This window comes from Mauremys reevesii, linkage group 4, assembly GCF_016161935.1.
Source record: "Mauremys reevesii isolate NIE-2019 linkage group 4, ASM1616193v1, whole genome shotgun sequence".
Classification (NCBI taxonomy): Eukaryota; Metazoa; Chordata; order Testudines; family Geoemydidae; genus Mauremys; species Mauremys reevesii.
In genome coordinates this window covers 58,866,810-59,121,357 of record NC_052626.1, presented here as the reverse complement: position 1 = coordinate 59,121,357, position 254,548 = coordinate 58,866,810, and the positions used below count along the sequence as shown (strand labels likewise).

General features: G+C 46.5%; 3 protein-coding genes and 2 long non-coding RNA genes across 11 annotated transcripts; 2 read left to right on the top strand and 3 right to left on the bottom strand.

Moving 5' to 3' along the window:
* The first annotated feature begins 57,873 nt into the window (after positions 1-57,873).
* On the top strand, positions 57,874-159,563 carry CCDC9B (coiled-coil domain containing 9B). 2 transcript variants are annotated; one of them, XM_039534844.1, is made up of 13 exons: positions 57,874-58,092; positions 69,508-69,621; positions 72,684-72,788; positions 74,226-74,387; positions 89,544-89,696; positions 104,150-104,224; positions 120,104-120,288; positions 124,191-124,252; positions 124,863-124,916; positions 125,541-125,646; positions 141,504-141,561; positions 141,902-142,689; positions 156,884-159,563. In XM_039534844.1, exons 1-12 carry the CDS (start codon positions 58,081-58,083, stop codon positions 142,685-142,687), a joined length of 1,872 nt encoding a protein of 623 aa, XP_039390778.1. In that variant the 5' UTR covers positions 57,874-58,080; the 3' UTR covers positions 142,688-142,689; positions 156,884-159,563. The 2 variants fall into 2 exon arrangements, with proteins under 2 accessions (XP_039390778.1, XP_039390779.1); XM_039534845.1 differs by lacking the exon at positions 156,884-159,563 and adding an exon at positions 155,439-155,738.
* On the bottom strand, positions 62,672-96,292 carry LOC120403589. The gene is made up of 3 exons (XR_005597608.1): positions 96,137-96,292; positions 63,821-64,054; positions 62,672-63,093 (listed from the first exon to the last, which is right to left on the bottom strand). It is a non-coding gene; the product is annotated as an uncharacterized LOC120403589 (long non-coding RNA).
* Positions 151,424-154,311, bottom strand: LOC120403588. The gene is made up of 3 exons (XR_005597607.1): positions 154,172-154,311; positions 152,833-152,974; positions 151,424-151,649 (listed from the first exon to the last, which is right to left on the bottom strand). It is a non-coding gene; the product is annotated as an uncharacterized LOC120403588 (long non-coding RNA).
* A 2,318-nt stretch (positions 159,564-161,881) lies between the features above and the next one.
* INAFM2 (InaF motif containing 2) lies at positions 161,882-167,698 on the bottom strand. Its single transcript, XM_039534846.1, has 2 exons — positions 165,828-167,698; positions 161,882-161,995 (listed from the first exon to the last, which is right to left on the bottom strand). Exon 1 carries the CDS (start codon positions 167,554-167,556, stop codon positions 167,155-167,157), a length of 402 nt encoding a protein of 133 aa, XP_039390780.1. The 5' UTR covers positions 167,557-167,698; the 3' UTR covers positions 161,882-161,995; positions 165,828-167,154.
* Positions 167,699-181,202: 13,504 nt separating this feature from the next.
* On the top strand, positions 181,203-243,433 carry PLCB2 (phospholipase C beta 2). Of its 6 annotated transcripts, none has more exons than XM_039534839.1 (32): positions 181,203-181,602; positions 188,946-189,023; positions 192,686-192,754; positions 203,433-203,573; positions 204,049-204,128; positions 210,088-210,141; positions 212,214-212,289; positions 212,935-213,035; positions 213,865-214,031; positions 214,232-214,378; positions 215,475-215,632; positions 217,824-217,906; positions 218,412-218,496; positions 219,608-219,758; positions 220,780-220,877; positions 221,206-221,302; positions 222,399-222,483; positions 223,037-223,161; positions 227,316-227,470; positions 227,938-228,102; positions 228,641-228,740; positions 229,168-229,272; positions 230,071-230,144; positions 230,604-230,691; positions 232,177-232,233; positions 234,035-234,248; positions 234,551-234,719; positions 235,611-235,687; positions 238,040-238,135; positions 239,274-239,331; positions 240,376-240,462; positions 241,190-243,433. In XM_039534839.1, the coding sequence occupies exons 1-32, from the start codon at positions 181,519-181,521 to the stop codon at positions 241,478-241,480; spliced, it is 3,615 nt and encodes a 1,204-aa protein (XP_039390773.1). In that variant the 5' UTR covers positions 181,203-181,518; the 3' UTR covers positions 241,481-243,433. The 6 variants fall into 6 exon arrangements, 5 of the variants coding, with proteins under 5 accessions (XP_039390773.1, XP_039390776.1, XP_039390775.1 ...); XM_039534840.1 differs by lacking the exon at positions 181,203-181,602 and adding an exon at positions 187,128-187,209; XM_039534842.1 differs by lacking the exons at positions 234,551-234,719; positions 235,611-235,687; positions 238,040-238,135; ... (1 more) ...; positions 240,376-240,462; positions 241,190-243,433 and adding an exon at positions 233,882-233,951 and having other exon boundaries at positions 234,035-234,169.
* Positions 243,434-254,548: the final 11,115 nt, after the last annotated feature.

Below are 254,548 nucleotides of genomic sequence, written 5' to 3'. Positions count from 1 at the left end.
GTGTAAGCTTTGAAGATTTCAAAGTCTGCAGAGCCTACAATCCCAATTAGCTGTCGATCTGACAGCCTCCACATTTTATGTGCTGCAGTCCTTGCCTGAGTCGTAGACTGACTCTTGTTTGTCTGCCTGTACCAGGTCAGAACATTATTATTTTGCAGCGTAGACAGGACCCTCTAATCTTATTAGAGAAGAGAGGATGAAGGAGTTTGTGGTGTTTGTTTATTGTGGTGGGGAAGGGGAGGACTGGCTAGATCAGTGCATTTATGAATCATCTGCACACATGCTTTAATGATACTGGAACTGAACAAGAAGCTAACAACACTGAAAGAAGAACATCTTCTGGAAGATAATTTCCAATCAGGGTGATGTGATATATTCAACAATGTTGAGGCTGTGTGGGCACAAATGTTCTCTCTGGCACAGAAAAGTAGCAGCCTACAGTGGTGACCTCATAGCCTCATTTTGCCAACCCAGCTGGATGCAACCCAAGAGATAAACAAAGAGAGGCGAGGGAGGCAGAGAGCAAGGACCAGACTGAAATTAACTGCTCCTGTTATCTACCATTGCTGGTTGTGTTCTTTACAATGTTTGCCTCCCTGAGCAGCTGGCTCAGAGCTCCAGGGCTGGCAGCTAGGGCTACCATGCATCCAGTTTTCGACCGGAATGCCCAGTCAAAAAGGGACCCTGGCGGCCGCTAAAGGTCCAGTCGGTGGCGCAGTGGGGCTAAGTCAGACTCCTTGCCTGCCCTAGCTCTGTTTGGCTCCCAAAAGTGGCAACATGTCCCTGTGGCCCCTAGGTTCATAGGTGGCCAGGCAGCTCCGAGTGGTGCCCCTGCCCATGGGTGCTGCCCTTGCAGCTCCCATTGGCCAGGAACTGCCTAGGGACCACAGGGACATGCCGACCACTTCCGGGAGCCGCCTGAGGTATGCGCCACACAGAGCCTGAACCCCTCACCCCTTTCCGCATCTCCACCCCTGCCCCAGCCCTGAGCCCCCTCCCCTGCATTCTGAACCCCTTGGCCCCAGCCCAGAGCCCCCTCCTGCAATCCAATCCCCTCATTTCTGGCCCCACCCTGGAGCCCTCACCCTCAGCCAGAGCCCTCACCTCCTCCTGCACTCCAACCATCTGCCCCAGCCTGCAGCCCCCTCCCACAATTCAAACCTCTCATTTCTGGCCCCAGCTGGAGCCCTCACCCACTCCCATGCCCTAACCCCCTGCCCAGCCCAGTGAAAATGAGCGACTGAGAGGGGGTGGGGAATAGCGAGTGACAGAGGGAGAGGGGATGGAGTGCATGGGCGGTGGGGCCTCGGAGAAGAGGTGGGGCAGGGGTGGGACCTTGGGAAGTGGCAGGGCAGAGTGCAGGGCAAGGGTGTTCAGTTTTTGGCAATCAGAACGTTGGCAACCCTACTGGCAGCTCAGAGCTCTGGGTCCCCCCACCATCCGCGGCAGCTCAGAACTCTGGGTTCCACCCACCAACCACGGTGGCTCACAGCTGTGGGGACCCCTGCCACCCATGGCAGCTCGGAGCTCCAGGGCCCCTGATGGCTGACAGCTCCAGTCCCACTGCCCTGGGGCTGATGCGGAAAATGTCACAGAGGTCTCTGGAAGTCACGGAATCCATGATCTCTGTGATATAATCTTACCCTTACTTATGGCACAACTGCTGGATTGGATTAAATTACCATCCTCTGGGAAGCAGTAATCTTATGAAAATTTGGTCTCCACTGGAAGTTTCCTCCTTCATTAAGATGTTCAGACAATTTGAAAATCAAATTTATGAAACTGTACTAATCACCTTGTCACATTACTTTTCTGAGATGATACCACAGCACAGACAAAATTTTGCACCATCTGAGGAATCAGAAACAGCAAAAGAACAAAGACTGTATCTTCCTCTTCCCTTGTGAAAATGTGCAGGAAAGCTTAAACAATTACTGACTCCTAACTAGACTCCTTTCTACTACTTTACCTCATCTGGAAGGTAGAGCAACAACGATGCAGACCAAGCAGAGGGTGTGGCTTATGCAAGGAGCAAGGGCCACAGATCCATGAGACATGGGATTAGCAGAGGCCAAGCCCACAGGTCTTGGCCTATGTATGCACCTAGAGTCTGGATCTGTGCCATGCTGTCAAACTTCAGCACCGGCTATACACGTGGCTATGGCTCAGGTGCTGCGTGGTCATTGACTGGCCCCCAACCTCCCCCACACATAGTGTAAAAGCTGTAGAGGAAGAGTTAGTGCTGCAAACATGCTGTGTAAATTGGCTGGTCCCCAATTCCTTCCCATTGGCTGACTACATCCAGTCACAGGGAACTGAGCTCAGGCACTGTGGCAGAAACAGCTTCATATGGCAGAAAAACAGTATCACATAACCACCATCCCCCTCCGCGCAGTAACCCCATTTCTCCAGCATTTCTGTAATTTTGCTTCTCTCTGAGCCATGCAGTGGGAGAGAGCATGTGGCTCAAACTGAGAAAGGAGGGGGGAACAAATCCAGCATTTTTAAGGAGAGCTAAAATGTGGGTCTATGAGAACCAATCTGAAAACTATATGGGCTTAACTACCTCCCTGAGCTGCTGCATTTTCCCCATTGTATACTTCTTATTTTGCTACTGTCTCAATGATGTAATATTCCTCTGAAGATGTTATATGAATCAGTAACTTAGCAGGATGCCATCACTCACTGTTTTCCCAAATAATGTAAATGTCTTTGTTTATTATGTACTAATAATTTATTTTGTGGTACACCTTGACGTTGAAGCCTGATTGTTCTAGACCGTGTACAAACAGATCCTAAATGACACTCCCTGCTTCAAAGAACTTACAGCCTAAAAGACAAGATGTACTAGGTGAATGACAGAAAAAAGCAGGTGTGGGACAAGGAGAGAGGGGAGGTAACAAATATAACAGACTAGCTCTGTGGACAATTCTAGCCAATCAGTAGCAGTAATCACCATTCACATACTCTTAAAAATGGAAGAATTACAGTCCCAAGACAAAACAAGCTAGAGTCAATCTGTATCTTTTTCCCCTGAAAAGACCCTCACTCATATTAAGGACTAAATCCTGCAAAAATTCATTTTTTTTAAAATCATTTTTTTGTTGCAGTGGGTTTTTCCTCACATAAAATATGGATTCTACCAATTTTCTTCTAAATAATAATAATAATAATTAATAAATCCTCCTGGGCTAAGACCTAATATTGTGTGCCAAGTTTCTGTCTAGACTTGCTATAATTTTTACTGAGACTTACAATAGGAGTTTTTAGAAGGGGCACTATAATAGAATTTAAAGAGAGGTTTATAATAGACATACTGACAGACTCTTTTCTCAAGCACTAGGAATATGACACCAGCAACATGGAAATGTGACACAATAGTTGAGAGGGAATGAGTTCTCTGATTTAACTTTTTTAAGGTGATAAAAGGACCATATTTTAGACACTGGGAGCTCACAGCTGCAAGCATTCAGAGACAAGGCAGAGATAACAGAAAAGCAGCACAACACTATCAGAATATATCAAGCACTCAAGCTAAAACTGTCATCTAATGTTCTGCATAACAAACAATTAAAAATAGTTATAGGATACAAAATTAAATAAAATAAAACAAAACAGGAAGAAGAGACAAGACTATCATAAATATGACAGGATCAAATATTGTTCAACAATTATGGTTTGTTCATATGTTGCTAGCATGTTTAAGCATGTTTAAGAATGTTTAATTCTTAATCTTAGTATTGCATCTTATTAAATGAGGGCCTGCCTTTAATGGCCTTTAGATCAGGCTCTTAAACCTGGCTTACACTAAATGGGTAAGTCAATGTAGGCTGTCTTGTGCTGACCTAGCTGTGGAAATGTCTTCAGTTAAATTTGGCTCCTGCCAAAGTAAGTGCCTCTCTATGCCAATTTAAAACCCATTTCCCCGAGTGGCATAGAGCCACTGTCAATGTAATTACATTGACGCAGTGTCAGTGTAGACACAGTGTGGCTTACATCGACTGTTACTGGCTTTCAGGAGCCATCCCACAATGCCCCACACTGACAATACAATCAATACAAGCGTTCCTGGTGAGGATGTGCACCGCCAACACAAGGAGTCAAGTGTGTGCACACACAAGCGATTTAATAACTGTGGTGGCTGCGTGCCAACATAAGTTAGGTCAACATAATTTTGTAATGTAGACATGGCCTTAGTTATTAGAGGAATCTGATAACAGCCTGGTAAAGACAAGTACAATAGCCCAAAGTCATCACTAGTGAGATGTCATTGGCTTCTGTAGCATCACACCAGGATGAATTTGACCCAATTTATGTATGTCACATGGTTGAGATAATAGAAGAGGAAACAATCTGGAGCCAATTTCTGCTCCCACTTAAGTCAATAAGACTTTGGGATTGTGTCAGTCCCGGCTCTTGGGATGGCATCTTTGATAATGTGTACATACAATATTATTAAGGCTTCTGATTTTAGGGTTTAACCAATAAACAAGTGAAAGAAAGAAAGAAAGAAAGAAAGAAAGAAAGAAAGAAAGAAAGAAAGAAAGAAAGAAAGAAAGAAAGAAAGAAAAAGACCAGGGATTATCCAATAAACACCAGAAAAACACAGGAAATAGTTACTTGTATCTAAGAGCTTATCTACACAGAGCAGTTATGTGGGCTACAGAGGTGTGATTTCGAAAGCACATGAATGTGTTGTTAATTGATCAGTCTATGTAGACCTACTGGTGCACATTAAAAATCCCCTAATGAGCTTTAATATAGTAATTGCTAGGGAACATAAGAAAGATTACCCATTACAGTAAATACAAAGAGAAAGCCCCCCAAACCCTTACTGAAAATACTCCCTCTGCCCCCATAAAATTAACAATCCCCAAAAAACATAAGTCCTACATATCATGCACATTTATGGTGCCAATCCTGCATGGTTCTGAGGCTCTCTTGTGAGACAATGAGCACTCTTAATTCCCATTGACTTCATTCACAGCAATATTAGGCCCAATTCCCCCTTCCTCTTATGCACAGAAAATGGACCAAATTCATCCCAAGAATAATACTGAAGGCAATAGATGTAGAGGGTGATCAGCACCTTTCTGGATTGGGCCTTGAAAGAGAAGATCTAATAATTTTGTTATTTATTTAACTGATTAAAACTTTGTATAACAGAACAATTTTAGAGGGGGGCCCCAATTACTTTCACTCTTTCCAATGGCCAATGTTTTGTATACTCAATATCTTATACATTGAAAAAAAAATCCGCAGGTTTTTTCACCATAGCAACAGAAGCTATCCTTGAGGAGACCTGCAATCTTTTTAATGGGACTCTTGAGTATGTTAAATCAGTATGAAGAATGAATGAGATGGCCAAAGACTGCCTCCCACATTTGTACTTTCCACTGACAAGAAAAGTTTAGCTTTACTGTTCCTATCCTTTGATGCTACTAAACATAATATTGAATTTACTATCAAATAGTTATTGATGCAATTGTATTTAAACAAACATATATACATATACACATAATAAACAAAAGACTTGATATCCAGAGCTGGATGCTATTCACCCAAGAAGGTGAATACTGAAGGAATTAGCTGAAGAAATCTCAGTCACTAGCAATAATATTTATAAACTCCTGGATAACAGGAGATGTCCTGGAAGACTGGAGAAGAGCTAACATAGTGTCCATCTTTAAATAGTGGAGGAAGGAGGAACTGGAGAACTATATACCAGTCAGCCTGACTTTAATACCTGAGAAAGTAATGTATATACTTTTTTTGCAAATACCTGGAGGATGAGGGGATAATCACTAGCAGCCAGCATGGATTTACCAAGAACACATCAATCCATACCAGTTTCATTTCCTTCTTTCACAGAGTAACTGGTTTGGTGGACAAAGGGAATACAGTGGACATAATATTCCTGGACTTCAGCAAGACTTTTGACACAGTCCCGCATGACATTCTGATAAGTAAGCTGGAGAAATGTGAGCTTGGTGGAACTACCATTAAGTGGATACATAATTGGTTAAACAACCAACAACAAACGAAGAGTAACTATTAATGGAATGATGCCAGCTCGGAGGGAAGTCTCAAGTGGGGTTCCACAGGAGCCTGTTCTGGGTCTGGTGTTGTTTAACATCATTATTAATGACACGGACGCAGGAATAGAGAGCACACTGATCAAATTTGCAGATGACACAAAGCAAGGGAGGGTTGCCAACACTTTGGAGGATAGAGCTACAATTCTGAGGGATCTTGATAAATTGGAGAACTGGGCTATTATCAACAAAATGAAATTCAACAAAGACAACTGTAAGATGCTACACTTAAAGAAGAAAAAACAAATGCATAATTACAAAATAAGGGATAACTGGCTTGGTAGCAGCACTGCAGAGAAGGATCTGGGAGTTGTGGTGGATCACAACCTCAACATAAGTCAGCAATGCATGCAAGTCATGGGAGGTGATTGTACCTCTCTACTTGGCGCTGGTAAGGCCTCAGCTGGAGTATTATGTTCAATTTTCGTCACCAATGTATAGAAAGAATGTAGAGAAACTGGAAATGATCCAGAAGCGAGTGACAAAGATGATCAAAGGGATGGAATGCAAGCCATATGAGCTAAGGCTGAAGGAACTGGGTATGTTTAGTTGGAAAAGAGGAGATTAAGGGGGGACATGATAGCAATCTTCAAATACTTGAAAAGCTCCCATAAAAAATGTTCTCTCTTGCCACAGAGGGCAGGACAAGAGGCAATGGGTTCAAACTACAGCATAGTGGATTTAAATTAAATCTCAGGAAAAACTTCCTAACTATAAGAACAGTAGGACAATGGAACAGACTGCCTAGGAAGTGGAAGCTCCTTCACTGGAGGTTTTCAAATGGAGGCTGGATAGTCATCTGTCTTGTATGGTTTAGACACAACACAACTGCATCTTGGCAGGGGGTTAGACTAGATGACCCTTGTGGTCCCTTCTAACCCTATGATTCTACAATTTCAAAGTATAATTTGCCCTGTGTACACTGGTCCACTGGTAATTTCTATGTCACCAGATTCCCAAGATTTAAAACAAAAATTTGTTGTGCAATGGTTAAAGGAAGGGTTTATTTTTAGAATAGTACATGAGCATTTTATTAACCAAAACACACAGACTTCTTGCCTGAGATTTTCAAAGCTATCTAAGGAGATTGGACTGCCCACTTTCCTTGGGCAGGTTGGAATAATTTCAGCACTAATGTAAAGTTTATTATTTGTATTAGGCAAAAGTGAAACTCATTGCCTTTATGACTATATTTAGTTTAGTTTGATCTGCTATGCTCTGATCAACTAGAAAATCTAGGTAATTTGGAAGACCTATGCCTCCTGAATAACAAATGAAAATCTGTTTAATTATTTAGGGCTGCCTTTGCCCTATAATAAAATGACTATTGGGCTTCATAGGAAAATTACTGTAATGTTGCATATATGCATAGTAACTGATTTTGTAAGCTATGCATTGGGACATATAGCATAAAGGACATGACCAAGGCTGCAGAGTTTTGTTTAGACTGTGATTAAAGTATTTGGGGGCAAGGAATGTGCCATCTTTTGTGTTTGTGCAGCGCCTAGCACATTATGGATGCTAAGAGAAGCATATAATAAATACTAAGAATAACTTTAACAATATCATATTTTGTTACAGAACTTATAATTCATAAGGCTAAATCACATACCCAGACAAATGCAGATCATAATGATATATGGGACTCACAGTTTTGCAAGCAAAATCATTTGGAAACAGAGCAATCAGAATGTGTGTATGCAAATAGCATTTGACAGCTAACTATCTGATTAGCTCTCTGTCACTCTAGTATAGCTTTATCTCTCTATATCTACCCCCACAGAGGTTTGTAGTGTGTGTATGTCTCCTTATTTAAAGGCAGAAGCAGTCTAATAAAAAAGATAGGTATTCTCAGTGCTTGCAGGTCTCACATCCTAATGCCACATCACTGTCTTCCCATGACTATCTTTCAGCCTCCTTACTTTGATAATATCTGGTTAGAATTTTATTCCGTTGTGCCCTGCAGGAAAAAATACCATTCACAGATCTGTAGCAGTTATTAATGGCTTCCCTCTTGCTTGTTATAAATGTGGCGGTTACCGAGGATAGGTCATCCCCAGAATCATAAGGAGTGCGGCTGCCCTTCTGTAGGACACCGTCCACAGCCCACTTTAATACCTCTGCTCATTGTTACATTGGAAGTGGAAATACGTGCAAAATCTGCATATATTTCCCTTGTTTGTGCAATCATGAGGCAGGTAAATTAGATATTCTACCCTGTTTGAGCAACAAAGAATCCTGTGGCACCTTATAGACTAACAGACGTTTTGCAGCATGAGCTTTCGTGGGTGAATACCCACTTCTTCAGATGCAAGTCTGTTTGAGAAAATCCTGGCTGACCCGAGAGGCAGCTCTCTTCAGGGATCTAGGGCAGTGTGTGCCGTTTTAATTCGAGGATAAACGCCAAACCAATCTGGAGACAGATGTGCAGAGGGGCTTGTCTGATAGCACTAGTGAAACCTGCTCAGGCGTTAGTCCCATCCCCACGGAAGTGGAAAGCCCTGTGTTTAGTCGCGAGTCTCTTCTTCAGGTGATATTGGATGATCGAGGCCAATCGCAGCTGGAGCCTGGCGGGTACTGTAGCCACCAGCTGCTGCAGCGACTCGCACCGTGCTGCACCGTAGGGAGGCAGGGAGGGGACAGGAGGAGGCGAGCTGGGGGCGTGAAGGCTGGCGGCCCCTGTGGGGAGCTCACTCACCCACCCACCCCCGATTGCCTGGGCTCCGCGGGGATGGCAGGGGGAGCACAGCCGCGGGGGGCAGGCGGGGCCGGCCTCAAGGGAAGCGGCGCAGCTGGCGGGAGGCAGCGGGTCCCCGGAGAGGCTGGGGAAGGAGCCTCGGGAGGCAGCGGCTCGGGCTGGGGGCGGGCGCCGGGGCAGAGGGAGGGGACCCGCGGGCGGTGGGGAGGCCCAGGTGGCTTTGCAGGGACGCGCTGCGGGTCATACCTGGGCGAGCAGGTGCCCTGCTCCCGGCCCCCCCGCTCCGCCTCGGCGGCCGCCGGCTGCTCCTGCGGGGCCGGCGCTCCTCCATGGCCTCGCTGCAGGCTCCGGCCGCGGGGGAAGGAGCTGTCCGCCGCGCGCGGGTACTGAACGCCCGGGCGCCCGCCCCCCTCCCCGCGGGCACAGCGCCTGCGCAAGCGCAGAGGGCGCGGGGCGGGAAGTGGGAGGGGTGTCGAGCCGGGCGCGTGGCCCAATAGCGGCGCCCGGCTGAGAGCGGGGCGGGGCTAGGACCAGGCTCGGGGCGGAGCGCGGCGGAGGCGGGGCTGGGAGCCGCAGCAGCAGCTGACGCTGGCCCCAAGAGGCGGGGGCTCGGGCCCGGGGAAGCCGCCAGCGGCTGGGACAAGGTGTCTGGCAGCACAGGGGCGGGGGAGCGAGCCCCAGCATGGAGCCCTTCCCTTGCCCCGGCTGGTAAGCGGGCCTGCTCCAGGGACGGGCAACTCCCCTTCCCCCCAGAGCAGTGTTGCCCCGCCCGCACACACTTTAGCACAAGTGGAGCAACTCTACTTCCTCCCGCCTGAGTGCAGCTGGGATGAGGCCCTCTTCTAGTAGTTGAGCAGTTTCTCTGCCCTTGGTGTTCACACCTCAACTGCTAGAAGAGGGCCTCATCCTCCCTGACTGAACTAGCCTCATTATCTCTAGACAGAGTCTTACCTGCATATTTATACCTGCCTCTGGAAACTTCCACTACATGCATCTGACAAAGTGGGTATTTACCCACGAAATACGTCTTTTAGTCTGTAAGGTGCCACGGGACTCTTTGTTGCTTTTCACAGATCCAGACTAACACGGCTACCCCTCTGATACTTGTATTACAAAGAATATGAACAACCAGACTGTTTCCCTTTCCCACAAATGTATCACTAAGTATGTTTATTTATGGCTAGAAAAGCCTTAATAACATTTGTGTTGCATGGTGTCAGATGGGTGCCACTGACCACAGTTTGGGCTGAGAACAGGAAAACTTCACTAGATAACTGTAGAAGATTAATTTGCAGCAGCTCACTCCAGAACTTTATTCTTGGAAATGGCCATGATCCTGCTTGTGATTTTCACCATGGCAGTGACCTTGACCTTTTTCATGACAGTAAACACAGTCATGACTACAGCATCCTCATGGCTTTACTTGCTGTGAAAAAGCCAAAGCAAAAAGGACGAGTATTACTGTGCTGAGTATCCTAGCAACTCCCACTAATCCACTAGCTGCTTAGAATAAGCCCTTCCTGCTTTATTGCTCCAGATTTTTTAGAAGGTGTAAAAAGCGTACGTTTTTCCTTGATGGGCGATGAAGTGCTTTTATAATCCAGCGGAAGAGGAATCCCAAGAATAGAGTATGGAGACTACCAATGTCTCTAATAAAATATTCCCTGACCAGGTCAAGATGTACTGGCTGCACAGTGAGGAAGGAGTCCCCTTTACTGAATATCAGCTATGAATCCGATGAAGTGGGTTTTAGCCCACAAAAGTTTATGCTTAAATAAATGTGTTAGTCTCTAAGGTGCCACAAGTACTCCTCGTTCTTTTTGCTGATACAGACTAATACGGCTACCACTGTGAAAGCTATGAAAATGTTTCTCTGCTACAATTAAGCAAAGGGCTTGCTCATTAGAATTGAATAAATTGCAGTTATTAGATCTAGAATAGCTTATGTGGCCTGCCTAGAAAAAATAAAACTTCAAGTCTACTGAATAGATTGGACAGGATTTATTTGATGGTAAAGTCTCCACTTACCATTTCCTTTCCCTTTTTCCTGCCTCCTGCTACTATAAAATAAAACAAGCAATAGAATATTAAAGAAAGATTGAGAGATGGACTTTTCAGACCCTATTATAAATATGCTGCTACTTTTATAGCTAGCAATTTCATATAGGCTATAATCTATTACTGTGGCTTTATTTTTATGAGTTGGGTTAGTGCTATTGTAACTAGAAGAGCTTAATCTACTCCTTGTTCTATGCTCTTGATTTCTGCAATGTTGCTTGGGCAATACAGTCTCATATGTAGTACCAATTTGAGAAGAAGTAAGGTCTTGTGGTTAAGGCAGTGGATTGGGCTTCAGATGATCTGGGCTCAATTCTCAGCTATGCCACAAGCCGTCCGTCACTTAGGGTATGTCTACACTGCAAAGTTGTCAACAAAACTTTTGTCTTTGTAGATAAATCTCTGTATTAAGCATCTTTGCATAACTGTGTATCATTTTCATATGACGTTGTATTATGCCACTTCATATAACCTTCTATTAAGTCTTTCCACATATAACCTCTATTTTCATACAACTTTGTATCAAGTCTGTTGATATAGGAACTTTGTATCAATTCCTTATATAGAAACTTTGTATTGAGCCTTGGTATAATGTTATAGCCCCTAAGGATAGTTACGGTAGAAGAAAAAGATCTTTTCACTAGGAGTAGAATAAGATCTCCCCCCTTTTAATCAGTTGCCCTGTTGAATGAATGAGGTGTGAATGAGTAAGGCATGGAAGGCAAGCACCTCCAGACAGCTGCAACAGTTGGAGAGGGGAGGGAAGCCAGACCCAAGAACAATAAAACTTGTCAAAAGCAACAGAGTCCACTTGCCAAGTGGACTTATTAAAGAAGATCAGACATATTGAAGGCCTTGGGAGTTAGAAGCTAGCACCTTCTCTTGAAAACACCGTCTTTGAAAATAAATGTGGCAGCATTAAGACAACACCCAGAAGGAAGCACCCATCAGTGACCAACTGACACCGACACAGATTTTGCATCTGGTAGAGATTTGCATGAGAGGCAGGGGCGGCTCTAGACAACAGCGCGCCAAGCAGGCGCTTGGGGCGGCCCTTTCCCGGGGGGGCGGCATTTGGCTCCGGTTGAGCTCCCGCCGGCATGCCTGCGGCAGGTCCACCGGAGCCCGGGACGAGCGGACCTGCCGCAGGCATGACTGCGGCGGGTCCCGTTTTCCCGCGGCTCCGGTTGAGCTCCCGCAGGCATGACTGCGGCAGGTCCGCTGGTCCCGGGCTCCGATGGACCTGCCGCAGGCATGCCGGCAGGAGCTCAACCGGAGCCGCGGGAAGAGGGGACCCGCCGCGGGACCGGGGAAGGGCGGCGCAGCGCTCCGCGCTGCTTGGGGCAGCGTCATTTCTAGAGCCGCCCCTGATGAGAGGGTAGCTGCTATAAATGTGAGGTGTCTTGCAGAGGATCCCAGGTCTTGTCTTGTCAACACTGGAGCATTGATCTGGATCGACAAAAGCCTGGCTCCACCCTTGTCCCATCTAACTTATCTGGCCAGTGAAGTTAAGGGGAGCAACTAGTTGGTAACAACAAGAAGACGGAGTGTGCTTGTGTGCGTATGTGAGTGCATGAGTGTAATATATATCACATGCATATGATACAGTGTTGATTGATACATGTATTACCAATAAATGTAGCACTTTGCCTTGTCCCCCCTGACAAGATCCTGTGCAGTACTTTAAGTACAACATCTTTCACAGGTACTTAAAAAAGCCCCCCTGTGAAAGACAAACGTTTTGCCGATGCAAGTGGCAGTGTGAACGCGGCTTTGTCAGCAGGAGCACTCTCCTGCCGACAGATGCCGCACACGGGGCTGGAAATATTTTGCCGGCAAAAGTGCCGACAAAGAGCGTTTACACACACTGACTTGGCGACAAGGCCTTGTCACTAAAAGCTGCGTGGTGTAGACAAGCCCATAGTTTGTCTGTGCCTCTGTTCCCCATCTGTATTAGGTGACACATTGGAGGGAGACAAAGGGGGGCACCAACTAAAGGTGTTTAAAAGCTAAAAAGTGACACCCCCCCCAACATGACCTGCACATTAAGGACAGCTACATTATTTAGTTGCATCTGTCCCATTGATGACTGGAGATAATTTTTAAATCTTCTGAAGCTGGAGAATGAGTTCAGGATGATACAGGCACAGTGAGAAGGATTCATAGGGTATGTCTACACTGGAAACTTCAAAGCGCTGTGGCGGGAATGCTCCTGCGGCAGCGCTTTGAAGTGTGGGTGTGGTCTTGCGCGAGCGCTGGGAGAGAGCTCTCTCAGCGCTCCTGGTAATCCACCTCCATGAGAGGATTAGCTCCGAGTGCTGGAGCACTCACAGCCTGTCTACACTAGCGCTTTAAAGCGCCCAGACTTGCTGCGCTCAGTGGGGTGACCCCTGAGACAGCAAGTTAGAGCACTATAAAATATAAGTGTAGACAAGCCCTTTTACATTTACAGTACTCTGGAAACAGTGCTTCTAGAGTACTGCAAATAACTCCAAGATCTCTTTCTTGATGGGTAACAGCTAATTTAGGCACCATCATTTTGTATGTATTGTTGGGATTATATTTTGCAGCCTGTTTTGGACTTAACTATCTTGAGTAATTTTGTGTCATCTGCAAACTTTGCCACCTCAGTGTTTACCCCTTTTTGCAGATCATTTATGAATATGTTGAACAGCACTGATCCCAGACCGGTACAGACCCCTGGGGACATCTCTATTTACTTCTCTCCATTCTGAAAATGGACCATTTATTCCTACCCTTTGTTTCCTTTTAACTGGAGTGCCTGGGAATGCTTACAGGATCATCTAATGATCCTTAATTTAATGACAAGCCTTTTTTTATCTTAATCACCCTGCCTCTGTTTATAAACAAACTCCCTGCCCCAAGGGTGGAAGTTGTTAGCAGCAGCTGGGCCCTTACCCCACCCAGGCAATTGGGGAGGGGCATGTGACCCTTGCCCCCCCCCCCCGCATCTCCCCCTTCCTCCCACCTTTTGACAGTCTTGTCTTTTTAGACTGTGAGCTCTTTGACCAGGAGTGTTCTATTATGTGTTTGTACACGGCCTAGCACAGTGGGGCCCTGATCTCAGTTGGGGCATATAGGCATTGCCATATATATCAAAGTCCCTTTCACAGCAGTTATATGCTGGCACAGTTGTGTGTGAAGTCACTCGTCCTTCCTTTGCTCTTTGCCATTGAGGTAGTTGGCTGTGTGCCATGGGAGCACAGCCAAACCACACATCCAAGGTTTGTCACTAAATTAGACAGGTCCAGCTGTTCTCTATTGTCCTTCTGACCTGAACGAAGGTATTAAGCACTGGGAGTGGAAAGAGAGAGGAAGAAAAAGAATAAAAGTGAAGGGAAAGATAGCTAAAGTAGAGATATGAGGTAAGGAAAGAGATGAGAGACAACTGGAGAAGTGAAAAGGGCAAACGAGAGTAAGGAACAGACAGTAAGGGAAAATACAGATGAGAAAGGAGAGAAGAGAAATAAAAGTGGTGTATGGGATGAAGAGGGGATAAGGGAGATGAAAGAGGCTGAGATGTAAGGGTGGGATTTAAATATACTCATGGGTGGTGGGTGGAGCCCTCTTCTGGGGAGGCTAGCCCCCACTCCGCCCCTTCGGCCCACGCCCTCCCCATGGCTGGATCCCCGAGACCCCTTGTGCCCCCTCCCCCCGTGGCCAGAGCCACAAGCTGCACCAGTCCCCCATCCCACCCCCACCTAGAAGAGGCCCGGGCTGGCCGAAGCCTTGAGGCCTCCCACCCCCCACCTGCCTAAAGGAGCAGCTGCAGCTCAGAGCATCCCCTCACACCGGGAGGAGCCCCGGCTGGGCTTGCCAAATCCCTGAGCCTCTCTCCCCTCCCTCCCCCCCCACCCTGAGGAGCCCTGGCTGGGCTGGCCAAAGCCCCAAGCCAAGCCAAGCTTCCCCCCGCCTGGAGAAGCCCTGGCCAGGCTGGCCGAAGCCATGCCATGCCTCCTCTCCCCAGACCCAACCTGCCACCGCCCAGGGGAAAAATGTCTGTAGAAGATGTTTTTTATATGCCCCATGCAGGTTCTGGGGCAGCTAAGGAGGCAGTATGTGCCTCCTGGGACATAATAAGCAAAAACTTTGCCGCCAAACCCCGCAACCAAGGGTCTGGTGGCAGTGGCTGGAGGAGTCAGGCAGCACAATACTTCCTCCTTCTCCTTTGGATCCACATGGCCTAGCTGGCAGTTGAGGCAGGACATAGGGAATGCTGGGTGAATTGCATTACAAAGCCCAGTGATTAGGAATGTGTTTATTTACTGCCAAATAATGAGTTCTCTTACCTGTGGCATTTTGGCTGTGAAAAAGAAAAGAAAAATAACCTTGCTTTTGAGCTTTGAAACAGTATTTGATGTGGACATATAATATTCTTTCCATGTCTTTCTATACTTACCTATCTCCCCTCTCACTTCCACTACCACCACCACCACATGCAGGTGCCTTCATGAAGAAGAAGAAGAAAAAAAACTATAAGATTCCTGGTTAGAAAGTTCTGAAGCATCAAAGGCTCTATTCTGCTCCTACTGAAGTGAGTTTCAAAGTTTCCATTGTCCTCAATGGTACAGGATCACCCTCCAAACGTTTGCTGATCCCTAGGATCTATAGTTAGGAGATTATTTAGGGAGATACAAGGAAAACTGTTTTCCTTTTTTGTTTGCAGTGTGGTAGCTATGTTGGTCCTAGGATATTAGTGAGACAAGGTAGATGAGGTAATATCTTTTATTGGACCAACTTCTGTTGGTGGCCTGAAGAAGAGCTTATGTAGCTCGAAAGCTTGTCTCTTTCACCAACAGAAGTTGGTCCAATAAAAGATTATCTCATCCATCTTGCCTCTCTAGTGTTTTCCTTGGCATCTGTATGGTGGATCAGGTCGAGTGAAGGAAAGCTCTTCGCATGTTTTCTTAACTTATCTAGTTCACTTCAATGCAGCTCTGCACTTTTCAGTATGAGTCATCTCAGAACATCCCATCTTAGTTTGGCTACATGCAGCACAGTTTATTTTAGTTCACTTCAAATCCACTAATCCTAGTCCAGGATAGCTCAATTCATAATGTCCTGGCTCAGATTAGCACATCTCAGCAAAGTATATTCCAGTTAAAATTGGCTCAGCAAAACACATCCAACATCAGAGCAGGATACATACTCCAGCCTGGCTCAAAGCTCAGACTGGTTCAGTTTAGCACTTTCCTAATTCATCTCTGTAGCTCTGCACATACCATTTTGGATCATATATTTTCAGTTCTTCTGTCATCTATATCTAATCTGGCTCATGATTTCTCAGCTCAATTCTCTTTTGCCTGGTTTTGGAGTAAGAAAAGATAGACACATTTTCTGCTTGGTTTATGGGGATTTGGCTGGGTGACTCCTGGGAGTTACCTAATTAAATTGCTGCACTTTGCACTGAAAACTTATCCTTAAGCGTCGGGCACTGAAAAGAAAATCTAAACAGAGCCAGAAAAGAAATCCAGGCCTTGGACAAAACCTAGCAACATTAAAAAACAAAAACAACCCCCTATCCTCCTCCCACAATGCACATACTGTAGCAAATGATATTTGGCCAGACAGACACATACACACAGAGACACACCAATTTGGATAAATACCCACTAAGATGTATATGAGTATAGAGTCACATATTTTAAAACCAGAAGGGACCATTATGATAATCTCATGTGACCCCCTGCATAACACTGACCATTGTATTTCACCAGTAAATTCATCAGGTCCAATAACTGGCACTGATAGACAAATGTACACAGAGAAGTGCCTATCCTAATACAGAGGCAGACTGGAGTACAAATCCCCAAGCACAGGCATGCATGAGATGCAAAGACAGACAAAGCCAGGCTGACACACAAAGTAAAACAGAGCTATCTATGCAGACACACAAAGCTCAGTGCCAGCTGCCAGGATGGAGCCAGTGACTAGAGGTGGGCAAAATCTTTAGCACCAAACTTTTTTTTGGCATCACTGAAATGTTTCAGGTTTCAGAGTAGCAGCCATGTTAGTCTGTATCAGTAAAAACAACAAGGAGTACTTGTGGCACCTTAGAGACTAACAAATGTATTTGGGCATAAGCTTTCACATTCATGTCAGTTTTGTCAAATTGTTTCAGACAAAAAGATTCTGAAAAAAAGTCAGTTTCATTTTGACATTTTCAAAATGAAATGTTTCAATTTTTGGTCCCAACCAACTTTTATTTAAAAAGATTTCCTTTAATAAAAAGCAATCAAAATATTTAAAAAAAACTTGAAATCAAAAATATTTTGCTTCAGGTTGAACAAATCATTTTGGTTTTAACTTTTCGATTTGCCAACGACTATGTAAAAATTGTTGAGGGGTTGATCCAAAATGAATTTAATTTTGGATTTTTCAGAATTGCCAGACAACCAAAAAAATCCATTATTTGCCAAGCTCTACCAGTGGCACAATCATGTATCCTTTGCCTTAATAAACTCTTTATTGCTCCAGCCCACTCAGACCAGGTCTGTACTAGAAAATATTACTGATACAGTAATGTTGGTTAGGGGTGTGATTTTTTTAAATGATATATTTATACCAGCAAAAGCCCTAGTGTAGATGCAGTTATACTGGCATACAAGTGCCTTTGCTGCTATAGCTTATATTTGCTTAAGGGACTGGTATAAGCTACACTCATAAAAGCACTTCTTTGCTGGTATAAGCTGCAGCTACACATGGAGGATTTGATGGTATAGCTCTACCAGCTTAACTAAACTGGCAACCTTTCCTAATGTAGATCTGAAGTGACACTATTCATATCTGGCTACTTGACCCTGAGGAACAGTCCCTGCATGGCTGTGGATGTGTGAGCTCATTATATAAACTACGATTCACCTCCTCTGTGCCAGGCTTATTTTACAGCAGCAACACAGTCAGTACCATTCACCCTTTGCAACTTCAGAGGTGTTGAATATACACATGGCAATGCATTGCAGTCACAGTTTGAATGCCAGGAGCTGAATCAGACTCATTCACACTAAGAGCCACCTTCATAAAGGTGGACACATGCCAAACATTTCAGAGCTGGGTGTCTGAAGTGCCTAGATCTTATTTAATCTCCTAAATAGAACTGTTCCATTTTTCAAGGTCCAGAGTATTTTCAGCTCTCATTTATGGGTGCACAGCTTATTCAATTACTTGGGTCTGCACAGATGCACATTCTTATCAGAGGCTCACCTTATCTACTTATAGCATGATTTAAAGCGAAGCAATATTGCTGTTTTTCAGATTTGTTTTTCTTGTTTGTAGGAGTATGTGCTGTATTGATAATTCACTCAGCAATATAAACATAGAAAGATTCAGATATCTTGGTATTTTTTCTTAGATTTCTATGTTATAAATATACACACATGCACACACACAGTGATTTACACACAGGTGATTACTTACATCTTGCCCTCTGCTTGTTCAGGTATTTATGTATGTATTTACATACATTTATATACATGCACAGTTCTGCATAGCCCACCACACCCATTAAAGGTGAGTCTGCAAAAGGTGAGATTACCAGAGGAAGATATTGATGAAAGGTGGAAAGACACACAGGTGCATTACTATGATTTAGGAGAGAGTAAGCAGTTTTCTGGAACCAAAGGAGTGCTGTAAAACAGAAGGAACATAGAGTTAGAGCATGCTGCCAGGAAAACTGGACAATTCTCCATTATTTTCCAGAAGGTGACTGGCGGAAGCGGCCAGCGAAAGTGGTGAGCAGTCAGCCAGCAGGAGGCGGCGAGCTGGCGGGGCAGTGAGGAACAGTGGCTAGCGGGATGGCCAATGAGAGCAAGTGCTCAGATGCTGGAGCAAGCCAGGAGCCTTCTTCCCCGGGTAGGAGGAGAACTCACACAGATGCACCTCTGAACCTGGGTCCTCACTGACCAAGGACAATCACTGTGAGAGGGGTCTGGTGAGGGAGCAGAGGGGGGCACAGAAAAGGAATTTTTGGTTGTAGAGCTCAAGATCATGAGGCAGAAAACTCTGCCCCATGCACTCTGGGGTGGCTGTCCTGCTCACAGTTTTATGTTTATGAATCCTGCTTGTGGCATTTTCCCTAATTAATGTCAGCTGACTTTTCTCCTTTCATTAAAAGTTTCTTTTCTACACTCAGACTCTGTGCTGTACTCTCAGAGGCACGCAGGGGTGGTGTGTAATTTTCCCAGGTTACTGAGTGGGGGCTCGAGCCAGTTCTGTGTTGTATCGTTGAAAAGGAAGCCCTAGATATTGAACCCGGCCCTGGCTGCTGCCGGCTCCACCTGGCAGAAGGGTTACAATTATAGCTATTAAGGTTTCAACAAATAATACATGGGTCTTTGAAACCCTTAACTAACATTTCCAGTTGTAGCTTGTCTAGTGTTTTTACATGGGCTGTAAATATTATAGCTTCATGGTCAAGGTATTATTATTCTGCAAAGGAATCTCAACAGTTGTACTCAAAATGTAAGTTCTGTACGACTATTTCAATGTAACAAAGACCTTTCTTTATAAATATACAGACACCTCCTCCTTTTATTATGTCTCTGTCACATCTGATTACATCGTATTCTGGAAATAAGTCCTCATGAACCATGTAGTCGGTGGGCAAAACCTAAACCAAACTCAGTCATGATACTCCCACAAAAGGAAACAGGAGATGCCTTTTCATCAACACCCTCCTGCCTGCCCCTCTTCCTCTTAAATCTGCTCAGAAAACACACTCCCCTAAATCCAAATAATTTTCTACTGTTACCCGTAGGCTAGCAGGATGTCCTGCCTTCTGTAGGAGCAGAGAAACAGCCTGACTGTTCTGCATCTGCCACTGTCAATAAGTTAACACTGTGGCAACCGTAGGCAACTATCCAAAAAACCAGCCACTCCTCCCCACCCCCATGTCCTACTAAACACATGATGATGTCACTCTCTAGTCTGCTAACACTGATTGATGCAAAGGCCCCATAATCTAATAAATGTCACATTGCTCACCTGATCCCTCGTGTCTGTGTGGCTGTTGTCAATTACTCACTTCTCACTCACAAAGTCCCCGATGTTTTTGTTTTTGAACTGGACCCAGGAAAAGATAACAAACAGCAGTTTTTGTGCTAGAATATCACAGTGCATGTTATCATTTCCAGTTAGCAATTTGATTTTTAAAGCCCCTTTTTTGGACAAATGCACTTTCATTCTGACATGAAATTGGGACACAGGATCCTTTCCTTGCAGGTAATCTTACCTGCCTCCCCACAACCCCCCCCCCATTAACATGGCAGAGAAATCAGGCACATTTGTACAGCTGTATCTAAATGTGAAGTGAGTGTGTAACTCTTCCGTATAACAAAAATCTGTAAATGTTAAAAAAAAAACAAAAAAAAAAAACCTCACCTCCCAAATGATTGTCTAGCTGCCTGTCTCTGATTGGTTGGAGGTTGGGCACTGTTGGCTGTCCAATCCTATCCACAACCCCCTCCTCCTCACTCACCTCAGTTATTTGTTGCATGAGCTCTTCTATGTCAGTCTCCTTGGACAAGGATATTCCACCTCCTGTGGTTGTCAACAAAAGTCTCTGCAGCATCCTGAAAGCTGAAAATGGGGAGGAGTAAAATAATGGGAATTTATTATAAAAATAAGTAACATGAGGGATGCTGTACTGATTGGAATGGAAGTAGTGAGGGGGAGAGAGTTTGTAGGACCAATGCTGCATAATTCCAGGGTCAGTGCCACATACTTGTTTTCAGTGCAGCACATTAGGACCAATGACCTTGCCTGCTTTATAGGGGTGTTGCGAGATTTATTCTTTCATTTTTGTAAAGCATGTTGAAGAGCTAAATATTAGTATTATCTAGAACTGGGTAAGAAATGTTTTTCTGTTGCATGTGACTTTGACAGATTCTCCCCCCAATCCTGAACCAAGATGAAAAGAAGTACAATCTCAAATTTCAGATCAGGTCAGCTGAAACATTTTGTTTAGATTCTGGCCTTTTAATGTTTCCCCCCTATTAATGAACCTAAGTTCTGAAACAAAAAGTGAGTTAGACCTGAAAAAAATGAACCTTTTCATTTTGAAATTGTAAAAATGGGACATTGACAATTTCGAAACTTTTTTCAATTTTTTTTTTCAGAATGGGACCTTTGTTAAAACTGACCTTTTCTTGCAAAGAGTCTTGGGTTCAGCAAATCAGCATTTTCCAGTGTAGAAACATTTTACTGAAACAGCTCTAGTAGAATCAGATGGAGGGAGATGGCACACTGGACAGCAGCTATCAAAGCTTCCCCTGTGCCCCATCAATAGCCTATCTACACTGAAGAAATTGACTGTGCTAAGAACCATTCTAACTTCCTAGCACCTTTGTAATCCACTTGCACCCTTTGCAAAGTTCTCCAATTAGTTTACAAGCATGTTACCAACCAGGTACCACAGTCTATGATTTTTCTGGGCTAAGTAGTCTGAACCAGTTCAGCCTGAATCATTTAAAAATCAGTGTAGACGCAGACTAGTGGAAACGATTCAAGTAGTTCTTCCTACTCCTGTCTCACAGAGCAATGGTGGCCTTGCAAAATCTCCCAGAATTCACTGTTGTTTGGAGTGGAGCCAGGGGTCTGTGGGTTAGAAACCCAGAGAAAGAGTTTAGGGCAATACCAGTGTGGTTGTGGATCATCAATTCTTAAAGCACTTCAGTGTGGCTACTGTGGATGGATTGAACCATTAGTGCTCAAAATGTTTGAGAACAATTGGATCAGTTACAAATGGCTCAGTGTTTTAGTGTAGATAAGGCGCTATTATCTCAGACTTGGCCTGGAAGCCTCCAATCTAGAGAGGAAAACGTAAACTAGTCTCTGGCACCATTCAGTCACTGAGGCTACCCACAAAGGGAACAAGCAAATGCTTGTTAGGTGGCTTGATCAATTGTCTAGTACAGGGGTCAGCAACCTTTCAGAAGTGGTGTCCCAAGTCTTCATTTAGTCATTCTAATTTAAGGTTTCGCGTGCCAGTAATACATTTTAACATTTGTAGAAAGTCTCTTTCTATAAGTCTATAATATATAACTAAACTATTGTTGTATGTAAAGTAAATAAGGGTTTTAAAATGTTTAAGAATCTTAATTTAAAATTAAATTAAAATGCAGAGCCTCCCGGACCGGTAGCCAGGACCCGGGCAGTGTGAGTGCCACTGAAAATCAGCTCGCGTGCACGTGCCCTAGGTTGCCTACCCCTGCTCCAGTAGCAGTAGCTGGAGTGTCACAAGGTGTCAGTTTTCTGCTGAAAGGGAAAGGGTGTCATTACTATTTAGCAAACAAGAGTCAGACATGCATCACCAAGGGCCTGTGGGCAGAGACTCTCCTGCCATTTTAAAGTGAGTTTAGTGCTGGTGGAAGTTGTAGCTAGACTCACAGCCTAAGAGAGTGGGTGAAGGCTTCTCCCTCCCATATAGAGCCTATACACCCCTTAGGGAATGTCCACATTGCAGCCAGGGATGTGAATGGCAGCTCATGTACAGTACCCATATTGTACTCTTACTAGTTAGAAGTCAGACACTGTAGCTTGGGCTGCACAAGCTCAGGTGACCACTTTGGGCACACATTCACTTGTGCATCCAGCACAGAATCCTGTATTGTGGTGCCCACGCTTCCATTTTTAGTGAACCTAGCAAGAGTACAACTAGCATGGGTACCTCTACGTATGCTGCTATTCACGCCCCCAGCTGCAATGGAGATAGGGTTGCCAGACATTCAGTTTTTGACCGGAATGCTCGGTCAAAAAGGGACCCTGGCAGCCCTCGTCAGCACAGCTGACTGGGCCGCTAAAAATCTGGCTGGCTGCAGTGCTAGCAGGGCGGCAGGCTCCATGCCTGGTTTTGTGTGGTGCCCAGGAAGTGGCTGGCATGTGTCTTCAGCTCCTAGGCGGAAGGGCGGCCAAGGGGGCTCTGCGTGCTGCCCCAGCCTGCAAGCACCACCCCAAGCCCTGGCTTCACAGCTCCCATTGGCCAGGAACCGTGGCAAGGGCAATGCCTATGGGCAGGGGCAGCGCATGGAGCCCCCTGGCTGCCCCACTGTCTAGGAGCTGGAGGGACATGACAACTGCTTCCTGGGAGCCACGTGGACCTCCTCCATCCCCAGGAAATGCTGGGGCTGCCTGAGGTCAGCACCATCCGGAGTCAGCACCCCGAACTCCCTCCTGCACCCCAACCCCTGCCCCAGCTCTGAGCCTCCTCCTGCACCCCAAACCCTTCTCCCCAGCCCCACCCCAGAGCCTGCATCCCTAGCCAGAGCCCTCACCCCCTTGCACCTCAACCCCCTGCTCCAGCCAGAGCTTTCACCCCTGCACCCAAACCCCCTGCACCAGCCCGGAGCCCCCTCCTGCACCCCAAACTCCTCCTCCCCAGCCCCTCCCCAGCCCCACCCCAAAGCCCACATCCCCAGCCGGAACCCTCCCCACCCCAGCGGGGTAGGGGCGGGGCAAGGCTGTTAAGTTTTCTGCAACTGGAAAGTTGGCAACCTGTGGCAGGGCAACGACTCACTGGTGCAGCGCCTCCTGCTGGTTGTCTAGGCAATTAGCTCTTTTCCAGCTCCAGAGCGCCCTCTGGCGGTTGATATCTTGCCTGCCACTGGCCCCGTGTCCCTCCCGGACCCCAGTGCCCTTTGCCCAGGGATTCTGCCCACTGCAGTAACCCCTCTGTCTGGGTCTCCCCTCCCAGGGGAACCCCCACCCATATCCTCACCTTGCCTCAGTGGCTACTGCCATCTCCATTTAGCCCCCACTCACTGGGGCAGATGGCAGTCTGTAAACCACTCATCATCGGCATGGGGGGTTGGACCAGCTGCCCCTGCCTATTCCTGGGCTGCCCCTCTGCACCCCTAGTACCCTTTTGTGGGCCTTTTACTCGGCCTGCAGCCTGGGGCTTTGCTCTAGGCTGGAGCTCCCCAGCTCCCTCTGCCCTTCTCCAGCACTGCTCCATCCTAGGTACCCTCCTCAGCTTCCCAGGCAGCCAGGTCCTTCTCTCTCTTGAAAGCTAGAGAGAGTGTACGTGTCAGTCTCTGGCCCTCAGCCCCCTTATAGGGCCAGCTGTGGCCTGATTGGGGCATGGCCCCACTTGTGGCTGCTTCCCCCAATCAGCCTAGCATTTCCCGCCCCCACTACAGCCCTCTCCAGGGCTGCTTTTACCCCCTCAGGGCAGGAGCGGGGTGACCACCCTGCTATACAACCCTAAATGGAGATGTACCTGTAGCCAGCTCCAGCATGGGTACTGCATAGAACAGATATGTACTACCCTATGCAGGTTCCCTTGCACACCCCAGCCTTGCCAGTAGGGGGCAGATGGGAGCTTGCCATAGTGCAGATCATTACAGAAATTCTGGGGCAACTCCAAATTGCAGAGCAACCTAAGGGCAGCCAATGTAGAGTTGCTGTAACTTAGGGTACATCTATATTGTACACTCCTTATGGTGACATCCCCCATAGTGCACATGGGTCCCTAGCACAGGTATAAATACCAGTGTAGGTGGTGAGGCACAGCTTAGTCGAGTAAGGGCATGCCTGAACCCTTAGGGGATGTACCCTACACAGCTCTGTACACACCCAACCAGCCTCCCCTGTCCACGCGGTTGTTCTTTGCAGTGTATAGTGTTCTGCTGCCTTACTGCTGCCTCAGTCTTTCCCCATGGCAGTGCAAGACCACCAGCAGTGAGAGAAGTCTCTGCTAAGGGAGGCAGTGGGGAAAGACTCTGTCATCTCCCTGCTGCTGGAACCTTTCCCCGCTGCTTCCCGGCCCTGTCAGAGCCTTTCACTGCCATGTGTAGCTACACACTGCAGTGTGGACACAGCCTGCTTTTCATTATGGTAACTTTGCATACCCTACATGCTGCCACTAGTGGTGTGCAGTGTTGATGTACCTTTAGAGTACGCTGCCTAAATTATGCCTGGGACTGTTAAATCCTGGAGCATCCCAGAATCCCAAGGGTGCAAAGGTCACTTAATGCCACCTTTGCATCCCTTCCTTTTGAGCTGCAAGTTCTGTACCATGGCTCCTGCAGAATCCCAGCCTCTAATCTTCTATTTGTCCCCCATAGAGCACAGCAAGTTTCCCCACCTTGTCCCACCAGTGTGTCCCTCATTTAATTTGAAGGGACCACATCTAGGGGTGAGAAGGGAATTCACTGACCGTGCCTATTAGTTCCTTTGCCTCTCTGCTCAGACTCTCCACGAGGGTCATGTACCCACATAAACACCTAGACTTATGAGATGTGTGTTAATGGGGCATGTTGCATGGCTGAAAGATGGAAGAGTTATGGTTGCATGGGCAACCTTACCGTGGCATTTCCTGGTTTTCAGAAGTTTGAGTTTTGCTCAACTCAGCGTTCCACAAGGCAGTGACATGCCACAAAGCAACCTTAACTCTGCCCTAACGTATTTTTTTGTCATTGACTTTACTATTTTATTTGAATGGAAAAAGAACATTATTGGTAGAAGTTAATAGTCATTTAGGCAGTTGTACATATCATGTCCTAGAATTAGCATACTGAGCCAGATGCCCCTTCAATGCCTGCCTACACTAGCTGTGCCTCCCCAGCCCTGCTTCAGCACTTCCCAAGCCATGCTCCTGACCCATTCAAAATGTTCCCCCCTCCAACTTGGTCCCTCCCCATGACTGTACCCAGGCCTCGCCATTGGAAGCAGGGAATGGATCTCCCTGAAGTTCTCACTTCCTAGTATACAAATGTTTCTATTGTTGTAACTTGTCCCCTCCTATAACCCAACTCACATGCAGTGCCTGGAGCAAAGGACAACTATGTTACAGTGGAATAGTGCTGGGGTGCAGGGAGCTTGGAGTGAACTGGCAGAGCTGGGGGGCAAGAAGGTTGGGATGCACTGGCAGATTTGGGGGTGCCAGAAGTTTGGGTTGCAGGGTATTTGGGGTGCACTGGCAGAGTTGGGGGTGCAGGACATTTGGGTTGCAGGGTATTTGGGGTGCACTGGCAGAGCTGGGGGGTGCAGGAGGTTGGGCCACTGGCAGACCTGTGGAGTGCAGGGGGTTGGGGTGCAAGGGCAGAGCTGGGGCATGCTAAGGAGTTGTGACACTTCCCAGAGGAACTGTTGTGAGGCACCTCACTACCACCTGCCCAACCGTGAGGAAGACTTGTCTGTTCCTGTTGGGCGGCAGCTCCCTGACTCCACTGACTACAGGCAACACAAGCACTCTCCCCTTAGCCTACATAGGTTCCGCTGTCCCTCTTCAGGTTAGCGATAGACAAGCTCCAAGCCCTGAGACCTCTGAGCATCTTCCTGGAGTGTCCAGCCCCTGGTCCACTGGGCACTCAGAATTCACAGATTCGCTGTGTCTGAAGGAACAGTACACCCAGCTTACTGGTTCCACCTCAGAGCACCATGATGCTGTTAACACAGCACTTGGATACATTTATAGCAAAATCAAGCAAAAGTTGATTGAGCACAAAGAGCTGAGATTCAAAGGAAAGCAAGTGGAAATATTGGAAACAAACGGTTACATATAAAATAAAAACATACTGCGCATTTTAGAACCTAGATGGACTTAACTAGTTACTGCCAGGTCTTATAGGGTAAAGCTCACTCAAAATCCTTCCAATGTATTACAGCCAGGCATAGTTGTGACCTTCCATTCACGAGACAAGCCACACTGTTAGCTTGAAGAACAGGAGTACTTGTGGCACCTTAAAGACTAACAAATTTATTGTAGCATGAGCTTTCGTGAGCTGCAGTTCACTTCTTCGGATGCATAGCTTGCTCCCTCAGTGGAAAAGATCCACGGGGTCTCCTTATGCCCCAGTTATACTCTCCCAGAACCATTGTATTTACTCAGAAACAGGATGCCCCCCGGCTGGTTATTTTTTTCCTACGTGCCTCTTTCTTGTAGATTTTGCAGTCTGCAGACAGACCTCTGTCATGAAGCAGACAATACACATATGACCAGCCAGAGAGAAATAAGTGCCTCTTCCCTCCTATCTGACAGAAGCATGTTTATCACCTTCTGGTGACCTACCTTAACAACGTAATTTTAAGTACCGAGGCATAATTTCTTAAATATCATCTGTGCATGTGCTTCACAGCGATTATAACACTGTTGGTTCTTGGTAGAGATCTCAAACACCACCCTTTGATACACTTAGTATGCATACATCTGACACAAAGGATCCTTGACCCCCATGCACCTCCAGGGCCCTCTGCCAGTTGGCACCTAGAGGTTTCTGTGTCACAGGGGTGCAGAAAGATTAGGGTCCAGGGTGCTTGGGGTGCACTTGCAGAGCTGGGGGATGCAGGAAGTTTGAGGTACAGGGTGTTTGAGGTGCAGTGGCAGACCTGGGGGTGCCATGTGTCCCTCACCTGAGCCACCAACTTCCTCTGCCTCCCCTGCCATCCATCCCCAATTATCTCCCTCACTGTAGTCCCCCCACTCTGCAAACCATCCCCTAACATCCCTCCCCTCCCAGGAAGTGTTCACATCTCTATTTTTTTCCCAAAAATACTTTGATTAAAGTCCCCCCCAAATGAAACTGCCACCCGTGATTCACAAACCTCCAGCCGCTCAGTCCTAAACTCCTTTTGTCTTAGGTGAGGGCTTGTGATTAATTTATCCTTAGTTCTGTTAATTGAATTGAAGGGTGAGCACAGGGCCATCAAGAAGTCTGTGATTCATCCAGTCATTAGTACCTCTCAGTTTTACAGTACAAGGCAATTAAAGGAAACTGGGGTGTTGGTTTTTTTTGGAGGGGGAGGGGTAGTGTAATTCAGGAACATCTCAGTCAAAGAATCCCAAATTTGGATCATTAATGCCTCTTTGCACTCCCATGAGGCCCACTAAATGTCAAGCAATCAAGGTAACCGTTTGGATTCTAGAACACTTCCACAAGCTGAGCTTTAAAGCATATAAAATGGTGGGACTAGAAACCCTGTAGTTGTTTTTCTGTGAGTGAGACCATTTTGATTCACATCACATCAACAGTCTGATCTCTAGCTCTGGGCAAAAATACAAAACAAAACAAACACACCCCGCCACAAAAAGCATTTGGAAACTTTTTAAAAAATGGTTATTTTTTTCATAGATCATAGCTCCGGAACCCCTGGCTCCAATAACCCAAATTTGGGTCACTAACTTCTGCCTGAGACACCAAATTGTAAAGAAACAGGACTAAGCACGTCATTTTCAGAGGACTTAGAAGTCCGTCAAGTTCCACCTTGAAATGGATGTTGTGATGCAATCGTAACTCTAGTAGTGCTGGCCCACCCCTATCATCCTGTCTCTCTTGGCTCACTGCTGAGCCTCTGCCTAGAATCTTCTCCAGCCCCCATCCAGCCTGGCTTCCCGGTACAGAGTTAAAGAAACAGCCCACATATTATCACAGTTTCAGGTTTAGACTTTGTCAAAAAGATAAAGTCCAACTGCTCAAGCCCATCTCTCTTTCCTAATGGAACTACTGGTTTGGGGGAGTGTTACGAAGAGATCACACAGCTGTGCGGTGTGCGCTTCTTGCATGACAGAGGCATATTAATCATCTCTTCCCTTCTGCAGGAAGATAGCCCCATGAAAAACCAAACTAAACTCTGTAGCCACTGGGCGTAAAGAATGGTCTCTGAGAGCTAGGACTAGAGCCCAGACCTAGGTGTTGTTACAGGGAACTGGTCTGCAACAAGTGTTTTGTAGTCTGCCCTAAAGCGGACCCTGAGCCTCTCCCGAGTGTAATGATATCGGATGTCGTCTATGAAGGTGATATCATTACACTCGGGAGAGGCTCAGGGTTGGCTTTAGGGCACTGTGCAGCAGCACAGGGATGCACACTGCTGGTTGACAGGGGAGCACAGCAAACTCACAGAGGTAATGTGTGGAGGGGCACCCAGCTTTCTCCCTGCTTCCTTCCAGCAGAGGAATGGGGAGGAAGCTGTGATGCACAGATAGTTCTCGCCCTCCAATGTTCCTCTGTGCTCCCGCCTAGGGGGTTGTGAGGTGGGGAGCGAGGAGCAACACCCAGTGCTCCGTGCATCCAAGTCACTTTCCCAACCTGGCCTGTGCTGTGACGAGAGCATCAGGAGATGCTGCGCTCCTGCCTTCCCCTTATGTAGACTAGGTGGGGGGAGCGAGCAGCAGTGTCAGCTGCTCCATGCATCCAGGTCAGTTTTCCCATGTAGGCGCTGATGGGGAGTGCAGGGGCTAGGGGCATAGGAGGGAGGTGCAAGGGTTGGGGTGAAGGGGACACAGTGCAGCACAAGGTAAGGGTGGTAATACACCGTATACCGTGCCAGCCTTACTTCTCCGCTGCTGCTGGCGGCGGCACTGCCTTCAGAGGTAGGCATGCAGCCAGCACCCACCTCTCTCCGGCCACCCAGCCAGTGCTTACGTTGTGCTGGGGCTGAGCTCCAACACCTCTTTCAATACAAATTAAGCACTGGGGGGAGGCAGTGGGGCCCTGACTGGGTGGGAAACCTGGGGAGCACGTGGGAGCCAGGGTTGATGGGGAGCCTGGGACACCAAAATACAAGTTTGCTCAGGGCACCATTTTCCCTAAGGACAGCCCTGGAGGGGCTCCCCTGCACCCTCTAAACTGTAGAGTAAATTGGGATGCAGATTAGTCAATGGCCTTTTAGGAGTTGTATTACAGTCAGAGATTGCCTATTCCTTTACCTCCCTCTGGTGGTTAGAGTATGTCAGTGCTGGTGAGCTACTCAGGAAAATAACTGGAAGCTCTATCTCCACGACCTTGTCTACACTAGGAAAAAAATCATAGTAATTCACATTCCAGCAGTGGTACAAATTGAGGAAGCTTTAGCACAGATAAGGCACAGGCATTTTTACCACCATGTCATCTAATTCTCTTTAAATATGGGTTGTGACAAAATGTAGACCCATAAGACCTGTTACAAAAGGGGGATCCAGATTGAAGTGTTACCGATAGCATTTGAACCTGGATAAAACATGGATACTGCAGCCTTGTCATATGAGGATGAGAACACATATTTCAATCCCATCTAATGACTTCAGTGGGATCCACACACACGTAGCAAAGTTACTTCTGTCCCAGAGTGACTTCACTCATGTAGAGGTTCAGTGTTCCTGGAACTGAAGCTTGCAGATTGCAATGCATTGAAACCATTTGTAACCTTCATTGAAATCCTTTATGAACAGAGTTTTGCTACAAAAGAGTTCAATCTATTTGCAATCTAGTTGCAGTAGGTAATGCCAGGTTTTGTGGGGGGGGGGGGGCGGGGGGAGCTGGCTCTTATGGGCAGAGTTGAATTGACCTTCTCTGTGATATCATCTGTTAACTGGCACCCCATCTGATGTCATCAGTGAATAGTGGTTTTTGTATTGTGTCCTCTCAAGACACAGTACGCCCACAGTGGACTGAAGAGCTGTCTTGTTTCAAGGTTAAATGGTCCAACAAAATATGATTACTATTACAAGTGTTTGTTCCTGGTTCACTGTATCCACACTGAGCAGCTTGCATTGTGTAAACCATTCCAGCATGTCTATGACTGCAGTCCCTGCAACCATTGCAGTACTAGTGCTTTGTGTGTCTTCTGAGACACCTATCTGTCAATCTAGATAGCTACCCATAAAGGTACTAGTGGTGGTGGGGTCCCTCAGGTGTAGGCAAGCAGTGCTTCACAGCTACAGCCTTCACACACTAGATGTTACCTTCCTGTGGGCCAGACTATCCCTTGCTGGAGCACAGGTGGAGGGAACACAAGGAGCGTTCCCACTCTGTGCCCCTGGGATGCAAACCATCCTAGTTGGCTTGAAGTGGAGGCAGGGACATGGCCTCACTTCCCCTCCATATTGACTGGTCCACAGAGCTGGCCAGGGCAGTGGGGCCAGAAGGTTCCACCCTCCTTTGGGATGTCATAGTATTTACACCCCACTGAGCACTGCTCGGGGAGGTTGTGCAGGGAGGGATTGTGCTTCTCTAGGCACAAACCTGCAGCGCTCTCGCTGGGGCGCTCCCTCTAGTGAGTCAAGTTACCCACAATCCTAAGAATTTGCTGTACTGGGCCTTTAGGGGGGAACAGAGCCTTAGATCTGCATTTGTGTGTGATAATAGCACCAATTTCTGTTTAGACTATCTAGAAATAATATCTCACTTGAAAAGAATGAGCCTGATTCTTGCCTCATGCTAGGATAACTGCAATGACCAGTGTAAGTGAGAAGAAAATCCCGCTCAGTGTGTCTGAAATCATAATGATCACTGGGAAATGGGGGGAGAGGGGTATTTTCACCAGTGACAGGATTTTTAAATAAGCCCTTTGATTCATGATTTCTATTCTGCTGCTTTGCAAATAATCTGCACTTTCATGAGGTCTCTACCAGTTGAACATAGTCTTCAGGCCAGCTGGGCAACAGATTTCTGCAGCATTTCTAGCTGAACATCCATCCAACCTTCCTGCCCTCCCCCAATAATTAATTAAATATTAAAGAACAAATCAATTCAGCAATAATCCCCAGCCTCAATATCCCTTTCATCTCCTTCTTTCACAAGCATCTCCATGCTTTCTTCTAGGCCAGCCGCTGTGCTTGGAAGGCATTTTCTATACCTATTCCCCAAGCCAGCTGTGGCACAGCCAGGTGTGAGATATCTGCGTGCAAACTGAATCAATCCAGTGTAAATCCAGAATTACACCACAGAAGTTAATGGAGTATCTTCATTCCATATTTATGGCAGAATCTGCTCCCTTAGATTTGCTGCAATGCCATGAGGGAAGAATTCCAGATTCCACGGGTGAAGGGAAATTGTGGCATGTGTCAGGCCTTCAAATGAAAAGAACAGGAGTACTTGTGGCACCTTAGAAACTAACAAATTTATTTGAGCATAAGCTTTTGTGGGCTACAGCCCACTTCATCAGATGCATGCAGTGAAAAATACAGTAGGAAGAGATACACACACACACACAGGGAACATGAAAAAATGGGTGTTGCCATACCAACTCTAATGAGATTAATTAATTAAGGTGGGCTATTCTCAGCAGGAGAAAAAAAACTTTTGTAGTGATAATCAGTACGGCCCATTTCAAACAGCGGACAAGAAGGTGTGGGTAACAGTAGGGGGGAAATTAATATGGGGAAATAGTTTTTAGTTTGTGTAATGACTCATCCACTCCCAACCTGTATTCAAGCCTAATTTAATGGTGTCCAGTTTGCAAATTAATTCTATGGCAACACCCATTTTTTCATGTTCTCTGTGTGTGTGTACACACACACACACACACACACACACACACATCTTCCTACTGTATTTTCCACTCCATGCATCCAATGAAGTGGGCTTTAGCCCACAAAAGCTTAGGGTCAAATAAATTTGTTAGTCTCTAGGATGCCACAAGGACTCCTCGTTCTTTTTGCTGATACAGACTAACACAGCTGCTACTCTGAAACCTGCCTTCAAATGAGGCTGCTTGGGGAGATGGCTGGCTCAGGGGGCAGGAAACAAGACACAGAGCTTGTCACCTCTAGATCCTTTTTTTGAACCTAGACCAGGCAGTAATAACAACTGATAGTTGTTCCCATCTGAACAGCCCTGTGGTGGCTTGTGTGAAATGAGCTGGTCTCTTTCCAGTTTCCTGTGGACAAATAACCATGGCACAAAACCACTACCATGACTGGCACTAACAGGCAATCTAAGCAGAAAGGCTGAGTTGTAGGCAATGGCATGTGAGCTATTTTCTCCCTCCTATGTCAGGGCTCGGGGCATTAGGTAGCTGGGAAGCTTCTGTTGCTGCTACCTGCGCTGTGCGTTGCCCGTGCGCAGAGGTCAGTCACCCAGGCTGTCAACCCGAGTGCTATTTACACAAAAGAAAGAAAGAACCTGACTTGGCAGGTGCCCCATCTGGTGAGTCCAGACATACTTATCACTGTGCGGAGTCCTTCTGACTGCTGGATATTGAGCTATGTGCTGTATATGAGGGCTTAACTATTGCATGAGATTGCTCCATCTGCATTTGGCCCTGCTGCAGATGTCTGGAAATCTGATGAGTCAAGAGATCTGTGCTATTAGCAATTCTTTATAAACACTCCACTGAAACATGTTACCACAATCACACATTTCAGTAGACATGAGAAATGTCAGCACAGGGATCAGCTGAGACACAAAAGAGCAGATGCAAGACCTAGTGCATTAAATCAAACATGGGGGCAAATCCACTCCCCAAGAAGCTGGACACTGGGGAGATTCACAGGGAAGTGAAGAGGAGGAGGTAGAAGCCTCCCAAATGGGCACACAGCTTCTGTGCAGAGACCAAGGCCTTGTCTACACTAGGGATTTACTCCTAGTATGGATTGGTGTAGCTGCATCATTACAAGTGCCTACTGTAAACAGACAAAGCCATAATAAGCTGCGATCTTCAGTGGTTTCAGACAGGAGTGAGCTGCTCTGGTACAAAACCCTGCTTTGCCTCTTTGCACTAGGGGTTTGCACCAACACAGGCGCTGACTTTTCAAAGTGCCGGGGGGTGCTCAACCCCCAGCTCTGACTTAGGCCCGGCCCCCACTCCACCCATTCCCGCAAGGCCCTACCTATGCCCCACCTCTTCCTGCTCCCACTCCACCCCGCCCCTCCTCCTGCTGCCCAGTTCTGCCCCTTCCCGAGTGCACCGCATCCTTGCTCCCCCCCCCCAGCCTCCTGCACACTGCGAAACAGCTGTTTGCAGCTGGAGGGAGGAATGGGGAGGCGCTGATCAGCAGGGCCCATCGGCAGGTGGGAGGTGCTGGGGGGAGCTTATAAGGGGGCTGCCGGTGGGTGCTCAGCACCCATCATTTCCCCCCAGATGGTGCTCCACCCCGGAGCACCCACAAAGTTGGAGCCTATGTGCACTAATGCAGCTACACTGTGGCTAACCACTGATGGCTGCAATCCCCAGCATGGAGAAGGCCTAACCTAGTTTAACACAACGCCTGTGACAACCTTCATTGCTGCCAGCGTGCTCCTTCTAGCCCCACCCCAGTATCCCCAGAGACTCTGCCATGGACAGCTTCTGTTCTATGGGAAGTGACTCCCTTTCATCTGGTCACACTACCTAGGAGCCACTACAAATAGATGGAAAAGAATGGTTAGATGCACTTCTTAACTATTTTATAATTTGTCTCAGTATTATCCATCAGAGAGCCCAGCTCTGTAGTTGTACGATTAAGTCAATATTAAATTGTTTATTGAGATAAAATAAAGTTTACTCTGGGTCAAAGACTATGTGGCAGACTGGTGTTATGGTAAGCTGATCATAACGGCAATTCACATGATGGGGAAATAGCTCGTCATTAGTAACATTGCATGGGATGCTCCCTAGAGCAGGGGTTCTCAAACTGGGGGTCAGGACCCCTCACAGGGTCACGAGGTTATTCCATAGGAAGGGTCACGAGCTGTCAGCCTCCACCCCAAACCCCACTTTGCCTCCAGCATTTATAATGGTGTTAAATATATTTAAAAAGTGTTTTTAATTTATAAGGTGGGGGGGGGTCGCACTCAGAGGCTTACTATGTGAAAGGGGTCACCAGTAAAAAAGTTTGAGAACCACTGCCCTAGAGTATTTTGCAGGATATTGTCAGAGACTGGCATCTCTCTCTCTCTCTCTCTCTCCCTAAAAATAAAGTAAACTAAAAACTGTTAAGATGGGAGAGTTCCCATATCCTGAGCTATGTGTACTTGTGGTAAGTGGCACGAGTCCCCGACTCCCCACCAGGTGATGAGTGGGACTGCTAGGTATGTGGGTTACACGTACAGAGTCCTTCTCCCATTTGTGGCACCCCAGGGATTCTCAAAACAAAAAGGTTCTTTTCCCTCCCAGGCAGAGGGAGAACAAAAGTAAGAGACAAAGGTGGCCAGTCTCTTAGGCAGGTTTTTGGTCACCTTTATGGGGTTCAGCTTGTCTGCAGGTTCTAGTGTCTTTGATCCAGTTTAGGGTCTGCCTCCACCCCTTCTTTTTGGTCACCTGGTCCATACGGTCTCAGGGGCAGCAGGGTCTGCAACTGTCTTCCACTTTGTTGATTTGTCCCTGTCACTGGCCCAGCAGCCTTCCCCCTAACCACCACACCTTTCTGGCTTTTCCTTTCAAGCTTCCTCCTTCCAGGCAGAGCAAGCCTTACAGGTGTGCCTGGTTAGTGCTGTCTGAGCCCATAAGAGATCATTAGCCTCCTCTCTTCTAGAGTGGGGTGTGCCTCCTCACGGGACTGTAAAGGAAACTTAAACAGACCTTCATTAATAGCTGCCTCAGAAGGATTCTCCAGATCCGCTGGCCAGACACCATCAGTAACATCCACCTCTTGGAGAGGACCCATCAACTCCCAGCAGAGGAAGAAATTAGAAGGAGAAGGTGGGGCTGGATAGGACATACACTACGCAAGCAGCCAACCAACATCACCAGACAGGCACTGCAGTGGAACCCCCAAGGCAAGCGGAAAAGAGGCCGCCCAAGAAATACCTGGCGACGCGACCTTCAGGTTGATAGCAAAAAAATGGGCTATACCTGGAACCAGCTAGAGCGAATGGCCCAGGATAGAAGACTATGGAGATCTGTTGTTGGCGGCCCATACCCCGGTTGGGGTGACGGGCATGAATGAATGAATGAATGATGAAACAGCCCAGCACTTGACTAGGTTTATAAATTGCAGAGCAGGTTTAGTGACAGTGTCACAAAAAGGCATTCTGTGAGGGGAAAAGGAGTTTTGTGCCTTGGTTGGGTTTGTTTTTGTAAGAGTGCGACTCATTACCAGAATGCACCTCTATGGCTTGGCATGGCATTGCAAAGCCTTCCTCTCACTCATCTCCAAACAGCCATGTAGGCCTGCTGATTGTCCACCCGTTCTTGTGATTCGGCCCTTCCGGCTTAAGCCAATAGGCCAACAAACAATAGCCTGCCAACTTCACATTGGATCTTCAGCCTCACTCCAGACATAATAGTCCCTACCCCTTGGGTCAAGGGGTCTCAACAGTCCTTACCCCTTGGATCAGGGGGATTTCCAAACTGCCTTCCTCGCTGGGCCAGTGTGGTGCCCAGGCCCTCTCTCTCCTCTGAGTTCCAGTCCAGGACCCCTTTAATAGGCAACCAAGACCAATAAATGCAGATCCCTTGCTGCCTTCATGGACCACTGCCTACCTTCACTAGTTTTAGCCTTTCCCACAGTCTCTTGCCCAGCTCATTGTGTATCAGCATCACTGTCTCTAAGCCTCTCCCCCAGGCTCATTGCAGAGCTTCTTAGCACTCTCCACTGCCCAGCTGGTTCTGCTGCAGGAGAGTTTTCTCTGCTGCCCTCACAGGGCAGTCCCTGGCCCAGCAGGAGTCTCTCTGATCCCCACGGGTCCCTCCACCAGCATAGAGAATCCTGGGCCAATTCACTTCCTCCTGCTTTCCTTCCCCACTGCCTGAGGCTCCCAGTTACAGATGTACCTATAACATGAGAATTGGAATTGGAGTCAAGGACCCATATGCCCTGGAGGGATTGTTATTGATAGGACAGCAGTGGAAACAGGGAATGTGGGGAGTAGGCAGTGCTCAGGGTTTAATACAGTTCCACTCGTTCATCTTAATGTGCATTCATCTGTGCTCTGTGCTAATGAAACAGTACCTTCCTTCAGGGAGGTTCTGTCCACCAGCAGCCCAACTCAGCTCCTTGGCTCCAGCCAGCCTTCGTTCTCTGAGCAAGAGCCAGAAATCTCCTCTCCTTCCCTAGTCAGTCCTCAACTAAGCCAGATTCCGCCCTTTTAGCTCCTCTCTCCAGCCTTGACACCTACTGCAGGCATAACAGGGCAGGGCTGATTGCACCCATGGCCTGTCATTAACCCAATGTGAGGTTTCTACATCCCATCGCATTTTTCTTTTGTTTCTCCTTGAAGTGTAAACAAAGCAGGAAAGGCTGGTTGCTTTGTCTTTGTTGTTCATAAGGTGTGGGGGAAGAATGTTTGTGTTTTGCAGAAATATCAGGCATGTTAAGTCTGGCCTTCCCTAGTTGTACCAGGAGACTCACTGGAGAGCAGAGAGATGTGAGCTTTCTCAGCCCTGATCTGAAGGGACCGGAATGTTGAATCTGTAACAAAAATATTTTTTCTCTCAAGTTTTTGAATTGAATAAATATGAACCGAAACAAGGAACACAGAGTTTAAGTAGTCCACATAAATACTTCCCCTCTCAATAACTAGGCTTCACTGGCACGGTTATCGCTGATGTCACAATCTTATCAGTTCTCCAGAAATCATAGAGTTTCCCAGGAAAAAAAGAGTAGACAAGATCCACATTTCTGATGTGAAACACAAGTAGAAATAAACCCACTGAAATAAACAAAACCAGACAATCTTTCAGCCCTTCTGGGTTTAAATCTTTTTTCTTTATTTCCTTTGCATGTCTTTCCTTTTTGAACACGTATTCCCTCTGCCTGTTTTATCTACAGCCCTGGCAAAAATGGATAAACCCCAGGTCTAAGGACTGTGTTTTAAAAACTAGAAAACACCAACCCACACATGTATGCATGTTACTGCTGTGCACTGAGAAGCTGGATTGCTATCATTATTGTAATAGCTGAGCTGGTAATTGTTGAATGAGGTGACAGTACTCATTTCAACTACTGGAGAATGTGAGCATCGTGGAATTGGTTGCTAATTGCTTAAATGATCTCCAGATTGTAAAGAAACCTTTATTTTAGACTCAGAAGTGAATGTAGATGGTGTATCATAATTGGTTATTGTTGTAAATCTCTAGTTGGCATTTCTACCAGTAGATGGTGCAATTGAGCATTGTCCATTGATAAAAGTACACCAAAGGGGGCGCTGTCATTTTAAGAGGTGTGCTGGATGTTGCACTTGAGCAGAACACTGAGTGGAGTTTAGTGCAGTCTCAGTTGTGGATGTTCCAGTCTGGCGTGTGTGACACAGTAAAACATCAGAGAGCTTCCTCTGGAAAATATTCTAAACTGGGCAGAACTTAGATTAATGAAAATATTTTTGAACAAAACTAGGCCTGCTCTTGAAGGAGCAGGTCTTTTCCAACTCTAATTCCTATGATTTCACGAGTCAGCGGATAACTGGGGCAAGGCATTCTGGATGTTCTGTAAAAATCCTTTGAAGATTTTCTGGCTCATGGGTCTACACAAATTCACCAAGCTCTGAGGAATGCGTTATCAGTACCACCAGGGCCCAATTCTTCATCACATTGCGGCTCTCGTGCCCCATTGGGACTGGCAGAGCTGGTCACCGTTGACTCCTCCCAGCATCAGAGGCTTCCCCAGACAGCGCAGAGTCAGGCAGGCCCCTGCAGGGCTGGGAAAAGGGGAAGTGCAAAGACAGCGTAATGCCACCTTCATTCACTACTTCCATTTCTGGGCCAAGTGTAGCTGAGCCGGAACAGAGAGTCTAGCCCCTAGTTTAGATTCACTATGGAATGCTTGTTACCGTCTGGTGATAAAAAATGGTTGTACAGGAAGTGGAAGCCAGGCATGCTGGGGGATTGGAGTCAGGAAAGGAGGAGATGTTAAAGTAAGAAGCTTTTAAGGAGTTTCACAGAATGGAACAGAAAAAGGGTGGAGAATTTCAAGCAAGGCTGTGTGTATAGGCCCTGCACTGGTGATGAAGGGCTTAAAGAGCTGCTGTGGGCAAGGCTGGCCCCATCCATCCACACTTGTCGATCATGTCAAGGGTGGAATAAGGACTTAAAAACAGGCTGTTTCCAGCAGTTCGTGGTCAGCTCTGGGAGAGAGCAGATGGTGGCTCTACTACAGCTCCCTGTAGCAGGGTGGACCCTGCTCCTGCCCAGAGGGGCTTGAAAAGCTGCCTGCCAGGGCTTGAGAGGGGTGGGTCTGGAAGCTGGGCTGAGTAAGGAAGTGGCCGCAGCTGGGGCCACGCCCCAAACTGAAGCCCTGGGGCTTATAAGAAGGCAGGGAAGCCAGAGCCCAGATAGTCTCTCTCTGCCTTCAGAGAGGGATGGGCCTGGCTGCTTATGAGCAGAGCTAAAGTACCTGGGTGAAGCAGGGCTGGGAGCTCCAGCCTAGAAAACCCCAGGCTGCAGCCTAGCGGTAGGCCACAGGTACTGGGGGGTTGCAAGGGGCGACCCAGGGGTAGGAAGAGCACCAGGTCCAAACCCCTTTGCCTGTGATGAGACGGCGGATACTGCAGTCGGCCCCAGGAGCTGGGGCTAGAGCACGACTGGGCAGTAGCCATTCTGAGGCGAAGCGGGGAAAGCAGAGGGGGGGTTCCCCGGGGAGGGGGAAACCCAGTTAAAGGGGCACCGGGACCCTGGGAGGGACACGGGGCTGAGAGGAAAACAGGCGGACCACCGGCCAGCAGAGGGCGCTCCGGGCTGAAAAAGAGCTAATTCCCCGAAAAACCAGCGGGAGGCGCCGCGGCGGTGAGTAGCCCGTTTACACTCCCAAAGGAGATTCCTGGAAGCCTTCAAGGGATCTGCCCTCAGGAAGGCTATTTGCCATTTGTCTCTGTGTTTACAGTTAGACAATGACCCTGCTATGGTGGCTGGGTGGGACAAGTTTGGCAAACCTTGAGGCAAGCTGTTTAGGTGGTTGATGCTGCTTCCCTCTACCCTTTCAGGGTTAGACAATCTGAGGACAGGCTCAAAGGACTAGGGGAGTGGGAGCCAAAAGCCCCACCCCATCAACCCCCAAAAAGACTATCTAACGTAATTTGTGTCACAGAGACTCTAACTTAGGGTATGTCTACACTACAAGAGTAGTTCGATTCAACTTAACTCGAATTTGTGGAATCGACCTTAAAAAGTCGAATTTGTGTATCCACACTAAGGACACTAATTCGACTTTGTGAGTCCACACTAACGGGGCAAGCGTCGACATTGGAAGCGGTGCATTCTGGGCAGCTATCCCACAGTTCCCGCAGTCCCCGCTGGCCATTGGAATTCTGGGTAGAGCCCCCAATGCCTGCTGGGGGAAAAATGTGTCGAGGGTGGTTTGGGGTAACTGTCATCATTCAACCGTCACTCCCACCCTCCCTCCCTGAAAGCGCCAGCGGGAAATCTGTTGGCGCACTTTTCTGGTCAGTGACAGCGCGGATGCCACAGCACTGCGAGCATGGAGCCTGCTGCGATCATCGCTGCACTTATGGCCATTGTCAACTCCTCGCACCTTATCGTCCACCTCTTCCACAGTCAGCTGCTGAGAAATCGGGCGAGGAGGCTCCGGCAGCACGGTGAGGACATGAAGTGTCAGAGTGGCACAGACCTCTCAGAAACCATGGGATCCCGCGCCGTGGAGATCCTGGTGGCAATGGGTCATGTTCATGCTGTGGAACGGCGATTCTGGGCCCGGGAAACAAGCACGGACTGGTGGGACCGCATAGTGCTGCAGGTCTGGGATGAATCACAGTGGCTGCGAAACTTTCGCATGCGTAAGGGCACTTTCCTTGAACTGTGTGACTTGCTGTCCCCTGCCCTGAAGTGCAAGGACACCCGGATGCGAGCAGCCCTGACTGCGCAGAAGCGAGTGGCGATAGCCCTCTGGAAACTTGCAACGCCAGACAGCTACCGGTCAGTAGCGAACCATTTTGGCGTGGGCAAATCTACCATGGGGGTTGCTGTGATGCAAGTAGCCCATGCAATCGTTGAGCTACTGCTCTCAAAGGTAGCGACCCTGGGAAACGTCCAGGTTGTCATAGATGGCTTCGCCGCAATGGGATTCCCAAACTGTGGTGGGGCTATAGATGGAACTCACATCCCTATCCTGGGACCGGCCCACCAGGCCAGCCAGTATATTAACAGAAAGGGCTACTTTTCAATGGTGCTGCAAGCACTGGTGGACCATAGGGGATGCTTTACCAACATCAACGTCGGGTGGCCGGGCAAGGTTCATGACGCGCGTGTTTTTAGGAACTCTGGTCTGTTTAGACGCCTGCAGGAAGGTAGTTTCTTCCCGGACCACAAAATAACTGTTGGGAATGTGGAGATGCCTACAGTGATCCTCGGGGACCCAGCCTACCCGCTAATGCCCTGGCTCATGAAGCCCTATACTGGCGCCCTGGACGGTGACAAAGAACTCTTCAACTACCGGCTGAGCAAGTGCAGAATGGTGGTGGAGTGTGCTTTCGGACGTCTCAAGGGGAGATGGAGGAGCTTACTGACTCGCTCAGATCTCAGCTAAACCAATATCTCCATTGTTATTGCAGCTTGCTGTGTGCTCCACAATCTCTGTGAGAGCAAGGGGGAGACCTTTATGGCGGGATGGGAGGTTGAGGCAAATCGCCTGGCTGCTGATTACGCTCAGCCAGACACCCGTGGGATTAGAAGAGCCCAGCGGGAAGCGCGGTGCATCCGGGAGGCTTTGAAAGCTAGGTTGAGCAGCGTGACCTGTGACTATTCAGTTTCTTTACAGAGAAGCTGAACCTGCCCCTGTTTCTTTACCCAGTTACTGTTGACTATCCTCTGCAGTTACATACCCCGTTCACCCCGTTTCCCCCCTTCCAACACACGTGTAAAAATAAAATACATGTTCCATTGTTACTTAACAAAGGTTTCTTTATTACTGACTTTGCGTTAAAGGGTTGAAACTGGGACGCAGACTGTGCTGGGTAGGGTGTGCGGTGATGTAAAGACCGCCTCTAAACTCGAGGAATGACAGGCTCCTGCTCCTAGAGCGGTCTGCAGTGCCGGACTGGTTGTTTCAACGGAGCCTGCCATCCCTCCATTTGGGACTCTGTGTGCGGGGGCTATGTGACCTTGTTGCGGGGGAGGACAGTTACAGATTCCCCTGCTGCGTGGCTCTGTGGTTCAGGACAAGGACCGCTGCATAAGATCTGTAACCGCCCCCCCCCGCTACAAAGTCACATACCCCCCCACCCACACAGAACATGGAAACCACCTCCCATACCGACCAGGGTGCCTACTGACTGCACTGTGTGTGTGACCTGCTGCTGATCCTGCCCCCGTGTCTGTACCCTGGTAAAGGTGACTGTCCTATGCAATTACCAACCCCCTTCCCCACCCCCCCTTCAAACACAGTCTGTACAAAAACATGACGGAAACAGTAATTAACAGCAAAGTATTTTTAATAATCAACTAGACAGGGGATGAAACTGGGATTGGGGCTTGGGTGAGTCAGGAAAGGAAGGACTTCTCAACATTTAGGGAATGAGAGCCTTCTTGTATTTGTGCACTCTGCAGGGGTGCAGTGACAGTTTTCACGGCCCCTGTCGCCCCTCCTTCTTGTTACTTTGGGTGAGGGGGGTTTGGGACTTTGTGGCGGGGGAGGGCGGTTGCAGATACAGTGCAGGGGGGCTCTGTCCTCCTGCCTGCGGTCCTGCAGAACATCCACAAGGCGCCGGAGTGTGTCCGTTTGCTCCCTCATTAGTCCAAGCAGCGTTTGAGTCGCCTGCTGGTCCTCCTGACGCCACCTGTCCTCTCGTTCGCTGTGTGAGCGCTGGTACTGAGAGAGGTTTTCCCTCCACTGGCTCTGCTGGGCCGCCTCGGCTCGGGAGCAGCCCATAAGTTCAGCAAACATCTCGTCCCTTGTCCTTGTCTTGTGCCTCCTAATCTGCGCCAGCCTCTGTGAGGGGGATGCTGGAACAGGTCTGGATACAGTGGCAGCTGTGTGATGGGAAAAAGGGAGTGAATTCCTTACAAAGATACATTTTTGCGAACTATGAACATAGTCTAGTCAGTCTCTGTGAACAAGACCATGCACAGCACCTATCTCATGAGCACTGACTCAGGACAAGTTCTAATTTTCGGCTTTCGCTTTCATTGCCTGGGGTCTTGCACTGGAGATCAGACAAGCGGGGCAGGACAGCAGAATCCGTGCAGCAGGCAGGCATGGTAAGCCATAGACTTTAGGCTGCTTAAAACTGAATGTATGGCACTGTCCTCTTGCTGCAGGCAATCCGGAAAGCATAAACTCTGCCCCTGTTCCACCTCCTCGCGGCTGGTCCCTGGGAAAGATCCCTGTATACTGCCCCTCTGCAGCCTCCACCACGTGGATCTAAACGGAGGCTTATTGTCATGCAAAGGAACAGTCAAGCATTCCCAATACTAACAGTACACAAATTACTCTAATTAAATGCAGGAGTCTCCGAGCGAGATCACCCTGAGGAGGATCACAGGGCGAGATAGAGAGCGCATGCTGCGTGAAAGCCAGCACAAACCAGGGGCCTATGCTGCCATGCTCGTGGAGGCAATGCTCCCAGAATACCTCATGAAAGCCTGTCGCGGAAAAGTGAACATTTGCTACCACGGATCACCCAATAAGGCAGCTCTCCCCAGGAACCTCATGCGGAGGCTTTTCGATTACCTCCAGGAGAGCTTCGTGGAGATCTCCCAGGAGGATTTCTGTTCTATCCCCATATATATAGACCTCTTTTTCACATAGTTCAGATTCCTGTTACATTAATAATAAAAGTTTACATGTTTAAAGCACTTACCGACTGATCCTTCCCCTGATTCAGGGTCCGGGGTAACTGCTGGGGAGGGTTGGTAGGGGATCTCTGTGAGGGTGATGAAGAGATCCTGGCTGTCGGGGAAATCAGCGTTGTAAGCGCTGTCGACTGCCTCCTCCTCCTCATCTCCTTCCTCATCTTCCCCAACTGCGAACATCGCTGAGGAACTGGCCGTCGACACTATCCCATCGTTGGAGTCCATGGACCCTGGTGGGGCAGTTGTGGCAGACCCACCGAGAATGGCATGCAGTGCCTCACAGAAGCGGCATGTCTGGGGCTGGGCTCCGGAGCGTCCGTTTGCCGCTTTGATTTTTTGGTAGCCTTGTCTCAGGTCCTTGATTTTCACGCGGCACTGCGTTGCATCCCGGCTGTATCCTGTTTCTGCCATGGTTTTGGAGACCTTATCGTAGGTCTTTGCATTCCGTTTTTTGGAGAGCAGCTCCGAAAGCACAGACTCATCGCCTCACACAGAGATCAGATCCAAGACTTCCCAGTCAGTCCATACTGGGGACCTCTTTCTACTCTGAGATTGCATGGACTCCTCTGCTGGAGAGCTCTGCATCGTTGCCATTGCTGCTGAGTTCGCCACGATGTCCAACCAGGAAATGAGATTCAAACTGGCCAGACAGGAAAAGGAATTCAAATTTTCCTTGGGCATGTCCTGTGTGGCTGGTCAGAACATCCAAGCTCGGACTGCTGTCCAGAGCGTCAACAGAGTGGTGCACTGTGGGATAGCCACATAGCCTAATTCGACATAGCCATGTCGAATTTAGCGCTACTCCCCTCGTCGGGGAGGAGTACAGAATTCGAACTAAAGAGCCCTCTAGGGCGAACTAATTAGATTCCTGGTGTGGACGGGTGCACGGTTAAGACATAAACTCCTAGTGTAGACCAGGCCTTAGGCAGGACTTTTCACTGCCCATCCAGTAGGAGGTGCCCCTCAGCAGCCTGAGAACTGTCACACTGTGTTAGCATAAGGAAGAATTGATAAAGGAGAACTAATAATGCGTCTATATGTGGGAAATAGAAAGAGTTATATAGTTTGAAGTCCGTATAATAAAGATTTACGCTCCCTTCAGTTAGTCTTCTTTGCATGAGCGAGAGAGAGAGGAAATTGTGCGAGGCTCTGTAACTTGCTGTCAAATTTGGAACAGGGTCAGGGCTTGTCTACACAATCTGCATTAATCTGTATTAAATCAAGTTAACTTGGTTTCAAAATGCTTGCATACACACAAGGCAATCATTTATCACAAACTGCATTTATCACAAACTCTGGAGTCCTTTTGCAAAGTGGACTAAGTTTGCTGTAAATCAAATTAGTTTGATTTATTGTTTGTGTGCACAATGTTGCTGTGCACCACTTTGGCATGCCTCCAATGGCTATCCCACACTGCTTTGCAGGCAGTCATTACTGACCTGTCTGTTTACCTGTGTGCCCTCCCCCACAGTGGTATCAAGTTGCCAGGACATCCCCTCCTCTATTTAAAAGCTGTGCGGGACCAGATTTTGCCCATTTGTTCAGGGATTTCAGTGTATCAGCACTGCTGCAATACTGCTGCGATAGTACTCCAGAAGCCCCACAACATGACTCATGCAGCCACATGAAGCTGTGCATCACCATCTGGGGTGAAGCACTGGTGCAGGAAGCTCTTGTGGCCAGCCATGGGAATAAAGATCTCTTTGTGGACATTGGAAAGCAGACATCCAAGAGGAGTCATGGCCAGGACACCAAATAATGCTGGATAAAAAGCAAGCAGCTCAGAAGGACCTATATTAAAACCAGGGATGAGAGGAAAAATTCAGGAGGGGACAAGTAACCTGTCCATTTTTTGAGGAACTGGATTGGATTTTGCACCACTACACAACCACCCAGCCCTGGAAGACTGTGGAACCAGCTGCCTGTTCCACACCTCCTCCCAAGGCTCATTGGAAGATGAGCATGAGGAAACCAGCAAGAAGCTGTCCCCTAAGAGCCAAGATCTCTTTAGGACTCAGGCCCCTGACGCTGGCCAGGTAGAAAGCCAACCTAATTCCTGCCCTGCAACAACGGAGCTCAAGCCCCAGCCAGAAACCCAGCCCAGGATCCAAGGGACAGATTCTCTGGAGGGAACTTTGGCAGGTAAGTACCTATCTTTAAATTAATTATTATTGTGCTGTACTGCCGTGCTGGCTTCTGTTACGGGTGTCCCATGGCCACAGCTGAGAGCTAGGAGCCTATCTGAGTCTCTAGCCCCCACCTTCCTGGGCCCATGCTATCTACTCATGCCTCCCACCCCCATACACATTTCCAAGTTGGCAACTGCTCTGCCTGGGTGATAGGCCTCTGTCGCATGCTAGAACCCTGACCATGGACTGTTTTCAGGCCCATGCCACAGAGGGCAAATGCCCATCTACCTTTCTCCTCCCCTCATCTCTCCTGCCTAACAAACCCCTTCCCTCTCCGCAGCCCCTGTTTGCCATCCACGGTGACCAGATGTCCTGATTTTATAGAGACAGTCCCAATATTTAGGGCTTTTTCCTTTATATAGGCCCCTATTAACCCCCACTTCCTGTCCCAATTTTTCACATTTGCTATCTGGTTCAGGGCCACCCAGAGGATTCGGGAGGCCTGGGGAAAAGCGGGGGAACTGTAGCACTTGTACTCACCTGGCGGCGGTCCAGGTCTTCGGCAGCATTTTGGTGGTGGGGGGCCCTTCAGTTGCTCTGTGTCTTCGGCAGCACTGAAGGGTCCCCCGCCGCCGAAATGCCACTGAAGACCCAGACCGTCGCCGGGCCGGGGCTCATGCAGGGCCCGGGGCCTGGGGCAAATTGCCCCACTTGACCCCCCGGGCGGCCCTGATCTGGTCACCCTATTGCCATCTCAAAAAGGCAGCTGGCAGCACGGTGGAGCCACAGCCTCCATCCCACCTTGCCTCCCTGCTGCAGGAGATTCAAATAATGAAAAAAATCATTTGTGCAAAATTCAACAGTTTATGGATACAGCAGTTACAGGAAAAGACGTTGGGTTAGTATTCTCAGTGGACGTGAGGTACATATGGACATTGCAGGTAGGATGACCAGACAGCAAATGTGAAAAATCGGGACAGCGAGTGGTGGGGTAATAGGAGTCTATATAAGAAAAAGACCCAAAAATTGGGACTGTCCTTATAAAATTGGGACATCTGGTCACCCTAGTTGCAGGCCAATAAAGGTACAAAAAGTACTGCTTCCCATTACTGCCCTGTAACAAGCATTTGGACAGGAAAAGAAGTGACAATCATTGCCGAACCCTATCTGTTTTGCTCTGTGCTTTCTCCATGTCTGCAGGGGAGATAAAGCAGAATCTAAGACACAGACATTTCTCCATTTTTGTCTGGACGTTATGGCAGATAGCCACATGGTGATGCCCCCCAATGGAGCTCGCAGCTCCCTTCCATTCCTGCAGCACTCCTGGGGGGACCATCTTGGTGAATAATGTCACAGTATATCTTGCTGGTCTGCCCTTTGCCTTTATGAATAAAGCCATGTTCTGCTTCCTAGTCACCCGCCTCAGTGTAATATCATCGAGAGTTAGGACAGCCTAGAAGGGGTTACTACCCAGTTCTCCCCAGTATGCGCCCCTTAGTCCCTTCAACACCATATAAGCACCTCCAACACATGACAAAACTGCAAAGCCAAACCAGGAACGTAATTCCCCCTCTTTGTCCTCTTTCCCGCCCTCCTCCCCAGCCTCCAGGGCACCATGGCAAAACCAAACAGCATGTACTGCACAGACAAAACCCCCAACGTGCACACCACTTACCAACTCTGAGATTCCCCCAAGACTGGGAAGAATTTCAGGGAGGTAGAGTCACAAATGCATATAAAAATGCTATCATAGCCTATCTGAAATATGAGCAATAACTGACTGTGTTTTTTCATACTCCCACAGCCACAACAGCCAGACCCTCAAGGACAGGGCATCTATGAACAGCTGAGTGGCTGGCCGGCCTGAGGGGATGAAAATGGAAAACTCAGGATTCAATGTTTGCAGACCTCATCACAGAGTTCCCTACCCCCCCACACAAAAAATCAAAGTAGCGGAGAGGTGAAGGCAGTATTATCAGATTGAGATGGAAAAAGACAGGGAGCTCTCCCAAGAGAATGTGGCATCGCCAAGGAGAGCATGGCAGTTGCCAGGGAAAGCATCGCCATGACCAAAGAGAGCATGGAAAGAGACAGGAAGATGTAGAGGCAACTCATGGATTCAATATTAAGCCAAAATGCTCTGCCGCAAAGCATGCTGTTGGTAGGGCAGCAGGCACTGCTGTCCCGTCAGCCAGGACCCAGCCATGTTCTTCAGACCTTGGGCAATAAAGGCTACTGAAAACACAAGCAACTCCTCCCTGCTGTACCCCCACTGCAGTACTCCCAAGTGCAGTACTCCCTTCGCAAAGCCAACCTCTGGGCACAGGGAACAGTTGCACCTGGGAGCCCAGCTCTTTTGAGCCTTCCAACACCACATGTAACTTCAAGCCACACCACTCGACCCCAGAAGTACCCACAAACAAGAAGGGGCAGAGTCAAGGTGTAAAGTCACCTGTGACTTGAAACCCATCCCCCCCATATCTTTCTTCTGCGCTGCTGTACTTTCAGTTGTGGCTTCACTGTTGTTTTAATTAAAGGTTTCTTTACCACTGTTAGTTAATATATTCTTTTTAAAATGTATTGTTTTATACTAAAAATTGTTTTTTTATTGGTTCAGTCAAAACTCTTTTTTGTTTGTTACATAATTGCTATTTAATAACAAAATGATAAAAATTCATTCCTAGTGGGTCATCACTGCATTAAATACAGAAAACCCTTAAAAGTGAAATAAATCATAGGGTTTCACAAAAATATGTAGGCAGAGACACATGGTAAAATAAGCATTACCACAGTGCTCCACTTCCACCACCCAGAAACCAGAGTGTCCAGTTCACATTCCATCCCAGCCTCACCCCCCCATAGGTTAAAACTGGATGGACAGCTGCACATTTTCAGGCCTGAGACTCCCAATAAGAACAATAGGCTTCCCTGGCAATATTGTCCTGGCTGTTTCTATTTTCTGTGGGATGCGTTGCTGGCTGCTCCAACTTCTGAGCATGCATCCACCCCTCAGTCTCCCACCCAACATTTGGGCTTTCTCCCTTACTCTCACAAATATTGTGCAGAATGCAGCTATAATAGTTGGAATGGAGTTTTTTCCTGCTGTTTGCAACCTATTCCATAAACAGCACCACCCTCCTTTCTAACAGCCACATGCACACTCCACTATCATTGTGCAACTGCTGAGTCGGTAGCTAAAAATGTCCTTCCTTCTGCTCAACCAGCCTGTGAATAGCTTCATTAACCAGGTAAGCAGAAGATAAGCTGGGTCTCCACACCTTTAATGTCCGGAGTGATCATGGGGGCAAACAGTCCTTTCTCCATGAATGTAACCAGAACGGAGTCCCAAAAAATCCTAGCATTGTGGGCCCTTCCAGGCTACCCTGCATTTATGTTCATAAACTTGTCACAGTTGTCAACCAGCCCTTGGAGCACCATGAAGAAATACCCCTTTCTGTTTATAAATTCTGCACCCTTGGTGGGGGGAAGGGGCAAATTATAGGCACATGCCCAATACAGTTTGGGAACCCCATGCTTGCAAAACCATCAATAATCTCCTGTTAAGCTTTTTAACCCAGTGCCACAGTACCTTTTCCATGGCATGACACACCTGCATGATGATAAGCCCAAAGCTGATGTCCCTCAACCAGATTGGTTGGCTACAACCAGTAGCATGCAGGGCTGGCCAACTTCCAGATGACAATGGTGACCCACTTCTCCATGGACGTGGGGTACTGCATGTTGGTACACTGCTGCTGCAGCTCCAGCGTCAGTTCAGCGCAGATCTCAAAAAAGGTTGCTTTCCTCAGCCTAAAATTCTCTCACCACTGCTGGTCATCTGAGGTCTGTAGAACAATCCTTTCCTACTGATCCATGCAGGTTTCCTGAGCCCAGAAATGGTCCTGCACGGTGTGTAGCTGATCCAGGAGTTGGTCCCCTAGCATCCACCACCTGGTGAACTCCTCTTTTTCATTTTCCTCATCCCACTTCCTCCACTGCTGAATCTCCTCCTGCTGCCAGAGGAGTGGCTGCTGCCATCTCATCACCTGCTTGCATGGGTGTAGTTTGGAGGGGCAGGAGGGCATTGCCCCCCCAAACTGCAAGCCTAGGGCAGGTGTGGAATTTTTCCACCTCCTCCATGTGTGGCCCCATTAGCCTGACTGGAGCTGCTCCTCTCCAAATACAGAAGTCAAACTACGCCTATCTCTGTTTGGCAGTGCGATGGGTGAAGTCCACAGCTGAATTCAAGTAGTCTCTGTGTATTTGCAGTTTCCAATATAGCAATACAGACCATTGCTGGATCCATGCTAGCCAAAAGCAATGCAAAAATGGCGCTAGCCTGCCCAAAAAGGAAGTACAGGGTGGTGACATGGAATTAAAAAAAAATTGGAATCTGCCTGGCTTTCCAAAATTCATAATGCAAAAACTCCCAGGATGCACACTGCTCAGCAGCGAAGCAAAGGAGCCTGGGATACCCTCCAAGAATGCCATGCCTGTAGCACACAGTAAGCCAACACTGTGTGTATCCTCAATTTGAATTGAAAGATGGAACCAGGCACTCCGTGTGCACACTCTTGGTGTGGCTTCCGCACTGCATGTTACCTGATGCGCAGCAAAAAGCTTCAGATTAAATCTCCCATGTAGACAAACTCTTAATGTTTCTCCAAAAGTGCTGAACACAATTTTTTTTCAATGAGTAAGTCAGCCTTATGCAGCTGCTAGAGCCCATTGCTGTCTGGGTCAAAATGTTAGCAAGGAAAATACATTGCATGGTTAGAGAAAGGTGCTATTTGGCAATAGCAGGGACAGTATGGTAGTGCCACACAACCCTAACTTCCTTCCCTGGCCAGTGCAGTCCCAGACTGTCACACTCAGCTCTTGTCTTACCTCATGTGTATCTCACTGCCACCCAGCAACTGAGAGCTCCAACTGACACAGGAGCTGTGGGAAGCAGCGTTGATGATTCAGTTGGCATAGTGCTTTGCTGTGGATGTGGACCAGTACTCCTGCATGGAACTATGTGGGGACCTGACTGCTGAAGGTGCAGACTTAGGGATGTTGGATCAGACTCTGTGCTGTGTATCCCTGGAGCTGCAGCACAAATGGCTCTAACTTTCAGTAGCAGCCCATAGCCACTGGTGGGCAGTCCATAGGCACTGGTGGGCAGTCACTTCCTTCCTTACTTTCCCACCCTCAGTCACCTCCCAACATGCCTATTTCACCAACTGCTGTGTGACCAACCTACAGCCATCTATGCTCACCTCGCACTGCCCCTTCACTGGGGTGTTCCTCAAGAACTGGTTAAGCACCTCAGCCACCAGAAAGGGGCCTCAACAGAGCCCAGAATCAGACCCAAGACATAAAATTGACCTCTTGGCCATTCATATTCATTAAAGATCTCCTGATACTTTTTATAAGAGCAGGTGTGTTAACTCAGTTGTCTTGGCCGAATCCCACTTTGGAGAATTAGATTCTGTCTTCTGAAAACACTGTTGCTGTTTCAGAAAGACATAAGATTCACTTCCATACTTTAACTGCTATGTAGAGTTGCTGTGTGCTGTTAAACAGCTGCCACATTTTGCTTTAGAAATGGCTGCATTTCAGCCCTTGGTGAGGTGAAGGTCCTTGTGAACAGTTTGCAAACTGTTCTGGGGATCCTTTGGGATGAAAGCGTCTGTCAAAATGTCAGCAATTATTAAGGTAGTTCTCTGTGTAAACACAAGCATTTGACCAGTATCAGAGGGGTAGCCATGTTAGTCTGTATCCACAAAAACCACAAGGAGTCCGGTGGCACTTAAAAGACTAACAGATTTATTTGGGCATAAGATTTCGTGGGTAAAAAAACCACTTCTTCAGATGCATGGAGTGGAAATACAGATACACACATAAATATACTGCAACATGAAGAGAAGGGGGTTACCTTACAAGAGGAGAACCAGTGTTGACAAGGCCAACTCAGTCAGGGTGGATGTGGTCCACTCCCAATAATTGATGAGGAGGTGTCAATACCAAGAGAGGGAAAATTGCTTTTGTAGTGAGCCAGCCACTCCCAGTCCCTATTCAAGCCCAGGTTAATGATGTTAAGTTTGCAAATGAATTGTAACTCTGCAGTTTCGCTTTGAAGTCTGTTTTTGAAGTATTATTGTTGAAGGATGGCTACTTTAAAATCTGTTATTGAGTGTCCAGGGAGATTGAAGTGTTCTCATACTGGCTTTTGTATGTTACCATTCCTGATGTCTGATTTGTGTCCATTTGTTCTTTTACATAGTGACTGTCCGGTTTGGCCAATGTACATGGCAGAAGGGCATTGCTGGCACATGATGGCATATATCAGATTAGTAGATGTGCAGGTGAATGAACCCCTAATGGTGTGGCTGATGTGGTTGGGTCCTCTGATGGTGTCGCTAGAGTAGATATGGGGACAGAGTAGGTAACAGGGTTTGTTACAGGAATTGGTTCCTGGGTTAGTGTTTCTGTGGTGTGGTGTGTAGTTGCTGGTGAGTATTTGCTTCAGGTTGAGGGGCTGTCTGTAAGTGAGGACTGGCCTGCCTCTCAAGTTCTGTGAGAGTGAGGGATCGTTGAGTCATCTTCAGTTTCTCTCATTCAGTCATCTCAGTATCTTCAGCCAGATGGCTCGCAAGGCACCCATGGCTTCCAGCATCCTTTCCCCCAACAGTGTCTTGTGCAACCCCCAACAGATCCCTCCATTTGCTCTCCTGCTTCATAAGGCCTCATTTCACAAGCACCATCCTCCCTGCTGCGGACTGCAGGGGATTCCCTTTATCATCCATAACGTTTGCCGCTGGGCAACATGAGGCAATCCTTCCCCCAAAGCACTGTCACTAAGTCACTCTGCCAGCTCCACTCTGGCGTGGGCTCTGATCCAAGATAGTTATGATGACTCTGCAAAGACTATGCGCCTGATCCAAAGACCATTGACTTTAATGGGTTTTGGACCACGCTCCAGATGAGCATAAGACAATAACACACTCTGACCTAATCATGCCTGTGTCTTTGTGATGCAGTGAACCACTCAACAACATGTGTGTGAGGAAGTTGTTGGAGAGGAATAGGATGTTAGTGCTGGGGCTTCTCCATCAAGCAGAGCAGAGGTATGCTAAGTGCTGCAGTAGGGGGACTGCGCTGGTGAGTATCTGAGTGTCTGTTGGGGGGGCAGTTTGGCAGTTTGACTGTGTGCTTGATTGTTTGATTGCTTGTTTGACCAGTTTGATTTGGGAGTGCTTTGTTCCAGCTGGGCCTGACTGTCATAAAAAGGCAGTCAGCTGCGAACCAGCTGAGCAGCGAACAGCAGAGAGGCAAACAGAAGGAGTTTGCCTGGAGAGAGCTCCTAGAAGGAAGAGACCATGGATGCTGAGCAATCGGCTGTTGTGACCTGCACACGATGTGCCATGTTCGTCTTCCTTCCACAGGATAGAAGTGACTATATCTGTACAAAGTGCAAGCTGATTTCCATATTGGAGGAGAAGATTCAAGGTCTGGAGAAACGGATATCAACCCTGCGTTCCATAAAAGAAAATGAGGATTTCCTGGATAGACGTCAGGATCAGCTTCAGTGGGCACAATGTTCTGAAGATTCGGAGTAGGCTATGCAGCGGGGACAGAAGGCCAGCGAGGATAACTGGCGGCATGTGACTTCCAGAAGAGGAAAGAGTACCAGAAACGTCCATGTACCAGAAACACAGATACAGGTGAGCAACCGTTTTCATGTTCTCTCCGCAGGTACTAGTACAGAGAGTGGAGTGGATGATACATCTGAGGGAACAGAGCAGAAGGAGACTCCACTGATTGGAAGGCATGAGATGCGCCGTCCTAGAGATGGGGGTTCCACAACCACCACTCCCAGGAGGAGGAGGAGGGTGGTGGTGGTTGGGGACTCTCTCCTCAGGGGGACTGAGTCATCTATCTGCCGCCCTGACCGGGAAAACCGAGAGGTGTGCTGCTTGCCAGGGGCTAGGATTCACGATGTGACGGAGAGACTGCAGAGACTCATCAAGCCCTCGGATCGCTACCCCTTCCTGCTTCTCCACGTGGGCACCAATGATACTGCCAAGAATGACCTTGAGCGTATCACTGCAGACTATGTGGCTCTGGGAAGAAGGATAAAGGAGTTTGAGGCGCAAGTGGTGTTCTCGTCTATCCTCCCTGTGGCAGGAAAAGGCCAGGGTAGAGACCGTCGAATCGTGGAAGTCAACGAATGGCTACGCAGATGGGGTCGGAGAGAAGGGTTTGGATTCTTTGACAATGGGATGGTCTTCCAAGAAGAAGGATTGCTTGGTAAAGACGGGCTCCACCTCACAAAGAGAGGGAAGAGCATCTTTGCAAGCAGGCTGGCTAACCTAGTGAGGAGGGCTTTAAACTAGGTTCACTGGGGGAAGGAGACCAAAGCCCCGAGGTAAGTGGGGAAGTGGGATACTGGGAGGAAGCACAAGCAGGAGACTGCAAGAGGGGAGGACTCCTGTCTCAGACCGAGAAAGCGGGAAAATCAGCGAGTTATCTTAAGTGCCTATACACAAATGCAAGAAGCCTGGGGAACAAGCAGGGAGAACTAGAAGTCCTGGCACAGTCAGGGAATTATGATGTAATAGGAATAACAGAGACTTGGTGGGATAACTCACATGATTGGAGTACTGTCATGGATGGATATAAACTGTTCAGGAAGGACAGGCAGGGCAGAAAAGGTGGGGGAGTTGCGTTGTATGTAAGAGAGCAGTATGACTGCTCAGAGCTCCAGTATGAAACTGCAGAAAAACCTGAGTGTCTCTGGATTAAATTTAGAAGTATGAACAACAAGGGTGATGTCATAGTGGGAGTCTGCTACAGACCACCGGACCAGGGGGATGAGGTGGACGAGGCTTTCTTCCAGCAACTAACAGAAGTTGCTAGATCACAGGCCCTGGTTCTCATGGGTGACTTTAATCACCCTGATATCTGCTGGGAGAGCAATACAGCAGTGCACAGACAATCCAGGAAGTTTCTGGAAAGTGTAGGGGACAATTTCCTGGTGCAAGTGCTGGAGGAACCAACTAGGGGAAAAGCTCTTCTTGACCTGCTGCTCACAAACAGGGAAGAAATAGTAGAGGAAGCAATAGTGGATGGGAACCTGGGAGGCAGTGACCATGAGATGGTCGAGTTCAGGATCCTGACACAAGGAAAAAAGGAAAGCAGTAGAACAGAGACCCTGGACTTCAGAAAAGCAGACTTTGACTCCTCAGGAACTGATGGGCAAGGTCCCTGGGAGAATAACATGACGGGGAAAGGAGTCGAGGAAAGCTGGCTGTATTTTAAAGAAACCTTATTGAGGTTGCAGGAACAAACCATCCCGATGTGTAGGAAGAAAAGTAAATATGGCAGGCGACCAGCTTGGCTTAACAATGAAATCCTTGCTTGTCTTAAACACAAGAAAACAGATTACAAGAAGTGGAAGATTGGACAAATAACCAGGGAGGAGTATAAAAGTATTGCTCAGGAATGCAGGTGTGAAATTAGGAAGGCCAAATCACACTTGGAGTTGCAGCTAGCCGGAGATGTTAGGAGTAACAAGAAGGGTTTCTTCAGATATGTTAGCAACAAGAAGAAAGTCAAGGCAAGTGTGGGCCCCTTGCTGAATGAGGGAGGGACCCTAGTGACAGAGGATGTGGAGAAAGCTAGTGTACTAAATGCTTTTTTTGCCTCTGTCTTCACAGACAAGGTCAGCTCCCAGACAGCTGCACTCTGCAGCACGGTATGGGGAGGAGGTGACCAGCTCTCTGTGGAGAAAGAAGTAGTTCGGGACTATTTAGGAAAGCTGGACGAGCACAAGTCCATGGGGCCGGATGCGCTGCATCCGAGGGTGCTAAAGGAGTTGGCTGATGAGATTGCAGAGCCATTGGCCATTATCTTTGAAAAATCATGGCGAGCAGGGGAGGTCCCGGACGACTGGAAAAAAGCTAATGTAGTGCCCATCTTTAAAAAAGGGAAGAAGGAAGATCCAGGGAACTACAGGCCAGTTAGTCTCACCTCAGTCCCTGGAAAAATCATGGAACAGGTCCTCAAGGAATCAATCCTGAACCACTTAAAGGAGGGGAAAGTGATCAGGAACAGTCAGCATGGATTCACCAAGGGCCAGTCATGCCTGACTAACCTAATTGCCTTCTATGATGAGATAACCGGCTCTGTGGATGAGGGGAAAGCAGTGGATGTGCTATTTCTGGACTTTAGCAAAGCTTTTGATACAGTCTCCCACAGTATTCTTGCCAGCAAGTTAAAGAAGTATGGGCTGGATGAATGGACGGATAGAATGGACTGGATGAATGGTGGATAGAAAACTGGCTAGATGGTCGGGCTCAACGGGTAGTGATCAATGGTTCCATGTCTAGTTGGCAGCCGGTATCAAGAGGAGTGCCCCAAGGGTCGGTGCTGGGGCTGGTTTTATTCAATATCTTCATTAACGATCTGGAGGATGGTGTGGACTGCACCCTTAGCAAGTTTGCGGATGACACTAAACTGGGAGGAGTGGTTGATACGCTGGAGGGTAGGGATAGGATACAGAGGGACCTAGACAAATTAGAGGATTGGGCCAAAAGAAATATGATGAGGTTCAACAAGGACAAGTGCAGAGTCCTGCACTTAGGACGGAAGAATCCCATGCACTGCTATAGACTAGGGACCGAATGGCTGGGCAGCAGTTCTACAGAAAAGGACCTAGGGGTTACGGTGGACAAAAAGCTGAATATGAGTCAACAGTGTGCCCTTGTTGCCAAGAAGGCTAATGGCATTTTGGGTTGTATAAGTAGGGGCATTTCCAGCAGATCGAGGGATGTGATCATTCCCCTCTACTCAGCACTGGTGAGGCCTCATTTGGAGTACTGTGTCCAGTTTTGGGCCCCACACTACAAGAAGGATGTGGATAAATTGGAGAGAGTCCAGCGGAGGGCAACAAAAATGATTAGGGGGCTGGAGCACATGACTTATGAGGAGAGGCTGAGGGAACTGGGATTGTTTAGTCTGCAGAAGAGAAGAATGAGGGGGGATTTGATAGCTGCTTTCAACTACCTGAAAGGGGGTTCCAAAGAGGATGGATCTAGACTGTTCTCAGTGATAGAAGATGACAGAACAAGGAGTAATGGTCTCAAGTTGCAGAGGGGGAGGTTTAGGTTGGACATTAGGAAAAAAATTTTCACTAGTAGGGTGGTGAAGAACTGGAATGGGTTACCTAGGGAGGTAGTGGAATCTCCTTCCTTAGAGGTTTTTAAGGTCAGGCTTGACAAAGCCCTGGCTAGGACGATTTAGTTGGGTTTGGTCCCTGCTTTGAGCAGGGGGTTGGACTAGATGGCCTCCTGAGGCCCCTTCCAACCCTGAGATTCTATGATTCTATGATCAAGGGACGCAAGTACCTTTTGGCTGTGACCTGTCATGTGGAGATATTGTGGACACCAAAGTAATCCCCTGATGGTGTTTCTTTCTCTTGTTAGCCTGCAAGGACTTCTGCCAGGGCAAGATCATTCAGAGGGTGAGAGAGAGGATAGGCTGGCTATGCTAAAGGAGAGCAGAGCAGGACCAGGACAAGAAGCTGAAATAATATTTTCAGCATAGGCAAACAAGAATGGGGATGGGAGGAGATCTCCTAAGTATCAACATGAGGGTGTCTGTAATGGAAAAGTTGGGTCAGAGCACCAATGCACTGTATCCATCCACCTGCCACTGCCAATATGTGAGCTGGGAAATGGCAAACCCTTTCCATCATTATCACAATGCCTCTGACCATTTCTCCATGTCTCGCAGGAAGGTCACTTTGAGGATGCTAATAAACTAAAACAACTATTCCCATCAAGGGAAAATGTGATCAGGAAAGATTGGTGCCTTCACTCTCTCCTATCTCTTCTGTCTTCTTAGTAGCTGATCTTAAGAGGCGGTCAAGTTATTCATTGCCAAGAATATGCCTAGCAAATGTAGGCCTTTTGCTGCTTGCAAGTCATTTAGGAACCAATCCTGATTTCAGCAAATGTATTAGTTATTTATGATCTATTTGCTGGATTGTTTGGATGAACAGTTTTCACCCTGTGGGTTGCTCGAGAGCCATTCATCTTAGCTGTTTCCTATTGGTTATTCATGCTGTATGCTTGGTCACATACGCCACATGGTATTGTCTCTAGTACCTGATTAAATGAATGAAACATTTAAACAGGAAAATATCAAAAAGAAAATACAGAATAAGGCGCCTCTTATACAAATTTTCAGATGAAGGGTCGTTCATGCTAGAATTGATGAAACAGTCAGGATTCAAGAACATTTTCATGAATACCTGCCAGGCTGCCAGTCATCCAAATAGCCATGCAAACCAAATAACATGACCACTGTGAACAGCCGTGGAGTGAAGTCAGGCTGTTTGTTTGCAAATCCATTTTTCACTGTTTGCCACGGTTTACACTTTCCCATGTGGGGTTCTGGCATCAGCGAGTTAAAGGAAGTCATCGGGGGGGTGGGGGAGAGGGGAGTGTTTCTTTTAAAAAGGAGAGTGAGATCGAGAGGAGGACACAGGCTCTCAAATACCCTGTCTGGGCTTGGTATATTAGGCAGCCCGTGCTCTTGGCTGGGAGCCCAGACGAGGCTTTTGTAATCAAAACATGATCTTGTGTGCTGTGCAACCAGTGCTGAGAAAGGCCGTCTGATGGCTCTCCTCTTTTAGCTCTGCTTTGGAATCCGCCAGGCTACACCACCGAGGTCCAAAATGCAGCGATCTGTGAGTGCTGCCTTTGTTGTTACTGGGAGGGGAATGGGGGGGGATTCATTTCTCTTTTTAAAAAGCCAAGAAGTGACTTGCGCTCACTCTCTTTTTGTTGTTGTTGTTTTGGGGGGTTGTTTGTTGCCAACAGCTGTGTATCTAAAATGATCTGAGACGCGTGGGAGGGAGGGGAGTGGATTTCATATGCTGGATTTCATGTACTGATCACTGGGGCAGTTTGCGGTTGCTGGCTCAGGATGTTCTTATCCAGAAGGGTGGGGGCATTTGGAGGAAAAAACCCATAAAGCCAGGTCATGCTGGCCGGTACTCATCCTGGTACTGGAAGTCAGGGGGCTTTCAGCTACAGCTGTCAGATCAGAGGCCGAGAATATTTCTTAGAGAGCTTGTGCACTGGATTTCATAGAGAAATGCTAGTTTAGGGGCCTGTCTCTCTCTCCCTTTCCCTTCCCCCACCTTTTCTCTCTCTCTCACCCTCACTCCCTTCTGAGCTCTCACTTCAGAAACAGCTGATTGTGAAAGTCTGCAGGGAAAGATGCACATAGAAAGATGATTCCTGAGACAGGAGGTGCTCTCAAGCACTGATGAGTTGCATAATGGGGTGCGTGTGATAGGAGTGGGGGGATAGAATGCGACATTGCCTCTTGCTTCCCTCGCCTCCTTTTGTTACATTTTCATTTTTAATAGAAAGAGGTCTTTCTTTACAGTGCTCGCTCTCTGTCTCTGAGGCATCAGGCTCTGCTTTCTGATTCATAGCACACTGCACACTTGTTCTGCCAAACCCATTTATAACTCCCTGCTCTAGTCACTGTGACATACGGGTGCCTTGGTTCCCCGGAAGAGCTTTATGCCGGGTAGGGTGAAGTGTAGCCACTTTTCATCCTAAGTGGCAGTGCAGCCAGCATTCTTCCCAGCAGCTCAGGAATGGGCACATACCCTTGTTAGCGACTGGCTCTGAGCAGCAGCTAGTAAGAAAATGCTGACCGTGCTTGGGCGTACAATCAGTGCTCCCCAGAGAATCAATGTGAGGGCTCAAAATGCTGCTCTGCGTTTCTGTGGACAAGTTGTTTTTGTTCGGTTGCTATGTTTTTCTCAGTGGGGCGGGTGTGGATTTCCCTTTGCTTCCCCCAAGTATTTTGATGAAACTGAGCACCCCTCCCCATCACCCAAAAATAGGCTGAATAGCAGCAAAACTTTTCTAGCAGGGACATCTATCAGGCTGGAATAATCTCCCTAGGGAAATGGTGGAAGCCCTGTTGCTAGATTCATTTCAAACTGGACAAAACACTGACAAATATACAATAGGGAACAATCTTGCACAACCAGGGGAGGAACTAGATGACCTAACAGGTCTTTTGCAGTCCTGATTTGCCTTCTAAAAAAATCTGGGTTTGCAATGGCTTTCCTGGAATGCAGCTCTGCCGTTCTCCATTTTCGTGAAATTAAAAGTTAAAGGTGTATATTTCAAGGAACACAATACACTGATCCCACCCTAAAAAAGGCAACATGCCCACCACTCTGCAAATACATAACCTGCCAACTCAGCACACTCAGAACAGAGTCTGTTTAGGGTGACCCTAAATTCAGATTAAACCAGTCTTGCAAAATTATCATAAAATGTACCTTCCCAGGTGCAAAATCTGCTCACCTGCCACTAGATGATTGATGATAATGAAGAAAGAATATTTCAATCATCTGCAAAAATAAAAACAATTAAAAATGGCCCATTAGGAAAATTTTGCAGGACTGGCTTGCAAATTGTGGATCTTTATGAAGGACTGTTACAGCATCATTGAAAAAGTATGACTCTGTTACTGATGGAATTCATATTCAATCATGACACAAATGAAAATATGTTGAAACAGAATGGGAGGTACATTTTAGCAAACCAGTTTAGCTATCTTTTCCCTCACTGGTTTCTGACTAGCGACACATTCACTCCTGTTCCTTGATCCCATCACATCTTACAGTCTAGGTCCTGGTCATGCAATGAGCTCTATGCAGTCAGATCTCTGTGCCCACAGGGGAGCCCATTAATGTCAATGAGGCTCTTCTTGGGGCCAGAGGATCTGCCTGCATGGAGCTCATTGCAGGATCAGGGCCAAAGCACAACTCAATCAGTACTAGGATGGGAGACCCCCAAGGAACACTTAAGTGCTGCAGGAAGTGAGACTGGTGACCTAGCTGGCACCCTTCCCCACTGTGATGTTAAAAAAAATTGTGGTCCTGGCCCCCTCTAGTTACTAACGATCTCATAGCACTTTTTTTAAAGAGCAGTGGTATTAAATTCTGGCCAAATTCTAGTTTGGTAATTATTATTACTTGTTGTTTTGTATTATCACAGTATTTAGGCTCCGTAGTATGAAGTGCTGCACAAACACAAAACAAAAAGACAGTTGCTGCCCCAGACAGCTTACAACCCAAATATTCTGTTTGATCTGATCTATCATGGTGCTTGTATGGTGCCCTTCTCCTAGGTATCTGAATACCTCTCCAAATTATATGGACATATAATGAATTAATTTTCGCGGCTTACCTAAGGTTCTCCCTGCACTTTCAAATGGGCCTGGTGTTCCTCTTCACTTCTGTGATGCTTTAGGGAGCTCACCCAGACCAGTAAGGGGTTGTGTCACTGCCTGCCCAGTAACCCTGGGTGCTTCTGTGCTGTGCTGCTTTGGCTCCGAGTCCTGACAACAGCAGCTTCCTCCCAGCACAATGGCATGACGCTGACTGCCACCAGCCTGGTTACTCTGCCCTTCCAGTCCTCAGGCTCCCCAAAACTGTCTCCCCTGCAGTACCCAGTCCCTCTCTCTGCACCCTCACAGAAATGATCAAGTTTGCTGCTCCCGGAAAGAGAAAATACACAGCCCGCTCTTGGCTTCACTGGGGTTTACACGCCCTCTACTTCAATGCTCTGCACTGAGTTGGTTTATAGTAAACATGAAACAAGTTCATTAACAAAACGACATAGGCTTAAGTGACATGGAATTGGGACAGAAATGGTTACAAACAAACAAGACTTAAAATATGCTTCCAGCATTACAGTCTAACTTAACAAACTAGCATGGGCAGCACATGAATCACCCATCGGGGGAGGCTACCCCGCGGCTCCGCCCCTTCTACCCCCCGGCCCCTCCCGTGCCCTCCCCCACCAGATCCCAGAGTCCCCCGAATGCAGCTGCTGGCCTTTCTGCTCCAGCCCCAGGCCACTCAAATGCCCCCAACACCACAGTGCTGATGGGATCGCATCGTAATGCAGGCATGGGATGACAAGCAGTGGCTGCAGAACTTTAGGATGCTCAAGGCCACATTCCTGAATCTGTGTGCTGAGTTCGCCCCAGGACTCCAGCTCAGGGACAATGAAATGGAAGCTGCACTGGCAGTGGAGAAATGAGTGGCGATCACACTGTAGAAATGTGCAACACTGGATTGCTACAAATCAGTGGGAAAAATTATTTTGAAGTTGGAAAATCCACTGTGGGGGCCATTGTCATGCAAGTATGCAGGGCCATTAATCATCTCCTGCTACGAAGGTTTGTGATTCTTGGAAATGTGCAGGACATAGTGGATGGATTTGCAGCTATGGGGTTCCTGAACTGCGGTGGAGCGATAGATATCAAGCATATCCCTATTAGGGCACCAGACCACCTTGCTACAGAGTACATCAAACAGAAAGGGCTACTTTTCTATGGTTATGCAAGCATTGGTGGATCACCAGGGATACTTCACTGACATCAATGGGGGCTGGTCGGAGAAGGTGCATGATTCTCCCATCTTTAAGAACACAGGACTGTTCAGAAAGCTACAGGCAGGGAATTTCTTGCCCAACTGGCAGATTATCATTGGCAATGTTGAAATGCCAATAGTGATCCTGGAGAACCCAGCCTACCCCTTGCTCCCCTGGCTCATGAAGCTGTACACCAGTCACCTTGACAGCACCAAGGAAAGATTCAGCTACCAGCTCAGCAAATGCAGAATGACAGTTGAATGCGCTTATGGTAGACTGAAGGAACGCTGGCGCTGTGTACTCACAAGATTTGGTCTCAGTGAGAAAACTATCCCAATGGTTATAGCTGCCTGATGTGTCCTGCATAATATCTGTGAGGGGAAAAAGTTGCCACTAGGTTGGAAGTGGAGCAGCTGTCTGCTGAGCTTGACTAACCAGATATAAGGACTATCAGAAGAGCTTGGTGTGGAGCTATACAGCTCCAGGAGGCTTTGAAAGAGCACTTTAACAGTGAACCACAGTAATGGGTTATGGTGTATTGTGCTCTACCTGGCCCTGCAGTTTGGGGGCCTGTTAGGAATTGTGTGGTGCTTGCTGTACATTTATAACTATTTCACTGTTTGTCACAGATTCTGTTTACAATCACAAAGTTTACAATCACAGGTGAATGGGTGCTTTCAGTACCACCAGCCATACTGCAGAATATGTTAGGAACCAATAAAGATGAATTATTCTACTTTTATTGAGTAACAAAAACATTTCAAATAATTTTGTGCAAGTTAAAAGCAAATACATTAAAACCTTAACAAATTTATGGAACATAATTTAAAGAAGGGGAAGGAACATTCATGTCCATTTTAGCTACATATACATCAACCGTGGCTCTTACTGGCCAATGTATGAGAAGTTGTGGTTGTCAGTGTCCCCCGAAGTGAAGTGGTGGGGTATGGATGTGTCCTCCAATGCCATGTGGAATGTTGAGAGGGATGTAGGGAGGTGCTGCAGTGGAGTTTTCCATGAGTCTGCAGCATCTGTGTTTGCTACCAGAGAAGACCCATCTCCCAGTCTGACTTCTGGGCTTTTCTCCTGTCCACTCTTTCATTCTCACACAGTCGGCAATGTTCACCCCTCAGGCCCTCTGTTCAGTCTGATGCAGCACTGGCTTGCAGGAATTTACTGAACATGTCAGTCTGAGTCCTCTTCTTTCTCCTCCTTATCTGGCTCAATATTTCCACGGATCTAGAGGAGGAACCTCAAGGCCACAACAGCAGCAGCTTCAGATAATACACAGAGAGTGACTGTCAGTATAGTCACAATGGAAAATGAAAGTTAAGATTCAGAAGTCCTTCCCTTGCTCCCCTAAAGTTTTAAACACAACATACTTATTGCAACTTCTGCTTTGGAATGCTTGTGCATGGTGCCACTCACAGCACCAGCCATAAGTATGGTTCACCAGGGGTGAGAGAACTGAGGATGGAATTGCTCAGTTGCATGAAATATGATAGGGCAATGGCACTGAATGCTGCACCATTTTCCACAGGCAGTGGGGATTTTAGCTGAGATCTCACTCCTGAGTTTTACAAAAGCAGAGCTGCTGCTGCTGTCCTGAAACTGCCCAGGCCCAAAGACTGTTTACTGCAATGGTGCCCGACGAAGTTATCACTGACTGGCATGGGAAAGAGTCCTTCCGCAGAGGGAGAAATAAGGTTGCCCTCCCTAGAAGCCTTCAGCAGAGGATTGCAGAGTACCTCCATGAAAGTTTCATCAAGCTCAGACAGGAGGATGCACGGGATGTCTCTGTGTACATAAACAAACTGCTCCGCATCCCACCCCCACAGTCTAACTCTACAGGGGAATGACAAGCAGATAACAACTCTACCTGTGTTGTACTTATACCTCTTCTAGTATGAGTAAACTAATGAAAAGTCACTAGATGTGTCCTGTTAAGTTACGGGTGCCATCAATACATCATTGTAACTGGAAATAAATTTACACACTTACCCAAGGTTACTTCCCCTGCATTGGGCTCGCCCATGTTTGACTGCCAGGACTGACTGTGGAGGAGTCTCAAACAGCTTCTGGCTCGCAGCATAGCTTGACCTTCCTGTTGCATGTCCCCCATCCTCCTCCTCCTCGTCGGCACCAGGGCCTGTGACACAAACCTAGCCCAATGATGGACCTGGTGGAAGGAGGAGTTCGAGCTGTTCATAGGCCTGGCCATACAGGATGACACAGCTGGAAAGTAAAATTGTTATTTGACCTCACTGGGGAACAAGGCAGAGAAGTCTGCAGCACTCTGAAACTCACCCCTGCCTCAAGCCTCGCAGTAGTACAGTCCTAGGAGCCCTGGGAACGTATTGCTCCCCAAAGCAGAATGAAACTGTGGAGTGACACAGAGACCAGTCCAAAGGGGAGGGGAAAGACCCCTTATGTTACTGCCTTACACACACTGGCTGCTACATGAAATTCTGGGGACTTGACAGACTTCCTAATTCAAAACAGGATAGTCTATGACACTTGGGATCACCACCTGTGGGAGTGGCTGCTCCAGGAAGGCAATCTCACATTAGACAAATGCTTAGACATGGGCTGCAGCGGAAATGTCAAGAGAAAGGATGAAAGCCCTTGGAGGCACAAACACCTCCAGAAGTACATGGAGGGAGGCAACAGCAGAGGTCAGCAGGTGGCCAGTGGTCCGTACCCATAGTGAGATGAATTTACTGTGTGAGACAGCAGGAGAAGGTATCGGACATGCGCCCCGCACAATGACAGCACTGCAAGGAATGTGGCAAGCTGAACCATTTTAGCCGTGTGCGCACAAGCAGAGGAAGGTCCCAGAAAGATTCAGTCAGACTTGTCCAAGAGGGGGATCATGGGCAGCGGATATCAAAGGCAGGTGAAGGCTCAGTCTACCCAAACTGCCTGTGTGGCCACACCCATACTCCCCCCACCCCTAGGTTCCCCCCTGCTTCCCGCCGTGCTCTGCTGCAACACTTGGCCGGGGTCCCAGGCCAGCGGTGCTGGAACCGGGGGAGACAGGGGGCAATAGCCCTCCCACTTTTTGAAAGTGGACGGGTCTGGCCCATCCACTTTTCACTAAGGTGAACCCCTTCCCCTCCTTTTCCTCCCGAGTCCCCATCCCCGGCCAGACCAGCTTGGAGCCCGGCCTGGGAGCCCGGGCAGCTGTGGGGAGTTGTGACAGACCCTCCAGCTACCCGGGGGTGGGCTGAGAGCAGTCCCTGGCCCGTGTCCCTACTCCCCGGGCTCCCCAGGCGCCCAGGCAGGAGGAGGGTCCGTGACTCCACGCTGGCTTCCCACAGCTACCTGTGGGGCAGGGCCTCGGAGCCGCAGCCCAGCCCTGGTAAGAGCTATGCAGGCACTGCCCCGGGTGGGTGGGCGGGGAGCCTGGGGGGCTGGGACATGGGCTGAGGGCTGCTTGGGCCCCCGCATCGTGGGCAGGTGGAGGGTCCACGGCTCTCACCATATCTGGGCTGTGGCTCTGAGGCCCACCCCTGGCTGGAGCTGAGTTGGGGAGAGCTGCGTGGGCAGCTGTGGGGAGACTGGGTCCCTCCGCCTGCCCTGGGCGGGGGGCCTGGGACACAGGCAGGGGGCTGCCTTCGTCTCCCCCTCGGGCGGTGCCCCCCCCCCCACTTTTGGGAAGGCTCTAGTGCCCTTGCCCTGGGCTGGGGCTAGTGGGGGCCAGCCTGCAGCTAGGGACTCCGGGCAGCTGGAGCCAGTGCTCATGCTGCCTGGCCACCCAGCGCTCCTGGGTGGGGGTGTGGGCCACTCTCAGCTGCCTGCCCACCCGCCGTTCCGGGGCTTGGGCTAGGGGCTGCACTGCCTGCCCGCCCGCCCTCTGGGCTCCAGTGGGAGAAAGTGGGACGGAGGGGTGGGGCCCTGGGAAGAAGGGGGGGCGGCCAGGGGCTAGCCTCCCCAAGCCCGCGGTTCACCCACCAGCTATGAGGGGGATGGTGCCTCAGACAGTGTTGTCATCTTGACCCTGTCCTTGAGTCTGAGAGCATATCAGGTTCAGGCTTTTAGGAAGGAAATCAACAAGGGACAACACCAACCTCAGTGCAAGCAACAATGTTAACAGGGAAACGCCCCATGTGAGTTCAGCTGGTTAGCAGGGCCACCTGCAATGTGATTCCTCGGGGTGAATTGGACCTGAACACACCCATTACAAAGACCAAGCAGAATCTAATAATGTACAATGAGATCATAATGAAGCCCATAGGAAAATGTGACTGTGACCCTAAGAGAACCACACTGCCAGATGGCAAGGAGCTCCCTGGTATGTAACAATAAATCTCAGCCGGTCTGACTAGCTCAATACACCTCACAGATTGTTGTCATGATATCCACATAAAAAGTGCCATGTAATATATCATTTGAAAACTAACAACATACTGGTCATTAATATCACTGTGAAATGTATGTAACAACACTGTATGTGAAATTCTGGATTCTCTCTGATATTATGTTTTGGAGTGACGGAGGTTTTTTTCCAGACAAAGGAGGAAGCCAAACACCTCTTTGGCTCAGTTCCAAATCAAGCCAGGTTTAACCAGAGATAGGGACAGTGGGCAATTCATTTGCATCAGATATTGCAGGAAGATCATTTGCTTTGTAAATCACAGAAGACTGCAAAATTGGCATGGGCTCTATGGTGAACACAGAAAGCTGAGCTTTCTGACTTTGAAGACAAAAATAAATTTTGGGGATGTATGGAAAACGCTGGAAAAATTTGGGGATCCATCGCCTGAGAGAACAAAGAAGCCAGGGTTTTGCTGCACATCTGTTCATATTTTACTAGCCTAGAATTGGCTACTGACAAGTTATTTTAGATTTTTCAGTAGATGCTGTAGGGGCCGCTGGTTTTGTCTTTTTTTGTTTGCTTGTTTGGGACTAAATCTTTGTCTAAACTTGTCTAAGGTGTTGGAGACTGCATCTGCTGCGTCATAAGCTGTGGAACGAGGACTTGAACCCTCCCATTGTATTTGTATTGTCTCGTTACAGCTGCCCACAGCCTCCAGCGTTTGTCTGGGTAGCTAAAGACCTGGCAAGGAGATTCCTGTTTACTGTTCACATAGCCGTTTATAAAAATGCTTTGGGATGCAAGATGCTATAGAAATCTAAGAGACCACTAAGGCCTGGTCTACACTGGGGGCGGGGGGGTCGAACTAAGGTACGCAAGTTCAGCTACGCGAATAGCGTAGCTGAACTCGAACTACCTTAGTTCGAACTACTCACTCGTCCAGACGCCGCGGGATCGAAGTCCGCGGCTCCCCTGGCGACTCCGCCACCGCCGTTCGCGGTGGTGGAGTTCTGGAGTCGACGGGAGTGCGTTCGGAGTTCGATATATCGCGTCTAGATGAGACGCGATATATCGAACTCCAAGAAGTCGAACGCTACAGCCTTGGACTGTTTCTGTGGCCATTAGTCAGATAGGTGCCCCTTGTATAATTATATTCCTGTGGCTATAAAGTGAATCAGCTTTAGATTGGATCCCTAAATTTTACTTTTTCCTTCGAGAGATTTTGTGCTGATGCCCCATGCCTCGAGCTTTTGGAGGGTATCCTCAAAGGGATGTGCATAGACGTGACTCGCAGAAAGCACTTTCAAGTATCAGAGGGGTAGCCGTGTTAGTCTGGTTCTGTAGAAGCAGCAAAGAATCCTGTGGTACCTTATAGACTAACAGATGTTTTGCAGCATGAGCTTTCGTGGGTGAATGCTTGCATCCGAAGAAGTGGGTATTCACCCACGAAAGCTCATGCTGCAAAACATCTGTTAGTCTATAAGGTGCCACAGGATTCTTTGCTGCTTCTACAGAAAGCACTTTCAACACTGAGCTAAACTAGTGTGATTCCAGGGCCGGTGCAAGGAAGTTTCACGCCCTAGGCGAAACTTCCACCTTGCACCTCCCCCCACAACCCTGCGGCAGCTCCCCGCCCTCCCCCCACCCTGAGGTCCCCCCCCACGGCAGCTCCCACCCCCCTGGGGAGCCGTGCGGCACCTCCCCACCCCAGCTCACCTCTGCTCCACTTCCGCCCCGAGCCGCCCCCGCTCTAATTCTCCTCCCAAACAGCTGATTGGCACCACAAGCCTGGGAGGCGGGAGAAGTGGAGCAGTGACTGCACGCTCGGGGAGGAACGCTGTAAAAAAAAAAATTAGGGGCGCTGCTTTTTGGCGCCCCAAAATCTTGGCGCCCTAGGCAACCGCCTAGTTCACCTTAATGGTAGCACCGGCCCTGTGTGATTCTGAGGGGCAGCATTGCCAGAACTAACACAAAATGCTCTAGTGTTAGTAGTGCAGGAGGTGCTGCTCAGCCTGGTAATGACTGTTATCGTTCTATAGGGCACTCTAAACTGAGGGCTAATAGTGAGCCAAGGCAGTGATTTGCATCTTACAGGCTGGGAAAACCAGCCACATTGTGGTCTGTAGTTCCCAGGACCCTTTCTATGTCATAGGGTAGGGAACGGAGAAGTTGTGACCAGAGGAAGCAGGAGTTTAGTTCTACAGCTTCTCTTCAGTGAATATGTTAAATGTGAAACCTTCACCAGCTCAAGGCATAAGGAATGGTGAGTGTTGGTCTTGCTACAACCTGGCTTTCTTTTATTATAGAACAGCAGCTGTGAAATGTTGCCCTAAGCTAACACCTGCTTAATGAGAGGTTGGTGATAGTTTCATTAAATGCATTTCTAACTCCCTTAAGGCTTTTCTTATTCTATTTATTACTCTTACACATAACAGAATGCAGATAACATATCTGATGACTCACAAGGCAGATCTACAGAATATGATCAAAGGGAATAGAGTCCAGCTTTAAAAAGCAGGTTGATGCCAAAGCAGTAAAGTGGTGGCACTGTACACTCAAGCTTGCAGTGCTCACAAATCCAACACAATCAACTTGCTATGCCCACAAACCCAATATTCACATCCCTCCCTTTGCCCCTCAGCCCTTGTTACTTGGTTGTGTGTGTGAACAGAGCAGAACAGTGAATTTGCCGTGATCTCTGAAGCATTCAGCTACTCTGGTGACTTATAAGCATTATAAAAACACCTTTTAAAAAAGCAAACTGATGTAGCACTTCAGAAATCTTAGCAATTTCATCTGTCTGCTTCACTCAAACACAGACTAGAGCAGAGTCTAGAAAAATGTGCCAGTATGTTATATTGATGTGTACCCGTAACAGTCAAATTGGACTAGCTGTTGTTGGCTCACTGAGTCAGCACTTTGTTCCGGGGGTTGCTATCTGGTACTCCAGAATTTTTCAAATGTACATCTGTAAGCCCTTCGGTTGCCAAGATACCCATCAAAATGCAAACAGAATGGGGAGTGTGCTTGAGAGAGACTGACATCATAATTCAAAGAGTTGTGAACTACCCCATTCAACTGAATAGGGTGCTAGCACGGAAACCTAACAACGATGATTTAACTACTTCATTGCTGATCAAAACATATAAGAAAAGAGAGGGACAACTCTGTTATGATGAATTCAGCCTACTGCGAGTAGCATCTTGTTTTGGTCTTTTAAGTAGACAGAGCTTGGTTGTGGGCAGAGCTTGGTACAGGACCATTCCTTTTTTCTGCCCAGTGTGACCCTCTACCTCTCGTTGATAAAAACAGAGTGAAGGGGCATTGTGGGCTGTAGGTGGAGTCAGAAAAACTGTCCTTGTATCATCAGGCTGCCACGGTGGATGATGCCGTGCTGCGGAAGAAAGAGCAGAAAGATGTTGAACTGGATAAGAAAATCCTGGCTTTGCGGAAAAAGAATGAAGCTCTCATACGAAGGTACCAGGTAAGTTTGCCCCACTGCCTGCCTAGATTTTATCTTCTTCAGCCCCATGTCAGAGCCATCTCCCCTAACACTAACCAATGTGTCTGCTGAATGTTGCCCATTTTAATAAATCCTGGCAGGGATGTGGAACCTCGCTAGATAAGATCCATCACATTGGAAAGTGTTCAGGTTCTGCCCTTGCGTATGGCTGCTTAATGGCAACTGGCTTCAGAAGGAGTTGTGCATGACCATGCAAGGGCATGTGTTTAGGAAGACAACATTTAGAAATATGCATGAGCTCATTGGATCAGATCCTCAGTTGCCATGAATGAGCCTAGCTCCATTGATTGCACAGGAGTTTTGCCAATGTACAGCAGTTGAAGATCCGTCTGACTATTGGAGTTGGGGTTACATTACCAGGCAGAACTTTACTTCCTCAATCCCCCATCTCTCTCTCTCTCTCGCCCTTCACCCTCACATCTTTCTTGCATCTTTTTTTACTTCTTTCCTATCCTTCTCTGCTCTTTCTGGCTTTACCCCTTCTCACACTATGTCCACCTACATATAACTTGCTTTCTCCATTCATCCCCACATGGGGTTTCTCTCTGGCTTTCTATTCCCCCTCCTTCTCCCATCTATCTTGGCTTCTCCCTTTTTGCCCCTTATCTTTCCTATTGCCCCAGTCTTGTTTTCCTGTGTATCTAGGAGGATCTAGACTCTTTTGAGCCTCCAAAAAAATCTTTTGCAATCTCCTCTTCCCTTGATTACAGGGGATCCCTTATCCTTTCCATTGCTGCTGGATGGGCCAACAGACTAACTCCATATTTTGTTGTCTCTCTCCTTGCATTCTTGCTCTCCATTACCATGCCCTGCATTAAATGATCCAATGATTAAATGATTCATGCAGAGCACTGACACATTCAGCAGAAGTGCCAGGAGGCAAGGTAGGAAAGAGGTGTTGGCTTTGTCAAGGAGCACAGCTGGGATGGGGCAGTCTCTGTGTGCTGGCTCCCGTACTGAGATAGACCTTTAAAAATTAGCTCCGTTTGTGGTGCAGTCAGCATCTGCCAATGTTACTGCGGACTAGCTGGGGCCCTATGCCAGGCCATATACTAAACGTAGGCTTCATTAGCCCATTGGTTATTTCAGCCCTGGTCACCTAGGTAGGAAAAAGAACTTCCAGCCACGTCTTATTTTTCTCCCTGGATAAATATCTTGTGTGCTGAGAAAGTCTGAAAAAGAAGAAATATTGCTCACCATGGCAGGAGCCTCCTCTTCTTGGCTGAAGATGTTCCCCCAGCACGAGAGATGGTCAGCAACCAAGGTCCAACACCTTAGGGCTTGGGAGTATTTCTGATTTAACCTGAACCCAAATCCAAATTTGGCAAGTAGCCTCTGGTTCAGCAATCGGCTGAACCAACCCCCAAGATTAAACTTTGGGGTGTTTGAAATTTGGATCCAGATTTGAATGATTAAGAGTGATTAAATGCCGTGCCTTTCCTCAGCAGGCATCCATACTTTACCTCCTTGCCACATAAAGCCTGCATGGACTCCCCCTTCCTTCTGACTGCAAGGAAAATGGGCACAATGAAAGGCTATGGGAAGGCTTAAATGTCACGCATGGTCGGGGAAAGGAACTGACAACCATGTGTCAATCAATTCCCTAGCCTCCATCACTTGGCTTGTGGAGTAGGAATCCAGGCCTCAGTTTCCCTCTCTAGGCTCACCGAAAATGCCCCCTCCTACTCGCTATGTGGTTCAAGTAACATTCCCACCCTTGGGACCTGGTTCCTAGACACAATGCCATTAGTAAAAGTAGCTCCTCCCCTGGGCAGCAGGGTTCACAAACTGGGCATAGTCCTTTCTGCCCCCTTGGCTTCGGAGCTTGTGCAACATAAACAGTTCCCCCTCTCTTCCCCTGGAGCCAGGTCTCACAGCCTTCTCCAGGCTCCATAAGCAATCAGCCCTCTGCTTGGCTCATAGTCTCATTGCCTGGTGCAGGATGCTCTGCAGCTCAGCCCCATCTCGGTTTTCTAGTCCATCAGCCTCTCTGCCTGGCTGCTATGGAGAGCCCTATATTTCCACAGGCCCAGGTCTCTCTCCCCGGCTACCCACCTGGTCCATGTGGTAAGCCCCCTCCCAGGTCATTGCCCAGCCCTGGAACTTTCCTCTCTGCTGTTCCTGTCTGAGGGTACCTCTACACTGGAGCTGGGAGCATGTGTCCCAGCTTGGTTGAACAGACACACACTAGCTGTGCTCAAGCTAGTGCACTAAAAATAACCGTGTAGTCAGGGGTAGCACGGATGGCAGATTGGGCTAGCTGCCTGAGTACAAAACTGCCCTGGACCCGCTGCGTATGTACCCTGGCAGCTAGCTCAAACCGCCCTGCTACACTGCTATATTTAGTGAGCTAGCTCATCTGTCTACCTGAGCTGGGAAGCATGCTCCCAGCTGCAGTGTAGACGTATCTGGAGCAGGGGCGCTAGAACAATTTGTATAGTGGGGGTGCTGAGAGCCACTGAACCAAACTGTAAAACCTGTATATGATGGAAACCACTTCAAGCCAGGGGATGTGGCAGCACCTCCCGAACTTTTAGTTCCATCACCTATGACGCAGAGAGACAGGAAGCCTTGTCCTATAGATCACATGCTTGTTCCTTGTCAGATACCCTGGGACTACAGTTCCCAGTTCTAAAGGCCTGGGGCTGCTAACAGATGACCAGGGAGCACATGCACTCAAGGAACAGAACTCTGGTACACCTTTCTTGGAGAACAAGCTGTGCTGAGAGTGCACTGACAAAAGACACACAGCAAGTCAACTTTCTTTCAGAATGTTGGTTGGCCCCACGTACTCCCCAGTAGGAATGCAAAATAGGAAAATGGGCCATGACTGTACCAAGCCTGAGGTCCCAGTGAGCGTAGAAATCACCTGGCCTTTGCTTCTGTGGTTCATTATGGCGGCTCTGGCCCCCTGATGTTGTACATGCAAAGCTCATGGCCCTTTCCTCTCCCTGCCTGAGTGGGTTTGATTCATCACAGGCCTTTGGAAGATCTGATGTTAGATGTGGACTTGCCTGTTTCAGGAAATAGAAGAGGACAGAAAGCGAGCAGAGCAGGAGGGAATGGCTGTCACTTCCAGGAGACCGAAGCAGGATGGTCTGACTATTACTATCACTAAGGCCCATAACGTAAGTCTTGCTTCCCTTTTAGTACAAGTGAACTTCTCACTAAAGAATCCCTTCCTTACGAACTCAGAGCTGCTATCTCTGGAGTAGGCAGCATGTACAACAGGCATTCAGAGTATCAGGAATCAGAACCTAACCACACCCCAAAAGACTTAAAGGTTCTGAATAGATTCATGCACAGATATACATTAGCCTGCACACACAAACCTGTTCCCACAAATGCAAGCATGTACACAAATACAAGCAAGCAGATATGTGTGCATGTACATATGCACACTCACATGTATATGAACTCCCAGACATGAATAAAACCATGGTCGCAGACATATATCCAAAATAGACGTGCTTTATCTCTGCTGTAGGGTGAAAAATAGGAGTTCCAAATGTGTATCAAGGCATGGATTTCACTGCAGAACACACATAAGAAGAAAATATCATAGGTCCAAACAGGGCATTCTCCCTCCTTCCCTTAAACAACGGTCAGCCTTAAGAACAAGCGAAACAAGTGGCCATTAGGGATTCCTACGCATGGTTTCCAATAGTGTTTCCCATGCAAACTCTGCAACTCATGGGCTGTCCCAGTCTTTTTTAAATATCTCTGGGTCTAGAGGGGGATTAAACAAATCACCAACAGACAGTCCTCCCCATTCACTAGCAGCAGGATTAGAGAGGAGGCAATTCATGGCCTGATCCACCCCTCCCAGCATTTTAGACCCAACACGTCACAAGGCCAGTCCTCCTTGACACTCTGCATGCAGCAATGTGTTAAAGGGAATGCAATGACAGCAGAGCTCATGGAATAAGTAGCCCAAACATACCCTTGTCTCTTTCCCTGATGTTGGATTGTTCACACAATTACTTTATTAGGTTCATTTGTAGACTGTCTTTCCCTCTTTCCAGCAACCCACTGGCCCTTGCTTTACTGTAGGCTTGCACTGTTGCACAATTTTCCCCTTTCATACAGGAGATGAAAGATGTTATTAACCAGAAACTGAACATTCTGCGGACTAGATTGTCCAACTCTTATAATGGTGAGCACTTACTCACACCAGTAGTCTGCTGGTGTCAACAATAAATGATCAGCACCAGGAGTTAGGGTTGCACAATCTAGCCGTAAGCGTTAACAAGAAAATGATGACATCTGTTTCCTAAACCTTTGACATTTTAGTCTGAAATGTCAGATTTGTAAATGCAATGGGTTTTCCGGACCCACTTAGATTTGTGGGTTTCACAGCTAATCAGACAAAGTGCCTGTTGTTTTGCTCTTTTGGAAGAATGTCATGGTATTGTAATGGGAGTGAAAAGCATCCCATGGAGCAAGTTCTAACATTTCCACAGCTGCCCTCTCCCAGCTGTTGAAGCAGAGGTTTTTCCTAAAATGGAAACACGCCGGTAACCCCAAAAGGACTTGGTTTCTAACCAGACCGATTGGCTTTTCAGGAGAAAAGGGTGGTGAGTGAGAAATGGGGAAGCAGCTGCCCCACCAGCCCAGGGTTTGGAGTCGGCAGTGAGGAGGAAGATGAGGAGGAAGCAGATCATATGTTTACATTCAGGATGGGGAAGAGGATGCAGCTGGCTGTTACTATGGACAACAAAGCCAAGGTGGGTCTTTAAAATGATGCATCACTCAAGACTTAATATATTGCTTTCTCTGTGCTGTAAGGGGTCCCTGTTCTCATTCTCTCAACTTGGAGCTTTGTTCAATGTCTTCCTGTTCCTTACTGCACTGATGCTTGCAATTACTTCCTCGATGTTTGTATTGCTGCCAAGTCCAGGATTAATACAGGAGGACTCCCTGTTTAAATATGCTCCTGTGATCTGTGTACACATGGTGCTACTCTGGATTCCTCCTGCCAAAGGCATCCTATTTCCAAGCCTGACAGTAATTTCCATACCTTTCCCCATTTTATACTCGTGGCTTACTCTCAGAGATGAGATACCATCCATAGTCAGTTACAGCTGCAAGTTAAACTGGACTTGAAAAACATTCAGATGCTAACTTGAAGCACAAGATGGTGCCTTAACAAGGGAAACTTTTAAAGTGTGTCAGACTTAGACTTTTGCTTTTAGGTCACTGGCTTGAACTAGAAATGGACCTGAACCTCACACTTTAGGGAAGTTCCAATTTGAATGTGGATCTGAAATTCACAGCTTGGGCCCATTTCTAGTTAGAATCCAACCCAGGTGGGTGGAACCAGAAATCTGATGACTGGTTTTTGGCCTATTATTTTTATATATTCTATTTATAAAATGCACTCATAGCATCCTCTAGACATACATTCAAACCATAACAACAGCTGGCAATCTCAATCCAGTTCCCAACGGACAGATGTCCACATCACTAGTCACCATCACAACTGGCACTAATTGGAACCCTAGCTAGCAATCTCTGCAGATTGACTGGGCACGGAAACTGACCATTTGTTTCAATTTTAGGTATGGTCCCTCCAAATCGTGGTTGAGACACGAGGAGGGTTACATCCTCACAGCCCTTTCTGTGCCTATGGCTGTCAATACAACGCCGTCTCCCGCCACTAAAATATATTTAAAAGCAAGAGAAACAATTTACATTAAATTTGAATCACATTTACCATTAATGTGTTTTTACGTCTTCCTACCTTTGCTAATTATTGAAGATATTTGTGTTTTTAAAAGAGCAAATCCTTCCCAATCCACCTTCTCATTACTTGATCCTGCAGTGAATGCTTATTCTGTGTTTCAGGTTGCTGCCAAGCCAGGCACTATGGGTTTTCCTTTCCATGTCTGATTAACAGGCAGAAGTCACCAATCCTGAACTTTCTGTGCCCTCAGGAGGTCCAACAGCTGCCTCCAGCTGCATAGAGTCAGTCCCTTTCCTCTGCCTCTCAACTGATCAGTCACAGCAGTGCCCCTTCTGCTGAGAAGAGTCAAAAACAGAGTTGCTAAATTCAATACATTTGCTATGGAAATGAAAAAGAAACACTGTAAGTAAAATGAGGACACCAGTCCACCAGCTGTGATGAAACTATACTGTGCTCTCCAGGCAGGTAGTTATGCCCAATAGATGAAAGTGGTAACACTTCTCATGCTGATATGGTACCAGACCCTAATTCAGTTCCACAAAGTTCTAAACATAAAGAGAAAAGTAGATACCTGGATGTCCATTGCATACCAAGCACTTGCAAGTGCAATGGCCACCCAATGTCAAAGTTGACAAAGTGGGACCCTTATCTTTCCCACAACTTTCTCCATATTACAGCATGGCTATTGTGACATTAGAGTTAAGGTTGAGATGGGGTTTCTCTACAAACCCCTGATCATCAATCACGCATAATCATGGCAAACTCAGAGTATTAATCATTTGGATGTACTACTGACCACAAAGGCAGTAAACGTCTTTTCTTCAGATGAAAATGAACTAAACCTCAGTGAAGCACTATAGATATACACTCACAGGGAAAGGTATCAACTGATGGGCTGGTCATATCCTACATGCCACTGATTCCTTGGGACCATCTCCATTCAAGACTTGCTTATGGACTGACACTGGACTCACAAAAACATACTCTAGGCCAGAAATGTCTTCTTCCAATGAACGTGGAGTCCATTTTATCATGGTGGCTGAAAGAGGAGACCAATGAAGCAGGCACAATGCTTTGGGACTCTGGAAATGTAAACCTGAAGACAGATGCCAAACCTTCAGGGTGATGGGACTTGCCAGGAATTTTCCTTACCCTACCCTGGAGCAAATGATATTCTTGTGAGAGAAGGGATCCTGTTTCTGGGCAGAAATCCCCATGTCCTGACTCAGATTTTAATAGTTTCTTACTCAAGCAAGCTTACGTGGAAGTAAAACATGAAAGTGTTACCATTGAAATTAGTGGGAGTCTGCCTGAGCAAAGACTGAATAAAAACAGAGCAGGGACTTTAGGTTTTGGCTCTTTATTCTGGAATTATCTGGTTTATTTTGTTAGCTCTCAAAAGAAAACAAAACTAGGTGTTCATAGGATGATATAGATGGACAATACCGCTGCTCTAGCATACTGTATATATCAGGGATCAAGATGCTTTCCAGGCAGGGGCGGCTCCAGGCACCAGCACACCAAATGCGTGCCTGGGGTGGCAACCCATGGGGGGCGCTCAGCTGGTTGCCGCGAGGGTGGCAGACAGGTTGCCTTCGGCAGCTTGCCTGAGGAGGGTCTGCTGGTCCCGCGGCTTTGGCGGACCTCCCGCAGGCGTGCTGCCGAATCCGCAGGACCGGGGACCTCCTGCAGGCAAGCCGCCAAAGGCAGCCTGCCTGCCGTGCTTGGGGCGGCAAAATACCTAGAGCCGCCCCTGTTTCCAGGAATGAAGGAGATGCTAAGTCTAGTCATGTGGCCAGCAAGAATGCTCTAATGGTGTTTTGTGTCCCAGGGATACATATTGTTAGAGATGATAAGTTAAGCAGAACTGGAATTCTTCTTGGGAATCAGTCTCCTCACCAACAAGCCTGCCAGATGATTGTAAGAAAATGGAGATTTCCATTCGTCTGCTTGTTTGTAGCCAGTAGCCAACTTTCAGAGCAGTAAATTCATAACAGATGGACATTTCAAATAGCCTAAGCATTTCTGCCAAACCCTCCTTTGTGTAAAGAACTAAAACTGGTAACAAAAATATGATGCTGGGTCATCCTGGTGGCTCTTAGCTGGCCCAGAAGAGCTGGGTATAAAGAACTAATTGGCTAACCCCAGATGCAGGGCTCTGAAATGCCCTTTTCTTCCTCAAATGCTGTCACTGCGAAAAGTATTACGTCTTCAAGCTTGATCAGAGATTGTTAGACAGGGCAGAAGTCATCCAAAAAGTTACCTCTTCACTTCTGAACACTTGTGAAGTCTGTGTGTCCATGTGCAAAGATTAAAAGAATCCCAGCCATGTCTTCTGCTCTGTCAGAAGTTATTTGCGAAAAAGGGCTTGATAAAGATCTGGCAGTTAGTATCGTAAGGATACAGGCTTCGGTTCTCAGTTGCGTGAGGGTCTGATGTACCCTGTGGTTCTGATCCTGTTCTCATTGAAGTCTGTGATTTTGCCATTGACTTCAGTGGGAGCAAGAGTAAACCCCCTGAAGGGACTCACTAAATTGAATTGAGTTATTTAAAAGCTGCCTTTTCACCTTTAAAAGCTTTAGAACAGAGAGATACTACGTTTTTCCAGTGAAGATGGGCACTTAATTCACTCAGAATGGTGAGTGTCATAATATTGATTATTAATAAATAATGAAACATTTATTATTAGACAGCTAGTACATAAGGCCTGACTCACCGGTGACTGACACAGCCTTTACATTAGGACTCTTTCATGTTGGCAGAGTCAAAGCTGCACTAATGGACCCCGAGCATAGGAGGAGTCCCAGGATGGCATGGGATTGGCAAAGCTGACCCTGTGCGAGGCTCCTGCTGAGCCCTTGTGGTGTAGGGGGCATGCCAGAAAACAAAGGAGCCATGGCCAGGCTACACCTCAGCTATTACTGGCTGATGAAGGGCCCATCAGGGCTGTGGTCAGCCAAGTGCAAGTTAGGGCAGCCCCGCTGGCTGTTCCAGCCTGTGCCAGACAACCCAGCATGGTGGAGGCACACAGGTGACAAAGTTTTGCCTTATTGGGACTTCCTGGTGCCTGGCCCCAAGCTCAGCTCTGGTACAGGGATGAATTTGGCTCATAGTATCTGGGTGCATTTACATGGCTTAGCTTAAAGCCCAAAACATTTTCCAAGTATATGAAGCTAATACCCCACAACTCCCACTATGCAGAGATGAAGAAAACCTTGCAGGTAGCCTAAATGCACATAGAGTCACTTAGGGTGACCAGACAGCAAATGTGAAAAATCAGGACGGAGGTGGGGGGTAATAGGAGCCTATATAAGAAAAAGACCCAAAAATCAGGACTGTCCCTAGTCATCCTAGAGTCACTTCTCCTTTATGAGGTGGTTTGGAAAAGCTCTCCTGGTTTTGTGCCTCTGGTGCCTTTTGAATTCCATCTCTCCCTGTTGTGTTTGCCCTTCTCCACAAAGGAGACGTGGCTGCAATCACTGCTATTGTAGAGCCCTTAAATGTTACCTTAAAGGAACCAAATCATTTGGGAAATAAGATTGCTTTCAAAATTATTTTTCAGGGGCATCGGAAAGGATTCAGGCCCCTCATTTCATTCTTTACAAATAGATGGACAGTTGCATTAAATATGCTTCTCCCCTTCAAATGAAATCACATTCCCTTACCACCAAAGCCCCTCATGAGATGAAAAAAAGAGATGCTTCTGGGCTCGGACTATGGAGTGACTACCTGTAAATCGCTACATCCAGTATTTACTGAACATTACAAATGAAATATTTAAACCTCCATCAGTGCCTCTTTTGGCTACATACTTCTGCTTGTGGTCTTAGATGTGGATTAATAACATTTTCTTTGTATATGGCTCTTCCACATAGGCGCTAACCCCTGGAGCCCAGAACATGACCTACAGCATAAAATCCAAGTTCTCATCCTGGTCTCCCACATGTTAGTGTAAAGCTGTGACCATTAGCCTGGATTGGTGCTGGAGGAAAATCAGTTTGTTTTATGTGTTTCAATGGTATCACTGCAGAACCCTCATTTAGTTACATTCAATGTAATTATTAAAATGGGAATTGGAGAAGTGTGTGTATAAGTGAGGGACCATGTGTGGTGGAGGAGGGGAGAGCAATTGTGTAGACTCTTGGTCTAAGTTGTATATTATTTCAGATCAGCTGCTGACTTATCTACAACTGCTGTCCTATTAAGGCATTTATTGGAACTCTGAAGGCCTGAGAAGTTGCTAGGTGGCAATTAGGCTCCACCGCCTAGGAAACAAATGTGGACTGGAAAACCCTATTGTGTCTTGGATGGTGGCACTGAGATATAAACCACAGTTATTAAATTAAATCACTTTGTTAAATCATCCTCCTTCCCATGGCAAACGCCAGGGCCCCTGCAAGGGGAATATTTTCATTCAAACATAAATATCTAAAGTAACTATAAACAGAGAATGCAAGGAAGGACTGGCTCAGCAAAGTATGTAAACTATACAATGCTCAGTTCTGTTTGTGTTTGTCCAAGCTTTCTCCACTATGAAACTTCCTCCTAAATGGGCAGTTTTTAAACCTTGGATTTTTGTTGACATATTAAAATACACAGGTTGCAGTGCAGTGTGTACATCACAAGTTACAGTATAGCAGTTAATCAGTATAAATGATGCGGCTGCAGCTTCTCTGACTACATCTAAACATCTAACGTCAGAGCCTCTAATCACATGCTGTCAGTTTCAGTCACAGAGAAAGATGTGAAGCCAGGAAAGGGCAGGTAGGGCCAACAGAAGAACTCCGCAAAGGCATAACAGGCATTTATTATTGGTTCATTATTCCAGCTGGCGCTTCAGCAGGCTTTCTTCCTGCTGTGACAGCCTCTTCACTGTAAAAACAACAAGGAGTAGGTGCCACAAGGACTCCTCTTTGTTTTTGCTGATACAGACTAACACGGCTCCCACTCTGAAACCTCTTCACTGTGAGAGTCCATGCAGGGTCAGCTTCTACAAGCTTTCTGTGGGAGGGATTCCCATTGAAGTCAATGAGAAATCTGCACATGAAGGGCTTGCAGGTATGAGGCCTTGGACCACAGACATTCAAGAGTCTCAGATATGGCCAAAGAGCTAATACCCTGATTCATGCTCATTTGTTTAGTGATTCATCACTGCAAATACTAAATTTACAACACCACTTGAAGTCAACAGGAGCCTTTCTGTTGACTTCAACGGGCTTTGGATCAGGCCCTGTATCACCAACATTTGTGAATAAGTGAAAGTGTTGGTGGCTAACTCCTGGGAGGCTCAAAGCAGTTGAAACACCGCAGACCCCAACTGGCTCTCCACAGCCTGCAGAGATTTTCTGAGCAAGCTGAAGCTCTGCAGGGGCACTACTATATTTAAGCAGGAAAAGACAACCGGGGACTCTCTGTTGCTGAGTGCATATCGCGGCCTGGGTTTATTGTTCAGCCAGAGACTGAGAGGCAGAAACCCCTGGGAAGTGTCAGTATCCCCCACAGAGCACGCTCTTACTGTGATTAAAGGATCCCTCTGGACGCTCAAGATTAGAAACAAGAGACTAATGAAGTAACCGATACTATTCTGCCAGGAAAAGGAGTTAAAGAAAACACATGAACATTAAATCAAGTGGCTGGAATGAGGATATTGTGAATTAGTTTGCTGGAAAGGATGCTGGGAGGGAAACATTTCCAGAAAATCCAGTCAATTTTCTGTAATCTCCACGTCTGACTTTTTTTCAAAACTAGTCATAATGCTACTAAGTAGATCTGTCTCCTGTGTTCTTCCTTAATAAAAGCATCACTCCCCCCAAGCCCAGATAATCTGTGCTGTGCTTAATTGCCTCACTTGTGCTCTATTCCCTCCTAATGGTACATTTAATTCTAATGATAAATTGTCTAGATGTGCTGTATCTGCTGCAAATCCAATAAACACTTTTCAGCACTCACCCCTAATTGGTTAACTTTATTTAAATATTGGTTTCTCTTTGATTGTCAGGTTTCACTGGTGCTTTGCATAATTCCTCTCCCATAGCCTCTCACCACCACTTCTGACCTTTCTAACTCTTTGGGTATTAGAGAGGCTACATTCACAGAGTTTCCCAAATCTGCTGTGATCCATCTGGAGTCAGCTGGAAACAGGGGCGGCTCTAGCCATTTCGCCGCCCCAAGCATGGCGGCATGCGGGGGGGGGGCGCTCTGCCGGTCGCCGGTCCCGCGGCTTCGGTGGACCTCCCACAGGCGTGCCTGCGGATGCTCCACCGAAGCCGCAGGACCAGCGGACCCTCCGCAGGCACACCTGCGGGAGGTCCACCGGAGCCGCCTGCCCTCTCCTGGCAACTGGCAGAGCGCCCCCCGTGGCATGTTGCCCCAAGCATGCGCTTGGCATGCTGGGGCCTGGAGCCGCCCCTGGCTGGAAATCTGGGCCCCTTCTCCACTCGGGGAGGGATTCTCTGTGGGCACAGCTGGTAGCTGTCACTTAAAAAGTGAAGTTGCTCAATTGACAGGCCTGCAGAGCTCTGCTACATACCCATGGAAAGCCTGCTCCTGCTCGCCTGGTCTTCAATGGGAGCAGGGTCAGCAGAACTATAACTCAGGCACCAGCAGTGCACGCTTTCATACTCAGTTCCCTCCAGTGTGTCTCATCTTTATTCTGGAGCAGTGTTTCTCAAACTGGGGTCGTCACTTATGTAGGGAAAGCGCCTAGCGGGCCGGGCCGGTTTGTTTACCTGCCCTGTCCGCAGATCCGGCCGATCACGGCTCCCACTGGCCGCGGTTCACCACTGCAGGCCAATGGGAGCTGCTGGAAGCGGCGACCAGTAAGTCCCTTGGCCCACGCCGCTTCCAGCAGCTCCCATTGGCCTGGAGCAGCAACCGCGGCCAGTGAGAGCTGCGATCGGCTGGACCTGCGGACGGGGCAGGTAAACAAACTGTCCCGGCCCGCCAGGGGCTTTCCCTATACAAGCGGCAACCCCAGTTTAAGAAACACTGTTCTGGAGGGACCACCAGTGGGAGGTTAATTTATTCTCCATGCCCATTCAGTCCTAGGGCAGGTCTACACTACAGCCGGGATCAGGGCCTGCTCCAGGGTTTTTCCCTCCCCAAGCAGGGGGAAAAAAAAAAAAAGAAAGTCATGATCGGCGGCAGCTCCACCACGCCGCTTTCTTCTTTGGTGGCAATTTGGCGGCCGGTCCTTCCCTCTGAGAGGGACCAAGGGACCCGCCGCCGAATTGCTGCCGAACAGCCTGACGTGCCACCACTTCCCCTTGGCCGCCCCAAGCACCTGCTTGCTGAGCTGGTGCCTGGAGCCTGCTCTGGCCGGGATCCATGCTCTGAGATCAATGCACCAGCAGTCGATTTAGTGGGGCTAGTGAAAACCGGCCAAATCAACAGCAGATCACTGAGTTTCTCCCATCGACCCCCCGCAATGTAGACCCTGTGGTAACTCAACCTAAAGTATGTTGACTCCTGCTGCGTTATTCACATAGCTGGAGTTGCGTAGCATAGGTCGACTTACCGCAGTAGTGTAGACATAGCCATAGGTCTCTCTTCTGAGTGCGTATTTGTGATGGTGTTATCTGTGTAACAGGAACTGGACTGAGATCTTTTGCATAGACCACTGAATGGCACCAGGTATCAACTACTGATGTAGACTGGATTTGAGTTGTTGATGTAGAGGTTATAGGTTAGTAGCTCATTATTAGTACTCTGAGCCACCCAAAACTACTAGGGACTCCCCCACGTCCACCCCCAAACTGGCCTTTTTTATAAAAATGGTGTCCACAGTGCTGAGCAGCTCACATCAGTGCATCACTCTAGGCAGGGAACCCCAATTCTCCAGCTCATTAATTAACCACACAGCTTAGTGTACCAGATGGGTTTGTTGGACTTAAGGGTGACCAAATGTACTTCCAATAGCGTCCCTCACGCTAGGTTAATCACCAGTGGAGCAAGATGTTCTATGGCAATATTGATACTTGAGAGAATGCTGACAACACCAGCGAGACATCAGACTCGAGCAATATGTCATGGTTAGTAAAGCTGAGTTAGAAGTTCTAAGTCATCCTAGACATGGGACAAGGACACTCAGCCACAGGTAGCGCTTTAAAGGTCCTATCCTGCAAGGTGCTGAGCAACCCACTAATGTCAGTAGGCACCAAGGGTACTCAGGGATATATCATGACCTTGCAGGATCTGGCCCTAGAGGACAAATGGATCCATTTTGAAAAAGAAATGGTCACTGCTGTGGTTCCCAGCAGTTCTTCACGGTGATGGGAGAAAATTATTGTCCATTTCTATTAAAATGGTGATAAAGAAGGGATCTAGTATTTTGGATGCAGTGTTCTTTACTTGTGGTACATAACTCACTCGAGCAGAGTGTTGGTGGTGGGATGCAGGAGATGGGTAACTGAAGGAGATACTGATAAATTTCTGCCTTCAGGAAAGCAGCTGGGGACCCAAAAAAGAATAGTTTTTAAAAGGGGGAAATTAGGGTAGAGGAGGGAAAGGAAAGGGTGAAACCTTGCACCTCTTTTACTCTATACAGAGGTGTCATTTGGTGCCACAGGGCAGCCCCTCCTAGCTTTTCATAGGTTTTTATGCTCCATTATGTCTTCCAGTCCTCCCACCATGACCCTTTCTCCCCCAACTTTGCAGGATATAATATAATCACAAAATGTTCTATATGCTGACATGATTTTGCTCCCTCCCCTTGAATTTTTCTGAAACATTGCTCCTGATTCCAAAGCATGTAAGCCATATTTATCCTGATGTAACTCCACTGACTTCAGTGGTGTTATACCACTGCTGCAGCTGACCCCTAATTAATGCATACATGCCTCAAAATTATGATGAGGATATTTTTTTAAGTATCAAAAACCAAATTAGATATTAAGGCACTTTATAAAGGGAGCTTCATGAGGCATATTGAGACTCACTACATAGGTTTTGGCTTGAAAAAAATGTAATAAGAACATAAAGCTGAGATTTTTCAAAGCCACCAACAGGATTTGTAGTCCTATTTTCCAGTAATTTTTATGAGAATTGGGCATCCAAATTCCGCTGGTGACTGAGGAAATCTCACTATAATTGTTTTCATGACATCTTTTCCAGAAAAACAAATATAGGAGAATTTTTGGCTATAAACACTGACCCATAGTAGTGTGAACCCAAAGATAACAGCGGGTGGGATTTTCAGAATTGCCTGTGTGATTTAGATAAACACAAGACAAGCTGTTCAGAGGTTTAATTCTGCTCTCACCACGTTCAGTTCATGTTCACTCTACAAATGTAGAATCTAATTGCACTCTACGATTTGAGTAAAATTGAGAAAGTAAACACAAACACATAAATGGTGAAAAGTAAGCCAGATTTGAAAGAATTGTTTAGTTATAAAATTCAAGGTATTACAAGTATATATCACATTATAAGAACATGAATAGAGGAGAATTTAAAAAAAGGAACTAAAAATAAATACATGTTTTTTATCTTGACAGTATCCCTTTAAAACATTCAGTTGCGTATAATTCGTAACATCCCATTCAAACATCCTGTGTTTTGACTGGCCAACTGTGTTTATTGATATTACTGATGACATGATTCAACAAATGAGAAATGGGGTGTTAATCAAAGCCAGGATCTAATAACTCCTTAACTTTCTAGATGTTTGAATGGTTGACACTAAAAAAGATTTGGGGTCCTGGTGAATAATCAGCGGAACATGAGTTCCCAGTGCAATGCTGTGGCCAAAAAGGTTAATGCAATTCTCAGATGAATAAGCAGAGAAATCTCAAATTGGAGCAGAGCGGTTATTTCACCTCTATACTGTGGTGCAGCCAGTGCCAGAATACGGTGTCCAGTTCTGATGTCCACAATCCAAGAAGGATGTTGATAAATTGGAGAGTTCAGAGACGAGCCCTGAGAATGATGAAAGGATTAGAAGACATGCTTTATAGTCATAGACTCAAGGAGTTCCATCTATTTAGCTTAACAAAGATACAGTTCAAGGGAGACTTGATCACAGTCTATAAGTACCTACATGGGAACACGTATTTGATACTGGGCTCCTCAGTCTAGCAGAGAAAGGTATAACATCATCCAATGGCTGGAAGTTGAAACTAGACAAATTCAGTCTGGAAATAAGGTAGAGTAATTGGAACAAATTGCCATGGGTTGTGGTGGATTCTCCATCACTGACAATTTTAGAATCAAGATTGGATGTTTTTCGAAAAGCTCCGCTGTAGGAATTATTTTGAGGGAAGTTATCTGGTCTGTGCTATATGGGAGGTCAGACTAGATGATCACAGTGGTTCCTTCTGGCCTTGGAATCTATGAATCTGGATCCTGATCTGCACTACCTGGCTGCTCACTATTGTAAAAAACCCATGTGCTGCAGACAACTGGCAAATTTATTAATCACACGCACAGTGCTAGGTCTAGACCCCTGTTCCTTCTGCTCCAAAACCGCGGGCTTCTTGCCCTTTAACTAAAGAAGAATGTCCTTACTTTGCAATTGTAATAGCTGTAGTCAGCCGACTCTCAACCTGGGATCAGTTGTAGTCTCTTTGAATCTGTTACCCATGGGTCCCCTACATACACCCACTGCCGAGCAATCTGACTGTTTCCAGCAGGAGTTCAGCTAACTCTCAGGGTCCTTTCTGACTCTTGATTCACTTGCCTCTTGTCCCTGGCAGCATTCCCCAAGTCTCACCGCAGCTCACTGGGTGCAAGGATCCCTTCAGCATCCTTCGTCCATATCAGGCTCATAATGCCAGTCTGCCCCAGACAAGGAGGGGGAGAAGGATGGGCTAGCAACTGCCTCAGACTGAGCTCCCCTTGCTAGCAGTCCCTGGCAGCTTCCCTGCTCCTAGGAAGAAAACAAAGCCAATCCTCTAGTTTGTGTGGCCAGTCTCACCCTTTTAAACTCCACTTCTCCAGGCGGAGCATGTTCTGCAGGTGCACCTAACTGGCACTGCCTCAGTGCAGGAATGCTCGTTAGCTTATCAGTAAGATGGGGGCATGTCCCATCACATAGTCCCTGTGGGCTAGCCACTAGATGGCAACACTATATATACACCAAAACCCAGTACATTGCACTATAGAACTGATGGAATGCAAACCTTGGATCTGACAACGGGAATTTTGGAGGAGTTTGGATCCAGATTTGAACTTTGTGGCTCAGGCCCAACTCTAATAAACCCAAGTAAGTTCCTCTCTGTGGCGCTCTGCCAAGATATCAGAATGGCCATCAACCAGCCAATATACAGGACTTCCAAAAGTCTTTAACACAGTTTATATAATTTGTGAGGATGGAGATCTCTACAGCATTCAGTTCTCCTAGGCTCAATAGTTAACCTGACCCTGGATATCTGACTGCAATGGCCTCCAAGACAGTTTGCATTGTGCAATAAAATGACTGCTCGTTCTTTTGACGGTCAGATTGGATTCTGAATTAATTTTAAACTCTTATGAAAAAGATCTAGACCTGTGATACTCAGATTGATGCTTGCAAGCTGCTCTTTAACGTGCCTCTTTGCAGCACATGATACTGAAACACTGTGTGCTTTAATTATTAACCAATCAAGATGCTTTTACTATGTTATTAACCAATTGTAGTTGATAAAATAATAATACTTGGTCAGTCATTTTGCTGTGAGAATATATATATATATTTCCCTATCATACTGTTTAAATATTAATATACTGTATAGTACTATAGTAAATGAAACAATGAATTCACACTACTGTGACTCTTTGGGTAATGTTGATTGCTAATTTGCCTCCTGAACCACTCTTTATCGTTGATCTGGACATCCCTGTGGATGGCTCACTGAAGACATCCACTCAATTCACAGCAACCGTCAAACTAGCACATCAAATGTTAGGCTGTGTTGACATGGGGATAGGGAACAATGCAGAAACTATTAGAATGATGTTCAACTGACTGATGGCGGAGCCTCACCTTTCATACAATATTTGTTTTCAATGATCTCATCTCAAAAAGGATACAGCAGAAATAGAAAAAGTCCCAAGAAAGGCAACAAAAATTCTTAGAGGCTACAACTGCGTGAATGTTTGCTATGAAATTTGAAACTAAAGCTGTGTCTCCACTAGGAAATTTTACAAAAAATTCTCACCACTGTTAGAACAGGCTCTGGATATTAGAACCAGCAGGAGCCCTCAGCCCTGATTCTCTTCTCACTTATACCAGTGTAAATCAAGAGTAACTCCTATGAAGTTAATGGAGGTATGCAGAGTTAAACCAGTGTAAGCAAGAGGAGAATAAACCCCTGATGTAGAAAAAGGCTCTGAGAGCTTCCAGAACTTTTACCATGTGTTAGTTAAACGTGCTGAATGGCTTCATTGAAACAGTTGAGAAGAATTGGTCTGGCTGAAGGATCCTTGTCTGCACTTGGCCATGGGGCTAACACCTGGTCAGCTGAACCTCTGGCAGAACCTAGTATTGATAAGGCTACAGTGAAGCATGTTTGGTTTCAGGTGTCATTACAAATTCAATGAAAGCACTGCTCAGGTTTGCAAACTTTTTGAACAAACCTGGGTCCAGTTAAGGTTTTACATGCAAATCATATGAAATTTGCTGTTATAAAGGAGCTCTCTAATTTCAACTACATTTTGTTTTGAAATTTTGAGTTAATTCACCAAGTTCACTCAGATGTGAGTGAAACCCCCCCAGATTGACAGTGAAGAACATGCACCTCCCCTTGCGAAATGAAACAGCCGAGTTCTGCACAGCACTGTTAGAGGCGAGCTAAGGACGGCATCCACATGAAGAGAGAATAAGGAGACATAGGGTAACATTTTCAAAAGTGCCTGTGTGATTTAGGAGCATAAGTACCATTATTCAGGCTCCTAAGTCACTTACTTGCTTTTGAAAAATTTACTCTAGAAATGATTTGGAAAGAAGAAAACTAAGAAGAGATATGACAGAGCTATCTATAGAATACTGACTAGTATAAAGACGACCTGTCAAATTCTCCAATTTACCCTTTCCTGTAAGATGAGAACAAAATGGCACACAGTGAAACAGAAAGATAAAGATATATTTACTCTGTGGAACTCACTGCTGGGGGATATTACCAGGAGCTGAATTGACTGTGAAGATAATAATCAGAATAAAAACCAGACGTAAACAGATGCAGCGAAGTGTTTCTGAATCAGCAGACAGCCTGAAGCAATAACTCTGAAAGGTATGAACTGCCCATGTCATCTGAAGCTCATGACAAGAGTTTAAATGTCAACATTGTCAACTATTTCACTATTTGATCAGTAGTTCAATTGTTCAACTGTTGATCAAATCATTCAAGAAAAGAGAGGGACAATGATATTATGAAGATCACAGAGTCTCAGGTGACAAGGGCATGGTTTGTGCGTAGGTTTAGGGGAGTATCGCTACTCCGACTCCCCCTTCTCCCTCCCCCATTTTCACCCTTGGATTTTATGGAGGCAAATATCTTAGTAAGAGTCAAAAGAGAATACAACTAGCAACACCTGACTATAAGTCACTATAAAATAAAAATGATAAAGGCTGTCAATCAATACTCAAGTTTTGGAGCAATGAAGACAAGAAGAAACGTTCCTCATTGGATAGTTGTACACAATAAGCCAATGTTTCTCAAACTTGTTCCACCACTTGTGCAGGGAAAGCCCTTGGCGGGCCGGGCCGATTTGTTTACCTGCCCGGTCCACAGATCCGGTCGATCGTGGCTTCCGCTGGCTGCGGTTCACCGCTGCAGGCCAATGGGAGCTGCTGGAAGCAGTGGCCAGTAAGTCCCTCAGCCCGCATCACTTCCAGTAGCTCCCATTAGCCTGGAGCAGTGAACCGCGGCCAGTGGGAGCCGCGATCGGCTGGACCTGCAGATGGGGCAGGTAAACACACCAGCCCGGCCTGCCAGGGGTTTTTCCTACACAAGCGGCGACCCCAGTTTGAGAAACACTGCAATAAGCCAAGTGAATTTATGTGAACTTTACATTTTCCTCCAAAGTTCCCAATATTTGCCACTTTCAGAGCTTGGAGGCTGAACTGGACTGGAGGGACCATTGATTTGTTCTGTTATGCAAATTCCTAAATTCACCACCAGCCCCTGTGTCTATGATTATAGTGATAGGCTGATACAGGAAGGGGGATGCTTCTAAATTTTGTGTCATTATGTGTATGTTGCTCTCGCTCTGTTGTTTCCAGGGGAAGCGGATTGTCAGTGAGAAACGGAGTTCAGAAGGCCTCCTGAGTCAAGGTGGGGACCCAGACCTGAGCGAGGAAGAGGTGGACCACCTGGTAGCTTTCCGCAGAGGGAGACGGATGCAGATTGCCATCACCATGGACAACAAGGAAAAAGTGAGTGCATTCCGGCAGCAGGCCAGTTGGAGATAGTGTTTTTTAGTAGTGTGGGAGTTATCAGGGCTAAAGCTGTCTGGCTATCCTAGCTCAGGAGACAAGGCCATAGGCCCTGATCCACGTTCCCTTCTCTGTGATCCTAGCTCTAGCTATCTCCAGACTTGTCCAGTTTTGACCTCAGCAGATTCTTCAACACACTCCCCAAAGGAATCTCATATGATGCTTCTTTGGGGGGAACAAGGGGAGGGGCAGGCATTGCCATGTACTTGCCTTGTATTTAAGAAGGAAAGAATGCAAAAGTTATCATTATTTAGAGCCGTGGGCCTCATGGATACCTAAAGCCAGCTTTCCACCCAGGGTCATGGTGTAGGACACGGTCAAAGAGCCCTATCCCAGACTGACAGACAGTACAACTTAAAAGTTAATTGGGGTGGGCAATATCCATGTCCAAAACAAACTGATGTCACCCAGGGGGCAGCCCATTTGATGATTTTGTTGAACCTTTTAGATTTTGGAAACACGGACCAAATACTCTATTGCAAACTCCTTCCTCGCAAAAATGATGTATTTCAATACAAGAGAATACACAGCCAAGCAAGAGCGTGCCTCCAACACCCAGTGCTCAGGATCATGAAAGATAACAAGAGAAAACATAAAGCTAAAATACACAAAACAAGGTTGTACATAAAGGTCAAAGGCAATTTCCCTCAGTGGGACTGCAGCCAGAGTGTGCTGCTAATTGCCTAGGGTATTCCCCAGCTTTTTCTCCTCCCCACTGAGAGTTTGACTAGAGATACAGGACCCTACTATCTGTTTTCCTATGGTCACTTTACACTGAGTGTCATAGAGAACCAGATAAGTCAGCAGATTGAGCAACCATTGAATACTCAGCAGTGCAGGGGGTTTCCATGGTAGCACAGAGCTAGTGTAATAGTTCTATAACACAGGCCCTGCCAAGGGAAATTGTCAGGGCATGTTTGGGGGATAGGGGATGTAGCCTGTGCACCAGTGTGCTGCGGCTATTCTTGCCTGCACAAACAGCCCTTGGAGTAATTGAAAACCAATGTATATATTAGAGCAACCTCAAGGCTGCTCTATCTTATGCCATGGGGATTGGTAAAAGCCATGTTTCCTCTCCCCCTATTCCTGCCCAAAGTGTATCTCCTGAAGATCTAATAATCAGAGCCCTAACGTTTGAGAAAAGGGAGCTGCATTCACAACGCTCTATCTCCTCCCCATTCAGTGCCCTACCTGCTACCTACAAGCTACACTTTGCCATAGTTAAAGCTAAACAGAGGACACTTAGAAAATTAATAGGAATTGGGGGGGGGCATGCTTAGTAGGGATCATTGCTGCTTCATAAAGGGAGCCTGCCTTCAAATTCTCCTCCTCCAAAATGTAAATATATGCTGCAATTCAGTTTTCAGGCAGACTCAGGAGAAAGTCCATAACAGCCCAAAAGGCTTGGCTTTCCCATCCCTCAAATAACTTTCTAATCACACTGTTCTACCACACTTTAAAGACAATGTTCCCAATTAACTTACCTAACTGGGTATCCCAGGGAGAGGAGCCAACATTTCCCTGTCACTGCCTCCTATTCTCCATTTGCAAATGGCCACAGTGTATTCAGTGGACTTTGTCAAATTTAATCCAGATAATCCCCAATTAATGCTTCTCTGCAAACACTCAGCCTGTGCTGTCCTCCTCCGACACCAGTGTTCATGTTTGAATTTTGAAATAGAAGCAAGTGGTCTGGGTAGGAAAGGAGAGAGAACTTGCACTCCTGCGTTCTCATGGACACGTGCGCACGAAGGGGTGGCCATGAGAAATGACAAAGTGGGTGCCATTATCCACTCTGAGAAGAATTCCACAAAGTCATTTGTTCACATTCACTGCTTCGCTGTGCAGCAGCAAAGTGTCAAATGCATAGGGGCGCAGAAAAAACAAAACTGGAGCTTAATATAAAAGAGTCTAAATACTGCACCTAGTGTACAGAAGCACAAAGTACATCACTAAGCAGCGTTTAAGAGTCTGAAGGCAATGAAAAGGAAGAATTAAGAATGTTGTATGATTTCACCGTCTCCTTATTGGTGGGTTAGTGCAGCCAGGCTGAGTCCTGGACTAATGACACTGTCATGAGCTCACTTTAATAAAAAAGCCACCTCTGTTTATTACTGGCAGAGAGTACAGAGGCAGCGCCCCTCCTGTTGTTGGTACAAAGAGCTTCATTCTCTCCCCAGGCAGAGAGTTCTCAGAGTTACTTCCTGAGACAGGCATCCTGCCCCTGTACAAAGAGCCATGCTCTTTAGGAGATGTCTGTGGATACGCTAAAAAACACCCAGTCACTCAGCCAGCAAGCAAACAAGGAGCTACCATTCTGACCCTCAGAGAAGGCAGAGTGGAACTGAGAAAACGAAGGTCCTAACAGAAACTACTGGACACTAGATTCTCAAACCCTGTGCTCATTTTAGTTAAATAGGTTTTTTAAAAATGTTTTTGTAGATTGACTAGTTGTTAAATCAGCCGTAATATAAAAAGGTGATTGAGCTGACTTCTGAAACCCTAATTTCCAATAGTTATTAGTTGAACCTCAATATTCTACATTCCAATCCCCCTCATGAGATTCGCCCACCTATTGGGAAATACAACGCTGTCTCCTCTACCTTGTTAATTAATTATTAGTATTTGATTTGTAACGTGGTAGCACCTGGAGGCCCAGGCCCATTGTGCTGGACGCTATACTGACATATCACAAAGAGATGGTTCCTGTCGCAGAGAGCTTAGAACCTAATGCTATGTGTGTACTGCAGCATGGTGTAGAATATGGGCGTGTGACTTGCAGCACGCACTAAAGTGCTGTGCTGCAACTGCCCTTTATGGATGCTGCTAGCACGAACTACAAGGTCCCTAGTTTGCATTAATGTCATCCTCTTCAAACAGGACTATGTTAATGTGAACTAAGTACCTATTAGTTCACACCAGCAGCATCCCCACAGGGCAGTTACAGCAGAGCACTCTTTTGGGTGCAGCAATTCTCACCCCTGTAGTAGTCCAAATTGCAGGGGCATGTAGACAAGCCCTAAGTATGAGATGAGAGACAACGGATTGCTCTGGGTGTGTCTACACTGCAATTAAAAACCCGCAGCTGGCCCGTGCCAGTTGGCTCGGGTTGCGGGGCTGTTTAGTTGCAGTGTAGACTTCTGGGCTCAGGCTGGAGCCTGAGTTCTGGGACCCTCCCACCTTGCAGGGTCCTAGAGCCCAGCCTCCAGCCCAAGCCCAGAAGTCTACATTGCAATGAAACAGCACGACACCCCTCGCCCTGTGAGCCCATGTCAGCTGCATGGGCCAGCTGTGGGTGTCTAATTGCAGTGTAGACATACCCAAAGGGAACACAAGGTACTACTGAGACAACTGCTTGATAAGCAGTACTCAGCCACAAGCAGCCTACAACCAGTGAGTCACGGATTTGGATACAGCGTGGTGAACGTCTCAGAGGGGTAGCCGTGTTAGTCTGGATCTGTAAAAAGCGACAAAGAGTCCTGTGGCACCTTATAGACTAACAGAAGTACTGAATCATAAGCTTTCGTGAGTGAATACCCACTTCGTCAGACACATGGTTAAAGTGTATAGCGTCAATGGGACATCACCAAGCCCAGTCTGAGGGATATGCATAGGTTCCTCACTATGCTACAGATCTTAAACATGTGGTAACTAGAATCAGTTAGAGATGCAGTGCAGATGGAGCCTAAAATGACAGCTGCCCCTTGTCCACCTGCAGTTCAGCTTGCACCTGTTGCACCTAGAAACATTTTCTGAAATGGTTTTGTCCAGCCTACACTGTCACTGCAGTCATTTCTGATACAGATTTGGGAGGGAGCATTGTCAGCAATGCATCCATTTACTAGTGCTGACAGGACTCCAAAAAGCCAAAGACAGATACATCTGTCTCTGCCACTCTGCCGCCGATTAACCTCCCTCCTGAGAGCACTGGTGTGCATCAGGCTAATTAATAGTAAGAACACAGGAATTAATTCATTAATATTTTTTGGTCTGACTATCTCAGAGTAGTTCACAGAGGTGAATAAGTACATTAGCCCATTTTACAGATGGGGAAACTGAAGCACAGAAAGGTTCAGTGACTTGTCCAAAGCCACAGAGAAAGTCTGTGACATAATCAGGTTCCAATGACTAGGGTGCTAGTCTGGAACTCAGGAGATTTGCCTTCAATTCCCTGCTCCCCCACAGACTTCTTGGGTGATCCCAGGCAAGTTATTTTCTCTCTCTGTCAGTAAGCTGGGGATAATAGCACTTCCCTACCTCACAGGAGCATTGTGATGATAAATACATCACAGAGTGTGAGGTGCTCAGATCCTATACTAATGGGGATGGTTTAACTACCTCAGGGAGAGAGAAGAGAATCCTGATTGGCAGTCCCTGTTTCTAGCCTTTAGAAACACTGCGTCCTCCTGTACCACACAGCCCAGGCGGGAGGCACAGGGCTGGCTTTGTGCTTGAAGGGGCAGCTGCATTATTTGTGTTCTCTAGTGGAGATTAAATGTAGCTTTGAACTGCGCTCTAGCAGCCTGAGACTGACAGAGCCTTGGCTACATTCTGCTGATGCAGGGGGGCCATTCACTCAAGCACTGCACAATTCAATCCGCCTGATTCAGCAGCAGCTCTTGCACTCTGCCCTCTTCTCAGCGTGGTATCCGCAGGAAGAAAGCTTGTCTCTGTGCTGTCGACACTGTGCTGCATGCCATGAGTGGGGGCATGGGAGGGTCTTACACAGTAAGATGAGCAGGTCTGTTCCTTTTCGCCTGCACGTCGGGGTGTAGAATGGTTGACAGGACAGCAGGGAGCACAAAGAGACAATGAAATTGAGATTGTAAATCATGCTGGGAGAGTTGGTAAGCAGGGCTGGCAGAGTCGCTTGGCTCTCACGGGCAGTGCCTGCCTTTGCGTTTCCATAACACCATGCCGTTTGTCCTCGAGCCAGGGAGCCACTCCACCTCACAGCATGAAATAGATATTGGGATTGCTGAAGCATTTTAAACAGTGCTTTTTGCTAGAAAGAGCTTTTGTTTTAATTTGAGTGTGACAGAGCTGCCAACTTTCCCTACTCCTCACACAAGGGAGAATTGTTCACATTACAAGAGGGGGGTGCCCAGAGCTAGAGGGTGGTAAAGAAGGAGGGGCCCCTTTCTATTTAGGGCCTAATCCTGCTCCTACTGACGTCATTGCAAGGTTTGCACTGAGTCTTTGATTATGTGATTTGTGATTTTTGAAAAATATCATAAACACCACCACCCCCTCCCACTGATTATATTCCTTTCTCTCCTCTTTTTCCCTTGCACATGCTTCCCTCCTGCCTGGTCTTCCTATTCCCCTGCACCAGCTGCCACAGCCCTGGTCCCCTGCTTTTATGCTCTTGCCCATGCTGGCCTGCCATGTAGTCTCCCTGCTCCCAGGCACATTCTGCAGGACAATCTTGTCCTTGGTTCCCTTCTCTTCTGTTCCACTGGCAGCTTCTGGGGGGTGGCTGGTACCGCCACACGTACTGCTGGCTCTAGTCCTCAAGGAGTAGACTGTTTCTTTTCCCCGTCTTTCTCCTATGCAGAAGCAGTCAGCAGTGGAGGCAACTAAGTTGGCTCTTCCATTTCATTTCCAGATGCTTCTGCAGACACTCAGTCTCTTCATAGGAAGCTTCCTACCACTGTATCTCAACCTGGGGATGGACCATCCTAAGGGACAAGAGGGTAATTCTGCTTATATTCCCATTCAGTCCAGGGCTTTTTACTGAGATTACTAGCCAGGGTGCTAATCCACACCAATTGTGATGGTGGTTTTTGTGGTGTGAATGCCTGTCCACAAAGAACTGAACTGAACTGAACTGCCGTCTCAATATACAGGCAGCTGAACAGATGGTGATTACTGCCAGCAGTTACCAGCCTCATCTAGATTGGCAATGATGACCTCTAAGCAAAAGGCCCTCCCCTTCTCTTCCGTATCCCCTTGTCCTGAGCCATCCAGTCTGTCCAAGCTAACAATTTCCACATTCACTCAGCCCTGGCTACACATGCTCTCCTCCTTCACTCTCTTGCACACTCACAGATCAATTCATTCCTTGCTCACTCTTTAACACCCAGGGTCTCCCTCCCTCAGACAGATGCAGCGCTGTGTGGGGTGGCTTGGACTGTCTAGAACGCCCTGTGGATGGCTCAACAGCTTTGACACCCCGTCTTGAGCTATCCAGACACTTGGTCCTTTTCCTTTCTGTGGTGTAGGAGTTGCTTTCAGATCTCCAGACTCTCTTTTAGAAGCGAGTTTGCATGAAGCCTGTTGACATTTTGCTGGATTGCGCAGGTGACTAGAACCTTACCCAACCTATCACAGGGTCGTATCCAACATTTTAAGAATCAATATGGGTGTAAAGTGCTTACCTTGTCTCTCCTCCCAGAGAGCCATGGGGTTGTGAGACAACAACCCCTCTGGGCCACATGTAGCACAGCAGAAATCTTCACCTCTTGTAAGTTTTCCCTTAAACAAAGACCAAACAGCACCTTTCATGCAGAATCAGGTTGTCTTTTAGAATAACAAACCACAAAAGTAAAGTCTCCATGAGAGAGCACAGTGTGATCGTGTCTCCACCCTAGTAGGCTGCAGCAGCAGCTCTGCCTCTCAAAATGTCTGCCTGGCTCTGCAGACAGAGTTCTTAGAGATTTAAAGGTGCAGCACTCAGAAAGCAAAGGCAAAACACTTACAGAGCTAACTAGACCACAGGCTCCAACTTAGAAGTGATGGCATAAAACTGAGAAGCCACATTCATAAACCTTTCACTCCCACTCCCTGTTGCCATGACAGACCACAGGCTCTCCATCTTGGACTCCCCACGCTGCTGCTCTCACTGACAGGTTGCAACCGGGGAGCCCACCAAAAGCCAATTGGACACTAATATGCTCTTCCCTCTTGGGTGATGAGTGAGGTGGTGCTGTGCCTGTCAGCCTGAGAATGGGGCAGCAGCATGGGAAGGCTGAGCATGCCAGTGCCCACCTGTGGTCTGGAGGTGGACATGGCTCCCACGACTTTTTCATCAATCGCAATCTGGAGCTGAAGTGCAAGATTTCTGGTGGTGGGTTAAGTAGCTTTACCATGGCAACTGCCTAAGAGCCCACAGTTTAGAAAATGTATAGGACTGGATCCCACCCTCAGGATCTGTGCATGGAACGGATGCTGCATGCAATTCTCCCCGCCATACAGAAGGAGAAATCAGCTGCCTCCATGGCAGCGGTCCTGTGTTCCCTCAGCCCTCACTGAAAGCTCTCTATGGTGTCTGAGGATACCCAAGGGATGAGGGCTTGGGAACTGGCTGTGGAGGACCCACATTTCTCACACCTTCATTTCCTGCATCCAGCAGAAACAACAGAGAAAAATTTGAGCCAGAAGCCATAGTCCTATTCCTACAGAACACTCTCTGTCCCTCTGAGCTGGAGCACTGGGGAGCTGGAGTAGGGGACCCAGAGCCCATGAAGAAGCACTGGGACTCCATGCAGCTGGCCCTGTGCATCAAGCATATGCCTGAGCTCACAGTGGACATCAGAGTTCCTGATCCCTGTGCAGATGTTTCCACAATGGAACATGATCTGGCCTGCTTGGGGGAGTGGATCCCTTTGTCCCTGGCAACTTTGAGAATTCAACTCTGCTTCACCCTGTGTGCAGAGACAGAAATGAAATCAAACATGGCTTCCACTCCCACAGAAACTAATAAAATTAGTTCCTACAAAAGCTGGGGGAATTGAAGAGCAGCCATGTTTTCCCCTCCCCTTACTGTCTGAATCCATGACTTTCCCCTGGTTGCAGGATTCTGATTATTGTCAGTAGGGCTGAGAGCAAGTCTCACTGGCTGTGTGTTTGGTAGCAGTTTTCCTAAGAGGCCCCTCCATGCTCTGGCATTTTTCATGGCTATGTTTCAGGAGAATCATTTTATGCATTAGAGCTGTGAGCCAGCACACCGGAACCACTGGAGCATGCCTGTTAATTAACATCTTACATCTTGCAAACAGACAGGTAGGTATGTGGCTTCTGGGTGTTTTATATTGCCTGTTTATTAACAGCATTTCCCTAGGTAATACATCACAAGTGAAGCCATTTCCAGTCTGGAGATGGACGAACTGCCCTCACTGGCTCAGCTATAAGTGTTAGAATATATGTCACCCCTCCCCACAATAGAGAAAAACCCACTGCCAAGAAGAGAAGGAGAGAGAAAGTGTTCCATTTGACACTGCAGATGTGGTTTTCCAAAGAACTCAGCTCCCATACGGGCATCACAGTAGGTGGTCAGAAAATATAATTCACCCAATATGCTGAGCTTTTTTGAAAATCTGGCTCCATTTGTGGGTGCTGAGCACTTGGAAATCTGGCTCTGAGCTCCTTTTAAAATCTAGCCCCACATAACTAGGGTCTGCTGCTTTTACTCACATGGACTAGCACCTTCCTCTGCAGTTACTCCCATTCATTTTAGTGGGACTACCTGTGAAGAAAGAGTAGCAAATCTGACCCTAAAGAGAAACCATATTAATGTATCTCCTCCAACCAGGATCTGCAGATGGCATCTGCTTGATTGAGTCATGTGATTTATCATCTTCATTTTGAAAATAAAAATTCAATGAGATGGTCTAGATCCCAAAATGAACTCATTTAATCTTACCTACCTGTGGGGATCTTACCAAGTGTGGGATTTGCATGTACTGTGTCAGTGGCAGCATTTGAAAATGAGGCTTCTCGAGTAATACTAGCTTGAAAGATCCCAAACAAACCTAGGGCGTGGTCCTTCAGCTGCCTGTCCTCTTCCTCCTGCAAGGAGGTCCCACTGAAGTCAAATGGACTCTGTGAAGGAGCAAAGTTCAAGCATGCAGATCCTTTGGCAGAACAGGGCTCCTAGAAAGGAGCAGACACATGACCCTCGCGCCTCTCCCTTCCTCCGGAGAACAGCATTTCTTCTGAAAGCCCACCCTCAGAAACACCAATGCTGCCATCAACATCTGTGTGACAATTCCTACTTGGGGCATAGGCTTGAGAGGCAGCATGATCTGGTGACCTGAGCAAAGAGCTGGGAGCACAGATCCAGGCTTGAGCGCAGGGGTTTCTGATCCTGGTGCAGTGATTGTCTCACTGTTGGGTGTTAACCTTTCTGTGCCTCAGTTTCCCCATGTGTAGAAGGGCAATAACATTATTCACCTCACAGGGGCATTGTATGGAGCAGGAAGTTAAGGTTCGTAGAGTGCTTTTAAAATAAAGTGTTATGTCAGTGCCAAGTGTCGGTAGCACACAGAAGATTCTGGCCAGAGTTTTTATTGCATCCAAGGACATGCAAATACCCTCTCTGTGGCTGGACTTGCATGATCATGTTTGGTGCTAAATCAAAGGGAAAGGTCTGGCAGCATGGGAAGCTTTCAAGCTAGAGTGGTCAGACAGAGGCAGTGATAGTGGCAAGGTTGAATTAAGGCAGTCTGGGACTTTAGGCACAACCCATATGGGCCCCTCATGCCCCTCCCCCACAATGTTGTAGCACTGCCCCTCCTTGGGTCAGCAGCATCCATGAGTGGGGCAGTTTACATCTCTTGGAGCTACAGGTTCAAGCTGTCTGCAGACTCAGGCAGGCTTCAGTCACACTTGGGGCACATTTTCAAGCTTCACCTTGCATCCCTGAGAGATAGAATCATAGAAGATTAGGGTTGGAAGGGACCTTAGAAGGTCATCCAGTCCAACCCCCTGCTCAAAGCAAGACCAATCCCCAGACAAATTTTTACCCCGGTTCCCTAAATGGCCCCCTCAAGGATTGAACTCACAACCCTGGGTTTAGCAGGCTAGTGCTCAAACCACTGAGCTATCCCTCATCATCATTTTAAAAACTTGAAAGCTGAGATTCTGATCTCGTCATAAAAAACAGGAGTACTTGTGGCACCTTAAAGACTAACAAATTTGTGAGTTTGGGAACTGGTGTGCTAAGTGTAAGGCCAATGGGATGCCTATGCCTTAATCTGGCCATAGGTGGTAGATCCTGTGCAACACCAGAAATGTAAACTGCAGGTCATTGCTGTGTCCCCAGATGCTCAGGGCTTCTTGAATCAGAGTCCTGATACTGAAATAACTGTCAGTACTCTAACTAGCTAACCTCCTCTCTTACCATACTGCCCCCGGGGATGGCTTCTCTGGGAGCAGAGTCTTTTCCACAACAGCACACACAACACCTTCCTATTGTCATTTCTGAGCGTCTTTTTAAAACTCTATTAGCCAATTCTGATCCCACTTGCCCTGATTGTGCTGTGTAACTCCAAGTAATCTCAGTTAAGGTGCTCCTGATTCTATGTGCTATAGAAACTTGTGGAGATAGATTCACTGGATTGCCACATGATTTTCACCAGCATAATGAAAGCAGAATCAGGTCCTATAGTTTCAACATTTTGATTAATTCCTCATCACCCTTTGCCTTGTTTCAGTAATACCCTTTAATGGCATCTAAGAGTTTTGATATTTGGCTAAAAATCGCACTAAGCAACTAGCCAGAATAAGATTCCTGTTTTCAGATCTGACCTGACTTCACAGAGTTCTCATTTCCAAGCTGTTTGTGCTGTGAATTTGCTCTTTGTATTTTTGTTTTCCTTTGATGTGCAAAGCTCAGGTGAGCTGATGGCCTCGGGCCCACACGCGTCTTTCCAGTAACACTCCCATAGGGGGAGGGTTGGGTGCAATTTTAGAAATCCCTTGGCTATGACTTTGCCTTTCCAATGCTATTCCGCTCCCGAGGGAGTTGTTGGTGTCCCTCCTGCAAAATAACAAGTTGCTGGATCTGCATGGAATTTGTGCAGTCAGCCCCCACGCGGCCATGTATGGTTACAAAACTGGAGGTGACAGCAGTGATAAATGCTGTGTCATTTGGCAGCAAAATGTGCGGAAGATCATGTGATGCAGCAGCAATCAGTGGGCAGCAGAGGCAGCTCGAGTAGGGATACAGCAGCCCCTGTGGGCAGTATATAGAGCAGGATGTTGTGGCTGTGCCATCGTCATCAGGCCAGTTGGGTTTGCTGCAGTTTCTTCAGCTGATGGTTCACCTACTGGAGCTGCTTTTTCATCTCATTGGCAGTTCTCCAGTCCAAATGCTGGTTGGTAAGAATGAAGCAGTGATCCAGGGGATCCCACAGTTTGTGTAATTCTCCAGTGAGGGGATGCAGGACCATTCCCAGTTAGGCAGCAGGCAGGGTCTCATAGCAAAGAACAGATACAGGTGAGGAGCTTCTGAGCCTGAGGGGTTCAGGGCTTGTCTACCTGGGGAAATTATTCCAGAATAAGGCAGAGGGTGGATTTAAAGCAGTAGAGTGTTCCAGAGTAGCTCCCCATGTGGACACTCTTGCTCTGGAATAGCTCCAGCACTTTAAATTCACACTTTACCTTATTCTGGAATAAGTGTAGACAAGCCCTAAGCTTGTCCCAGCCATTCACGTGATTGCTGTTTATAACAGTGGAGTCTGAGGAGTTGAAGGGTAGGGAGAATAGGAGAGGCGCATCCAACAAGCACAATCTCTTTCCTGCCCAGCCTTCCCATTTTATTTGAAAGGTGCAAGAGATTAACATTGAAAGAAATTGACACATGAGGGCCGATGGTTTTCACACTCCCTGCTACTCTGGAAAGTGGGTGCTAGCCTCCCTCTGCTGTATACTGTGCTCCTGTCATGAGTTTCTGTGAGCGTGACACACACAGCTGTACACTCTATGATTCTGTGACTGCACCTGAGTTTTTTTCTGAAAGTCTTCCCCTTTCTCCCCCCCTCCCCATGCTGTATGTCCCTGCTGCTGCCTGGAGGCATTAAGAAAGTCATGCAATTCCCTACCTTACTGTCTCCCCACCAAATGTACTCTCTCAGTGGTACTTGCAGTATGTTTATACTTCATGAAGTTTCCAGGCTCTGATTGTTCCTGGAGTAGGTTTCAGGAAACAGCACTGGGTCTCACTACCAAGCTAGAGTTGTGAAGGAGCAATGTGGAAAAGCTTCTGCTCCTACCGGAGGTTACTAGCTGCTCCATCGGTGTCTCTTGCAAGTAACACTGCACCAAGTGACAGTGCAATTTGCTTTGGAGAAGGGCACGTTTCTGCATTCCTAGTTACAAATGCAGCACAAGTACTGCAGTCCACAAGCGAGAGGGAAGAGTGTATGGGGAAGGAAAGGGGCAGGGGAGCCTCAGGACTTCACTGGGGCCAACCGGAGCAAGTGACAACCAGTGATCAAAGAGAACAGGGTGGGGGTGGAAGGGCACCACAAAAACAAAATGTCACACTGAAAGGAACCAGCAGGAACTGCATCCCCAGGATGACAGTCCGAGAGTCAGGAGCCATGAATTCAATTCAAGCTCTCCTACAGACTTCCTTTGTGCCCTTGGGCAAGTCATTTACCTATCCCTGCTTCAGCCCCCCTGGTTTCTGATGATGATGATCAGTGATCTCGCAGGGAGACTGTGAAGCTAGTCTTATCTACCCATAAAGCACGTTGACACTGAGCTGGAAGGCCCTGTAGATGTGATCTGTAATCACCCACGATGGCAACAGAAGAGTAACAGGCAGTGGAGGCAATGCAATAGAGAATAGCGCTTGTTGCAGTAAATCAATTTAACACCAAAGGTATCCCACAGGTAGAGCTGACTTCAGGGCCTTCATTGAAGAAGGGCTTAAAGTGGGTGGGGTTTTCATGATCGAAGGAGGGGTGCCAGGGCTCCTGTATCAGTGTTCATGGGGGATCCCCTGTGATCTTTGCCAGCCTTGTCCATAGCTGACTGTACTTGTCAGAACATGGCATCAGTCTTGCAGTGGGCCAGAGAACTGCCTGTTTCATTTGCTTAATGCTTTGTCCATGGTTCACTAAGAGTGAGGAGGGTAACTGTAAGGCAACGATCTGGGGATCTGTTACAATACAGTTCAAGGTAGTGTAGATGGGACCCAATTGTGTCCCGCTAAGCGTGTTAGAGAGCTGGACTCTCAAGACTTTAGCCTGGATACAGGGACATGGGCACATCCTGTTAGGAGTGCTAGTGCCAATGTAGGTTCCAGGCCTGTAGTTTGGTCTAAAATAGTATTTTAATCTGCTTGCCTGTTTGATTTTTTATATATATACTTTCTTACTAATATGGGTGAACAAAGGGATCCTTAATAAGGACAAAGCCAGACACTGTATATCAGGGATAGGCAACCTATGGCACGTGAGCTGATTTTCAGTGGCACTCACACTGCCTGGGTCCTGGCCACTGGTCCGGGAGTTCTGCATTTTAATTTAATTTTAAATGAAGCTTCTTAAACATTTTAAAAACCTTATTTACTTTACATACAACAATAGTTTAGTTATATATTATAGACTTATAGAAAGGGACCTTCTAAAAATGTTAAAATGTATGACTGGCACACGAATTCTTAAATTAGAGTGAATAAATGAAGACTCGGCACATCACTTCTGAAAGGTTGCCGACCCCTGTTGCTGACCCCTGCCTAAGCCAAATGGGTTTGTTAGTATAATGGGAACAAATAAAAGCAGTGAAAGTGTTACTGGTCATGGTGGAAGTGTAATATATAAATGCACACTTAAAAACTGTCTCAACTCCTTATCTCAAGGCAAGGTCAAGCAACCAGTCAGAAGGGGCAAGGGGGGTTGGGGTGAAAGGTAAAACACTAAAAGACAAAAAAAATGCCTGCCCCTGACCATAGCACAACCTCACTCCTTACCCCTCCCCTGCGGTACACAAGGAGTGGCATAAAGACCCCAATCCTATGACCCCCCAAAATGGAAAATGACCATAAGTTGTAAGGGGTGGAAGTGTGGGTGTGCATTACAGGTATAACTATGCCTGCTAAGAAGAGGGAAGTGGGAAACATTGGAAAACAAGGCTCTGTGGCGTCAAAGTTATGGGACACAGGTTTGCTGAAAACTAACCCCAATAAACATTGCATTGCCTGCACTTTGAACTTCTGGTCTTCTGCTTTCTGTCTGCGTAACAAGAACCAGGGGAAAGACACCCCAACTTTACCATAGCAACATTTAACCAGGTTGCAATTGGTTCCCTGACTCCACTACAGAGCCTCAAGGCTATTTAGGCACCTAACCACGACTGAAATGCCTTTGAGGATCTGGTTTTTGGAGCTTTAAGCTTTCTCCAGATCAGCTTTCCTCTTTGGCAGCATGGTGGAGTAGAGAGATCAACGGGAATGTGTCCCCTTTTGCTGCTGTCCTCCTTGCATCTTGGTGCCCGCTGTTTTCCCTTGCTAGTGCCAGTTTGACTCAGTGCATCTTCTGTTCACCTTTTGTCTCCTGAGAAATCCCGTTTGGTTTTGCACAGTTGCTCAAAGGCCTGGCACTAGTTCCTCACTCTAGAGTCCATGCACAATTGTGAATCATGTCTCTTCTGTATCCCTACAGGTGGATGAAAGGAGAACAGTGGAGAGGAGGCGATCAGACACTGATAAGTATTCAGAGAGTGAGCACAACATAAAGGTGAGAGGTATCCTTGGTGCTGATTGGTGTTCATGTGAAGGGGGTGGTGATGTAGTGAACCGTAGGCCCTGATTGTCAGAGGGACTGACCATCCACAGCTGCCATTGAAGTTAATGGGAGCTTTGGGTGCTCAGCCTCGCTGGCAATCAGCCCTCACGGCATTCTTGGCAGTGCCTGTCTTCATTGCAATAGTGACTGCTCAGGTTGCCTTGAGTATGGAGTGGTACAGGGAGTCCTCTCCCTGACTGCCTCTTTCACCACTCACCAGACTTATCCCAAAGGAATGGACAAGCTAGTTCATAAAACTATAGACCTTAGAGATGGAAAAGATGAACCAAGTCACCTGGCCCATCCCCCCATTGATGGAGGATTGTGCCCCAGGGTATTATCCAGAGCTTTATCCCAGCTGGCTTTAAATTATATGATCATGAGGAAAAATGCAAACTACTGAAGAACTGACATGCCTTTTAACTGTGTGGGTTGTTTGGGAGCATTAGTGCCGGAGCAGTTGTTAGCCTGCTATGCAGGGCCAAAAGTACCTTCTCTCCAGCCACCAAAGGTTCCCCTTGCCTTTGTCCCTCTGCTGTGCCCAGTTCTCTGTGATGATGGGAAAAGTATAAATGCCTAGACTGACAGAAAGGTCCTGAAGCACGCAGCTTTGAGATGGCCGCCCCAGTAGAGATTGGCTGCAGAGTGACATAAGGTGGATTTCTATAAAGAATCTCCAAATCGTGCTGAAGTCCTTTTCCTTAGTGATAAGCAAGACTACACATTTTTACTGCACCAGCCAGTTTGACTTCAGCTCCATGACCTGAGATTCCTCCGAAGAGTTGTACCTGGAAATAAAGCAACATTTCCTAATTTTCCTTCTGCTGAGTTGGAAGGTCCTTTTGCCACGTCTTCTGGGATGCCTTTGGCCCTTCCCCCCTTCTCCCCGTGGTCTTTTCTTTGTGATCACACTCACCTCAGGCTGTGTGAAATGGAAATTCAATGAGGGTTGAATCCTATCTCAGTGCTGTTCAGTAGAAGGGCCAGCAGAGGGTACTGTAAGAACAGCATGAACATAAACAGGTGACCATCATCTTTTCACAGAGGCAGGGAACAAAAGGCAGAGGTGGCTGTCTAAGCCTAGCATGCCAGTGCTGCTGCCAGAATGCTTGCTCAGCCCCAGGACGAGCGCCATTGCATTAGCTGTTTTCTCTGTGGCTATCATTTGCTTGTGGGTTGAAAGATTCAGACTGCATTAGCCACAGTCCGTTGCTTTAGCAGGAGCTGGCCAGGGTTGTGGTAAATTAAAGTTTGTGCCTTCCTGCTGGCTGTTTAATGCAAACCCTGGAGGAAGCACTGGCTCCCCTGATAGCAGACACTCTTAATTAATGGAGCACAAATTGAATAGTCCCCGTCCCCATGCGATTCATTAGGAGAACACAGATGGGTTCCTAAGCATCAATCCCAGTTGCGCCCAGCAGAGTGGCAGAGGGCTCCCTGATTGGACTCCCGCTTGGTCCAGCAGACACAGCTGCGTCCAAGCTGAGCAGAGCCCTAGGTTGGTAAACAGCTCCTCACCCTTGCACTTGGCAGGCAGCAGATGTACATCTTCTCTTTATTTACCAGATAAACAGCACAGATGCTCGGTGAGAAACACACCATCTGACAGCTGCAACACCTCTGTCATTCACTGGTTTGGAGCCACCAGCAATTTTGCTAGGGGATCCAGGGACAAGGTGGATGAGGGCTCTGGCCTTTCACCTCTGCACAGCCGGGATAAAGTCTTATTTTAGGTCTCCCATAGAAATTAATTTTCCATATCTTGACTAATCTTCATTTGTGTGTGCCAGGCGGCAGGGCTGTCAGTCTCTGCTCAGGAGAGGTGTTGGGGTCATAGGTCAGGTCTGAGAGGTGCATTGGCAGCTGGGGAAGCTTGCGCAGAGCCCTCCTGTAGCATGTATGGCTCACACTGCTGCTGCTGCTCCCTGCTCTCCGGAGCACTGAACTCGCTCACCAATCATGGTGTGCCCCTTGGGATGTGCATTAAGCAGTTAGGGGAGGGGCTGGAAGCTGCAGGGAGTGTTTCAGAACCACCTTCTTCTCAGTCTAAGAACAGGCCTTCTAGGACCACAGCCTGGCATTCCTTTGCCCAAGAATGGAGGGCTGAGCATCTTTCCTCCCCTCTTGTTCCTGGCTGGGCTTGCCAGGTCCCTGACTCTCTTTGGTAAAGAACTAATGAGCTGTTGCTCCCTCCCCCAGTCTCTCTGCACACACAGGTGGGTCTCCTTGGCAACAGGTTTTTCAGTCACTCCTGTTCCTCCAATCTATTTTGATCTGCAGTGAAATGCCAGGGAGATTAATTCCTGTTTTGGAGAAGGTGGGAGGGGGAGGGTGGGCTTTGAAGGTGGGAAATGCGGAGTAGTGAATTATCCACCAAAAATTACCATCCCAGGACTCGCTTTGTGCTAAGCTATTCATTATACATCTCTACTTGATAGCAGGCCATGGTCAGTTGGTTCTCACCTCCAGTACAAGGCTGAAATTCATTCCTTATTCCCAGTTCCTTAGGAGTGGTACCAGCTCTTTTTTCCTGGGTCCCCAGTTTCTTATTCAAAGGCCAAATCTATTTAAAATATATCAATGTAAGTCTCAATTTTTAGAAATGTCATCAAATTAATGTGTTTGAATGTGGTAAAGAATTAAAATACTAATTACTTATTTATTAATTAAATAATCAAATAAGGAGCTCAGATTTGAGTGTCTGTACATGACAAAATAAGTCTTGGGTCACCCCAAATGACAAATCCCTGCAACCAACAGACTGTTCTGAAGGATCTGGGACATACTACTTGCAATCTGAAGCTTTGTTCCTGCGCACGCTGCCATCTGTTAGGTCCTGTCCCACTTCTATATTGTACATAGAGCTTAAATACGGAAGAGGGTTTTGACAGACTGTACATGACATAATGCATCTCAGGTCACCCCATGTGCCATCCCATCCCCCTGTGACCATTATTTCGTTATGAAGAGATGTTATGCCACTTCCTTTCTGGTCTGATAAATATATTACCCCAGTTTTTATTTTGTTAGTTAACAGAGAAAATGCATGTACAAATCAACAAAAAGCCATATGCAGTCAGTTTGTTGCAAATCCAGCTATAATGTTTTCACAGAAACTATACGATAGTTAAAAATGAAGAATTCTATAGGAAACTTGGTTTGTTGTTAGATGAATTAAGAGGAGGAAAAATGGCTAAATTTATCAACATTTCTTTAACTGTGTTACAGATATAAAAGCATTTGTTGTTGTTTTGCTCATTACACAACAAATATAAAATGAACACAAGGCTTGAGCTCAGTGAGCTCCCAAATAATCTTGTTTATTAACTACACATAGACATGCAAGTATGCTGAATGCATACTGCGGTTCTGAGTGGTTTCTGATAGCTTTTAAAATATTGAAAACAGTGACACCATTAGAGCACTCACAAACGATTAAAGGAATACTGCCCTACTCCTATATACTACAATTAGCTGATCCAGTCTTCAGTGTTGCTATGGGACTTGTACAACAACAATGCGGCTTGGTATACTTTAGAAGATTTTGGAGAACTCTATCTGTGGCTAGAATATCTGCATCTCCTTTCCTTTTTAATTCCAAAACTCCAAACTAGAAATGCCAGACCTCTGTTTGTCCAAGTTTGTGGAAACATATAAAATGTTGTATAACAGCAACTTCGTACCTATAATGGTAACACCTTTGTTTAAATAAACTCTACTGCAGGGATCGGCAACCTTTGGCACATGGCTCGCCAGAGTAAGCACCCTGGCAGGCCAGGCTGGTTTATTTACCTGCCGCGTCCGCAGGTTCGGCGGATCGCGGCTCCCACTGGCCACGGTTCGCCACTCCAGGCCAATGGGGGCTGCGGGAAGCTGTGCAGGCTGAGGAATGTACTGGCTATGGCTTCTCGCAGCCCCCATTGGCTTGGAGCGGCGAACCGCGGCCAGTGGGAGCCATGATTGGCTGAACCTGTGGACGCAGCAGTTAAACAAACTGGCCCGGCCCGCCAGGGTGTTTACCCTGGAGAGCCACGTGCCAAAGGTTGCCGATCCTTGCTCTACTGTTTATGCAAATAATGTTGCTGACTTCTGTTGAACTGATCAATATTTGAACATTATTTTAAATATTGTTATATTTAAGTTACATGGAAAAATACTATAGAGAAGCAGGTGAAGGATTTTTCTGTGGTAGGGACATTTCCTTTTTTGCTGCAAATGGTATTAGAGAAGACATGAGTCACTATTTTGAGATGCAGCCACAAAAATGCACCTTGGTTTTTTCCAATTTATTTACTGTCAGACCCAGAAATTTCTGATGGAAATAGCTGAGTGTCAAGTTTTTGATTATTTCCGCGATTAGACTTAATTGCAAATGAAAAGAATAAGATGCATGGTTCACCGTTAAAGAAATGGTGTGTACTCAATTGACATAGTATTTGCTCACTTTGACTCTAAAACTGTAAAATGAGTAAAGAAGTTTCAATGTATTATAATAAAAATACTTTACTTGAGCAATTGGTGCTGCTGCTAGTGCTGATCACTGGTGAGCCCTGTATTTAAGCATTCCTAAGGATTTGTATGCTAAGACCCCTGTTTTGCACAGACAGGAAGTTTCTTAATTTCGTCATAAAATTGCTGCAGCCATCACCAAATTATGCCTCTCCTTAAGGAGGTTTTTATGGTCTATAATCCTGACACAACCAACTGCTGCATCAAACATCCACCTGGAGGGGGAAACTTTGATAAAGGTGCATGTGCCAAAGGACCAGTAGCAGCATTTCATAGATTCAGAGTTTTTCAGGTCAGAGAGGACGATTAGGTCATCTAGTCTGACCTCCTGTGTATCACCATAGGATTTCATCCAGCTACCCTGGTACTGAGCCAAGTAACAATTTGTGTTGGACTAAAATGATGTTTTCTGGAATGGCATCCATGCTTGGTTTGGAAACATCAAAAGCTGGAGAATCCGTCACTTCCCTTGACCATTTGTTCCAATGGTTGATCACCCTCACTGTTAAAATTTGGTGCCTAATTTCTAATGTCAATGTGTCTGGCTTCAGCTTCCAGGCTGTGATAAATAAAGGGGGGATAGCTTCATTTGATAGACACCTAGCCAGCCAGTTAGCTGTAAAATCCCTCTTGGTAGCTGTTCTTTACTTGCTTTACCTGTAAAAGGTTAAAAAGTCTCCCAGGTAAAGAAAAAAAGTGGGCACCTGACCAAAAGAGCCAATGGGAAGGTAGAACTTTTTTAAATTGGGAAAGAAACTTTCCCTTTGTCTATAGCTCTCTGGGCTGAATGCTGTGTAACGTTTGAACCAGATATGATCATAAATCATCAGATCATGCCTAGAACTACTTATCTGAACTCCACATGTGTAAGCAGATCAGAATGTTTAGCTAGACGTGATTATGGTTATTTCGTTTATTTCATATTGGTTTGTGGACCCATCTGTGCTAACCCCAGATGCTTTTGTTTGCTTGTAACCTTTAAGCTGAACCCCCAAGAAAGCTATTTTGGGTGCTTGATTTTTGGAATTGCTCTTTTAAAATCTAGCAAAAGCCTAAGTTCCAGATGTATTTCCTTTCTTTTTGTTTTTAATAAAATTTACCTTTTTTTAAGAACAGGACTGGGTTTTTGGTGTCCTAAAAGGTTTGTGCATGTTATTTGATTAGTTGGTAGCCACAGCTAATTTCCTTTGTTTCCCTTCTCAGCTTTTCCCCGGAGGGAGGAGGGAGGGAGAAAAGAGCTTGGGGGTACCACACAGGGAGAAATTCCCAAGTGCTCCTTCCTGGGTTCAAAGGGGGTTTTGTTGCATTTGGGTGGTGGCAATGTTTACCAAGCCAAGGTCAGAAAAAAGCTGTAACCTTGGGAGTTTAATACAAGCCTGGCAAGTATTAATTTTTAAAATCCTTGCGGGCCCCACTTCTGCACTCGAAGTGACAGAGTCGGGATTCAGTCTTGACACAACCACTAGTTCTTTTTCTGCCTTTCTCTGCTAGATTAATGAGCCCTTCAGTAACCAGTATTTTGTCCACTTAAAAGGTACTTAAATGCTGTAATCAAGTCATGTCTCAACTTTTTTTTGTTTTTTGGATAAGCTAAACAGATTGAGCTCTTTCACTCTCTCATGTCTGGCCTTTTCTCCAGCCCTCACATCATTTTTGTGGCTCTTATCTTTGCCCTTTACAATTTTTCAACACCCTTTTAAGATATGGACGCCAGAACTGGATGCAGTAGTCTAGTATTGATCTCACCAAGGCCATAAACAGAGGTAAAAATCACCTCCTGCTCCTACTCCTTACTTCCATTTATACATCCAAGGATCACATTAGCCCTTTTTGCCATAGCATTGCTCTGGGAGCTCATGTTCAGTTGCTTGTCTCCTTCATTAGTGATTTGGATAATGGAATGGAGAGTATGCTTATAAAATTTGCAGATGACACTGAGCTGGAAGGGTCTGCAAACACTTTGGAAGCCAGGATTAGAATTAAAAATCACCTTGACAAAGTGGAGAACTGATTTGAAATCAGCAAGATGAAATTCAGTAAAGAAAAGTGCAACATACTACACTTAGGAAGTCAAAATCAGACACACAAATGGGCAATAACTGGGTAGGCAGTAGTACTTCAAAAAACGATCTCAGGGTTACAGTGGATCACAAACTGAATATGAATCAATGTGATGCTGTTGCAAAAAAGACTCGTATCATTCTGAGAGGTAGTGTGGTATGCAAGACATAATTGTTCTGCTCTACTCAGCACTGGTGTGATCTCAGCTGGAGTACTGTGTCCAGTTTTGGGCGCCACATTTTAAGAAGATGTGGACAAACTGGAGAGAATGTAGAGGAAAGCAATAAAAATGATATAAGGTTGAGAAAGCCTGCCCTAACAGGAAAGGTTTTAAAAACAGGCATGTTTAGACTTATGAAAAGAAGATTGAGAGGGGACTTGATAAAGACTTCAAGCATCTCAAAGATTATAACGAAGATGGTGATCTGTTGTTCTCCATGTCCACCGAAGGTAGGAGTAGTAGTAACGGGCGTAATCTGAAGCAAAGGAGGTTTAGTTAGATATTAGGGGAAAATGTCCTAAGTATAAGGTAGTTAAGCTCTGGAAGAGACTAGCAAGAGAGGGTGTGGAATCCCCATCATTGGAGGTTTTTAAAACCAGGTAGACAAACATTTGTCTAGGTATACTTGGTGCTGGCTCAGCTCGGGGGAATGGAGAAGATGACTTTGGAGGGCCCTTCCAGGCCTACATTGCTATGATTCTATGATCCCTAAATCCTTTTCAGAGTCATGCTTTTCAGGTCACAGTCCCTCCTTCCGGCTGGTATGGCCTGCATTCCTTGTTCCCAGATGTGTTAAAAGGTACTTTATTTGAATGCAGATTACTCTGAAGGACTGCTTTGTCCTCACCATTATTTACCACTCCTCCAATCCTTGTCTCAGCCACAAATTTTATCAGCAGTGATTTTATATTTATTTCCTGGCTGTTGGTGAAAATGTTGAATAGCATCGGGCCTAGTATTGATCCTGGCAGCCCTCACTAGAAACACACATGCTCAATGATAACTCCCCACAGGCAACTGCTTTTTGAGACCTCTCACTTACCCATTTCTTAATCCATTTAACATGTGCTTTGTTGACATTGTATAGTTCTAACTTTTAAAATCAGAATGTCATATGGTATTAAGTCAAATGCCTTACAAAACTCTAAGTATTTTATATCTATTCTGTAGAGGTTCTTATGCCGAGCGTATCAGTTTCAGGGCACCTTCTTAGCATTAATGCACCTTCCAGTAGTGCATTAAGCAGTGTGACTACACATCTGTCATGTGGTGCTTGTTCTCTCATCCTCTACCCAGGGATAGAAGCATGTGTAGTGGAGTGTCTTGTTTTGGCAGGGTTTGAGATTTATTTATTTAAATATGCATATTGCTGGGTGTGTGTTAGAGAAGGCATGGTCAAAGAAATGAGCCTTGCACGTGGAGCAGAAGGTGGTGAGGTTCGTGACTGTCCTTAGTTCCTGGGGGAGTTTATTGCACAGTATGGGACCAGCTCCCCAGAAAGCTCTGTCTACTGCCCAGACAAGACTTTTTACCTTTATTGTAGAGAGTTCCATTGTGCCTGAGGAGTGGAGTTGTCGATCACGGTCTTTGTTCCGGAATTTAATAAATCTTTTCAAGAACCTTGGCTCAGGCCATTCCATGCCTTGAAGATAAGGATGATACTTTGAACTAGATCTGAAATTCTGTGTGAAGCCAGTATAGAGAGCAGAGGACAGGTGTGACATGCTCGTGGTAACCTGTGTTGCTGAGGAGATGCGCTGAAGCAGTCTGTACTAAATGAAGTTTCCTATATGCTGATGGTTTCATGCCCAGGTGCAGCACAGTGCTTTCAGCCAGCTGAGAGGTAACGAAGGTGTGAACAACTTAGGCCAGGTTCTTGTTCACCAGGATAGGAGACAGTATCATAGCCAACCGGAGATGGCAGAAAGTATTACTTTTGGCTTCTGCTATGTGAGAGCTTAGCATCAACAAGGAATCGAAGAGTACTGTTGTATTAATTTAGATGGAATATATGGGCCCAGAGAGTCAAAGTGTTAATGTGACCCTCTCTCTATCCAACATTAAGCAGTTATAAAAAGGTTGGGGGGTTGGTCCACAGAGACCTCAGCCAGTTTAGTGCCATGAGAAACATACCATTAAAATGTTTTTTTCCTTTAATTAAAGAAAAAGAAGGAAAAACAGTTAAAGCATTTGACAGTCTCCTGGATGGGATTAACGGTGGTAATAATTGTCCTTTTTGGGAAACAGAGAAGTTAGTTGAAATGGACTAGAGCTGTTGTTTCTGTAGCCTGACCCCATTTTCTAAAAGCCTGGACAAAACACACACAAAAGGGGAAAGAAAAGAACAGCAAAGATAAAATATGCAGCTTGTCTCTGGTGTTGATTCTCACTTGCAACCTCACTGCTAGAGAAATACAGACTTGGCACACAGGCTTATTAGCCACCCCAAAACCTGGGAAACTTGTACCAGAACTAGATTGTTTAGGGAATTGCTTTTATCTGACTCTTGGTCATGAATTTATAGCAGTGTTGAAAAATAAGCAGCCTTGGCCAACTAAGCCAGACTCTTATTAGACAGAAGGAAAAAGGAAAAGGACAGAAAAGAAAAGGTGGGGAAGGAAAAGGCAAAAGGGGGGGCGGCGGGGGGCTGTGTGTGACAAAGTGAGAGTTAGCCAGAGCCAGTGGAGGTCTCAGCAAACCAGATGTTCAACAAATTGGTCTCTCTGCCTCCTACATGAAGTCCGTATATCACTTATGGACACAAAAACATCTTTGTGCTGAGACAAATTTCAGGATCTATCTAAATATTACCTGTTCTGCTATACAGGTCAGAAAACTGGACCTTTTTACTGGCAAACTTGGAGTGGCTAGAAGCATTCCATATGCCCCATCAGTGCCAAATCCTGAGCATACAGAGGTTTCACTTTGTGCAAAACGTCACAATCTTGCAAAGATCTTGTCTTCCTTCTCACTCAATATAGTCAAAAGCAGCATTGCATGCTCTTTGGCCAAGTCTCCAGGATGAACAAAAACACCCTGTGACAGGTTCACCACACCTCCCTGGGTCCCACTTGGAACTGGGCTCCCTTCACACTGTATTGCTGAGGCAAGCCAGCCATGCCCTCCCTCAGGCTTCAGTGCAGGCTTCAGACTGCACTTTACCAGCACACATGCAGGTAGGGACACATCCAGTTGCAGCTATACACACAGATGCTGAGATAAAGCTCTGCATGGGAAGGCTCCGCTAAGACACTGGCCAGTTACTCAAGTGCACCTTCCCTCCCCCTTCGCCCCCTGGAGTGTAAACCCAAAATTGTACCATCTTGCACTGCTCATGAAATTCGCCCCCTCCCTCAGTGTGGAGAAAGATATACACAGCTTTCTGCCCCAAGTTATGAATTCCATACATTGGCTTTTAGACAAAACAAAACAAGTTTATTAACTACAAAAGATAGAGTTTAAGTGATTATAAGGGATAGTAAACAGATCAGAGAAGATTAGCCACTAGGAGGGTGGTGAAGCACTGGAATGGTTACCTAGGGAGGAGGTGGAATCTTCATCCTTAGAGGTTTTTAAGGCCTGGCTTGACAAAGGCTTGGCTTGGATGATTTAGTTGGTGTTGGTCCTGCTTTGAGCAGGGGATTTGACTAGATGATCTCCTGAGGTCTCTTCCAACCATAATATTCTATGATTCTATGATGCCTAGAGTGACACCATCAACTGTGGTGGCAATGGTCCTTAGTAGACTGTGCGTGTTTGATAAGCAGAGGTGAGGATGTCATCTGGGTCCTTTTCTTGGCCCAGTCATCAGGACATCTCAGGATTAGGACAATGAATGCCCAGCAGAGTTACAGTAGATCCCTGAGTCCCAGGAGATGGTACTGGTGGCAGCCATGATGGTAAAGCTCAGTCCTTCCCCTTCTTTCAGTCAACAATTGACCCCTTTGCTCTGCCATTGCTAATTTTCACCCCCCCCAAATTCTCTTTGAAAACCCCAAAAGGGAGTGATGGATGGAATAATTTATCCCCTCATTATTTTGTCCATCTGTTAGACCTAATGTCCAACAAACCAAGTTTGGTCCATTGATTTCTGGTCCCTCACTTTTTTAGTTTACCAGGCATGATTTTAACACAGTTCTTGAGTTCTATCAGCGGGCTTTTTTGTTTGGACTAATTCAGGCTGTCTCCCTTTTGCATCTTTCCCCATCAATATTTATTGTTATAAGTTATTGTAACATTTAATGAACTTTCATTCACTTCTTACAACTGAATTTAAAATTGGGTAAATTTGTAGGACAAACTATTGCAACAGTAATCCTAAATTATAGATCTAATTGACTAATTATGGGTGTGTCTCCTTCAACCAAAGGAGACTGCACTGTAGCTGAAAAGGCTTTACCTTTATCAATTAAGTTTGTAATGTCAAAGAATGAAATCAGGTTTCTTTGGCAAGACCTGTTTTCCATAAAACCGTGTTGACTAGAATTAATTATATTCCTAGTCTTTAATACTGTAGCAACTGAATCTGATATCAGCTTTTCCATATTTTTCCCTGGTATTAATGTCAAGCTAAGTGTCCTATAGTTATCTAGTTCATACCGCTTGGACTTTCTGAATATTGGCACAACATTAGTACTCTTCTGGTCTTTTGGAATTTCTCTGGGGTGAAGAGCTCCTTAGCCAACTCTTTTAGGACTCTTGGGTGCAAGTTATTAGGGCCTGCTGATGGGATGGAAAGAAATTCATCAGCCTTGTATCATACGAATACATCATCCTGCTTCTTTCAAATACAGAACAGAAATATTTATTGAACACTTTTTACATCATTATTAACAATTTTACCATCTCCATCTAATAATGTGCTCATATCCGTAGACTTATAGACTTTAAGGACAGAAGGGACCATGATGGTCATCTAGTCTGACCTCTTGCACATCGCAGGCCACAGAACCACATCCACTCACTCCTGTAATAGACCCATAATCTCGGGCTGAATTATTGAAGTCCTCAAATCATGATTTAAAGACTTTGAGTTACAGAGACTCCACCATTTGACCCACACCATTGCTGGTATTTATTTAGTTCTTAATATTCTTTAGAAGCTCCTTATTGTCCTTAGACTGTCCAGCCATGGAGTTTTCCCTGATGTCTTTAGCTTCCTTTATCCATTTTCTACACTTCATAAATTTTTATTTACATTGATTGCTCTGTACATCAATTGCTGCATGAGACATCCAGCATGTCTCCCAAATTGAACTCCTCAATAAGAACACCATTTCTGTCAACACACTAAACATCTATCTGTAAAGAATAACTCATTTTGTTTTCTGGTTTGATTCAGTGGCCTGTAACAGACCCCCCACCAGACCACATTCTGGGTTTTGTTAGTCAGCACATTGATCCATATGTATTCAAGATCTTGTGGTTCTGAATTATCAACAGGGTCCTAGTTTTCCATGATAAAAACCCAAAATTCTACAATTAAAAAAAACCATAAAAATCCATGTTTTTCTGCAATTAAAATGAAACACTGAACTTTGGTTTCCCTAGCCACAAGATATATAGGTATCAACTGAACACAGTGTTTTACTAATACAGTGAAACCCCGTTTATCCAGTCTAATAATCTGGACCAGGGCCAGCTTAGATAATCAAAAATTTGGATAATCTGGAGCACTTCAGCTGCGAGTGGCTGGGCATGGGCTGTCAGCCCTGTTTTGGTTAATACGGAGAGCCAGATAATGGAAGCTCGGACAAATGGAGTTCTATTGTACATGTTTTTATTTTTTCACAAAATGTAAAAACTAAATATTCTCTTTAAAAATGCAAATGTTGTGTTTTTCCAGGGAAAATGAATTTCTAGGATCCCTGATTACCAAGCAACAGCGACTAATGTAGAGTGCCCCCACCCCCAACACATACATGCACACACAACTTTACCCACTCTATTCCTCCTAAAGAGGTGATAATCCATCATGTGAAATGTCCCACCAGGTTTCAGTATTGCCAGTTGGATATATTTTTCTCAATGAGAATTTCTTATTCCTCGTAGTTGTTAACCAGACTCCTAGCATTGGTATAGAAGCAACTGAAAAATGTCTTCTCTTCACGTGTTTTGTCACATCAGTTCAATTTGTTTGTGATGTCTTGAGTTTTAGTTTTGTACAGCAATTGTCTCCATAGCACCTCCTCTTGTGTAGGTAGCTCAATGCCCGCCTAGCTGCTCCAATTAGTCTTCTACAGAGAAGGTTAGCCCCTGATCTGTGAGACACCAGCCATCCCATATGTACAGCCTCCACTTCCACTGGAATGTGGCCACAAAATCTATACCTTCAGCCTCACACCAGCTGTGCAGCCAACAGTTCACCTCCTGTATTTTCTGCTTTGTTTTGCTCATTGGATTGGAAGGATCTCTGATGAGATCACTTGGACTTTCCTTTTTTTCCACTCCCTTCCAAGGTGCCTGAGGTCTTCTCTAATTTGAACAGTTCCATGTGATGCTGTGTCATTGGCTCCAATGTGTATCATCATCAGTGGACAAACAACATCATAATCTTGTCTAGTCATTCAGTTACCTCTCATATTCTCACTCCAGGGAGACAGCACACTTATCGTCCTTGTGTCCCTTCTTTTTAATATTGAGTTACCAATGATGATTGTCTGTATTCTTATGATGGTTGACGAATCTCACTTGGTTGCTGCTCATTTCATACCACAAGAACACCCATCAGGAATGTCCCCAGGTATGTTCCATTCCTCTAGAGACAGGTTCTTCTGTAGCTGACTGGCTGAGCCTCTGAAAATGCTTTGATACTTCTGGTGAAGTTGTGAAGTTGAAAGAGAGCCAAGAGTCATTCCCCTCTTGTTAAAAATCACCTGTCCACTCTGGTTTCTACTCCCTCCAATTGCCTTATTGCTGATCCGTCCCCTTGTGGCATCTGACAGTGGTTTCCAAATCTGGTTGTCCAAGAGGTCTTTGCTGTCTCAGATGCTGTACAATATTATAAATTATGCTTCCAGACAACATATCTTCTCCTCCAGTACAGCCACCAGCTTGCATTTCATACACCAGAAATCTATTCTGTCTTCTGGCAGAAAGTAAAACATAGCACATCCAAGGTGGATCACAGCACTTGTTCTCTCCTAAGCCATATCTGCTCTCTGGTGTAGACCCAAACCTAAAAGAGGAATCACACTCCCTCTCTAAACTCCCACCAAAACTCCTCCAGTATGCCATACCCATTCGCCTGGCAACTGACATACGCCAAACCTCACTACTCAGCTCCCACCCTCACAAACAAGGAGGGAATAACCACACAAATTTCAAAACCTGGTTCTATTCAAAGCCCCACAAATCACAGCAACAAGGCTCTCGCTGAGACACAAACAGACCCATCTCACCTGGCCATTCAAAGGCCCCCAGCCCACCCATACCACCCACCCTCCCAAAGAACAACCAACCAACAGATGCAACAAATACAACATGCACCAAGTCCCTCTACCTGCTAGTCTAGGATCCACAGCTTCATCCTCAGACTCTCCTGTTTACTGTTCCGGTTGCCCAGCTAACGGGCGTGTATGTGTTTGAGGGTGGGGGAGGAGGGCTGGTGACATGGGCCACAATTTTTTGCAGAGAAGAAGTTCCAAATAAGGGAGTTCCAATGTCTCAGCTACAGCAGAACAGTTCAATGGTTGTGCTGACCTGAGACTTATTTTATCACATACAGCCAGTCAAAACCCAGTTCAGTCACCATTTACAATATGGAAATGGGAGTGGTGGCATAACAGGTGACAGCATATCTGGGGGGAGGGATAGCTCAGTGGTTTGAGCATTGGCCTGCTAAGCCCAGAGTTGTGAGTTCAATCCTTGAGGGGGCCACTTAGGGATCTGGGGCAAAAATTGGTCCTGCTAGTGAAGGCAGGGGGCTGGACTCAATGACCTTTCAAGGTCCCTTCCAGTTCTAGGAGATTGGTATATCTCCAGTTATTACCTTTAGCATATTGCTCATAAGGAGCTTTGGTCAGTAAGTGGCATGACCCAGTCCTTCAGAGCTATCTGATGCTCACAGAGATGTGTCACTTGGGGTGACTGAGACTTATTTCATCATATACAGTCACTCAAATCCCAGCTCCTTATTTGATTATTTAGTTAATAAGTAATTAAGGAATTAGCCATTTAATTTTTATCACATTAACTTATTGTAAGATTCAATTTTTAGAAATCTCATCGATTTTAAAAAAATATAATTTTGGCCTTTGAATAAGGAACAGAGAACTCTGAGTAAGGAGTTGGTACCACAAATAAGGAACTGGGAAAAGGAACCAACTTCAGCCTCCTCCTCCAGTGGAGCCTATTAAGCTGTCACTGTGTTACACACATCTCCCTCTGATACACTCAGCTTTGTCTTGCACTGTCTCTTTGTTGAACAGCAACAGCACTCAGCTCTTACAACATAGCGGGGGACACAAGTGGTGAAAGTAAACAATCCCCTGCTCAAAGGATATTGTTCTGACTTATGCATGTGATGCTCATTATACAGTGCACTCTGAACTAGGTGTCAGCATCAGCCAGTCCATCTTGAGCTACAGAGCACTCACCAATGGTTGCAAAGTGACTCTCTTCCCTACTCCCCAATGTTGGAGGGTGAAAGGGTTGGGGCAAAAGATTGTGCCTGTTATCTTGGACCCATAAAGAATTGCAGGGTCTTTTGGAATTCTTATTCCCTGGCCTTCTGAATTCACATAATGTAGTTACTCAGAAATTGTTCTCTACAGAAAAAACATTGGCGAACTCTGTCCCAAGCACTTCTAGGAGTAGCTAGATACACTAGGCAACATGGGGCTGCTTTGGATGAGTGCCTTTTCCGGGAACAACAAGAAGGGTCTGATTTTTTTAACCTATTAATCATGAAGTTGCGGAGACACAGTGCACGAATGACTGCTGCCTAATTTATGCATCTAATTACTGGGACTTAATACAGAAATCAGGTAAATTGAACATGGGAATCAGGTAATGTTGGCCATTTGCACGCACGAGCACAGTAACGTGTTTTCAAAATGGTTACAACTCAAGGCATATATCTAGCCAGAGAATATTTAGACAGAAAAATCACATTTCAGAGCAGCTGTTACCAGTTTCTAAAAGCAAGTTGTTTAAAAGGCTTCTAATAGAATTCGCACTGGCCTAATGCGGAAATCTTGTTGGACACAGTTTCTGGTTGATGGTAATGTATTAATGAGTTGCCCATTTGTTTCCTCTAGGAGGGAGGGAAACCTCTCCAGAAGAGTCCAGGAGACATGGGTTTCACCATGACTGGACGGGAACGCTCAGAATACGTGAGATGGAAGAAAGAACGAGATCAGATCGACCTCGAGAGGCTAGCGCGCCACAAGAACGCAAAGGGCGAATGGCGACGGGCTTGGGATATAGAAAAGTCAGAGCACATGTAGGTCATCTACACCCCTGAGGTGCCTAGCATGCTACAAGCCCTATTATGGCAAATGATAGGTTCTGGCAGTAGGTCTGTATTCTGATGGGACATTTTGAACTGGCAAACTGTGAAACATTAAATTCCAGAGGCTGATCAGCATGGGTTCTACAGGGACTCTGAGAGCTGTAGAGGGGGTTGAATCACATCCCATTCTCTCTACCTCTATAGAGGCGTTAACCTCCAGTTAATTCCACTGGTCCTCCACAACTTCAGGCATATGGGACTGATGGAGGCAAGAAGAAGCTAGGGCTGTTCCAAAAGGGACAGTTGGGCAAATCCGCTTTGATATTTCAAACCTTGTCCAGTCATCATGATTTCTCCTTTTCATTCCCATAAAAAGCCAGCCCACCTACATCATCCTTGCCTTATAAAGTAACCTCCTGCAGACATTCCAGTGTACTCGCTGTCATGGGCAGGGCCATCCTGTGTCAGATCAATGACTGGCACGGTGTATAGTACTGTGGGACAACTCTCATCATGGTATTGCTGAGTAATGAGGTAGCTTCTCTTCATTTACATTCTGCCTCTTTAGCAACCCGCATCCAGCTGAAATGCACTGGCCAGGTGGCTTTTGGGAGTGGAACACACTGCACACACTGGCCCAAGGGCTTTGGAGTACGGCTCGTTACATGCACTGGATTGAAGATTCATACCATTATATGCTCTAGACAGAGCGGTTTTCCTGGTGCCAGACTCACATTATGCACTATACAGAGGGCTTTTACAGGACAGGTATGGGAGATGGTCCTTTGGTTAAGCGCTAGAACAGATAGCTGGAAGATCTCAGTTCTGTTCCTACTTCTACCTCAAACTTCCCATGTGATCTTGAGACAGTTACTTAAAGCCTGATTTTTGCAGAGATGCATTGGGAATTGTCAGTGTATAGCACCTCTGAAAATATGGCTCTTAACCTTTCTGTACCTCAGTTGACCCATTTGTAAAACAGGGATAATACTCACCTAACTCACAGCCAGTTGGTGAGGCTCCATTTATTAACATTAGTAAAGTACTTTGAGATCCTCAAACAGAAAGTTCTATGAAAGTGCATAAAGTTAATACTTATTACTTTATTTATTATATGTAATAGGTGTTGAGCTTCTAGGGGTGGAACTGTGCACAGGGCAGAAAGCTTTTGGCAAGAAAGCTCCCACAGAGAAGTTTTTTACCATTCACTATTTCAGCAGCTGCCCTATATACATGGTAGAAAGCCATATGATAAATTCATTTATCATGCACCCTTGACAATCTCACCTGTACTCTGCTCACTGACCCATCTCCCTGGAACTTGCTGTAATGTTCCAAGTCACCAAACAGCTTCCAACAGGCTCTCACCTTTTTAAAATAAAGTCTCCCTGCTAGGATTAAAGAGATGGCTAGCAAATTTGTTACATTTACCCCTGGAGGAGTTGGAGGGCTCTTTTTACCGCTAAGATATCAGTGATTATATTATTTCAGCTGTCTTGTGACACTGTCATGTAAGATGGAGGTCTTTAAAATGAAACAATTAAAAACAAACCCTCAATCTGCCATAGATTCGTTTCCTCTGTCTCCCCCAAATGTGGAACTTCCACCCCAAAAATTACCCTGGCTTGAGGCCTAATTAATATTCAGACAGGTTGTAACGATGCTGCCAGTGGGAGCCAGCTGAGGTCATTCAATTAGGATGAATTGCAAACAGAAGAGGGCAGACAAACCCCAAAAGCTGGTGGATATTCCAATACTTAGATTTGCCAAGCCAGCACAAAACAGCTTCTGTATTACCTCACTGGTTACTCGGAAGTCCAAACAACGCAGTTCCCTTAAAGTGCCCAGCCTCAGGGCTCCATCCAGACACCCATGTCAAACATATTATGATGATTACTGAAAATCTTATCTCATCATATAAAAGAAAAGGTTCTTCTGATCCCAAAGGACCAGCCACAGCCCTAGGTCAATATAAAACTTAGATCTTATCCCAAATACACACTTATAGCCAATCCTTAATAACTAAACTAAAATTTATTAAAAAAGATAAGAGAGAGAGTGTTGGTTAAAAAATCAATATACATACAGACTTGAATTCAGTTCTTGAGGTTCAGATACATAGCAGAGATGAGCTTGTAGTTGCCAAAAGTCCTTTTAGAAATAGTCCATAGGTTATAGTCCAATGTCCATATTCAGGGTGACTCCAGTCAGTGACTGGGGATCTCAATGCTTATGGCTCAGGGTTTCCCTTCTTGAAACCCAAAGCAGATCTGAGATGAAGAAGGATCATGTCCCAGGGGTTTTATACCTTTCCTGCAGCCTTTTGTCCTGAGAAAACAATAGGCTTAACTCTCCTTCTCCCAAACATCATGGCAATTAGCACAGGATAACTTATCCGTTAAGCAGTTCAGATACAGGTTACCACAACGTTCAAAGAAACATATAGACAATAATACTTATTTCACTCAAGTGTCTTTCTAAATATCACTACTCCTTTTTTGATCTTTGAATCAAAGCCATGGTAATAGACAAGATTTATTTGCTTACATCACAAGACCTGAGCCAGGGGCGGCTCCAGGCATCAGCACGCCAAGCACGTGCTTGGGGCGGCAAGCCACTGGGGGCACTCTGCCAGTCACCGCGAGGGCGGCAGGCAGGTTGCCTTCGGCAGCTTGCCTGAGGAAGGTCTGCTGGTCCTGTGGCTTTGGCGGACCTCCCGCAGGCATGCCGCCGAATCTGTGGGACCGGGGACCTCCCACAGGCAAGCCCCCGAAGGCAGCCTGCCTGCCGTGCTTGGGGCAGCAAAATGCCTAGAGCCGCCCCTGACCTGAGCAAACATCTACCCTTCTATCTCTAACAATGCAGGCTTGCATTTTAAAGCTCTGTTCATTTATATATCTTCCTAACCAGTCTCTAAAGTTCGGCCATGGGTCAGGTCAGTCTGTGAGTTAATTAACTCTTTCTGGCCCTGTCACCTTTCAATGAGATATTATATTACACTCATAACATCACACAGGTCAATAATAGGTTTTCTGTACATAAAGATATCACATAAAGATGTCCAGTATCTTGCAGCTGTATGGAGATAGAATCGGGTACTTTATACCAATGGAAAGGGGAAATTCCCAGCTTCCTAACTGGAGGCACCGCCAGGAGGAGCCCACGATATTGTAACCTTTTAAGATTATTGTCAGAGACAGACTATTGAACTAGATGGGCTACTTCTCTGATCTAGTATGACAAACCCTATGTTCCTAGAGAAAAGGGATTTTAGGTCATTTTTAGTAGTTTGTGTGGCTCCCCCCTGCACCTTGCATAATTAGGCTCATGGGAACAAGGGCACCTGGCTTTACAGGTGGACGATACAAAAAATAATCCTGATTAAAAAATCTTAACATCGCCAAAAGATTCCTAAAATAGTTTCCCTGTAATACATGTGTCATATACAGAATACAAGATGGTCTGTTATGGGTTTAAGAGCTTTAGAAGGTCTCCTTTGGGGTAAGTAACATGCTCAGTAAAATGTGCCTTTAGAAGGTCTCCTTTGTGGTGGAAGTGTATGTGACTGGTGGATATGGCTTCTCTAGGAGCTAGTCAACACTTGCAGCTGAGCTGCTGACGTATTTCAGTACTTCAGTGTAGCCACTCGCTACAGTGATGGGCGGGGTGCTCATAGACTTTAAGGTCTGTCAGCACCTTCCCAAGAGAGGGAAGCTAGGTCAACAGAAGAATTAGGGGGATAGGTCATCTTAATTATGCCACTCAGGTGTGGATTTTTCATATCTCTGAGCAATGTAGCTGAGTTGACTTCACTTTTGAGCGTAGACCTGCCTGCTGCTTGCTTATTGAAGTGCGTGGGTTTGTATCTGACAATGCCCCGTTTTTACTTGCAGGTTTGAGGAAGACTTTACTAAGGATGGGGAGCCAGTCTTGGATAATCTCAGCAGTAAGAAAGGTGAGCAAGGGAGACACCGGTTTTATTTTGACATTTGTTAGCCATGAACATGTGGCTTACTGGTCTATGTCAGGTGTGAAAGATTCAGTCCTGGGATGCTTTCCTATCCATCAGGCCTGCACAGAAATGGCTCTAAAATCAGTACATAGGTCTTAGCACTCTCTGCTTTGCAGAGTGCTCAATGGATCTGAATTGTGTATATAGGGTCACTACTCTCCGTTCCCCAGAGTGCAGCCGTGACTAATTCAATAACTTGGGCCCAGATTCTCAATGGGAGTTGAGCACTGAGATGCCTTTGAGGATCTAGGCCTTGAACTCTCTGCTCTTTATGATGTTATAGCATATAGAGAAGCTTAGAATTGGCTCCTTTCCCAAGCGCTGGTTTCACAAGGAGTCATATTGCCGCGTTCTCCTGCAGCTCATCATCTGTGCTCCCAGGGGCACATGCCAGCTTCTTAATTAGGATAAATCCACCACAGTTCCCGTTCTCAGGAGATGTACTGAGGGAGTGAGGCTTTGCTGCTAGAACACATCACATGAACAACATGCTCTCCATTGTGCTTTCATTATATAACCCTACTGCCTTTTTGTGCATGCTGTATCCGTTCAGGGGGAAGAAATGCCAGGAAATTCCAGCACAGATCCTTTCCTTCTGAAGGGAGAGGTGAGTAGAGCCCGTGAATGGCCTTAAGTTGAACTACTGGGCGCTCCCTCTCATTACACCATGCTGCGGTCCAGGGTCTCAATGAGGGAGTTCTATGCAGGTGGGAGTTGGGGCTGGAGTACCATCTCAATAGTGGACATGTTGGATATCAGGAGACCTGGGAATACAAGGTCCATGCGTGCTTCAGGTTGCATTTTCCTAGTGGCTGCCTCCTTTAGCCATGTTCCTTACCCCTCTCTGTAATGGGACTGATACCTGCAGAAGGATCCTGGGGGGCAGTGTGGTAGCTAAGTGACACTGAACTGAAACAGAGATAACGGGGGATTGTGGTCAGGGGGGATTTTGGCTTTGCAGCTTTATATTTTCCTCCCCTCCCACACAGCCCCCTTCTTTAGGAAATACATTCACAAACTCTAGTGATAAAATGAATCTGGCCCCCACCTGCATGAGTACAGAGCATAAAACCACCAGACAGACCTTACTGTTATAACTTTCTGCTGTCCCTTAGCTCAATGCCAGGCAGCAGAGCTGTAGGAGGAGAGGTGCCAGGACAGCGCCAGTTTCCAGGGCAAACCCACTGCTGGATATATTAGCCCCAAGCTCTTTGTACATCCTGTCTTTCAGGTGGAGGACAAAGCACGACGACCACAAGTGAGCCTGCTTCCAAACCAGTACCAGTTGTGAGCAGTAAAGCCAGAGGAAAGGATAGACTGACTGGCAGAGCCAGAAGGTAGGAGGACAATAAGCAGGACATTATGGAAACCGTTTTGTAACCATTGCTAGAGGTCTTGCTGTTCAGTTCTTTGCTTAATTTGGAATGACTGAGCTGCTACGATCCAGGGGGAGTGCTTCAGGCCAGGGATTACATCATTAGAATTGCATCCCCATTTTTGTGACAGAGCCTGGTGGGACATCCAGTCAGAGACTTGGGCTCCCTATAGAAGGATTGTGTGCCCCTCACATGCCAGCTGCACAATATTCATTGATGGGGCACAAATAACTGATAGATCAGACAAACGAGTCCTGACAGACTAGGCAATACTTGCCCGCTTCCAACCCCCCAGCCTGCTGAACATGTCCTCTCCTGTTTTCGGGCTTTGCTGGCCCAGGGAGCAGGCCTCCTGAGATTGGTCCCAGGGGAGTAGCTGGTAATTAGAATGACTGACTCCTTCTAAAGACCTTCCCTCTAGCACTCAGCAACTTTTATGAATATGTATATATACATATTGTATTTTAAAATATTGAGAGGGACTCTCCCCTCAGCTCAGCCCCACCCTCTGTATGTGACTGGAGTGGTGTAAAGGGACCATAAAAGCCCTGATTGAGCCAGGGCAGAATTCTCCAGCACAGGCACATTGGGCTTGTCTACAAGGAGACGTTTTAGTGCACAGCCAGCCAGGGTGTAAATCTACAGTGCACTAGCCTGCCTCAGACTAAGTTGCCCTGGGGTCCTGCTGCTGTGCACTACAAGTTCCAGAGTGTGCTTTGGCATACTGCTGTTTGAAACAACCTCTGTTAGTAAAACAAGCCTGGGGGTTCTAAGGATAGGGAGCCCAGCTGTGTGAAGGGCATGTTGGGAGACGCAGGGCCATACTACGTAAAGATTTCAGATAATGCTGCCACCCATAAACACCTCACAGGGCACTGCCCCAAGCTGCAGAAATCCTCAAAATCAAAAAGGGCATGAAGCTGCTTACAGCTATCTTAGCCCCTACTCCCCCTGGGTTGCAAGTTTTGTCCTGAGCTTCTTAGAGGTACAACACAAAATGGTACCCATCAAGAAGACATTGCCCGTAACTGCAGAGTTAAGATTGCATTGAGATAAGCAGGACTAAAATCCCTGGGCCTTATTCGCCTATTTCAACAGTTTTGCTCTGATCTAATTCCACTGACTTCAGTGAAACATCTGTTGATTACAGTGGTGTAAGGGAGAGGAGAATCCAGCTAGCCATGTCTGTTTTATACTTTAATGATTCAGTTTAGCTTCCAAATTTGGCACACTTCAAGGCAAACTCCAGGCTTCCAGTGCTACACTACCTAACGCTTTAATAACAATTCTAATCTTCAGACTACAATCATACTGTGTACCAGCCAACAAGAGAAGTCCAAGTTGATTATATATATATATCCAAAACTTAACACAAACAAAATTCTACTATATGTTTATAGTGTGTTTTTAAAATAATCAGGTCAGTCATGCACAAACACACAGCTACACTGATGCAGAAACAGATATGTTTGCTATGTACACCTACAATATGTTACAGAATGTTGGTAAGCTGGTACTTTGCTGTGTAGTATTCGTTTCTTGATATGTACACTAAAGGTGATAGCACTCTTGAACTGAAATTGAATGTGTTAGAGAGGCTGATCATGTGAAGTATGGTGACATGTCATGATGCTAGTGGGACTGGCATTGTCTTGTATATGGCTGTTTTAACTTACAGTTTCCTTTCTTTTTGGTTTCTGCATTGTGAGGAAAGACATTTGTGCAACCTTAACTCTATGTTAATTACATTTTGTGTTGGAATACATTTATAACAGAGAGATGGGCCCTGTTATGTCTCCTCAAATCCAATCAGCTAATCACATCTTAAGTTAATTACAAAACATTAATTGGGTAAGAATAACATCAACAGCAAAAAATAATCAAGTTATCACAGTCTTTGTTTATAAGCTACATTAAGCCCCACTTCATTCTGAGGTTCCATCTCCAATCAGCCACAGTAGCAGCTGTTTCCAAAAGAAAAGGTGCCATGCAACTCTGCCACACAGACAGTTCTTGACTTCAAAAGGGAAAGTAACTACCCAATGTCACCCCAGTTCCTAATGCTCTAGCCCCCACAGACCCAAACCAGATTCCCAGATCTGGACAACTCCAAACTTGAAGTTTGTGATTTAGGGCCATCTGTAATATATGCACAGGAATTACTTCACCCAATGAACTGCAGCCACCTCTGGGGTGGACTACCCAACGCTGTATAACAGGAAGCAAAGGAGAGTACTGTATCCATCTGAAATTACTGGGGAAATTTAGAGAGGTCAAATGTAGTTACCCAACTGACAAGGGCACTGGGGCTAGTGCCCCTGCTGTTGTGAGAATGAAGGTACTATGGACTTATAACCACAGGTGCTCATGACCTTAGTTTTCCATCTCATATGAAAGACAGCACTTTCACGACACAGTGTCCCCGACACCATACTGGGGGTAGGGTGACCACCCATCCCGATGGGTGGGACAGTCTAGAAATGCAGAGATCAGGTGCCGGTCCCGGGCTGAATGACTCCGGGACAGCATTTGTCCTGGATTCCCTGTGGTGCTGCTCCGTGCCTGCCTGAGGCTCAGGGGCGGCACCAGCCTCTTCCCAGTGTGTGTTGGGGGTGAGGTGGGCATTTCCCCCCACCACCACGAAGCCCAGCCCCTGCTCCTCCCCCCCCCCCCCCAAACCATGCCCCCGGCCAGGTCAGAAGCTGGAGCTGGGCCATGGTAAGAGCTGCCCAGGGAGTCCAGACTACTGTGGGGAGCCCCAGACCCCCCACCTGCCCTGGGCAGTGTGCACCAGGGGGCTCCCAGGCACCCTGACTCCCTGCCCGGGGCAGGTGGAGGGGCCGGTGCTCCCCACAGCAGCCTGGGCTCCCTGGGTGGCTCTTACCATGGCCTGGCTCTTCCAGTCTGGACAAGAGGTGGGGGCCTCAGGGGAAGAAAAGGATCCGGAAGGGGGGGGTGGCTTCAGGGGAGGAGGAGAGGAGGGGCAGGGGCAGGGCCATGGAGGGGACAGGGCTCCTGTATGTGTCCTGCTTTTGCCTTTTGAAAAGGTGGTCACTCTAACTGGGTTGTTGGTTCAGCCCTGAATCAGAGGAAAGATTACCAGCTCCAGAAACACCATCCCTGGTTCCTCCAGCACTTCAGCAGTTAAGTTAGTATCACTGCTCAGAACTGCATGCCAAGCCGAGTGTCCAAAACTCGTTTTATAATGGACCGTGATCCATTCCTTGAAAATAAACACACTAACAGCCCCCACCTCTGGAGAGTTTGCTGGACAGCTTCTTGTTCCCAGAACAGGCTGTGTCTTGCTAAGGGAGATGCACATAAGTCCCCCAAGAGCAGCTACTCTAGGAAACCGAACAGAACAAACAAATTGTGTTTTCCCTGGCTGGGCTGCCCTGGGAATGCGAGCTGAGCCATTATAAAGATGATTTTCTTTCTTCTGTCTTCTTTTATTCCTCCTTCCCTTTAGAGTCTGCTAGTTTTCAGGACTTTTTGTGAGGACGGGGTTGCCAGGGGTAGTTTAAGGTTGCTAAGCATACAGTAGCTGTGAATTCTCCTTAGCCTGGGCCTCCCACCCTATTCTCTAGAATGATGTATGCTAAGAGGTGCTGGGATGGGACTGGGCTTGGGGTACTTGCTTAGGAATCTAAGTGCTTGGGATAAGTGCCTCAAAGAGTCACATAAAAGACCCCTGATAACTGCTCTGGAGCTCATGTTCTGGATGATTGGCTGGGAGGGATGAATTGCAGGTGCACTTTGCCTTTTGAAACAGTCTAATTCCTCATGAATAAAATGCTGTGTGGTGACTGACAGCTGTATTGCTGCTGCTCCTAAGGGTCTGGAGATATAGAGGGGCAGAACGGCTTCCTAAACAGCTTCATACACAGGGAAGGGTGGTTTATTTTGGTCAAAGCTCAGTTTCACATCTTCGGCTATGCACCACTTTTCCCATGGAGAGCAGGCTAGGACATGCCTCTGGGCCGTTCTGGGAAAGGCAAATGCAGCCAAGATGATGGGAACCATGAAGTAAATTCATCAGCAAGTAGTCTATCTGCCAAGTGTTGGCTGCTTTGATTCTGGTCCATGCCCTCTCTGTGCTCTCTCCCTTCTCCCAATCAGTGGGATATAAGGAGCTGGTTTAGGAAGAATGACGATGTTAGAAAAACCTAACAACATTAGGCCTCATCCCCTCCAAATGTTTAATCTTTAATACAGCCTAATTCTAGTTGGTTCCTAGGCAGTGAGCTAAGTAGTTGATGTATTCTTGTCTGATAGATATTTTAGCTATAAAATTAGGCTGTGTATAATTAGTTTTGTGTGTAATTATCATTAAAATGCTATGCACTAAAAAGCAGTCAAAGTTCTTGAGCTGCTTATTGGAATTAACAAGGAGAGTTGTTTGTTTCCATTTGAGATAGGCAGACTGACAATAGCATGTTATACAATGCTCCATGCTGGCTGGAACATAGCAATTGCCATACTGCAGTAGGCACAGGTGGGATAATCTTCCCCCAACCCCACTGTAGATCTCCTCTTGATCTCTGATAGCTGGAGGAGACTGAGCATGAGGTTTGAAATTCAAGGCAGGGCTGGCTTTAAACCGAGTCCCCCGATTCCCTGGAATCGGGCCCCATGCCTTAGGTGTCTTTTTAATTTTTTTTAATTTTTTTTTTTTACTCACCCAGCGGCGGGGGGGAGGGGAGTCCGGAGCGGACTCCCTGCCGCCGAAGTGCCACCAAGCCCCGGATCACCGCCAGGTATTCAAATCGGGCCCCGCCGTTCATAAAGCCGGCCCTGATTCAAGGTGCTGGTTAGTAATCATAAAGCTTTAACTGGTTCCTGGACCATTTAGTTTAGAGATAGTGTCTTTTGTTTCCATACAATCAGGACTGTGCTCAGAAGGAATGCTGTGGCTTTCTGTCACAAGGCTAAAGTTCACAGAAGCAAGGGTGTTCCCAGTGTCAGGACCTTATCTCTGGAATCTTACCCCGGTGCATATACATCTGAGCCTGAAATTGGCCAGTTTTAGAGTGAGCTGCAGAACATCTTTGTTCTTGCTTCCCACCAACAGCAAGCCTGGGAATCTCCTCACACCAGAGCTGGCTTTTTGCCTCTACTGATGCTCCCAAGGAAGATGGGTCAGTTTTTGCACAGGACATGCTCCCTGCTTTGGGGACATGATGCACGGTACCATTCTTAACTATGTAAAGTTGTACCAGGTGACAGGTACCTTATAAAGGCTTGTAAAAATATAAGGTTAATTTGCGCTACCAGAGCCCCACTTATGAACAGGGATCCAAACAAGCTAAGATCCTTTGTGCCTTGGACATCTCCTATGATGGTCTGGCTGTGCTTTTTAGAAGTCCACTACCACTGCTTTGGTCTTAAGGAAATAATTATTCCTGCTATACCTGATGTGGTCACTGGTGGGTGTGTAATGCCTGCACACTGCTGGGCCTTCCTTTCGCGGCAGCCTAGGCCTTCTGAGCATTGAAACGGCAGTTTGTCATTCCTGAGCATTGGGCTTCAACCAGTTTGCACATTCACTTAGGGCTGGTCTACACTGGGGGGGGGGGGGGAAATCGATCTAAGATACGCAACTTCAGCTACGTGAATAGCGTAGCTGAAGTCGAAGTACCTTAGATCGAATTACTTACCGTCCTCACGGCGCAGGATCGACGTCCGCGGCTCCCCATGTCGACTCCGCTACCGCCACTCGCGTTGGTGGAGTTCCGGAGTCGACAGGAGCGCGTTCGGGGATCGATATATCGCATCTAGATGAGACGCGATATATCGATCCCCGAGAAATTGATTGCTACCCGCCGATACGGCCGGCAGTGAAGACGTACCCACAGACTCAGCTCAATCAGTAGCAGAATCAAAACAAGCCTGTTCTGTGGGAAGGTTTTAAAGCAAAAAGATCTTCCCTGTGGAGATAGAATTCTCCATAAACCCTTCTTTGTTCCTCTGCCCCATCCTTCTTTTTGGGCCGCCAAACCTCAGCTAATCAGTTTATGCAGCACAGTTTTTACAACCTTCTGATGAAGGGTTCAAAGCATGTGCTTCAACGAGTATATTTGGCCTGTCATTATTATTCCTTTTTTGTATTATCGTAGAAGCTAGGATCCCTAGTCATGGGCCAGGACACCATTGTGGTAGGTGTTGTCAGATGCTACCAGTGTGGTGCTCTGCTCTATTCAATGTTAATATCAGTCGGTTGCGTGCGTGTGCTCCCTCTGTGTCCTGCCCCAGCTCTGCGCAGATAGCTGGCACAGCAGACCCCGAAAGAACCCCCAATGACCACAGACTCTGTTAAAGTACAAAGGCACCCGGGCCAGGTTTATTGCTGAAGAGAAACACAGTCTCTAGCTCCCCAGATTAGATATCCAAGGTGCTGCAAGTTAGTACATACGTGCCCCCTGGTAATGGACCGGCTCAGTCAGTGGCGGGACTTTCCACTGCCCCCAGGCCGGACAGAGACATCGCCCCAGGGGTGCATTCTTATACACAGGTCCAAACAAGTTACACATCACTCCTGACGTAGTGAGGTGCAACCCCTCTACCTAGCAAGGTGCCACCTCTCACCTTGTACATGTTGGTTCGAACAAAACAACTCTATCCAGGGCTGGCTTTTTGTTTTGCTTCAGTGGCGGCACCCCTTCCCCCCCCCCTTTTTTTTTTTTGCTTGGGGCAGCAAAAAACCTGGAGCCGGCCTTGACTATAACCATCATATTACCCTTTTGGCCCTGTCATTGGGATGGGTCAACCTGTTCCTTGTTATCTGTGTGGAATGTACAAGTATGCGAATGTTCTGATATCTGGTGTCCAGTACCTTTTAGGTACGTCTCTTTTTGCAGCATCAGCCCTTTCCTTGCCAGCTTCTGTGAGCAGGGCCTGCCTCTGGCTCACAGCTTAACTTTGCTTTATGTTAGCAAAGTCTTGACCATTACTTTAGTTTAGGCCTTAGGCCTCATACCGGGCCTGTGATAAGGGTTTATGTTTCAGGGCCTCATCTTATTACAGTAGGTACCATCCAGACACAGAACGTAGTGGCAGTCCCTGTCCCAACAAGCCTCAGAGCCTCTAACAGCTTGTTCCTTCTCTCACAACAGGTTTGAGAGGAAGTACATTTCTCTGACTCAGGTGTAGTGGCTTGATCACATTCTAGTGCATCTCAGAGAGGAAATTAGGGCTCCTGTAGGTATATCAGGATCTCATTCAGGGCAATTTAAGGTATTTGGATCCTACATGATATTATCTCCACAAATACATCACTATGTTTGTTTTTCCTTTTTCTCATCCTTATTGTCTCCTTGCAGCTCTTTTCCCTTCCCCCCAATCTCTTCATTTTCACTTAATGCTCCAGTCAATCTTGACTCTTCGTCGTGCTTATCAGCTACAAGGTAGAGAAAATGAGATTTGTTTTAAGCTAAAAAATGGGACCACTGTAACATCTAGCAGGAGCATGTGGCATAGATACCAATTCCCTACCCTCCAGCTGCTAGGGCCAGATTAACCATTAGGCTAATAAGGTTATAGCCTAAGGCCTTCCTATTTTTTAGGCCCCACTGGTCAGGCAGAAGGTGCAGCTGGGATGGGGGGGGGGAGAGTGAGCTTGCTCATGCAGCCCTGTGGAAGTGCTCCTGCCACCAGGAAAGGCAAAGCAGCCCCCGTGGCTTGGAAGGAGCTCAGCTGGCAGCCTGCTGCTTCCGCTCCCTCCCGTCTGCATCTCCCTGCGTTGCAGGATGGGAACACACTGTCAGGTATCCCGTTAACACTGGTGACTGGACACTAAAAATCCAGTTACCACAGGAGGGTGTAGTGAGAGCAGGAATTGTGGGTGTAGCAGAGCAGGAATTGTGTCCCGTCCTCCCCCAACCCCGCAGCTCCCCGGAGTCCCCACATCTCCTATTTCTCCGGAGCTCTGCTTAGCTGTCAGGGAGGGAAGAGGCTCCCTCTGTCCCTCTCCTCCACTGAGGCTGGCAGGCAGCTCCAGGACACTGCCTCCTGGGTCCTAGTGCCTATCACCGTAATCTTCTATGTGTGCCTGTGGGGGTGGCGAGGGGAAGAGGCAGTATCAGAGTGGTAGGGTAGGAAACTTGCACAACACCTGCACACACTAGCCAGCTCCAGCCAGCTCCAGACATTCTGGATACCTGCACTTTAAATGTTACAGTATCTTCCATTGAGGGGCTTCAGATTTATGACGCGCTATGTTCAATACTGTATTGAACTGTACTAAAAATCAAAGAAATCAATTGTTTTCTTTGATGTATTTTTCTGTACTGGGATGCACAGGCAACCAAGTTCTTTCCTTATGCTCAGCCTAGTTCCACAGGCCAATGCAGCTTTGTACCTTTAAGGGGTTGCAAAAGCACTGGAGGAAGCTCAACACCCAAAGTTGTAGGTTTCTCCCTCCCCTCAACCTCAAGGATTTTAAATCCACTTCTTAGCAGGCTATGATAGAAAGACTGGCTGAATAGGCTAAAGGCAGGTTTGGTCCATTTGCAGTTCAATCCATCATAAAAGTACCTCACATTTGATTTCTTTTGAGTTTCATTCCAAAAGCTTAACGCTAAATAAACCTGACATTAGTCCTCATTTGTCTGCGCCAACTCAAACTAATTTCTTTCCCAAGAGGAAAATGTCAGGTAAGCGTGGAATGTGTGTGATTCGAGAAGAGAATGAGAACACAGGCTAGTTCCTGCTGACAGTTACATTTGTGTAGCCTTATTGATTTCAGGGAGAACAGATTTTTGCACAAGAATACATTTTGGTCCCTTCTGCTTTTTCACACCTGGTATAAGCAGAATCTCATTCACTTTCCTCCCCTAAACTCTGAGCACTTTAAGGAAAAAAAATAAGCAAGGTCTGCTTGATTTACACATGAAAATGAAACAGGAAGCTTTCCCTTCATTCTACACCCGCCTTAAACAAACACCAAACCTGATGTAACAAGGGTGTCACTACAGCAGCCTTGGTTGGACTGTTCTTTTGAAAGAGCCTTAATGGATCTTTTAAGATGCTGATTTTCAGTGAAGTCTTTTTGTTCGGGGGGGGGGGGGGGGCAGAGAACACAACAGGGAATAGCTCTTTTTTGTCAACTCCTAGTCATTCAAAAGCTAAAAGGCTTTAGATTAAGTTTGTTTAATGTTTGCACAGAGCTAACATACTACACAAGTGCTAAATATTATGACTGGGCAGCTATCTAAAAATCTGTGTCACTTCTAGCTGTTACCTTTTTCTTAAAGAAAGCTTAAAGCAAACAAATGCAAACCGTAGGGGAATGGTACACACAGAACTCATGATTAAAAACATCATGTCAGAGCTGCTAATCACACATTCTAGAACAGATAATACTTAGTCCTGCCATGACTGCAGGGGACCGGACTAGATGACCTCTTGAGGTCCTTTCCAATCCTATGATTCTATTCTATGATTCTACTTGTGGAAGAGCTTGGTGACAGAATGGGCTGATGTGGTGAATCATTGGAGATTAACTACACAAACTGGCTATCATCCCACAAATAATATTTGGGTTCAATGTGAAAACAGTAATTCATTGTCCTCAGCCAGGGCAACACTGGGAGGCAGCTGTCAAAGCAAGACAGCCTAAAATACAATGCCACCCAATGGAATTTTCCCACTACTACTGCCTCTGCTTCAGTGGATTTTACACCTGAGTGGTTTTCTTGTACATAATAAAAGCTGGCTGTCTCCCAGACTGCAGTCAGAGTGAGATAGGGTATGTGGTGTGGAGTCCAGAGCTTGGGGGAAAACACCTGCAGGGCTTGGCTTTGCACTGTGCCATGTGGAGAGCTCAGGGTGGAAGCAGGATGGGGAATGCTGCAGTGTTCATCCTCATACAGATGAGCACTCCGCTACCTAGGAGGAAGGAGGCCTAAGAGAAGGACAGCAGAGCATCCCTCGTGCTACCTCTTACTCAGAAGTACCTGTTTGAAGAAGTGAGAGTAGAATAAACTTGTTAATTTTATATAAATAAATAATATGTAAATATGTATGTAGAGAAATGTTTGATGACTTCATTTTTTTTTTTTGCAATATATAATTCATACTTAGGACCTTCCCTCCCATTAGCCTTAGGCCCCTTATAACCTTAATCTGGCCCTACCAGCTGAGAATGTTAAAGATGTGGAATCAAAGGATTTGTCTGTTGAAACATCACCACAACCCCAGCTAGCTCCGCTGGGTCTCTATTCATTTCAGGAGCAGTTCAGAATTGTGCTTCTTGTTTTTAGCCCTTCATCCTACCTCATGGCTCTTGTCTAATTCCAGTTCCCTCTTCACTGCTCCTGCTGCTCTCTGTTCACCTCATGGTGGCCTGTTCTCTGTCCCTCCAAACACTCATGGCTCTGGTGCTGCAAGAGCCTTCTTCTCTGCATTGTCTTTCTTCAGGACCAGTCAGTTGTTCTTGAGTGTCTCATCTAATTTCAAAACACAGCTGAAAAATGCCTTGACTAATCTTCTCCATTTTTTTTGTTTGTTTTTGTTTGTTTTTTGTTTGGGCTGCTATTTTTCAGTATTTACCACTAGCTAGCAGGGCCAAACTCTAGTCGCTATTATGCCCAAAGTGTCCCAACAAAGCCACAAGGGTTGCATGGGTGCAACTAAGAGCAGCATTAGCCCTTGTAACTTATCTTATTCTGTGAAGTGTTGGGAGCTACAGCTTGCATGAAAAAATAGAATGACTATATCATGCTTTAAATGCACGGAGTGCTTACAAACAGGGCCGAATCTGCACAAATACCCCTTTTGGAGGCAGCTAAGTAAGGAGCTGTTATCCCTGTTTGATAGATCAGAAAACTGAGACAGAGAGGTTACAGACCAAAGTTTCCAAGGGTTACCTACAGTTTTTGGTGGCCATCTTTAGAACTTAAGGCCAGATTTTCAGAGATGCTGAGGACACTGTGGGTTCACCTCTGACAATCAGATCACAGGTGTCCAAAGATGGCCACCAAAAGCTAGAGGTCACACTTAAATTTGGTCTTTAATCTCACTGCCTTGGTTTCCCTATATATAAAATGGGGATGAAAGCTACCTATACAGCTGCTTCCAAATTAGAGGTCGTTTTTTTCAAATGTGTGCCTTAGGGACTTATGTGAGGCCACACAGCAAGCCAGTGGGAGAGCTAGTATTAAAATCCAGTACTTAGCATTCCCTGGCCTGTGCGCTAAGTACTAGATCAGATGGCCTCTCAGTGTGGTAGTGGATGATTCAATTTACAATCAAGTATTTAAAGGATGGGTGTAACTCTGATGAAAAATTGGATGCATCTACATTTCCCACTTAATTCCATTAGAGTCTGATTCAAAACCATCTAAGGCATCAGATTCAGTGCTTTTAAGTGCATTGCCACATTACTATCTGTGTGCTGTGACATTTAGGGTATGCCTTCACTAGCAAAACTTGCAGCCACGGCAGCGCTTTAACGTGGCTGTGTAGTCGCGGCACCAGTGCTGGGAGAGAGCTTTCCCAGTGCTGTAAAAAAAACATGAGGGGCGCAGCTACCAGCGCTGGGAGTGCGGCTCCCAGTGCTTGTGCACTGTCTAACGCTGCCACTTGACAACGCTGAAACTTGCAGCGCTCAGGGGTTGGGTTTTCTTCACACCCCTGAGCGAGAGAGTTGCAGCGCTGTAAAGTGGCAGTGTAGACAAGGCCTTAATCTCAGCAAAATCCACATTGGGACAGTAACTCAATAGCTGCTGAGAAACCACCCTTTATGGTTGCACCATGGTAACTTTATGATCATTTCACTAATATTATGACAAGTAGGTGCCATGCATAGCAAATGCATGAGAGAAAAGTAGTCAGTGAAAGCTTACATCCAGCCAGACGCATGGTTCACATAACTGACACAAATTTTCTTTGTCATTGTTTTTACTGCTGTGACTCTCTAAGAGAGAAATTAAACTACCATTTTAGGCTCAAACTTGTGAGACTGCTTCGTTCTGGTCCTCATTTACATTAAGGCTACTTTCTACTACTCTAGTTCTGCAAGAATGCCTTAAAGTGGATATAAATATAATTGACTTCCACTTTAAGGCCTCTTCACGCCATGGCCCACCCACTTAGCATCCAAGCCCACCCCCCAGCCCTGGCTCTGCTCTGGCCCCAGCACTTGCCCCACTCCACCCACTTGCCTGGCATAGGCACAGAAACTAAGGGTGCTGGGGGTGCTGCAGCACCCCCAGGTTTTATGCGGAGCTCTGCTCCCGGGATCCCTGCTGCCAGCCCCACACCCACCTCGAGCTGTGGCCCCAGCATCGGCTCCCTTACCCCGTCTAGTTCCCCCCGCCTCCTGGAGACATGGCTCTTCTCCCGGCCCCAGCTCTGGGAGGGAAGGGGTAAGAGGGCTGGCTTTCAGCACCCCCACTATTTAAAGTGTTCCAGCACCACTGCTGCCCAGTGCTCCTGCCAGGCAGTGGGGTTGGGGCGCGGGGGCTTGTCCCACTCTGCCCACCCAGTGCTCCAGTCAGGGAGAGGGGTCAAGGCACAGGGGCTTGCCCCGACCCCATGCTCCGGCTGGAGAACCAGGCGGGCAGGCAGAGCGGAACAAGCCCCTGTGTCCAGATCCCACTCCCAAGATGGAGCGCCAGGCGGGTGGGCAAAGTGGAGCAAGCCCTTGTGCTCCCACCTAATCCGCCACTGGGAGGAGGGCGAGCAAACGGGCGGCCGTAGAGGAGATCTTCAAAAAAGATAGGCCCACTGCCTGGGGGAGCCAGGCCCGGTGTGGGGTGGTGGGACCTGGAAGGGAGCCAGGAGCGCAGGAGAGCAGCATCTCCTCCCAGAGCTGGGTGTGCATCCGAGGCCTTGGGGAGCCCCTGGCCAGAGGGTCCATCTATCGCCCCCTGCAAGGCCAGCTGAAGGGGGTGGAGGAGGCAGGCCCCCATCCCTCCTGCCCTCACAGCCACCCCCCTTTCCTCCCCAGTAATTGCCCGCCCACTCGAAGTCAGGGCCCACCCAAATATCCCATGTTGGCTTTGCCAATGCTTCACGCTGCCAGAGTACTGCAAAGTGGCTTTAGTTTAACTGAGGGTCAGGGTCCCTGAGTATAATTTGTTCACACAATTATCATGACTGCACACACAGTCACTATAAGTGTGCGCATGCACTTTTGAAAATTTGGGACTCTGCATGTCCTAAAAAAATGCCTTTTAAGTTTTCATATTTTGGCCCAAATTTATCAAGCAAGACCAAGCAGCTAGGGGCTTTATTGACCTCAGTAGAGTTACATCAGGGATGAATGAAGCCAGTGTGCATACTTCCCCTCTTTTTTCTAAATGAGGGGAGGGGGCAGCAGACCCTGCATTTCTATTAAAAATTGAAACTAAATTAACAAATAATTCCAGCAATAACTACTAATTTCTACAGGTATCGAAAGCCTAGACTATCCACATACCAAGCTGTGCTGCTCTCTAGCAGCAAACCTTAGAAAATAAAAGCCAAGACTACATGGTAGGTTTTCTAGTCCATCCCCAACTGATGCAGGATAATTACTCTAAAGTTCCCTCTGATATATGTGTAGGGCTTCACCCAGTCTAGTCTGAAACGATTCATTAAGGGGGTACGTACTTGCTCTCTAGAAATACAGAATTAGACTTTTCACCACATACAAATGTTACCTATTTTTGAATGCTAGAGGCCAATGTCACTTATTTCATAAGCATATCTCCTTATTCTTTGGTCTGGCCCTGAGTAATCTGGGCTTCTCCCTCCATATATGTAGTAGCTGGCAGAGTTCTGAAACATATGGGCCCCATCAGTGTTAGTACAGTAAAGCTGAGACAGTGGCAGACATCAGAAGAAACAACTGGTACATGTGATTAGTCTAGTCTAATGACAGGTGTCTGTACTGGAAACTGGATTTTATGATTTCATTAGATTAGAATGTTTAGATTTAGTGGCCTCAGAAGAGTTCCTCCTTGTCAGGAGAAGTGCTTTGCAGGTCACATCAATAAACAAGCAAGTATGGGAGCAAGTCAAGTGAATCTGAGCCTATTTAGAAGAAAAATTGCTAGAAGGGCTAGTGACTTTAGAAGATGGCTGGTTCCCCACCCCCCACATCAGTATTTCACAGTTGCACCATTCATCATCATCTGCTTTATAAAGATGCTTTCCCACAGTGATTTGTACCATAGCCAGTCTGCATCCTTGCCAGATGACCAGTCACATATTCCTTTTCTACTAAATAGTTATTCTCCAAGGGATGGCCTAGTGGTCTGGACCAGATCTCTGATTTACATCTGAGTTATATCTGGGGTGGGAGTACGGTGTTTGGATGGAATGAGAGTCTGAGTCCCAAATGCAGTGTTCTGTTCCTCAGGCCAGCTAGACTCAGGTATTTTGTAGACATAAGATTTGCAAGTTATGACAAGGTTCACCTCCATGTGGCCCAACAGAGCCCTACTCACCTGTCATGGGGTCTCAGTTGGTTGCCGCCTCTCACAGGTCCAGTGCAATGGTGCTTTAGTCCCCTGGCTAAGACCCACTTGAGTCCCAGGCCCTGAGGGGTATTAAAGTCCAAAAATAAAGGAATGCTACAAGCTCAAAACAAGGTCATCCAATGAGTCTTCAGGCAAGACCCCACCTGCCTACTCAGGGCCTGTCTTCATGCAGCCAGTGCTTTTTGTCAGACTCCCTAGGCCCGGTGATCCTGCCACTGGGAGGCTTGTCCATCCCGGCTGAAACCAGGCTTCCCTCACTGAGAGAGAAGCAAAGCTCCGCTCTCCTTCCTGGCTAGCCTCAGGCTCCCCTCTCCACTCCTGACATCTGTCCTACCTGTAGCAGGATGGAGTCAATTTCCTCCAAAGGCCCTCATTAACCTTCTCCTTGCCAGTGCGGGGCCTGTATGCCCCATCACACAAATCCAGATTAGCAATTTGAACCATTGCAGTAGAAGCACACTGCGGGTAAGGAGCCCTTTTCTGCCATCACAGACTAGGATAGTGCAATGCCTCCTGGGAGGACTGGGATCACACTGATGGAGTATCTACATAGCCTTATCAAGAAGGAGGGACTGGTTGGGTGGCAGGTAGGAATGTTAAGGCAGGAAAAAGTTTGTGCCCCAATCAGCACAATAAACTCCGAGACCGAATGGGCCTTGGATCTGTGTCCAAGCCTGCCAAAGCACTAGTACAGCAAGAAGCGTTTGGAAGGGAGAAGAAGGATGTAAAGTGTGTGTGTGTGTGGGGGGTCCTCTAGGATAGAAGGAAGGGGAAAATGTCCTCCTTCCCTTGCCATAACAAAAAAAAACCCACTTCTGTGTGCAAGCAGTAGGTTGAAGAGCTGCTTGGTCATGTATCACATGCTCTATGTATGATCAGGAATTATGAGGACAAAAGATCGACACGTTCTGTAGTTAGTCGAGGCCCACCCCTACTATTTCCTTGGAAGCAAAGTCTTATGAGTCAGTTTTCTCCTATGCTATGAATTTAGAGGTGAGCCAACAGAAGGAAGTCAGCATCTCAATCCTCTAGAAAGGTTCTGAAACACCTCCTGTATTGACTCAGCAAAGGTAACCAGGAAGCACTGTAAAGTCCTACTTTGTGGCATTTTATTTAATAAATGAATCCACCAGATGAGTGGCTCTTGCTCTTCCCTGCCATAGAGCTAAGTTCATTCAGCTTCCAGTCTGTGAATCTTGTTCCCTGGCTCAGGAGCACTTTGTATCACCCAGCAGTTCATCCTTTTGGCCACTTATTGACTCTGTAGGGATTCCTGTCTATGCCCCAGGATGGGAGGGGTGCTTTGTCATCTGAAGAGCTGACGGAACCAAATTCTGTGTTTTATTTTGACAGATGGGATGCGAAGGAAGGTGAAGACATGTCCTTTCTAAAGGATGACCCTGATAACCAGGTGAGTTTAAAGAAAATCTGCTCAATTCTTGCAGTTAGTCCTGAATAAAAACTTGCAGTCTCAGGTAAATTGGGATCTATTGGTTAGAGTACAGAACTGAGAGATAGGAGACTTGGGATGTACATCTAACTCAGTCACAGACCTCCCCCTCTCCCTCCTTTGACCTAGGATAAGTCCTTATACTTCTCTATGGTTCAGTTTCCCCCTCTGAAAAATCAGGATAATACTTATTTAGCTTTGGGAAACATATGTCTTCAGAGGAGAAGTTCAATATAATTGCATATTGATATTTTAAATAAACCGAACTAAATGGTTCTCATTCTCTCTTTTCTCATTCCAGGGATCCACCAGTGCTGACACACTGAAAAGCAAAGTTCCAGCTGGCAGGGAGGTGATGGAACAGAATTGCACGGCAGATCAGGAAGTGAACATGGAGCAGCAAAGGCCCCAAGACCCTGGTTTCTTCTCATCACAAGGGGAGAGAGGTGGGAAGGTTCTGTCTGCACAGGACAATCAGAGGGAGAAACAGCAGGCAGGGAAGTGCCTCAGCAAGGAAGTGGCAGTGTCCAGTGTGAGTGACTCAGAGCCAGAATCCAAGCAAAGTCAGGAAAGAATTCTGGAAGCTAACACTGAGAAGCCTAGCACTACCAATCTCTCCCAGCAGGGCAGCTGCATGAACAGCAGCACTTCCCAAATCATCACTACAAGCACTATGCAAGCTGCTGGCCCTGGCAGTAAGGGAAGCACGTCAACACCCCTGGGAAATGGGTTAGAGAAAAATGCTCTGTCAGAAAGAGAACCCATTGAGGACTCTTCAGAAAGCTTCAGTGGAAACCTGGAAGAGGCAGCACGTGGTAGATGTGATGGAGCCAAAGGACTGTCACTGAGGAGAGTGGCTGAGGTGTCCCAATACACTGGTTCTGAGGGGCAAAAAGTCACACTGAAAGGAGGCAAGGTAGCCACATGCCTTGAACATAGAGGGGATCCTGCATCCCCAAGGAAAGACGTCTCAGACAAGATTGGGGTCTCACAGAACAGGAAAGGTGACCAGCCTGAGAAGTGCAGTTATAAAAACAGTGGGGACGGTCAGAACTCAAGGAGAATACACTGGATTGCAAGAGATTGAAGGTGAGTGCACGGTCCATAGCTCACTCTGAGGTATTTTAATAATCCCAGGTGCACTCAATTGAGTGCAGACTTGAGACAGGTCCACAGCTCAGCTTTTTTTTGGGTCAGCAGGGCAATTTACTAAATATTTGCCCAAATATGCTCATGAATTTTAACACTGAGTAGACAGTATCTGCACCCAATTTGTCCCATGCTCATGGTTCCAAATTACATGAATCAACTGTGAAAATCTAAATCTCCACACCACAATTACTTGCCCCTGGAATACAGTGAAGAGAGAAACCTTAGAAGGTTTCCCCATGGCTGTTTCCTGCTGGTGGCATGTAGTATTCAACAATTCAGGGGGCTCAGACTTTGAGATTGGCTACTTGTTTCAGATTTTCCTGGAATTTCAGAGACTAAGTGGCAACCCCTTGTGTGGACCTTTCCTTCTGACTATGCAGCGATCACAGGTAGAAAAATTAGTGGCCTATTGAGTGCCATTCCAACAACATCTTTCTTCGTATTATAGGCCCCTCTTGTCTGCAATAGTTTGAACATTAGGCTAGAGGATCAGGAGGATCATGTGATTCTCTCCCCAGCGCATGAAGTGCAAACAAACGCCTAATACAATTATTTATATGGCAACACTAATGTATATGGCACTTTACAAACTTAAAGGATGACAACGTTCCTTCTCCAGAGACCTTTTAATTGAAACAGAAGGCAGAAAAAATCCACTCTGGTTAAATTGAAAAGCTCGGGATATTAGTTAAGCCAACTATGCATCTTCCAAAAAAAATTGAAATCCCACTCAAGTGATGACAGTCAAAAAGAATATAAACTGTGGCAGGCAAAAACAAGATGTAAATTAGGAGGAATGGCTTAGAGGGAATTTGAAAAGCTAAAGACATAAAACAAAATAATAAGAAATTCCTTCAGTAGCTCAGAAGCAGGAAGCCTGTGAGAGATTCGGTGGGTCCCCAGGACTACCAGGGAGTGAAGGCAGCAGATAGAGAAGATAAGGATATTGCATAGAAGCAAAATGATTTATTTGCATCAGTATTCACCACAAAGGCTGTCAGGGGAGATCTGCTCTTTTCAGGTAATAAGGATGAGGCATTGTCATAGATTGGTGTGTCAACAGAGAAGGTGCTAAAACAAACTGATAAATTAGGGCCTAAGCCTGAAGCCCCAATCCACAACACCCAACTTTTATGTGTCTGGAAAGTCACTGGAATAACAGTGTGATCCACAGAGCCCGAGTTAAGCACCTAGGCTCCCTGTACAATGCCTACGGAGAGAGAGATGCCTTACAGTGAGACCCACAAAGCCAGCATGTTGGGCAGGGGGACACCTAAACTAGCCAACAGAAGATGTAGATGAGGGGGGTGCATGCCAAGTCCCATCCTGCTCTCAGCTTTCTCCAGACTCCAGGGAGGTGCCTATCTCTGCTTGTGATTCATGAACTGGGGCCACCTACGTCACATGTAGGGCTTGATCGGTAGTCATGCTTAGAGGCTGTCTAGTGGCACACAAAACCGCTGGGTGTGGGAGGAAGAGGACTTCCCTTATAACTTTTAGCCTAGGGGTGGGCAAACTACAACCCTGGGGTGCGGGATCTGGGGCTTGCCCCGCTCCAGTGCTTCAGCTGGGGCACAGGGTCAGGGGCCGTACCATGTGGCTCCCGGAAGTGGCAGCATGGCCCTGCTTTGGCACTCCAGCCAGGGCGCAGGGCTGGGGGCCGCTCCATGAGGCTCCTGGAAGCCACGGCATGGCCCCACTCTGGCTCCTACATACTCCAATGGCCCCCTCCGGTGCTCCAATGGGAGCTGCAGGGGAAGTGCTCGAGGACGGAGCAGCGTGCAGAGGTGCCTAGCCATGCCTCCATGGTAGGAGCTGGAGTAGGGACATACCGCTGCTTCTGGAGACGCTTGAGGTAAGTGCTGCTCGGAGCCTGCACCACTGAGCCTCTCCCCACACTACAACTCCCTGTCCCAGCCCAGATCCCCCTCCCACCCTCTGAAGCCCTCAATCCCAGCCCAGAGCACCCTCCTGCACCCCAAACCTCTCACCCGCAGCCCCACCCCAGAGCCTGCACCCCAGCTAGAGCCTGCACCCCAACTCCTGCTCCAGCCCAGAACCCCCTCCTGCACCCAGTGGCAGGGGGAATCCCCACTGCTCCCATGCACCGCGGGTGGCAGGGGGAATCCACAGAGCTCCTGACTACTGCGGCTAGCAAGAGAGACCCCCAACACTCGGATCCCTGCTGCCGTGGGCAGCAAGAGGGTGCCCCGGAGCTCAGTGGCAGGGGGGACCCCCAGCAGCTCCCAGCTGCAGCTGGGGATGGGGGAGGGGACCCTGGACCTCCCAGTCCCCCTCTCCCCCAGCTGCCCAGGCTACCCCCATTTTGTCATGGGTGTTGGTCATAGGCTTCCATGAATTTTTCATATTACCCGTGACCCGTCCGTGACTTACTAAAAATATCCGTGACAAAAACATAGCCTGTCATAGACACAAGGAGCTCAAGCTATTTAGCTTGACAAAGAGAAGGTTAAGGGGTGAACTGGTCAGCCTCTGAGTACCTACATGGGGAACAAATATATGATAATGGGCTAGCAGACAGAAGTATAACAAACTCCAGTGGCTGGATATTGAAGTTAGACAAATTCAGTTTGGAAATAATTTGTACTTTTTTTTTTTAAACAGTGAGGGTAATTAACCTTTGGAACAATTTACCGAGGGTCATGGTGGATTCTCCATTGCTAGCAAATTTCATGTCAAGATTAGATTATTTTTTTTAAACAGATATGCTCTAGTTCAAAAGGAAATATTTAGTTCTGCAGTCTGTGTTATACATAAGGTCAGAGTAGATGATCACAATGGTCCCTTCTGGCCTTGGAATCCATATGAAAGGCAAATTAGTTGATACAATCATTAAAAATAGACTTAGAAAACATCTAGGTGTACATGACATGAGAAACATAAACCAGCATGGCTTAGTAGATAAAGGGGAAGCAGCTGACATACTTTATTCAGCCTTTCAGAAGTCTTGCACAAAGTCCCACGCAAGAGGTTATTAAGGAAACTAAGTTGCCATGGGGTGAGAAAAAGTACATTCATGGATTAGACACTGGCAAAGAGGAAACAAATAGTGGGAAATATCTATTTTTTTCAAGGCAACTGGTTAGCACTAGATTCACTTAACACATCCTTGATGCTATCCCTCTTTGGCAAAGTACTTAAGCACGTTTAAAGTTAAGCACCTCATTAAGTCTGACTGAAGTCAATGGGAAATCAGTGGGACTTAAGCAAATATTTAATCACGTACTTACATGCTTTGCTGAACTGGGACATAAGAAAAGTATTGTTCAATATACATAATATGTTTATGATTTGGACACAGGCAAATGTAGTGATGTGGTACTGTTTGCACAACACAAAGTTATTTAGGTTATTCAAGGCTTAGGAAGACTAAGTAATTTCAGAGGGGCCTAACAAAGATAGGAGACCTGGCAGCACAATGGCAGGAGACATTCAGTGTTGACAAATTCAGGGCAATGCACATTTGAAGTAACAATTTGAAGTACAACTACACATTGCTAGGTTCTAAATTAACTGTAACCATTCAGGGAAAAGACCCAAGTATCATTGCATGTAGCTCTGTAAAAATCTCTCCTCAGTGCAGTCAGAAAGGCAAGCAAAACATTTGGATGATAACCAGTGTGATAGAGAATAACACTGAAAATAACATATTGCCATTATACAAATCAGAGGTGTGATTTTAATCGAGAATACTAAACTTGCTTCCTCTGAATCAGAGTCACCTGACACATATAAAACAATTTGTCATTGAACTCCACAAATCTAATTAATTGCCAGATTGGAATGCTGAGCTTGGATACACAAAGAAGAGAGATCAGGTGTCGAGTTGCAGTGTATCTTTCTCTCATCCAGGCTTGCCATTTCTACTATTGGGACTTGAACATCAGTGACACCCCAAGGGGTTGGCCTTACACAACTGTTTATAGGAAGGCCGTTTTATTTAATGGCTTGTTGGGGTTTCACAGCGCACAGTTCTCTCCTCCCAAAGGCTGACTCCACCAAGGTCCGTTCATCTAGGACCTTGCTAACGTGTGAGTGTGACATTGTACACTTCCTTATAGGATCCAGACAGTTTCTCAGCCTGAGATCAATCAAGCCTTAGTTGGATGAGTTTATTTGTCCTGCAAGAGTTTAATCTTTTGTCACTTTTGCTTCTTTAAAACACGTTTTAACCAATTCCTGCTGAATGATGCAGGACAAGCTGAGTGTTTGATTTTCTACATGCTTGAATTCTCACCAGATAGATCTCAACAGCTCTGTAGACAGCCAGTACGTGAGTTTTAAATAGGCTTTTCCTGTGCTCTGTAGAGGAGGAAGTAGCAGGTGTGGAAACTGTGCCACTTCAGTGGGCAGCAAGAATGGGGCTGGTTTTCCTTATAGGGAATTAAACCTCTTGCTTGGTGACTGACAGGTTTAGTCCCACCTCCTCAACTGCAGAGTAGAGGGAATGCCCAGCAGTAGGAATGAAGGGCCTGGATAGTAGAGAGAACAAGGGGACTTTCAAAAGACAACAGATGAAATCCTGGCTCCACTGAAGTCAATAGCAAACCTACCACAGACTTCAGAAGGGCCAGCATTTCTCCCTGCATATTTAGAAGGGGTAAAGGGACATTTTAATGCAGTGCATAATTGACTCTGGAACTCTTGATGGCAAGAGCCAAGTACGGCTCAGAAAAGGATCAGACATTTATATGCATAACAGGAACACTCACAGTCATCTCAGACAAGATGGAAATACAAGGTCTTAAAATCAGGAGCATAAACCCTCACGTTTCAGGGCATGAGCCTATCACTAACTCACTGCAGAGTCATGAAGAAACTTCCCCTCTTTGCAAATTATTCAATAGTTGTCCAGTATGGAGTTTCTTGCCCCTAGCCCGGAGCATCCGGCAGTGGGTGCCGTCAGAGACAGGATGCCTGACTGGAGGGGGCACAGGTCTGAGCCCATATGGCAATCCCAGTGTTCCTTAGCACAGGTTATTTGTTTTTATCTTTTAAATTAAAACAGTGTTTAACTAAATTATTTTTGATTGCTTGGAATTGACAATTGCTTGATTGTACTTCTTTAGTGACTTAATAGACCTGTGATAGTGACACCTCAGACTAGTCACATGTCACTAGTGAGCCTCAGCACACATTGCTCTGTCTTTGCCCCAGCATCCAGGAATGTAGTTCCCCTGTCAGGGACAGATTTCCCATTTGCAGGTGGTGTGATATTTTGCCATGGTTTATTTAGGGTTGGGAAAGCACAGAAGCCAGAGAGAAAAAGTTCTGCCTTTAACTCTGTTTCCCAGCTCTGAATCATCAGTAACAAATCTTGCAGGGAGAGAGATGTAATGAGCCAGCCAGTATGTATTTCTAACATCTAACTCAGCAGAATCAGAATTATTTCTCTGCGTATCCTAGTACAGATGCTGCTAAGAGTTTAAAAACAAGTCTTAAATGGTCAGCAGTCTATGCATTTGGAGCAAGAAGGTTTCAGTTCTACTCCAGCTGTTGCTTTCAAAGTCCCTATATCAACATGGTAATGACATGCAGAGCAATGACAGCCCTGGCATCCTTAGAACAATCATGGGCTGGTTGCAGTAGCTTCCCTGCTCCCCCAGCCTCTGTTTTTCGGTGATCTGCACACAAATGATTTGCTAGACCACATTACACAAAGCTCTGCAAAATTCAATTTTATTTCCACAGGAGTTTGGGCAAAGTTCTGTTGTTTCACACAAGCAGCATACCCCAGGCTTTCCCTGATTAGCAGGTTGCACAACAGGATTCTTTTTGCCTTTAAAAAGAAAAAGAACGGACATTTTGCGTGTTTTCAGTGCAAAGCCTTGTGCAGTGAACAAACTGGTCAGGTTTTGCTCAGGAGCTGGCCCAGTTTTGCTTGAAAACAGACCCATTATTTGTTGGAAAATAGCCTTACTTTTGCTCCAACAATCACATGCCTCATCCAAATTTCCTGCAGGAATGGGCCCATTTCCAATTTGTAACCAAATGCAAAAACTCCAAGGATTTTTGCATTTTATCTGTCACATACTCGGGCAATTACAAAATGTTATTACCATGGGTACTCAGCTATAAAAAACTTTAGTTTCTGTGACATCTTTCCCTTCTAGGGACTTCATATCATTGGTACGTTGGTCAATGATATTTAAAATGCTATTAACAGATATGCCAAGATAATGTGGCTCCTTTTACATCGGAGCATGACCCAAGATTTTCAATACTGACTAGGGATTCTGGATCCTCAGTTTGAGACACCTTTAAAGGGGACTGATTTTCTGAACATGCTAAGAAGCCACCCTCTGAAAAAAATCAGCGCTCTTTAAGGTTGTCTCTGGTAGGGCACCAAAACTCAATAGCTGATTGTAGACGTCCGCTGTTGGGGTCGCCCCTCCCTGGAGCGACTGGGAGCTGGCCCAGGCCGCCTCACTACACGAGTCCGGTGAGCTGGCGAGTTAGCCTGGTGAGGCAGGAAACAGTCAGGAGCTCAGGCCCTCAGGCAGGGGCTGAGCAAAGTAGCTCAGTATATAAGCCCAGGCCCTTGGGCAGGGCAGGGCAGCAAACAACAGTTCAGAGCTCTGACCCTCAGGCAGGGGAGGAGCCACGTAGTTCAGTATATAAGCCCAGGCCCTTGGTCAGGGCGGGGCAGCAAACAGCAGTTCGGGGTTCAGACCCTCAGGCAGGGGCTGAGCGAACAGTTCAATATTAAGCCCAGGCCCTAGGTCCTGAGCGTCGGGGCGAGGGGGAGACTGCCACCCATGAGTGGGGTGGCAGGGGGGACACAGGCCCACCCACTCCTCTGCGTCCCAGCCCGGGGCCCTAACAGCGGCAGGCAGCCTGCTGCTGTGTCAGTGGGGATCCTGGCCGCAACACACTGACATTGGCTCTGGGTGTGCTGCAGCCAGACTAGGGTCAGCTGCCCCCGGGCTACTTCCGACCTCGCTCTCTACCTGTACCTGCGTCTCAGCGGCATCTTCCACGGAGTCTAGCACCATGGGCTCCTCGGGATACTGAGCGAGGGGTAAACTGGACAGCTCCTCTGGGTCCCTTTGTACCGGTCGGCTTACTGGCTTTTCCGGCGTCAGGTCAACGTCCAGCCTCCGCAGGTATGGCCAGTCCTCAGGTCGGTCACAGGCGGCGGGAGTCTCCCCAGTGGGACCTGGGGCATCAGCATCTGGCCTCTCCAGCAGCCAGCCCGCTTCCGAGCCCTGGGGTTGGGCTTTTATACTTCCTGCCCTGCGCCTTGACTTCTGGGGGGCGGGCGCAGGCTCCAGTGACTCCGCCCACTTTGGCGTCCGTAAGGGCTCGTCCCTCTCTGGGGCGGCTGGGAGCCAGGCCGCCTCACTACACTGATTTTGAAAATTTAGGCCAAAGAATCTGCCCTATTGAGCTTGCAGGGAGAGAGATGTAATGAGCCAGCCAGAGCTTGTCCTGGCAAGGCTGGTATCTTGCCTCTAGCAGTAGCTAGTTCAGAGAAAGGCAACCCCCCACCCTTCTCCCCCAACCCCCTCCCACAGAAAAACCACCACATAACCTATAACAAAACTAGCTAGGTGTGGATTACTGGTGAATTTGCCTCTCTCACTATGAGTCTGCTAAAAGAGCCAGCATTACTTCATGGGTTTCTGCAAGAGCCAAGATCAGAGAATTGTTCAAGCAACCAAAAGAGTGATAATCACCTGAGCTGTTACATCAAACAAAGAGTGGCATTTCCCATTCTTTTATTATGATGTAAAAATAAAGGTCCAGTGTCCAGGGGCACCTTTACCAGCCTCTGCTTTCTTATGGCCATGCATGGTGTTGTGGCAACTCTGCCTCAGTTCCCTCACCACAACAGTGTGTGAGATGGCTGCTGCTTCTTAGGACTCCAGCCAGGTTGTTAATAGCCTCTCCCTTTCCAGGGCAATAAAGAGTCCAATAGACCTATGACTGTATCAAAAACGCAACAATCCCAGGTCCACCCACTCTTCTGGGTTCCAGCCCAGGGACCCTGCGTTAAACCGCCAGAATTGGTTTGTCCCAATCCCTGGCTGCTTCCCTGCACCTTCTCCCTTGTCTCTTTAGTAGACCTTTTCCTCGCTGAGTCTCTTTCTCTGGAAGTCCGGAGAGGCTTCCTACCAGTCTGCTATTGAAAGACTTTCCTCATGGTAGTCTCTGTGGCAGCCACCCCTCTCCTCTCATCTGCAGACTTCTAATGCCCCAGTTGTTACTGAGCCAGCAATTAGCAGCAGCTGAGGAGATAGCTAAGCTTACTGTCAACCCCTGAGTGGCTGTGGCCTGATGGGGTCTATATTTCCCATGACATCCAGTTATTTCTCCAGTTTGTAGACCATAAATCCTGATACCAAAACTGCCTTGATTATTTGCCTCCTCTTACCATTTGAAGAATTGGCAGCCCTGAGTGAATGGGCCCTAATGCATTCCAGGCGCTGAAGGCTGGTGCCTTGTGAATAGTTTTGAACAGTTTATGTTTACATTGTCTTGCTGATGTCAATGCATAATCTTATTGATCTTATGTCAGGCCAACACAATTACAAGATTATCCTTTTACCACAGGGAGACGGGGTGTTTTTCACCATCTGATGTATCAACAGCAACAGAGTGTGTACTTTTTAACACAAAAGATTTTATTCCTTAAATGGGCTGCAATTATACAAGTAACTGTCTCCTTGGGAAGGCAGTCATACCGTCTTGGTGACTCCAGCATGGCCCAGCAGGAAGCTTCTATTATGTTCTGCATCAGTGTTTAGCACCAGGAATCACAGGTGCTGGCACCAGGGAGTTTAGTCAGAAGGTTGATTTGATAATGCACCCAAAGTCACACATGGGTTTGAATACTGTGCTGCGGAGGACCAGATTTCAAGCATAAGGCAACACTGGAAAAGGAATGTGCTATTAAAAAAACTGGCAGAAGTTTTGAGAGCCGCAATACTCAGGATACCAAAGGGGTATGAGCGAGGGCAGGTAGGGCATCCTAGAATGTAGCAGAAGAGGGGGAGTGCAGTAGTGAAGTGGGAAGGTAACCAGTGTAACAGGAAAGGCAGTATGGGGTATGATCTGCATTAAAGGGGGCAATCTGCATGGGGCATAATCCTGTGGACTAATGATAGTCCTCTAAACTGCTATACTGCAGACTCAAATTCTTTTTGTTACCAGTCTCTCACCCCTCTCCCTGGGAACACTGCAAAGGTATTGTGCTCAGCAGTTGAAGAGGCAAGGTCCCGCTTAGACTTGGTCCGAAATTTTCCAATGGAATAACTTTTCTGTCAGAAAATGCTGATTGGTCAAAAGTAAACATTTATTTTGACAGAATTTCATTTAGGAAAAAAAGTGGAATGGAGCATTCCAATCTGGTCGAAATAGAACGGTTCAACCTTTTCAGAATGGAACATTTTGATTTTCTGCTTTGAAATCACTTTTCATTTCAATTTTTTTTTAAATAATCCAATATAAACATTTTAAAAAGTCAAAATCAGAACATAGTATGTTGACAGCATTGAAATGAAACATTCCAATTGACCCAAAGTGAACTCTTCTTCAGAATTTCTTATGTTCTGTTTCTGTTCCATTTCAGAATGGAAAAAACATTGAACTCACGGAATTCAAAATAGAAAATCTGGTTCCTGCCCAGTACTAGTCCTGCTAGCTCTCAGTGAGCCCTTCCGTGGCTAAAGGAATGACACTGATTGTCTCTGAAAGGAGCCCCTGCCTATCCCATTGAGCAGAAGGATGATGGCTGTTATGTGGAGCTTAGGCCAGAGGAAGAATGCAGAGTTGGCATAAATGAGATCATAAGGGATCTAAAACTCCAAGGAGGATTCCCTGAAGGATAAATTTCTTTCTGAAAATCTCTGGGCCATTGAATGGATGCCCCATTCCACCCACCATCCTTTAGACATTAGCAGTATGAGTAACACTAGATACTCTGGAGGGGGCTTCCATCTGTCCCTTAACACACCCTTTGTTGGAGTGGCATTAACTTTAACACCCACATACAATTTCCCACAGCATAAGCAATCTGTACATCCTGACAGAACCCCAGCTCTGTGCAGCACTCACCTTAGGCACAAGGCTGGCCACTGGAATCTCACAATGTCCGCTGTTAATGTCTGTTTAATTGCCCTGCAAAGAACATTCAAACCGTACCCTCGGCCCAATGGGAGAGGCTGTTCAGAGCGCCTGTGGGGGCTTTCGTCCTCTCCTTCAAGGAACAAGAAATAAATATTTACCCAAAGTGCAGGCCTGGAATCCCCTGAAAAGTCCCAGAGATATAAATGATGCAAAAAACTCGCACAGAAACTTTCCTTCAATTCTCTTGAGAAAATTAAGCTTAGCCTTTTAGATTAAATGCAGCTGGGGAGTTTTCCAAAGCAGCGACAGGGATCTGACCTCGCTGCTTTCACTGACGTAAACAGGAGCCAAAGCTCTGTATGCTGCAGGATTGAAAAGGACATAGGTAGTCACGTTTCTGATGCAAACCAGTGCTAAAGGTTACAGCCTCAAGCAATGTATGCAGAAACTGGCACTTCTCAATAAATTCAGAGAAACACTGGCAGAAAGAGGGCTTCAGTTTTCTGTGGACCTATAGGAAATAAAGGAGACCAACTGCCATCAGCCTTCAGAGGTGTGATAAATTGGGGAGCCTATGTAACTGGCTTGAGCGGTGCCCATTGCAGAACTCTCCTAGGCTTTGTAGCCCTTGGGGTCTACCCATGTTCCAGACAACTTGCATGAGGCTCTCCTCCCAGCCTGCTGTAATGCTGGCTTCGGGGCTGAGCCCTGAAATGCCACCCAAGTTTTGAATTCACCTGCACTCTCTTGCAGTGTATTATGGAGTACTACAGATCCCAGAAACACATCCTGCAGTGTGCTGCACAGCAGAGTGGGAGAATTTAGTACTCCAGCAAAATTAGGTAGTGCAGCAATCAAATACAGAGCTGGACAAGCCATTTAAGAGGTGGTTTTCAAAAGTGCGTAAGAGATTTAGGAGCACAGGTCTTTCACTGTTCCTACATAAATTCAGCACTTTTGAAAATCTGCCCCTATTGCTTCTTTGATACATCATGATGACTTATGAAGGCAGAGTATAGAGAAGAAACATCTAGGAGCTGAATTATTAGTGACAGACAAAGGGTTACATTCAGAGGCAATGAATAAGGATATATAAATTGGACCACCTTACACCCTCTTAGACGTCCTTAGAGCTATTTACTGATGTATAACAGTGTCTTAAGTGTGATTTAGATGCCAAGGAGCCAGAAGGTACAAAAAGCCATTGTCATACAGTAACTTACACCTTCTTCTGACTCCCTGGTGTGTAAGTTACACTACCTTAGACACTTTTACCTACTGTTAAAATGGGTACGTCTAAGGGAGAAAATCTGAATATTTAACTTACACTTCTTAGACATTACTTCTGAGTTTTACCGTATGATGTTTCACAGGATCAATCAGCTGAGTGGTTCACTGTCAGAACAGAATGTTCACCCAGAGTTTCAGGAACCTTGTGGGTCCAACTATCGCCAAGGATGTATCAATAAACTCAGTCCTCCAACCTGATCAAATAAAGGATAAGCCCTGATCTCAGCCCAAAGGAGGTAATGACCTAACTGTGACAAGGGGAATATCACCACACTGTCTATTTTCAGTCCCAGCTCAAAAGAAGCCAGCCACCTTTGTGTGCTTAGCCAGAAACTACCTGTAATAGCATTAGAATTTTTATCATAGTCAACCATGAGGTCCTGAGTCAATCTCTTATTGGCATGGCTGTCAGTGTCCCACGACCAAAAGCCTCAGTGACTTTCAACACGAAACCAAACTCAATTGAGTTGGAAAATTTGTAGTGCATCAGTGCTATACACAGCCATAAATCCAAATATAATCCAATACCAAGACTCACCTGAGGCTGATGCATACAAATTTGTCAAATTTAGCACCTCTGACACTTGCATCCCTAGAAAAAAGAAAGAGACAAATCATAGCAATATCTCCTTCCTGAGCCTCTGCTCATGCCAAAGAGAGAACCTGTCTGGAGAATGTTGTACCAATACAGGACCTGCTGCATCTACCAGCCAGGTGTTGAGTTATGCAAGCGAGATAAGATGCACTGTAATATAATAATGCCCAACTCTTATATAGCACTTTTTATCCTTAGATCTCAAAGCACTCTACAATGGAGGCCAGTAACATGATCCCCATTTTACAGATGGGGAAACTGAGTGATTCTAATCACTGCATCATTTCACCCTAATCACTAGAGCCCTGCGCAAATACAAAATTTGTATCTGCATCCGATCCACAAACATGGTCCATGGAAATCAGCAGGTTTGCAGGGCTCTACTAATTACTATGTTGAATTACAAAGATGAATAAATAACTTTTAAAAAGTCAGTGTTTTAGTAAAGAAGAGTAGTTAACAAAGAGTAGGAATGTGGCTATTTTGAAAGGCTGATGCTACAGAATAGAAGAGAGAATTCAGTTCCTACTTGAAAGCTCGGGAAATCAAGGAGCTTTCAAAATGGCCGGGTTTTGTTTGTTTGTAACTGACTAAATTGGATATAATCATCTGTTAAATTATTAAAAATTGTCAAAAGAAAGAGAGAGCTAGAACTTATGTATCACAAACACAGCTATGAAAATCTCTGATTTCCAACCCTTTCCAATAGGAGCCAAGTTCTCCACCTTTATGCCTGGCCTCTGCTGGGAAGCACACTGCTGCATCATTTAAAGTGGCATCCCCATTGTGAGAAAAAGAGAGAGAGAGAGAGACACCAACCCAACTCATTGAATGTAGACACCGGAACAGTGACAAGTGTTTGCAAGAACTGTTTTGAAAATTCTGATTAGATTTAGTAACTGTTTATTTTTGTATCTAAGGTATTATTACAAATCACTGACATGCAGCCTCTTATCCAATGTGCATGACTATGTTCTTAAATGCTTCTCAGTGTCTTTCCTTTTTGTTGTCCAAAGGCTATTTCTCTCCTTCTTTCATGGTACTTCACATGCCTGTCTCCTTTTATATCCCTCCCTTCTGCCATCCCCACTCTTTCTTGTGCACACTGGGTGTTAAAATCTGCATCAGCAAAATGCAGGTCCATGGATTTAAACACAGATGCCTGAAAATGCTAATTCAGTAACTCTGATGGGCACTGGAGCAGCCAGTGAAGGGAAAGAAAAACTGTCTTTCCTTGTTAAAATCAATGTATCTAGGTCTGGAAGCTGCTACAGGGCAAAGGTCCAGTACATGGGAAATACCATGATATGTCCAGTAAAGAGCTGATATACTCCTCCTCATCTACACTTGTTGCTTCAACACCAAGCCACATGAACCTCATGGGATCAAATTTATTATTATTTACTATTTATATTACAGTAGTGCCCAGAGGCTCCAATCCCCATTGTACGAGGTGCTGTATAAGTACATACAAAGACATAGTCCCTGTAGTGAAGATATTTAGCTCTTGCTGGTCAAGACAAAAAGTTAGAGTATTATCGGAAAGAGAGGAGGATTCAGTCTCTATGTTTTATCTAGACATTTACACCACACTTATCCCCCTGGTGTCTGCTGCTACCATTAGATCTAGAAGCTAAGCCTCCAGGTAGATTAGGCTTAAACTTGACAGGATTAGATATTTTTATATATATAATTTCAACACATAATACTGACATATATTTATAAGCATCTTTTCTATTTTTATCTATTTCAATTTTCACAGTTGTGGGAAATTATGCAGAGGTCAGACAATAACTATTTAATGATAGTAAACAGATTCAAAAAGTTAAAACTTTATAACCATTAAAACACAAATTGTCAACATCAAATGTCAAAATATACAAAGTAAACACCCTTAAATCAGACTCTAATAAGTTCTCAAGCAGCATTTTTCATACTTTGCCTATTTTTATTATTGATGGAAATATTTTTTCATTGACATTTACTGACATTTCCCAATAAACTCTAATCCTTCCCAGCCTAATTATGATGGAATCCTGTGGACATCCTATCTATGCAGGAAGATCACATTAGCACTCAGTAGACACTTTAATTTGCTGCTCAGCAGTTCTCTGCAGGCTGATAATTCTGGCATTTTTTGTTTTAATTTTCCAGGACAAAGTGCTAAGGGGTGGTTGATGAGAAAGGAAGCTGAGCACAATCTTCTCCTCACTCTCAGAGCTTGTATAAAATCAACTTTGGGCACCAGGCCTTCACCTTTCATCATCCAATATCAACATTCACCACAAACTAGATCCCACTGGTCAGTAGCCATTCACCACCCTGAAACTGACTGTTCACCATTTTGGTATCACCTCTCGGTACCTGTCTCTGTGCCAAATGACAGAGAAACCTACAAATCAAGTTGCTAGAGGGGAGAGAAGATGAAACACTGTCACTTTTATTTTGTATTTGTTTTTCTTACATTGTGAGTGTGTGGCAAGTCATGACTTATATACTGTATGCACTTTATTTTATTTAATAACCAATTCTATTTAAAACTGAGGTTTGGTTTTCAGTGCCTCCCTCCTGCTTAAGGGCTGACAGGATACTGCACCCTCCAGGAAAGGGTGATAGAAGTGTTTAAAGGTTTATGGGGCGCGCTCATCTTGTAGCTTTGAAGTTAATGGGCAACTGCCAAATTAGAAGGTATTAGGATGGGGGTTCCTGTCTCCTCATGAGAAAGGGTGACGGACGAGATGGGTTTTTTGGGGAGGTGTTAAAGTGTAGTTTTGTAGGTGGTTGAGAAATTGAAGGGTGTTGGGTAAGGCGGATTATACTAGTGCCTCAAAATGGCTGAAGAGTTGGCAGGGATGCAAGGACGTACTGTCATCCTCTAGACAACAGGGCATTGAGGAGGTAGAGTGTTAAGGAGTTACACTGTGGTTCATGAATAATTTTGAAAGGCTCAGAATGACTCATTGGTGCCACTATGTTATTCAGGAGGTCACCATTTCCTCCTTTTGGATTTAGCAGGCACAAGTGGCAGGCAGCACATTAACTCTCTGGAGATTAGGCTTTCCTGAGTAGGATACTGGATTGAATGGATACAAGTGCCACTTGAAGGGATCCTGGTAAAGTGCCAGGTCTGCTTCTTAAAACCCAGTAGCAATAGGCACTTACTTGGTCAAGTGAGCTAATGGCACCTAAAATCACATGCACCAGGCCAGGTTAGGAGGGGCATTCAAACATGGTAATCCTCCTTCTCTACCTAACCCACCAAGAATTTGCTAGGACATGTGAGGATATTTGTGGAAAGACTTCTGGGCTAGTTAAGGTTGAACATCCAGGTTTCCTCTGAGATCCTTTCACTTTCCTAACCACACCCTCTGCTCTCTTAACCTTCCAAAGCCTTCTGCTTGCATAAGGTGGCACAGTAGTGACTTCCCAGGAATCTGCGACATTAGGTTTTGTTTTAGCCTTAAGACAAAACACCTTTTATAAGGAGTTGACTAATCCTTTACTAGGGTAAATCAGAATAGCTTCATTAATTTCAATGGAAACATGCTAATTTACATCAAGGACTTGGCTCAAAAATGTCATCCAATTAAAGAAAAGATGGGAAGTGGGCTTGAGAGATAACATTACATATTTTCAGGCTGATGACTTACAGAAAAGGGGGACTGTCCTCATTTTCAAACCTGGCCCTGAGATGTGAAGCAGTTTCATCCTCTCCATTGAAGGGAGATGTGAATGTGTGTGTGGCTGTGTGCATGGCGATTTATTTGGTTTCCCTGAAAGAAGTGTTGCTAATCCAAATGGCAGACTGCTTTACTGAGGTTGGCATGAGTGCACTGGAATGCTGTTTTAATAAACTAATATTTGCACAGAGAGATGTTCTGGATTTCCCCATAATTCAGAGCCAATGCATTTAGCTGGCTTTCACTCAAGAGGACAGAGTTAGGCAATCTCTTCTGTGTGCCAAATTTGTGATAGTTCACTGACCCACCCTGAGGCTGTTAGCAAGAGAAGAAGCAGAAGATAAAACATGATTATAGCATGCTATTAGAAACAATTTTCCTGCCATTTAGAGCTAAAGTTACAGATGAAGTGGGTTACAAAACTGCTTCAATTCGTGGAAGTTCTTCTAGCTCATTAAAGGGTGAATTTCCTCATACCATAAGATACTGGGTTGGAGGAGCAGCTGGATCAGGGGACTAGTAATTTGGTTACAAATTCATTTATATCTAGCATGCTGACCTCACTCTGAACCAGACTGGAATTTTAAAGTAATTAGCACTATATAGCTTTATAGTTTGGTAGCCTATGTAAAAAGGAGATGGTAATCTCAGTCGAATTCCCAGAAGGTTTACAACCAAAATATTCCCTTCTTCCTGGAGGGTGTTCCTCCAAGTCAGAAGTAAGGCACCATGGATGGAATAGTATGCAAAAGGTTTCACTGCCACATGACCCCACTTCTACAGCTAAAGAGATGAGTTCAGTTTCAATTATGGTACACTTAGCATCTTGTGCTAGGCTAAATTCAGCATCAGGAAAACCTGCTGCTTAATTCCCCCTCTTCCTCTCTTTCCCACAAGCTCAAGCAACAAGTAGTGCATAAGGAGGAACATGATTATGGACTTCATGGAAGGTACTGTACAGATGGTCCGTGCTATTAATGTTAAGTTTCCTTAATTAAGGACAGACTGTTCATTCTGTTTGAAAACAGTTTGTTCCAATTGTTGGAAAATCATGACTACTATTTATTTCTTCTGTACAAGGGTTATATATAGGGGAAGGTTGAGGTGATTGAAAAATTGAAGTGTAAGTATTATTTTTGTTAAATAAAAGTTGTAAGGAGAAAAAGACAAAAGTTCCAATTTATTAACATTTCTCTCTCTTGAGGATGGCCAGAAAGGTCTTTGAAAGGGAGTCATAACCTTTGGCTTCTCTATCAAGAGGAGCGGAGCTGGAGATGAATTTTATTTCTTGTCCTCCACCTTAGTCTTCCCAAATCCACACCGTGAAAGTGTTGCTGCCAGCACAAATATAATAGAGTGGTAGCCGTGTTAGTCTGTATCAGCAAAAAGAACAAAGAGTACTTGGGGCACCTTAGACTAAGAAATTTATTCGGGCCTAAATATAATAGAAGCCTGTGAAGAGCATTCACTCTAAGTCATCTGCTTACAGAGGTATTTGTTTTCTCTCAACACTGGCTGACAGCCCTGTGATTCTTTCACACTGGACTTGGAACTTCCAGTTCGAGGGAAAGCAGTGGGGACTCTTTCAGATGGAGTACAGTCTTGCTACCAAGAGAACAACATGTCAGTGGATAGCTACTGCCACACTTTGAAATATTTAGCACCAGCCTGGTGAGCTAAGCACTGCAGTTAAAACCAGTACTGAAAATGATCTCAGGTTTCGGTGGACTGAAATCTTGCCTCCGAGATCTGCTGACAAAGAAAACTAGGGGTGGCAATGGTGAAACAGCCCTCAGAGAAAGACACCCCCACACACAGCTCAAGGGGAATGGTCAGGTGGTCATTCTAAACCCCTTCAGGTCTGTTAGTGCAGGGGAAACAAATGAGAATGCTAGACTGCAATTCAAGCTCAGTAGCCCCAGCTGTAATGACATTAATACCTATTTCAGATTTTCCACACCAGTTCTCTGCCCTGGACAAATTGGCTTTATGAGCCTGAACCTAAAATGCCCTTCAATGAAAAACATTTTTATGTTTAAAGTACAAAATGTAAGAGCTAACTTTTATTTAGTTATACAGTAAGGGAGCTAGGTACAGCTAATTACAGGCACAGAGCTAGTGCTGAGTATGGAAATACTGTACTGTTTAAAAAGCTGCCAGTAGTCTTCCTTAACAGACTCTGCACAACAATGATGGATTAAACAATTCACCTATGGAGGTAACTCCCCTCATGCTGTTGCTGCATACAAACCCATCGACTTCAAACAGGGATTTCTACAGCAATTACATGAGGTTACTGTAATAATCAGGTGAGGTTAGATTGCCAAAAGGATTCAGGTGCCTGACACTTTAGGCACCTAAATCCCATAATCAGGCCCCATTGGGATTCACAACCCTAGCCCCCACTGCCCCCAACTGCACTAGGTGCCTAACTCACCTGCAGGACCCAATCCACTAAGCATGTCCAAACCTCACCCACTAAAACTGGCCCCCTATTGGTGAGAAGCAGCAACCACCACAGCCCATAACTTTTAGCCCACTTGTTGGGATACTCCCCAGCGATGTGGGAGACACCCCATTTGAGCATCCCTGCTCCACTTGAGGGGAAGAAGGAATTTGAACTGGGGTCTGCCACCTCTCAGGTGAATGCTCTAGCCACCAGGTTATGGGATATTCTGATGTAGGACTCCCTCCACTTCCGATGTGAAGGCTTGTACTTGCCTATGAATTTCACCGAGTGACCAGATTGATTATTTTAGTTTTGCCAGCTGCTTTTGATACAGCTAACCAGGCTGTAGGCCATGTCAGGCATTGACAGAGTTGTGTCTCGGTGACTCCATTTCTTTCCCTGGAAGAGAACCATGAGCGGAGTAGTAAGTGATTGCTCTTTCAGAATTTTCTCACATAGTAGAAAAGGATCACAGCTCTAGTCCACAAAACACAATATAGTCAGAATTAAGGGCTAAAGCAACGTGGCCTGATGTTGTCCCTAAAAAGAAAAAAGCGTTAATATGGTCTAGAAGAGCAATTTAGCAGCAACTGGGTATTTGTTTATTCTCCCTCAGTCACCATATTAAATTTACTCTTTATAAATGTACCTTTCAGCACCAAGCTAGACTTGATATAATAAAAAAAATCTGTTCTCTGTTCCATACAACAGAACATTTTTTGATCAGAACAAAGCTGACAGGTTCTTAAAACAAGAGGAAGACTAAAATAAAGCTTTAATCTCTACAGCTGTAGTAGTATTGCAGGCCAATCCGTAACCAACAGCAGCAGCAAAGTCAGATGGCTATGCTGTAGCTATGGTAGTGCACAGAATGGACTTTCATTTTGAATGGTCCCTTGCAAGTGTTTTTCCTGCAAGAAGCGTCCATATGGGTGGATTTAGGCTTTTTAAATGCCTCAAAATTGCATCTTCTAACCTCATTCATAGTTGGCCTCATACTCTGCTTTCTTCAACCTCAGCTCTATATACCTTCTGAATAAGCATACCTCCTTCACACTGGACATGACACCACCACTGCAGTTACCTTGTTCTCAACTGGGGCAAGACTGCAACTCCGTGGGATTATCTAAGCATCTCCTAGTTTGAGACAAAAATCAAGCCAATGTATGATAAGAACATGCTGTAACTTTTGACACAGAAAATTGTTTAGTTTCCTCTCCTGAGCGGTTTTTAATATTACCATGTTGAATGTGTCAGTAACCAATACTCAGTAAATTAAAAATCACAACAGGGTTTGTCAGGAAATATAGCAGTCCCATTCTTATAACCACTATATTTTTAAAAAAGAGGACACTGCAAGGTAAAAGGCTATTTGGGAAGATTGTTAGCTAACCTTTGATTATTAAAACAAAGCATTTTAAGATTTAACTTAGTAGAATGGGTGAAAAGTTTACTCTTTGAAATTCAGTTTGGGCAATGAAGATAAGACTACTCACCTCCACTCTTGGGTTTGCATACATTAGAATTTAAACAAAGCTGGCCTTAACTTTTACAGCAAAGATGGTGCTCTGCTATAATACCACTTCAGTGTTTGGGCTGGAAATAGTGCACAGGAATGTCTGTTTAAAGAAACTGATTCCACTGGAATTTCAAAAAAAATTAAAGGAACTATTTCTCAGGAATTGAGGATTCATAATATTTCCCCCCTCAGATGTAAACAAGTCTGAGGCTAAATCTGACCTGCTAGTGTTCCTTTAACCAGTATGGTTCTTTTCTAATTTGCACAACTGATTCTTCCCTCCCCCCCCCCTTTTTAATGGCTGAGAAGGGAAAGAATATGTAGAAAATTATAACTGGCCAGAGTCAGTGCTGTGCAGATCATCATTTGGCAATGCATCATGGATTTAAAAAATAAAAATCTGTCAAATTGAACAAGCTAGTGCATATGCTATGTAGTTAAGGAATTAAAATATGAGATTCTAGACACAGATGACTCAGCTTCAGCCCAAAGACAGCACAGCATGGCTGTAAATCCAGAGATTCATGACCCAATATATTAGCAATCCAGCTATTACACTTTGTGCAGTAAACCCAATTGGTAAGAAATCCATAAAATTTTGGATGAAAATGTTAGTGCACATAGAAACCAATTATGACAAGTCATTTCAGTTATTGTAAGTATTCTTAAGTGTACCTAGTAAGAAAATACCTTATTTCTTAAACTCTCAGACATCAAAAGCAGTAAGAGGACAGACACTTACGAACTTGCTCATTCCTGCATTGCATTGCATTCCCAGATGAAGAAACCATTGCATCCTGTGTACCACTTGATAACTTCTAAATCTAGTATCTGGATTCCTTGCTCCTGTCTGAAGATTTTTCAAACATCTATAAGGCTTCTTAAAAAGCCAAATGAATTTATTAAAGCTACTAAAATTGCCCTGACAATCATGACCAGTTTCTTGGAAATCTTCTATGACAAGGCTGAATCCGAGCAGCTGCTTTGGAAGCTTTAAACGCCACATTTTCTTTGTATATTTGGTAGCATAGCGGTAGAGTTAATGGAATGCTCCAATAACCATTTGTTACAGCTTCAGAGATAAAGATCTCTGCTTTGCCTCAGCCTTATTCCATCAGCAAGCAGGACATCACTGGAACAAACTCTGTACAAGAACAAATTGCATTCACACTTCATGCAAGGATGCTGAAGATACTTTTGTCCTATTTATTATGATAGCAATTCAACCATATTCAGCACCAGTTCGGGGGAGTTGAATTGTCAGCAATGGGTCAATTTTCATAGAGCAGATGGGGCTTACCATATCAAATTACTACTGTACTATACTCTAGACCTTTTCACCTAAATGCCTCTGAACAGATGAAGAGCTCTAAGTTGTCAACACTGGGTACAGGGCATCTCTCCACAGTAACAGGACAGGTTGGAAAGTGACCACAAAGGAGGGGAAGTGAATTGAATTAAATAGGCTATCTGCTTTACTGAACAGTGCCTTATTAATCTTCAGAGAGCAATTGTTTTTAAAGAGGAAAATACTAAGCCTATGTATCTCCAAAATACATTCCTTGTTTCACTTGAGACCTCCACCACAATTTCTGATCAGAGCAGCCGCCAGACACGCCCTATTAGTGAAGTTCAGATCTATGTAGAGGTCCATCTAGTTCTTGTTTTTTGCCTCTGGAGGCTTGTTTGTGTTTTTTTAATTAAAAAACAAATTCCCTAACACCAGCCTTGCCCTACCGGCTTGCTTTTAGTGCCAAATCCCAGGAACAGTCTAAACTCTACTGGCACCAAGGAATGAGTCTGTTTTTTCTCTTCCACACCCATCTACCTTAGAATACTGAAGACAAATTCCAGATCAAACTAGCACATGGGCAGCATTTCAAATAATCATCATTCTCCAACCCCCTGGAGAGCTGTAATTTCTATCAGAGGCCACCCCTGGTTAGTGAGAGCTATAACTGGGAAGAATTACAAGCGTCTCCCTCCCCAGGATTTGAAGCTTACATCTCTGGGTTTGCCTGCAGGAAATGGAGAATACAATCCTCATGTCCAGTTATAGGTCAAGTGGTCCAGCAAATGAAGACAGCCAAACTGTGGAACCAATGCAATCTGGACTAAAAGCCACCCCTCAGAACTGTGCGTCTTGGCTACAAGTGAAAGTGTTGCTGCCAGACCCTCTGCCACCCCACAGCCCATGCAAAACTGGAAATAATTGTTCTTTGCTAGTTTAATTGTCCATTCGCAGGGTCAGGCATATTGTAATAGCATTGCTCTGGAGATAATTATGGCGTTCTATTCCCAGATGCTTACCAACTACAGGCAAGTTTGAACTCTGCACCTGGTCTCCTCCCCATCAAACTGTTATACTCTCCCTCTTCTGTCAAGTGCCATTCAAGGCACAAGCATTCCCACCTCCTCCCGGTCCACAGAGGTAAGTTAAACACAATGCCCTTTCCCACCCATTTTCACCTACCCCTCATGGACCACAAGGAAAGTCGATCTCCTTCACTATGTTAGTTAAGTCCCTTTCCTCTATTCCTCATCTTCACTCATGTTCTCAAAATGTTTGGCAAGATCAGTCTAAAGCATACAAGTTTAGGCAGAAATCTCAATGTATTTTTGTTCCCCTTAATTTTTTTCCCCTAAATATACAGGTCTTTTGAATACAGATATAGCTTACATTGCAGAATTATATAGACAATATCAGAGCACATTTACAGCTTTAAACTTAGCTGCTGAAATCTGAGTTCCAGTAGCAGCTTCACAAGGGTTTAGTGGCTCCACAGCCTAACATTTAAGTGGTTTGCCAAGTTCTTTTGTTTGCAAGGTGACGAGCTGACAGTTCAGAACACTACAAAATGTCATACACTTGCTTGTATGCATTTGGAAGGTTCATGGGCAGTCAGATTTAAATTTACAACTTGTTAATAAGAGACTAGTAAGCACTAAGCTCAAGTTCTTTTTGCTATTTGCTAAACCTAGGCATTTCATAGTTTCTCAAAATGGCCCCACGGAGTTACTGACATGCCAAGAGAGGTCTAAAGAACATACCTGGCCCATCACAGGTTAGTTGTCACAAGATTACATCAATCAAACTTTGAAAGTTCTGCTGTTTGGCCATAAGATGAGGCTACACTGCAATTATTGGCCTGTAAGTTTGGTTAGTTTCAAGCTGGCAAGGGAACAAGCCCTGGGGCTTCGACTGAGGCAGCATTTCAGCTGCCTTATGTAGCAAGTTCTCAAATGGAAACTCATTTCTCATCACTGCATACAGGGAGCTAAGCTCCCAAAACAGTGGAGATTTCACCATCCCCAACCAACAATGTAGCACATATGTAGTTTTCACTTATGCTCCTCCCAATTTCCCCCCCTCCCCAAAACAAAATGCCATATTGGAGAGAGATTTTCATATGCAAAAAATATTTTAATATAGTAAACAAATCAATTTACCTTTCACGTGTTTTAAATAAGTTTGTTCGTTAGTAAACAAAGCTATTTTTCCAAAACAATGGAACACAGCTTCTAAATTCATATTCTGCTCCCAGTTGATCCTATAAGTGGTGAAAAATTTGAACACCAGTATCATTTCACAGGTAACGGAATGGCATAAATAGAAGAACAGAGCAGCAACAGAGAGTCAAAGGGAAAAGCTGACCCTGGTGATGGGGAATATTAAGCCACAGAATTCTCTTGAGGGAAAGACTAAAAATACTAGCTAAGAGTCTATTGGTATGTGTTCTCTTTCCATGCCCACCACTCATGTTTGCCCTAAGCCATGCCTAAATTAAGGGAAAAGGTGCTACGAAGAAAAACAAAACAAAACACACCAAGCTAGGAAACTGATTGAAAACCCTACTTAACTCAAATGCAGACACTGCTGTACAATTAATTGTTTTTACCAGATCAAAAGTAGATTTAGACATTGATTTGTGACATTTGTGTTAAATAGGGTTTTTAAATTGAAGTATTCTAGCTAGAATGGAAAAAACCCCACCCTGTCCCCTAATCTAAACCAGGCCCTACTGAAGCATACAAGGAGACCCAAAACCATAGATCTGGAGATGCTAATCAGAAGAAGGCAGTCCTCTAGAATCACTCTTGATGAGCATAGCAAATAAAAGAATAAGCTGCACTCTTTCCCTCCCCCAGCCTAGAAATCCAACACAGCATGGACTTGTCTTTACTAAAAGAAACTTAGTAAAGCTGGAGGTCACACGCACTGTTCTGATGGGGTCTGTATGGCTTTAGGCATCCTTTAGCCACCAGGATCATTGCAACTTTCGAGCTTGGTTTCCTGCGATAGCCCTTTAAAACCAGTCAGGGTGTGCTCATTGTGTAGTTTACATAGCATATATCTTACTTCTATACAGTTCTCCTCTGAGTGTATATATCTACAAATACATACACAGATATAAACGGAATGCATCTGGGTACATTTCAGCTAGGCTGACATACCTGAGCTCCACTCTCTGTGGCTTCCCAGTACCGTTTACATCGCATTAAAACTAATAATTACAATTCGCTGTGCCCCAGTCCAGCGCAACCCGATGGACGGGCAAGCAGGACAGACAGAGCATCTGGCTGCGTGTCCGCGCCACTGTCCGCAAGGAGCAGACGCCGGAGCGAGGGGCGATGGTCCCGCGGCCCCCGGGCGGAGGCGAAGCCGAGTCAGGGTCGGTGGATGCCGGTAGCTGGCAGAGGGAGCCGCTGTGCCCCTGTCCGGGTGGGGGTCTCTGGGCTGCGCCGTGTCCCGAGCTCGGTCCCCGCTTCCCCGCGATCAGTGGCTCCGATGCACCCGCTGCAGCACGGTGGGGTCGGGGGCTGGGCCGGGCTCGCCCCCCGGCGATGACGAGGTGGCAGCACGCTCAGTCCCGGCCGCCCCTTGGCCGGAACCCGGCCGCGTAGACGGCTCCGTGCTGGGCCCGGGCGTCGTCCGGCCGGCGGCGCTGGGCCCTGTCGGCAGGCGCGTCTGGGACGCGGCGCCGCCCCGCACCGGCTGCCAGATGAGGCTGTAGTAGACGGCGAGCACGATGGCGGCCAGCGAGACGGAGAGCACGTAGGCCAGCACCGTGGCCAGGCGCACCCACTTCTTGTTGGTCTTGGCCGCCATCCGCGCCTTCTTGTCCCCCGTGTAGGTGGCGGGCTTGCCCCGCTCCGCCGGCGGCTCCTTCTCCTTCATGGGGGCCCGGCCCTTGGCCCGCTGCTCCACCGCCTCCTCCGTGGTGGGGGCTCCGCGCCGAGCCGGCCCCGCTCAGGACATGCCGGGGGGCCCGGCGCGGGGGAGGGGCTGCCGGCCCCGCGGCTGCTGCTGCCCGCCTGGATGCGGGGCCCGGCGGCTGCGACCCAAGCGGCCGCCGGGGCAGGAGGCGCCGTCTCCGCCGAGCTCCCCGCGCCTCGCGCTGCTCTGGGGCCTGCGCGCTCCGTGTCTCCTGGCAGCGGTGCCGGTGGTCGCTTCGCAGCGCGAAACACGCGCGGAGGGGGAGGAGTAGCGACGGGCGGCTCTTAAAGGGGCAACAGGGAGGCGGGCGTGTCCTTAAAGGGGCAATGCCCGCCCGCCCGTGCAGCCATCTGCCCGCGCCGGGCAGGGCAGAGCGCTGTCTCGGCCCCGCCCGCCCCGAATCCACCAATGGGCACTGATCTGTCAACAGCGCCACGTGCCACGCTGCTCGGGGCCCCGCACAGTCCCGCGGCGGCGCGCGGCCCTACCCACGTGGCTTGCCGCTGCTGGCCGTGTCCCGCTCTGCGCGGTAGGTCCGCAGCGCTTCTCTGCGACTGTCAGTACGGCCCGGGGACGGCGCCTGCCCAGGATTATATCAGTTGGCTGGACGAGCACGGCTGAGGCGGCTGTGCAGGCGGGAGGCGCCGGGTTCAGCAGCGTGTCAGCCAAGTCGTGCTGGCACAGAGTGTCCTCACACTCATATTTATAACACGTGTCATCACCCAGCCTGCTAAGCTTTGCCCACGGCAGTGCAACACCACACATATATAGACCCAGATGGGAGGCAGAGGGGAAGAAGCAGGCCACAGCTGTCCAGCACCTGAGAAGGAAGGTAGAGGTGAGAAATACCTACCACGTAGGTTTCCTTGTCAGGGGATGGCTGACTTTATAGTGCCTCAATTGCAATGGGTGTATGGCCCATCTTGCAATCCTAGCAAATGCTAGAGGAAATCACAGCTAACCTGGCAGTCATGGGAATTTGGTGAGAGACAATTTTGGCACCCTTCTACTGGGGGCTGACCCCTAATAAAAGCTTGTATAGAGCTTAGTATCCTTAGATCCCAAAGAGCTCTAAAGGAGATCAGCAGGGCTTAAATTCAACAGGAGCTGTCCAGAGCAGAGCTCAGGTAAATATTTTCAAATCCGTGGGGCAGAAGCTCCAGCCCGGCTCCTCCCACGGGACTGAAGTCCGGAGCCCCAGAGCTCCAGGAAATACTCTATGAGACTTTAAACCCTGGAGATGAGTGTGATTACCCTAATTTCACCTGAGAAAACTGATGCATAGAGAGAAGAAGTGACTTGCGTAAGGTCACCCTGCAAGCCAGTTGGTAGACCCAGAAATAAAGCCCATTCCTCCTGAAGGCCCAGCCAGTGCTCTATCTCCAGAGCCACGCTGCCCTCAGTGAGGCTTCCCATTGACTTCAATAGGCTTTGGATCAACGATCAACCTATCACATTTAAACTCTTGTAAAGTCAAACCCAGTTGCATAAGGTCCTCCAAAGACAGCTGAGACCTTAGATGGCTTTAAGCAAAACAAAGCAAAGTACAGATTTGCTTAATCTAAGTTTTTGTTGGGAGGGATTTTCTCAGCCAATTAAGAGTAACTCCCCCTGAAATCTCCGCTCCTTCAGATATGTTGCCGCTGTAGGTGCAATGGCTACAGATATTGCAACTGTGAAAGGGATGAAAATGACAGGAAATGGTATAGAGACATGATTCTCAATCTTTTTTCATTTGCCAACCCCTAAACAATTTTAAATGGAGGTGGGAAACCCTTTGGAAATCTTAGACCTAGTTTGTGGACCTCCAGGGGTTTGCAGACCAGAGGTTGAGAACCACTGGTGTAGAGGGAGCTAGAGAAACTAGTCGTGCCCTGACAGGCCATGAAGAAATTAGCACCTTTGTGAGATTACCTTTCTGGAAAAATAATTTAAGAGAATTAATGTTACAAAATATTTAATTTTTTTAACTGAAAAGGGTTAAAAGTTTTGAAAACTCTTAATTTTTTTTTCAAAATTCTTTGCAAAAATTGACTTGTTTTGACTTGAAAGCTCAGCTAATAGTTTGCATACTGATTTGCATAGCAAGCCACCCCCACCCCAACTCTTCTTTCCATCTCTCCGCCTTATAAATCCTAGACAGGCTACTGGGAAAGGAAACAACCTTCTGGTGTCCAAGGGGTAAAGAGAGTCTTCTTCAAAGGGCAATGAAACCCCAGTGCTGAGCTGGATGGGGGATCCAGTAGAGTCTTCTTAAAAGGGCAATGTTAATTCATTTCTGTTCAAGACTCATTGTAGTAATATGCAATGTGGATGTACAAGTCCAAATACTGGATGGCAGATTCCACTTTGCTTCAACACCAGACCCCCAGCTGGCAAGGACAACAAAAAAATCATCATCTAAAGTGGGGCAGAGTGCTCAAGATCAGTCCTGTCAAACTTAAAGGTACACTTGAAACAGACAATATAAAACCATATTTTATACTGTACCTGCTTTTTTATATTATTTTATTTTTGTATTACTAGTAACAGCATTTTAGAAACTGGGAAATGAAATATTTGTTCTTTTCCATTTGGCAAACAATGAGCAAAAAATTAACAGGACTGTTCTATAACATAGACAACTTGCTAAACGTCAACTTATCACACACCTTATCATTTCAAAATATTATTTCTTGGAATGCCAGCATCACCCACAATGTCAGTTTATATCTGTGGAAAATATGTGTTAATGGCTGTTACATCTTCATACAAGCACCTATTCTAGTCTAGTTTAGTCTAGTTTTTATACTACACCTGTCACTGTGGTACCTGAGCAATTTGCCCTAACTGAAGTCAGGTTCCAGGGACCTGAATAATTATAAGATCTGGTTTACAATAGTAAACCTTTCATGAACTGGAGAAGTAAGTTGTTGTTGTTTTAGAAATTCTGTAACACACAAGGGTGTGTTCATAGACTTTGAGTTTAATTAGATGGAAGCAATTTCTCAATTCCAACAAAATTAATTTTTAATTGACCCTAGTTCTCACAAAAGCAGAGTTTTGACTAATTCTTCCTGGCTGGTTTCTCTTAACATTTAATGATAAACTCATCCCTGTCTCTTTTTTTTTTATTCAGCTTCTCAGTGGCTTTCAATCCTGTCAACCACTTTGTCCTTCTTTAGCATCTCAAGCAAAAAATCAGACACAGCAGCATACTCTTCTCCTGCTTTGAATATATCTTTCTGACTCCTCATTTTCGAAGGAGGCTTTACAATTTCTCATCAGTCCCTCTGTTACAGTGTCTCAAGGCTCTGTCTTTGGACCTCTTCTCTTCTCCACCTATCTCCTACCTTTAAGACATTTTATTGCTATCTTCAGTCTTGGATATCACTTCTATACAGGATACACCCACATTTATATCTCCCTCAGCTTACTTACTGATCCCTCTATCTCCCATCCGTCTTCTCATTATGAGTCAACTCTTGGCTATACCATAACTTCCTACTATTGAATGCTACAAAGGCTGAGGTCCTTCTTCTGGGGAAAAAAGTCTTCTTGAGCCCCTATCAACCTCAGTTTAATGCCTAACTTCTTTCTGAGTTTCTATATTTAGGAATTAGTATGCCCCAAATTCATAAATTCTTCTTAGTCACTCTCTTCTTGCATTGCCATCATTCAGATTACCATCATCTTGCCTCTTGTGAATCATGGTTTGTACCCAAATGACTTACTATCTCAGTTCTTGTAATTCATAAAGTGCTTCCTTAAGCCCTGCTCTCTGAATTTCAGGGTGTAAAGATTGACAAAGCTGGTCTACTTGCTCCCTGCAGGATTGGGAACCATTTCATCCCCAATCTCTCGTTTTTCCAACAGATTCCTCTCCAACATTGTCTTAGTCTTCAAAACTTCCCACACATGCATTCCTTCCGACTTTATGATTATTGATTTTGTATTCTGGTGGTGCCTAGGGTCCATTATGCTAGGCACTACACATCACGGGCCAGGGCTCAACTCCTGATGTCACGTTCAGGAACACCATTCAAGCACTTACTTTCAGAGTTGGAGCAGTGTTCCAGTACTGTCAATTAGTGATAGTACCGGAAGTGTGTTTCAGCACTTCTGTTTTTAGGACTCAAGCACTGCTAGATGCACATATAATAAAAAGCAGTCGCTGCCCCCATGATTTTACAATGTACATATAAGAGATAACAGGTGGATACATCTAAGAGGTAGTGGAAGCACAAGGTACCAGTGAGGTGGTTATGATTAGTGTAATAAGAAGCAGTCACAGCTGCCTAGCGCAATTCTACTTCCCTGACATCAAATCGACCTATTTCCCAGCAGCCCATTCCACTCCTCCTCTTGTTTTCTGTCCTGTTCCACTTCTGACTCTCCACAGTTGATGGCTACTCCTTCCCTGGCGCTGCCCCATATATCTGGAACAATCTTCCCATCCTTCCCCTGAACCACTGAGTCAAATCCTTTTTTAAAAATCTCATCTTAAACCATTCCTTTTCCTTTCAGTTTTGGATTGACTTCTTGCAGTGCATTTTATGAGACTGTGTTACACAGATGCTCTGCAGAAACACAATCAACTACCATGCCAAAAGGGATTTTAAAAACTGTCACAACTAAAGGTTAATTGAAAGAAAATAACGCCACCAAAATGTTGAGAGGAATTAAATGTTGTTAAAGGTTGCCCTCCCCCATGCCAAGGCCTGGCTGCCTCTGTGCTCGATATGACGAGCTCAGTTAATTACGTAAGAAATTGTTGACGTGCGCACCAGTCAGGCATAAGCTTTTCTTTTCACCACCAGCAAATCAGGGCTTTTGCAGCTGCTTAGCAGCAGCAAGGTGAAAAAACAACCCTCTGCCCTCTGCAGCGCTAGCGCGCAAAAGCGCAAGCGCCAGCCAGCCCCAAGCCCCAGCCCCAGCGCCCGCCGCTCCAGCCCATCCCGTCCCAGAGGGGCTACAGGAGCTGGGCTGCGCTTTTCTCCCCAGCGCGGCGCTGCTTGACTACACTTCAAAAGCGCAAGCGCGGCCAGCGCTGCCGCGGCAGCGCTTTGAAGTTTAAGTGTAGTGTGGTTTTCTCTTGATGTCCCTTTGTTAGAGTGCAGCCAGCTAGCTGAAGGGGTGTTCCCTGTGTTCCTAATCTCTTTAGTACCCTGTTAATAACAACTTTTAAAGCAACACACTCAGACAAATGAGAGCCAGGAAGCCAGATCTACTTTAATGATACTTTCTTTTTATCCCTGGCATTTTAGGAAAAGGATCAAACTGTGCATTGAATAGTCTCCCATAGCTTGAGGGAAGAGCTGCAGGGGTGAAGAGAAAGCAGAGGTATTTTGTAGCCAATGAACACATCAGGCACGCAAACAGAATGTAGCTTACTGGGTTGCCACTGTCACACACTGTGGTGTAGGGAGTGCAATCTAGTGGTCAGAGAAAGACTCAGGCCTAATGGTCAGAGCAGAGCTGGAAGGTGGAACTGGAGCCAGGAAACATGCCAATGGCAGGAGGCAGGAATTTCAGAGAAAGGTAGAGACTAGGGCTGGAACAGGAGCAGATGTGGGTTGGAGCAAGGATCAGTACAGGAAGCAGGTCTGGCATAGCTGCAGACATAGAATGCATTGAACAGCCACTGTGCTGCCGTTGCTACAAGGCTTAAATGATGATCTGCTGGCTCTTCTGTCCACTCTGGGAGCAGCTGGGTTGCCAGGCAATGGTGCCAAGAGGCAGCTGAGTTCCAGACAGCCACCTGCTACGTGCTAAGTGTCCTCAATGCCCACAGAAGACAGTAGGAGTTGAGGGTGCTCAGCACCTCACAGAATTGGACCCTCTATAAATAATAAGAAGGAGCAAGACCCTTGAAATCCTTTGGCCTTTATGGCATTGCTCTGCCATCTGTTTATTTTTAACAGAGAGCTACACTCTCCCTTTTAGACCATACTGTTCATTAGCTGCTGGTTGCTGAGCTCCACTCTTTCTTGGGCTTCTGCTTCCTCTAGAGCAGCAGTTCTCAAACTGTGGGTTGGGACCCCCAAAGTGGGTTGCAACCCTGTTTTAATGGGGTTGCCAGTGCTGTTGTTAACTTGTTGGGGCTCGGGGCCAAAGCTCAGGCTTAGGCTCAGGCTTCGCCCCACCTTGGGCTCACGTAGTAATGTTTGTTGTCAGAAGGGGATTGCGGTGCAATGAAGTTTGAGACCCCCTGCTCTAGAGCCTTGCCTGGCCTTCAGGATTAGTTTTAATTCCTGGTGGCTGACATGGACTCACTGTGATACAACCTCAAACCTGCATTTTAAAATCCTGTTGCTTAGACCTGGCTGTTGTCTATTGTCCTGAGAGGTTTTATTCTGCTCTTTTAAGTGCCCCGTAAGAATGTAGTTGGCAGATTGACTCATACCATTGACCTCATACCAAGTTCTGAGTCTGGTAATGGATAATATCTGGTGCTCCTCCACATAAGCCCTAGCCCTCTCCACATATGCAATGCATCTCACTGTGCAGTGTTGAATACAGGAAGAATATTCTTTGTGACCCCTGCAGGTGATTAGCTTTCATCCCAAGCTATGAGTTTTGATTACCCTTATTATCGTAGCTTGCATAGTTGCAAATGTTATGCATTACTATAAAATTATACAATCCTTTTTTAAATCCAGCCACAGTTTTGTCTCGATGCCTTCCTGCCGTGGTGTGACTTCTACAGGCTGATTACAGACTCTGTAAAGAATCATTAATTTTTATTGGTTACACTTGTGCTGCCTTTAAATTTCACACTGCCCCCTTGTTCTTGTATTATGGATCAGGATTTAAGAAAGAAGAGACTGATGGTTTTCACTATGTGCTTCCTAATCTTAAACAAGTCTAGCCCATCCCTTTACATTCATCTCCTTTCGAGGTGGAAGAGACCTTGAGTAAATGCTTGCTTGCTTAGCCTTGAGATTTTGTCATATCACCCCAAGATCCCTAGGCCCTTCATGGTAAAGGTAGGATTTCTGACTCTGCCCTCTTTCCCTTATTATGAAGCATTCCTTATTTCATCCTCTGATTCCCTCCTCCCACTCCAGTCCTGGAGATGGATGGAGCCTGCTCCCTCCCTCCCCAGCCATTTCTCCTATTCATTATAGGGACATTTTCATACATGCTCTGGCATCACCTATGGCTCATGTGGAAAGACCCAGTCTCTGTTTCTCCCAAGTGTCCCTTGTCAACTTAAAGTGAAGGATAGGTGGTCTTTTAATCTTTGTTTCTGATTAAGCTGCAGTGACAGCAGTTTGCACAACACAGGGAACATTCTCTACTGCTTTACATTCTGTGCAATCCCTGTGACTTCACTAAGGTTACATGGGGGAAAGCCAGCACCGAATCTGGCACTAAGTGTATGAGAAGATGTATTTTTCCAAGGGCAGTATCCTCCGATGGAGACAGCCCTCTGTTGCTCAGGGCACTGATGCCTCAGCAGCCTCCATGTCATTGTGGCACATTAGAACACATTTTTTTATTTACATCTTGCAGAAGATCCACAGAATGAGAGTGTATTCTACTGCAGTGTGTGTGTAGAGGGAAAACAACCCCCAGGGGTCCAGTGGGAGGTGGGAGACAGTGACAGCTACTCTGTGCTGTGAGACACTATTCTGGTGAATTTGTTCTGAAGAGATTTTTAAAGCATTTTTGAAATGCATACAAATAGAAGAAGGTTGAGGGCGAGTCCAGGCTCTGTAGTGACTGAAAACAGTCTGGCTGGGTTTATATAAGGCAAAGTGCACACAGCTTGGGAAACCCTGTTTTATTTTGGAATTAGCTGGGGGGTTGGCACAATGTCAGGGAGAGGTGGGACACAGCCCCTCCCCCCAACAGAGGGAGCAAGGAGAGGCAGCAAGCCCACAGAGACAGAAGGGAAGAGGCGGGGCCAGAGCCTCTTGCTTCTGGTCAGGCTGCTCTCCCCGCAGCCTACAAAGCTGCTGCAGCCAGGACAGGGGGAGGACAGGCATAAAGATGAGGTCACTGACAGGGACTGGGAAAGTTAGAAACACGGGCTCTTACAAGGGAAGGATGGGCGTGAAGAGAACGGCCCTGACAGAGAAACAAAGGCTTGGGGATTTGGAATCATATGGGTAAGGGATGGGCACAGACAGAAAGAGGGATCTTGCAGTAGAATGACCGACATGGGCATGAAAACACTGTAAAATTGTTCTTTAAAACAGTTTAGTTCATAGCAGACTTGATGGATTCAGACATTTTCTGTTTCAGTACTTTATAAATATCTAGCCTCACTGAGCTTTCCAACAGAGCAGCCATTCCACCGAGACAATGCAAGAAAGGGGAAACATTCCCAGAAATCCTCTAGGAGCTGAAAGGGGGTTGTGCTCCATAAAGAAGAGTTCACAAGGGTGAAACGCACCCCTGGGCAGAGTTCCAGAGAACCTCAGTGGAACTGATGTGCTGCATAGGGTCATGCTGGCACACTGCATGGAGTCAGAGAATTTCACCACAAAGGAGCAAAAGCTACTAGGACATGAGTGCTTCAGCTAAAATAAGAAAACCCTCTCACCTTAAACTTTCCCCCAAACTCAAACCAAACCGTACTTGCGGCAAGAAGGTCTGTCAATTTTCCTTTCTCTTCATTGCCATTTTCTTCAGCCTCTGCACTTCCTTCTTCTGCTACGACAGGGAAATGACAATGCATCTTGTGAGAGCCTGTTCGCATGCAACCAGTGGAGCAGAGGTTTGGAATGGCTGAGCAACTGAACACATGGGTGTACTAGGGAAAACTACCCATTTGTCTGCCGGGATCTGTTGTGTCCCTCCCACTCCAAGGCCCATGTGCAGCACAGTGTCAACATTAACGATTCTAAATCTCTTCATTTACTCCAGGCGCTCATGCCGAGGATTCCCTTCTGGCTCTGTTTCAACTCTTGCTTCTAGTCCTGTCTTGTTTACTGCTCCCCTCCTCCTGTCTGTGAACTCACACTTCCTCTGGGGTTTTATGTTCTTTTGTTTCCTCGGGTTTCTTTTTTCTCAGTCCAGGGCTACACTTACATTTAAATTGACATAGCTACATTGCTCAGCAGTGTGAAAAGTTATACACCCTCGAGTGACTTCTGTTTACTGGCCTACCCCTGGTGTAGATGCAGCTGTGTCAGTGGAAGCATTCTTCCCTCAACCTAGCTACCTCCGCTTAGGGAGGTGGAGTTACTAAAGCAATGGGAAACCCCCTTCCATTGCTGTAGTGTGTGTCTACACTAACATAAGAACATAAAAACGACCATACTGGGTCAGACCAATGGTCCATCTAGCCCTGTATCCTGTTTTCCGACAGTGGCCAAAGCCAGGTGCCCTAGAGGGAATGAACAGAATAGGTAATCATAAAAAAAAAAAAAAAAAACCAAGGAGGAGTACTTGTGGCACCTTAGAGACTAACAAATTTATTTGGGCATAAGCTTTTGTGAGCTAAAACCCACTTCATCAGATGCATGGAGTGGAAAATACAGTAGGAAGATATATATACAGAATACATGAAAAGATGTGGGTTGCCTTACCACTTCTAATGAGACAATTCAATTAAAGTGGGCTATTATCCATCAAGTGATCCATTCCCTATCACCCATTCCCAGCTTCTGGCAAACAGCTAATAGCCATTGATGACCTATCCTCCAGAAACTTACCTAGTTCTTTTTTGAACCCTGTTATAGTCTTGACCTTCACAACATCCTCTGGCAAAGAGTTTCCCAGTTGATTGGGCATTGTGTGAAGAAATACTTCCTTCACTATGGGGTTACTGTAGCCACTGTAGTGTAGACAAGCCCTCAGCATGTTGTTCCTCACTCGAGCTGAGTTTACTGCAAATCAGTGCTGCCCCAGGCTGGAAAGATTTTTGAAATGTTCCCTTCTCCTCTTTCTTTCACCCTTCCTATAACATCTCCTCCTTATCCTAATTCTCTGCTCCCTCTCTCCCCGTCTGGTTTCCAATAACTGAGACACTGGGGCACCCTTTCAAAGTCAGGGCCTTCTACCAGCCAATACAGACCTCCCTTCAGTACTGCTCCTACTTAGGTGTCTCTACTGAATGAGACAAGACACAGTCTGGTGGGAGCAGAACGTATTACTCTCCCGGTGCATCCACTCAGGAGCTAGCCTAGAAAGCCAGAGATCAAATCTTGAGATTTGAACTTGAGTCTCTTTGGCTTTTTATTTTGCAATCACAGCAGGCCCATCCTACACGAACATACTCCGTGAACCATAGCAGAGGAAAGGAAATTTGAGACAAATTATGCTCGAAGGACTACTACTGAGCTGTTGAAACAGGCCTTTTGCTTTAGTTTGCCACTGATCCATCAGCCATGTTTTCATGCAGGGGGAAGAAAGCCTCCATGTACAACAGGGAGTGTGAAACTAAAGATAAGATTTGGGTTTTGCAAGAGGAAGTGAGGTTAGAGTTTCTGGTCATCTCCACACAGAGGGGATTTTAGCTGAAAGCAGGTTGAACGGCTGAAGCGTACACATCCTCCTAGGATAGTTTCCAACTCCGTCATGTTTTTTATTCAGCAAGGAAAACTGAAACACTATGGGGTGTTCTCGCATTGTGTTGGGGGCAGTCATAGCACAGTGAAAGAGAGGAGATGCTTGAGGCAAGGTCTTTGGGGAGAATGGAAATATCTGGTTGGCAGCAGGAAAAGGTGCTCTCACTAGCTGGAGGGAGAGTGGTGTATGGACAGGACAGAGGGAAAGCAGCCACGTCTCTAGGGTTAAGTGTGTGGAGGATGGAAGTGTCTCTGGCACTAGCAGGAGGCAGACACTCTCACAGTGAGGCACCCTCACTGCATGGGACATAGATGTTGCCAGAACTATGAATGGGATGAAAAATTGGATCTGCCTTTTTGCACCCAGAAGGTCCCCAGTTGCAAGCTCCCAGCTTTTTGCTTCCTGTAGGTAGCAAAGCTAATCTCAGCTTTCCTTTTTTTCAAAAGTATGGATCAGATCTTCAAGCCTTGCCCCTTTCCTCCCATGGCACAAAGGGCAGCTGTGGGGATTCCCAGGAAATCCCACCTTCTTCCAAAGCTTCCATCATAACACACTGTGCTCCAGAAAATCTGATCAGGTAAAATGACCCTTAGGGAGCCATTACTGCCAGCATAAGATACAGCAGCCCTGTGACTCCTCTGACTTATGCAGGTGATCGGGTGAGAGTAAGGAGGACTTTAAGCCATCATTGCATCCCTCCCACTGCTCCTGCCCCTAGCATAGCTCACCTGGACCTAATGATCTGGTCCTGTGTTTCTAGCCTCTTGCAAGGTTAGCCTTGAAAATGTAACTCCAATCACTAGTGCTGAATATTTGTTATTGTGATTTTGCCCTAAAAGTTCCAGTTTGTTAATGATGTCCCTTATACTCACCCCATTCTGGCCTTTGGGACCTGTGCAGTCACAAGTGCCTTGATTTGGGAGAGGATGACACTGCACTAGTAAAGGAAGCGCTGCCTAGACTGTTGCCAGTGGAGCCAGGAACATCACAAGCTGCTTCCCAGGTGGCTGCCTGAAGCTGAGCAGCTAGTGTGACCTCTGAACACAGTGTGGGAGAAGCTCAGTAGCATGACAGACTGAGTGGGCTAGTTACAGGGACCGAAGTGAGAGACTGCTATGCTCTAACCCCAGCTCTGAGATGGAGGATCTTGATTGCTCTGGCAAGTCACTTCCCTGCCTTAGTTTCCCCAGCTGTACAACAGGGATAATACCAGGCATCTTGGATGATTAATTAAAGCACTATCTACAGTTAAAATGTACTAGAATATGCCCAAAGCCCAGCTGCGGCTGGAGGTCTAGACTCGCAACTTGCAGGAAGAATTGACCCTTGCAACATGCTTTTAAAAGATGTTAACTTTGTTCAGACTGCTCTGCTTCCGCTGCGGGAACCTGTCTGAGTATTGCTCCCATCCTTGCTTTTCATTATAGCTGGATCTCTAGCTACACCTTGAGTTAATGTCATCTAACGGTTTCCAGACAAAATGAATGAGCAAAACGTGAGAATGCCCCACAGAAACGTCCGACTGACCTTCCCCAGAATCTTCAGCTGGCCCCGTGCATAGTGGCGGGATGACCAGATAGGGGTGGGTTAGGTTTGGGAAGGCAGGGGCGAAAATTTTGTGTCAGGCCCACTTCAAAATGCTGAGGCTGCCTCCAGGACTAACAGGAATGTCAACATGGGCATACTGCCCATTTTCATCACCTACCCTTTTCAGAGAAACTTTACTTCCTTTTATATTCTGCTCTTCTGCCCTTCCGTGAACAATGTCTGTGCTAGGTGTAGATCACAACCACAATTGCTACAGCTTGATTTTCATAGAAGGGAACTGTTATGAAATCCCAGCTCAGATATGGAAATCCTGCTAGGTGGGGCGTGTGTTGCAGTAAACCTGCCATTTATTTTATTTAAAAAAACGCAAAATGCTGTCAGTCCCATCCATTTCAATCTGTGCGCACTTCTCCTCAGCTGCCAATGCTTCTGCACCTGTCCAGGGAGATGCCTCTCCTTGCCTGCAATTAGCACACAGACAGTTCTGCCCTCTGTGCACTCAACTGTGTTTGGGGGTGGCGGGCTCCTTTTGTACAATGGTGTCAATGTACTTGTACCCCAATCTGGTGAGAGCAGCCCCTGCAGTTAACAGAGAGACTGTTATCCTTACTTTCTGTCCTATGTATCTCCCAGACACAGCGCTCTTCGCTGGAGTCACGAGAAACTTGGAGGTTTTGCCTTTTAGGCACTCTGGCAGATCTTCCTTTGGTTTTGATCTATGGTATTTGCATCTACTCTATAAATCTTCCTCTGAGCTTAAAGTTCAAAAGCCCCTCAAAACACAAAGCAAAACTCCATGAAAGTTGTCTTGCTGTCCCCGGTTTTGCATCAAACCCATGAATTTCACATGCTTTGGATTAAAATCTAGGGCCCAAGTTGTCATGAAACGTTAATGAACTGTAATAAATCTTTCACTCAACCTGCTCTGTGGTTTTGTCTATACTTGGGATTCAGCCATTGGTGACCAGAAGCTGGGGCAACTGCAGTGGTGCAGCCCCCCTAGTGTAGATAAAGAAAGTTGGGATTTGCACCAGTGGCACTTATCTCTGCTTGAAAGTGAGGTAACCTGAACTAGGAAGGATGACCTAGTGAATAAGGGTCTTCCTAAGGACTCAGATGAGTTTAATTCCTGGTTAAACCACAGATTTCCTGTATGACATTGGCAAGTCATTAAATGTATCCTGTCTCAGGTTCCTCCCTCTGTGAAATGGGTATAATATTTCTTTACCTCACAGGGATATTGTGAGGATAATTCCATTAAAGATTTGAAGTGTTCAGATGCTCCAGTGATGAGAACCATATAGGTAGAATATGCACTGTAAAATAAATACATCCCAGGTAGATGGTTCCGTAGTGTTGAGGGGGCTGATCACATGTGGCCAGGCTCACTGGTGCTCTTGTGCTGGTGTCTGTTGAAATTGATAAACGACTGGGTGGTTCACTGGCAGACTGCACTTGTTCTAAAGAAAAAAAATTAAGGAAGTTCTGTCCGGAAGTGTCTGCTGAACGTTACACTTCAGTAGTGCAGAGCTATAAGGAGTAGATCTCTCCTAGAGTGGGTGCATGTGTGTGTTTCTCTCAGCCCATCCCAGGCTTTCCTCTTGCATAAGCTTCAACTTCTCCTCCCTGTGGTGGGACCCACCTGCTTGTTTGGAGAACTGCTGATTTACAATGCAGATGAGCGGCTCTTTGCTTGTCTGTGCTGGTCGTCCCTAAGTTTCCCTGGCATATAAGAGGTTGTTTGGTGCCTGATGCCAAGGGCGGTGGTGGCAGAGAACATGATGTGAGAGGCAGAGTTCAAGAAGAGGGGGGCCAAGAAAGAGCAAGCCCTGCAGCTGCCCTGTTGGCTGAGGGGCAGATCCGTGGGACATAATGTCGATGCTCACACCCGTCCTGACGTCCCCTGAGGTGAAGGAGTATCTATCCAAGGGCGAGCGCTTCATCAAGTGGGACGACGTGAGTACCTGGGCTTTCACTGCATGTGCTGGGGGCACGGAGGAGGCCGAAGTCCTGCTGGAGGGCTGGGAGTGCTTGCTCATGTGTGCATGTGCGTGTGGGCAGCCTGTATGCGAGAAAGTAGGAAGGGGCAATGGGAAAATGTATGTCTGCTGTATGTGTGAGCACCTGATGCATGGAGAGGGATGGGTGGATGAGGGGGATGCTGAGCGAGTGCATGTGTGTATGGATATGGGGGGTGGGTGATGTGTGCCTGTGTGGTGGGGGGAGGTCATGGCAGTGCACTCTGACCCCCACGGGCACAGACAGCTGTGTCCTAGGTCCATGAAGGAGATCTCTGGTGGCATGATCAGGGCCCCTCTTCTGTCCCATGGGTCATCCTAGGGAAAGATGGAATGTCAGTGCAGCTCTCCTCTTCCTCCCCAAGACAAAGGAAATGTGTCCTTGGTGCTGCAGGTCTCCCTGTGCCGACAGGGTCACTCCCTGCTCTCAGAGATCTCCAACGAGGTTGGCCAGGGTATGGTCTCAAGCAGAAGGGCTCTCCAGTTTTGCAGAGGGAGGGGAAAAAAATCAAATCAGGAGTTGCTTCCCCTTCTGGTCCCATTGCTGGAGGGAGTAAGTGGGTGTGGCGGTGAGCTGTTTCCTTCTCTCCCAGCCCTGTTCGCAAACAGGGAAGATGTGGTTAGTCTGTGAGCTACAGAACTTGCATGGGATATAGGGGCTCAAGTGGCTGCTCAGTCCACGCTTTCACCAGCGTTAGGAAAGAGGCTCAGGTACAGGCTTATTTTCCCGCCATTCTGGGTTGGGCTCAAGGGCCTGCTTTGGTTGGTTTTTAGCTGAGGACTGTGAAGAGCTGCTCGCTCATCCATCTTCTTGTGTCTGCAAAGTGACTGGTTTGAGTTATTCATTGAGTACCCATCACAGTCTGGGGGAAGGGGTTTGGAACAGGAGTGAAGGAGGAAATTCATTTGCTAAATATTCCTCTGAGTCTAAGAATCCGTGCTCATTGTCTCCCAGGAAGGCCTCCAGCATTGCCCCAGGCAGGGATATGGGGCAGCTGTCCATGTCTTTATTTTAGAGCCAGATCTCTGTGCCTTTTAAGATTTACTCATCACTAGAGGTAAGTAGTCAGTAGACCGGGGGAGCTATGGATATATGATAGTTTGCCTGGATCTGGGGGAAGCTTTTACAGAATATGGCAAAAGAGACACATTTTAAAGGTACATAAGTGGCTACGTAGTGGGTGATGGTGAGCTACTCAAGTGGATGCAGATCTAGTTTGAAGACAAAGGGCCTTCTTTGTAGAATCAGTATGGGATGAAGGAGGCGACTGGGGACATGCAGTAATCAATGATCTGCAATGACAATCTAGCAGTGATCAAGCCAGTAGGTGATGTAGCATGCAGATAGCAGAAATGGATGGTGCTAATACAGGTCAAAATGACACTGGTAGCTCAGCAACATGGGCAGATGCACCTCCTGACTTGTATAATTTGCTGTAGAAAATAAGTGAATGAGGCCAGAGCTGAGTGGAACACAGATATATCTATCTTTAATCATGATTGCTGCTAGCAGGGTTCTAACGTGGCTTCCGTAGTATTTTGTTTTTGAGAACAATGTTGGCCAAACAGGCATAGTCTAAAGCTGGCATTTTCCAGTGGACACCGATTTTCTGTCCCTGTTTTTGGGTGCCCACCTTAAGACAATTAGAATCTGATTTTTAAAGGCCTTCCCTTGGAAATACTGGGTGCTCAGCACCTCTAAAATCCAAGGTGTCTCAAACTGATCATCTAAGAACTGAGCCCTCCGGTCTCCCCCAAAAAACACTGTCCACTGCTGAAAATGATGGCCTTAGTCCTTAGGTAGTCGACAGCATGGCTCTCCAGCAAAACATATCCCTAATCAGGATTTGGTTATTTCATTCATATTTCTCCATCTTGTCATGCTTCCTGTCCCACATGTATGTGTGCGGGGGGGGAAGGGTGCTGCAAAGGGAAATGGTGAGACATCTTGGGCTGCAGTGTTGTCAGTGGACTGGCAAGACTCGACTCTCCTTTTCCCTCTCATTGAACTGGATTTTGGGATCCCTTTGCTTTCTCAGCACCTGACCAGATTAGGATCCTGACAAAAGCTAGCTGCTTTAAACGGTATCCAGATTAGGTGCTGTTGGCGGGTAGGGGGAAACGTTTTGATAAAATGAAGGAGATTACGTCTGCTTCATCCAGCAAGGAGGTATTTCCTTTGCCGTTTCGGAGTCGTACTGGAACCACCACCGCTTTTGGATTCCCAGGGAGCAGCAATGGCCTACCGGGCCTTTAGCACCTTCAACTGGCCCAGGAATTGGAGCTCTGCCTCTAACGGAGGATGTCCTCCTCTAGACTGACTTATTTTAATGTCTTTTATTTAATTAGATTGAAACTTCTAGGGGGAGAGATCATCTTTACTCTGTGTTTGTACAGTACCCAGTTCAAAGGGAGTGCCATCCAGAGTAGAGAGTCTGGGTGTTACTGTAATACAGATGATACCTAATCATTATAGCCACCTTGAAGACCGCTCCAAAGCCTCAGCTAATGCAGAATGTGTTTGGCCATCTCTTAAGTGGGGCAAGCAGATGTGAATATAGCGGTTGGGATATATTACCAACCACCTGACCAGGATGGTGATAGTGACTGTGAAATGCTCAGGGAGATTAGAGAGGCTATAAAAATAAAAAAACCTCAGTAATAATGGGGGATTTCAACTATCCCCATATTGACTGGGTACATGTCACCTCAGGATGGGATGCAGAGATAAAGTTTCTTGACACCTTAAATGACTGCTTCTTGGAGCAGCTAGTCCTGACACCCACAAGAGGAGAGACAATTCTTGATTTAGTCCTAAGTGGAACACAGGATCTGGTCCAAGTGGTAAATATAACTGGTCCACCTCGTAACAGTGACCATAATATTATTAAATTTAACATCCCTGGGGCAGGAAAAACACCACAGCAGCCCAACACTGTAGCAATGAATTTCAAAGAGGGGGACTACACAAAAATAAGGAAGCTAGTTACACAGAAATTAAAAGGTACAGCGCCAAAAGTGACATCCCTGCAAGCCGCATGGAAACTTTTAAAAGACACTATAATGTATACCCCAAATTAAAAAACATAGTAAGGGAACCAAAAAAGTCCCACCATGGCTAAATGACAAGCTAAAAGAAGCAGTGAGAGGCAAAAAGGCATCCTTTAAAAAATGGAAGTTAAATCCTAGTAAGGAAAATAGAAAGGAGCATAAACTTTGGCAAATGAAGTGTAAAAATATAATTAGGAAGGCCAAAAAAGAATTTGAAGAACAGCTAGACAAAGACTCAAAAACTAATAGCAAAAAATATTTTAAGTACATCAGAAGCAAGAAGCCTGCTAAACAACCAGTGGGGCCACTGGATGATCTAGATGCTTCAGGAGCACTCAAGGACGATAAGGCCATAGTGGAGAAGCTAAATGAATTCTTTGCATCAGTCTTCATGGCTGAGGGTGTGATGGAGATTCCCACACCTGAGTCATTCTCTTTAGGTGACAAATATGAGAACTGTCCCAGATTGAGGTGTCATTAGAGGAGGTTTTGGAACAAATTGATAAACTAAACAGTAATAAGTCACCAGGACCAGATGGTATTCACCCAAGAGTTCTGAAGGAATTCAGATGTGAAATTGCAGAACTACTAACTCTAGTCTGTAACTTATCATTTAAATTAGCTTCTGTACCAAATGATTGGAGGATAGCTAATGTGATGCCAATTTTTAAAAAGGGATCCAGAGGTGATCCCAGCAATTACAGGTTGGTAAGCCTGACTTCAGTACCTGGCAAACTGGTTGAAATTATGGTAAAGAACAAAATTGTCAGACACATAGATGAGCATAATTTATTGCAGAAGAGTCAACATGTTTTTTGTAAAGGGAAATCATGCCTCACCAACCCACTAAAATTCTTTGAGAGGGTCAACAAGCATGTGGACAAGGGGGTTCCAGTGGATATAGTGTGCTTAGATTTTCAGAAAGCCTTTGACAAGATCCCTCACCAAAGGCTCTTAAGCAAAGTAAGCTGTCATGGGATAAGAGGGAAGGTCCTCTCATGGAACAGTAACTAGTTAAAAGATAGGAAACTAAGGGTAGGAATAAATGGTCATTTTTCAGAATGGAGAGAGGTAAATAGTGGTGTCCCCCAGGGGTCTGTACCGGGACCAGTACTAATCAACGTATTCATAAATGATCTGGAAAAAGGGTTAAACAGTGAGGTGGCAAAATTTGCAGATGATACAAAATTACTAAAGATATTTAAGTGCCGGGCAGACTGCGAAGAGCTACAAAAGGATCTCACAAAACTGGGTGACTGGGCAACAAAATGGCAGATGAAATTCAATGCTGATAAATGCAAAGTAATGCGCACTGGAAAACATAATCCCAACTATACATATAAAATGATGGGGTCTAAATTAGCTGTTGCCACTCAAGAAAGAGATCTTGAGTCATTATGGATAGTTCTCTAAAAACATCCACTCAATGTGCAGCAGCAGCCAAAAAAGCTAGCAGAATGTTGGGAATCATCAAGAATAGGATAGATAATAAGAGAGAAAATAGCATATTGCCTCTATATAAATCCATGGTACGCCCACATCTTGAATACTGCGTGCACATGTGGTCGCCCCATCTCAAAAAAGATATATTGGAATTGGAAAAGGTTCTGATAAGAGCAACAAAAATGATTAGGGGTATGGAACGGCTTCTGCATGAGGAAAGATTAATAAGACGGGGACTTTTCAGTTTGGAAGAGACGACTAAGGGGGATATGATTGACATCTATAAAACCATGACTGGTGTGGATAATGTAAATAAGGAAGTGTTATTTACTATTTCTCATAACACAAGAACTAGGGGTCACCAAATAAAATTAATAGGCAGCAGGTTTAAAACAAAGTATTTCTTCACACAACACACAAGCAGTCTGTGGAACTCTTTGCCAGAGGATTTTGTGAAGGCCAAGACTGTAACAGGGTTTAAAAAAGAACTAGATAAGTTCATGGAGGATAGGTCCATCGATGGCTATTAGCGAGGATGGGCAGGGATGGTGTCCCTAGTCTCTGTTTGCCAGAAGTTGGGAAAGGGCGACAGGGGACGGATCACTTGATGACTACCTGTTCTGATCATTCCCTCTGGGGCACCTGACATTGGCTGCTGTCAGAAGACAGGATACTGGGCTAGATGGACCTTTGGTCTGACCCAGTATGGCCGTTCTTATGTTCTAAATATGGCCAGATTCAGTTTTAAACATACTTCTACTTTATTTATTATTTATTCTAGTGAGAACAAATTATAAGCATCCTGAATGTACAATCCTTACTGTCTTTGGCAAGTTCACACAAGTAGCTTCATTCACTTCAGTACATTGTGACACATGGCACATAAGTAAGAGGTCATAAAGCCTCTGTGTGGGCTACTCCCATCACAGACCACAGTGCACGGATTAAATAGCCTTCATGGAGCCACATATCAGGGCTTGGAGTGTGCAGGGCCTTAACTCCATCCATAAAAAGCAGCAGCCAGTGCAACTGAGCCAGCACAGAGTGGAAAGTAAGCTGTGCCAAGTAAAGGGATGGAACAACTTACTTTCTCCCTGGAGCAATGGAAAACCAGACACCAAATTGTGACTCTCTACGTCACAATTATGTCCCAGGGCTGTTGCAGGGCAGCAAAGCTACAAGCTGTCTCTTACAGAAAGTAACTCCTCAATTGATCCCTAAGTGATTATTGGAAATGGATCCCTTGAACAGGAAATAGGATTTCTAAGGTGAAATTCTGGCCCCCTTAGAGTCAATGAGAGTTTTGCTCTTGATTTCAGTAGGGCCAGAAATTCACCCCAAGTGATGTTTTGATTTTTGCATATATCTGCATATAGGGGGCAAAGTTAAGGTGGGTGAGGCAGTATGAGTTAAGGGAAATTATGATGGATGAGAAAGGATTATTCCACAAAGGAGAACAGCCTGGCTCCCCTAGCTGTTCATTTCCAGACATTTTGGGATTTGGGGTTTCTTCTTATTTAAGTGATGAATTTTTGCAAAGAAAGTACTATAGGTTTGGGGTGTGAGATGAAATTAATTGAAACATACTTGTAATTTATGATCACAAATCTTATATAATCCATGCTCTGCACTGGCTCCCAATCCACCCCCAAGAGCAAGTGAAGGATTTTATTATCTACAAAGCTCTGAATGGTCTGGGTTCCCACATCCATCTCACCTGCTATGCCGCATCACAACAGTTGTGTTCCACAAGACAGCCCTTGCTCTCTGTCCCTGGGGTTGAACTCCAGGGCATGGGCAGCAGGACATTCTGATGGAAGATCCTCATCTCTGGAATTCACTCCCTCCTGCAGTCTCTCACAGGCCAACCTTGATGCATGTGTTTTAGGATGTGTGTGCTCAGTCTGTCTTTTTCTTCATGTGGGCCTATAGCCAAAGGGGCAAAGCCTATCCTGTTAAGAAAAGGAGATAGAGGCAGGGATGAGCATGGTTTGTGCCAATTCTCAGCAAGAGTTCATGATAATTTATGCAACATCTAAGATCTCACAATGTTGGGTGATTGAATAAACTCTGTTTGAACCCAGTTGTAGCTAGCATAGATCTGTTCCTCATGTGGACAGGAAGGAAGGAGGTCCTTCTGGGCTCTTCTACACTGAAGACCCTGCTTGGTTTTAAAAAGCTTGATTTGGTGGGAGAGTGTGGGAAATCTAGAAATGTGGCCGGTGGGGTCCTCATTTGCATGTCAGTGTCCAGAATGCTCTTCCAGCTCCTAGCAGTGAGCTCAGGGAACTAACTGAGAACTATGGGGACATGGGTAGGTATGTGTATCCACATGATCTTTCTGCCTATTGCAGAACAGGAGACAAGGTGGCAGTGAAAGGAGGGAGTGGAACGATGAGAGGGAGAGCATGACAGACAGATGGTTATTGCAGTGTTTAGTGCTCACAGAAGGTGCCAACCCTGGAGATTTAAGTCCCTTGGATACTCATAGGGGAGTTACAGGACACAGTGGCAACATATCCTTCCTTCACACTTTGCTGCCAATGTGCCTCAGCTCAGCATTGATCTGGAGGTGGGACCCACCATTAGGGGTAGCAGCAGTATAGGTTAGTATAGCTTCCATAACCCTTGGCTCTTGCTTGCTGGAGCTGAACTCAAACCAATTAGCCACTTTTCACAGACCACAGAATAGTCGAAGGTGATTCACCAAGTCTGGGCTGCAGGGGAAACTACATTCCCTTACAGATTCTCCAAAGCTTTAAACCTTCTTTCTCCTGGTTTTGTCAGGACACAACGAATGCTTCGCCTGTGATTCTCCGGGTAGATCCAAAGGGCTTTTACTTATATTGGACATATCAGAATAAGGTAAGTGCTGAGCTTTCCAGCTATGTCTCTGAATTGGAGTTTGTAAAAGTACCCAGAGCAAGGAGGCTTGGTCAGCAGCCAGGCAGCTAACCACAGAACACATCCCATCTTAGAAGAAAGCACCACACAAGGGCCTGGGGACTGCCACTTGTTCTGTGGCAGGTGCCCCTGCAGGAATTTCCTGGGCAATTCCAGGATAAAGCATGGAATCAGAGGAACTAGGCTGCAGGTGTTGATGGGAAATGAGCGCTTCCTTTTTTGTCACAGGTTTTGTTTGCACTGTATAGCTTGTTAGTTCCATGCATCTCATAGCACTTTACAAATGTGAGTAAGCATTAATATCCCCATTTACCAGACAGGCTGAGTCAATTGTCCAGAATGAGTAAATGGCAGAGCTGGGGCTACAACCCAGGACTCTTGAGTGAGAGCCCTGTGCACAGCCTACTAGGCCAAAAGCTACAACTATTACATGCCTGAAACACGTATGGACTATGCTTGTAGCTAAGTCATGTGCTGATGCTTCCAAGAGCTATGTATGAAGTTTATCCAGGCATGAGCTGAAAACAGAGAGGAAGGAAGAAGATGGAAGACAGCACACCTCAGTTCCAGAGGGAGATATTGGTTCCTCCAGTGCTAAACTGGAACACACAGTTGTTTATCTACATTTGAGCTGGGCGGTGTGATTCCCAGCTTGCATAGATGTGCTTGCGCTAGCTTGCTAAAAATAGCAATGTAGCCAGAGTAGCATGGTGAGTGGCTCATGCTAGCCACCCAAGTACATAACCGCTTGGATCCATGGCTATGTACTTGGGTGGCTAGCCCAAGCAGCCATCTCTGCTGCCCTTGACACATTGCTATTTTTAATGTGCTTGCTTAAGCAGAGCTGGTGCGGGTACATCCACACAAGCTGGGACTCACACCTCCCAGCTCAGATGTAGACGTACCCAGCAAGGGAGAGGCAGACTGGAGCATGCAGACTCTCCCATAGCTGGAGCGAGGGGTGGAGAGGAGCAGGGATACTGGAACAGTTTGTATAGTAGGGGTGCTGAGACCATTGAACCAAACTGTAAACCCTGCATATAATGGAAACCACTTCAAGCCCATGTGTGAGGCAGCACCCCTAGTTCCAGCACCTAAGCAGGGGAGATGCAGTGGGCAAGGAGAAAAAATCCAATTCCCTAAGAGGCAGAGTGTGCTGGGAGATGGCAGGTGGGAGGCTGGGCCTACATACTTCCGCTTTCTAGTCCACTGTGGTTCAACTTCACTTCCTTCTCATGACCCACATACTGACGCATGGCAGATAAAGAGACAGCAGCAATAACCTTAGCAATAACAATAGCTGGGACGATTTGGGCGCTATTAGTGACATCTTCGCTGTGACGGTTTCCTCATAACCGTGATTGCCAGTGCCAGCTGGGGCTCCAGCATGGTGAACTCCCTCACAACGGTGCCACAATGACGCTTGTCAGCACAGCAGTCGTGTGAGATAAGGAGCTGTTAGCAGCAGCATCTTATGCCGTTATATTCCCCTGAAATGTCTGCAGTTCCTTCTGCTGTGTGTCTCCTCCTGAAACATTTGGCATTCTGCTTGAGGGCACTCTAGATCTACTCATCCTGGTTGCAGGAGTGGAGCTATAGGGAATGCTATAGGGCAGGGGTGGTCAACCTGAGCCCGAGAAGGAGCCAGAATTTACCAATGAATATTGCCAAAGAGCCTCAGTCATATGTCAGCAGCGTTGGCCATTCCCCCCACCCAACTCCTTCAGCCACCTGCGCCTCCCGCCCATCGTCAGCCCCGCCAATCAGGGCCTCCCACGCCTCCCGCCCGCTGCAGTCAGCTGTTTTGCAGTGCACAGGAGGCTCTGGTGGGATGGGGGGAGGAGCAAGGGTATGGCAGGCTCGGGGGAAGGGGCAGGGGCCTTGGAGAAGGGGTGGAGTGGTGGCAGGACCTGGGGCAGAGCAGGGGGTTGAGCAGTGAGCACCCCACAGCACATTGGAAAGTTGGCATCTGTAGCTCCAGCCTCGGAGTCAGTGCCTATGCAAGGAGCCCCATATTAACCTCTGAAGAGCTGCATGCGGCTCCAGAGCCACAGGTTGGCCACCCCTGCTATAGGGTGTCTGCTTCCTCCTGCAACACAGCGGAACAAGTGGGCAGCTCTGGAACAGACTTACAAAAATCAGGAGAAACACCAGTTATTGTAAACCTGACAGACACTGTGACCGCCCCCTCCCTTCTCCCTAAAATAGCAGATGTGCAGGGTAAGTAAGAGCTGCGAGGTGTTCAGAGCTGGGGACAAGGCCTGCTGCTATTTGGGCAAAGGATGCTGAGTCTGTGGAAGGGTGTGAGCAGCAGGCCTGGTACTGGAATTGTGGAGCTGTGGGAAGCAGGCCTGCTGCTGTGGGTAGAGACACAGCTCAAGTGCCTAATTTTACTGGGAAATGCAGTACTAGTTGATTAGCATCTAGTACAAACTGTAAGCAAATCTAAAACATGGCACATCTGCCTGCTTTACATCCTAGGAGAAGCATTTGTCTGGCATCTTTCCCACTCTGAGAGAGTCTCTGGGCGTTGTGTGAGCTGACAACGGCTGCTGGGTGTAGCTGATAGGCAGGCTGCTGGCAGTATGGGTTGGCATGGGCCATGGGTTGGCCAGTCTGGAGAGTGTGGCCATGGCAATGAGTGGGCGGATGCAGCCACAGAACAGGCTGACCCCAGTAGATTATGTGGGTGACATGGGTGATAAGCAGAATGACACTCCTGGGGGAAGTAGGCAGACTGATGACATGGCTAACAGGTGAGGGACTGGGGTGAACTGTGGACTGTCACACTACTTTCTGTGGCTGGGCTGGTAGCTGATTCAGTTGCCTTGCACACACACCATATTGCTGATCCCAGATCCAGTGGTAACTGCTTGGCCCTGACAGGCCTTGAGGGCACCCATATGGGAGCAAGATGTCGTGTTATTAGAGGAGGAGCTATGCTAATTATTGTATTAAACCTTTGAGTCTGCCTTTGTGAACTAGATGTTTTCACAAGTGTGAGCAGACTTGGCCGGAGCTGAGTGCTTGTTCAGTTAGTATAAGTGCTGTGCCTTCCCTCCTGAGTGCTCACTAAGCATTGCACATCCTGCCAGATGTTTCCAGGACTCTGTGCAGAGTCCCTATTTTCACTTCAGAGATACCACCCTGTCTGATTAACTGGGCTTTACTGAACAGCAATCCACCCCGCTATAGCCTCTTGCCTGCCTCCTTCTTAGGGCAAGTTTGTGGCATGCTCTTTGGTGGGTGTGCAAGGTGCTCTCCCTCAGAGCAGGAGCTTGATAGAATTGCAGCCCTCGTGCTCTGTTGCCCCAGAAACTGTTCCCTGCCAGGACCTCCACCCCAAAAAGAAAGGAGGTGGAGCCACATATCACTGTTCCTCTGCACTGACCAGGGGAGCAGTCGGATTACACAGTGTTCCAGCAGGTGCTGTTTCTGTGTGGCCGGGAGTTGTGCCATTGTTCCTGCTCTGGAAGTGCAGCTCCACACTGACCCCAATGCAGGGCTGTGAGTGAGAGCCACCAGAGAGCCCTGCCATTCCCTTTCTAACCCTTCCCTCTCTTGCTGTCCTTCCCCTTCCTCCTCCAAGTGCCAGCCTTCTCCTTGTTTTTATTCTTTTGCAGGAAATGGAATTTTTGGATATAACCAGCATCCGAGACACCCGGATAGGAAAATTTGCCAAAATCCCCAAGGTGAGTCTGTGGTCCTTTTCTGTCCAAGGCTGAGCCCTTACTGGAGCATGTGCCACATGTTTGCATAGATAGTATCTTTCATACTGCCCTGAAGGTATCTCAGAGCACTACACAGAGCTCTCTCTAACCAATGGATTAGAAACTAGCAAAGCAGTGACTGGAACCAGTATCGCACTTCTTATGCAGGTAACCAAACATCTCAGATGAAGAGTGCCATATCTTAACAGTCCTAGTGCTACGTTGCATATGAGCACAAACCTTGGCCTAGGATTTGAACCACCTGTCATTTTCAGGCTTGGAAACAAGAGTGCTACCACACTGGGCTGTACGGGCACTTCTATATGGGAGGGGGTGAGAAGCAAGCATGGGTCCATTGCCTGTAAATTCATGTGGGCCTAAATTGCTGAATGAGAGATTTAGGTTAGACCTTAGGAAAAATTTTTTTAACTGTACGGGTAGTTAAGAACTGGAACAAATTACCTAGGGAAACTGTGGCATCTCTGTCATAGGTATTTAAGAACAAGTTAGACAAATACCTGTCAGGGATGGTCTAGATGATACTTAGTCCTGCCTCAGTGCAGGGAACTGGTCTAGACGACCTATCAAGGTCCCTTCCAGTCCTACAGTTCTGTGATTTACAAATACATGGGGAGGAGGCAGGCAGGGAAAGGCTCAGTGCTTGGTGGGGGTGCCTGTTGGCACCCTGGGGCATGGAGTTGTCTGGCCCCCACCCCTGTAATGTTTAGTTTTATTTAGGAATTTAATTTTATACTAAAATGGCAATGAGGGCAGAATCCTCCATTAAAATACATGAATTCTAGTTCGGCCAGACATCAGGAAGGTGTGCCCCATGCTTCTGTGTCCCACTGTGTTCCCAATTCCCACATGATCCAAGTGACTTTCTCATGGGCAACATCAAGAGCTGAGGGGACTTCACCTGGATAACTCCTCTCCCTCAACTCTTTGCTAGCTACCTGTGCTGCTCAGAGTGATGGGGTCTTAAATCTTGTGAGAACTGGGAACTGCGGAGCCCTCCGTGCACGTCAGCAGAACGGCCCTCACCGTCGTGAGAATTAGAGAATGCTCAGCAGTAAGCCTTGTCCTGATGTGTAGGGATAGGGCAGAGCTAATAAGAAAGTGAGCGTTACATCTTACTATTGGCCTTAGATTTTCCTTAGACGTGTTCAGCAGTCATACTCGCTGCCATATTGTGGAGCTGCTGCCTTATAACAACTCCATCATGTTGCCAGCATATAGCACTGGAGTAAAAGCTGACTACCATTCAGTTGCCACAGCTTTTCGATACTGGCATTGTGTTTGAGGGTGAGGAAAGGCTGCTTTCTCTCCAACTCTAGCAGTCAGCATGGTTCTTTGCCTATATCTGCATAGGAGAGTTTGTTTCCCTGGCTTCTGACTTTGGTTTGTTCAGGTGAGGCTACTAGGGAAATCAGGGGAGTGGGAAAAGAGGGGAGAGCTGAGATTAAAGCTGAATCACTGGTTTGCTGGGTTATAAAGTACATTTCTACTGTCCCATTTTGGCTGGGGCATGAATTACAGGACTGATACCTCTCCTGCTTTTAATGATATCATCCCTGGTTTTACATGGCAATCCAGGGCTGCCCAGAGGATTCAGGAGGCCTGGGGCAGGGCCAGGTCTTCAGTGGCAATTCAGCAGTGGGTCCCTCTCGGAGGGAAGGACCCGCTGCCAAACACAGCCGAAGAATGAAGTGGAGGCGGTAAAGCAGCCTAAGTGCCGCAGATCACGGCTTTTTTTTTTTTCTGCCGCTTGCGGCACTTGTACTCACCGGGTGGTGCTCCGAGGCATCAGCAGCACTTCAGCGGCGGGTCTTTCACTCGCTCTGAGTCTTCCGCTGCACTGAAGGACCCGCCGCCAAAGACCCGAAGCGAGTGAAGGGCCCGCCGCAAAAGTGCTGCTGAAAACCCAGAGCAGCTCACGGGGCCCCTGCGGGGTCCGGGGCCTGGGGCAAATTGCCCCACTTGTCCCCCTCTCTGGGCGCCCCTGTGGCAATCTCATGTAAAATGGCACCGTGTCTGATTGTGTTGTGAAATTACAGCATGACAGGCGGAAACTGTCGTGATATAATAAGGGAGTGTGGTCTGAGCTTTAGACTGGGAGCTAGAAATCATGAGTTCTGTCTGCAGCTCTGACTCTGTGGGCTGGTGCAAGCAATCTTTATGTATGGCAGCCACATGGCCTCCTTCACCACAGTACTGAGCACCTCACAAACCTGATTGAATTTATCCTCACAACACCCCCCTAAGTAAGGTCATTCCCATTTAACAGATACGAAACGGAGGCACACAGAGAGTATGTGACTTGTCCAAGGTCATATGTGAAGTCTGTGGCTGGGAGTTAAAGCCAGTCCAGGGCCTTAACCGAAAGACCACCTTTCTTCCCTATTTAAAGCCTTTCCATGCCTCAGTTTCCCTATCTGTGAAATGGGGATAACAATTAATTTTACTGGAGTGTTGTGAGGCTTCCTTAGTTAATGTTTTTAAAGTGCTTTGAGGATAAAAAGCTGCAAACATGATGTTATGTCATGGTGAGATGACAGCATCAAGATATTGCCAGTACTGAATGTGATGAGTTTGTCTAACAGAACAAACTCAAAGGCAGCAATTCTAGATGACAGCTTTCAGACTGTCAAGACTTAACTGTGAGCAACAAAGGGACCTACCTGCATGATAAGCAACGCCAAATAACAGAAAAGGAAGGGGAGGAGGAGACAGCTTCTAACAAATACAGGAAACTTCTTCAACATAAACCACAATTTCTCTATTGTCTCAGTTTCATGGTGTAGTACGTGGGAGATAAATAATTTGGACGACAGCCAGCAGGTCTATAGGATGACGTTAAACTGAAGACTAAAATCATATGACATGAAGCCTTTTGTAATGAGGATCAGTAGGGTTGCCAACTTTCTAATCGCACAAAACCGAACACCTCTTCCCTGAGGCCCTGCCCCTTCTCTGAGGCTCCCTCCCCCACTCATTCCATCCCCCTCCGCCAACACTTGTTGTCCCCCGCCCTCACTCACTTTCACTGGGCTGGGGTAGGGGGTTAGGGTGAGGGCTACAGCTGGGGGTGTGGGCTCTGGGATGGGACCAGAAATGAGGGATTCAGGGTGCGGGAAGGGGCTCTGGGCTGGGGCAGGAAGTTGGGGTATGGGAGGGGGTGAGGGCTCTGGCTGGGGATGTGGGCTCTTGGGTGGGGCTGGGGATGAAAGGTTTGGGGTACAGGATGGGGGTCTGGGCTATGACCGAGGGTGTTTGGCGTGTGGGAAGGAGTGCGGAGTGTGGGCTCCAGGAGGGCGTTTGGGTGCAGGAGGTGGCTCAGGGCTGGGGAAGGTGGTTGGGGTGAAGGAGGTGGTACAGGCTCTGGGAGGGTGCTCAGGGCTGGGGTAGGGGGTGCAGGCTCCAGTCGCGTGGTGCTTATCTCAGGCGGCTCTCGGGCAGCAGTGCAGCAGGGCTAAGGCAGGCTCCCTGCCTGCCATAGCTCCACACGGCTCCTGGAAGCAGCCGGCATGTCCGGCTCCTAGTCGGAGGGGCCAAGGGGCTCTGCACGCTGCCCGCGCCCTCAGGTGCCGCCCCTGCAGCTCCCATTGGCTGCGGTTCCCAGCCAATGGAAGCTGCAGGGGAGGCGCTGTGGAGGCGGGGGCAGCGTGCGGAGCTTCCCTGATTGCCACTCTGCCTAGGGGCCACAAGGACATGGCGTCCACTTCCGGGAGCCGTGCGGAGCCTGGGGAGGCAGGAAGCCTGCCTTAGCCCTGCTGCGCCGCTGACCACACTTTTAACAGCCTGGTCAACACTGCTGACCGGAGCCGCCAGGGTCCCTTTTCGATCGGGCATTCCGGTCGAAAACCGGATGCCTGGTAACCCTAAGGATCAGTGAAGTCTGACCTGATCATACCAGGGGGCTTGCTGTGTAGGCAGAGGCGAAAAGGGAAGCATGTGCTATACACATATTCCTCTGCATTGGTCAGAAATCACAAAATAAAACTACAAGACAGTGCTACAGATTCCTACTCTGTTATAAAATAAAAGTCTTGTGGGTGATTTTTTTTAAAAGTCTTTGTTCCAGTCATAGACTCGTAGACTTTAAGGTCAGAAGGGACCATTATGATCATCTAGTCTGACCTCCTGCACAATGCAGGCCACAGAATTTCACACACCCACTCCTGTAACAAACCCCTAACCTATGTCTGAGTTATTGAAGTCCTCAAAGTTTTTCGCTCCCCTCTCAACATTTCAAATGCATTCATGTTATGTTGGCTGTTGGAATCACCCTATGAGAGGAGGTGCTTTGCTCTTGGTAGACACAGATGCTAGTTTTATAGTCCTGGGGTAGTATCTACCTTTTCCTAAAGGTGGATGTTTCCCACAGACTCAACTAGCATTGAACTCCCCAAAAATATAATAGAAAATGCCTGAAAAAGAACACCTTGTAATTTATAGCATGCCTTTGGGTGTACATTGCATTTTACAAGCACATAAGAAGTTCTGGGTGCTGAGCTGTTTTGGAAATCTGGCCATTTACAATCCAAATGTGAACAGAAAACTCGGTGGCAGGAAAGGAAGAGCTGGGATTTGAATTGTAAAACAGAATAAAAGCATGTATTTGCATGTGTTTTACAAGGATATATCTTCACTGTAGAGTTAGCCCAGCCAATAGCCCAGGTGCTGCCTTAGCCCCCCTTCTCTCCACATGTAAGGGGACTGTTGGCCCCTTGTAATGATGCTGCCTTTGGTGAGACACTTCTGAGAGTGTCAATTCAGGACAAATTGCTTAGAGCAGGGCAGTTACAGCCCACGGCTGGGGTTCCTTTGCACACCAAGGCAAACCAAACCAGCCACACAGAGAGGACTTCGGTTTTACCCCACTGGCTAACCACAAGTCACACAAGCAATTCCCTCAGACACTCCAGTTTCCCAGTAGCACCACCCATGCCACTTGTTATGGGGATGAATGGTTATGAAAACCAATACCCCAGTAAAAGGTAAAAAGTTCTCCTTATCCCAAAGGACCAAGCCCCAGACCCAGGTCAATATACAAATCAGATCTTACCCACAAATCACGCTGTGGCCAATCCTTTAGAATCTAAAATCTAAAGGTTTATTCATAAAAGGAAAAAGATATAGATGAGAGCTAGAATTGGTTAAATGGAATCAATTACATACAGTAATGGTGTCAAGTATCAGAGGGGTAGCCGTGTTAGTCTGGATCTGTAAAAGCAGCAAAGAATCCTGTGGCACCTTATAGACTAACAGACGTTTTGGAGCATGAGCTTTCGTGGGTGAATACCCACTTCGTCGGATGCAAGTACAGTAATGGCGAAGTTCTTGGTTCAGGCTTGTAGCAGTAATGGAATAAACTTCAGGTTCAAATCAAGTTTCTGGAGTACATCCACAGCTGGGATTGGTCATTCAGTCCTTTGTTCAGAGCTTCAGTTTGTAGCAAAGTCCCTCCAGAGGCAAGAAGCAGGACTGAAGACAAGACGGAGGGGTTTTCAGGGCCTTTTATATTCTCTGCCCGTGGAAGGTTACAGCAGCAAGATGGAGTTCGGAGCCACATGGGCAAGTCTCAGGTCCATGCATGACTCAGTTCTTTACAGGCCGATGCCATTGTTTACATGTTAGTTTGAACACTCCCAGGAAAGCTCAGATGTGGATTGGTATCTCCCAAAGTCCATTGTCAGTTAAGTGTTTCTTGATTGGGCACTTACTGAGAATAGTCCTTTCTCAAGAAGCTGACCAAATACTTCACTGAGGGCATGGCTACACTTGCAGATGTAGAGCGATTTGAGTTAAACCAGCCTTCGTAGAGCGCAGTAGGGAAAGCGCTGTAGTCTGTCCACAGTGACAGCTGACAGTGCACTGGCGTGGCCACATTAGCAGCTCTTGCAACAGCCACAGAGAGCAGTGCATTGTGGTAGCTATCCCAGCATGCAAGTGGCTGCAACATGCTTTTCAAATGGGGGTGGGGTGGGGTGGAGTGTGACAGGGAGTGTGTTGTGTGTATGTGGGGGGAGAGAGAGTGGGTTTTTGAGGGGCTGAGAGCATGTCAGCCTGCTCTCTGGTAAGTTCAGACAGCAGCAGACCCTTCTCCCCCCCGCCTCTCTCTCTCTCACACACAGCTTTCCACAGTAATGGTTTGCTTTGTCCCAGAGCAGATAAGCAGCCGGCTGTCATATGGAGCTTTCAAAGGGCATATCCAAAACAATGACAAGAGTGGCCATTTGACTTAAGGGGATTATGGGACATTTCTGGAGGCTGATCAGAGCACAGTAATGCAACACCTCTTCACACTGGCGCTGCGGCGCTCCAGCAGGGGCGCATCAAACGTTATTCCTCTCGCCGAGGTGGAGTACCAGCAGCGCTCTAGCCATGGAGTCAGAGCGCTCTACGTGCCTTGCCAGTGTGGATGAGTAGTGAGCTAGTGCACCCGAGGCTCCTTTAATGCGCTGTAACTTGCAAGTGTAGCCAAGCCCTGAGGCTACTTAGAATCAAAACACTTTGAGATACAAATACAGAGCCAATATTCATAACTTCAACTACAAAAATGATCACACATACAGGCAGCATAATCATACCCAGCAAATCATAACCTTTCCATAGACACCGTACACAACAACCTTTGTACAATATTTGCTGCAAATATATAATAGTGGTTGCAACAATGATCTATACAGTCACAGGATATGTCAGTAACGCCACACACAATGTAAAAAAATACAGTACTTTTTTGTTCATTTAAAGTTAAGATTTTTCTGTACATTTTTTAAATTTACATATTTTATACATTTTGTAAACTTTTATATAAGTTTATAAACCTGAAAGCATATAACATTTAGGAACTTACGTCACCATTCACATCTGCACATCATCCTAGAAAGATGTTTACTTCTACAAACGTTAAACTTTAGCGTGTCATTTTTATGTTGGCACTACCACACATTTACCGTTATTCTATAGAGTGAATTTCCTCATTTGCTAGCTGTCCATACTCGAGTAAAGCTTAGTGGGGATTTTTGGTTGGCCATCTCCCAGTACCAAAAGAAAGGGGAAGGATCAATGGGAAATCAGGACCCTGAGACTGACAGTCCCCAAGAACAATGGGGAGAGGCCAATGCTCCAGGTCAGCCTGATTGACAGGTGGGCAGGCTAATGAGGGAGTCAGGAGGTTCCATCCTCCATGAGAGCTGGAATTGCCTAGAACAGACTACAGACATAGTGGGGGCGAGCTAAGGAGAAAGCAGGAGCCCGAGCTGAGCTGGGGAGCAGGGTCACGCCAGCCAGAGAGAACCAGAGAAGCAGCCACAGAGCAGCCCTGTGCTGGGAGCAGAGCTGCAGCAACCAGAGCCAGAGGGCCAGAGAAGAAGCCCAGGGAGCTGGAGGCAGAGCAGCAATAGTGCTGAGGCAGAGTGGAGCTGGGGCTGGAGCTGGAGCAGTCCAGAGCGCGGTGCAGTGAGTAGCTCTGAAGAACGACAGGGGAGCTGGGCAGCGGGCCCAGTGCAGGGAGACACCCCAACCACCGCCAGAGCAAGTGTCCGACCCACAGCAGCAGCCCTGTAGCACAGCCAGGGCCTGAGAAGGGGCCTGGGACGTGTGAGGAACAGACTGTGAACTTCCCTTACATTCCAGAGATGCTGGTTGTGATGTCCCCTTCCCACAGAGCGGGGTGACATTTTCCTTTAACCTTTCCCATTATTCCTTATTTTTTCAAAATTACTAGCTGTTTAATAAATTGTATTTGCTTTGAACTGTATGGAATGATCACTGGGTCAGGGAAGCATCCAGAGCAGAGAGAGCACCCAGGAGTGGGGACACCCTAGACCCTGACCTAAGTGACCATGACAAGGTTGGGGATTTGAGCCCCAGGAATTCTGGGCCCAGCCTTGTTGGGGTTACAAGGACTCTGTCACACAGGGGAGTGGAAGGGGAGCCCTCAATCTCAGGCAGGCCTCTGGATAAAGGGAGTGGGAGCGGGGACTCAGATCTTTTCGCTAGCCCATTTACCAGGGTAGTGTATATGCCAGGAAAGTTCCCCACAATAGCGGGACCATTCCCCTGCTTACACATGCACAAAAACCTCTAACCCTGGCTAAGAGGGTGCTTTAAGCCTGAGCTAGCAAACACAGCTGAGGGCATAGCCTTGATCTTGGGTTTTGCTTCAGCCTGGGCGGGCAGCCCATCCTACTTTGTGGTGAAAATACAGGATAATCAAGCACTGGTGCTTGTAGACCTCCAATCCTATCCCACAGCTCAACCTGGGGTGTACTTTCTGATCTATCTTCATCCTTCTTCTGCACTGTCTTTTTGACCTCAGGTTTGCCTGCTTCGTTTCTGCTGCACTTCCACAGCATTTGAATGGAGGTGCTGTCCAAGAAGCCCTCCTCTTGTGCTGCCAGTTGGCCAGAAGGTCTGATGTCAGTGAGACCCATAATTTGGGGGAATTTTTATGATTAGTGGACAAGAAAGAAAGAGAGAGAGAGCAGTCCCAGTCAGGTGCACTACAAATCACTTTGAAGTTTGCAGACTGAATTCCTTAATGACATTCTCATTAAAAATTCTCGCAGCCAAATGCTGTTTGCTTTTGCCTTCAAAGCTATCTGTAGTAATGAGGAGTATTTCCCCTTGGAAATTATTTACCTAAAGCATTGTTCTCCTGTTCTTCCTACAGACAGCAGCTCCATGCTAGGTAAGAGAGAGCACCAGGCGAATGAATTAACAGAATGGTCCAGTTTAATGTATCACTAAGAACTATAGGAGGGGCCGTGTTAGTAGAAGAAAAGAATCCTGTAGAAAGAACTGGCAGGCTAAGAATAGCAGATTTTTGTGAGCGTGATGTGAATACCCACCTCTGGATGCATGCAATGTATTTCACCCAAAGCTCATGCTGCAAAAAAACTGTTGTTCTTCTATAAGTGCCAGGATTCTTTGCTGCTTCTAAGAACTATAGGATAGCACACCAGAAATTCATCCCAGTACATGGGCTAGTACAGCACCAGTGTGGATGCAGTTACATGGGTAGCACTTAGCATGGACGGAGCATCCGCATTGCAAAGCTAGCCACACCAGGGTAGGCTAGCTTGGGCTTACTGTGAGGTGAAGACATAGAATCACAGGACTGGAAGGGACCTTGAGAGGTCATCTAGTCCAGTCCCCTGCACTCATGGCAGGACTAAGTATTATCTAGACCATCCCTGACAGGTGTTTGTCTAACCTGCTCTTAAAAATCTCCAGAGATGGAGCTTCCACAACCTCCCTAGGCAATTTATTCCAGTGCTTAACCACCCTGACAGTTAGGAAGTTTTTCCTAATGTCCAACCTAAACCTCCCTTGCTGCAATTTAAGCCCATTGCTTCTTGTCCTATCCTTGGTTAAGAAGAACAATTCTTCTCCCTCCTCCTTTTAACAACCTTTTATGTACTTGAAAACTGTGATCATGTCCCCTCTCAGTCTTCTCTTTTCCAGACTAAACAAAACCCAATTTTTTCAATCTTCCCACATAGGTCATGTTTTCTAGACCTTTAATAATTTTTGTTGCTCTTCTCTGGACTTTCTCCAATTTGTCCACATCTTTCCTGAAATGTGGCGCCCAGAACTGGACACAACACTCCAGTTGAGGCCTAATCAGCGTGGAGTACAGCAGAAGAATTACTTCTCATGTCTTGCTTACAACACTCCTGCTAATACATCCCAGAATGATGTTCACTTTTTTTGCAACAATGTTACACTGTTGACTCATATTTAGCTTGTGGTCCACTATGACCCCCAGATCCCTTTCTGTAGTACTCCTTCCTAGGCAGTCATTTCCTGTTTTGTATGCGAGCAACTGATTGTATCTTACTTGGGCCAAATTCAGAAGTAAGTGAAAGTGATTCTAAGAGACTGCCACTTACACTTGCCTCAGCTTGTAAGTACACTAGTGTAGACTCAGCCTCCCTTATACCTACACCCACTAGACATCACTTCTGAATCCTAGAAGTTTAGCTGCACGTATGCAGCAAGAAGTCTTTGGGCCTGCTTCAGCTCCCGCTGAAGTCAATGGCCCTACTCCAGAGCCCATATCCCCAGCTGGACCCCTCACCGTCCCCACACTACAACCCCCTGCCCCAGCCCGGAGCCCCCTCCTGCACCCTGAACCCCTCATTTCTGGCTCCACCCTGGAGCCCACACCCCCAGCCCAGAGCCTGTATGCCTTCCTGCACTGCAACCCCATGCCCCAGCTTGGTGAAAATGAGCAAGTGAGGGTGGAGGAGAGCAAGCAATGGAGAGAGGGGGATAAAATTAGCAGGGGTGGGGCCTCAGAGAAGGGGTGGGGCCTTGGGGAAGGGTTGGAGCAAAGGTGTTAATTTTTTTTGAGATTAGAAAGTTGGGAACCCTAACTGGAGATCTTGCAAGAAGAAAGTTTCTCCTGAGATCTCTTGGTCAGATCAGAAATGCCAGGCTGCTCTAGTACTTCTTCACATTCCCACTGGACCCAGGAAGTACAGGGGCCCACAGTGAAAATGAATAATATACAAAGTTTTCTAAAAACTTTTTCCAGCTTCCATAAAGGTTGAATGCAAATTTGGATAAAGGTTTGGGTTGGGTCTTGTTTTCCTGGTGTCAGTTTACCCATCCCCCTTCATTCATACCTTGTTTCCCGTTGCAGAGCCAGAAGCTCCGAGATGTTTTTAACTTGGATTTCCCAGACAACAACTTCCTGCTCAAGACTCTGACTATTGTGACCGGCACCGATATGGTGGATCTCATGTTCCACAACTTTGTCTCCTACAAAGAGAATGTTGGCAAGGTATCCGAGACCTCAGGGGAATGGACCACCAGGGACATCTAGGAATCGCGGTATAAGCGGAAAGAGGGAGGGTGGGATTTCTAACTCTCTGCTTCTTGAGCATGACTGGCAAGCTTGCCAGCTGCAAGGGACAGGAATCCGGTTCCAAAAGAGAGGGGGGTACAGTGCTCTTGAGCCCCTGCAAGCACAAGGAGGGAATTGATGTGCTGCTGCTGTTCACTTCATCCTCCTCCTTCTTGCAGTTAAAGTGGACAAAGAGAAGGATAGGAGGATAAGTGCAAGGTCCCACTGTAAGCAGGTGTAGAAACAGGAGCTCAAGACTAGGCAGGTGGCAGGGACCAGAGGGTGCGCACTGCTCCTCAATGTAGCCAGGCTGCGAGGACAGGATGGGAGGTCAGTGCCATTCAGCGTGCAGATGCCAAGTCCTGATTGGTGCCACTTCTCTAACCTCTGTTTGCATTTGTTTTGTTCCCAGAGCTGGGCTGAGGATATCATGTCCATTGTTAGAAACCCACTGACATTCAATGCATCTCGCTACACTTTCCTGGAGAAAATGTAAGTAGCTTTCAATTAATGTTCCTCTTTAAAACTCCAACCCATTGCTCTCCCTGCCTGTCTCCATAGGGAATGATGCCAGGGTGGGCTCCTTGGGAGCAAAGGGCTTCTGCAATTCAGCAACAAACCTTGTCTAAACTCAGTTGCCCATAACAATAGGTGCAATGCCGGTATCTGGGCTGTATGTCACTTTGGGTGCATGTACACTGCACCCTTCCTTTAGCAGTGTGTAGGGTGTATACATGCATAGTCTCCGTAGAAGGGGTATAAATAACAGTGTAAACGGTGAAGCCTGGCTTAGACGAGCAGAGTAAAGACATGCTTGAAGAGTGTGGGTACATACCCGAGTACATGCCCTAGATGGTTCTCTACTCACCCAAGCCATGCCTACCCATTTACACTGCTGTTTTTAGCAATGTAGCATCCTGCTGCCTCCCTATTGATGGAGCCCTTCCCCCACTGAAGGAAAGGCTCTGGCAGTGGTGAAAGGGTGTCCATTACTTGCAATGATTGGCTGTGGTCAGTTTGGAATCCCTGGGTCTTCTTCTGCATCTGCCATCTGTAGTTTGCTCTGTTGATTGTTCTTTCTGAGAAACAAGCTGTAGATGTTGATGGTTTCTGTTGAAGTCTCCAGTGTTGGTCTCAATCACATATGATCTGGGTGCTGAATTCTTTTTCTTTATGACAGCTGGAGTTGTCCATTCTTTTCCTCCATCCAGTTTGACGTGAACATGGTCACCAGGTTCTAGACCTGGCAGTTCTCTGAGTGATATCTGTTGTAAAAGTGTTTATAAGCTTCGTTAGCCTTTTTATCCAATTTGGCTACTCTCTTCGTCCTGGCCACTTTGGAAATAGGTTCTTTTCCAAAGTTGGAATAGTAGTTCTGAGTTGTCTTCTCACCAGGATTTCTGCTGAACTATATCCAGTAGCAGCTGTTGGTGTTGATCTGTAACACAGAAAAGCAAGGAAAGGCTCTTCCTGCTGTAAGATTTTCTTAGCCATCTGTAAAGCTCTTTCAGCCTCTCCATTTGCTTCTGGGTAACACCGGCTGCTAGTAATATAGTCAAAATCATATTTCGTTTGGAATGACTTAAACTCTGCTGCAGTGAATTGTGGTCCATTGTCCAGCACTAGTTGTTCTGGAATACCAGAGTGATCAAAAATGGACTTCAGTTTCTCAATAACACTGGGGCATATTATGTCTTTCAAATACACTGTTTCTATGTATGTGGAAAAATAGTCCATGATGACCAGGTAATAATGTCCTCTGAATTCACATAAATCTGCAGTGAGTCTCTTCCAAGGTCTGGCTGGTAGAGGTGCTGTTATTAAAGGTTCCTTGTATTGTGTTGGTCTGTTAGTTTTGCAATGTTCATGTGCAGATACTTTATTCTTTATGTCCTTGCTGGCTTGTTTTTTTTTTTTTTAAATAGAATATTGGTTTTGGAAGGGACTTCAGGAGGTCATCTAGTCCAACCCCCTGCTTAAAGCAGGACCAATCCCCAGACAGATTTTTGCCCCAGATCCCTAAATGGCCCCCTTAAGAATTGAACTCACAACTCTGGGTTTAGCAGGCCAATGCTCAAGCCACGGAGTTATCCCTCCCTCCATTCACGGCCTTTAATTAATCCTTGATATCCTTCATGAATGAGGTTTAGGATTTCCCCACTCATTTGTTTGGAATTACGATGCAAATTGCCTTTAATCACAAGTCCATTTGACTCACTTAATTGTCCACATACCAGAAAGTAGTTTCTTATCACTTCCTTAGTGTCCTTTAGATACTTGAGTCAGTCAGTCGCCTCATATGTAACTTAGAACTTTCTGAAGGTGAGTGGCTGTCGAGGTTGGGCTTGTTTAGCTGGAGGAGTCCCTTTTCTGACACTGGTCTGTATGCATCCACAGCATCCATATATGCCATCTTCAAGCTCACAGTTTGCTGAGTGCGATGCTGGGCTCTTTGATAGAGTGTCTGCTACCACCAGATTTTGCCTAGGAACATATTTTGCAACTGGGTTAAATTGCATTAACTTTAGCAGTAGTTGGCATCTGAGCGGTGCTTGATCCAGGTCTTTTCCACTGATGAGGGTTACAAGCTGTTTCTTGTCTGTTATCAGTCCACACAGATCTGTGTAGAAGTTCTCACATGCCCATATGCTTGCCAGGCACTCTTTTTCAATCTGTGCATATCATTTTTCTGCTTCTGTAAGTGTGCGAGAGCAAAATGCAACTGACTTCCACTCAGAGCCATGTTGTTGCAACAGTGTCCCACCTAGGCACTGACCCTTGTGGGTTTGTTCACATTATAGTACTGGAGAAATGGAGCTATTGAGATCAATCCTTTTACCTTTTTGAAGAAAATGTCTTGATTTGGTCCCCATAGCTAAGATGTGTTGAATTTTAAGGGTATGTCTACACTGCAACTAAACATCTGTGGCTGGCCCTTGACAGCCGACTCAGACTCAGGCTGCAGGGTTGTTTAAGCAGTGTAGACATTTGGGCTTGGGCTGGAGCCTGGGTTCAGGGACCCTCTCCCCTCATGGGGTCCAGGAGTCTGATCTCTAGCCTGAGCCTGAATGTCTACACCACAATTTAACAGCCCTGCAGCCCAAGCTCCATGAGCCTAAGTCTGGTGACATGGGCCAGCCACGGGTGTTTAGTTGCAGTGTAGATATACTCCAATAATTCATTCAGTGGTTTTCTCACTGTAGAAAGGTCGTGTAGGCACTGACCAAGGTAATTTACTAGCTCAGTGTATATATATATCAGTTCTGGTTCATTAATTAGTGCATTCCATTTTCAAATTGCTTTTACTTTCTCAAGGTTAGGATTGATTCCATCCATCTCTGTTTATGGTCTGTCTCAAAAACAAAATTTGGGATAGGCGGAAATGCATTTTTCCTTGTTTAGCATCAGTCAAGACTGATTAGGCTTAGGACTTCATTGAGGGTTTTGTTGTGTTGAAGATCCATATATCAGAATATCATCCATGAAAACTGTAACTTCATTTGTGTTCATTAACAATTCTGCCAGCTTTCTTTGGAAAACTTCAGGTGCACTTGTAATTCCAAAAGGTAATCTTTGAAAGCAAAATCTCCCAAAGGGTGTGATAAATGTAGCACTTGCTTTAGCTAAAGAAATTTGCCAGATATCCGCCCGAGGTATCTCTTTCACTTTGGGGAGGAAGTCTTCCAGTGTTGGGAGGATATATTTTTCTCTCACAACTACTTCATTTAGTCTTTTAAGATCTACAGAGTCACATTTTTCCATATTTCTTTATAACTGGTACCACTGGCACACACCAGGCTGTTGGCTCAGAAATTTTCTTGAATATGCTGATCCACTCCCTTCTCTTTAACTCAGTTTCCACTTTATGATGTAATAGGGTAGGAATCCTTCGAGGTGTATGTATGTATGGTTCAGCATTGTCTCTTAAGGTTATTTGTGCTGGATCTCCTTTCAAAAGTCCAATATGACCAAATACTCCATCAAGTTCTTCTACTTGTCTCACTAGGCCCATCATGGCTGCCACACTGCAGCTGAGAAGGCTGCTGGTCTGTGGTCCTTAGATCACATACAAAGACAAAAGCTATGCATCCAGAGTGTAAGTTATTTCTGTAGTAAACTGGCCCATGCAGGTCAGAATACTGTCAGAGCTGTCTCAGGTAACTTCAGCTTTGAGAAGGGTTGAAGGTGATTGTTAAGTCCTTCTGAGATGACTGTGAGGTCAGCTCCTGAGTCAATTTTAAAGGCAATAGTCTTGCCATGAATATTCAGTTTCACTCTCCAGGCAGGTTCTCTGGATTCCAAGTGATAGATTCCAGAAACAATGGCTCTTGGTTGTCTGTAATGTGAATCAACGTCCTGATTGTTTTGGTGCAGCAAACAGCTGCAAAATGTCCATATTTCATGCATGCATTATGCTGTTTGCCTGTGACATGCATCATCTCTTAGGATATGACTTTTTCCACTCCTTGTGCATGTAGGTTGGAATTTGTCTCTCTTGGGGTATGTCTACACTGCCCATGTTACAGCGTGGCCGCACTGTGACGTGGCAGTATAGACATGTTTTATCACCGGGGGAGAGCTCTCCTGGCGATTAAAAAAAACCCACCCAGAACGAGCGGTGGTAGCTTTATCACTGGGAGTGCTGTCTATACTGGTGCTTTTCAGCGCTAAAACTTTGTTGCTCAGAGGGGTGTTTTTTCACACCCCTGAATGACTAAAGTTTTAGCGCTGAAAGTGGCAGCGTAGACACAGCTTTAGACTCAGCATTCTCTCTCCTTGCCACAGGGGTTTTATGACAATGACTTTTAACACTCAGGTGTCTGTTTATAGCTTAGCTAGCTTCAGGGTTTTCAAATTGCTCCTACCTTTTGTTATATTGTTTGACTAATTCTGACTCTTTTGCTATCTGTATAGCTGTCACTAGTGTTAAATTTCTCTTCAATTGTAGCTGCTGTGAAAGGTTTTTATCTTCTAACCCAGTAATTACTAGCCTGTCTCTGATATTTCCGTTTTGCATTCCCAAAAATCAGTTTTCAGCCAATGTATGCAGAGCTCTTATAAAACATTCATTATTTTCCCCCTGGTTCTTGAAGTCTCTGTTGAAAACATGCTCTTTTATAAACCACATTTCTGAGATATGAAGAATGCATCGAACATAGCCAGAACCCTTTCATAGTCATCTCCATGACTGTCTTCAGTAAAGTCAAAGGATTTAAAGATATGCTCTGTCTGCTTCCCCATAGCATATATTAGAGAAGATCGCTGCATATCTCCAGTTTCTTTGTGGAGATTTTGGAAATTCAAAATCTTGTAAAATACTGCTTCCATTCTGTCCACTGGGGAAGCTGAAGTTCGTTGGGGCACTGAAGAGTGGCATATTGATGAGATTCTGGAACCTTTGTAGCTGTTCCTTTTGTCTGCAACATCTGTTGCTGTTTTCCTTTTGTGTCTATTCTTAGTTTACTACTGACACTCTGTCATGCTCCTGTACCAGATGTAGACTGGTCACAGAACTTGCTTATACATACCAGCTATGTTCATCATAAGATCCTTTAATGCTCTGCCTGGTATGGTTGAGGGTTGTTAAAAAAGGGATTTTTATGCACAGTGTCACCTGTGGCTGAACAGTATAATACAATTTAATTTAGCATGCCCATTACAGCGGGAAAGGCTCTGTCAGCTCCCCATTTCTGGTGCCTTTACTGACAGCGGGGAAAGGCTCCAGCAGCAGGGAAAGACTCTGGTGGAGAGAGGCTCAGATGTGGTGTGCTTTTCACTACGGCATGCAGCTACACCTACACTACATGCCTCTGCTGATGGTGTGTAGTGTAGACATAGCCATAATGAGAATGACTGAAACCAAAGTACATAGTGAGCTAGTTAAGCATATGCTTGGTATTATACAAAAACAATTAAATCCAAAGCCCCAAGAGTTATATCCAGGGAAGATCCCCCTCCAGCATCACATTAGCCCTGACAAATGCTGAGTCTTTCTTTCCAGGACTGTGTCATATTATTTAACTGACCACAAGGATCATTGTAGAGCAGCAAATACAAACACCTCTCTTGAGTGTTTCTCAGGCATTTCTCATTGTGGTACCTAAGTATTTATATACTGTGCTGACTGCCTAACTTTTTCTGCCTCCTTCCCAAAGACTGGGAGCAAACCTCTGCTGTTGGGGAGCATCTCAAAATCTGCCAGACCTAAAGAAGAGCTCTGTGTAGCTTGAAAGCATGTCTCTCACCCACAGAAGTTGGTCTAATCAAAGATATGACCTCATCCACCTTGTCTGTCTCATATCCTGAGACCAATGCGACTACAGCAATGCTGCAGACAGGACTCTATTTGGCAGTTAACATCTGAGTTTCTTTCCCTCTCCCTGAATCCTGGCACATGTGGTCTGGAAAGATTATACAAGCATGTTCTTGTCTGATCTGCTCTTTTTCACAGCCTGGTGAAGCTGAAGATGCAACTCAGTGCTGAAGGAAAAATTCCTGTCAGGAAGTGAGTACAGGCATTTACATTTCATTGTGCACCCAGTCAGGTCGAAAACAGAGCAGGTGGGTGAAGGGACGAGAGCCCAGCCTGGCTTTGTCTGCCTTGCTGCACCCAGAGGAAGACATTACCTCCTAGGGGTTCTGGTCCTTCCCTCAAGAAGAGGGAAAGGGACTTCTATCTCCTCTGGCTGTCCCCAGAAGGGGATTAGGCCATGGGGGACATGCCTTGGGTCTGGAAAGCTCACTAACAGGGGCTGTCCTGCTACTGCAGTAAGAGGAACCCTGGGATTAGCCCTCTGGTCTCAATTAGAGTAGAGATCAACAACCAGGGCTGGTCCGGGTTGTATAAAGCCTCATTTGTTGGGGTTTTGTTTTGCAAATCCAAGGCTGGGTAAAATCCAAATCTCATTTTAACCACACTCCAAAAGCTTTAGGGGTTCTGGTCCTGGTCCATCTCTAAATGAGCTTTCTGCCTGGCTGGTAGCAGTGCTGGCATGCCTGTGTTTCTTACTGCCATCCAGGAATTCTGAGCTGATTGGTTCTTTAATTGTTTTCCCATTATCTGTGTATAAAATCTTTGGGCCTTCTCCCCAGTTTATCCCAGTTTAACACCAGTGTATCTCCACTGATTTCAGCAGTTACTCTGGATTTACACCAATGCAAGTGAGAGCAGAATTGGGCTTGAGGCCCTATTCTCCCCTGTGCTGGTGTTTGTGCTGGTGCAGTGATGGAGGAGGTGGTTTGCACTCCCCTTCTACAGAGCAGGGCTACTTTAGCTCCTGGTCCACACCTGAGCAGCCATTGCAGTATTATAGAAATACTGGGATACAGGGCAGGGAGTTGGGGTGCAGGAGGGGTGCGGCAGGGGGCTCAGGGCAGGGGGTTGGGATGTAGGGTGCAGGAAGGGTTGGGGATACAGGCTCTGACCCGACGCCGCTTACCTCGAGCAGCTCTGGGGTGGCAGTGGCGCGCAGCGGGGCTAAGCCAGGCTCCCTGCCTGCCCTGCCCCCTTGCCGCTCCTGGAAATGGCCAGCAAGTCTGGCAGTGGCTCCTGGGGGTGGGATGGGGCAGGCGGCTCTGCCATGCACTGCCCTCGCCTGTGAGTACCACGCCCAAAGCTCCCATTGGCCACAGGTCCCCCTTCCCAGCCAATGGGAGCTGCGGAGGGTGGTGTCTGCAGGCGAGGGCTGCGCACAGAGCCCTCTGCCCCCTCTCCCCCAGGGGCCTCAGGGACGTGGTGCTGGCCACTTCTGGGAACAGAGCGGGGCCAGGGCAGGCAGGGAGCCTGCCTTAGCCCTGCTGCGCCATTGGGATGGCAATCCCACGGGCCGGATTGAAAGCCCTGACGGGCCGGATCTAGCCCGCGGGCCATAGTTTGCCCTTCCTTGTCCTATAGGGTCCCCAGCAGAAACTAAAGTTACCCTTGGTCAGGGCCACCCAGAGGATTCAGGGGGCCTTGGGGCCCCCCGCCGCCGAATTACCGCTGAAGACCCGGCACTTCGGCGGCGGGTCCCGGGGTGGAAGGACCCCCCACTGCGGGTCTTCGGGGCACTTCGGCGGCGGGTCCCGGGGCGGAAGGACCCCCCGCTGCCGAATTGCTGCCGAAGACCAGGAGCAGAAGAAGCTCCGGGGCCCCAGGCCCAGCGAGAGTTTTCCAGGGCCCCCAGAGCGAGTGAAGGATCCCGCTCCAGGGGACCCGAAAAACTCTCATGGAGGCCCGGGGCCTGGGGCAAATTGCCCCACTTGCCCCCCCCCTCTGGGCGGCCCTGCCCTTGGTTGGGGAAACGTCTGAATTGAAGCAGCAGTGGTATTTTTGTATTGATATCAATGGGAGTTAGACCCCTAAATACCTTTAAGCATTTTGTACATAACATCTCTCCACATATCTGTTCTCTTTCTCTCTGTGACCCAGTTTTGCATGCACCCTTTTGTCCCTCTCTCTGATTATAGCTCCCCACTACCCCACCCCATCTTATCCCACCCTCTGACTGCACCTGCCAGCAGCCCCAACCTCTGTTCTCGCTCACTGCTCTTCACAAATTGTCATTTTGCAGGCCTAACTGCTCTTCTCTCTCTCAGTATTTTTCAGATGTTTCCTGCAGACAGGAAGAGAGTAGAAGCTGCATTACATGCTTGTCACCTTCCAAAGGGCAAGGTGAGTGACTTCTTGGGATATTCAGAGGTGTCCAGAGCTCCAGGACAATTCCTTCACTGGCCCTGACCTCTTGACCATGATGATGCTATCCCTAAAACAACCCCAAAGAGGTAGACTTCCTGACCACCATTCTAAATTACTGTGAAACTGTATAATCTGTACCACGCTGGAGCTTTACCTGGCTCCCAGCCACGATGACATCAATTATTATTATTTCTATTACAGCGTCACCTAGGGCCCCAAAGAGCTGACAGTCTCAAGAGATAAGGTAGACAAAAGGGAAAAAGAGGCACAGAGACTTGCCCAAGGTCACTCCGCAGGTCAATAGTGGAGTCAAGAATATACCCCAGATGTTCTGAATCCCAGGCCACTGCTTTATTCACTCAACAACTGCACCTTCCCAAGGGACACCAGGGACGACTCACAACTACCCCATTGAAATAGTTTCCCCCAAAGCATCACAAACTGCTTGCCCTGTTTCTCTAAGCAACATCTAATGCTCTGTGTGCTAATTCACACCACCGCAAACAGGGATACTCCAGGCACTACAGAGCAGGGCAAGAGGAATATGGATTACGGGCTCTAATAAGGAAGTGAAGGCAGACATGGGTTTGCAGTACTTGCGAGCTGCAGTTTCTTTTTCAGAATGATGCGATCAATCCAGAGGACTTCCCTGAGAAAGTGTATAAAACCTTCCTGATGAACCTGTGTCCCCGTCCGGAGATCGATGAGATATTCACCTCTCAGTGAGTCTTCCTCATGCTGCAGGGGCAGGCTTTGTTTCATGAGGGGAAAAGACAGGCAAACGGGGGACAATAAAGGAGGAAGATACGGTACAACTGAAGTGAAATGACTGGGGTATATGAGGTGACTTCAGTTTCAGTCCTGCTCCTAATGTGCAGGTGTCTGTGTCACCAACGGAATTGACATGCTTACTGACAGCCTCAATAGAGAGGGCAGGCCTGGCTAGGATATGGAGACTGATCTACCCTCTTCGTTGCCAGAGGTGGTCACAGGTCAAGGCTGAATCAAATAGGTGGGAAGCGTGCACTGCCCGTTTCTGCACTTGAACCTGTGCAGTGGACAGGTAAAGAACTTTAGACCATGATTTTCAGAAGTGACCAATGATTTTGGGTCCCTCTGTGTGCAGGTGGCCAAACTGGTGACAGCTTAAAAGGGTTTGATTTTCAGAGGTGAGTTCTCAGCTCTTCTCTTGATAGTGTCTCAAGTTGGGCACCCAAAACTTGAGGCACCAAAAACCACTGATCACTTCTGAAAACCTTGGCCTTGGTCTCCAATCTGTGTAACCTTTCACCAGCACTAAATATGCAGAAATAAGATACAGAAATAAGATACAAAGAAGAGGGAAGGGTGCTGTAAGGTAGAGGAACTGAGAGAGAGCTGGAGCCTTCAGAGAAAAGAAAGCCTTCTAGGAAATTATGGGAGTCCAGAGAGATGGGCATGCACAGCTAGCTGCAGGAAGGATTAGCCTGCGTCCCACTGCTGTAAGAGGGGTTTTCCAGTAAAACTCAAATACATTCCCTCTTCCATTCCTTTCTGATTCTTTGCCCTTAGCCATTCGAAAGCCAAGCCCTACATGACCAAAGAGCACTTGGCAAAGTTTATCAACAAGAAACAGCGAGATTCCCGCCTCAATGACATCCTTTTCCCTCCGGCCAAACCAGAGCAGGTGCAGGGCCTGATCGAGAAGTACGAACCCAGTGGGATTAACATCCAGAGAGGTGAGTCTTGTTCAGCACACTGCCTCTCTGTCTTTCCAGTGCTATGGAATCATCTCACACTGCACATTACCTGATACTTACCAGCGTGTCTGGAGCAGCCTGTCTAACTCCTGCAGGCCCCTGTGTTTCAGCATTACCCGCCTGGAAGGGAGCCAGGCCTCATCGTTTCACTTCTGTTAATAGCTTTGTTTTCCCTGCAGGGCAGTTGTCTCCAGAGGGGATGGTCTGGTTCCTCTGTGGCCCTGAAAACAATATTGTATCACTGGAGAAAGTGGTGCTGTACCAGGACATGACCCAGCCACTCTCACATTACTTCATCAACTCATCACACAACACCTACTTGACAGGTATCTCCACTGGATGAAACACCAATTCCAGGGATCTTCCCCTAGCTTCAAAGCAGGTGTGTTGTACCAAGCATGTGTACTGACACTGGAGATGGATTTTGCCCTATGTGCCATGTATGCTAGGCAGCAGTCGGGCAGTTTGTAAGGAATCAACCCATTGGTAAGGGTTTGAAAAGAAAAAGCATAGTCTGCTGTTCTGTAAAAAAGTCACGCTTGGGTGACGCCAAGCAAGGCAAAAGGACTAGGGAGATCAGCCTAAATGCTCAAGACAATGAGTCACAGTCCCCTTGTGTCTGATGGATTCGTTTTTGGGATAGCCTGTAGCCAGGGTGTGATAGGGCATGTATAACATCTGCAGTGTAGGAAGGGTGAGCAACTCCTTGCCCTCAAGCTCATAGCCAGGGTCTTTTCCCATCACCAACTCCATTGCAGTGCAAGATTATGGCTTCATCATCTGTCTGTATAGACAGGCACGGGTATTCTTGGGATGTGAGGGCAGGTTCCTGTCTTTTCTAAACAGCTGGCAAGGTGTGTGTCTCTCTCAGGAGTCCCTAGGCTGAGCAGATGTGTGCCACTCTTCACTGATTGGGCATGTGTCTATCCCTGGGTAGATGCATTAGCCTACAAAGTGATTGGGCAGGTATATATGCTCTAAGATTTCAGTGAGAAGCAGGTTTCCTCCCTAAGAGTCAAGCAGGTGTATAGCCCCATAGACTTGAAGGCAGATCCATACCCCTTCCCAACAGCTGGGCAGATGCAGATCCCTCAGGAATTCAAGAGCAGGTAATTGTGTGTCCCTCCCAACTGACTGGGCAGGTGTCTCCCCCAGGGATTAGTGGTAGGTGGGTACCATCACACCTCATCCCTGGGTGATGTGCAGAAGGTAAACACATTAGTATAGGCCATGCTTTGAGGGAGGAAGAAGTGTTAGGTAGGGCTCCACTGCCCAGTTACCTAAAATCTCTCTGCATTGTGGAGTGCACACTTGCCCTGGGTGTGCACAGAGCTGTTTCCCCTTCTTACTGCTCTCCATGCAGAATGCACTCACACGAATAAATGGCAAACCACAGTCTCTTCTCCTCCTGCCCCTCTCCAGCTGGCCAGTTTTCTGGCATCTCATCTCCTGAAATGTATCGTCAGACCCTGCTGTCTGGCTGCCGTTGTGTGGAGCTGGACTGCTGGAAGGGTCGTCCCCCAGATGAGGAGCCCATCATTACCCATGGATTCACCATGACAACTGAGATTCTCTTCAAGGTGAGGGATTGTCTCCACAGATTATTTGTCCTGATTTTATACTTATTTCTGTGTACCGAGAGTGAATGGATGAAGAATGGGCAGGGGGACCCAGGTGTATGGATAGATGAGCATCTATTCAACAGGATGGCCTGATGTGTAGGTTAATTGGGGGAAAGTAGATAGATAGGGGGAGAGCAGCGGGGCTGTTGTATGGATGGGTCTGAATAAATGAGGTGAAATACTTGTGAATTGTCATATATGGAATCAGAGAGGTGGTTGGACGGCTGGAGAGATGTATGGTTGAATGGATGAGTGCCTAGTGGATGGAGGGTTGTGTAGGTGGATGGATGAGTGTGTGAATGAATAGCTGTGTGAGTTCAGACAAACGACAAGCACCGAGCATCTTTTCAGAAGACCACAAGGGTTAAGAGAGAGCCTTGTTGTCTTCTACAGGTTGATGCCTACAGCAGGTTTGTAATGTTAAATATCGGCACTGTGGGGGTAATTCCTTTTGTCACGACCATGCCATGGGAGTACATGATATGCATCCAGCAGAGCAGCAGCCATCTGGGATGTTGGTCATACAGCTTCCCTGACTATTCACTGAAAGGCTTCACGGGGAAAGAGAGCCAGCCCAGGGTCACGCGCCATTGCCTAGTGAACTTGCTATTCACGCTGAAGGATTTGTTTTAGTGCATTTAACCACATAAATTACAAACACCATGCACGGTAAAAATCACAAGACTACACTCACTTCCCCTCAGTCCACTCGGGCAAAGCCCAGATCCCACCAGACAGAAGCCAATTGTTAACAGCTCTCTTGTACTTAGTCTGTGTTTCCGCCCCCCCCCCCCCATTCCTGCACTTCATTATTACCAAGACATATGAAAAAATAAACCCTTTCTCCTTCAGTGCTCAGGTACCTTGACCTGCCTGTAATAATTAATGCTGGCAATTTCCCAGGCTCTCTCTTTTGGTATCATGGTTGCTTTTGCATAGCAGTTCACTACAGATAGGGCAAATAATAGCACAACTGTTTATTATGGAAGCTATAATTGCCCTGAGGGGTTCTGCTAAACTATGTGAATGAACCTCAGGATGGAATTATAGCCTGTTAACACAGCATGAGCCCGGTTTTTAGTTTATATAATACACAGAACCCCCGTCTCCTACTCCTTCCCTTCTCCAACCCCCATCTTTCTAATAGCATCTTTTACACCCTCTCCTCCTCTGAACTTGTAGCAGCTTCCTTTGAAATGCCGCTCAAGTGGCCCCCTGAAGTGGCACTGGAGCCGCCTTCCTTAGAGAAAAACTGCTTGGTGAATCAGGGTTTGGGGGTTGGGGGCGTGGGTTACATAGGTTGAAGTCCTTGGGCCATATTCATCCCTGGCATTATGCCACTGTCTTCCTCGGGCTTACACCAGAGCTGAATTTGGCCCAATGAATTGAACTCTGCAGTCCATGTACTATAATGCAGTATACAATGGATTGCATGATATCACTGAATGAATGGAGCAGGAGTAAGCGGGGGCAGATAATTACAAAGGAGAAAAACTATGCTCCTGTAACCTGCCAGTTAGCAACAATGGGAAAGAAAATAGAGAAACGTTTATTGCAGTTTAATAGGGGCCTGAGGAAAATATTATTTTAAAAAATAAATCAATATTGTTGAGACTAGTTCCATGGCATCAGCATCTGGAATGTTAGTAACTGCTGGTTGCTGAACAGTTCCGTTTGCTGTGCTAGTAGATAGTCAGGATCAAGAAGGATTTTACAGGCAAATAAAATGACAGACAAATGGACAAATTCAGAGGAAGTATGTGTCGCAGTAAATCTTGAGAGAGTTTAATCTGGCGTCACTTACATCTTTTTTTCTGGCCCCCTCGGTGAATCTTACACCAAATTTAGTCTCCCTACAGCACATTTATTTGAATCGCACCCATGTAACAAGATATACACTGGCCCTCCTATGCCTTCCTCATCACCTCTGAATGTGAAGTATTGAGTATAAAAGAACCTAAGGGAATCCAAGTTGTTCCTCATGCTGAGAGACCAGATGAGAGGAGTGTGTGAAAAGGAAGTTTAGTCATGCCTGGGAGAGCCACTGGACATGATCAACTCAGAGATCATAGAATCATAGCTGTGAAAGCTGGATGGCTACCTGTCTCAGGACACTATAATAATGCTCTGTCTGTCTGTTCTTGTTTAGGATGTCATTGAGGCCATTGCAGAAAGTGCTTTCAAAACCTCTCTCTACCCAGTTATCTTGTCCTTTGAGAACCATGTTGACTCGTGAGTATCCAGTGGTTGCTGGTGGACTCACATCTGGGGAACTCATGTGAGAGAATTCATTTTTTGCTGTCTGAGAGGGGAGGTAGAGGCAAGCACAACCTCTCCAGCTGCCTCGCACATGGTTGCGATTTCCTGGGTGTCTGAGGTTGGGGGTAGCAAGGTGAAGCACTGGAGTTGCAGTGTTAGGAGTTTTTCTTGGAGGGATCAGAGGTGGTTGATGCTGAAAGATGAGATAATTAAACCAGTGAATCCCATCCTGCCACTCCCATTCAACCTCCCCCAAAACGCCTACTGTTGGGGAGGTGATGGAGCAGGGCAGACGCTGTTAGTCCTGGAGAAGGGTTTCAGAGAGCCTATGTGAGAGATCAGGATGAGGGGAGGTTAGGGTTAACCCTTTGGGTGGGAGGGGGCAGGGCACAGTGCATAGTGGAGGAGGGTTGCTCATGCTCTTTTCCAGACTCAATAGGTTCATGTCTCACTCTTGTTTTATTGCATTATTCCTTAGGCCCAAGCAGCAGGCTAAGATGGCTGAGTACTGTAGGACCATGTTTGGGGACATGCTGCTGACAGAGCCACTAGAAAAATATCCAGTAAGTGGAAGATGGGGGAGAACTTTTATTGGGGAGAGGGCATCATAAACACAGGGATCACTCCCTGGTGCTGTCTGGCTCTGCCACCTGTATGGTAATTTGGGGGATCCTTTGTGGCAAGTGGGAGGAGGCTTATAAAGGCATTAAAGTCAGTGAGCCTAGAGACAGAGGCAGTGAGAGGAGACAGCTGGAAATGGGGCTGGGTGCTGAGCAACTTGGAGAATGAAGGGTGATCTTTTCAGCTTCAGGGCCAGATTTTTTGAAACTAGAGGCCTGATTCTGCTCTGTTATACCTATGTGACTCCTTCGACTTTAGAATCAGACCTCATCTGAGTTGTGCATGTGAAATACATATGTACAGGCATAGTCAGGTAAGTAACATATGCAGCTGCATGCACAGAACAGTGGAGTGCATGGTCCAGATAATTGATTGCACGTGCAGCTCCCCAGTTTGCATGTACAAATGCATATTACCTTTTTGTAACCCCCATGCACATTACTACTGCTGTGCCAGAAATATACATGGTGCTTTGCAGAAAAATAAAAAGACAACATCTGTGTCCCAAAGTGCTTACAGTCCACAGTACAGCAAGGCACAATGAAGGATGGCATGTGGGGTATTGGAGGGTGGACAAGGTCTACAACAATAGAATCATGCAAGCATGCAGTGTCTCTTGGGGAGAATCATGGTAGGCAGACAAGGTAGAGCACCTGGAAACCATCTGTTAGTTGGATGGATACAGAATGATATTTGGTTGGCCCTTTAAATGGTGCTGGATGTAAGCAGATGTGTGGCTGGAAACAGAGCATGGCACAAGCAGGCACAAAGATGGAAAAAGTGTGGGCTGTAGATAGAGAAAGGTATAAAAGTAGTGTAGCTGCCAATATAAAATTGGCAGCCAGATGGCCGGGATGCAAGCTGTGGATGGCACTGTAAGCAGACAGGTGTATACAGGTACAGACGGATGGATGGAGATGTTGAAGGACGCAGATGGTGCAGTGTGGAGGCAGACAGGTGGACGGAGATGTTCACAGATACAGATGGACAGCTGAGTGTATGAGCTCTGTCTCTTTGTAGGAGAAATTCAATAAGGACTTTTCTCTGTTACAGCTGAAGCCGGGCGTTCCCTTGCCAAGCCCTCAGGATCTCTTAGGGAAAATCCTGATTAAGAACAAGAAGAACCAGTCTGCATCTGAAGATAGGCGGGACTCTCTGAAGAAGGAGAGGAATGAAGCTACTGACCAGCCTGTCACTGTGGATGGTATTGATACTGGTACAATATGAAGTGGGGGAGGGGACTCATTCCACTCAGATGGGGTGGCCTGGCACTTTGGAAAAAGTCCAAACTGGCCAGGTGTTATTTCAAGAGATCTAATATACATAAGTTCAGGCACTTCAGAGTGAAGAATGAGGAGGATCAGCTCCTCAGAATAGAATTATGTTTTCAGACACCATATAGCACTAATAGTGATACCAGAGCCTTAAAAGATCATGTTACCAATACGTTGCCTGGTTATCTGCCAACCATTCTGATTCTCCTGAGATGCACTGCTGCATATACTGGCTGTTGATTTGATGTGTGCGTGGACAGGCTATATTGCCCTTGATTCCTGTCCTGCGTTGTCATCGAGTAGCTCTATGGCATCCAGCAAATACACCATGACATATTTCCTAACCATAAACATTTTGAAGGCTTGTACAACCTGCAGCTCCCCCAGATCTTTCATCTCTTTTGCATCTTACATTTGGAGACCCTAAGACAGAACAAGTGAGATTTCAGCCCATGGAGTCTCCATGCCCCCGTTACAGAAGGCGCACAGAGGGCTATGACAATGCAGGAACAGCTCCTCTGTAGAATAGCCAGGAATCAGGATCTAAAGTAAATCCACTCCCAGATTTGTCCCATTAGGTATGACCCTTGGTGGGGGAAGTGGGACTACAGCCCACTTCTCATGGGAGAAGCCTATGAAGGGAGGCTGGAGGCTCTGGGGATACAGCCAACTTAGATCCTGTTACTGTTATTTGGGGCTAAGGAGACCGGCAAGAGGAAGAACTGAATTAATTGAGAGCGCCAACCCAGAGTGGTGCCTCTCCATATTTGGATGCAGCCATTAGAGCAATTTCGTACCCCTTTTGTGTTCCCACATTTACACTGGGAGGAATTTCAGTTCAGAAAAGTGGCATGTTTCCCTTGCTAGTGGAGGCAGCATTAGAGGACATGTCGGCAATCCTTCACACTATCCTGTCTAATTGTGCTGCTGGTGAACACTGTGTATGCTTAGTCTGGGCAGGTGATGTGACCGAAGAGGGCCGAGAGGAAGAGGAGGAGGAATCTGGAAACTTGGATGAAGAACAGATTAAAAACATGCAGTCAGATGAGGTAGTGCCACTGACCTTTCCTCTCTTGGTCCATTTGCCTCTTCTAGGCAGTGACCCTATCACAGCTTGTTGTGGGGTCCCATTGTACTATTTAGTCTAAAGTCCCCCCTCCTCTGTCCCCCAAAGGCTTGAGAACTCAAGCTCTACCCCAAGCCACAACCTCAAAGCAACATCCACACAGCTATTCTTAGCGTACTTGTGTGAGCTCTGCTAGCACAAGCCTAGACCCGGACTTCCAGATCTAGTGTAGCCATAACCTTAGAGACCCAACTGTGAGTGTGTTGTTTTTCTGGAAGAAGTCTCCATCTGTCTGTTCTCGTTTTAAATAGGGCACTGCTGGCTTGGAAGTGACAGCTTACGAGGAAATGTCCAGCCTGGTTAATTACATTCAGCCCATCAAATTTGACTCCTTTGATACCTCAACAGGTAAGAAGGATTCTTGTCTTTTCACTATTCTAAATGTTTTCATTGAAACAGCTAGTATGAACGTTCACATATTGACAATCTCCAGCTATTCTGACTGCAGCTGTATTTGCAGACACTCTTTTGCCCCATGCCATCTTCTGTTACCCTCCTTGCTCTCTCTCACAGTAGCAAACATGGACATGTGCAGCTCACACATCCCTTTGTAGTCAATGGGTCAAATTCTGCTCTCAGTTACGCTAGCGAAAATCCACACCACTACCACTGCAATCCATGGAGTTGTTCTTGTCTTACACTGGTGTAAATGGGAGCAGAATTTAGCCCAGTCTGTATCAGTAAAATTGACTGGTCTTTCTCTTCAGTGGGGATTCCCCCTGCTGGGTGATGGAGAAAGCTGTACACCTGTAACCATGTGAAATGCACCTGCTTTCATCAAACACACCAAGTTCATCAGATTCTCAAACCTGGGGCCAGTTTTGAGTGAACTGGGTTGATTCATGGTGTCAGTGAAAAACCTGGTAAAATGCAGAGCTTTTCATTGAACTTTGCTGTCAGTGATTGGGTTCACTTGAACCTACAACGCAAACTAAGGGGAAACAAGACAACTCCTGCACTGACACCACAGAAACAATTTACATTGCACACATCCCTGCCGTGTGAGCCCCCCTCTGCTGTGAGATTATAATGTGTGGTTTGGAAACAAAATTAAGGGCTGTAATTGTTACTATGTTTTCTGTAAAAGAAAAGGGGAACTTCTTAAACCCCCTCCCCACCCCCTTTGCAAGCTGATCCTCTGGATGTGTTCATTTGCCTGTCCCAGATAAACCCAACCCAAATCCCAACAGCTCAAATAAACCTTTATGAGTACTCCTCCAATTCCATTTCAGAGGGCCAAGCAAGGATGGAGGTGTCTTGATCTGATCATGGGGTCCATGGGGAAAGGTATGGGTGGGTCCACAGGGAAAGAGACAGGCTGGGTGTTTCTTGGTCTGAGGCGCAGCATGAATGTGTCATGCTTTGATTGCGGCACTTGGCAGAGTGTGAGATGGGGTCCTGGGAGTGCCTGTCTTTTAAACATTTCCCTTTTCCATATTCCCAGAGCAGAACCGAAGTTATGTCATCTCCTCCTTCACCGAAACGAAGGCTTATGATTTACTGACCAAATCCGCTGTGCAGTTTGTAGAGTATCCTTTTTGCTAGATGAGCTCTTAGGCAGCATTGTCCTGTGCATTTTAAGCGGAATATGAAAGCATTACTCCCTGTCATATAGTAGCATTCTGGTAAGCTGTATGACAATGCACAGTCCCATGAGTGCTTGCAGGCTCCTGGGATAAGGTAAAAACAGCACAATTTGCTTCGGCTCCTACTCACAATCCATGAAAGGTACCAATTAAACAGAGAACTCAGATATGGTACTATTATCTGGGGAACATGTAGGTCGTACTGGTCACAGGGCTTCCCGATAGGATACCTGCTGCCCTCTAGCAGGTGCAGTCAGGACTACCAACTGTTTGTTGCTAAGCACAGAGCACATCATGTTATATAGGGATGCAGGAAAGGGTTCTCGCTTTGATACCATGTCTTACAGCCTCTGGTGTTTATAACATGGGATGTTACCAAGGGATGCAGCCATTTCAGACCTAAAGAAGCTCATGTAATCTGGAACTGGGAGCTAGTCCCAGGGCACATGGGCAGCAATAGGCCACTCCAGACCTGTTTCCTATGGAGTAACTGCAGATATAACAAGCGACAGATGAGCCGGATTTACCCCAAGGGCACCCGAATGGACTCATCCAACTACATGCCTCAGATGTTCTGGAACGTCGGCTGTCAAATGGTGGCCTTAAACTTCCAGACAATGGGTGAGTTGCAAGCTGTCCCATGCTTCTCAATAGGTGGGGGGGGTGTTCACACCCGCCCTTATTTCCCCTCTTTCCCTCACTGGGATTTCTCAGTGTTACCAGGTGCCTCTGAACATGTGTGCTGTTTGCTTTGCCCGTGTCTTGTCGAATTCAATCTACCCATGGATATCTCTCTGCTCCAACTGAGCCTCTCTCTCTTGCAGACAGAGCCTTTTTCAGCAGCACTGACAGAGTTAGCCCTGCATGAACATACCTTTGAATTCCAACCTCCCACCTACTATCCATGCAGTCCAGCACTGCAGAAATCATCTCAGGCCAGCCTAATTTCATTCTTCAGATGGTGTGGGGAGTGTAGTAGTTAACACAGGCTGTTGGGAGGCACAGCTACCCCTAAGCCACATATGCTGTTGTAGGCAGCATGCACAACTAGGAACCTGCCGCACTCTAGCACTTTTCTTCCCCACTGCTAATTCCAGTGTTGTTGATCTGGGGTGGGCAGGAAGGGGCTCCAGGGCTCCCCCTTCCCATGTCCACTTCAGGTACTGCATGCCCAGGGTGAGAAGGTGGGGAGGAAGGGCATCTGTCTCTCAGGTAAAAATTATTAAATAATAATTTTTTAAAAAACATAAAATCGTAAACACATTAAACACATTAAACGGGTGGTCAAAGTCCGCGTCGATAGCTATTTCTCGAGGGATGGTAATTGCACTGTGCCCCATAGTTCGCCCATCCCCCCGTTCTCCCCTCCCCGCCCCCTCCTCTCCCCCTTTTGAATTGTATCCCCGCTTCTGGTTCTCTGTGTCGTCAGGTCAGTCTTCCGCTGGGAAAGCAAAGCCCCTCCCGGCTTTTTTCATGCCTTTTCCCCTTTTTCCCCTGATGCGAAGCATGAGCATGGCAATCAGTGATGCCTCCTGTGTTTTGTGACTGTGGCTGTCATGGAGACTAGAGATAGCCACACTGGCACAGAGCGAGCGACAGCAGCATGCTTTTTGCTTGCGCATGAGCAGCTTTGCACAGCAGCATGCATTTGCACCATCTACCATACCCATAATTCATACCATAAATTGGTAGCTACATTACCTTTTGCAATGTTGTTACTGATCATTGCTGCTTGCTGCCCTGGCTGCTGTTAGCCAAAGCAATGCAGAAAATGGGAATGACTCCTCCTAGTTTTTCCTCCTTAACTTAAAATAATCAAAAAAGCCTAGCTCCCAGAAGAAATCCAGCAAGTCAGAAATAGGGCAGTAGTCCTCCCTAGTCCTGCCCCTAGTCCTGCCTCTAGAGAACCCCAGAACCACTGAGAGAGAGAACCAGCAGCACAGCCTGCTCTGTGTGCAGAGCTGTATGTATTCTCAGCTGTATTCTGTCACCTGGTGCTCACACAACAACCTCACCTTTTTTCCCCATTCTTCCCTTCCCCTTCCTTCCCTTGCATTTCCTCCCACTTGTGTGATGAAGTAATATGGAATGCATAAAAATAGACACAGTGATAATTAAGTGACAAAGAGTGGAAGGCAGCCTCCAGCTGCTATGATAGTCAGGACAGACAAGGCAGTGGTAGGACAAGAGAGAGCATCCCAGTAGGAGAGGCAGGGGCACAGGGAGACTTTTCTTTACATCTACATGGGGGGGCTGGGCTGAATGCAGAGCAGCTGATGATGGTCATGATGGTTCCCTGCTATCAGCCATATACCACCAAAAATTCACCCCACATGCAAATGTAGGAACCAGAACCCCAGATGTCCATCATCATGCCCCTTTGATTTTGGTACTTTGCACCAGTCCTTTACCTGAGGCCTGATGCCAGTACCAGGTGATGAGCTTATTGCACCATCAGCCACCCATGGCGGGGGTGACAAAGATGTTTGTGAGTGGTGTGCTCAGCAGTGTCAGCATTCAGCAGCAGAGTCAAGAGAGTGACATGTTAGAGAGTCCAAGAGAGTTGGTAGATCTTTTTGGGTGGGGGTCTGGGGGGGTGTGGTGGTGTATGCCCTGACACTATGACTGACCTGTGTTTGACCTAGAAGCTTTTGAGCTTGCCCAAGAGCCATGATACTAGGAGTGGGAGAAGCCAGGAACTGTGGATACTGGTGAGTCCATTTGTCTCCAGTCCATGAGCCCATTTTCTTCTCTTTGTTTGTGGCTTTGTCACGCAGTGCGCTGAGCCTGGAGATCTGTCTAAAATTTTTTTTTTAAAATTTAATTTGAATTTTTCTTTCTGAACACGTTTGATAGAACACTTACAGCGCCCACACAGCGATCCACATCGCATGGTATCCGCATGCTATTCTTTTTTTTTTTTTTTTTTTTTTTTTGCACCACCCGCGCACGAGCAAAAAGGCTTCAAAAAACAGAAATATTCAAAGTTCGCAAAGCTTTTCCTGCTTTTCCTGTCTGCTCAGATCCGAGCTCAGAGATCTGTCCAGAGGCGGTAGCTCGGTGGCCAATAGAGGCCGATAAGAGGCCAGCGTCCACATCCACACACCCACATAATTAATACCGTTATATAGCGTTACTAGCTCTCTCTCAGCACGAGAACAGAAACAAGAAACATTAAAAAAAATTATATAATCGATATATGGTGCCTGTGTGGTTGTGGTTGGCGGTAAATCGTTTTTACGTCAGAAACCGATTTAAACGCCTAGTGTAGACCAGGCCTCACACACACATGCGTGAGGGTGTAGAAGAGATAGAGGCTGGAAGTTGCAGCTAGACAAATTCAGACAGGAAATAAAGTGCAGATTTAGAACAGTGAGGAAGGAGAATTAACCCTTGGAACTGTTTACCAAGGGTTCAGGTGGATTCTCCATCACTGGCAAATTTACATCATGATTAGGTGTTTTTCTAAAAGATGCACTCTGGTTCAAACAGGAATTATTTGGGAGAAGGTTTCTGGCCTGTGTTGTACAGGAGGTCGGACTAAATGATCAATCACAATGGTCCCTTCTGGCCTGGGAATCGATAGGTGGGCTTGGGAGAGGGAAAGTGGGAGAGAGGGGAAGGAAAAGTGAAAGTCAGAGAGACTGGTGGAGAGGGGATTGTATGGTATATGGGGCATAGAAAGAATAAGGAACAGAGTGAATAGCAAAGGGAGGAGAGGGCAAACATTAATAGCGGAGCAGACAGATTGAGAAGGGCTAGAGCAGTGGTCTCCAACCTTTTTACGCACAAGATCACTTTTTGAATTTAAGATCAACCCAAGATCTACCCTGCCCCTTCCCTGAGGCCCTGCCCCGCTCACTCCATTCCTCCCTCACACCGTCACTCGCTCTCCCCCACCCTCACTCACTGTCACCGGGCTGGGGCAGGGGGTTGGGGTGCAGGAGGGGGTGCAGACTCTGGGCTGGGGCCGAGGGGTTCGGAATGTGGGAGGCAGGGGCGGCTCTAGCTTTTTTGCCACTCCAAGCACGGCAGTCAGGCAGCCTTCGGCGGCTTGCCTGCGGGAGGTCCCCGGTCCTGTGGATTCAGCGGCTTGCCTGCGGGAGGTCCGCCAGTCCCGCGGCTTCGACGTACCCGCCGCCAAATTGCTGCCAAATCTGCAGGACTGGCGGACCTCCCGCAGGTGCGCCACCGAAGGCTGACTGACTGCCGCCCTCACAGGGACCGGCAGGGTGCCCCCCGCGGCTTGCCGCCCCAGGCACGTGCATGGAGCGCTGGTGCCTGGAGCTGCCACTGATGGGTGGGGGCTCTGGGCTGAGCCTGGGGCAGGGGGTTGGGGTGCAGGAGTGAGGAGTCCAAGCTCTGTGAGGGAGTTTGGGTTCAGGGGTCATATGGTCACACTGCACCTAACCTCATACAATACACTGGACATTTAATTAATTTTACTTTTTATTAGTGTCATTTGTGGTTTATAGACCCAAAAACCCTTCAGGGATTGTCACAAATCAGTGTAACATTCTCTACTGAGGTGTGTGCATTGGCTGAGATGGGGTAGGAGGCTGGGGTGCAGAAGAGAGTGAGGGGTCTGGGAGGGAGTTTGTGGTGCAAGAGGGGGCTCCGGGCTGGGGGCGGTTGGGGTGTAGGAGGGGGTTAGGGTGCAGGAGAGGGTGTGAGGTGCAGACTACAGAAGTTCAGTCTCTACAGCTCCTTGATATATACAGACCTTACTGCTGCACTCCCACAAAAATTCCTCTCTCTTTGTCCCTCTCCCTCAGATGTCCCCATGCAACAGAATATGGCCCTCTTTGAGTTCAATGGCCAGAGCGGCTACCTTCTCAAACACGAATTCATGCGGCGCCCAGACAAGCAGTTCGACCCTTACTCTGTGGACCGCATTGACGTGGTGGTAGCAAGCATCCTGTCAATAACGGCAAGTACAAGCCCCTGTGCTGTTTCTCTCCTGACAGAGCTGCACACTCGCAGCAGGGAGATAACTGGCACCTATAGCTCCTCTATTTGCCACCCAGGAGGGCTCTTAATGGCAAATGAACCCGTAACTTCCTGCCGGAGAGTGTTACTATGGCAACTCCCAATCCTTTCAGTGTTTAAAATTAATCATAATCATATGAAAATAGAAAATTAGCATCTGCCACATGGAATAATCCCGGGCTCTGGTGATAGGGATGGAAGATGACGGTGGGGAGCACTAAAGCAAGGAGCACAGGGGAAAGGAAAGAGGAATTAGACAGGCATGTTATAGGTAATGAATGGGCTGGAGGACAGCAGTGACCAAGAAAGAAGAGGAGACAGGCAACAGAAGAAGTAGCCCTAACCCTAATTCTAAGGCTGGAGAGGGTTTTACTAGCCATTGCTAGTTTTATTTCTATTTGTTCTTAGATCCTTTCTGGCCAGTTCCTCTCAGACCGCAGTGTGAAGACATATGTAGAAGTGGAATTGTTTGGTTTGCCAGGGGACCCAAAACGTAAATACAGAACCAAGCTGACATCAAGTGCCAATTCCCTCAACCCGGTATGGAAGGAGGAGGCTTTTGTTTTTGAAAAGGTAACAACACTTCATGGTAACTCAGATAAAAGGCCCCTAAAGAAACCAGTGAACATGAGCATTTTCTTTGAGGATTCCAGGGCCACATGAAAGACTCCTTCTTAGATCCATAAAGATCTTTGTGGAGATTCCATGGGCCAGAGATTCGAACAACCACAAGTTCCCCTATTGATGAAGGATCATTGGGAACCCTTTCTGGACATCCCAGAGGCCAAAACACTCCTCTCCGAGCATTTTCAAGCTGAATTTGCTAATCAAATGAGGCTTGTGTATTGTCTCCATTTTAGAGGATGGTTCTGAGACATGGCCATGTGCAGTGACTAGCCCAAAGCCAGGGTTAGACCTCAGAAATGCCTGGTTCCCAACCTGGAGCTCATTCTTGTAAACTATGGGGTCACAAAGCAGCTCTTATTGGGCAGTGGGGGGGGGGGGGCGTGATTTCCTTATTGTGTTTACATTTTTACTTAGTGACACCAGTACCCTGTCAGGAGTCATAGTAAGGCACCTGGGGCTTGAGCTCTTGTGTTTTTCTCCCCAGATTCTGATGCCAGAGTTGGCTTCTCTCAGAATTGTGGCTTTGGAGGAAGGAGGAAAGTTCATTGGTCAACGCATCATTCCCGTTATTGCTGTGCATTCAGGTAAAATCAGGCCTTTCTGTGGAAACTCCTTCTGTGTCCATCACTGTCCTCTGCTGTCCTGTGCAGTACAATATTAAGCTGAGCTATGCTAGGGGTTGGTGCTGATGGAGTTGATGCAAGTAGCAGTGCTAGAAACAGTGGTCCAAAGTGCAGTGGTGCTCTCTCTGGGGATGAAGGGAGATGCTGTGTTGTCCTCTCTTGAGCACAGGAGATCAGTCAGTCAATGTTGCATTCCTTTGTGTTGTGTTTGAGGGATTCAAGCAGCAGAGACCCTCCAAACTCATTGCAGTGGAACCCATAATGCCCGAATATGAGTGCTTTCCCTTTCTCCTCCACGTCACTCACAGACTGCAGTGTTTCCTGTTGGGACATGGGGTGGGGGTGGGGTGAATGCCCTCACTCATTCTCTCCTGTTTTCTATTATCAGGCTATCACCACGTTTGCCTTCGCAGCGAGAGTAACATGCCACTCACTATGCCCTCCCTCTTTGTGTACCTGGAGATGAAGGACTATGTCCCTGACACTTGGGCAGGTAATGTACTTGGAGTGCCTGATGTGGTATGTCCCCCCCGACTCTAAACTGCTGGTATACGGAAATGGCCAGAGAAGATGACCGACTCTCTCTGTCTGTGGGTTGGGATGGTTTTATTTACCAAGAAGAAAATTACCCTAGTGTGTGAGGCTGGAAATCTCACCCAGTGAGGTGATGGTGGGGCTGTCCTCAGTTTGGAGGTGAATTGCACACAGAGCACAGGAGAGGAGTGTGACTGGCAGTCTCTCCAAGCGCACCTTCTACTTGTCTGCTGTTCTGGTTCTGCCACAGCCTACAGGTCCCTCCAGTCACTACTTAAGCAGTTGTTTCAACTCAAAATACCACCCACCCCAGTCAGGGTGGGTTTATTGGTCCTTTTACCAGCCTTAGTCTGAGCGTCATATTTGGGAGCTTCACATGGTTTTTCCACCTCATTGCCAACATTTTGCACAGCTCTAGTTAGGGCTGAGGTTCAGTGGGAAAACAGCATTCCCAGGAACCGTGTAGGCAGAATGGCAGTGTCTCCCTGTAACTTGTCGGGAGTGCTCTCCCCACGATGAGGTTGAGATGAAAAGACAGCGGGGTGGGAGAGAACCCCTCCGAGGGAGGGCTGAGAGCAGGGAGAATGGAAACGCACTCTAGTACTAGGAAAGGGAGCGAGGGATTTCTTCAGGCTGCAGTACATCTCTCAGGCAGTTAGTGTGGAGAATGGCTATTCCCAGAAATAAAATCTGAGTGGCAGGGAAAGGGGAAATCTGACGAGTCCACTGACAATCTGGACCTGCTCTTTGTTTCCAGATCTGACTATTGCTCTCTCCAACCCCATTAAGTTCTTTAATACCCAGGACAAGCTGAAACAGGGTTCTGCAGAGGTGAGTGTTTCTACACGTTCTGCAACGTGCTTTGTGGGTTCCGTCTGAAATGATGCAAGGTGCTTGTCCTGATGCTTCTTCACCCTGCCAGGAGCAAGGACAGTGTAGCAGTAGTCCAGTCTTTGAAGGGTAAAAGGGGATTCAGTGTCTATTCAGAAAGCCTTGTCTAATTCCTTGAGGCTGTGGATAGCTCCTGGTGCAGCGACTGTAAAGAAAACAAACTACCAAAGGGGATCCTGCCTGGTGTCAGGAAAGTCATGCCCACAGATTGCAAAACTAAGCAGACTATGATGTTAAGCTCTTGGGAGATTCCATTGTCTCAAATGGGAAAGCATTGTACTGTTTCCCTCACCGGCTTTGCTAGGATTTATGCTTATATCAGTTGCTCTATCAGCCTCCACATCTATTTCCTGGGTCTGTTTTGCTGTAGCATTGATTCACGTCTGATCTTTGTTTTAGAGGCCTGACATGCAGAAGAAACTTACAGCAGCTCACACCAATGGGATGCCAAATTCCTTTAGTTTGCATTCTTCAAATGGACCTGCAGGTAAAGCTGTAGATGTGGGTGGGACTAAAAGAATGAGGAGGGAGATGTACATTGCTCGAACATTGAAAGAAGGGGTGCTGGATAGCCCTAGAGGGTGGTAATGGGATCAGAGCCTTTCACCTCTGGGTCACTTGCTTAAATTCTGGCCTTGTTCAATAGTGAACAAAAGTTGTAACCATCCAGTCACACTCTGTGTGTGTGAGTGAAACGAGTGGGATTTCATTCCATTTCCAAGTGTACAACATTATAAAAATCACCATCACAATTAGCACAGTTGATAATCTCAATAGATAAACCAAAGGTCCAGTGAGCATGGAAACAGAACTGTCTTCTTACCCCTAGAGGTGGTCACTCCAGGTCAGTGTAGGGCCATAATAGGTGCAGCAGTATGGATGAAGATTACATTGCCATTGCTTATGCTGTACCGTTCCTGTACTGTGGATAAATAGGGGAGGTCACTTCCCAACATTGATAATGCAGCACCTTTCACCAGCACTAAAGTCACAAGAAGATAACATTTTGGAAAGGAGCAGAGATATGGTTAAAAGAGAAACACCTAACTGAGGGCGAGACAGTTCATGTTATAAATTACCAGCAGGTGCTAAAGAAATGTCTGTACATTAACAAATTGAGCACCAGCCTTCATACCCTTTCCTCCTTACAGTCAGACATCCAGACCTGGGGAAGGGTTTCCAGATTAAAGCTATTCCTTCATATCCATTCAAGCCTATGGCACCAGGATTTGTGTGCCATGTGCCGTGGATGTATAGGTCTCAGTCCCAGTCATCTGAAATGAGTCCCACAATGACTGAATCAATGCAAGGATGTAGAATCCTTTTCTCTCAGAAATATATAAACACTAAACTAATTCTCTCATTTACTTTATTTTCACATTGGTCTAAGAAGCCACTGACTTCAGCAGAATTACTCCTGATTATGCTAGTGGTATGAGGGGAGGTCAAGGCTACCCAAATCCTCACCAACATTGAGGGCAGGAAATGTAGCTTGACGGATTTAATGGATGACTTGGTTCTAGTCAGTAACATCTCAGTGTTCCTTACCTATGTTATTTTTTGAAGCATAATTTTGTAAGGTCCTGATTGCCTCTTTCAAAGTTCTGGGTGCATCAAATCCCACTGAAGCCATGTTGAGGGCACTCCACACCTGGCAAGATTGACCTTACTGAAGTTCTGTTCCATTGTCTCTGTTGAGTGCTGATGAATGTTAGACACTCCATTGATCAGCTGAGCTGATCCCTGAGTTCCTTCTGAGGCTTGTGGCAGCTTCTGTGTGTAATGTTTCTCCCCAAACAGTAAAAATGGCAGCAAAGGTATTTGATGCGGGAATATATACTGCGCCTCTCACAGCATCCCTTACACCAGCGTAAGCAAGAGTGGGAATGGGGCAGAGTCCCCGCTCCCCATTCTCCACTGCTCCATCAGCCCAGAAGTAGAGTATGAACAAGAATCTCTTCTCTGGTTTTAGGAGCTATGGTCCTGGGGAAGGAAGAAACTAAAAAAGAAGTTGCAAAAGAAGTTGCAGGTAATTACACCAATATTACTCTAGAGGGCTCAGGGAGAAGGGATACAAAAACAGCTTTAAGCCACCTTTGTGACTCCCCTATCCTAGGCCAACTGGGGCACATTTAGTCATCCTGCATAATTTAGAGTAGCTTCAGGGCTGCTCTAATTTGTGCTCTGCTGCCTATGGCCCCAAGGGGACATTGCAGCAGCTGTGAATAGCTGAAACACAGCAGCACTTCAGCCATGTTCTGATGCCTGCCAGCTTGCCCTCAACACACACATTATACTAGGGTTTCCTGCAGGAGGCAGCAGAGAGCCAGCATCGCCGGTACCCCAGTCAGAGATGCTCCTATGTTAAAGGAATGCTACAGTGGCCAGATCTGCTGGCTTTAAGGCCCCTTTACACTGGCAGAAGCAGCACGAAGAGGGCTACAGGGCACCTTAAGCCCCCCTGTGGACTGAGCCCTTCATCTGTTGATTTAATGCCTTATTATTTGCCTATTTGTCTGCATCATAATGCTGTGTGATAAAACCAATACACAATATTAACATCAAAATAAAAATCCAACATGCCGGAATATACCACCAAACAGGGCACAAGGATGAGTCCACCTGTCCTCAGTCAAACTACCCCACTACCTGCCATCCATCTGCTGCAAATTTCCACACATCACAGTTATGAATAAATTACTCAACAAATAAAGGATATTCATAAATTAAAAAAACATTGTTAGGATGGAGTTATGGTTGTATAAGGATAGTTGTTAATACAGCAAATAGCTGAGTCATTACTTTAGAAGGCAACAGTTCAAAAAGCCTAATTTCCTGACTCAAACATTTGTGTTTGCACATTCTCCCTGAATTTCCTCACTTTCAAATGGTCACTAGAACTAAAGTTCAGATCGTTCTTACAGATTCCCAAGCACGAACCATTACTTTCCTTAGCACCCCAATAACCTTTTAACCACAGATACCAGAGTTCTAGTGACTTGCTGCCCAAAGATAATGGAGTCTCGGTAACATTTCCCTCGCACCCTTCCCCATAACCCTTCATCTCTCCTAAAAGCCACTAGCAAAACTCTTTCCTCACACCTTGGAGGGGATGTCATACATTAGAACTAGAGGCCATTATTCCCCAGACAATGTAAGACTATACTGGTCATAATTAGGGCCCTACCAAATTCATGGGCCATTTTGGTCACTTTCGTGATTATAGGATTTTTAAAATAGTAAATTTCATGATTGCAGCAATTTAAATCTGAAATTTTACGGTGTTGTAATTGTTGGGGTCCTGACCCAAAAAGGAGTTGTGAGGGTGTTGCAAGGTTATTGTAGGGGGGAGTTACTGTATTGCCACCCTTACTTCTGCACTGCTGCTGGTCGTGGCGCTGCCTTCAGAGCTGGATGCCCGGACAACAGCCATTGCCCTCCAGCTGCCCAGCTCTGGGACCCCCCTAAAATAACTTTGCGACCCCATCCCAATATTTTCCAACTAAAATTTGTCCTAGCTTGTGGGACAGTTAATTTTGTGAATTTGTCTTGTGCCTCATGACATCCTGATGTGTCCCAACACAATTAGGTTGACCATCAGGACAAAATACAGAACTGGCAGCTCTACGTGCATGTACCCAGACCATGAATCAACCTGTTGCTTACTGACTTTGCAGTTACCCTGATGAAAGGGAGGAGGTGCTGGAGGCAGTGTTGAAAAACAGCCTGAAACAAAAGGAAATTAGAGTATGGAAAGAATGTCTGCATGAGAGAGAGGTAGGTAGGTGAGCTAGACAGCCAGCCAGGACACTTTTTATATTGTATTTTAGAGCTCCAAACAGCCAGCCTTGAGGAACTGCAGAAGATGAAGCTTTTTATGAAGCTGCTGAAGAAACAGGAGAAGGAGCTGAAGGAGCTGGAGCGAAAGGGAAGCAAGCGCAGGGAAGAGCTGCTGCAGAGATATTCAGCCCTGTTCTCAGAGTTGGTCACCCAGTGTAGCAGGAAGAAGATCACATACCCTCGGAAAACCCAGAAAAAGAAAAGGTAAAATACTGCATAAGAAGTCCCCAGATGTGCTGCATGGCACTCAGGCCTTGCTGACTGCACGCACAAGACGCGCTAAGTGCTTCCCTCAGAGGAACACACATGAGCCACACACTTCCCCTGTCTTCATGCCTACCCTCCAAAAAAGAGGCATGGAGGGGGCTGCCTGCCACATATTTCCATAGATGTGCACACAGTTGCTCAGAGGTGTACGGGAGGACTCTTTGATATGGTGCAACACGTAGAATGGATTATCTTCTGTGCTGCACTAAGCATTCCTCCTGTGTTCCTCCTGTTAACAGGAATTTGACTGTAGAGGAGGTCGGTGCAGAAGGGAATCCAGCAGAGATGGCAGAGAACGCTGACAGCCGAGTCTTGGAGCTGAAGGGGAAGCTGGAAATGGACCTAAAGCAAGTGTGGGAAGAGCAGTATGATGGGATTCGGAAAAAGAAAGAGCACCATGCCACAGAGGTATGGACTGCATGTGTACTGCACCTAGGCACTCACAGACTGGGGGTAGCCCACAGAGAGTGTCACCAGCCAGGTTACACCTTCACTGACTGCTACCATTAGAGCATTGCAGATGCAGCCAGCCACAGGAATGCCCACCGACACAGCCCTAGTCACCAACATTGCTGTATCCTTGCAGATGACATGCTGGAATAAAGCCGCTCCAGCATATTTCACACCAGCCATAATCAAAGCAATGCCAATAGATGCAATGCCCACACACAGCATGCCCCCCAGGCTGAGTGCTACTCATGGGGCCTGATCTTGTTCCTGTTGGAATCAGTGTATTTTCTGCATCTGACTTCAGTGGAACTAAGATCAGGTCTATATACGTCGTGCCATCAGACACAACATATCCCACAGAATGCCAGTGGTAGACACAGTGCCCTCAGACGCATCACCACTCACAGGGAGAATGACAGCCAGAGAGACTATACCTGAAGATAGGGCACTGCCCAAATCTAGTGCTAGCCAAGGAGTCACCCTCAGCTCGATGACTGCCCACCAGTACAGTGCAACCCAGAGCCCCAGTGTAACAGAGGCACTTGTATCTGCCCACACAAACTAAAGGGTAGGAACATACACACATGGTACACCCTACAAATATGTGCTGTGACCCACAGGGATAGCTCCACCAATGGTGCCCTGATGCACTCCATCAACACAGCTTGGCCCACATACACAAATACAATTTGCAGACACAGTGTGACAGTTCCAAAACCATGTTGATTAATTGACTGCTGTAAGTAAATGAAGGGTGAAGTCAATGGCAGGAGAGATAAACCTGAATCAGTTAGCTCCTGACTGTGTACTCTTGTTTGGTTTTTTTGTTTGTTTGGTTTTTTTGAACAGCAAATTGCCAGACTAATAGAAGTAGCAAAGGAGAAGCAGGCAGCTGAGCTGAAGGCACTGAAGGAATCGTCAGAAAGGTAAATTATGATCATTTGAATAACAAAGTAATAATAGTATCGCACTTCATTGGTAGATCACAAAGCGCTGTACTGAGCTGAGTAAGCATCACTATCATACAAACAGGCAAACTGTGTGACTCACCCAAGGTCATGCTATGAGTCAGTGGCAGAGATGGGAGGACAACTCTGGTCTCCTGACTTCCAGAATGGTGCTCTGTGTTGCACCTCAGAGCATAGTAGCAATGAAGTTAGAGCTGCTCTAGCTGGCCAACACTCTGTTTTATATGGATAGCAGCTTGCGATATTGTACAGCAGGTAAAATTGTCTGCAAGGTGATTGTAGTTTGTGGATCTAGGCGTATGTACATTGCCGTACTGGATCAGACCAGTGACCTCCTAGTCCAGTGTTCTTTCGCCACCAGTGTCCAGTGCCAAATGCATGAGAGGAAGATGCAGGAAATGCTTCAATGGACATTTATAATTTTTGTGAGGGTAATTAATCGTTAGAACAATTTACCAAGGGTTGTGGTGGATTCTCCATTACTGGCAATTTTTAAATCAAGATTGGATGGTTTAAAAGATCTGCTATACTTCAAAATGAATTATTTTGTTATACATGACATCTGACTAGATGATCACAATGGTCCCTTCTGGCCTTTGGATCTATGAATTTATGGAGTAAGATGCTAAGAGGGGAAATTTCTTCCTACCCCAGGCAGGCTTATGTCCTGAAACATGAAGACTTATAGACCTTATATTTTATCCTGTTTAGTGTAATTGACGATATTTGAATTGTCAGTATAAATGTCTGACTCCTACTAAGTTCTTGGCTTGGATAGTATCTTCTAAAAAGGAATTGTATAGGTTAATAATTACATGCTGTGTAAAAAGTGTTTTTATTTATCAGGTTTAAATTTACTGCCTTTAAGTTTCACAAAAAGAAATCCAGGTCTTTTTCTCGAGTGGTTATGGTTAAATTAGAACCCAACAATGTGTACGAGTAATTCAAATTGTACATTATCTCACATTTTTTCAACACTAAACTGTATCTGCTCTCTGAAGTTCTTTAGTCTTTTTTAGTCTTGACTAATACATAATTTTGTGTCACATGCAAATGTTGCCAACTAACTATTCAGCATATTTTCCAGATCATGAATAAATATATTAAACAACACTAGTTCTAGTACAGAACATTGGGGTACCCAATTCTTAATCTTTTGCCATGTTGAACATTAACTGTTTAGTCTTATTCTTGTTTGTCTCTCAGTTAGTTTCTGATTCAGTTGCCTCACCCTATAACTACATAGTTTCTTTAGTAGACTTTTTGAGTGATTTTGTTAAAGCTTTTTGAAAGTGCAAATAATAGCAACCAGTTCTCCTTTATCCATTATTTTGTTGACATACTAAAAGAATTCTAGTAAATTAAAGAACAGTTTTCCTATGCAGTAGCCATGTACATCTAGATGTTTTATATTTCTGCTTTTAATTAAACTTTCCAACTAATTTTCCTAGAACTAAAGTAATGCTCACTGGCCTCTAATTCCCAACGTCACCCCATGCTTTTTTAAAAGATGAGCATATTTGTTATCCTCAAGACCTCTGATATAGTCGCTGAGTTTAATGGGAAATTGAATTTTTTTGTGACCAGCTCAGCCATTTCATTCATTCTAAAGGTTCTTTGTCCCTCTTGGATGAATACCATCCTGACCTGGAGAATTTTTGCTTTTCAGCAATTTATTCCCTAGTGGGCCTGCAAGACCCATCGATTCACTTGCACATTTCCTATTTCTGATATACTTAAAGAATTTCCTGTTATTTGTTTTTGTCTTTGCTATTTGCTCTTCAATTCCCTGAGCCTTCCTAATTTCCATTTCACATGTTATCTGCTATAGGTTATGCTCCTTTCTATTGACTTCATATGGGCTGGATTTCTACTTTTTCACAAATACTGGTTTGGCTCAAATATCCTCTTTTAACTTTCCCATATCATCGTACAAAGCCTTCCTGCTTCTTTTTACTTAGGGTTATGAGTACTTTCTGTGTCTCTAATCAATCAATATTCTAGCAGAGACAAGTGTAGCAAAGTATTAAGAGTATTCTGAATGGATTTGCATGATTTGCATGATGTAATCCAGGTATAATATTTTGTCCTAGCCCCCTGAGATCACTCACCTCGGGTAAGGTACATTTTAAATCCAGTAAACAAAGGGACTTATTTTAGATCTCTTCTGAAATTTTCCCTTGCTACCAGGTTTGCCTTTCTTGTATGAAAAGCTCTCCAAGATATGTGTTTTTAGAAACCAGTTGCTCATATACAGAGAGTGTCTGATGGTTATTGGTCCCGTCATTCATGACATCTTCATCTCTGCAGTGATACTAAGGAGATAAAGAAGAAGCTGGAGGCAAAGAGACTGGACCGAATTCAAGCCATGACCAAGAGTACCATTGACAAGACTGCTCAGGAGAGGTACTGGATGGAGATCCTAGGGCTTGGTCTGCACAGACCAGAGAACAATCCCAGGCAGAGAACTCCATTGCACTATGGTCTTTATCACCACTAGGCAGTCAGTAACCACCACTAAATTGGACATGGAAGGCAAACCAATATACCTTGCTCCCTTATCAGCCTAATTTCAGGTACCCTCACAGGATGGTGTCAAGTATCAGAGGGGTAGCCATGTTAGTCTGGATCTGTAAAAGCAGCAAAGAGTCCTGTGGAACCTTATAGACTAACAGACGTTTTGGAGCATGAGCTTTCATGGGTGAATACCCACTTCGTCGGATGGTATTGCTCCAGCTTTGGTCTGTCTTCATGTGGGCTGGATTTCCATCCCTCTCCCTGTTGCCATCACCTTCTGGTAAACAGGCACACAAGCTCTGAGAGGCCAGATTTCTAGATATGGTAGTAAGGGCACTGCTGCAGTCTGCATTCAGCTCTTGCACTGCTCTGCAGCGCCTTCCATACATGTAGTGTTATAGGGGAAGATCAGCTCCACATAGTACAACTTGAAATGATTTGATCCTGAAAGGAGCTGACCACCTGCAATTCCCTTTGAAGTTAGTAGGAGCTGTGAGTGCTCAACATCTCTCAGAATCGAACCCAAAGAGTCCATATGAAAACCCCCTGAGGTCATTACAAATGGATGAAAGTGTTCTGCTGTAGTTCTTAAGGCTGGAAAGCCTTGACTAGAGCAGTGTGCTTACATGGAGAAGAATCTCCCTATGGACTTACCACAAGTTGGTATGGTTGGTACCTTCATTTTGGTGTTTTCCACTATCCTAGAGGCTCTGCTCTCTTATTAATCTTAGTCTTTTAATCATTAAGGTAGCAAAGAAGCCTCAATATCTTCCAGCCATTTCAGTTTTTCAGATGAAGGCTGGGAATGCAGCCTTTTCCTAACACTCTTTACCTACGCTACACATTTATATACAATGTAATATCCTTCCTGGTTATAAATACAATTCGGTCTTTCTATATGGACCCTATCTTAAACATGAGAATTTATGGTAATTTTACTGACATTGACTAACTGGTGCCTTGGATAAAGATAACAGATAGACAGGATTTGTTTTTACTAATATCTGCTGTTGTTGTGTTTTTAAAGATTAAAGAGAGAAATTAATAATTCACACATTCAAGAAGTGGTGCAGATGGTCAAACTGGTAAGTGTGTCTGTGGAAACCTTCTGCAGCATCTTTGTTCTCTCCAAGGTGGTGTTGTCTTGTGTACGTACTGTGTGCGTGTCACTGGTTTGTGCAAACATTGAGCTCTCTTAGGGTAGGTCCATACTTACCGCGCGGGTCGACGCGGTGAGTTCGACTTCTCGGAGTTCGAACTATCGCGTCTAATCAAGACGTGATAGTTCGAACTCCCCACGCGCTCCGGTCGACTCCGGAACTCCACCACCACGAACGGCGGTGGCGGAGTCGACCTTGGAGCCGCGGAGTTCGACCCCGCCGCGTCTGGACGGGTAAGTCAGTCGAACTAAGGTAGTTCGACTTCAGCTACGCTATTCGCGTAGCTGAAGTTGCATACCTTAGTTCGACCCCCCCCCTCCCCCGTAGTGTAGACCAGGCCTTGGGTATATAGTCCTGCTGCACTGGATCCTTAAGGTATATGCAGATCCAAATCTTTAGTGACTATGCTTTCTGTGATAGTGTGACGACAGCTATAATCTTGCTAAGGATTGTAGGTCCTGCCAGCTGGAGACAGTGCATCACAAAAGAGATTTCTCCAGGGTTCTGTAAATCCACCTAGCAGGATGCTGAAGGGAAAGAATTTTCTAGCATGGCTATTCAGAGACATGGCTTTATGTCCCAGTATTGCTGGGATTATTCATGTGCTTAAAGTTAAGCATGTGTGAAAAATCTTTGCAAACATGAGGCTCTTCTGAGCACACTTTATACAGTACATGGAGGAGCATCAGTTGTGATGAGCAGATCCAGCCATGGTATATATTGTGTGTTCATGCAATAATCTCCCCACCATTATAGGTCATCACCAGCTTTTGAACACAGCACCTTGATTACTCACAGAGTAACTCCATTAGCTGGCAGAAATAGTAGAGCTAGACGGGGATGTGACACGCACTTTATAAGCATGTTACATACAGCTTTGGCCATACTGAACTTTCTCTGCAATGTTTATACAGCTCCGCTAAGAAATGTCTCTTTTAAAACTTAAATTTGTTTTTTTATTCCTTGAAGATGACAGAAAAGATGACCAAGTATCTGGAGAAACTGGAAGAGAAGCAGGCAGGTTGTTTGGAAAAGATCAAGGAGAAAGAAAGCCAGGTAAAGGCAAAGAAGAATCCAGGATTTAATATGGTCACTCTATACAGTAAATCCAGGACTTAATGTGAGAGCCAGTCCTCTTTCTGAACTCCCTTCTGATAACACCACCCTGTATAGTATCAGTTCCATGTACACATATCGCATATGATTAGTCCCCACTTCAGACACATCCCATACAAGTTACACAGAAATGGTATGATTTGGAGAACATGGAGCTCATCTCTAGGTCACTGCATCAATGCCAACCTTGATAGAGACCAAAAATTATTACTATCTGGAATGCTTCTTGATAGCCTATGTGAAGTGAGTTAGTGATCACACTTCAATTTTTCAGCAGACTATGGTACAAATATAAAAAATACAATTATAACTGGCACCCCTATTACAGTCCTCACCAGAGAGGCCAAGATGGTCTCAGCTATGGACAATAAATTGCCCTCTCCCCTCGTAAGATGAGCCTCCAAAACAGGATTGAGACATGATGGGACTCTGATGAGAAGTTTACACAGTCACTGCCTTAATGTATGTGTTCTGTGATTAAAGAATTCAGCCTCCACTGCTAAAATCCCAGCCCTCTCACCAGCACTAAATTCACTTTTCAAATTAAGAATTCTATAAAAACCCAGTTTGGAACGAATTTTACATTGCTTCTTCTGTGTTCCAAGAGTGACACCAGGACACATGCCTCTCATTTACTGAGTGACTAATTTTTTTTTCCTATTTGCAGCTCCAGAAGGATGCCTTGGCAGAGTATGAGGAGAAAATGAAAACCCTTAGCATGGAGGTACAAGATTTGGTAAGGAACTGTGTGAAGGTCTGCTTCCCTCTGGAGGCTAATATCAAGAAGGAAGAAGCCCTGAACGCTAGCAGTGAAGGAAAACAAGGCTCTAAGGACCAATCAGAAGGAAAGGTACCTGTAGCTGAGATATCAGGTCTTGAGACATCCATGGCTGAGACCTCCATAGCTCAGACCCAAAAAGTTGAGTTGTCTGACCAATATCGGGAAAGCAGATTATGAGAGATGCTTCTCCTAATCCTTACTCTGCTTCTGGAAGCTCATTTCAAACATTAATAGAGTCTACAGTAAAGCTATGGACATGAAATAAACTTAATCTACTCAGAAGACCATCCTTCCCAGCCAGGGAATTGTATGGGTTGCTGAAGTTCACCAGAAACTTACTACTTTCTTCGCTGTCTTTCAAAATGTGGATGAGAAGAGATTTTATGGGATCACCCATAGATGGGAGGTTTGATCTGTAGGAAACACTTTGTCTTCCTCTCCGGCTTAGTGTCACACCACCAAGGTCCCCTCCCTCTGGGGGTCCCCCGGGAAGGCAGATCTGCACTGCATGTTGCTAACTCGTTGCAAGCATCGCAAAGTATTTTGGGGAGAGTCACAGGTGTGAGTGTGGAATGGAAGATTTCTTTGTAGGCTGTGAGAGGGACAGGGCGGTGGGGGTGTGAAATTAGCAGCAGGTATTTCAGGAGCATTAGTGGCTTCATGACTGGCAATTCTGACACAGCTAGCTTGTCTTCATTATCTCAGCCTTCATCAAATTTATCCTGTTTATAGGAAGCCCTTCCACAAACTAGAAGTGAGTTGGAAGGTCACTTTAAAGAACCTCATGCCATCAGTGCACCATTAGCCCTCTCTCAAACAGAATAGTGCTGGCTCCATGGATTTCTCCTATTGGCAGAGGAAAGAAGAATCTCAAAGAGCATTAAGCTGGTGTTCACACAAGATTTTAGATAAATTGCTGTGGAAAAAACCCCCTAGGAAATGGAAGGAGAGTACTCTATGATCAGTTTTCTAGATTTTGTTTAAATGTCTTCTTTTTCCTAGTGACTATTTTTCACTTCTGCTGTATCTTTTGGAAGCTGGTGGTTCTACAGACAGGTTTTATGGGACCCAATTAGACTTGGGTTGACCCCTCATAGAATGTATAGACAGAAAATCTGTAAGGGCTCTCTAATACCTGTAGAAATTATGCAGAGAAATGCACCATTTCTCCCATTTATTACTACAAAATAACCTAGAGAACTCCTGTCCAATTCTCTGTGGACATTCCATAAAGTTTTCTACAGAGCCCCATCAAGATTCTCTAATGAAGCTATGATAACTCCACATTTGGGGCCCTTATGGAAGCATACAGTCACAATTTTGAAAACTTTTAATTTATTTTAAGGGTAAATAAACAGCATTTCCATGAATGTTCCTCGTAACGTAAGGCCACCAGTTCCCTTGGCTGGCCTACCAAAAAGTACAGCAATTTGTTTCAAAACCTGCCTCAAAATTCTGTGCCCAAGCTAAAACCTCCTATTCACTATGCGTCTGTACCAATGTATTAGAACAAAAGCTCGGCAAACTCTCCCGCAGGCGGTGCAGTCTGAAGAAGTAGACAGTGTGGGAGGAATCAGGGAAGAGAAACTCCTTCAGTACATACGCTACACAGGAGGTTTGTGGCCTTTATCTCAGCTTGCTAGGGACTCGAGGAGGTTTTTTATGCTGTTTACCCTTTGGCACACATGCTGCCATGCACTGTGTGTAACAGTGCAGGCTGCAGCGTCTTCCCTACAGTAGCTGCAGATTTCTGACTTCCTCAGTAGTTATTTCTAACTTTAATTGCAGACTGAAGGGCATAATACAGATCTTCAGTTACATAGCTTAATTTTGAAGTATGTTAGTCCTGACCTTAAGACTTTCTGCATTTTTTGACTGCAGATGGGAGTATGTGACCCTTAGATTGTCTGAGACCTGGTGTCCATTTGCTGCTGCTGCTCTTGGGTAATACCAGAGGTGAAAGTAAGCCGGTACGGTATGGTACGGCGTACCGGCAAGAGCCGGTACACTGTGCCAGACCAGACCGGCTTCTCCGGCGATGATTTAGAGGGTCCAGAGCTCCAGCTGCTGCGGGGCGCCCTGGGCCCTTTAAATCACCGCCGGAGCTCTGGCAGCTGGAGCACTGAGGGGTAGCGGCTGCGGGGCTCCAGCAGCTATTTAAAGGGCCAGAGGCTCTGGCCCCTGCGGAGAGCCCTGGGCCCTTTAAAGCACCACCCGAGCCCCACTGCTGGAGCTCCAGCGGCACTTTAAAGGGCCTGGGGCTCCCCACAGCGGCCGGAGCCTCTGGCCCTTTACATTGCTGCCGGAGCCCCACTGCCGCTACCCCACAATGGCAGGAGCCCCGGGGTCCCAGCATCCAGTCTCCGGCAGGGATTTAAAGGGCCCAAGGCTCCCTGCAGTGGCAGGAGCACTGGGCCCTTTAAATCCTCACTCAAGCCCTGCTGCCCCGGGGTAGCAGCAGCAGGACTCCCGCGGTGATTTAAAGGGCCTGGAGCTCCACGGCTGCTGGAGCCCCGGACCCTTTAATTCACCCGAGCCCCAGGGCTCCCAGCCGCCTCTTTAGCTGGGAGCTCTGGGGTGATTTAAAGGCCCTGGGGTTCCCAGCCACAGCTGGAGCCCCAGGGCCTTTAAAACTTGAAAGGCCCCGCCTCTTCTGGTTGAGGCCACACCCCCACTCAGGACTCCGGCATACCGGTAAATCCTTTAAGTTACTTTCACTTCTAGATAATACAAAGCTTTCTAGCATAAGGTGAACAAAACCAAACATCATGGGCCATATTCCCAGTACTCATTTCTGCGCGTGGGGCAGGAAGAGAGTGGGGGGTGAGGATGTGTGGAAGGTGACTTGCATGCCCTGTAGTCTACAACTGTTCAAGGCTCTGCCTGGTCCCCAGTGTAAATTCGAGCAACCTCCTCAGCCTCTGGATGCAGGAAAGCACAGAATAGCATAGTTCAGTGCACTCTCGTCATGCCCCCTCTTTGCCCTGACACAATCCCTACACCAGGGACTGGGACAGGGCTAGCAAATAACCCTAATGCCAGTGCTACAATGTCTGTTTCCAGGATGTCTGCACACTTGCCCCCAATTCTTTTCCTGGTCCGTACAGCAATTAATTGAGATTTATGAACATTGCTGATTTGATACACGTTATCTTGTGAAAGCAGTGCAGTTGATGCTATTGGAAGCAATAATCTTTACATTATTACATGATAACGTGTTAATGGTACTGCATTTATCTCTTGATAAGTCATTCAGCCCTGTGCGTCATTCATTTGGAAACAGCGAGACTTAATGAAAGAAAGTGGGACAAGCATACACTTTCCCATACTGCTTCTGTAGGACTGCTACTTTTTCCCATGTTCTGTTTTTTTTTAATGACACCAAGTGCCGTCCCACAACAACATTTCTACACTGTTGTAGAAATGTTCTCCCCGGGTCTGTATCTTGTTTGGAGAGGCAGGGAGCAGCAGGCTTAGCTTTAGTGGTGCTACAAAAAATGTTGGTTATTATACTGGATACTCCCATGATGAATGCATTACAAAATGTAGATAGACATGAAATTAGCTCAGGTTTGCTACTACAGAGAGGTTCTAAATCTGGTTTAATGGCTGGGTAAAGGAGATAATGTACCTCCTCTGTAGCACTGCATTTGCATGAGATGTGCATTGATATTATTAAATAACAGGAGTGGGATTGTGTATTGTAAATTTGTGACATATTTATTTTCTGGAAAATAAAACACATTTCTATAAAACTTCTGACACACCTTTTTCTTGAGTGTAGGGCAAACTAGTGGGAATGGAATAGACTACAGTACAGCTGTGTGACAACAGGAACATTAAGCTTCCATTGTTCTCGGTTATATATGTTCACAGCTCTGTTATTTTCCATGTTGCTGGCTGAGATGCTGACCCCACTGTGCATTTCTTAAATAAAGTTGTAGTTAAGTGGAAGGATATTCTTAATGTAGTATAAAAGCAGCAAAGAGTCTTGTGGCACCTTATAGACTAACAGACGTTTGGGAGCATGAGCTTTCGTGGGTGAATACCCACTTCGTCGAATGCATGTCATCCGACGAAGTGGGTATTCACCCACGAAAGCTCATGCTCCCAAACGTCTGTTGGTCTATAAGGTGCCACAAGACTCTTTGCTGCTTTTACAGATCCAGACTAACACGGCTACCCCTCTGATACTTAATGTAGTATGTTTCTCAGGCATGTAATCCTTCCCAGATAGCAGTGGTCCACTGACTTCCACACTCTATTGATAACTCTGTTTACATCAAAGCAATTTATACCACTAGAATGTCATTCTTGATCCTTAAATCAAGGGTCCAGGGTTATCCTCACCTACTCTTTTTCTTGCTTCCTTCTCATGAACCTGAGTAATGAGAGAACTCCAACGAAGATGCACAGTTATATTTAATTAAAAAATGCAGTTCCAGCTGGAGAGGGCATCCCAGAACTTGAAGGATTTTCATTATCTGGATCCAAATTCTGCCTCTTGGGTTCATGTCTAGTTAAACCAAAAAAAGGGAGTCCCAAGAGACAGAAGGATCTTTCTGTTGATATGCCTACGGAAATGACTGTGGCAGCAATATTAATAATGGGTGAATCTGGAAATGTGCTGCAGTTGGCCAATACCAAAGCTTAACAAAACCCAACTCAGTTTACTTCGTCACCGTTCACGTCAAACAGAAGTAGACTGAAGGAGTTAGAAAAAAAGTTGGTATAAACTACACTGAAGTCACTGCTGTTTCCCATGTTCACGACCAGCTACTTGATATGTGTGTGCGCGTTAGGTACATGTATAGCTACTGTCAGCTCAGCAGCAGCAAAAACCAAACCTTGTTTACAGTCTTCATAGTCCCTTCCCTGGATCACAGCCAGGCCTGCTCAGAACCAGCACCTCATTCATCACAGAACCAGCTCCCATGCACATTCAGGAACTAACTGAAATCACCTAAAAATGTAGCTGCATCACTGGCCAAAATCATCTGTTTTTTTAAAACACTAAATTGTGCTAGGCTGCAAATATGTCCATTGCATGGTCCAGTTCATTAACATCAACAGCCCTCAAGCCAAAGTGGGCTGTGGAAGGCAGATTTTTTGGTTTGCAGGCCCAAATATGTAGAAAAAAATTGTCTGGGCCATTAAAACAGGCCTTGTGCCATAGCCAAACACCTCAGCCAACAAATATAATGCACCACCCTAAGCTCTCGCTGTACTGATATTGTGAATAAACAAATGAAATGAATTCTGACTTTCTTTATTGGCTTGTAAAGATGGCATAATTATTGATCCCCTTTGTTAATAAACAGCTTAGTAAATCATGAGATAGGTTATCCATAAAACGTATGGGTATTAAAATAATTATACTTACGTCACTTACAGAGACATGGCTACTTTTTAATCAGATACATTGACAAAATCTGTAATGTGCACAAACTCCAAACCTTGCTGCCTTTTTTCCCCTAATAGTAATAGGTATTTGTTATTAGCATCTCATTTATATGTATATATTTTAATTTATAATACTAATTGTTGGCTGCTTATTAGAACTATGTACTAAATGTGCAAGTCAACATGAAATTGTAAACTTGTGCTTACTTTTTAAAAATGTTTTCAAATAAAAACAAACAACCAGCCACCAGCATTGTCTGATTTTTTAAAAAAACTTTTTATTTATTAACCAAAGAAGTTTTGTCATTATAACCAGGGCTTCAGAGCAGAGCCCGGAGCTGGAGTGCAGACTAGTAGGTTTTATGCCCGGAGCGGAGCAACTGAAAAATGTGATTGTTCCAAATCCCTGATTATAACTGCAACTTACATATGACTAACCAGCGTTGTCTGTTATCTTAAATCGATGGTCCTGCATTGCACTGTTAGATATCAAAATATGGTGCAGTGGGGCATTCACAAAGTCGTATTCAGCTATCCAAATGAACATAGTTTAAATACTTTTATACACATTAAACTGCGCCCCCCCAACTCATTTACATACACTCTGGGGGTAACAAGAAGTTCGAAGGGGCTAAGATAACTGTGACAGTGTATGTGAGAGGGGCCTCCTGTTCTCTCAAATAAACACAGATATGTTGAAGCTAAATGTTCTGTGGCAGATCCTACTATGCTAACCCCAATCTGTGTCTTCCTATACTTCATACACATACAAATACAATTCATAGACTAACCTGGTATGGGAATACTAAAAACAGACTGTTCTTATATGCTGATTGGAGCACTCCAGAGAACTGAGCCAATAAACACTGACCTGGATGAAGATGAATTTTCTGTCAGAATGAGCAGTGGGAATCCGCCTCTGACTGTACTGTCATAGGGAGCTGTGCACCTGGGTCACAGCTGTTCAGTAAGGGCGTTCACAGAAGAAACATTTTAGCTGATTCCATATGTTGGACCATTGATTATCAACACTACGCCAATAAACTCAGTATTTTACTCCATTTTCTCTGCTTTACTCCAACGTTCTCTGCATCACTGGTTCACAGGAATAGCTGCTGGGAAAGACGGGATTTGGATTTCTCTGTTGCTGCCTTCTCTCCCCCACACCCCTGAATTACAAAGCAGATCTGATGCCAGTGTAGGTATGTATCACATATTTATTATCCCTTCATGCTTCATCATAGTGGCTTAGCAGACTCCATCAGAATGGAACTCCAGGCACTACAAGTAATAATAATAATAGCTCTACCCCTCCTGAGACCAGTGCTTTTCACAATCCATGGTTGGTACCTCATGTTAATATAAATAAAGCAGTAACATCCTCATTGCTTTCCAGTCAGACCAATTCCTTTGCTTTTCTGGAACGATTTCCCTCTCATCTGCTGGAACCTCACTCAACCACTGAGGCTTGAGGACCTAAGGCACACCTCAGTGGGGTGGAGCTAGAACCAGGAAGCAGTTTATTATTTTCACTCAAAAAACAGCTCAGTCTGAGAGCATCAGTTGTTTTGAAATTAAGAACATGTTAATTAGTGCTCTGCCCTCTACACCTGGGACTAGACCTGGAAATGGAGAATCCCACCAGTAAGCAATGGGACTGCTGCAAGAGAGAGGCCAGCTTTACTAAGGATGCCACAGATTAGCAGTTTTTCTTTAGAGCTCCCACTCCTGTACCATTCATGAGATGGAAGAACAGAGGGTAATAAATCCACAGCTACAGATGCACACGAGTGAGAAGCCAGGACTGGAACACTGGCCCTTCAATTGTCAAAACACAGGCTTCTACCCCATGAACTAAAGGAGAACTAATTCCTAAGCTAGCAGAAGCAACAGGTCACTTGTCCTTTGTACGGGCCAACGTCACTCACATACACGAAGAGCCAGAACAGTACAGGAGGGGCAGCAACTCTTCTTTTTTTGTCTTCCAAGACAAAAGTGAATAAAACAAAACAGAACTACCTGCTGGTCCCTGAGAGACTTTCCATTCTCTTCACCATCAGTCCCAGGGATCTTTCCAACTATGCTGACAGTGTTCCCCAACCACACCTTATCATTAGTACTGGTTCCACAATACTATTCACATGGAGCCCTGAAATTGGCTGCAAGATTTCTGAGAGTAAAGTTGCCTGGTCGAAACATGTAGCCAATACCCTCCTCTGCTTTTCATTTAATTCCATTAGTCATCATATCCAAGTTGCTTATTAATTCCTTGACAAGTTGATACAAGGCTGGGGATGACATTCTGCTGGGGTGGCAACACTAGGGAAAATGACAAATTTTCTTTGGTATTATTCCACTCCTTGCCACAGCCTGTCTCGCTGAGGTTTCTTGAAGGAGGAGCTATCTGCCTTTTCAAACAATCAAGGCTGAAGGAGGATATGATTGCTCAGTGATATATGAGAAAGTAATTTTAGGAGTTATGTTTAATGTTATGGGATACAAATAGCACTTTTTAAAAGCAGAGAAAAAACAAGAGCATGACTCATGTCACTGCACTGCACAAGTTTCTACTGTGCAGCTTCAGTCATAAAATGAAGCAGCAGCATAGTTTCCCTGAGAGCCAGGTTATACAGAGAGCTGGATGAAACACACGGAATGCATTTAAGGTACACTGTTGCACCCCTCTTCCGAAAAGATCCAAATGCGCTTTGCAGACTGTGTATATTAGGATCACTTGCTGATTATTAAAATGACACTACATCTGAGGCAGAATGTAAAATACCTTCTGTGTCAGCAACACCATATAACAGTTCTTAGGGAGAAAAGTAAAGCAACCTAGCTACCATCGTGACTAGGCATTTTATAGTATTCTATCTGGGAATGCATCTCCAGTTGAAATTAGCCAGTGGGATGCAGCCAGGACATGGGCTAATAGATCTACTTCTGTAAAAAGTGCTATACAACCTTTAATGATTACAAGTGACAAGGAATTTTCTTTTATGCCCTCTCTGAGGGCTTGGCTACACTTACAAATTTGCAGCGCTGCAGCAGGGTGTGAAAACACACCCTCTGCAGCACTGCAAATTGCGGCGCTACAAAGCGCCAGTGTAGTCAAAGCCCCAGCGCTGGGAGCCGCGCTCCCAGTGCTGTCCGTTATTCCCCCAGGGAGGTGGAGTACGGACAGCGCTGGGAGAGTTTTCTCCCAGCGCTGGCGCTTTGACTACACTTAGCGCTTCAAAGCGCTGCCGCTTTGAATGGTAATGATACCATTAGCAGCACAGTGTTCCATAGCATCATACCACCAGGACACAGTTTCAAAAGATTCTGTGGAAAGAATACAATCTTCTGAATTGCTAACATCACTTACTCCTGCAGCATTCTTGCAGCTCTATCCAAGTATACAGACCAGACCAGACCCTGCATAGTGTACAGGGCTTCTCAGGACAGTTTTTGGTGGTGGCCTCAGAGTGTGGTGATGGCTCACACGCTCACACTTTTTCTTAAAATATTTAATTAGCTTTAGGAAAAAAATAAATACGTATATACACAAGTCCAAGCCATTGTAATTTATTTATTGCTAGCTAGTAAGTCAGTTGTGAAAAGTGATATTAACAAACACACATGTAGCATTTTTCACAGCGAACTTACTCAGCCTTCCAAAGACTGGAGACTAAGACTGGATGCGGGGGTCAGGAGAGGCAGCGGGCGTCTAGAGCCCGAACCCCTGCAGCCAGAGCCGGAATCTCCGTGGCCAGAGCCTGGGGCCTGCCACTGCACAGCCGGAGCACAAAGCCCCTCGGCCGGAGCCTGCTGCCCTGCCACCCCAGGGTGGAAGCCCAAAGCCTGAGCCCCACCATCCCTGGGAAGGTGGGGAACTCACCGGCTGCCTGCTCCTCCAGGTTGTACCCCAGGTGTCTCCAGAGGGGGGTAGGGCCCAGGGGCGGCTCTATGTTTTTGGCTGCCCCAAGCAGTCATGCGCGGGAGGCGCCCCGGAGCCGCGGGAGCAGCGGACCTCCCGCGGGCATGACTGCAGAGGGACCGCTGGTCCCGCGTGGCTTGGCTGGACCTCCCGCGGCTGCGGCCGGTTCGCGGGTCCGGCGGCTCCGCTTGAGCTGCCGCAGTCATGCCTGCGGGAGGTCCAGCCGAGCCGCGGGCCGAGCGCCCCCACCGCAGTCAAGCCAGCGGCAGGTCCGGTCATCCCACGGCGCCGGTGGACCACCCCCAGGCATGACTGCGGCAGGTCCGCCGGCCCAGCCTGCCGCCCCCCCCCGGCCGCAGGGGACGCCCCCTAGATTTTGCCGCCCTAGGCACCAGCTTGTTTTGCTGGTGCCTAGAGCCGCCCCTGGTAGGGCCCAACCCCTGCTGGCGGCCTCAGCAATCAACACCAAGGTAGAGCATTCATGAGCAAGGGAGGGGACGGGGGGAGACTACTTCCTCCCATCCCACCCCCTGCCATCACAGCCCAAATTGCTGTGGCGGCAGGAAAAGCCCCCGGTGGCCACATTTAAGAAATGCTGGTGTAGGATATCTGATGAGATTATAGCACAAGGTGGAATGGCAATTGGCTTTCTTGAGGCTGGTGATGGAAAAAGAGAAATTACTGATAACCAAGATAAGACTAAGTACAAGCCTATTTTACATAGAATATGGCTGGACCTAGATCTTTAGAAAAATTTTAGATTCTCTTCATGCTCACATTCTCTTTGCTACGCTGTGCAAGAGACCAAAATATGGACTTTTTCAAAAGGTAAATTCTAAAAAAGTGACACAGTGTGGGGGACTTGTCTCCTAGTCTCCAGTTTTCCTATGCAGGCTCCCTAATGGCAGTTCAGCATTGAAGTGCAGGAGAAAACTGCCCAATAAGGATGACTCCTTCAGGTGAGAGGCTTGGCCCAAGATCAGTCTTTCCTTACACTCTGTTCAGAGAAGGAGCTAGAGGTTGGTATGCTCCTTCCTTTCCCACCCAAGAGCTGGCTGGGAAGGAGAAGCTCCCTTTGCAGTGCATTGGTATTGTTATCTTTATTATTTGCACTGCCACTTCACATTTTCAAAGCACTTTACAGACATTAGCTGGAAGCCTGAAGCTAATCAGCTTCCTTTAGCAACGACCATCACAGTGATAAAGAGATACACATCCTTATGCATATGCAGTCACCCAAATATTCAGAAGCAAATACCGAGAAAATACATGTAATTTGATGATTTAGCCTTATTTCTGTTGTCATTCTCTAGGCAGGCAGTGACTTAAGGCTTCCATAGAAGCCTTCCATAGAAGCATCTTCACAGTTTTAAAATGAACAACTATATATAACCCCATATATATATATATATAAAATGAACAAAATATTCCTCTTTAAGGCCCCCAGTGGGCTAGCTTTTCAGCCATCATTTATAAGTATTATGATATAGCATGGCCAGAGGGCAGCAGGAGAGTGATAGGTGGGAGATATGTAAGCCCCAGGATAATGAGAGGTTTATTGCCTGTAGAGGGAAAAGAGGCTGCTACAGATTAGAAACCAATTAAGCCAATTAGATAGGAGTGAAAGTAATTTACAGGATTTACCAGTACTGCTGGAGTCCTGAGGGGGGGAATGGCCTCATCTGGAAAAGGCGTGGCCTCAACTGGAAGAGGCAGGGCCTCTCAAGATTTAAAGGCCCTGGGGCGCCGGCTGTGGCTGGGAGCCCCAGGGCCTTTAAATCAATCTGGGGCTCTCAGGCAAATTAAAGGGCCCAGGCTGCCGCGGAGCTCCGGGGCTTTTAAATCCCCACTGCAGCTCCAGCTGGGATTTAAAGGGCTCAGGGCTCCCGCAGCTGTGGGGAGTTCCAAGCCCTTTAAATCCCAGCCCCAGCCCGGCCGCTGAAGCTGCAGGCGGGATTTAAAGGGCTCTGGGCTCTCTGCAGCAGCAGGGAGCTCCGAGCTCTTTAAATCCTGGCCCCAGCAGCTGCAGGCTGGATTTAAAGGGCTCTGGGCTCTCTGCAGCAGTGGGGAGCCCAGAGCCCTTTTAATCCCGTCCGCGGAAGCCGGTGCAGTCCGGCACTGCGTACTGGCTTACTTTCACCTCTGCAATTAGAGCACCTGAAGCCAGTCACCTGATAAAAAAACCCTGCTGCAATCAGACAGTTGAAGCAGAGTGGTTTGGTGTTGGAGCAGAGAGCAGTTTAGAGGAGAGCAGTTTGGAGAAGTGCTGTGGCGGGCCAGAAGACCAAGACCCTAAGTAAAGAGAAACCCGGCTTGTGCAGAGCAGAGGGACTCTACAGACACCAGGAGTTGGGAGAAACTTTGCCCAAGCGGAGAGAGGGCAGGAGGCCCCACAAGCTGAAGGGCCGGAGAGGGAAGTAGCCCAGGGGAAGCAATCACTAGTTCAAGTGGTTCACTGCTATCCCTAGGGCCCCTGAGCTGGGACCTGGAGTAGAGGGCAGGCCCAGGTCCCTCCCTCTCCACTCCCCTTTTCTAGGACGCTAGTGGGACAGTTGATAGCCCAGTTCAGGGGTGAGAAATGGTGCCCTGAACCCCCACAAGAGGAGAAAGTGTGGGACCCATCATAATAGTGCTGGCAATTTGCCACAGTATTGATAATGACTTGTCCTTTCACTCCAATTTGCACAGCTAAAATGTCCACATCATTTTTATTGAAAGCTGCCCATGGATAACTAGGCAGAGAAATCTTACTCTCTATACCCTTTTGTGCAATTATTTGTATGCAAAATTTTGCCTTCAGGATTCAGTGACTGTGTCCATCCCCATATTGGCAGAAGTCAGCTCTAGAAGAAGCTACATACCAGATTCAGTTGAGAGCCAAAATTTCAAGGGCTTTTCCCAGCAATAGCTGAACCATCCAAACCTCCTGAATCCACATCATTGAGTTGGAAATCTTAGTAGCACAGGCTCTTGACAAAAAATTCTCCTCTCAGGCATGCCAGCATAGATCAGGAGGAACTCCACTGAAGGCACAGGCATCAGTCGGGCTGAAGTAGAGTTGCCAAGCCTCCAGGATTGTCCTGGAGTCTCTAATTAAAATTAATCTTTAATTTCTGAAGATTCACCCCAATGCACAGTCAACCTGTGGAACTCCTTGCCAGAGGATGTTGTGAAGGCCAAGACTACACAGGGCTCAAATAAGAACTAGATAAGTTCATGGCGGATAGGTCCATCAATGGCTATTAACCAGGATGGGCAGGGATGTTGTCCCTATCCTCTGTTTGCCAGAAAGGGCAACATGATGGATCACTTGATGATTACCTCTTCATTTTCCCTAAGGCACCTGGCATTGGCCACTGTCAGAAGACTGGATGTTAGGCTAGATGGACCTTTGGTCTGACCCAGTACGCCCGTTCTTATGTTCTTATTATGTCATGTAATGAAACCTCCAGGAATATGTCCAACCAAAATTGGCAACCCTAGGCTGGGGGGGTCAGAGGCAGAGCCCGTGCTAGGCATAAGCAGACTAAGCAATTGCTTATGGCCCCAAGCAGCTCCATGGGCCCCTTATTAATTATTAGTATGTGTTGTGTGTGGAGGGGCAAAATATTCCTCTTTAGGGCCCCCAGTGGGCTAGCACCAGCATTGGTCAGTGGGACTCCTGGCCGGTCGAGCTAAGAGAGGTGTGTGTGGGGGGGTACTCCTGGCAGGGTCAGGGGTCAGTTCCCAGGGGGATGGTAGGACTCTGGCCTGGCATCACCCACCCAGGGAAGAGGGTAACCATATTTCAGGTTCCCCAAAAGCGGACACTGGGGAGGAGGGAGCTGGAAGGGGGTATGGTTGGGGGTGCTGGATGGGGTGTGTACATACTGGGAGGGTTACCTGGGGGTGCTGGATGGTGTTCCTGTGGGCGGGATACACAC

Bases quoted from the DNA above. Each gene is read 5' to 3' on its own strand.
- CCDC9B (XM_039534844.1), top strand. The intron at 72,789-74,225 runs GTAAGTCTTGCT...TTGGCTTTTCAG, and splicing joins CTATCACTAAGGCCCATAAC to GAGAAAAGGGTGGTGAGTGA. The intron at 120,289-124,190 runs GTAGGTCATCTA...TTTTACTTGCAG, and splicing joins ATAGAAAAGTCAGAGCACAT to GTTTGAGGAAGACTTTACTA.
- INAFM2 (XM_039534846.1), bottom strand. From the start codon at position 167,556: ATGAAGGAGAAGGAGCCGCCGGCGGAGCGGGGCAAGCCCGCCACCTAC.
- PLCB2 (XM_039534839.1), top strand. From the start codon at position 181,519: ATGTCGATGCTCACACCCGTCCTGACGTCCCCTGAGGTGAAGGAGTAT. The intron at 234,720-235,610 runs GTATGGACTGCA...TTTTTTGAACAG, and splicing joins AAGAGCACCATGCCACAGAG to CAAATTGCCAGACTAATAGA. The intron at 239,332-240,375 runs GTAAGTGTGTCT...TATTCCTTGAAG, and splicing joins TGGTGCAGATGGTCAAACTG to ATGACAGAAAAGATGACCAA.